General features: G+C 45.8%; 2 protein-coding genes and 1 long non-coding RNA gene across 4 annotated transcripts; 1 reads left to right on the forward strand and 2 right to left on the reverse strand.

Moving 5' to 3' along the window:
* The first annotated feature begins 40695 nt into the window (after window positions 1-40695).
* On the forward strand, window positions 40696-165061 carry LOC134915101 (cytochrome c oxidase assembly protein COX18, mitochondrial). 2 transcript variants are annotated; one of them, XM_063920097.1, is made up of 7 exons: window positions 40696-40924; window positions 99193-99676; window positions 115958-116058; window positions 120479-120645; window positions 144561-144682; window positions 163747-163854; window positions 164837-165061. In XM_063920097.1, exons 2-7 carry the CDS (start codon window positions 99203-99205, stop codon window positions 165008-165010), a joined length of 1146 nt encoding a protein of 381 aa, XP_063776167.1. In that variant the 5' UTR covers window positions 40696-40924; window positions 99193-99202; the 3' UTR covers window positions 165011-165061. The 2 variants fall into 2 exon arrangements, with proteins under 2 accessions (XP_063776167.1, XP_063776168.1); XM_063920098.1 differs by lacking the exon at window positions 40696-40924 and adding an exon at window positions 90038-90150.
* LOC134915129 (uncharacterized) lies at window positions 161877-229675 on the reverse strand. The gene is made up of 3 exons (XR_010177387.1): window positions 229628-229675; window positions 215612-215689; window positions 161877-162080 (listed from the first exon to the last, which is right to left on the reverse strand). It is a non-coding gene; the product is annotated as an uncharacterized LOC134915129 (long non-coding RNA).
* A 15655-nt stretch (window positions 229676-245330) lies between these two features.
* On the reverse strand, window positions 245331-246752 carry LOC135050052 (paraneoplastic antigen Ma1 homolog). Its single transcript, XM_063956159.1, has one exon. The coding sequence runs from the start codon at window positions 246750-246752 to the stop codon at window positions 245331-245333; it is 1422 nt and encodes a 473-aa protein (XP_063812229.1).
* Window positions 246753-288358: the final 41606 nt, after the last annotated feature.

The raw sequence follows: 288358 nt of genomic DNA on the forward strand, positions 1-288358 counted from the left end.
CCAGAAACACCCCTTTCCTGTCAATCACTCTGCAGCTGCCATTGCGACTGAAAAGCGTTGCTAGGACCTTGTGTAAAAATACATTGCCCATTGTGAAAGTACGTCATGCGTGCGCACTGCGCCACATGCGCAGAAGTGCCACTTAATCGCTGCGCTGCGAACATTTTTCACTAGCGATCAACTCGAAATGACCCCCAGAAATCCAAATAATCACTTTTAACAAGTGCTTTGTGATGGTATAGCACCAAAGTTCTTTTTTGGATAATAAAGGACGTGTGATAATCTATCCACAGGTCAGTGGTGCGGCACAGTCACCAGAAAACCAGTTGATCACAGCCACACATCAGCCCCACATGCCCGCCTGTATATTACTTATCCACTCCTGATGATAACAGAGGGGACACCCTGGTTCCAATCACCCTCTACTGGCTGGAGCGTCTGCTAGTTACTATGCGGGAGAAGCATTGAGTGTAAAATGAGCCCGTGCAAATTGAACTGTGATAACACTGCGAAACTCGGCAAGAGCGATGGATTATATTACCAATAGTGTCATATCCTAATGTGTTTCTCAGCCTTAAGGGGCCCATACATCTGCAATTGCAATTTATTGTTCACAGATCCTGAGATTTTTTTCCCCCAGATTTATTGTTTTTACAATCCATCTGACTTGACCATACATACATATTTATTTCAGTGATCTGCAGATTTCGATTGCATCTTCTAGTCATATGTACAAAATGTGAATAATGGGTGGAGCTACTACCTGCCACCCACTTCTGTTAATAGTTAAAAAACATTAAGGAAATAAAATGTGTAAGGTTCCCCACCCAAGGCATAACCAGCCCCAGACACTTTGAGCCAGTGCTGATTCACAAAATAAAGGGGAGGAAATGTGCGTAGTTCTCCTGTATTTAATGAACCAGCACCGGACTATTGGAGCCGGCCCTGGTTCTAAAAATATGGGCAACCATGCGAGTAAGGGTCCCCCATATATTTAAAAACAGCACTAGGCTCCACAAGCAGGAGGGTAATGCAATAGCCAGGGGACACACTTTATTGGGTCACCCTGGCCAAAGCGTTCACCCCTTCCCTTACTAGTCAGCCCAGGCCAGGGATTCCTGGGGAAGTGAGGACCACCCCAATAAAGGGGCCCCCTTCTCCAGGGCAGCCAAGGCCTGGGCTGAAGTACAGTACTGTAAAAATATTGTCCCTTACAGTGGGATTACAGGTCCCAGCAAGCCTGCCCCGCATGCTGGTACTTGGAGAACCACAAGTACCAGCATGCAGGGCATTAAGGGCCCGCTGGTACCTATAGTCCCCTGTAAAGGAAATATTAAAATAAACACACAGCTAGTGCCGTAACTAGACATTTTAACGCTGTGTGCAAGAACCAGCATCAGCGCTTCCCCCCCTCCCCCCAATATTTAAAATAGGGCCAGTATGTGCCGTAGCCTGGAGCTAAAATTTATAAATGGTCTATTGCAGAGGTTCTCAAACTCGGTCCTCAGGCTCAGGACCCCACACAGTGCATGTTTTGCAGTTCTCACAGAATCACAAGTGAAATAATTAGCTCCACCTACTGTATGGACCTTTTAAAATGTGTCAGAGAGTAATTAATACACCTGTGCACCTGCTGGGTTACCTGCAAAACTGTGAGGGGTCCTGAGGACTGAGTTTGAGAACCTGTGGTCTATTGTGTACTGCAGTAGTGAGTGTGACCAGTATACAGGAATGTGACTTCTATTATGGGGTGTAGCCATGGCCGGGTGCCGTATACCAACAATAACAGATGCAAACTCACATCTGTGTCCTGGGGCTACACTGTTAATAATTAAAAGAATGTGAAGTAAACACAGTGTTAAAATAGGAGCAGGAACGGCCCAACATAATAAACAGTGCAGAGAGGTGAATTAATGAAAAAATGCCATGGGGAATATAAGAGGTTAGAACAATAATGTGATCATGGCAAATATATATATATATATATATATATATATATATATATATATATATATAAAAACAACTGGTGAAAAAATTAAACTATAAAGAAAAAACAAAACTAATAACGGCCTAATGGGATAAATAAGGACAAGATACTACAATATACTAATAATCACACTGACACATAAACGGTTATTTCCATGTAAGTGTTTTGGAATTTATGTTTCTTCATTAATGAAGATGTTATTAAAATATGTATGAGGGTGCCTGCATACCTTTTACAGCACTGTCTCAGGCTCTGGCTGGAGGGAAGTGATCGCCCACAAGCAGCGGGACACCACATCCCTATAGGCAGCCAGCACTGCAGGACAGCTGATAAGTGTCTGGAACAGTCACCCTGCCGGACTGCCTTCACGGAGCTGGGGCTGCTCGATCTTGCCTGCTTTGGGCATTTTGGTGCAGTGGAGGTGGAGGCGCAGAGACACTGTGCGGCACAGGGGGAGGGCTAGTTTCACTACACTTCTATGCCTAATGTCTGTAAAGCGGCTGGGGAGAGTGTTGTTGTCTCCACTCTCCGAATAGTTTCAATGGGCGGGGCCTCAGACGGCCGCTGGAAGTGTCTGCCCGTGCCAGGAGTTGTATAGGTGACCTGACGGCAGCGGTCAAACTGCTTAAATTTGAACTTCCTTGTGTAAAAATCTTAATTGCAGCGATGGACCTCCTATGTGACCTGAAATCTCCCGTATAGCAGGTGGCTAGGAACTGGCACTGGCAGCCTGGCACTCCACTAGCTCTAATCACTGGAAACTCTACGCTGCTGTTGAAGGACTCTGAGGTGGTACAGGATTAAGAGAAGAAGCGGTATCAGAAGGGGGAGACGGACGGATTGGCATGGGTAGGAGGAGACAGAGATGGCCCAGGGAGGAGGAGTGAGGCGGCATGAGGAGAAGGAGGCGCATGGAGTGGTTGTGGAGAAGACGTGCTGGCAAGAAGCAACATCACAGCAGGACAGGGAGGAAACGGTGGAACAAAACGGGAGAAACAGTGTGCCCTCAGAGCTCTGCACCATGTGCAATGCACCCCTCGCACACACGTAGTTACGGCCCTGGTCTCGTCTTCAGGTGCCAGCTCCTCCTCCACCATCGGACTGCCTGCCCACTGCATAACGCTGCAATATATACTAGATTAAGGGGACAGGCAATGACGTGGCAAACCATGATTGGCTAGCCGTGGCCATCTTAAAGTTAAAAAAAATGGGCATTTGTGAAATGGGCAGGCTGACCAATCAGGAGACCTCTCCTTATAACACCTACTAGGCCTCAAATAATATGAAAATAGAAGAAAGGGACCACCGGAAAGGTAAACACACCTACACTCCCCTCCCCACTACAGGCTGTGCACCAAACACTGCTCCTCTTCCACACTACTGCTAACGCTACAGACAGCCCCACTTCCCCCAGCCTACTACCTGGTGCTCCAAACACAACACGCTTTCCCCTGCAGCCTACCACCTGGTGCTGCAGACACCTTCCCACCCCCTGAAGTCTATTATCTGACACCACACCCCCTCCCCCCCCCCACCCAGCCTACTGCCTGGCACTACACCCCCCCCACCACCCTCTGCGAAGTCCTGCCCAGTGTAGATCATTCTATGGGAGGGAGGATCGGTCTGTCAAGCAATCCTTACCCATACATTAGCAAAAAAACACGATAAATCAATAATTTTACATCAGCGATTTATTGTGGCAATCGTCTCCAGAACAGAGGATTGTCACAATGTATCGCAGATGTATGGGCACCTTTACACCTGCAGCTGTTTCCTCAGGACTTCTGAGCCAGTTGAAAGAGACTCCAGAACCAGCAATTGAGCACAACAACATTCCACTAGTACAGGGGTGGCCAACCAGTCAGAGACAAAGAGCCAAGAAATCTTGGGGGTCATTCCGAGTTGTTCGCTCGTTATTTTTTTTCTCACAACGGAGCGATTAGTCGCTAATGCGCATGCGCAATGTCCGCAGTGCGACTGCGCCAAGTAAATTTGCTATGCAGTTAGGAATTTTACTCACGGCATTACAAGGTTTTTTCTTCGTTCTGGTGATCGTAATGTGATTGACAGGAAGTGGGTGTTTCTGGGCGGAAACAGGCCGTTTTATGGGAGTGTGTGAAAAAACGCTACCGTTTCTGGGAAAAACGCGGGAGTGGCTGGAGAAACGGGGGAGTGTCTGGGCGAACGCTGGGTGTGTTTGTGACGTCAAACCAGGAACGACAAGCACTGAACTGATCGCAGATGCCGAGTAAGTCTGGAGCTACTCAGAAACTGCTAAGAAGTGTCTATTCGCAATTCTGCTAATCTTTCGTTCGCAATTTTAATAAGCTAAGATTCACACCCAGTAGGCGGCGGCTTAGCGTGTGCAAAGCTGCTAAAAGCAGCTTGCGAGCGAACAACTCGGAATGACCCCCCTTGTTAGGTACATCAAATAGCCGACTTCGAGCCGAAGGCGCACTTGCAAAAATGGGGTGTGACCTTGTGCCTGCTAGGCCATGACCCTGGTATAAAATACATTGAAAAAGCCAGATCCAACATAAAATACAATGAAAAAGCCACTTCTACATCAAATAATTGAAAAGGCCAGATCCGCATAAAATATATTGGAAAACCAGATTCACATAATACACTTCAGTTCCCCCATGTCTCACTCCAGCCAGCACCCGCCTGTGTCACTCCAGCCAGCACCCCCGTGCGTATTTGGCTCCCTCAGTTCTCAGTCTACGTAGTGCTGCTGCATGTCTGGCTGGAGTGCAGCGGTTTACAGATCTCTTGTGGTCACGTGACTTTGAGTGTTGGGAGCCACATTTGAATGAAGAAAGAGCCGCATGTGACTCAAGAGCCACGCGTTGGCCACCACTGCACTAGTATAATCTATTACTAAGAGGTTGTTTTCTCCATTAATTTGCACTTATAATAAGATTTTACTTACCGATAAATCTATTTCTCGTAGTCCGTAGTGGATGCTGGGACTCCGTCAGGACCATGGGGAATAGCGGCTCCGCAGGAGACAGGGCACAAAATTTAAAAGTTTGACCACTAGGTGGTGTGTACTGGCTCCTCCCCCTATGACCCTCCTCCAAGCCTCAGTTAGGATACTGTGCCCGGACGAGCGTACACAATAAGGAAGGATTTTGAATCCCGGGTAAGACTCATACCAGCCACACCAATCACACCGTACAACTTGTGATCTGAACCCAGTTAACAGTATGACAAACGTAGGAGCCTCTGAACAGACAGCTCACAACAATAACAACCCGATTTTTTTGTAACAATAACTATGTACAAGTATTGCAGACAATCCGCACTTGGGATGGGCGCCCAGCATCCACTACGGACTACGAGAAATAGATTTATCGGTAAGTAAAATCTTATTTTCTCTGACGTCCTAGTGGATGCTGGGACTCCGTCTGGACCATGGGGATTATACCAAAGCTCCCAAACGGGCGGGAGAGTGCGGATGACTCTGCAGCACCGAATGAGAGAACTCCAGGTCCTCCTTAGCCAGGGTATCAAATTTGTAGAATTTTACAAACGTGTTCTCCCCTGACCACGTAGCTGCTCGGCAGAGTTGTAATGCCGAGACCCCTCGGGCAGCCGCCCAAGATGAGCCCACCTTCCTTGTGGAATGGGCCTTGACAGATTTAGGCTGTGGCAGGCCTGCCACAGAATGTGCAAGTTGAATTGTGCTACAAATCCAACGAGCAATCGTCTGCTTAGAAGCAGGAGCACCCAGCTTGTTGGGTGCATACAGTATAAACAGCGAGTCAGATTTTCTGACTCCAGCCGTCCTTGAAATATATATTTTCAATGCTCTGACAACGTCCAGCAACTTGGAATCCTCCAAATCGCTAGTAGCCGCAGGCACCACAATAGGCTGGTTCAGGTGAAACGCTGAAACCACCTTAGGCAGAAAGTGAGGACGCGTCCGCAGTTCTGCCCTGTCCGAATGGAAAATCAGATATGGGCTTTTATACGATAAAGCCGCCAATTCTGACACTCTCCTGGCTGAAGCCAGGGCCAGTAGCATGGTTACTTTCCATGTAAGATATTTCAAATCCACCGATTTGAGTGGCTCAAACCAATGGGATTTGAGAAAATCCAAAACTACATTAAGATCCCACGGTGCCACTGGGGGCACAACCGGGGGCTGTATATGTAGTACTCCTTTTACAAAAGTCTGGACTTCAGGAACTGAAGCCAATTCTATCTGGAAGAAAATCGACAGGGCCGAAATTTGAACCTTAATGGACCCTAATTTGAGGCCCATAGACAATCCTGTTTGCAGGAAATGTAGGAATCGACCCAGTTGAAATTCCTCCGTCGGGGCCTTCCTGGCCTCACACCACGCAACATATTTTCTCCAAATGCGGTGATAATGTTGTGCAGTCACCTCCTTCCTGGCTTTTACCAGGGTAGGGATGACCTCTTCCGGAATGCCTTTTTCCCTTAGGATTCGGCGTTCAACCGCCATGCCGTCAAACGCAGCCGCGGTAAGTCTTGGAATAGACACGGTCCCTGCTGAAGCAGGTCCCGTCTTAGAGGTAGAGGCCACGGATCTTCCGTGAGCATCTCCTGAAGTTCCGGGTACCAAGTTCTTCTTGGCCAATCCGGAGCCACGAGTATCGTTCTTACTCCCCTTTGCCGTATAATTCTCAATACTTTTGGTATGAGAGGCAGAGGAGGAAACACATACACTGACTGGTACACCCATGGTGTTACCAGAGCGTCTACAGCTATTGCCTGAGGGTCTCTTGACCTGGCGCAATACCTGTCCAGTTTTTTGTTGAGGCGGGACGCCATCATGTCCACCATTGGTCTTTCCCAATGGACCACAATCATGTGGAAGACTTCTGGATGAAGTCCCCACTCTCCCGGGTGCAGATCGTGTCTGCTGAGGAAGTCTGCTTCCCAGTTGTCCACTCCCGGGATGAACACAGCTGACAGTGCTAACACATGATTTTCTGCCCAGCGGAGAATCCTTGCAGCTTCTGCCATTGCCCTCCTGCTTCTTGTGCCGCCCTGTCTGTTTACGTGGGCGACTGCCGTGATGTTGTCCGACTGAATCAACACCGGCTGACCCTGAAGCAGAGGTTTTGCCAGGCTTAGAGCATTGTAGATTGCTCTTAGCTCCAGTATATTTATGTGAAGAGACGTCTCCAGGCTTGACCACACGCCCTGGAAGTTTCTTCCCTGTGTGACCGCTCCCCAGCCTCTCAGGCTGGCATCCGTGGTCACTAGGACCCAGTTCTGTATGCCGAATCTGCGGCCCTCTAACAGATGAGCACTCTGCAACCACCATAGCAGAGACACTCTTGTCCTTGTGGACAATTTTATCCGCTGATGCATCTGCAGATGCGATCCGGACCATTTGTCCAGCAGATCCCACTGAAAAGTTCGTGCATGGAATCTGCCGAATGGAATCGCTTCGTAAGAAGCTACCATTTTTCCCAGGACTCTTGTGCATTGATGCACAGATACTTTTCCTGGTTTTAGGAGGTTCCTGATTAGATCGGATAACTCCCTGGCTTTCTCCTCCGGAAGAAATACCTTTTTCTGAACAGTGTCCAGAATCATCCCTAGGAACAACAGACGTGTCGTCGGGATCAGTTGGGATTTTGGAAAATTCAGAATCCACCCGTGTTGTTGGAGCACTACTAGGGTTAGTGCTACTCCGACCTCCAGCTGTTCTCTGGATCTTGCCCTTATCAGGAGATCGTCCAAGTAAGGGATAATTAAGACGCCTTCTCTTCGAAGAAGGATCATCATTTCGGCCATTACCTTGGTAAAGACCCGGGGTGCCGTGGACAATCCAAACGGCAGCGTCTGAAACTGATAATGACAGTTTTGGACCACGAACCTGAGGTACCCTTGGTGTGAAGGACAAATTGGAACATGAAGGTAAGCATCCTTGATGTCCAAGGACACCATAAAATCCCCTTCTTCCAGATTCGCTATCACTGCTCTGAGTGACTCCATCTTGAACTTGAATTTTTGTATGTACAGGTTCAGAGATTTTAGATTTAGAATCGGTCTTACCGAGCCGTCCGGCTTCGGTACCACAAATAGTGTGGAATAATACCCCTGTCCCTGTTGTAGGAGGGGTACCTTGACTATCACCTGCTGAGAATACAGCTTGTGAATGGCCTCCAATACCGTCGCCCTGTCGGAGGGAGACGTTGGCAAAGCAGACTTTAGGAAACGGCGAGGAGGGGACTTCTCGAATTCCAACCTGTAACCCTGAGATACTACCTGCAGGATCCAGGGGTCCACCTGCGAGTGAGCCCACTGTGCGCTGAAATGTTTGAGGTGACCCCCCACCGCCCCTGAGTCTGCTTGTAAGGTCCCAGCGTCATGCTGACGCCTTTGTAGAAGCCGGGGAGGGCTTCTGCTCCTGGGAAGGAGCTGCTTGTTGCAGTCTCTTACCCTTTCCTTTGCCTCGGGGCAAATAGGAATGTCCTTTTGCTCGTTTGTTCTTATAGGAACGAAAGGACTGCGGCTGAAAAGCCTGCGGCTTTTTCTGCTGGGAGGTGACCTGGGGTAAAAAGGTGGATTTTCCGGCCGTTGCCGTGGCCACCAGATCCGATAGACCGACCCCAAATAATTCCTCCCCCTTATACGGCAATACTTCCATATGTCGTTTGGAATCCGCATCACCTGACCACTGGCGCGTCCATAAACTTCTTCTGGCAGATATGGACATCGCACTTACTCTTGATGCCAGAGTGCAAATATCTCTCTGTGCATCTCGCATATAAAGAAATGCATCCTTTAACTGCTCTATAGTCAGTAAAATACTGTCCCTATCCAGGGTATCAATATTTTCAGACAGTGACTCCGACCAAGCCACGCCAGCACTGCACATCCAGGCTGAGGCGATTGCTGGTCTCAGTATAACACCCGTATGTGTGTATATACTTTTTAATGTATTCTCCAGCCTCCTATCAGCTGGATCCTTGAGGGCGGCCGTATCAGGAGACGGTAACGCCACTTGCTTTGATAAGCGTGTGAGCGCCTTATCCACCCTAGGAGGTGTTTCCCAGCGCGCCCTAACCTCTGGCGGGAAAGGGTATAATGCCAATAACTTCTTTGAAATTAGCAGTTTTCTATCTGGGGTAACCCACGCTTCATCACACACTTCATTCAGTTCCTCTGATTCAGGAAAAACTATCGGTAGTTTTTTCACACCCCACATAATACCCCTTTTTGTGGTACTTGCAGTATCAGAGATATGCAAAGCCTCCTTCATTGCCGTGATCATATAACGTGTGGCCCTACTGGAAAATACGATTGTTTCTTCACCGTCGACACTGGATTCAGTGTCAGTGTCTGGGTCTGTGTTGACCTACTGAGGTAAAGGGCGTTTTACAGCCCCTGACGGTGTCTGAGACGCCTGGACAGGTACTAACTGGTTTGCCGGCTGTCTCATGTCGTCAACCGACTTTTGTAGCGTGCTGACACTATCCCGTAATTCCATAAACAAAGCCATCCATTCTGGTGTCGACTCCCTAGGGGGGTGATATCACCATTACAGGCAATTGCTCCGCCTCCACGCCAACATCGTCCTCATACATGTCGACACACACGTACAGACACACAGCAGACACACAGGGAATGCTCTGATAGAAGACAGGACCCCACTAGCCCTTTGGGGAGACAGAGGGAGAGTTTGCCAGCACACACCCAAGCGCTATAAATATATATAGGGACAACCTTAATAAGTGTGTTCCTTTTATAGCAGCTCAAATATTATAAATATCGCCAATAAGTGCCCCCCCTCTCTGTTTTTACCCTGTTTCTGTAGTGCAGTGCAGGGGAGAGTCCTGGGAGCCTTCCTCGCAGCGGAGCTGGGCAGGAAAATGGCGCTGTGTGCTGAGGAGAATAGGCCCCGCCCCCTTTTCGGCGGGCTTCTTCTCCCGGTTTTTTTGGAACCTGGCAGGGGTTAAATACATCCATATAGCCCCAGGGGCTATATGTGATATATTTTAGCCAGAATAGGTATATTACATTGCTGCCCAGGGCGCCCCCCCCAGCGCCCTGCACCCTCAGTGACCGCTGGTGTGAAGTGTGCGGAGAGCAATGGCGCACAGCTGCAGTGCTGTGCGCTACCTCATGAAGACTGAGACGTCTTCTGCCGCCGGTTTCTGGACCTCTTCTCTATTCGGCATCTGCAAGGGGGTCGGCGGCGCGGCTCCGGTGACCCATCCAGGCTGTACCTGTGATCGTCCCTCTGGAGCTAGTGTCCAGTAGCCTAAGAAGCAAATCCATCCTGCACGCAGGTGAGTTCACTTCTTCTCCCCTAAGTCCCTCGTTGCAGTGAGCCTGTTGCCAGCAGGACTCACTGAAAATAAAAAACCTAACAAACTTTTTCTAAGCAGCTCTTTAGGAGAGCCACCTAGATTGCACCCTGCTCGGACGGGCACAAAAACCTAACTGAGGCTTGGAGGAGGGTCATAGGGGGAGGAGCCAGTACACACCACCTAGTGGTCAAACTTTTAAATTTTGTGCCCTGTCTCCTGCGGAGCCGCTATTCCCCATGGTCCTGACGGAGTCCCAGCATCCACTAGGACGTCAGAGAAAAATAGCTGCTTCTAAAACTGCATGGATACTATGTGATAGTGGTTTTTTAACTGTTGCAAATTGTATCAGATCATAATGTATCAACATCAGTCTGCTATATAAAAGCGAAAATGTGTCCTTCTTTCTTTCTATGCAAATCCACAGTTTACAAGCGAAGATCGTGAAATTTTTACATACGAGCGTATTAAAACACAGCGGAGGCAACTAAAACAATTTGAAATCCCTGCCACCCCTAGGGGTGAGGCAGCAGCACTGAGTATTTCAGCTCACAGCATAACTCTGGAAGGCCTGCAGCAATTTACAACAAACTTGGTACACATCTGACTTACAATCTGGGAACAAACTCTGTGGAGGTTAGACACCCCTAGCGGTGGTACAGCAGCACAGAGTATTTCAGGAGCCAGCATAACTCCCGAATGCCTGGACCAATTTACAACAAACTTTTACACATATGACTTACAAGCTGGGAAGAAACACTGTGGGGGTAAGACATCCCTAGCACCCCTAGGGGTGGGACAGCAGCACAGAGTTTTTAAGCAGACAGCATAACTCTGGAATGCCTAGAGCAATTTACACGAAACTTGCTACACATATGACTTACACTCTGGGTACAAACACTGTGGGGGTAACACACCACTAGCACCCCTATGGGTGGGCCAGCAGCACACACTATATCAGGACATGCATGATATGTCAGTGATGACAGGGCTGCATGTGACAGGGCCAGTGACATGATGTGAGGAGGGGAATGCAGATAGCACAAACCCACACACTTAGAGTTATATAGCGGAAGTAGCACGGTCCCCCAGCAGCACAGAGTATATCAGGAGATACATAATGTTCTGCGTTCTATAAGAAACTGTAAAAAAAATCGATAATTTCACTGGGGCACTGACATGATGTGAGGAGGGGAATGGAGGCAGCAGGAAGCCACAGACTGAGAGTTGCATAGTGGGAACAGCAGGGTCCCTTAGGGGACCAAAAATGGGTCCGGCCACTACACAAAGTGCGTCAGGGAAGCAAGATATGCCTATATACTAGATCTCCAACCAACGTAAATTAATGAACAGCTATCATTCTAATTTCTCTGACGTCCTAGTGGATGCTGGGAACTCCGTAAGGACCATGGGGAATAGACGGGCTCCGCAGGAGACTGGGCACTCTAAAAGAAAGATTAGGTACTATCTGGTGTGCACTGGCTTCTCCCTCTATGCCCCTCCTCCAGACCTCAGTTAGAATGTGTGCCCGGCCAGAGCTGGGTGCTCCTAGTGGGCTCTCCTGAGCTTGCTAGAAAGAAAGTATTTGTTAGGTTTTTTATTTTCAGTGAGATCTGCTGGCAACAGACTCACTGCTACGCGGGACTGAGGGGAGAGAAGCAAACCTACCTGCTTGCAGCTAGCTTGTGCTTCTTAGGCTACTGGACACCATTAGCTCCAGAGGGTTCGAACACAGGGCCTGACCTCGATCGTCCGTTCCCGGAGCCGCGCCGCCGTCCCCCTTGCAGAGCCAGAAGACAATCGATGAAATCGGCGGCAGAAGACTCCTGTCTTAATTAAGGTAGCGCACAGCACCGCAGCTGTGCGCCATTGCTCCCACAGCACACCACACACTCCGGTCACTGTAGGGTGCAGGGCGCTGGGGGGGGGTGCTGAGCAGCAATAAAAATACCTTTTGGCATAAAAATACACATAATACAGTCTGTTGGATTGCCGCATCCAAAATCGGTGAAAGCCCATTCCACAAGGAAGGTGGGCTCTTCTTGGGCGGCTGCCCGAGGGGACTCAGCTTTACAGCTTTGCCGAGCTGCTACTTGGTCGGGGTCAAACACGTTTGCTAAGTTCCACAAGTTTGATACCCTGGCTGAGGAGGACCTTGAGTTTGCTCATGCGGTGCTGCAGAGTCATCCGCACTCTCCCGCCCGTTTGGGAGCTTTTGTATAATCCCCATGGTCCTTACGGAGTTCCCAGCATCCACTAGGACGTCAGAGAAAATAAGAATTTACTCACCGGTAATTCTATTTCTCGTAGTCCGTAGTGGATGCTGGGCGCCCGTCCCAAGTGCGGACTCTCTGCAATACATGTATATAGTTATTGCTTAACTAAAGGGTTATTGTTATGAGCCATCCGTTAAATGAGGCTCAGTTGTTGTTCATACTGTTAACTGGGTATGGTTATCACAAGTTGTACAGTGTGATTGGTGTGGTTGGTATGAGTCTTACCCTGGATTCCAAATCCTTTCCTTGTTGTGTCAGCTCTTCCGGGCACAGTTTCCCTAACTGAGGTCTGGAGGAGGGGCATAGAGGGAGGAGCCAGTGCACACCAGATAGTACCTAATCTTTCTTTTAGAGTGCCCAGTCTCCTGCGGAGCCCGTCTATTCCCCATGGTCCTTACGGAGTTCCCAGCATCCACTACGGACTACGAGAAATAGAATTACCGGTGAGTAAATTCTTATTTTACCATCCTCATCCCGCAGCAAAGCACGGTTATTCAGCCATCTACAATGTTATTTATACTGTGTGTTAAATATTTACATTTATTGTTGTAAGCAGACATTCTTAAAATTCCGGGCAACGCCGTGTACTCCAGCTAGTATGATACATAAGTTTGCTATGTTTTAATACAGCATGTCTAGTATGTTTTAATAATTTTGATTATAAAGTTCTTTGTGATAGTGCTCCTGCATGCAGTGGTGCATGCAGGGGGGGTCTTAAGTTCCTGGAAACCCCCCCCCCCCTGATGAGCTGAATCTTCTAGTTTTGAGACAGAGAGACAGCTGTCTCCGTCTCAGTTAAAAGCCGAAATCGCGACCACGGAGCTGCTGCGGCAGCAGAGAGCTACAGTAGCTCTCTGCTGTAGAATGGCCGGATGGTTGGAGGGGGGAGCTGCTGGCTGTGAATGCTCAGCCACAGCAGCTCCCTCTGTCCCCAAACTGCTGCCCGTCTGCTCCCAGCCCCTGGTGGAACCCTATGTACAGTATGTATGTGAATATTTATTTGTAGTTATGTGTGTATGTGCCTGAGTGTGTATGTGTGTGTGTGTGTGTGTGTGTGTGTGTGTTTGTGTATATATGTATGAATATATATAATAGGATTTTGGTTACCTACCAGTAAATCCTTTTCCCGTAGTCCATAGAGGATGCTGGGGTCCACATTAGTACCATGGGGTATAGATGGGTCCACCAGGAGCCAATGGCACTTTAAGAGTTTGAGAGTGTGGGCTGGCTCCTCCCTCTATGCCCCTCCGACCAGACTCAGTCTAGAAACTGTGCCTGAGGAGACGGACATCTTTGAGAGAAGGATTTAACACAGATAGTGGCGAGATTCATACCAGCTCACACATACAAGGCACATCAAGCTAACTTAGCTTGAAAACTCAGCAACCGCTGAAACATTACTTACCAAGTAACAATGCAATACTCAACTAAAACAAAGTTGTACTGAACCAAATAACGATAGCAGGAAAACGAAGCGCTGGGCGTGCGCCCAGCATCCTATACGGACTACGAGAAAAGGATTTACAGGTAGGTAACCAAAATCCTATTTCTCTTACGTCCTAGAGGATGCTGGTGTCCACATTAGTACCATTGGGATGTACCAAAGCTCCCAGAACGGGAGGGAGAAGCGCGGAGGCTCCTGCAAAACTGATTGACTGAACTTCAGATCATCAGAGGCCAAAGTATGGAACTTGTAGAACTTTGTAAACGTGTTCGACCCAGACCAAGTTGCAGCTCGGCAAAGTTGTAATGCCGAGATATCCCGGGAGGCCACCCAGGAAGACCCCACCTTACGAGTAGAGTGGGCCTTGACAGTCGTAGGACACGGCAATCCTGCCGTAGCATATGCATGCTGGATAGTGAACCTGATCCAGTGAGAGATCGTCTGCTTAGAAGCAGGACACCCAAGTTTCTTGGGATCATACAGGACAAATAGAGAACTCTATTTTCTGTGACGAGCAATCCTCTTTGCATAGATTTTCAGAGCCCTTACAACATCCAAAGACTTTGATGAAATTGAGGCGTCAGTAGCCACTGGCACCACAATAGGTTGGTTGATATGAAATGCCGACACAACCTTTGGAAGAAACTGCTGACGTATCTGGAGCTCAGCTCTATCTTCATGGAAGATTAAGTATGGGCTATTACAGGACAGAGTCCCCAACTCCAACACACGTCTAGCAGATGCTAAGGCCAACAACGTGACAGCCTTCCATGTAAAAAATTTGACCTCAACCTCCTGTAGAGGCTTGAACCAGTCCGATTGGAGGAACTGCAACACCACATTAAGGTCCCAAGGCGCTGTAGGCAGTACAAAGGTTTGTTGGATGTGCAGAACTCCCTTCAAAAAGGTCTGAACATCAGGGAGGGCAGCCAATTGTTTCCGGAAGAAAATGGATAGGGTCGAAACTGGACCTTCACAGAGCCCAACCTCAGGCCCATATCCACACCGGCTTGTAGGAAGAGGAGAAATCATCCCAGTTGAAACTCCACCGTAGGAAACTTCTTGGATTCACACCAAGACACGTACTTTTTCCAAATTCGATGGTAATGTTTTGACGTTACTCCTTTTCTAGCCTGTATCTGGGTAGGAATAACTTTGTTTGGAATGCCCTTCCGAGCTAAGATCTGGCGTTCAACCTCCATGCCGTCAAACGTAGCCGTGGTAAGTCTTGATAAGCGAACGGCCCCTGTTGTAGAAGGTCCTCTCGAAGAGGAAGAGGCCTCGGGACTTCCAGCAGTAACCCCAGTAGATCCTCGTACCAAGCCCTTCTTGGCCGGTCTGGAGCAATGCGGATCGCCTGAAGTTTGCAGCCACCAGAGAAGCGATATTCTGGCTTTTGGTGACAGACATATCCTCTGGTGCATGTGAAGATGAGATCCCGACCATTTGTCCAGGAGATCCAGTTGGAAAGACCGTGCATGAAATCTTCCGTACTGTAGAGCCTCGTAGGAGGCAACCATCTTCCCCAGAAGGTGAATGGACTTATGAACCAATACCCGGGCTGGCTTCAGGACATCCCAACCATTGTCTGTATCACCAACACTTTCTCCTTCGGCAGAAACACCCTCTGTACTTCCATGTCGAGGATCATCCCCAGGAAGGACAGTCTCCTTGTCGGCTCCAGATGTGACTTTGGAAGATACAGGATCCATCCATGATCCTGGAGTAGTTGAGTTGAGAGAGCAACTCTTTTATCAGCAGATCGTCCAGATAAGAAATTATGTTTTACACCCTGCTTGCGGAGGAGTAGTATCATCTCCGCCATTACCTTGGTGAACACTTTTGGTGCCATGGAGAGGCCAAACAGCAGCACCTGGAACTGATAGTGACAGTCCAGTAGCGCAAATCTAAGATAAGCATGGTGAGGCGGCCAGATTGGGATGTGAAGGTACGCATCCTTGATATCCAGGGATACCAGGAATTCCCCCTCCTCCAGACCTGAGATCACCGCTTTCAGATACTCCATCTTCAATTTGAAATCCCTCAAGTAGGGGTTCAATGACTTTAGGTTTAATATCGGTCTTACCAAACCGTCCGGTTTCGGTACCACAAACAGGATTGAATAATAACCCTTGTGTTGTAGGTGAGGTGGAACTGAAACAATGACATTTGACCTTAGCAATTTTTGAATGGCTTCCTGTAGGATAGCACTTCTGTCAGCAAAGCTAGCAAGCCTGATTTGAAGAATCTGTGAGGTGGGAGTTGTTGAAACTCCAGTCTGTACCCCTGTGTAACAATATCTTGTACCCAGGGGTCCAGGCATGATGCTGCCTAGACGTGACTGAAATTTCTTAGTCTTGCTCCCACCTGCCCAATCTCCAGGCTGGGAGGTCCACTGTCATGCCGAGGATTTTGAGGAAGCAGAACCAGGTTTCTGTTCCTGGGAACCTGTGGGTGCAGGTTTTCGTGATTTTCCCCCGACCACCTCTGAAGAAAGTGGATGGGGATTTGGACTTTTTAACTGTAGCGGTCCGAAAGGACTGCATTGCAGGCGTAGGATATGATTTCCTAGTCGGTGGTGTAGCAGAGGGAAGAAAAGTCGACTTACCCACAGTTGCCGTGGAAATCCACGCATCTAACGCTTCCCCAAACAGAGCCTGACCTGGTCCGCATCTGCAGACCATTGGTGCAGCCAGTGTCCTCTGCGTACCGAGACAGCCAAGGAAGAAGCCCTCACGTTCAGATGTCCAAGGTGTTTCATGGCTTCCACCATGAAACCTGCAGAATCCTGTATTTGACGTAAAAACAATTCAATGTCACTTCTATCCATAGTATCTAATACCTCTAGTAAGGTGTCTGACCACTTTACTATGGCTTTAGAAATCCATGCACAAGCAATAGTGGGTCTTAAAACTACGCCATTTGCTGTGTATAAAGATTTGAGTGTAGTCTCAATCTTGCGGTCGGCCGACTCTTTAAAAGCGGTGGACCCAGGGACAGGCAAAAAACCACTTTCTTAGACAACCTAGAAACAGAAGTGTCTACTACCGGCGGGTTTTCCCACTTTTTCCTATCCTCCTCAGGGAAAGGAAAAGCAATGAGAACCCTTTTAGGGATCTGGAACTTTTTCTGTGGATTTTCCCAGGATTTTTCAAACAATGCGTTTAGTTCCTTGGACGCAGGGAAGGTAACGGAGGACTTCTTATTGTCAGTAAAGTAAGCCTCCTCAACCTGCTCAGGTACCTTATCAGTAATGTGTAAAATGTCCCTAATGGCCTCAATCATGAGTTGCACCCCTTTTGCAAGGGATGCCTCACCCCCCAGTATATCCCCCTCACCGTCTCCTGTATCAGAGTCGGTATCTGTGTCGGTTTGCATTATTTGGGCAAGAGCACGCTTTTTAGGATATATATCAGGGGTTTTGGATGAGGTAACGGGAGCACAATACGACAAAACTTCTACAGATCTTTTCAAAACCTGTGTTTCAGTCTCATTATGAGCTATCTTAGATGAAATCTGGGATATCATTCCTTTAATAAAAGCCACCCATGGGGGTTCGGATTCAGAAGGCTGAGACAGCATATTGCATTCCTGAGTACATGGAATAGACTCCTCTGGAGAAGATACATTCTCTGCATCATTCTGAATTGATCGCTAGCTGCCGTTGTTCGCAGCGCAGTGATCAGGCCAAAATTCGGCACTTCTGCGCATGCGTATGGCGCGCAGTGCGCACGCGCGACGTACTTTCACAAAAGCCGATGCAGTTTCACACAAGGTCTAGCGATGCTTTTCAGTCGCACTGCCGATCGGTGAGTGATTGACAAGAATGGGGCATTTCTGGGTGGTAACTGAGCATTTTTGGGGAGTGTGCTGAAAAACGCAGGCGTGTCGAATAAAAACGCAGGCGTGCCTGGGGAAATGGGGAAGTGGCTGGCCGAACGCAGGGCGTGTGTCACGATCCGGGTATCTGGACGCCATTACCTGCCTTTCAGATGTCTCCTGAGGCTCGCTCAGCGTTCCATGGCCGGATCTCATCTGTGTCCACATACTGCACATTCCTCCTGTCACGCTGAGATGCTGTCACAGCGGCGCCATGTTTGAATCCTGCATGGCGTCTCCCGTTCTCCGCCGCCGCTCCTGTGTTATAGGTGCAGGTTGTCAGTGTGGTGTTCCATGCTTGCCGCGGCCTCCGCTGTCATCCATGAGTCTCAACATACATCTGTCAGTCTGGCGTCTCCTGTCCTCTGTGGCCGGCGCCGCCATTACAGTTATGTTTCCACATGGTTTCCCAAGCCAGTTTTCCCTCCAAGTTCTAACATGGGCGCAGCCATGTTGGATCTAATCACATGCTTCAGTTCCTCCAATCCACTGCCTGGAAATCTGCATAATTGCCCAGCCAATACCTGCATTGCTGCAGGTATAAGTATCCTGTGCCTGGGCCAGGAAATGGTCAGTGCTTTGTTTGTCATACCTTGTTCCAGTCTCTCTCCTGTGGTTGTGTTTCCAGCTCTTGTCTCCAGCATCCACCAAAGAGACCCGCACCTGCCTACCATCCTGCGGTGCAGCCTGACTCTGCAGTCCTCCGTGGCTGATCCAGTTTCCAACTTCCAGCTATTTCATCTGCTTCCAGCAGTATCCACTACCACCGGTAATCATCCTTCAATTCCTCTGTTTCCACGCTCCCTAGCATCTTACTATATTCACTCCGTGTTTCATCACCTGGCTGGTTCCACCCAGCATTCATTCAGTGACTTTATCATCTGGCTGATTCCATTCCGCATCCACTCCGTGTTGACAATGCCTATTCTATACCTTGTATAGAATACTCTAAAAGGTTAAAGAACACAGTACGCAATTGGCGTATGGAATACCGTAAGAGTACGCACGTAGCGTAACGAACGCTTAGCCGTGGATGAGACGCACGAGCGGCACGTTCGCTCACGGCTTAGAGCGTAAAGGCAAGCACGCTATAGGCTGCCGACTAACGTAATGATACGCTACCAGCGTAGCGGACGCTCGGGACCACGAGGAGATCACAAGCGGCGCTGACGCTCACAGTGTTAAACCTTTATAACTATACCATATACAATGTACTTATACTGTAAACCCTTGTGCAGTGATAAGGTGTAAATGCAACACAGTGTAACCTTGTTAGCTTAAAAGCTGTATGAGCGTATGTGACGCTCCGAGAACCCTTTAGCAATATAATAAACACTCTAATACCGGTCTAAGGTCACAACACCTTTAAGGAAGAGAATGAACGTTCAATTGCAAAAGAATAATACAATACAAGTCATACACTACCAAGATAACATAAAATACCTAACCGAATCACTACACATAAAATACAATACAGATACAAATACATTTAAAGGGGGGGGGGGAAGGAGAGAGAGAATGGCTTATAACATTAAATAAGAGACAATATGGTTGCAGAGAACTTACGCACCAGGGGAAACAATCGCAAGCGCCTTTTCTGGATATCCAGCTCCCGATTATCAGCAATGAGAACCGTTGAAGAGAGTAGAGAGCTGGCCCAGATCGGCTTGTCCTTTTATACACTACACACAATACAGTACAATGGTCCCTACATTCTTATTGTTAATTGGACACAGGAATTCGTCTTCGCATTATAACAAAAGGTCATAGGTTGGTTCATACAGGTGGGCTGTGACTATTCCTAACTGCTCAGGTGGGTGGGAAACTGGGTTTCCCGCCGCATGGGTAATAAAGTGCAAATATTGCAAATGTCCATAAACTTCTTATGTCCATAACTATACGCACGAGCGATTAATCCGCTTCAAACCAACACCGGAATATTGCTAATTATATTCTCTTCCGATGGATACTAAACACCACTGTGTAACCCCTGTCTGACCCTTCGTATCATACAAAGAGGGATCTCTTTGTCTCTGAACATACTACATTAACTAAACTTTCAGATTCTATCAAAGGGACCATAATCTACAAAATACATTATATGACTAAAATATGTTACGATTGAGTCGCCCGCTAGACGCACACAAACTCTACCGTAAATGCGCATACCGTGCGCCTGCGGGTGCACGCAACTGAGAGTATGCGCACGCATGGGAGGGCTCATGCACACGCAGCAGGCACTCGCATGAGGTGCATATATGGCAGTGTGTAGCGTGATATTTTTCTGACTTTGACAGTCCACCCTTTGGCAGTCACCAATAACTGCCACTTCCTAAAACAGTTCAAAAAGAGAAAAATATATGTCATGTATAATACATTTCTATGATTGGGTAGGGGAGGAGAGGAGAAGGTAGGGAAAGGGTATGACCTAGTGAGATAGCAGAAGCATGTGTGTATGAATCCATGTTTGGGGGGTCATGTATCATCGTGCCGTACGTATTTTAAATCAAGCTTCGAGGTATTGCGAAGTATACATTTGAATTCCTTCTTATCCCGTGGTAGGGGTCTGTGGATGGGCTGTCAAACTTTACCGAGCTCTCTTCGGCTTTTGGTTGCAACAAAATGGGGGAGCACATTTTAGTTGATGATACATGAATGGGGGAATATGTGAGTGCTGATATCTGTGCCTATATTCCCTATCGACTATGTGTGTTATTACCTGAAGGTTGTAGAGATGAAGATAAAGAACAATTATGGTAAATGCAGTGATAAACTATGTGAGTTTAATATACATTTGCCGATTGAGGTCTTGTCTTGTGTCTTGTCTTGTCTTGTCTCGATGTACATGTTGACTGTAGTCTCCCGATGCTTTTGCTATAGACGGTGTGCAAAAAGCTTTTTCAATGTCCATAGACTTACAAAAAGTGTTGGGCTAGCGTAAATTAAAGGTACAAGGGATATGGGGGGTCTATGGCATAGTCCATCAGTTGTCTGTGTAAAAGGTTGTCAAATTCTTCTTCCAAGCGGATGTCTTTGTACCTTGGAGGAAAACAAAGGAGAAACGGGTGAAAGAAACGGACTGTGGAATCACATTTTCATCACAACATTGTCTCTATCGTTGGGTCATAAACCAAATCAGTCGTTGTTATTACAGTATCTTCATTTCTTAAACTCATCACTCGGGCGCTACGTTTACACTTTGTTAAAACCCGAACGCATCTAAATATCAGACCGACCAATATGATGACACCCAGAACACACAAAAGAAATTTCCCTACATCCATGATAATACCTTGGGTCCATTCTCCTAAACCAGAGAACCAATTTCGTGGGTTCAACCATGACACCCAACTGGTCAGCTCATTACCCACAGCGGCAAGGGTGAGATTGTGTTTCCTTCGGAACTCCCATTTTAATTGCAAAATGTCATCCATCTTTTTGTCTATGACCTCGACCGGGTCCTCGGTGCTGTTTGTAATATATGTGCAGCACTTTATTCCATACTGAGTCGCTAGGGTAACACAATACCCGCCTGTCACAGCTGTGAGATAATTGAGAATCATCCTATGCTGAACCAGTTCTGTTTTATAAGCTTGGAGCTCCCTTCCAGTATACCTAAAAGTGTCGTCATACATTTCAGTGATATTGTCTAATAAATTTGCAAGCGCAGATATATATTTATAATTTATCACTCCTCTGGCGGTACGAGTGATATCTAACGCGATTAGGAATTGAATCCCGGTGGATTCATTGATCAGGTCAGAGGCCGGATGCTCTGTTCTTTCTATTAGGTGCCGTTTAACGATGTGTTCGTAATGAGTGTGAGTATAAGGAGCTTGGGCACTGCGGTGAATATCCTTCATTTTAGTGTGGGATACGGTCATTACCTCAGGCAGTACTTTTCCAATATAACATAATCCTTCTGAATTTGGGGCAAGCCACTTATACGCCTTCCTCCCGCATATGAAATATGCATCATCGGGGAGAACATATGGGACGGAGTAGGACATTACCATATTACACATTTTCCATATGAAATCTCCTAACCCTAATTCTCCCATCTGTTTAGTACACGTATCAGTTTGTACGATATGTGCACAGTATCCTGGTGATACCTCTCCAACTCTCATGGTCCTACTTCCTAGGGTATACCTATATCGGAAATATTTTCCACTACCGGCTATGTGGCGTATAAGTTCTGTATCTGTAGGCATTCTATCGGCTCTGTATGAAAAGGTCATGGTTTGGTTATTCCATGACACTTCCCAATTTCCCGGCTTTCGGGGATTGGAAATGTTAAAACATACTAGGGATCTATCCACATGATATTGGTGGAGCTTCAAACTAGGAGGACTGGAGATATTAAACCTCCTGTCCACCGGCCTCCCACCACTTAGCTCAAGTACCTCCCCTATAGTTAAGGGGAATGGTACTAATCCTGATTTGCTATGGCCTTGAGGTACTTGAGAGCATACCCAACAATCTGTCTGATTTAACACTTTACCCACTAAGGAATGATAGTCACTCAATGGATGTCGGTCCATGTGGATATTAAAACTGGACTGACATTTCTTGATACACCCATCCTCAACTACACTGTCACAGAGTCTACAGATACAGTTCTCTTCAGCTAACAATCCTTCACAATTTCTTCTATTGTCAATGCTACCAGATCGTTTTCTGATACTCGCCTTTACTCGGTGATTATGTTGTTCTTGGAAATCTACGCCTCCATCTCTGTCATCAGAACCCATTCCAGAACCTCTCTCGACCTCCATGGTACTCTCGCCGGAACAGACTGCTCTAGTCAACATCATGGTCAACAGGAAAATCCGGATCACAGTCTCTTGGGGCAAGTCCATCTTATAGGAGGAAATGGAGAAGAATGAGAAGGGGGAAAGAAACAATTGAGGGAGATGGGATGGGAAGTGGGGAAAAACAATAAAAGGGAACAGGGAATCGACAACTGCCTCCGATCTTATTATTCTCAATGCTCAGGTGCCGTCTCAGTCCTCCTGAAACAGACACTCCAGTGATACAACTTCCTCTACCGTCTGTTCTTTATCACGGGACCTCACTGGATCAGCAACCTTCTTACAATGGGACGAATGAACCCAAGTCTCTCTCTCGGCAACCTTCAATGCTGTCGTGCTAATCAATAAGACTTGGTATGGTCCTTCCCAACTGTCAATAAGGCAACCTGAGCGTAGAAAATTCCGTATCATTACATAATCCCCAGGTTCAATGTCATGACAATTACTATCTGGCAGATCAGGAATCACTAACTTCAAATTATCATTCTGATTCTTTAGCTGTTTACTCATCTTAACCAAATACTTTACAGTCACTTCATTGTTACACTTCAAATCATCCTGAGGGTTAATCATGACATGCGGTTGTCGACAAAACAGAATTTCAAAAGGGGACAGATTAAGAGGGGACCTGGGAGTGGTCCTGATGCTGTATAATACAATGGGTAAAGCTTCGGGCCATGTTAATCCTGTTTCCGCCATAACTTTGCTCAATTTATTTTTAATAGTGCTGTTCACTCTTTCTACTTTCGCACTCGCCTGGGGGCGGTACGGAGTGTGCAGCTTACTATCAATTCCCATCAACTTACACATTCCTTGAAAGACATCACCTGTAAAATGGGTACCCCTATCACTTTCAATTATTCTAGGGATACCGTATCTACACACAAATTCCTGTACAATTTTCTTAGCAGTAAACATTGCGGTATTTGTGGCCGCAGGAAATGCTTCGACCCAATTTGAAAACACATCTATACAAACTAGTACATACTTCAAATTTCGACAAGGGGGTAATTGTATGAAATCAATCTGTATTACCTGAAAAGGACCGCCTGTAGGTGGGATATGAGATGGTTCTGTTGGTATTGCCTTTCCGATATTCTTCCTCAAGCAGGTGAGGCATGACATTGCTCTCTTTCCCGCATGGGAAGAAAATCCTGGGGCGCACCAATATGCTCTTACCAACTTGCACATCCCTTCCTTGCCTAGATGAGTCAGCCCATGTGCTGCTTCAGCCAAACTTGGAAGGTATGCTCTGGGTGCCACTGGTTTACCCTGTCCATCTGTCCAGAGTCCTGAGGACTCCTGGCTATATCCCTTTGCCCTCCAAACTGCCTTTTCCTGTGTGGAACACAAATTTTGCATTTCACACAATTTCTGTGTGTTGACGGTATTAAATACCATCAGTTGTGTGGTGTCTGTCTGTCTGGGGGTACCAGCTGCTAACTTAGCAGCTTCCTCTGCTCGGCTGTTACCAAGTGATACTGGGTCTTGACTATGTGTATGTGCTTTACACTTGATAACAGCCACTCTGTCGGGTTCCTGTATCGCTGTTAGAAGCCTTTTGATGTGAGCTGCATGCGCTACCGGTATACCAGCTGCCGTCATGAAATTTCTGAGCCGCCATAGGGCTCCGAAATCATGGACTACCCCGAAGGCGTATCTAGAATCGGTGTAGATATTGGCTAACTTGCCCTTAGCCAATTCACATGCTCTGGTTAGGGCAACCAGTTCAGCAACCTGGGCTGAGTGAGGTGGGCCTAGCGGTTCTGCTTCTATGGTGCCTTGGTCATCTACGACTGCGTATCCAGTACACAAGTCTCCCGAGTCCGTCTGTCTGTGACAACTACCGTCAGTGTAGAAAGTAAGATCTACATCTTCCAGTGGGTTGTCACTGATGTCAGGCCTTGCCGTGAAATTTTGGGTCAAATACTCCATACAATCATGCATGTCATCTCCTGTATTAAATCCTCCTTCCCCATCACTCTCATCCTCCACCCTTTGTGCCTGTCCAGGCACACCTGGGAGATACGTTGCAGGATTTAATGCACTGCATCTCTTTATGGTGATGTTTACGGGGGCCATTAATGCCAATTCCCATCTTGTAAACCGCGCTGATGAGACGTGCCTGGTTTGGGCAGAATTCAGCAAGGCTGACACTGCATGCGGTGTATGGATTGTGAGGTTGTGTCCTAGCACTACATCTTCGCTTTTTGTAACTAGCAATGCTATCGCTGCAACACTTCGCAAGCATGTGGGGAGGGATCGCGCTACCGTATCTAGCTGAGCGCTGTAGTATGCTACCGGCCTGCTGGCATTACCGTGCTTTTGGGTTAGGACGCCTGCCGCGCAACCAGCACTTTCTGTTCCGTACAGCTCAAAGGGTTTCCCATAGTCTGGCATACCTAATGCTGGTGCCTGCGTTAGGCACTGTTTAAGTCTCTCAAATGCCATCTCGGATTCGTCTGTATGCGAAATCCGATCAGGTTTGTTTGATGAGACCATCTCCTGCAAAGGTAATGCCAGAATGGAAAAACCTGGGATCCAGTTACGGCAATACCCACACATTCCTAGAAACGTTCTGATCTGTTGCTGGGTTTGTGGCAGAGTCATGTCTCGAATTGCTTGAATTCTATCAGCGGTCAGGTGTCTCAGTCCTTGTGTCAGACAGTGTCCCAGATATTTTACTTTAGTCTGGCATAATTGCAACTTGTCTTTGGAAACCTTGTGTCCTGTGTCTGAAAGATGAAACAGGAGCTGTTTCGTATCTTTCAGGGACGCTTCCAGTGAATCTGAACATAGTAGTAAATCATCCACATATTGGATCAATACTGATCCACTCTCTGGTTGGAAAGACTGTAAACAATCATGCAAAGCCTGTGAAAATATACTTGGGCTGTCTATGAAACCTTGTGGTAATCGAGTCCATGTGTATTGGACTCCTCTGTATGTGAATGCAAACAAATATTGGCTGTCAGGGTGCAGAGGTACCGAGAAGAAGGCGGAGCAGAGGTCAATAACAGTGAAAAATTTCGCAGTGGGAGGGATTTGCATTAGGATGACAGCTGGATTTGGCACTACGGGGAACTGACTCTCAACTATTTTATTAATACCCCTTAGATCCTGCACTAGCCTGTAACCCCTCCCCCCACTCTTTTTCACAGGGAAGATGGGACTATTGGCAGTGCTGGATGTTCTTACCAGAATGCCCTGTTGTAGCAAGCGCTCTATTACAGGGTATACTCCTAACTCCACCTCTGGCTTCAGAGGGTATTGTGGGATTTTTGGAGCTATCCTACCATCTTTTACTTGCACAACTACTGGAGCTACGTTTGCCATTAATCCAGTGTCTTGTCCATCTTTAGTCCAAAGTGACTCTGGTATTTGGGATGTCATTTCTTCTACCTGGGATGAACTCCTATTTATCATAACGGTCTGTGACATTAATTTTGATGGGGAGTCTAGCATGTCTCGTACTTCCTGAGCGTGATTCTCAGGTATGTCTAAGAATACACCTTCAGGAGTACAATAAATGACGCACCCCATTTTACACAATAAATCTCTTCCCAGAAGATTAGTCGGTGCCGATGCAGCCAGCAAAAAGGAATGCTTGGTATGCAAGGGCCCTATTGTAATCTCTGCTGGTTTGCTAACAGGGTAGTGCTGTACTACTCCCGTTACTCCCATGCCTGGAATTGTTTTACCAGTGGTTCTCATGCCCACTGTCGAATTTATCACTGATTTGGCCGCCCCCGTATCTACAAGGAAATTTAATGATTTACCAGCTACATCAATTGTGATCTCGGGTTCACTTCCAAGACTTGCAATCAATTTCACTGGCTGCAGATTACAGGTGTGGCCACACCCCTATTGGGTATGGTGACCTCCCTGAATCGCGCTGGCCGCAATTACTTGTGGTGGGGGTAGATGGGAACTATCAGAGATTTGCCAGTCTCTTCTTGGGGGATACCTTTTTGTTTCCCCTGCATGTGGCTCATAACTCCGCCCTTTCGGTCCTTGATCCCAGTGTCTCGTATCAGGTCGTTGTCTATAGGGTTGATATGAATTTTGTATTGGTCTTACTTTACAATCACGTGACATGTGTCCCTCTCTGTGACAACTATAACATTTTATACCTCTTGACTTACCCACAGGGGTCACAGTTCTGGGCTGAGGTGGCCGGGTAGTGAGGGCCTGTATGCTCACAGCCATTAACTTATCACTCTGTGACTCCCTGTGTCTGATGATATTCCGATCATGCCCAGCAGCAGCCTCTCCCAATGCATCCACCGACATACCTCTCCAATCAGGCCTAGTGGTTTGTATTCTATTCCTTAAAACCTCTTTTAGACCGTCCATTAATACTGAAACAGCTACTTCCATGTGGTGTACATTTGTTTTAATGTCATCTATACCAGTGTACCTAGCCATATCCTGCAGAGCCCGGTGAAAATACTCTGGTGTGGATTCACCTTCTTTTTGTTTTATTGTAAAGATTTTATTCCACTTTACTACTGCAGGAAAATATATCCCTAACTGTAAGTTGATTCTCTTTACATTATCCTGATTATACTCGTCTGTTAGTGGTACTTCCTCATCTAACTTGCAATCAGCGATAAATTTTAATGGATCAACGCTGGGGGGTAAACATGCCCTCAAAACTGTCCTCCAATCTTTGTTATTTGGCTCTGCAGAATTTCCTAGCTCTCTAATATACTTTTGACATGCAGCTAAGTCTTTTCTAGGATCAGGGAATTCAGACATCATTGACCTCAATTCCGTTCGGGAAAAGGGACAGTGCATGGCGATGTTTCTGATAGGGGTTGCCCCTGAAGTATCAGTCTTCCCATTTGGCACTGCTATTACCCTAACGGGATTGAGTTTAATAACATCTGTCTGTGTAGATTCTACAATACTTGGTGAAATGGTTTCAGCGTAGTGCATGGTGCCGTACTTACCAGTCGATACGACCTCACCTGTCCCTCCGCTAGGGGCCTTTGATGCTAATCTTACGGGTTGAGTCGTGCCTACTGCTGTTTCTGATATGGTGGCTGCTAGGGAGAGTGCTGATATTGTTGTGGGCTCATCCTCTTGGTCACAATCCTGGGGAAAGTTCAAAACAGGGTACAACTTGCACGGATTAGTGTTAGCATTAATTACTTTGGTTTCATTATCCTTAACTTCTACACATTTAACATGACCCTGAGTGCCATTCTCTGCAACCAATTTCTCTCCAGGTATGTATGGTGGTGGGGGAGCAGTGGCTATCAGTTTCCTGATAGGGTTAGATCCAGTGGCTTGCGCCAACCCCCTTTGTATTTCACCTTCCTGTTGCCACAATGTTAAATAATCATAATGTTTAATACGCCTTTTTGAAGATTTAATCAGGCACACTCTTCTCCTTAAATTCTGTAACACTTCTGGGTTAAAACTACCTACCCGGGGAAACTTTTCCCCGTCATGCACAGTCATCCTTTCCCATTCATTGCACAACATTTCTGTGTGATGACCATATTTCTCACACATGATATACCTTGCCGACCCGATTGGTCGGTTTACCAAATCAACCTGAACCTGGGTTGATCACCCCTTACCTGAACAACTGGCCCCCATCTCTGCAGGTGCTGCTTTCACTACCTCTGACTTCAAATCAGGGTCTCCGGCAACCCTTACAAAAACCAAGATGCTCGGGGTAAGGCTGCGGTGGGGGTTTTGCTCCGAAGTCCGCCCACTTTACTCCCGTCCACGCTGGCCAATACGGCGACCAAAGTTCCCAGAGGTTCCGTACCCAGCCTAGGGCACCTAAGTACATCTACTTGCTCGGGCGTGTGGGAGTGTCTTACCCTCCCCAGCAAGTGTCAGTCGCTGAAATGTCCCTGAGTGATCAGGCTACTTCCCTTAAAATAAAAAAATTATACAAATCACGTTAACAATGTGCAAGTAGCGTTCTTCTGAATTCAAGACACGCTAATGCACACAATCACATGCGGTACAATCGTATCTGCACACAAGCAACTAATCTTATGTGCGGAACGATCAGTGGAATCGAAAATTTCTGCTGCGAATTCCTTCAGCCCTGAGCTTTGTTGGCCTATATGGGTCTCGCACCAACCCTCTTCGGTTGTGCTTCTCTACTTCTAGTCTGCTGTACCTGCTGTGACCTCCTGGTCTGTGACCTCCTGGTCTGTTATGTACAGCAGACTCTACTGCTCATTAATGTGTCGAGTCTAACAAGGGACGCCTCCCAAGCCACCCCACGATATCACTCTCGCTGGTGTACCTCTTTCTACTGGCCTATGGTTCCCACTTCCGTAATAAAAGAGAAATCTTATATATACACACACTCTTACCACATGTACACTTTAATTTTTTATTTCTGCGCAGAAATCCTTTCATTCGGTATTAGCTTAACCCAGAAGAATTGCAACAGAGAAAGTCTTTTCCTTTTAACTTTTAAACTTTTGGATTTGAGATAGATTTGTGTTATTTTCGCGTTACTTTCTTATCGCTTACTAAACAATACTATCGTGCGGTTTGTATCATGTGGGCGTATCCGTACGCTCCGTTGTGTAATACACGCTCCGTGCGTCGACCCTTGCTGCGTACGCCCTGCCCTTGTAAGGACACGTGTACACAGACCAAGTACGTCCACAGTTACACACTACACGTTTATCAATGTGAATTATCTTTAACAGTAATTGTCATGATCCGGGTATCTGGACGCCATTTCTTACCCATCAGATGCCTCCTAAGGCTGGCTCAGCGCTCCAGGACCGGATCCCATCTGTTATCCTGATGTGTACATTCCTGTATCCTCTCCTGTCACTCTGGGACGCTGTCACAGTAAATGCCATATTACACCTGGCATGGCGTCTCCCGCGGCCTCCGCCGCCGTCCCTGAACTTCTGCATGCAGAGTGTCTGAGTGGCGATTACGTCAGCCGCGGCCTCTGCTGTGTCCGCGTGGTTGGATGTGCATCTGTCAGCCTGGCGCCTCCTGTCTCCGGTGGCCGGCGCCGCCATTACTGTTTTCATTACCACATGGATTACAAACCAAACTTCCCTCCAAGTGTCTGCATGGGCGCAGCCATCTTGGATTCTGTCAGCTGATCATTTCCACCAATCTGTTCTCAGTATTGATAATCTGCATAATTGCCTAGCCAATCCCTTCCTTGCTGCAGGTATAAATACACTGTGCCTGAGCAAGGAAGGCGTCAGTGCTTTGGTTGTCAAACCTAGTTCCTGTTTGTCTCTCTCCTGTGATTGTCTTCCAGGTTCCAGCTCCTGTCTCAAGACTTCCACCATAGAGACCCGCACCAGCATTCCACCTGCGGTGTAGCCTGACTCTCCAATCCATTGTGGATTCATCTGTTTCCAGCTACAACATTACCTGCTTCCAGCTCAGCTTCCAGCAGAGTACAGCTTCCCTTAAAGGGCCGGTGTCCTTTCTACACTTTACCACTCTCCACCGGTATTATTATTTCTCCGCTCTCAAGTTCTACATTTCAGTTCATATTTCATCGCTCCCAAGTTCATTTATTATTTAACTGGTTCCAGCCAGTATCCACTCCGTGCTAACAACAGTCTGGTTCCAGCCAGTATCCACAGCAGCTGTTTTATCTTCAGCAACCCAGCTTTTCCTGGAACACCAGCTGGCACAATCCTGGGTTATCTCCATTGCTACAGTCGGGCCTGGTAAGGACTTTCCATCTAGAAGATCATAAGAACTATCTCACACTACCAGTGCCCTGTGGCTCCTGCCATCCTGTAGTACCCAGGAACTGTATTTATTCTTTGCTGACTTTTACGTTTTCTTTTACTGCTGCTGTGTTGCGGAGTTGTCATAATAAACATCATTGACTTTTATCCAAGTTGTCGTGGTCACGCCTTCGGGCAGTTATTATTCATGTTACTTACATGTCCAGGGGTCTGATACAACCTCCCAGGTTCCGGTACATCTCAGCCCCTACAACTGAGGCTGCCTCCCGTCAGCTCAGGCCCTCAGTTGTGACAGTAAGCACTGACCTAATGAATCCAGCCGGAGACCAGGATCAAGCGGCCAGGCCGATGCAAGAACTGGCAGCCCGACTAGAACATCAGGAGGCTGCACAGGGCCACATCATCCGCTGTCTCCAGGATCTCTCTACTCGGCTGGATGGGATTCAGACAACTCTCCGTGGATCAGGCGCGTCTGGTGCGTCAACCACAGTGACTCCAGCTATAACCCCACCCACCTTACCCATTTCTGCTCCACGTCTTCATCTTCCAACGCCAGCAAAATTTGACGGATCTCCAAGATTCTGCAGGGGATTTCTCAACCAGTGTGAGATTCAGTTTGAGCTACAACCTGGCAATTTTCCCAGTGACCGTACAAAAATTGCCTACATTATTTCTCTTCTCAGTGGCTCAGCCCTTGATTGGGCATCACCGTTATGGGAGAGGTCCGACACCCTGCTATCTTCCTACACTGCCTTCGTGTCAACATTCAGGCGCATCTTCGACGAGCCAGGCCGGGTAACCTCAGCTTCATCCGAGATTCTCCGTTTACGCCAGGGGTCACGTACTGTAGGACAATATCTGATACAGTTCCAGATCCTGGCATCCGAACTGGCATGGAACGACGAGGCCCTGTATGCTGCATTCTGGCATGGCTTATCTGAGCGTATTAAAGATGAGTTAGCTACCAGAGACTTACCTTCTAAGTTAGATGAGCTAATCTCACTCTGCACGAAAGTTAATTTACGTTTCAGAGAGAGAGCAACTGAGCGTGGAAGATCATCTGCTCCAAAATCTTCTGCTCCTCCTCGTCAACTGTCACCATCTAAAGATGAGCCCATGCAACTTGGCCGTTCCCGTTTAACTCCTGCTGAGCGCCGAAGACGTCTCTCCGAGTTTCTCTGTCTCTATTGTGCAGCTCCGTCTCACACCATTAATGCCTGTCCCAAACGTCCGGGAAACTCCAAATCCTAGCTCGCCAAGGAGAGGGCCGGCTAGGAGTAATGATCTCCTCTCCATCTCCTCAAGATTGTAATCTCCCAGTCTCGCTTCAAGTTGCTCAACGTTATCGGAACGTCATTGCCCTCCTTGATTCCGGAGCAGCTGGGAACTTTATTACCGAAGCCTATGTTAAACGGTGGTCCCTACCCACCGAGAGACTTCCTTCGTCCATTTCTTTAACTGCCGTGGATGGCAGCAAAATTTTTGATGCAGTTATTTCTTTAAGGACTCTACCAGTTCGTCTGAGAGTGGGAGTTCTTCATTCCGAACTTATTTCTTTTTTAGTGATTCCAAGAGCCACACATCCTGTGGTCCTGGGCCTTCCATGGCTCCGTCTTCACAATCCTACAATTGATTGGACGACTACGCAAATCCTGGCATGGGGTTCCTCCTGTGCTGAGACATGTTTGTTTAAAGTATTGCCTGTCTGTTCTTCCTCCCCCAGGTCGTCTGATGTTCCACCTCCTCCATATCAAGATTTCACGGATGTGTTCAGTAAAGCTTCTGCTGATATCCTTCCTCCTCATAGAGAATGGGACTGTCCGATTGATCTCGTTCCAGGGAAGGTTCCACCTCGAGGCCGAACTTATCCATTGTCTCTGCCTGAGACGCATTCTATGGAGGAATATATTAAAGAGAACCTAGCAAAGGGGTTCATTCGACCTTCTTCTTCTCCAGCCGGCGCAGGCTTCTTTTTTGTAAAAAAGAAAGATGGTGGTCTGCGGCCGTGCATCGACTACAGAGGTTTGAACGACATTACCATCAAGAACCGTTATCCTTTACCCCTGATTACTGAGCTCTTTGACAGAGTTAGCGGAGCTACCATCTTTACAAAGCTGGACTTGCGAGGTGCATACAATCTCATCCAGATCCGTGAGGGTGACGAGTGGAAGACCGCCTTTAACACCCGTGACGGACATTATGAGTACCTCGTCATGCCCTTCGGATTGAGCAATGCTCCAGCTGTCTTCCAGCATTTTGTCAATGAGATCTTCAGAGACATTCTATACCGTCATGTCGTGGTCTATCTAGACGATATCCTCATTTTTGCCAACGATTTAGAGGAACATCGTTTTTGGGTTAAAGAGGTTCTGTCCCGTCTCCGTGTCAATCATCTCTATTGCAAATTAGAAAAATGCGTCTTTGAAGTCAAGTCCATTCCGTTTCTAGGGTACATTGTGTCCGGTTCCGGACTAGAGATGGATCCTGAGAAACTACAAGCAATCCAAAATTGGCCGGTACCCTTAACCCTCAAAGGGGTCCAGAGGTTCTTAGGGTTCGCCAACTATTACCGAAAGTTTATACGAGATTTTTCCACCATTGTGGCGCCTATTACTGCTTTCACTAAGAAGGGTGCTAACCCGTCCAAGTGGTCTGAAGAAGCCATGCAAGCATTTCATCTTTTAAAACAAAGGTTCATCTCTGCGCCTGTTCTGAAACAGCCTGACATCGACTCTCCTTTCATCTTAGAGGTGGATGCCTCCTCCGTTGGAGTAGGAGCGGTGTTATCTCAGAGGGCTAAAGATGGCCATTTACACCCTTGCAGTTTCTTCTCCCGGAAGTTCTCCCCAGCTGAGCGCAACTATGCCATTGGCGACCAGGAGTTGCTAGCCATCAAGCTCGCTCTAGAAGAGTGGAGGTATCTGTTGGAGGGAGCTTCTCATTCAATCACCATACTTACAGACCACAAGAACCTTTTATACCTGAAGGGCGCACAATGTCTCAACCCTCGTCAGGCCAGATGGGCACTTTTCTTTTCCAGGTTCGACTTTAAACTCCAGTTCTGTCCGGGCTCTCAGAATCGCAAGGCCGATGCCCTTTCCCGCTCATGGGAGCAAGAAAATGAGTCAGAGTCTTCAGACAAGCATCCTATTATAAATCCGTTGGCATTCTCCACGGTAGGGATGGACTCTACGCCCCCATCAGGGAAAAGTTTTGTGAAGCCGATGCTAAGGAAGAAGCTCATGCATTGGGCCCATGCTTCCCGTTTTGCCGGACATACAGGTATCCAAAAAACCCTGGAGTTTATCTCTAGGTCCTATTGGTGGCCAACTCTGAAAAAGGACGTCTTGGAGTTTATTGCATCTTGCCCAAAGTGTGCCCAACATAAAGTATCCCGCCAGTCGCCTGCGGGGCAACTGGTTCCACTATCCGTTCCCCGTCGACCATGGACCCACTTGTCGATGGATTTCATTACAGACTTACCCATGTGCAACAAGTTCAATACCATCTGGGTGGTAGATGACCGGTTCACCAAGATGGCACACTTCATTCCTCTCACCGGTCTTCCGTCAGCTTCCAAGTTGGCTCAAGTATTCATACAAGAGATCTTCCGACTCCACGGTCTTCCTGAAGAAATTATCTCAGATCGAGGAGTTCAATTCACAGCCAAATTCTGGCGAAGTTTATGTCAAGTCCTCCAAGTCAAGCTAAAGTTTTCCACGGCTTACCATCCTCAGACCAATGGTCAAACCGAGAGGGTGAATCAGGACTTGGAGGCCTTCCTCCGCATCTATGTGTCCTCCTCTCAAGATGACTGGGTTCAATTACTTCCATGGGCCGAGTTCTGTCATAACAACCAGTATCATTCTTCATCTGCTTCAACACCATTCTTCACTAACTTTGGATTCCACCCTAAAGTCCCTGAGTTCCAACCGCTACCAGCAACTTCTGTTCCCGCAGTGGATATCACCTTGCATCAGTTTGCCAATATCTGGAAGAGCGTACGATCAGCTCTGCTCAAGGCATCGTTCAGGTACAAGAAGTTTGCGGATAAGAAGCGTCGAGCAGTTCCTGCTCTCAAGGTGGGTGATCGGGTATGGTTATCCACGAAGAATTTGAGGTTAAGAGTTCCCAGTATGAAGTTTGCACCTCGCTATATCGGTCCTTTCAAGATTGAACAAGTCATCAATCCTGTTGCTTACAGACTCCAGTTGCCTCCCTTCTTAAAAATACCCAGGACATTCCATGTTTCCCTGTTGAAACCGCTGATCTTGAATCGGTTTCATTCCTCACTTCCTCCAACTCCGAAAGTCCAAACTCAACGAGGCGTTGAGTATGAAGTGGCCAAGATCCTGGACTCACGTCACCGTTACGGTCAACTACAATATCTTATTGACTGGAAGGGTTATGGTCCTGATGAACGTTCATGGACCAATGCTTCTGATGTCCATGCTCCTGCCTTGGTCCGGAGATTCCATTCCAAGTTTCCTCAAAAGCCAAAGAAGTGTCCTGGGGCCACTCCTAAAGGGGGGGGTGCTGTCACGATCCGGGTATCTGGACGCCATTTCTTACCCATCAGATGCCTCCTAAGGCTGGCTCAGCGCTCCAGGACCGGATCCCATCTGTTATCCTGATGTGTACATTCCTGTATCCTCTCCTGTCACTCTGGGACGCTGTCACAGTAAACGCCATATTACACCTGGCATGGCGTCTCCCGCGGCCTCCGCCGCCGTCCCTGAACTTCTGCATGCAGAGTGTCTGAGTGGCGATTACGTCAGCCGCGGCCTCCGCTGTGTCCGCGTGGTTGGATGTGCATCTGTCAGCCTGGCGCCTCCTGTCTCCGGTTGCCGGCGCCGCCATTACTGTTTTCATTACCACATGGATTACAAACCAAACTTCCCTCCAAGTGTCTGCATGGGCGCAGCCATCTTGGATTCTGTCAGCTGATCATTTCCATAAATCTGTTCTCAGTATTGATAATCTGCATAATTGCCTAGCCAATCCCTTCCTTGCTGCAGGTATAAATACACTGTGCCTGAGCAAGGAAGGCGTCAGTGCTTTGGTTGTCAAACCTAGTTCCTGTTTGTCTCTCTCCTGTGATTGTCTTCCAGGTTCCAGCTCCTGTCTCAAGACTTCCACCATAGAGACCCGCACCAGCATTCCACCTGCGGTGTAGCCTGACTCTCCAATCCATTGTGGATTCATCTGTTTCCAGCTACAACATTACCTGCTTCCAGCTCAGCTTCCAGCAGAGTACAGCTTCCCTTAAAGGGCCGGTGTCCTTTCTACACTTTACCACTCTCCACCGGTATTATTATTTCTCCGCTCTCAAGTTCTACATTTCAGTTCATATTTCATCGCTCCCAAGTTCATTTATTATTTAACTGGTTCCAGCCAGTATCCACTCCGTGCTAACAACAGTCTGGTTCCAGCCAGTATCCACAGCAGCTGTTTTATCTTCAGCAACCCAGCTTTTCCTGGAACACCAGCTGGCACAATCCTGGGTTATCTCCATTGCTACAGTCGGGCCTGGTAAGGACTTTCCATCTAGAAGATCATAAGAACTATCTCACACTACCAGTGCCCTGTGGCTCCTGCCATCCTGTAGTACCCAGGAACTGTATTTATTCTTTGCTGACTTTTACGTTTTCTTTTACTGCTGCTGTGTTGCGGAGTTGTCATAATAAACATCATTGACTTTTATCCAAGTTGTCGTGGTCACGCCTTCGGGCAGTTATTATTCATGTTACTTACATGTCCAGGGGTCTGATACAACCTCCCAGGTTCCGGTACATCTCAGCCCCTACAACTGAGGCTGCCTCCCGTCAGCTCAGGCCCTCAGTTGTGACAGTAATCCTTCACTGACCACCACTCAAATCTCCCTTGTATTCTAGGCGAGATTGTGTACGTGCCTTTTACAATTATTCCCTTAAATATTACTTTTAACTATTAATAACAACAAATGTCTCAACACGTTTATCACTAGTATGTTGCAATCAGGAGAATGAGGCACGAAAACAATACTAAACAAGAAATACAGATGTGTATGCTTATTGCTTACGTTCGCAAAACAGAAACTAAACAGGTTTTAAAAGACAATAACGTACTGTTCCTACCTTCCGGTTCTGGATTCCTTCAGCACTCCTTACTAAGCGAAGCAGACGCTTATCTGGTCAGCACTACGAGGAATATTACCTCCCGCCTTTTGCTGACCGATAATGTCTGCTGGAATTACCTAGTGCAGATATGTGAAGAGCGGGCGAGTCCCCAATTGACAATGCCTATTCTATACCTTGTATAGAATACTCTAAAAGGTTAAAGAACACAGTACGCAATTGGCGTATGGAATACCGTAAGAGTACGCACGTAGCGTAACGAACGCTTAGCCGTGGATGAGACGCACGAGCGGCACGTTCGCTCACGGCTTAGAGCGTAAAGGCAAGCACGCTATAGGCTGCCGACTAACGTAATGATACGCTACCAGCGTAGCGGACGCTCGGGACCACGAGGAGATCACAAGCGGCGCTGACGCTCACAGTGTTAAACCTTTATAACTATACCATATACAATGTACTTATACTGTAAACCCTTGTGCAGTGATAAGGTGTAAATGCAACACAGTGTAACCTTGTTAGCTTAAAAGCTGTATGAGCGTATGTGACGCTCCGAGAACCCTTTAGCAATATAATAAACACTCTAATACCGGTCTATGGTCACAACACCTTTAAGGAAGAGAATGAACGTTCAATTGTAAAAGAATAATACAATACAAGTCATACACTACCAAGATAACATAAAATACCTAACCGAATCACTACACATAAAATACAATACAGATACAAATACATTTAAAGGGGGGGGGGGAGGAGAGAGAGAATGGCTTATAACATTAAATAAGAGACAATATGGTTGCAGAGAACTTACGCACCAGGGGAAACAATCGCAAGCGCCTTTTCTGGATATCCAGCTCCCGATTATCAGCAATGAGAACCGTTGAAGAGAGTAGAGAGCTGGCCCAGATCGGCTTGTCCTTTTATACACTACACACAATACAGTACAATGGTCCCTACATTCTTATTGTTCATTGGACACAGGAATTCGTCTTCGCATTATAACAAAAGGTCATAGGTTGGTTCATACAGGTGGGCTGTGACTATTCCTAACTGCTCAGGTGGGTGGGAAACTGGGTTTCCCGCCGCATGGGTAATAAAGTGCAAATATTGTAAATGTCCATAAACTTCTTATGTCCATAACTATACGCACGAGCGATTAATCCGCTTCAAACCAACACCGGAATATTGCTAATTATATTCTCTTCCGATGGATACTAAACACCACTGTGTAACCCCTGTCTGACCCTTCGTATCATACAAAGAGGGATCTCTTTGTCTCTGAACATACTACATTAACTAAACTTTCAGATTCTATCAAAGGGACCATAATCTACAAAATACATTATATGACTAAAATATTTTACGATTGAGTCGCCCGCTAGACGCACACAAACTCTACCGTAAATGCACATACCGTGCGCCTGCGGGTGCACGCAACTGAGAGTATGCGCACGCACGGGAGGGCTCATGCACACGCAGCAGGCACTCGCATGAGGTGCATATAAGGCAGTGTGTAGCGTGATATTTTTCTGACTTTGACAGTGTCTTACCACCTGGCTGGTTCCATCCAGCAATTACAACAGCTGATTCAAGTTACCAACTTCATCTGTTCCATCTACTGGCATGTTCCTTGGATATCTTCACTACTACAGCCAGGCCTGGTAAGGTTATTCCATCTAAGGACTGTAACAGCTGTTCTTACCTACCAGTGTCCTGTGTAACCATTTCATGGTCAGAGTGCTCCAGGAATCATATTATTTATCATTGCCATTATTTACCTTGAATGCTGTTTGTTTACACGGAGTCTGTTAATAAACTTTTATTTTGACTTTTACCTGGTTGTCATGGTCACACCTTCGGGTTTCCTTTTAACACTTACATGTCCAGGTGTCTGATTAAACCTCCACGGTTTAAGTTCCTCTCAGCCCCTACAACTGAGGCTTTCTCCTGTCAGCCAAAACCCTCAGTTGTGACAGCGTGTTTGTGACGTCAAAACAAGAACTAAACAGACTGAAGTGATCGTTAGCTAGGAGTAAGTCTCGAGCTACTCTGAAACTGCACAATCTTTTTTTGTAGCAATGCTGCGATCCTTTCGTTTGCACTTCTGCTAAGCTAAGATACACTCCCAGAGGGCGGCGGCCTAGCGTTTGCACTGCTGCTAAAAGCCACTAGCGAGCGATCAACTCAGAATGAGGACGAGTCCCTAGACATGGTAATGTGAGATATATACACATACACACACAGGAAAATGTCAGACACAGTTTCCCCCAAAGTACCTTCAGAGAGACACAGAGTATAAGGAGCCAGCACACACAGCGCCATAGTAGGCAGTTATTACATACCCTCCAACTGTACCTTTTTAATAGGTACAGTACTTTTTTTATGGTCTGTACTGATTTTCAAACTTCCATTGAAAGTATAGGAAAACCCGTGACCACGCCCCCTTTTCTAATTTGTACCGATTTTTAGGTGTAAAATGTTGGAGGGTATGTTATTATGATAAATGCCTGGTGCTGACTGAGTAACCTTAATAGATTAAACAGTTAATAACCCTCCCTCCCCCCCCCCCTTTCTATAACACCTTGGTACCGCAGAGGATAACTGGAGTTAAGTGGAGGGCAGCACACCCTGTCAGCGTCTCTGTAGTGTGATCTGCAGGGAGAAAATGGCACTGGTGAGTGCTGGATCTGCTCTGAGAAGCCCCGCCCCTTGTAATGGCGCGTCATTTATTATGGCCTGAGGTGTGTTTGCTGCTAACAGCGGGATTAGCCCTTGTTAGCTTAGTTGACCAGTGTTAGGGTATTGTGCTGGCCCAGGGCGCCTCTCATAACCTGTACCTCTGTGCCCTCCGGAGCGCAGCTTCAGCGCTGCGCTCCCACCCTTGTGCCGCCATTCCCGCTGGTGCCCCGCTTACCGGGGCGCCGGCATCATACTCACCACTGCATCTTCTGGCTCTGTTATGCGGTGGCTGCAGTGCTGCAGGAGCGAGCGGTCACCTCGGGGGCTAGCGATCAACACCCTCAGGAGCTCAGTGTCCTGTCAGCGGAGATAGGAGCCGTTAACATCAAGGGTTGGGTCCTACAAAGCAGGGAGGCTGTTGCCAGCTGCCTCCCTGTACCTAGCATCTCTAAAAAACTAATAAAACTAGAAAAGCCCCTAGGAGCTCCCCTAGCTGTGACCGACTCCACCGGGCACATTTTCTAAACTGAGTCTGGTAGGAGGGGCATAGAGGGAGGAGCCAGTCCACACTATTAAACTCTTAAAGAGCCCATGGCTCCTAAGGGACCCGTCTATACCCCATGGTACTAATGTCGACCCCAGCATCCTCTAGAACGTAAGAGAAATATTTTTTATATACTGCATCCATCCCTTCCCTTACCGATATAACATATTACTACATATGTGGGGTATGGATCATTAGATCGACAGTGTCTAGGTTGATAATATTTAGGTCGACCACTATAGGTCGACAGTCACTAGGTCGACAGGGTCAGAAGGTCAACATGTTCTAGGTCAAAAGGTCAACATGAGTTTTTGATATTTTTTTTTGGTGTCCTTTTCTTCGTAGAGTGACCGGGAACCCCAATTAGTGCACCGTGTCCCCTCGCATGGCTCGCTTCGCTCGGCACAGATTACCGTTCCAGTCGTAGTCTACGCGGATCGTTAAGTATGAAAAAGTAAAAAAAGAAAAAAAATTGGAAAACTCATGTCGACATTTTGACCTGTCGACCTAGAACATGTCAACCTTCTGACCCTGTCGACCTTGTGACTGTCGACCTATAGTGGTAGACCTAAACATTGTCGATCTAGACACTGTCGATCTTCAGACCGGATCCCTATTTTATCCAATATATAAAAAAAAAAAAATACCCATCCTCACAGATCATAAGAGAGAGGGAGGAGACGCTGAGGCTTCTGAACCATCAGTGTTTTTCTTTTTAGCATTTAAAGGTGCCCTTCCACTGTTTGTCACCATCGAATGGTAATAATCTGATGGTGTTCTGATGGTGGCTTGTTTTTTCTAGTTCCTAATACAGTAGCTATGCCTTCCCTGGCTGTTTTGTTTGTAACAAGGAAACTTCCTAGGTTCGTTGGAGGCTGTCTGACTCTCGCTCTCTCTCTGTCTGCTTCAGACATGAGCCTGTTTAGTTCCGTCACTCCCTCCCCTCTCTAGGCTGGTGCTAGGCAACAGGGCCCACTGCTAGCTCTGATTGGCTCTCACTGACTCAGAGAGCCAATCAGAGCATAGTCACTCACACAGCAAATGGTTGTGTCTATGTTCCCTTCGTGATCAGGACCAGGAAGTGACAGCATGAGAGGGCAGTAAATAACTTCCGCCCTCACAGACACACCGAGCTGAGGAGGATTCAGAGTGATTTCACTGTTTATACCAGCTCAGGCAAGTAATAATAATATGAAGTACACAATACAAATATCCACATACAGTTGTGAATGTGACATACAACAACATTCATTAATAAGAGAACGGATTTCTCCCTGCGCTGTTTAAGAAGCAGCATGGCAAAAATGCAAATAGCTCCAGCAACTAAATTTAAATAATTACACACACATCTTGTCCCTCACCACACAATTGAGCCTAAGGATGATGTATAAACACAATCTACTTAATTTAATAATTCTTTCTAAATTTCTCAATAAGAAATTATTGGCCTAGGGGTGCCGTGAAAAAAAATTCTGATACTCTAGGGCACCATGATTCAAAAAAGTTTGGGAACCACTGCACTAATACAATAACACTTCATACTTAATATCTCAGGGAGGTGGATCTTATATATTTGTGTATACACCAATAAATGTTTTTATCTGTCCATGATATTTTAAAATGTCTACTGTAAACCGCGACTGTATATATTTGGATTATTCCCAATGCGGAGACTCTCATTAATAGTCTTTTAAAAGTTAACCCTGTATAGTCTATTTCATTCATAAACAACGTTCTGCAATCACAATACAAACTCTCCACTGAGGGAGCATTACATGTGGAGGACGAAACTTGCAGTGCTCGTAAGACGGGAGCTCAATTAGCTACAGGCTATTGTTGTGTGCAGAGTCCCACAGCTAGAACTAACCTCCCTTGGTTTGAGGATTCCTCTCATCCGGCTGAACTACCTCACGGGTTAAACACGTAATGCTCCCGCAGTGGAGAGTTTGTTTAGTTTATGAATGAAATAGACTATACAAGGCTAACTTTTAAAAGACTGTATTAATGAGATTCTCCGCATTGGGAATAATCCAAATTTCTCTAACGTCCTAAGTGGATGCTGGGCCTCCGTAAGGACCATGGGGAATAGCGGCTCCGCAGGAGACAGGGCACAAAATAAAAGCTTGAGATATCAGGTGGTGTGCACTGGCTCCTCCCCCTATGACCCTCCTCCAAGCCAGTTAGATTTTTGTGCCCGGCCGAGAAGGGTGCAAACTAGGTAGCTCTCCAGAGCTGCTTAGAATAAAAGTTTAGTTAGGTTTTTTTATTTTCAGTGAGTCCTGCTGGCAACAGGCTCACTGCATCGTGGGACTAAGGGGAGAAGAAGCGAACTCACCTGAGTGCAGAGTGGATTGGGCTTCTTAGGCTACTGGACGTTAGCTCCAGAGGGACGATCACAGGTTCAGCCTGGATGGGTCACCGGAGCCGCGCCGCCGTCCCCCTTACAGAGCCAGAAGAGACGAAGGTCCGGTGAAAGCGGCGGCAGAAGACATCCTGTCTTCAAGACTAAGGTAGCGCACAGCACCGCAGCTGTGCGCCATTGCTCTCAGCACACTTCACACTCCGGTCACTGAGGGTGCAGGGCGCTGGGGGGGAGCGCCCTGAGACGCAATATAACACACATATACCTTAGCTGGCAAAAGGAATACATCACATATAGCTCCAGGGCTATATGGATGTATTTTTTCCCCTGCCATTTTACACAAAAAAGCGGGAGTTAAGGACGTCGTGAAGGGGCGGGGCCTATCTCCTCAGCACACTGGCGCCATTATTCCCTCACAGCTCCGCTGGAAGGACGGCTCCCTGATTCTCCCCTGCAGTACTGCATCTGATTCAGGGTAAAAAAGAGAAGGGGGGGCATTTTGGCAGCAAATAACTAGATTAACAGCAGCTATAAAGGATTAACACTTATATAAGGTTATCCCTGTATATATATAGCGCTGGGTGTGTGCTGGCAGACTCTCCCTCTGTCTCTCCAAAGGGCTAAGTGGGGTCCTGTCCTCTATCAGAGCATTCCCGGTGTGTGTGCTGTGTGTCGGTACGCGTGTGTCGACATGTATGAGGAGGAAAATGAGGTGGAGGCGGAGCAGTTGCCTGTGTTAGTGATGTCACCCCCTAGGGAGTCGACACCTGACTGGATGATTGTGTTTAAGCAATTAAGTGATAATGTCAGCAATTTACAAAAAACTGTTGACGACATGAGAAAGCCGGCAAATCAATTAGTGCCTGTTCAGGCGTCTCAGACACCCTCAGGGGCCCTAAAACGGCCGCTACCTCAGTGGGTCGACACTGATCCAGATCCAGATACTGAATCTAGTGTCGACGGTGACGAGACAAACGTAATGTCCAGTAGGGCCACACGTTACATGATCACGGCAATGAAAGAGGCATTAAACCTTTCTGACACTACAAATACCTCAAAGGCGGGTATTATGTGGGGTGTGAAAAAACTGCCAATAGTTTTTCCTGAGTCTGAGGAAATAAATGAGGTGTGTGATAAAGCGTGGGTTTCCCCCGATAAAAAACAGCTAATTTCTAATAAGTTATTAGCACTATACCCTTTCCCGCCAGAGGTTAGGGCACGGTGGGAAACACCCCCTAGGGTAGATAAGGCGCTCACACGTTTATCTAAACAAGTAGCGTTACCGTCCCCTGATACGGCCACCCTCAAAGAACCAGCTGATAGGAGGCTGGAAAATATCCTGAAAAGTATATACACACATACTGGTGTTATACTGCGACCAGCAATCGCATCAGCCTGGATGTGCAGTGCTGGAGTCGCATGGGCGGATTCCCTGACTGAGAATATTGATACCCTGGATAGGGACAATATTCTGTTAACTATAGAACATTTAAAGGATGCATTGCTATATATGCGTGATGCGCAGAGGGATATTTGTACCCTGGCATCAAGAGTAAGCGCAATGTCCATCTCTGCCAGAAGAGCATTATGGACCAGACAGTGGTCAGGGGACGCAGATTCCAAACGGCACATGGAAGTATTGCCGTATAAGGGGGAGGAGTTATTTGGGGCTGGTCTAACAGACCTGGTGGCCACGGCAACGGCTGGAAAATCCACCTTTTTACCCCAGGTTACTTCACATCAACAGAAAAAGACACAGTCTTTTCAAACTCAGTCCTTTCGTTCCCATAAGTACAAGCGAGCAAAAGGTCACTCTTTTCTGCCCAAGGGCAGAGGAAGAGGAAAAAGGCAGCACCATGCAGCCGCTTCCCAGGAGCAGAAGCCCTCCCCTGCTTCTGCCAAGTCTTCAGCATGACGCTGGGGCTTTACAAGCAGACTCAGACACGGTGGGGGCCCGTCTCAAGTATTTCAACGCGCAGTGGGCTCACTCGCAAGTGGATCCCTGGATTCTACAGGTAGTATCACAGGGGTACAAACTGGAATTCGAGGCGTTTCCTCCTCATCGGTTCCTGAAGTCTGCTTTACCAAAGTCTCCCTCCGACAGGGAGGCAGTTCTGGAAGCCATTCACAAGCTGTACTCCCAGCAGGTGATAATCAAGGTACCCCTCTTACAACAGGGGAAGGGGTATTATTCCACACTATTTGTGGTACCGAAGCCGGACGGCTCGGTGAGACCAATATTAAATCTAAAATCTTTGAACACTTACATAAAAAGGTTCAAATTCAAGATGGAGTCACTCAGAGCGGTGATAGCGAACCTGGAAGAGGGGGACTATATGGTGTCGCTGGACATCAAGGATGCTTATCTCCACGTCCCAATATATCCTTCTCACCAAGGGTACCTCAGGTTTGTAGTACAAAACTGTCATTATCAGTTTCAGACGCTGCCGTTTGGATTGTCCACGGCGCCTCAGGTCTTTACCAAGGTAATGGCCGAAATGATGATTCTTCTACGAAGAAAAGGCATCTTAATTATCCCTTACTTGGACGATCTCCTGATAAGGGCAAGAACCAAGGAACAGTTAGAAGTCGGAGTGGCACTATCTCAGGTAGTGCTAAGTCAGCACGGATGGATTCTAAATATTCCAAAATCGCAGCTGATTCCAACGACACGTCTACTGTTCTTAGGAATGATTCTGGACACAGTCCAGAAGAAGGTGTTTCTCCCGGAGGAGAAGGCCAGGGAGTTATCCGAGCTAGTCAGGAACCTCCTAAAACCAGGACAGGTCTCAGTGCATCAGTGCACAAGGGTCCTGGGAAAAATGGTGGCTTCTTACGAAGCGATTCCATTCGGAAGATTCCATGCAAGAACTTTTCAGTGGGATCTACTGGGAAAATGGTCCGGATCGCATCTTCAGATGCATCAACGGATAACCCTGTCGCCAAGGACAAGGGTGTCTCTCCTGTGGTGGCTTCAGAGGGCTCATCTACTAGAGGGCCGCAGATTTGGCATTCAGGATTGGATCCTGGTAACCACGGATGCCAGCCTGAGAGGCTGGGGAGCTGTCACACAGGGAAGGAATTTCCAGGGCTTGTGGTCAAGCATGGAAACATCTCTTCATATAAACATTCTAGAACTAAGGGCCATTTACAATGCCTTAATTCAAGCAAAACCTCTGCTTCAGGGTCAGGCGGTGTTGATCCAGTCGGACAACATCACGTCAGTCGCCCACATAAACAGACAGGGCGGCACGAGAAGCAGGAGGGCAATGGCAGAAACTGCAAGGATTCTTCGCTGGGCGGAAAATCATGTGATAGCACTGTCAGCAGTGTTCATTCCGGGAGTGGACAACTGGGAAGCAGACTTCCTCAGCAGACACGACCTTCACCCGGGAGAGTGGGGACTTCACCCAGAAGTCTTCCACCAAATTGTAAACCGTTGGGAAAGACCAAAGGTGGACATGATGGCGTCACGTCTAAACAAAAAACTGGACAGATATTGCGCCAGGTCAAGGGACCCTCAGGCAATAGCAGTGGACGCTCTGGTAACGCCGTGGGTGTACCAGTCAGTGTATGTATTCCCTCCTCTGCCCCTCATACCGAAAGTATTGAGAATCATAAGAAGGAGAGGAGTAAGAACTATACTCGTGGTTCCGGATTGGCCAAGAAGGTCTTGGTACCCGGAACTTCAAGAGATGCTCACGGACGAACCGTGGCCTCTACCTCTAAGACAGGACCTGCTACTGCAGGGGCCTTGTCTGTTCCAAGACTTACCGCGGCTGCGTTTGACGGCATGGCGGTTGAACGCCGGATCCTGAAGGACAAGGGCATTCCAGAAGAAGTCATCCCTACTCTGGTAAAAGCCAGAAAGGAAGTAACCGCAAAACATTATCACCGCATTTGGCGTAAATATGTTGCGTGGTGTGAGGCCAAGAAGGCCCCTACACAGGAATTTCAACTGGGTCGTTTCTTGCATTTCCTGCAAACAGGACTGTCTATGGGCCTAAAATTAGGGTCCATTAAGGTTCAAATTTCGGCCCTGTCGATATTCTTCCAGAAAGAACTGGCTTCAGTACCTGAAGTTCAGACATTTGTGAAAGGGGTGCTGCACATACAGCCTCCTTTTGTGCCTCCAGTGGCACCTTGGGATCTCAATGTTGTGTTGAGATTTCTAAAATCACACTGGTTTGAACCATTGTCTACGGTAGATTTAAAATATCTCACGTGGAAGGTGTCGATGCTGTTGGCCTTGGCTTCAGCTAGGCGTGTGTCAGAATTGGCGGCTTTATCATGTAAAAGCCCTTACCTAAATTTTCATTCTGACAGGGCGGAATTGAGGACTCGTCCTCAATTTCTACCTAAGGTGGTTTCTGCATTTCACATGAACCAACCTATTGTGGTACCTGCGGCTACTAGGGACTTAGAGGACTCTAAGTTGCTGGACGTTGTCAGGGCCTTGAAAATATATGTTTCCAGGACGGCTGGAGTCAGGAAAACTGACTCGCTGTTTATCCTGTATGCACCCAACAAGCTGGGTGCTCCTGCTTCAAAGCAGACGATTGCTCGTTGGATTTGTAGTACAATTCAGCTTGCACATTCCGTGGCAGGATTGCCACAGCCAAAATCAGTAAAAGCCCATTCCACAAGGAAAGTGGGCTCATCTTGGGCGGCTGCCCGAGGGGTCTCGGCTTTACAACTTTGCCGAGCAGCTACTTGGTCAGGGGCAAACACGTTTGCTAAATTCTACAAATTTGATACCCTGGCTGAGGAGGACCTGGAGTTCTCTCATTCGGTGCTGCAGAGTCATCCGCACTCTCCCGCCCGTTTGGGAGCTTTGGTATAATCCCCATGGTCCTTACGGAGTCCCAGCATCCACTTAGGACGTTAGAGAAAATAAGATTTTACTTACCGATAAATCTATTTCTCGTAGTCCGTAGTGGATGCTGGGCGCCCATCCCTAGTGCGGATTGTCTGCAATACTTGTATATAGTTATTGTTACAAAAAATTCGGGTTATTATTGTTGAGCCATCCTTTCAGAGGCTCCTTTAAATTTATCATACTGTTAACTGGGTTCAGATCACGAGTTGTACGGTGTGATTGGTGTGGCTGGTATGAGTCTTACCCGGGATTCAATATCCTTCCTTATTATGTACGCTCGTCCGGGCACAGTATCCTAACTGGCTTGGAGGAGGGTCATAGGGGGAGGAGCCAGTGCACACCACCTGATCTCTCAAGCTTTTATTTTGTGCCCTGTCTCCTGCGGAGCCGCTATTCCCCATGGTCCTTACGGAGGCCCAGCATCCACTACGGACTACGAGAAATAGATTTATCGGTAAGTAAAATCTTATTATGTACAGTCACGGTTTACAGTAGATTTTTTTTTAATATCATGGACACACAAAAAAAATTTTTCACAGCCAGTAGTAGTACCATCAACACACTGTGCACAGCAGCCATAGCCACATCCACAAATTCAGGTGGTGATTCAAAAAACAATAATGCGCGCCTTTACAAAAGTGATGATGACAAAGTAGTATGTATATATATATATATATTTCTCTAACGTCCTAAGTGGATGCTGGGGACTCCGTAAGGACCATGGGGATTAGCTGCTCCGCAGGAGACTGGGCACAACTACAAAGAAAGCTTTTAGACTACTGGTGTGCACTGGCTCCTCCCACTAAGACCCTCCTCCAGACCTCAGTTAGATTCTTGTGCCCGGCCGAGCTGGATGCACACTAGGGGCTCTCCTGAGCACCTAGAAAGAAAGTATATTTAGGTTTTTTATTTTCAGTGAGATCTGCTGGCAACAGACTCACTGCAGCGAGGGACTAAGGGGAGAAGAAGCGAACCTACCTAACAGGTGGTAGTTTGGGCTTCTTAGGCTACTGGACACCATTAGCTCCAGAGGGATCGACCGCAGGACCCGACCTTGGTGTTCGTTCCCGGAGCCGCGCCGCGGTCCCCCTTACAGAGCCAGAAGCACGAAGAAGGTCCGGAAAATCGGCGGCAAAAGACTTCGGTCTTCACCAAGGTAGCGCACAGCACTGCAGCTGTGCGCCATTGCTCCTCATGTACACCTCATACTTCGGTCACTGATGGGTGCAGGGCGCTGGGGGGGGGGCGCCCTGAGGGCAATAGATAACACCTTGGCTGGCAAAATATACATCATATATAGTCCCAGAGGCTATATAGATGTAAAATTACCCCTGCCAGTATCACAGAAAAAGCGGGAGAAAGTCAGCCGAAAAGGGGGCGGGGCTTCTCCCTCAGCACACTGGCGCCATTTTTCCCTCACAGTTCCTCTGGAAGGAAGCTCCCTGGCTCTCCCCTGCAGTCTGAGAAAACTACAGAAGGGTAAAAAAGAGAGGGGGGGCACTAAATTTAGGCGCAGTATAGATATATATATATATATGTAATATATATAAAAAAGCAGCTATAGGGAAAACACTCATTGATAGTGGGATCCCAGTGTTATATAGCGCTCTGGTGTGTGCTGGCATACTCTCTCTCTGTCTCCCCAAAGGGCTTTGTGGGGTCCTGTCCTCTGTCAGAGCATTCCCTGTGTGTTTGCGGTGTGTCGGTACGGCTGTGTCGACATGTTTGATGAGGAGGCTTATGTGGAGGCGGAGCAGATGCCTGTAAATGTGATGTCACCCCCTGCGGGGTCGACACCTGAGTGGATGGTGCTGTGGAAGGAATTACGTGATAGTGTCGACTCCTTACATAAAAGGTTTGACGACATACCTAATGTGGGACAGCCGGCTTCTCAGCCTGTGCCTGCCCAGGCGTCTCAAAAACCATCAGGGGCTCTAAAACGCCCGCTACCTCAGATGGTTGACACAGATGTCGACACGGATACTGACTCCAGTGTCGACGATGAAGAGACTAATGTAACTTCCAGTAGGGCCACACGTTACATGATTGAGGCAATGAAAAATGTGTTGCACATTTCTGATGTTACCCCCGGTACCACAAAAAAGGGTATAATGTTTGGAGAGAAAAAACTACCAGTAGCTTTTCCTCCATCTGAAGAGTTAAATGAAGTGTGTGAAGAAGCGTGGGCTTCCCCTGATAAAAAGATGGTAATTTCTAAGAGGTTACTAATGGCGTACCCTTTCCCGCCAGAGGATAGGTCACGCTGGGAAACATCCCCTAGGGTGGATAAAGCGCTCATACGCTTGTCGAAGAAGGTGGCACTACCGTCTCCGGATACGGCCGCCCTGAAGGAATCTGCTGATAGAAAGCAGGAGGCTATCCTGAAATCTATATATACACACACAGGTGTGATACTGAGACCGGCTATAGCTTCAGCCTGGATGTGCAGCGCTGCTGCTGCGTGGTCAGATTCCCTGTCAGAAAATATAGATACCCTAGACAGGGACACTATTTTGCTGAACGTAGAGCATATAAAAGACGCACTTTTATACATGAGGGATGCACAGAGGGATATTTGCCGGCTGGCATCCAAAATTAGTGCAATGTCCATTTCTGCCAGGAGAGGGTTATGGACTCGGCAGTGGACAGGTGATGCAGATTCCAAACGACACATGGAAGTTCTGCCTTATAAGGGTGAGGAATTGTTCAGGGATGGTCTCTCGGACCTCGTTTCCACAGCAACAGCTGGGAAGTCTACATTTTTGCTCCAAGTTCCCAAGTTCGGACGGTTCGGTGAGACCCATTTTAAATTTGAAATCCTTGAACACATATATCAAAAAATTCAAGTTCAAGATGGAATCAGGGAGATTACATGGTATCGCTGGACATCAAGGATGCTTACCTACATGTCCCCATTTACCATCCTCACCAGGAGTACCTCAGGTTTGTGGTACAAGATTGTCATTACCAATTCCAGACGTTGTCGTTCGGTCTCTCCACGGCTCCGAGGGTCTTTACCAAGGTAATGGCGGAAATGATGATACTCATTCGAAGGAAGGGAGTTTTAATTATCCCGTACTTGGACGATCTCCTGATAAAGGCGAGGTCCAGAGAGCAGTTGTTGGTAGGGGTAGCACTATCTCGGGAAGTGCTACAACAGCACGGCTGGATTCTAAACATTCCAAAGTCACAGCTGGTCCCTACGACACGCCTGCTGTTCCTAGGGATGGTTCTGGACACAGAACAGAGAAAAGTGTTTCTCCCGGAGGAGAAGGCCAAGGAGCTGTCATCTCTAGTCAGAGGCCTCCTAAAACCAAAACAGGTGTCGGTGCATCACTGCACGCGGATCCTGGGAAAAATGGTAGCTTCCTACGAAGCGATTCCATTCGGCAGGTTTCATGCAAGAACCTTTCAGTGGGACCTGTTGGACAAGTGGTCTGGATCGCATCTTCAGATGCATCGTCTGATAACCCTGTCTCCAAGGACAAGGGTGTCTCTGCTGTGGTGGCTGCAGAGTGCTCATCTTCAAGAGGGCCGCAGATTCGGCATACAGGACTGGGTCCTGGTGACCACGGATGCCAGCCTTCGAGGCTGGGGAGCAGTCACACAGGGAATAAACTTCCAAGGACTATGGTCAAGTCAGTAGACTTCCCTGCACATAAATATTCTGGAACTAAGGGCCATTTACAATGCCCTAAGTCAGGCAAAACCCCTGCTTCAAAACCAGCCGGTACTGATCCAGTCAGACAACATCACGGCAGTCGCCCATGTAAATCGACAGGGCGGCACGAGAAGCAGGACGGCGATGGCAGAAGCCACAAGGATTCTCCGATGGGCGGAAAATCACATGTTAGCACTGTCAGCAGTGTTCATTCCGGGAGTGGACAACTGGGAAGCAGACTTCCTCAGCAGGCACGACCTCCACCCGGGAGAGTGGGGACTTCATCCAGAAGTCTTTCAAATGATTGTAAACCAGTGGGAAAAACCACAGGTGGACATGATGGCGTCCCGCCTATACAAAAAGCTAGAAAAATATTGCGCCAGGTCAAGAGACTCGCAGGCGATAGCTGTGGACGCTCTGGTAACACCGTGGTTGTACCGATCGGTTTATGTGTTCCCTCCTCTTCCTCTCATACCAAAGGTACTGAGGATAATAAGGAGAAGAGGAGTAAGAACTATACTCATTGTTCCGAATTGGCCAAGAAGAGCGTGGTATCCGGAACTTCAAGAAATGATGTCAGAGGACCCATGGCCTCTACCGCTCAGACAGGACCTGCTGCAGCAGGGGCCCTGTCTGTTTCAAGACTTACCGCGGCTGCGTTTGACGGCATGGCGGTTGAACACCGGATCCTGAAGGAAAAGGGCATTCCGGAGGAAGTCATTCCTACGCTGATAAAAGCTAGGAAAGAAGTAACCGCGAACCATTATCACCGCATATGGCGAAAATATGTTGCGTGGTGTGAGGCCAGGAAGGCCCCAACGGAAGAATTTCAGCTGGGCCGGTTCCTGCACTTCCTACAGTCAGGGGTGACTATGGGCCTTAAATTGGGTTCCATTAAGGTCCAGATTTCGGCTCTATCGATTTTCTTCCAGAGAGAATTGGCTTCACTACCTGAAGTTCAGACTTTTGTTAAGGGAGTGCTGCATATTCAGCCCCCTTTTGTGCCTCCAGTGGCACCTTGGGATCTCAACGTGGTGTTGGATTTCCTAAAGTCACATTGGTTTGAGCCACTGAAAACCGTGGATTTAAAATATCTCACGTGGAAAGTGGTCATGTTGTTGGCCTTGGCTTCGGCCAGGCGGGTTTCAGAATTGGCGGCTTTGTCGTGTAAAAGCCCTTATCTGATTTTCCATATGGATAGGGCAGAATTGAGGACTCGTCCCCAGTTTCTCCCCAAAGTGGTATCAGCTTTTCATCTGAACCAACCTGCGGCTACGAATGACTTGGAGGCTTCCAAGTTGTTGGATGTAGTCAGGGCCCTAAAAATTTATGTTTCCAGGACAGCTGGAGTCAGGAAGACTGACTCGCTTTTTATCCTGTATGCGCCCAACAAGTTGGGTGCACCTGCTTCTAAGCAGACTATTGCTCGCTGGATCTGTAGTACGATTCAGCTTGCACATTCTGCGGCTGGACTGCCGCATCCTAAATCGGTAAAAGCCCATTCCACAAGGAAAGTGGGCTCTTCTTGGGCGGCTGCCCGAGGGGTCTCGGCTCTTCAACTTTGCCGAGCTGCTACTTGGTCAGGGGCAAACACGTTTGCTAAATTCTACAAATTTGATACCCTGGCTGAGAAGGACCTTGAGTTCTCTCATTCGGTGCTGCAGAGTCATCCGCACTCTCCCGCCCGTTTGGGAGCTTTGGTATAATCCCCATGGTCCTTACGGAGTCCCCAGCATCCACTTAGGACGTTAGAGAAAATAAGAATTTACTCACCGGTAATTCTATTTCTCATAGTCCGTAGTGGATGCTGGGCGCCCATCCCAAGTGCGGATTGTCTGCAATACTTGTATATAGTTATTGCTTAACTAAAGGGTTATTGTTGAGCTATCTGTTGAGAGGCTCAGTTGTTATCATGCTGTTAACTGGGTATTGTATCACGAGTTATACGGTGTGATTGGTGTGGCTGGTATGAGTCTTACCCGGGATTCAAAATCCTTCCTAATTGTGTCAGCTCTTCCGGGCACAGTATCCTAACTGAGGTCTGGAGGAGGGTCTTAGTGGGAGGAGCCAGTGCACACCAGTAGTCTAAAAGCTTTCTTTGTAGTTGTGCCCAGTCTCCCGCGGAGCCGCTAATCCCCATGGTCCTTACGAAGTCCCCAGCATCCACTACTGACTATGAGAAATAGAATTACCGGTGAGTAAATTCTTATATATAAAAATTTAATAATGGCAGCACTCAGAGACTTAAATGGTAGGAAGAAACCCCGTGCAGGGTATATTTAATTGTGTGATGTTGCGAGGACCATATCCCCTTCCTCAAGACTGCCCCCGATCCCAATTCCCACCCTGCCAATGGAGCAGCAGGGTTTTTGCGCATGAGCTTGTCTTATGAATAGTTTTCACCATTGAATACTTTTGATGCGATGGTTAGTTAACATCACATTGAAAGTTTCTATGGAGGAAACACAGCCATCATTTGATGGTAGGCTTCCGATGTCCATCCCTAATGCAGACGCAGTGACGACCCGGAAGTGACGGGTGCCGGTAGCCGGGCGCCGGGAGCAGGACGTGCTTGTGCAGGTCAGACGGATGGGGCATCGGTGCTGAGAGCCGGTCGTAAGGGCTCTGGTGCTGAACCCAGGTGGTGATGTGCCAGAGGTGTTGGGAGCAGGGATCTTGGGTTTTCATGTGGATGTGTGAGTCAGGGCCCATGCGGAGCAGGCGGCATTCAGCAGGAGAGAGTGCTGCTCCGTGTGTGTGTGTGTGTGTCGGGACCGAGCAGAACAGTCTGCAGGAAAGAGTGTGATACAAGTGTGAGTGTAGCTTCTGCTGTCCTATGTGTGTGTGTGTGTGTGTGTGTGTGTGCGGGCCGGACACGCAAGTATCATATCTCTTAGACACTCTTTTTCTCTGACGTCCTAAGTGGATGCTGGGGACTCCGTAAGGACCATGGGAAATAGCGGCTCCGCAGGAGACAGGGCACAAAAGTAAAAGCTTTAGGATCAGGTGGTGTGCACTGGCTCCTCCCCCTATGACCCTCCTCCAAGCCTCAGTTAGATCTTTGTGCCCGGCCGAGAAGGGTGCAATCTAGGTGGCTCTCCTAAAGAGCTGCTTAGAGTAAAAGTTTTGTTAGGTTTTTTATTTTCAGTGAGTCCTGCTGGCAACAGGCTCACTGCAACGAGGGACTTAGGGGAGAAGAAGTGAACTCACCTGCGTGCAGGATGGATTGGCTTCTTAGGCTACTGGACACTAGCTCCAGAGGGACGATCACAGGTACAGCCTGGATGGGTCACCGGAGCCGCGCCGCCGACCCCCTTGCAGATGCTGAAGAGAGAAGAGGTCCAGAAATCGGCGGCTGAAGACTTCTCAGTCTTCATGAGGTAGCGCACAGCACTGCAGCTGTGCGCCATTGCTCTCAGCACACTTCACACCAACGGTCACTGAGGGTGCAGGGCGCTTGGGGGGGCGCCCTGGGCAGCAATGAAAGTACCTATGCTGGCTAAATATACATCACATATAGCCTCTGGGGCTATATGGATGTATTTAACCCCTGCCAGGTTGTCAGAAAAACGGGAGAAGAAGCCCGCCGAAAAGGGGGCGGGGCCTATTCTCCTCAGCACACAGCGCCATTTTCCCTCACAGAACTGCTGGTGGGAAGGCTCCCAGGCTCTCCCCTGCACTGCACTACAGAAACAGGGTTAAAACAGAGAGGGGGGGCATTTTTGTGGCGATATTATTACATATTAAGATGCTATAAGGGAAAACACTTATATAAGGTTGTCCCTGTAAAATTATAGCGTTTTGGTGTGTGCTGGCAAACTCTCCCTCTGTCTCCCCAAAGGGCTAGTGGGGTCCTGTCCTCTATCAGAGCATTCCCTGTGTGTGTGCTGTGTGTCGGTATGTATGAGGACGACGTTGGTGAGGAGGCGGAGCAATTGCCTGTAATGGTGATGTCACTCTCTAGGGAGTCGACACCGGAATGGATGGCTTATTTAGGGAATTACGTGATAATGTCAACAAGCTGCAAGGTCGGTTGACGACATGAGACGGCCGGCAAACCAATTAGTACCTGTCCAGGCGTCTCAAACACCGTCAGGGGCTTTAAAACGCCCATTACCTCAGTCGGTCGACACAGACACGGACACTGACTCCAGTGTCGACGGTGAAGAAACAAACGTATTTTCTCTGACGTCCTAGTGGATGCTGGGACTCCGTAAGGACCATGGGGAATATAGCGGCTCCGCAGGAGACAGGGCACAAAATAAAAGCTTAAGGATCAGGTGGTGTGCACTGGCTCCTCCCCCTATGACCCTCCTCCAAGCCTCAGTTAGATTTTTGTGCCCGGCGAGAAGGGTGCAATCTAGGTGGCTCTCCTGAGCTGCTTAGAATAAAAGTTTAGTTAGGTTTTTTTATTTTCAGTGAGTCCTGCTGGCAACAGGCTCACTGCATCGTGGGACTAAGGGGAGAAGAAACGGACTCACCTGAGTGCAGAGTGGATCGGGTTTCTTAGGCTACTGGACACTAGCTCCAGAGGGACGATCACAGGTTCAGCCTGGATGGGTCACCGGAGCCGCGCCGCCGTCCCCCTTACAGAGCCAGAAGAGACGAAGAGGTCCGGTGAAATCGGCGGCAGAAGACATCCTGTCTTCAGACTAAGGTAGCGCACAGCACCGCAGCTGTGCGCCATTGCTCTCAGCACACTTCACACTCCGGTTACTGAGGGTGCAGGGCGCTGGGGGGGGAGCGCCCTGAGACGCAATATAACAGAATACCTTAGGTGGCAAAACAGAATACATCACATATAGCTCCTGGGCTATATGGATGTATTTTAATCCCCTGCCATTTTACACAAAAAAGCGGGAGATAAGGACGTCGTGAAGGGGCGGAGCCTATCTCCTCAGCACACAAGCGCCATTTTCCCTCACAGCTCCGCTGGAAGGACGGCTCCCTGACTCTCCCCTGCAGTCCTGCTTCAGAATCAGGGTAAAAAAGAGAAGGGGGGGCATTGTTGGCAGCAAATAACAATAATTAACAGCAGCTATAAGGGAATAACACTTATATAAGGTTATCCCTGTATATATATATAGCGCTGGGTGTGTGCTGGCAGACTCTCCCTCTGTCTCTCCAAAGGGCTAAGTGGGGTCCTGTCCTCTATCAGAGCATTCCCGGTGTGTGTGTGCTGTGTGTCGGTACGCGTGTGTCGACATGTATGAGGAGGAAAATTATGTGGAGGCGGAGCAGTTGCCTGCGTTGGTGATGTCACCCCCTAGGGAGTCGACACCTGACTGGATGATTGTATTTAAACAATTAAGTGATAATGTCAGCAATTTGCAAAAAACTGTTGACGACATGAGACAGCCGGCAAATCAGTTAGTGCCTGTCCAGGCGTCTCAGACACCGTCAGGGGCGCTAAAACGCCCGTTACCTCAGTGGGTCGACACAGACCCTGACACAGATACTGAGTCTAGTGTCGACGGTGACGATACAAACGTAATGTCCAGTAGGGCCACACGTTACATGATCACGGCAATGAAAGAGGCATTGAACCTTTCTGACACTACAAGTACCACAAAGAAGGGTATTATGTGGGGTGAGAAAAAACTTCCAATATTTTTTCCTGAGTCAGAGGAAATAAATGAGGTGTGTGAAAAAGCGTGGGTTTCTCCCGATAAAAAACAGCTAATTTCTGAAAAATTATTAGCATTATATCCTTTCCCGCCAGAGGTTAGGGCGCGTTGGGAAACACCCCCTAGAGTAGATAAGGCGCTCACACGTTTATCTAAACAAGTAGCGTTACCGTCTCCTGATACGGCTACCCTCAAAGAACCAGCTGATAGAAGGCTGGAAAATATCCTAAAAAGTATATACACACATACTGGTGTTATACTGCGACCAGCAATCGCCTCAGCCTGGATGTGCAGTGCTGGAGTCGCATGGTCGGATTCCCTGACTGAGAATATTGATACCCTGGATAGGGACAATATTTTGTTAACTATAGAACATTTAAAGGATGCATTATTATATATGCGTGATGCACAGAGGGATATTTGCACCCTGGCATCAAGAGTAAGTGCTATGTCCATCTCTGCCAGAAGAGCGTTGTGGACGCGACAGTGGTCAGGGGATGCGGATTCCAAACGGCACATGGAAGTATTGCCGTATAAAGGGGAGGAGTTATTTGGGGCTGGTCTATCGGACCTGGTGGCCACGGCAACGGCTGGAAAATCCACCTTTTTACCCCAGGTCACTCCACATCAGCAGAAAAATACACCGTCTTTTCAATCTCAGTCCTTTCGTTCCCATAAGTACAAGCGAGCAAAAGGCCACTCCTTTCTGCCCCGGGGCAGAGGAAGAGGAAAAAGACTGCACCATGCAGCCGCTTCCCAAGAGCAGAAGCCCTCCCCTGCTTCTGCCAAGTCTTCAGCATGACGCTGGGGCTTTACAAGCAGACTCCGATATGGTGGGGGCCCGTCTCAAAAATTTCAACGCGCAGTGGGCTCACTCGCAAGTGGATCCCTGGATTCTACAGGTAGTATCGCAGGGGTACAAACTGGAATTCGAGGCGTTTCCCCCTCATCGTTTCCTGAAGTCTGCTTTACCAAAGTCTCCCTCCGACAGGGAGGCAGTTCTAGAAGCCATTCACAAGCTGTATTCCCAGCAGGTGATAATCAAGGTACCCGTCCTGCAACAAGGAAAGGGGTATTATTCCACGCTGTTTGTGGTACCGAAGCCGGACGGCTCGGTGAGACCAATTTTAAATCTGAAATCCTTGAACACTTACATAAAAAGGTTCAAATTCAAGATGGAGTCACTCAGAGCAGTGATAGCGAACCTGGAAGAAGGGGACTATATGGTGTCTCTGGACATCAAAGATGCTTATCTCCACGTCCCGATATACCCTTCTCACCAAGGGTACCTCAGGTTTGTAGTACAAAACTGTCATTATCAGTTTCAGACGCTGCCGTTTGGATTGTCCACGGCACCTCGGGTCTTTACCAAGGTAATGGCCGAAATGATGATTCTTCTACGAAGAAAAGGCATTTCAATTATCCCTTACTTGGACGATCTCCTGATAAGGGCAAGATCCAGGGAACAGTTAGAAGTCGGAGTAGCACTATCTCAGGTAGTGTTACGTCAGCACGGGTGGATTCTAAATATTCCAAAATCGCAGCTGATTCCAACGACACGTCTACTGTTCCTAGGAATGATTCTGGACACAGTCCAGAAGAAGGTGTTTCTCCCGGAGGAGGCGGCCAGGGAGTTATCCGAGCTAGTCAGGAACCTCCTAAAACCAGGACAGGTCTCAGTGCATCAGTGCACGAGGGTCCTGGGGAAAATGGTGGCTTCTTACGAAGCGATTCCATTCGGAAGATTCCATGCAAGAACATTTCAGTGGGATCTACTGGACAAATGGTCCGGATCGCATCTGCAGATGCATCAGCGGATAACCCTGTCGCCAAGGACAAGGGTGTCTCTCCTGTGGTGGCTGCAGAGTGCTCATCTACTAGAGGGCCGCAGATTTGGCATTCAGGATTGGATCCTGGTAACCACGGATGCCAGCCTGAGAGGCTGGGGAGCAGTCACACAGGGAAGGAATTTCCAGGGCCTGTGGTCAAGCTTGGAAACGTCTCTTCATATAAACATTCTGGAACTAAGGGCCATTTACAATGCCCTAAGTCAAGCAAAACCTCTGCTTCAGGGTCAGGCGGTGTTGATCCAATCGGACAACATCACGTCAGTCGCCCACGTAAACAGACAGGGCGGCACGAGAAGCAGGAGGGCAATGGCAGAAGCTGCAAGGATTCTTCGCTGGGCGGAAAATCATGTGATAGCACTGTCAGCAGTATTCATTCCGGGAGTGGACAACTGGGAAGCAGACTTCCTCAGCAGACACGACCTTCACCCGGGAGAGTGGGGACTTCACCCAGAAGTCTTCCACCTGATTGTAAACCGTTGGGAAAAACCAAAGGTGGACATGATGGCGTCACGTCTAAACAAAAAACTGGACAGATATTGCGCCAGGTCAAGGGACCCTCAGGCAATAGCTGTGGACGCTCTGGTAACGCCGTGGGTGTACCAGTCAGTGTATGTGTTCCCTCCTCTGCCTCTCATACCAAAAGTACTGAGAATCATAAGAAGGAGAGGAGTAAGAACTATACTCGTGGTTCCGGATTGGCCAAGACGGACTTGGTACCCGGAACTTCAAGAGATGCTCACGGACGAACCGTGGCCTCTACCTCTAAGAAAGGACCTGCTACTGCAGGGGCCTTGTCTGTTCCAAGACTTACCGCGGCTGCGTTTGACGGCATGGCGGTTGAACGCCGGATCCTGAGGGAAAAAGGCATTCCAGAAGAAGTCATCCCTACTCTGGTCAAAGCCAGGAAGGACGTAACCGCAAAACATTATCACCGCATTTGGCGTAAATATGTTGCGTGGTGTGAGGCCAAGAAGGCCCCTACAGAGGAATTTCAACTGGGTCGTTTCCTTCATTTCCTGCAAACAGGACTGTCTATGGGCCTAAAATTAGGGTCCATTAAGGTTCAAATTTCGGCCCTGTCGATTTTCTTCCAGAAAGAACTGGCTTCAGTACCTGAAGTTCAGACATTTGTAAAAGGGGTGCTGCACATACAGCCTCCTTTTGTGCCTCCAGTGGCACCTTGGGATCTCAATGTGGTGTTGAGTTTTCTAAAGACACATTGGTTTGAACCACTTTCCACTGTGGACTTAAAATATCTCACATGGAAGGTGTCGATGCTGTTAGCCTTGGCTTCAGCCAGGCGTGTGTCAGAATTGGCGGCTTTATCATATAAAAGCCCTTACTTGATATTTCATTCTGACAGGGCGGAATTGAGGACTCGTCCTCAATTTCTACCTAAGGTGGTTTCTGCATTTCACATGAACCAACCTATTGTGGTACCTGCGGCTACCAGGGACTTAGAGGACTCTAAGTTGCTTGACGTTGTCAGGGCCTTGAAAATATATGTTTCCAGGACGGCTGGAGTCAGAAAATCTGACTCGCTGTTTATCCTGTATGCACCCAACAAGCTGGGTGCTCCTGCTTCTAAGCAGACGATTGCTCGTTGGATTTGTAGTACAATTCAGCTTGCACATTCTGTGGCAGGATTGCCACAGCCAAAATCAGTAAAAGCCCATTCCACAAGGAAGGTGGGCTCATCTTGGGCGGCTGCCCGAGGGGTCTCGGCTTTACAACTTTGCCGAGCAGCTACTTGGTCAGGGGCAAACACGTTTGCTAAATTCTACAAATTTGATACCCTGGCTGAGGAGGACCTGGAGTTCTCTCATTCGGTGCTGCAGAGTCATCCGCACTCTCCCGCCCGTTTGGGAGCTTTGGTATAATCCCCATGGTCCTTACGGAGTTCCCAGCATCCACTAGGACGTCAGAGAAAATAAGATTTTACTTACCGATAAATCTATTTCTCGTAGTCCGTAGTGGATGCTGGGCGCCCATCCCTAGTGCGGATTGTCTGCAATACTTGTATATAGTTATTGTTACAAAAATTCGGGTTATTATTGTTGTGAGCCATCTTTTCAGAGGCTCCTTTGCGTTTATCATACTGTTAACTGGGTTCAGATCACAAGTTGTACGGTGTGATTGGTGTGGCTGGTATGAGTCTTACCCGGGATTCAATATCCTTCCTTATTATGTACGCTCGTCCGGGCACAGTATCCTAACTGAGGCTTGGAGGAGGGTCATAGGGGGAGGAGCCAGTGCACACCACCTGATCCTTAAGCTTTTATTTTGTGCCCTGTCTCCTGCGGAGCCGCTATATTCCCCATGGTCCTTACGGAGTCCCAGCATCCACTACGGACTACGAGAAATAGATTTATCGGTAAGTAAAATCTTATTTTCCATTAGGGCCACACGTTACATGTTAAGGGCAATGAAGGAGGTGTTACATATTTCTGATACTACAAGTACCACAAAAAAGGGTATTATGTGGGGTGTGAAAAAACTGCCTGTAGTTTTTCCTGAATCAGATAAATTAAATGAAGTGTGTGATGATGCGTGGGTTTCCCCCGATAGAAAATTAAAGGCGCTCACACGCTTATCAAAACAAGTGGCGTTACCGTCTCCAGATACGGCCGCCCTCAAGGAGCCAGCTAATAGGAGGCTGGAAAATATCCTAAAAAGTATATACACACATACTGGTGTTATACTGCGACCAGCGATCGCCTCAGCCTGGATGTGCAGCGCTGGGGTGGCTTGGTCGGATTCCCTGACTGAAAATATTGATACCCTTGACAGGGACAGTATTTTATTGACTATAGAGCATTTAAAGGATGCATTTCTATATATGCGAGATGCACAGAGGGATATTTGCACTCTGGCATCAAGAGTAAGTGCGATGTCCATGTCTGCCAGAAGATGTTTATGGACACGACAGTGGTCAGGTGATGCAGATTCCAAACGGCACATGGAAGTATTGCCGTATAAAGGGAAGGAGTTATTTGGGGTCGGTCCATCGGACCTGGTGGCCACGGCAACAGCTGGAAAATCCACCTTTTTACCCCAAGTCACATCTCAGCAGAAAAAGACACCGTCTTTTCAGCCTCAGTCCTTTCGTCCCCATAAGGGCAAGCGGGCAAAAGGCCAGTCATATCTGCCCAGGGGTAGAGGAACGGAAGAAGACTGCAGCAGGCAGCCCCTTCCCAGGAACAGAAGCCCTCCACCGCTTCTGCCAAGTCCTCAGCATGACGCTGGGGCCGTACAAGCGGACTCGGGTGCGGTGGGGGGGGTCGTCTCAAGAGTTTCAGCGCGCAGTGGGCTCACTCGCAAGTGGACCCCTGGATCCTACAAGTAGTATCCCAGGGGTACAGATTGGAGATTCGAGACGTCTCCCCCTCGCAGGTTCCTGAAATCTGCTTTACCAACGTCTCCCTCCGACAGGGAGGCAGTATTGGAAACAATTCACAAGCTGTATTCCCAGCAGGTGATAATCAAAGTACCCCTCCTACAACAAGGAAAGGGGTATTATTCCACACTATTTGTGGTACTGAAGCCAGACGGCTCGGTGAGATCTATTCTAAATCTGAAATCTTTGAACACTTACATACAAAGGTTCAAATCAAGATGGAGTCACTCAGAGCAGTGATAGCGAACCAGGAAGAAGGGGACTATATGGTGTCCCTGGACATCAAGGATGCTTACCTCCATGTCCCAAATTGCCCTTCTCACCAAGGGTACCTCAGGTTCGTGGTACAGAACTGTCACTATCAGTTTCAGACGTTGCCGTTTGGATTGTCCACGGCACCCCGGGTCTTTACCAAGGTAATGGCCGAAATGATGATTCTTCTTCAAAGAAAAGGCGTCTTAATTATCCCTTACTTGGACGATCTCCTGATAAGGGCAAGGTCCAGAGAACAGTTGGAGGTCGGAGTAGCACTATCTCAAGTAGTTCTACGACAGCACGGGTGGATTCTAAATATTCCAAAATCGCAGCTGATTCCGACGACACGTCTGCTGTTACTAGGGATGATTCTGGACACAGTCCAGAAAAAGGTGTTTCTCCCGGAGGAGAAAGCCTGGGAGTTATCCGAGCTAGCAGACAAACAATTTGGAAGCTGCTCAATCATACCTGGAGATAATTATATATCAGGTGCTGGAAGGGGGAGGGGTCATAGACAGACAAACAAAGAGGAGGAAGGGGGGTGCAAATCCCCACCCCCAAATTCCCTTCCGCACACTGAAAATTACCTGTAACCATCCCTGAATCTATCTGGTAATAAAATTCAGAGAATTTGTCACAAATGTTTGCAAACACATGTTTAAGCTGCTGGCCACTTCACGGCTTCTCTGATACAGCAGTCCTAACTACTTAATAGCAGTGCCCACATTGGGCCATGTAATTTGTCACAGTACGCCTCATGATAAAGGTCAATACTAAAACATTTCCAGACAGAGAGCTAACTTACCAGGGAGCCACCCCCAGGATCTCCCATTGGCACTACAAGGAACAGCATGCCTTCCAAATGCTGCTCCCATTCAATGCCTCATGCTCACAAGCAGACAAACAATTTGGAAGCTGCTCAATCATACCTGGAGATAATTATATATCAGGTGCTGGAAGGGGGAGGGGTCATAGACAGACAAACAAAGAGGAGGAAGGGGGGTGCAAATCCCCACCCCCAAATTCCCTTCCGCACACTGAAAATTACCTGTAACCATCCCTGAATCTATCTGGTAATAAAATTCAGAGAATTTGTCACAAATGTTTGCAAACACATGTTTAAGCTGCTGGCCACTTCACGGCTTCTCTGATACAGCAGTCCTAACTACTTAATAGCAGTGCCCACATTGGGCCATGTAATTTGTCACAGTACGCCTCATGATAAAGGTCAATACTAAAACATTTCCAGACAGAGAGCTAACTTACCAGGGAGCCACCCCCAGGATCTCCCATTGGCACTACAAGGAACAGCATGCCTTCCAAATGCTGCTCCCATTCAATGCCTCATGCTCACAAGCAGACAAACAATTTGGAAGCTGCTCAATCATACCTGGAGATAATTATATATCAGGTGCTGGAAGGGGGAGGGGTCATAGACAGACAAACAAAGAGGAGGAAGGGGGGTGCAAATCCCCACCCCCAAATTCCCTTCCGCACACTGAAAATTACCTGTAACCATCCCTGAATCTATCTGGTAATAAAATTCAGAGAATTTGTCACAAATGTTTGCAAACACATGTTTAAGCTGCTGGCCACTTCACGGCTTCTCTGATACAGCAGTCCTAACTACTTAATAGCAGTGCCCACATTGGGCCATGTAATTTGTCACAGTACGCCTCATGATAAAGGTCAATACTAAAACATTTCCAGACAGAGAGCTAACTTACCAGGGAGCCACCCCCAGGATCTCCCATTGGCACTACAAGGAACAGCATGCCTTCCAAATGCTGCTCCCATTCAATGCCTCATGCTCACAAGCAGACAAACAATTTGGAAGCTGCTCAATCATACCTGGAGATAATTATATATCAGGTGCTGGAAGGGGGAGGGGTCATAGACAGACAAACAAAGAGGAGGAAGGGGGGTGCAAATCCCCACCCCCAAATTCCCTTCCGCACACTGAAAATTACCTGTAACCATCCCTGAATCTATCTGGTAATAAAATTCAGAGAATTTGTCACAAATGTTTGCAAACACATGTTTAAGCTGCTGGCCACTTCACGGCTTCTCTGATACAGCAGTCCTAACTACTTAATAGCAGTGCCCACATTGGGCCATGTAATTTGTCACAGTACGCCTCATGATAAAGGTCAATACTAAAACATTTCCAGACAGAGAGCTAACTTACCAGGGAGCCACCCCCAGGATCTCCCATTGGCACTACAAGGAACAGCATGCCTTCCAAATGCTGCTCCCATTCAATGCCTCATGCTCACAAGCAGACAAACAATTTGGAAGCTGCTCAATCATACCTGGAGATAATTATATATCAGGTGCTGGAAGGGGGAGGGGTCATAGACAGACAAACAAAGAGGAGGAAGGGGGGTGCAAATCCCCACCCCCAAATTCCCTTCCGCACACTGAAAATTACCTGTAACCATCCCTGAATCTATCTGGTAATAAAATTCAGAGAATTTGTCACAAATGTTTGCAAACACATGTTTAAGCTGCTGGCCACTTCACGGCTTCTCTGATACAGCAGTCCTAACTACTTAATAGCAGTGCCCACATTGGGCCATGTAATTTGTCACAGTACGCCTCATGATAAAGGTCAATACTAAAACATTTCCAGACAGAGAGCTAACTTACCAGGGAGCCACCCCCAGGATCTCCCATTGGCACTACAAGGAACAGCATGCCTTCCAAATGCTGCTCCCATTCAATGCCTCATGCTCACAAGCAGACAAACAATTTGGAAGCTGCTCAATCATACCTGGAGATAATTATATATCAGGTGCTGGAAGGGGGAGGGGTCATAGACAGACAAACAAAGAGGAGGAAGGGGGGTGCAAATCCCCACCCCCAAATTCCCTTCCGCACACTGAAAATTACCTGTAACCATCCCTGAATCTATCTGGTAATAAAATTCAGAGAATTTGTCAGAAATGTTTGCAAACACATGTTTAAGCTGCTGGCCACTTCACGGCTTCTCTGATACAGCAGTCCTAACTACTTAATAGCAGTGCCCACATTGGGCCATGTAATTTGTCACAGTACGCCTCATGATAAAGGTCAATACTAAAACATTTCCAGACAGAGAGCTAACTTACCAGGGAGCCACCCCCAGGATCTCCCATTGGCACTACAAGGAACAGCATGCCTTCCAAATGCTGCTCCCATTCAATGCCTCATGCTCACAAGCAGACAAACAATTTGGAAGCTGCTCAATCATACCTGGAGATAATTATATATCAGGTGCTGGAAGGGGGAGGGGTCATAGACAGACAAACAAAGAGGAGGAAGGGGGGTGCAAATCCCCACCCCCAAATTCCCTTCCGCACACTGAAAATTACCTGTAACCATCCCTGAATCTATCTGGTAATAAAATTCAGAGAATTTGTCACAAATGTTTGCAAACACATGTTTAAGCTGCTGGCCACTTCACGGCTTCTCTGATACAGCAGTCCTAACTACTTAATAGCAGTGCCCACATTGGGCCATGTAATTTGTCACAGTACGCCTCATGATAAAGGTCAATACTAAAACATTTCCAGACAGAGAGCTAACTTACCAGGGAGCCACCCCCAGGATCTCCCATTGGCACTACAAGGAACAGCATGCCTTCCAAATGCTGCTCCCATTCAATGCCTCATGCTCACAAGCAGACAAACAATTTGGAAGCTGCTCAATCATACCTGGAGATAATTATATATCAGGTGCTGGAAGGGGGAGGGGTCATAGACAGACAAACAAAGAGGAGGAAGGGGGGTGCAAATCCCCACCCCCAAATTCCCTTCCGCACACTGAAAATTACCTGTAACCATCCCTGAATCTATCTGGTAATAAAATTCAGAGAATTTGTCACAAATGTTTGCAAACACATGTTTAAGCTGCTGGCCACTTCACGGCTTCTCTGATACAGCAGTCCTAACTACTTAATAGCAGTGCCCACATTGGGCCATGTAATTTGTCACAGTACGCCTCATGATAAAGGTCAATACTAAAACATTTCCAGACAGAGAGCTAACTTACCAGGGAGCCACCCCCAGGATCTCCCATTGGCACTACAAGGAACAGCATGCCTTCCAAATGCTGCTCCCATTCAATGCCTCATGCTCACAAGCAGACAAACAATTTGGAAGCTGCTCAATCATATCTGGAGATAATTATATATCAGGTGCTGGAAGGGGGAGGGGTCATAGACAGACAAACAAAGAGGAGGAAGGGGGGTGCAAATCCCCACCCCCAAATTCCCTTCCGCACACTGAAAATTACCTGTAACCATCCCTGAATCTATCTGGTAATAAAATTCAGAGAATTTGTCACAAATGTTTGCAAACACATGTTTAAGCTGCTGGCCACTTCACGGCTTCTCTGATACAGCAGTCCTAACTACTTAATAGCAGTGCCCACATTGGGCCATGTAATTTGTCACAGTACGCCTCATGATAAAGGTCAATACTAAAACATTTCCAGACAGAGAGCTAACTTACCAGGGAGCCACCCCCAGGATCTCCCATTGGCACTACAAGGAACAGCATGCCTTCCAAATGCTGCTCCCATTCAATGCCTCATGCTCACAAGCAGACAAACAATTTGGAAGCTGCTCAATCATACCTGGAGATAATTATATATCAGGTGCTGGAAGGGGGAGGGGTCATAGACAGACAAACAAAGAGGAGGAAGGGGGGTGCAAATCCCCACCCCCAAATTCCCTTCCGCACACTGAAAATTACCTGTAACCATCCCTGAATCTATCTGGTAATAAAATTCAGAGAATTTGTCACAAATGTTTGCAAACACATGTTTAAGCTGCTGGCCACTTCACGGCTTCTCTGATACAGCAGTCCTAACTACTTAATAGCAGTGCCCACATTGGGCCATGTAATTTGTCACAGTACGCCTCATGATAAAGGTCAATACTAAAACATTTCCAGACAGAGAGCTAACTTACCAGGGAGCCACCCCCAGGATCTCCCATTGGCACTACAAGGAACAGCATGCCTTCCAAATGCTGCTCCCATTCAATGCCTCATGCTCACAAGCAGACAAACAATTTGGAAGCTGCTCAATCATACCTGGAGATAATTATATATCAGGTGCTGGAAGGGGGAGGGGTCATAGACAGACAAACAAAGAGGAGGAAGGGGGGTGCAAATCCCCACCCCCAAATTCCCTTCCGCACACTGAAAATTACCTGTAACCATCCCTGAATCTATCTGGTAATAAAATTCAGAGAATTTGTCACAAATGTTTGCAAACACATGTTTAAGCTGCTGGCCACTTCACGGCTTCTCTGATACAGCAGTCCTAACTACTTAATAGCAGTGCCCACATTGGGCCATGTAATTTGTCACAGTACGCCTCATGATAAAGGTCAATACTAAAACATTTCCAGACAGAGAGCTAACTTACCAGGGAGCCACCCCCAGGATCTCCCATTGGCACTACAAGGAACAGCATGCCTTCCAAATGCTGCTCCCATTCAATGCCTCATGCTCACAAGCAGACAAACAATTTGGAAGCTGCTCAATCATACCTGGAGATAATTATATATCAGGTGCTGGAAGGGGGAGGGGTCATAGACAGACAAACAAAGAGGAGGAAGGGGGGTGCAAATCCCCACCCCCAAATTCCCTTCCGCACACTGAAAATTACCTGTAACCATCCCTGAATCTATCTGGTAATAAAATTCAGAGAATTTGTCACAAATGTTTGCAAACACATGTTTAAGCTGCTGGCCACTTCACGGCTTCTCTGATACAGCAGTCCTAACTACTTAATAGCAGTGCCCACATTGGGCCATGTAATTTGTCACAGTACGCCTCATGATAAAGGTCAATACTAAAACATTTCCAGACAGAGAGCTAACTTACCAGGGAGCCACCCCCAGGATCTCCCATTGGCACTACAAGGAACAGCATGCCTTCCAAATGCTGCTCCCATTCAATGCCTCATGCTCACAAGCAGACAAACAATTTGGAAGCTGCTCAATCATACCTGGAGATAATTATATATCAGGTGCTGGAAGGGGGAGGGGTCATAGACAGACAAACAAAGAGGAGGAAGGGGGGTGCAAATCCCCACCCCCAAATTCCCTTCCGCACACTGAAAATTACCTGTAACCATCCCTGAATCTATCTGGTAATAAAATTCAGAGAATTTGTCACAAATGTTTGCAAACACATGTTTAAGCTGCTGGCCACTTCACGGCTTCTCTGATACAGCAGTCCTAACTACTTAATAGCAGTGCCCACATTGGGCCATGTAATTTGTCACAGTACGCCTCATGATAAAGGTCATGAAGGGAATTTGGGGGTGGGGATTTGCACCCCCCTTCCTCCTCTTTGTTTGTCTGTCTATGACCCCTCCCCCTTCCAGCACCTGATATATAATTATCTCCAGGTATGATTGAGCAGCTTCCAAATTGTTTGTCTGCTTGTGAGCATGAGGCATTGAATGGGAGCAGCATTTGGAAGGCATGCTGTTCCTTGTAGTGCCAATGGGAGATCCTGGGGGTGGCTCCCTGGTAAGTTAGCTCTCTGTCTGGAAATGTTTTAGTATTGACCTTTATCATGAGGCGTACTGTGACAAATTACATGGCCCAATGTGGGCACTGCTATTAAGTAGTTAGGACTGCTGTATCAGAGAAGCCGTGAAGTGGCCAGCAGCTTAAACATGTGTTTGCAAACATTTGTGACAAATTCTCTGAATTTTATTACCAGATAGATTCAGGGATGGTTACAGGTAATTTTCAGTGTGCGGAAGGGAATTTGGGGGTGGGGATTTGCACCCCCCTTCCTCCTCTTTGTTTGTCTGTCTATGACCCCTCCCCCTTCCAGCACCTGATATATAATTATCTCCAGGTATGATTGAGCAGCTTCCAAATTGTTTGTCTGCTTGTGAGCATGAGGCATTGAATGGGAGCAGCATTTGGAAGGCATGCTGTTCCTTGTAGTGCCAATGGGAGATCCTGGGGGTGGCTCCCTGGTAAGTTAGCTCTCTGTCTGGAAATGTTTTAGTATTGACCTTTATCATGAGGCGTACTGTGACAAATTACATGGCCCAATGTGGGCACTGCTATTAAGTAGTTAGGACTGCTGTATCAGAGAAGCCGTGAAGTGGCCAGCAGCTTAAACATGTGTTTGCAGACAAATTCTCTGAATTTTATTACCAGATAGATTCAGGGATGGTTACAGGTAATTTTCAGTGTGCGGAAGGGAATTTGGGGGTGGGGATTTGCACCCCCCTTCCTCCTCTTTGTTTGTCTGTCTATGACCCCTCCCCCTTCCAGCACCTGATATATAATTATCTCCAGGTATGATTGAGCAGCTTCCAAATTGTTTGTCTGCTTGTGAGCATGAGGCATTGAATGGGAGCAGCATTTGGAAGGCATGCTGTTCCTTGTAGTGCCAATGGGAGATCCTGGGGGTGGCTCCCTGGTAAGTTAGCTCTCTGTCTGGAAATGTTTTAGTATTGACCTTTATCATGAGGCGTACTGTGACAAATTACATGGCCCAATGTGGGCACTGCTATTAAGTAGTTAGGACTGCTGTATCAGAGAAGCCGTGAAGTGGCCAGCAGCTTAAACATGTGTTTGCAAACATTTGTGACAAATTCTCTGAATTTTATTACCAGATAGATTCAGGGATGGTTACAGGTAATTTTCAGTGTGCGGAAGGGAATTTGGGGGTGGGGATTTGCACCCCCCTTCCTCCTCTTTGTTTGTCTGTCTATGACCCCTCCCCCTTCCAGCACCTGATATATAATTATCTCCAGGTATGATTGAGCAGCTTCCAAATTGTTTGTCTGCTTGTGAGCATGAGGCATTGAATGGGAGCAGCATTTGGAAGGCATGCTGTTCCTTGTAGTGCCAATGGGAGATCCTGGGGGTGGCTCCCTGGTAAGTTAGCTCTCTGTCTGGAAATGTTTTAGTATTGACCTTTATCATGAGGCGTACTGTGACAAATTACATGGCCCAATGTGGGCACTGCTATTAAGTAGTTAGGACTGCTGTATCAGAGAAGCCGTGAAGTGGCCAGCAGCTTAAACATGTGTTTGCAAACATTTGTGACAAATTCTCTGAATTTTATTACCAGATAGATTCAGGGATGGTTACAGGTAATTTTCAGTGTGCGGAAGGGAATTTGGGGGTGGGGATTTGCACCCCCCTTCCTCCTCTTTGTTTGTCTGTCTATGACCCCTCCCCCTTCCAGCACCAGATATATAATTATCTCCAGGTATGATTGAGCAGCTTCCAAATTGTTTGTCTGCTTGTGAGCATGAGGCATTGAATGGGAGCAGCATTTGGAAGGCATGCTGTTCCTTGTAGTGCCAATGGGAGATCCTGGGGGTGGCTCCCTGGTAAGTTAGCTCTCTGTCTGGAAATGTTTTAGTATTGACCTTTATCATGAGGCGTACTGTGACAAATTACATGGCCCAATGTGGGCACTGCTATTAAGTAGTTAGGACTGCTGTATCAGAGAAGCCGTGAAGTGGCCAGCAGCTTAAACATGTGTTTGCAAACATTTGTGACAAATTCTCTGAATTTTATTACCAGATAGATTCAGGGATGGTTACAGGTAATTTTCAGTGTGCGGAAGGGAATTTGGGGGTGGGGATTTGCACCCCCCTTCCTCCTCTTTGTTTGTCTGTCTATGACCCCTCCCCCTTCCAGCACCTGATATATAATTATCTCCAGGTATGATTGAGCAGCTTCCAAATTGTTTGTCTGCTTGTGAGCATGAGGCATTGAATGGGAGCAGCATTTGGAAGGCATGCTGTTCCTTGTAGTGCCAATGGGAGATCCTGGGGGTGGCTCCCTGGTAAGTTAGCTCTCTGTCTGGAAATGTTTTAGTATTGACCTTTATCATGAGGCGTACTGTGACAAATTACATGGCCCAATGTGGGCACTGCTATTAAGTAGTTAGGACTGCTGTATCAGAGAAGCCGTGAAGTGGCCAGCAGCTTAAACATGTGTTTGCAAACATTTGTGACAAATTCTCTGAATTTTATTACCAGATAGATTCAGGGATGGTTACAGGTAATTTTCAGTGTGCGGAAGGGAATTTGGGGGTGGGGATTTGCACCCCCCTTCCTCCTCTTTGTTTGTCTGTCTATGACCCCTCCCCCTTCCAGCACCTGATATATAATTATCTCCAGGTATGATTGAGCAGCTTCCAAATTGTTTGTCTGCTTGTGAGCATGAGGCATTGAATGGGAGCAGCATTTGGAAGGCATGCTGTTCCTTGTAGTGCCAATGGGAGATCCTGGGGGTGGCTCCCTGGTAAGTTAGCTCTCTGTCTGGAAATGTTTTAGTATTGACCTTTATCATGAGGCGTACTGTGACAAATTACATGGCCCAATGTGGGCACTGCTATTAAGTAGTTAGGACTGCTGTATCAGAGAAGCCGTGAAGTGGCCAGCAGCTTAAACATGTGTTTGCAAACATTTGTGACAAATTCTCTGAATTTTATTACCAGATAGATTCAGGGATGGTTACAGGTAATTTTCAGTGTGCGGAAGGGAATTTGGGGGTGGGGATTTGCACCCCCCTTCCTCCTCTTTGTTTGTCTGTCTATGACCCCTCCCCCTTCCAGCACCTGATATATAATTATCTCCAGGTATGATTGAGCAGCTTCCAAATTGTTTGTCTGCTTGTGAGCATGAGGCATTGAATGGGAGCAGCATTTGGAAGGCATGCTGTTCCTTGTAGTGCCAATGGGAGATCCTGGGGGTGGCTCCCTGGTAAGTTAGCTCTCTGTCTGGAAATGTTTTAGTATTGACCTTTATCATGAGGCGTACTGTGACAAATTACATGGCCCAATGTGGGCACTGCTATTAAGTAGTTAGGACTGCTGTATCAGAGAAGCCGTGAAGTGGCCAGCAGCTTAAACATGTGTTTGCAAACATTTGTGACAAATTCTCTGAATTTTATTACCAGATAGATTCAGGGATGGTTACAGGTAATTTTCAGTGTGCGGAAGGGAATTTGGGGGTGGGGATTTGCACCCCCCTTCCTCCTCTTTGTTTGTCTGTCTATGACCCCTCCCCCTTCCAGCACCTGATATATAATTATCTCCAGGTATGATTGAGCAGCTTCCAAATTGTTTGTCTGCTTGTGAGCATGAGGCATTGAATGGGAGCAGCATTTGGAAGGCATGCTGTTCCTTGTAGTGCCAATGGGAGATCCTGGGGGTGGCTCCCTGGTAAGTTAGCTCTCTGTCTGGAAATGTTTTAGTATTGACCTTTATCATGAGGCGTACTGTGACAAATTACATGGCCCAATGTGGGCACTGCTATTAAGTAGTTAGGACTGCTGTATCAGAGAAGCCGTGAAGTGGCCAGCAGCTTAAACATGTGTTTGCAAACATTTGTGACAAATTCTCTGAATTTTATTACCAGATAGATTCAGGGATGGTTACAGGTAATTTTCAGTGTGCGGAAGGGAATTTGGGGGTGGGGATTTGCACCCCCCTTCCTCCTCTTTGTTTGTCTGTCTATGACCCCTCCCCCTTCCAGCACCTGATATATAATTATCTCCAGGTATGATTGAGCAGCTTCCAAATTGTTTGTCTGCTTGTGAGCATGAGGCATTGAATGGGAGCAGCATTTGGAAGGCATGCTGTTCCTTGTAGTGCCAATGGGAGATCCTGGGGGTGGCTCCCTGGTAAGTTAGCTCTCTGTCTGGAAATGTTTTAGTATTGACCTTTATCATGAGGCGACAAATTACATGGCCCAATGTGGGCACTGCTATTAAGTAGTTAGGACTGCTGTATCAGAGAAGCCGTGAAGTGGCCAGCAGCTTAAACATGTGTTTGCAAACATTTGTGACAAATTCTCTGAATTTTATTACCAGATAGATTCAGGGATGGTTACAGGTAATTTTCAGTGTGCGGAAGGGAATTTGGGGGTGGGGATTTGCACCCCCCTTCCTCCTCTTTGTTTGTCTGTCTATGACCCCTCCCCCTTCCAGCACCTGATATATAATTATCTCCAGGTATGATTGAGCAGCTTCCAAATTGTTTGTCTGCTTGTGAGCATGAGGCATTGAATGGGAGCAGCATTTGGAAGGCATGCTGTTCCTTGTAGTGCCAATGGGAGATCCTGGGGGTGGCTCCCTGGTAAGTTAGCTCTCTGTCTGGAAATGTTTTAGTATTGACCTTTATCATGAGGCGTACTGTGACAAATTACATGGCCCAATGTGGGCACTGCTATTAAGTAGTTAGGACTGCTGTATCAGAGAAGCCGTGAAGTGGCCAGCAGCTTAAACATGTGTTTGCAAACATTTGTGACAAATTCTCTGAATTTTATTACCAGATAGATTCAGGGATGGTTACAGGTAATTTTCAGTGTGCGGAAGGGAATTTGGGGGTGGGGATTTGCACCCCCCTTCCTCCTCTTTGTTTGTCTGTCTATGACCCCTCCCCCTTCCAGCACCTGATATATAATTATCTCCAGGTATGATTGAGCAGCTTCCAAATTGTTTGTCTGCTTGTGAGCATGAGGCATTGAATGGGAGCAGCATTTGGAAGGCATGCTGTTCCTTGTAGTGCCAATGGGAGATCCTGGGGGTGGCTCCCTGGTAAGTTAGCTCTCTGTCTGGAAATGTTTTAGTATTGACCTTTATCATGAGGCGTACTGTGACAAATTACATGGCCCAATGTGGGCACTGCTATTAAGTAGTTAGGACTGCTGTATCAGAGAAGCCGTGAAGTGGCCAGCAGCTTAAACATGTGTTTGCAAACATTTGTGACAAATTCTCTGAATTTTATTACCAGATAGATTCAGGGATGGTTACAGGTAATTTTCAGTGTGCGGAAGGGAATTTGGGGGTGGGGATTTGCACCCCCCTTCCTCCTCTTTGTTTGTCAGTTATCCGAGCTAGTTAGGAACCTCCTAGAACCAGGCCAAGTGTCAGTGCATCAATGCACAAGAGTCCTGGGAAAAATGGTGGCTTCTTACGAAGCGATTCCATTCGGCAGATTTCACGAAAGAATTTTTCAGTGGGATCTGCTGGACGAATGGTCCGGATCGCATCTTCAGATGCATCAGCGGATAATCCTGTCTCCAAGGACAAGGGTGTCTCTTCTGTGGCTGCAGAGTGCTCATCTACTAGAGGGCAGCAGATTCGGCATTCAGGACTGGGTCCTGGTGACCACGGATGCCAGCCTGAGAGGCTGGGGAGCAGTCACACAGGGAAGAAATTTCCAAGTAGTGTGGTCAAGTCTGGAGACTTCTCTCCACATAAATATACTGGAGCTAAGGGCAATTTACAATGCTCTGAGCCTAGGAAGACCTCTGCTTCAAAGTCAACCGGTGCTGATCCAGTCGGACAACATCACGGCAGTCGCCCACGTAAACAGACAGGGCGGCACAAGAAGCAGGAGGGCAATGGCAGCAAGGATTCTTCGCTGGGCGAAAAATCATGTGATAACACTGTTAGCGGTGTTCATTCCGGGAGTGGACAACTGGGAAGCAGACTTCCTCAGCAGGCACGACCTCCACCCGGGAGAGTGGAGACTTCATCCAGAAGTCTTCCACATGATTGTGAACCGTTGGGAAAGACCAAAGGTGGACATGATGGCGTCCCGTCTGAACAAAAAACTGGACAGGTATTGCGCCAGGTCAAGAGACCCTCAGGCAATAGCTGGGACGCTCTGGTAACACCGTGGGTGTACCAGTCGGTGTATGTGTTCCCTCCTCTGCCTCTCATACCCAAGGTACTGAGAATTATAAGAAGGAGAGGAGTAAGAACTATACTCGTGGCTCCGGATTGGCCAAGAAGGACTTGGTACCCGGAACTTCAAGAGATACTAAGAAGGGACTTGCTTCAGCAAGGATCATGTCTGTTCCAAGACTTACCGCGGCTGCGTTTGACGGCATGGCGGTTGAACGCCGGATCCTAAGGGAAAAAGGCTTTCCGGAAGAGGTCATCCCTACCCTGGTCAGAGCCAGGAAGGAGGTGACCGCACAACATTATCACCGCATTTGGCGAAAATATGTTGCATGGTGTGAGGCCAGGAAGGCCCCCACGGAGGAATTTCAACTCGGTCGATTCCTACATTTCCTGCAAACAGGAGTGTCTATGTGCCTCAAATTGGGGTCCATTAAGGTTCAAATTTCGGCCCTGTCGATTTTCTTCCAGAAAGAATTGGCTTCAGTTCCTGAAGTCCAGAAGTTTGTCAAGGGAGTACTGCATATACAACCCCCTTTTGTGCCTCCAGTGGCACTGTGGGATCTCAACGTAGTTCTGGGATTCCTCAAATCACATTGGTTTAAACCGCTCAAATCTGTGGATTTGAAATATCTCACATGGAAAGTGACCATGCTGTTGGCCCTGGCCTCGGCCAGGCGAGTGTCAGAATTGGCGGCTTTGTCTCACAAAAGCCTATATCTGATTGTCCATTCGGACAGGGCAGAGCTGCGGACTCGTCCCCAGTTTCTCCCTAAGGTGGTGTCAGCGTTTCACCTGAACCAGCTTATTGTGGTACCTGCGGATACTAGGGACTTGGAGGACTCCAAGTTGCTAGATGTTGTCAGGGCCCTGAAAATATATGTTTCCAGGACGGCTGGAGTCAGGAAAACTGACTTGCTTTTATCCTGTATGCACCCAACAAACGGGGTGCTCTTGCTTCTAAGCAGACGATTGCTAGTTGGATGTGTAGTACAATTCAGCTTGCACATTCTGTGGCAGGCCTGCCACAGCCAAAATATGTAAATGCCCATTCCACAAGGAAGGTGGGCTCATCTTGGGCGGCTGCCCGAGGGGTCTCGGCTTTACAACTTTGCCGAGCTGCTACTTGGTCAGGGGCAAACACGTTTGCAAAATTCTACAAATTTGATACCCTGGCTAAAGAGGACCTGGAGTTCTCTCATTCGGTGCTGCAGAGTCATCCGCACTCTCCCGCCCGTTTGGGAGCTTTGGTATAATCCCCATGGTCCTTACGGAGTCCCCAGCATCCACTTAGGACGTCAGAGAAAATAAGAATTTACTTACCGATAATTCTATTTCTCGTAGTCCGTAGTGGATGCTGGGCGCCCATCCCAAGTGCGGATTGTCTGCAATACTCGTACATAGTTATTGTTACAAAAATCGGGTTATTATTGTTGTGAGCCATCTTTTCAGAGGCTCCGCTGTTATCATGCTGTTAACTGGGTTCAGATCACAGGTTGTACAGTGTGATTGGTGTGGCTGGTATGAGTCTTACCCGGGATTCAAAATCCTTCCTTATTGTGTACGCTCGTCCGGGCACAGTATCCTAACTGAGGCTTGGAGGAGGGTCATAGGGGGAGGAGCCAGTGCACACCACCTGATCCTAAAGCTTTTACTTTTGTGCCCTGTCTCCTGCGGAGCCGCTATTCCCCATGGTCCTTACGGAGTCCCCAGCATCCACTACGGACTACGAGAAATAGAATTATCGGTAAGTAAATTCTTATTTTTCCCCCCTCTCCTTGATTGTAATATCAATTACTGTTGTTAAATATTCTTCTCCTAACAGCTAAGCTATAGTGCATAGTTTGTATTGTTTTTCTGAATGTAATAGGTAGTTAGTGTTTATTAACAAAATGGGTGGGGCCGTGATTGAGACTCTCATGCTGTGCAAGATGTATGCACACCTGGAGCAACCGTCGCAGTGTGAATACATCTGCGCAAGGTGTGTGCGAACGGCTGCCCTGAAAGCCGAGGTAACTGATCTAGAGCAAGCCGTTACGTGACTGAGGGTATTTACAATCTCGAGCAAAGCTTAGAACGGTGGAGGAGTTGCAGGGGACGACACCGGTAGACAAGGACAACCAGGTAGCCAGCTGGGTCACAGTTAGAAGGAAGAAAATGAGGGAGAGGCACAACATCTCTGAACTACCAAGCCCCAATAAATTTGCCTGATTGGACAAAGATTCGGAGGATGGTAGTGAGGAAATGACGGAGCTGGAGTAGACTGTTCCCTCTAGCAACCGGAGGAGTGATCCCTCCGGCACAGATGGGACAGAAGAAAGCGAGGTACCTAGTCAGATTGTTGTGGCAGGGGATTCTATTATCAGGAAGACAGATAGGGCAATCTGCTACCGGGATCGTGATTGCCGTACAGTCTGTTGTCTTCCGGGTGCTTGAGTACGGCACAACGCGGACTGGCATCAACGACAAAGTTAGTGGTAGGTGGGATGTCCTTAAGAAAGATTATAGGGACTTAGGCCAAAAACTAAAGGCAAGGACAACTAAGGTAATATTCTCCAAAATATTACCCGTGCCACGCGCTGGCCCAGGGAGGCAGAGGGAGATTAGGGAGGTAAATGTGTGGCTTAGAGACTGGTGTAGGAAAGAGGGGTTTGTGTTCTTGGAACACTGGGCGGACTCCCAGGTGCCATCTTTTTTGTTGCGATGGATTGTACCTGAACGAGGAGTGGGCAGCAGTGCTGGGGGGGGAAGGATGCTTAGATAGTTGGAGGAGTTTTTAAACTAGGTGCCTGGGGGGGAAGTTTTAGCTAGAAACTACAGGTCATGCAGTGAGAATAGTGGGGATGGGGGTGGAGGGAAAGAGCAGCCGGCAAGGGTATAAACATGGGTACTAACAAAGGTATTGCCAAAGCACTAACTAACCGATTATGGGTCATCGTTACTGCATATAGAAAATTATGTCCCCTAGCACTAGGGGAAATAATTATCTTAAATGTATGTATGTAAATGCTAGAAGCCTTACGGGTAAAAAAAAAAAAAAAAAAAGGGGGAACTAGAAGTCCTTGCAGCAAGCTGTATGATATTACAGGTTGAGTATCCCATATCCAAATATTCTGAAATACGGAATATTCCGAAATACGGACTTTGAGTGAGAGTGAGATAGTGAAACCTTTGTTTTTTGATGACTCAATGTACACAAACTTTGTTTAATACACAAAGTTATTAAAAATATTGTATTAAATGACCTTCAAGCTGTGTGTATAAGGTGTATATGAAACATAAATGAATTATGTGAATGTACACACACTTTGTTTAATGTACAAAGTTATAAAAAATATTGGCTAAAATGACCTTCAGGCTGTCTGTATAAGGTGTATATGAAACATAAATGCATTCTGTGCTTAGATTTAGGTCCCATCACCATGATATCTCATTATGGCATGCAATTATTCCAAAATACGGAAAAATCCGATATCCAAAATACCTCTGGTCCCAAGCATTTTGGATAAGGGATACTCAACCTGTATAGGCATTGCTGAAACTTGGTGGGATGAATCTCATGATTGGACAGTCAGTCTAGAGGGTTATGCTGTTCAGGAGAGACAGATTAAATAAACGGGGTGGAGGGGTATGTCTTTACGTAAAGCCATTTTCTCTGACGTCCTAGTGGATGCTGGGAACTCCGTAAGGACCATGGGGATTAGCGGCTCCGCAGGAGACTGGGCACAAAAGTAAAGCTTTAGGACTACCTGGTGTGCACTGGCTCCTCCCCCCATGACCCTCCTCCAAGCCTCAGTTAGATTTTTGTGCCCGACCGAGAAGGGTGCACACTAGGGGCTCTCCTGAGCTCTTAGTGAAAGTTTAGTGTTAGGTTTTTTATTTTCAGTGAGACCTGCTGGCAACAGGCTCACTGCATCGAGGGACTAAGGGGAGAAGAAGCGAACTCACCTGCGTGCAGAGTGGATTGGGCTTCTTAGGCTACTGGACACCATTAGCTCCAGAGGGACCGAACACAGGCCCTGCCTCGGAGTCCGGTCCCAGAGCCGCGCCGCCGGCCCCCTTACAGAGCCAGAAGCAAGAAGAGGTCCGGAAAATCGGCGGCAGAAGACATCCTGTCTTCACCAAGGTAGCGCACAGCACTGCAGCTGTGCGCCATTGCTCCTCAGCACACTTCACACTCCGGTCACTGAGGGTGCAGGGCGCTAGTGGGGGGCGCCCTGAGCAGCAATAGAAACACCTTGGCTGGCGAAAATACATCACATATAGCCCCCAGGGCTATATGGATGAATTTTAACCCCTGCCAGATTTCACATAAAAGCGGGAGAAAAGGCCGCCGAGAAGGAGGCGGAGCCTATCTCCTCAGCACACAGGCGCCATTTTCCTTCACAGCTCCGCTGAAAGGACGTCTCCCTGACTCTCCCCTGCAGTCCTGCACTACAGAAACAGGGTAAAAAAGAGAAGGGGGCACTAATTGGCGTAATAATTACAAATAGCAGCTATAAGGGGGAAAAACACTTATTTAAGGTTATCCCTGTGTATATATATATAGCGCTCTGGTGTGTGCTGGCATACTCTCCCTCTGTCTCCCCAAAGGGCTAGTGGGGTCCTGTCCTCTGTCAGAGCATTCCCTGTGTGTGTGCTGTGTGTCGGTACGTTGTGTCGACATGTATGAGGAGGAAAATGATGTGGAGGGGGGCAATTGCCTATAATAGAGATGTCACCCCCTAGGGAGTCGACACCTGAGTGGATGATCTTATGGAAGGAATTACGTGACAGTGTCAGCTCTTTGCAAAAAACAGTTGACGACATAAGACAGCCGGCTACTCAGCTTGTGCCTGTCCAGGCGTCTCAAAAGCCATCAGTGGCTCTAAAACGCCCGTTACCTCAGATGGTAGATACAGACGTCGACACGGATACTGACTCCAGTGTCGACGGGGATGAGACAAACGTGACTTCCAGTAGGGCCACACGTTACATGATTGTGGCAATGAAAAATGTTTTACATATTTCTGATAATACTAATACCACTAAAAAGGGTATTATGTTCGGTGAGAAAAAACTACCTGTAGTTTTTCCTGAATCTGAGGAATTAAATGAGGTGTGTGATGAAGCGTGGGTTTCCCCCGATAAAAAACTGATAATTCCTAAAAAATTATTGGCATTATATCCTTTCCCGCCAGAGATTAGGGCGCGTTGGGAAACACCCCCTAGGGTGGATAAAGCACTCACACGCTTATCAAAACAGGTGGCTCTACCCTCTCCTGAGACGGCCGCCCTTAAGGATCCTGCTGATAGAAAGCAGGAAGGTATCCTAAAATGTATTTACACACATACTGGTGTTATACTGCGACCGGCAATCGCCTCAGCCTGGATGTGCAGTGCTGGTTTGGCTTGGTCGGATTCCCTGACTGAAAATATTGATACCCTAGACAGGGACAGTATATTACTGACTATAGAGCATTTAAAAGATGCATTTCTATATATGCGTGATGCACAGCGGGATATTTGCCGACTGGCATCAAGAGTAAGTGCGCTGTCCATTTCTGCCAGAAGAGGGTTATGGACGCGACAGTGGTCAGGTGATGCGGATTCCAAACGGCATATGGAAGTATTGCCTTAAAAAGGGGAGGAGTTATTTGGGGTAGGTCTGTCAGATCTGGTGGCCACGGCAACAGCTGGGAAATCCACATTTTTACCCCAGGTCGCCTCTCAACATAAGAAGACGCCGTATTATCAGGCGCAGTCCTTTCGTCCCCATAAGGGCAAGCGAGCGAAAGGCTCCTCATTTCTGCCCCGGGGCAGAGGAAGGGGAAAAAGGCTGCAACAGACAGCAAATCCCCAAGAACAGAAGCCCTCTCCCGCTTCTGCCAAGTCCTCAGCATGACGCTGGGGCTTTACAAGCGGACTTAGGCACGGTGGGGGCACGTCTCAAGAATTTCAGCGCGCAGTGGGCTCACTCGCAGGTAGACCCCTGGGTCCTTCAGGTGGTATCTCAGGGGTACAAATTGGAATTCGAGATACCTCCCCCTCGCCGGTTCCTAAAGTCTGCTTTACCGACGTCTCCCTCCGACAGGGAGGCGGTATTGGAGGCCATTCACAAGCTGTATTCTCAGCAGGTGATAATCAAGGTACCCCTCCTGCAACAGGGCAAGGGGTATTATTCAACGCTGTTTGTGGTACTGAAGCCGACCGGCTCGGTGAGACCTATTTTAAATCTGAAATCTTTGAACACTTACATACAAAGGTTCAAGTTCAAGATGGAGTCACTCAGAGCAGTGATCGCGAACCTGGAAGAAGGGGACTATATGGTGTCTCTGGACATCAAGGATGCTTACCTTCATGTCCCAATTTACCCTTCTCACCAAGGGTACCTCAGGTTTGTGGTACAGAACTGTCACTATCAGTTTCAGACGCTGCCGTTTGGATTGTCCACGGCACCCCGGGTCTTTACCAAGGTAATGGCCGAAATGATGATACTTCTTAGAAGAGAAGGCGTCTTAATTATCCCTTACTTGGACGATCTCCTGATAAGGGCAAGATCCAAGGAACGGTTAGTAGTCGGAGTAGCACTATCTCAAGTAGTGTTACGACAGCACGGGTGGATTGTAAATATCCCAAAATCACAGCTGATTCCGACGACACGTCTGCTGTTCCTAGGGATGATTCTGGACACAGTCCAGAAAAAGGTGTTTCTTCCGGAAGAAAAAGCCAGGGAGTTATCAGAGTTAGTCAGGAACCTCCTGAAACCAGACCGGGTCTCAGTGCATCAATGCACAAGGGTCCTGGGAAAAATGGTGGCTTCTTACGAAGCGATTCCATTCGGCAGATTCCACGCAAGAACATTTCAGTGGGATCTGCTGGACAAATGGTCCGGATCGCATCTTCACATGCATCAGCGGATAACCCTGTCCCCAAGGACAAGAGTGTCTCTCCTGTGGTGGTTGCAGAGTGCTCATCTTCTAGAGGGCCGCAGATTCGGCAGTCAGGACTGGATCCTGGTGACCACGGATGCCAGCCTGAGAGGCTGGGGAGCAGTCACACAGGGAAGAAATTTCCAGGGCTTGTGGTCAAGCCTGGAAACGTCACTTCACATAAATATCCTGGAACTAAGGGCCATTTACAATGCTCTAAGCCAAGCAAGACCTCTGCTTCAGGGTCAGCCGGTGTTGATCCAGTCGGACAACATCACGGCAGTCGCCCACGTAAAGAGACAGGACGGCACGAGAAGCAGGAGGGCAATGGCAGAAGCTGCAAGGATTCTTCGCTGGGTGGAAAATCATGTGATAGCACTGTCAGCAGTGTTCATTCTGGGAGTGGACAACTGGGAAGCAGACTTCCTCAGCAGACACGACCTCCACCCGGGAGAGTGGGGACTTCATCCAGAAGTCTTCCACATGATTGTAAACCGTTGGGAAAAACCAAAGGTGGACATGATGGCGTCCCGCCTCAACAAAAAACTAGACAGATATTGCGCCAGGTCAAGGGACCCTCAGGCAATAGCTGTGGACGCTCTGGTCAGTGTATGTGTTCCCTCCTCTGCCTCTCATACCCAAGGTACTGAGAATCATAAGAAGGAGAGGAGTAAGGACTATACTCGTGGCTCCGGATTGGCCAAGAAGGACTTGGTACCCGGAACTTCAAGAGATGCTCACACAGGAACCGTGGCCTCTACCTCTAAGAAGGGATCTGCTCCAGCAGGGACCCTGTCTGTTCCAAGACTTACCGCGGCTGCGTTTGACGGCATGGCGGTTGAACGCCGGATCCTGAAGGAAAAAGGCATTCCGGATGAAGTCATCCCTACCCTGATCAAAGCCAGGAAGGATGTAACCGCACAACATTATCACCGTATTTGGCGTAAATATGTTGCATGGTGCGAGGCCAGGAAGGCCCCTACAGAGGAATTTCAACTGGGTCGTTTCCTGCAAAACAGGACTGTCTATGGGCCTAAAATTAGGGTCCATTAAGGTTCAAATTTCGGCCCTGTCGATTTTCTTCCAGAAAGAACTGTCTTCAGTTCCTGAAGTTCAGATGTTTGTCAAGGGGGTACTGCATATACAACCTCCTTTTGTGCCTCCAGTGGCACCTTGGGATCTCAATGTAATTTTGGGGTTCCTAAATCACATTGGTTTGAACCACTCACCACTGTGGACTTAAAATATCTCACATGGAAAGTGGTAATGCTGTTGGCCCTGGCTTCAGCCAGGCGTGTCTCAGAATTGGCGGCTTTATCCTATAAAAGCCCTTACCTAATTTTTCATTCGGACAGGGCAGAATTGAGGACTCGTCCTCAATTTCTCCCTAAGGTGGTTTCAGCGTTTCACCTGAACCAGCCTATTGTGGTACCTGCGGCTACTAGGGACTTGGAGGACTCCAAGTTGCTGGACGTAGTCAGGGCCCTGAAAATATATGTTTCCAGGACGGCTGGAGTCAGGAAATCTGACTCGCTGTTTATCCTGTATGCACCCAACAAGCTGGGTGCTCCTGCTTCTAAGCAGACTATTGCTCGCTGGATTTGTAGTACAATTCAGCTTGCACATTCTGTGGCAGGCCTGCCACAGCCAAAATCTGTGAAATCCCATTCCACAAGGAAGGTGGGCTCATCTTGGGCGGCTGCCCGAGGGGTCTCGGCGTTACAACTTTGCCGAGCAGCTACTTGGTCAGGGGCAAACACGTTTGCTAAATTCTACAAATTTGATACCCTGGCTGAGGAGGACCTGGAGTTCTCTCATTCGGTGCTGCAGAGTCATCCGCACTCTCCCGCCCGTTTGGGAGTTTTGGTATAATCCCCATGGTCCTTACGGAGTTCCCAGCATCCACTAGGACGTCAGAGAAAATAAGAATTTACTTACCGATAATTCTATTTCTCGTAGTCCGTAGTGGATGCTGGGCGCCCATCCCAAGTGCGGATTGTCTGCAATACTTGTACATAGTTATTGTTACAAAAATCGGGTTATTATTGTTGTGAGCCATCTTTCCAGAGGCTCCTCTGTTATCATGCTGTTAACTGGGTTCAGATCACAGGTTATACGGTGTGATTGGTGTGGCTGGTATGAGTCTTACCCGGGATTCAGAATCCTTCCTTATTGTGTACGCTCGTCCGGGCACAGTATCCTAACTGAGGCTTGGAGGAGGGTCATGGGGGGAGGAGCCAGTGCACACCAGGTAGTCCTAAAGCTTTACTTTTGTGCCCAGTCTCCTGCGGAGCCGCTAATCCCCATGGTCCTTACGGAGTTCCCAGCATCCACTACGGACTACGAGAAATAGAATTATCGGTAAGTAAATTCTTATTTATAAAACCTGATATATGGGAAGATATTCATGAGGAGACTCTAAATACTGTTGAGATGTTATGGGAAGAAATTGCATGCGGGGGTAAGGGAACAAAAAAGATAGTATTTGGGCTATGCTACAAGCTGCCTGGCGTTAATGTGTCTGATGAAGAAATGTTACTGAAGCAAATTGAAAAAGCAGCAGGAGTAGGAGACGTAATATTGATGATAGATTTTAACTATCTGGAGATTAATTGGGCAAATGATTCATGTGATACTGCTAGGGGTAATATATTTTTCTCTGATGTCCTAGTGGATGCTGGGAACTCCGTAAGGACCATGGGGAATAGACGGGCTCCGCAGGAGACTGGGCACTCTAAAAGAAAGATTAGGTACTATCTGGTGTGCACTGGCTCCTCCCTCTATGCCCCTCCTCCAGACCTCAGTTAGATTTCTGTGCCCGGCCGAGCTGGATGCACACTAGGGGCTCTCCTGAGCTCCTAGAAAGAAAGTATATGTTAGGTTTTTTATTTTATAGTGAGACCTGCTGGCAACAGGCTCACTGCAACGAGGGACTAAGGGGAGAAGAAGCGAACCTACCTGCTTGCAGCTAGCTTGGGCTTCTTAGGCTACTGGACACCATTAGCTCCAGAGGGATCGACCGCAGGACCCGTCCTTGGTGTTCGTTCCCGGAGCCGCGCCGCCATCCCCCTTACAGAGCCAGAAGCATGAAGATGGTCCGGAAAATCGGCGGCAGAAGACTTCAGTCTTCACCAAGGTAGCGCACAGCACTGCAGCTGTGCGCCATTGCTCCTCATACACACTTCACACTCCGGTCACTGAGGGTGCAGGGCGCTGGGGGGGGGGGGGGGGGGGGGGGGGGGGGGCGCCCTGAGCAGCAATAAAAACACCTTGGCTGGCAAAATAATCACAATATATAGCCCCAGAGGCTATATATGTGATAATTACCCCTGCCAGAATCCATAAAAAAGGGGGAGAAAAGTCCGCGGAAAAGGGGCGGAGCTATCTCCCTCGGCACACTGGCGCCATTTTCTCTTCACAGTGTAGCTAGAAGACAGCTCCCCAGGCTCTCCCCTGTAGTTTTCAGGCTCAAAGGGTTAAAAAGAGAGGGGGGGCACTAAATTTAGGCGCAATATTGTTTATACAAGCAGCTATTGGGGAAAATTCACTCAGTGATCGTGTTTATCCCTACATTATATAGCGCTCTGGTGTGTGTTGGCATACTCTCTCTCTGTCTCCCCAAAGGGCTGTGTGGGGTCCTGTCCTCAGTCAGAGCATTCCCTGTGTGTGTGCGGTGTGTCGGTACGGCTGTGTCGACATGTTTGATGAGGAGGCTTATGTGGAGGCGGAGCAGATGCCGATAAATGGGATGTCGCCCCCTGTGGGGCCGACACCAGAGTGGATGGATAGGTGGAAGGTATTAACCGACAGTGTCAACTCCTTACATAAAAGGCTGGATGACGTAACAGCTATGGGACAGCCGGCTTCTCAGCCCGCGCCTGCCCAGGCGTCTCAAAGGCCATCAGGGGCTCAAAAACGCCCGCTCCATCAGATGGCAGACACAGATGTCGACACGGAGTCTGACTCCAGTGTCGACGAGGTTGAGACATATACACAATCCACTAGGAACATCCGTTACATGATCCCGGCAATAAAAAATGTGTTACACATTTCTGACATTAACCCAAGTACCACTAAAAAAGGGTTTTATGTTTGGGGAGAAAAAGCAGGCAGTGTTTTGTTCCCCCATCAAATGAGTGAATGAAGTGTGAAAAAGCGTGGGTTCCCCCGATAAGAAACTGGTAATTTCTAAAAAGTTACTGATGGCGTACCTTTTCCCGCCAGAGGATAAGTTACGCTGGGAGATATCCCCTAGGGTGGATAAGGCGCTCACACGTTTGTCAAAAAAGGTGGCACTGCCGTCTTAGGATACGGCCACTTTGAAGGTACCTGCTGATAAAAAGCAGGAGGCTATCCTGAAGTCTGTATTTACACACTCAGGTACTAGACTGAGACCTGCAGATAGTGCTGCTGCAGCGTGGTCTGTAACCCTGTCAAACAGGGATACTATTTTGCGAACATAAGACGTCGTCTTATATATGAGGGATGCACAGAGGGATATTTTGCCGGCTGGCATCCAGAATTAATGCAATGTCCATTCTGTCAGGAGGGTATTAGAGACCCGACACTGGACAGGTGATGCTGACTTTAAAAGGCACATAGAGCCTTATAAGGGTGAGGAATTGTTTGGGGATGGTCTCTGGGACCTCGTATCCACAGCAACAGCTGGGAGGAAAAAATTTTACCTCAGGTTTCCTCACAGCCTAAGAAAGCACTGTATTATCAAGTACAGTCCTTTCGGCTTCAGAAAAGCAAGCGGGTCAAAGGCGCTTCCTTTCTGCACAGAGACGAGGGAAGAGGGAAAAAGCTGCACCAGTCAGCCAGTTCCCAGAATCAAAATTCTTCCCCCGCTTCCTCTGAGTCCACCGCATGACGCGGGGGCTCCACAGGCGTAGCCAGGTACGGTGGGGGGCCGCCTCAAAAATTTCAGCGATCAGTGGGCTCGCTCACAGGTGGATCCCTGGATCCTTCAAGTAGTATCTCAGGGGTACAGGCTGGAATTCGAGGCGTCTCCCCCCCGCCGTTTCCTCAAATCTGCCTTGCCGACAACTCCCTCAGGCAGGGAGGCTGTGCTAGAGGCAATTCACAAGCTGTATTCCCAGCAGGTGATAGTCAAGGTGCCCCTACTTCAACAAGGACGGGGTTACTATTCCACACTGTTTGTGGTACCGAAACCGGACGGTTCGGTGAGACCCATTTTAAATTTGAAATCCTTGAACACATACATAAAAAAATTCAAGTTCAAGATGGAATCGCTCAGGGCGGTTATTGCAAGCCTGGAGGAGGGGGATTACATGGTATCCCTGGACATCAAGGATGCTTACCTACATGTCCCCATTTACCATCCTCACCAGGAGTACCTCAGATTTGTGGTACAGGATTGCCATTACCAATTCCAAACACTGCCGTTTGGACTGTCCACGGCACCGAGGGTCTTTACCAAGGTAATGGCAGAAATGATGATACTCCTTCGAAAAAAGGGAGTTTTTAATTATCCCGTACTTGGACGATCTCCTTATAAAGGCGAGGTCCATGGAGCAGTTGTTGGTCGGAGTAGCACTATCTCGGGAAGTGCTACAACAGCACGGATGGATTCTATACATTCCAAAGTCACAGCTGGTTCCTACCACACGCCTGCTGTTCCTGGGGATGGTTCTGGACACAGAACAGAAAAAAGTGTTTCTCCCGCAGGAGAAAGCCAAGGAGCTGTCATCTCTAGTCAGAGACCTCCTGAAACCAAAACAGGTATCGGTGCATTACTGCACACGAGTCCTGGGAAAAATGGTAACTTCTTACGAAGCAAAATTCCATTCGGCAGGTTCCATGCAAGAACCTTTCAGTGGGACCTCTTGGACAAGTGGTCGGAATCGCATCTTCAGATGCATCGGCTGATAACCCTGTCTCCAAGGACCAGGGTATCTCTACTGTGGTGGCTGCAGAGTGCTCATCTTCAAGAGGGCCGCAGATTCGGCATACAGGACTGGGTCCTGGTAACCACGGATGCCAGCCTTCGAGGCTGGGGGGCAGTCACACAGGGAAGAAATTTCCAAGGACTTTGGTCAAGTCAGGAGTCGTCCCTACACATAAATATTCTGGAACTGAGGGCCATTTACAATGCCCTAAGTCTGGCAAGGCCTCTGCTTCAAAACCAGCCGGTACTGATCCAATCAGACAACATCACGGCAGTCGCCCATGTAAACCGACAGGGCGGCACAAGAAGCAGGATGGCGATGGCAGAAGCCACAAGGATTCTCCGATGGGCGGAAAATCACATCTTAGCACTGTCAGCAGTGTTCATTCCGGGAGTGGACAACTGGGAAGCAGACTTCCTCAGCAGACACGACCGACACCCGGGAGAGTGGGGACTTCATCCAGAAGTCTTCCAACTGTTGGTAAACCGTTGGGAAAGGCCACAGGTGGACATGATGGCGTCCCGCCTAAACAAAAAACTAGATATTGCGCCAGGTCAAGAGACCCTCAGGCAATAGCTGTGGACGCTCTAGTGACATCGTGGGTGTACCAGTCGGTTTATGTATTCCCTCCTCTGCCTCTCATACCAAAGGTACTGAGAATAATAAGAAAACGAGGAGTAAGAACGATACTCGTTGTTCCGGATGGGCCAAGAAGAGCTTGGTACCCAGAACTTCAAGAAATAATATCAGAGGACCCATGGCCTCTACCGCTCAGACAGGATCTGCTACAGCAGGGGCCCTGTCTGTTCCAAGACTTACCGGGGCTGCGTTGGACGGCATGGCGGTTGAATTCCGGATCCTAAAGCAAAAGGGCATTCCGGAGGAAGTCATTCCTACGCTGATAAAAGCCAGGAAAGAAGTAACCGCAAACCATTATCACCGTATTTGGCGAAAATATGTTGCGTGGTGTGAGGCCAGGAAGGCCCCAACAGAGGAATTTCAGCTGGGTCGTTTTCTGCACTTCCTACAGTCAGGAGTGACTATGGGCCTAAATTTGGGTTCCATTAAGGTCAAGATTTCGGCTCTGTCGATTTTCTTCCAGAAAGAACTGGCTTCACTGCCTGGAGTTCAGACATTTGTAAAGGGAGTGCTACATATTCAGCCCCTTTTTTGTGCCTTCTGTGGCACCTTGGGATCTCAACGTGGTGTTGAGTTTCTTAAAATCACATTGGTTTGAGCCACTTAAAACTGTGGATTTGAAATATCTCACGTGGAAAGTGGTCATGTTATTGGCCTTGGCTTCGGCCAGGCGTGTGTCAGAATTGGCGGCTTTGTCATGTAAAAGCCCTTATCTGATTTTCCATATGGATAGGGCAGAATTGAGGACTCGTCCCCAGTTTCTCCCTAAGGTGGTATCAGCTTTTCACTTGAACCAACCTATTGTAGTGCCTGCGGCTACTAGGGACTTGGAAGATTCCAAGTTACTGGATGTAGTCAGGGCCTTAAAAATTTATATTTCCAGGACGGCTGGAGTCAGGAAAACTGACTCGTTTTTTATCCTGTAGGCACCCAACAAAATAGGTGCTCCTGCTTCTAAGCAGACTATTGCTCGCTGAATTTGTAGCACAATTCAGCTGGAGCATTCTGCGGCTGGATTGCCGCATCCTAAATCAGTAACAGCCCATTCCACGAGGAAAGTGGGCTCATCTTGGGCGGCTGCCCTAGGGGTCTCGGCTTTACAACTTTGCCGAGCTGCAACTTGGTCAGGGGCAAACACGTTTGCTAAATTCTACAAATTTGATATCCTGGCTGAGGAGGACCTTGAGTTCTCTCATTCGGTGCTGCAGAGTCATCCGCACTCTCCCGCCCGTTTGGGAGCTTTGGTATAATCCCCATGGTCCTTACGGAGTTCCCAGCATCCACTAGGACGTCAGAGAAAATAAGATTTTACTCACCGGTAAATCTTTTTCTCGTAGTCCGTAGTGGATGCTGGGCGCCCATCCCAAGTGCGGATTGTCTGCAATACTTGTATATAGTTATTGCCTAACTAAAGGGTTATTGTTGAGCCATCTGTTGAGAGGCTCAGTTATATTTCATACTGTTAACTGGGTATAGTATCACGAGTTATACGGTGTGATTGGTGTGGCTGGTATGAGTCTTACCCGGGATTCAAAATCCTTCCTTATTGTGTCAGCTCTTCCGGGCACAGTATCCTAACTGAGGTCGGGAGGAGCCAGTGCACACCAGATAGTACCTAATCTTTCTTTTAGAGTGCCCAGTCTCCTGCGGAGCCCGTCTATTCCCCATGGTCCTTACGGAGTTCCCAGCATTCACTACGGACTACGAGAAATAGATTTACCGCTGAGTAAAATCTTATTTTAAACACACTAAATGATAACTACTTACTTCAACTAATCTCGGAACCAACTAGGTACAATGCAATCTTAGACCTGGTATTAACTAACATTGGAGAATTGATATCAAATTTTATAATAGGGGAGCCCATGGGAAACAGTGACCATGATATGGTCACATTCAATATCATTTTTCATAAGCAGTCCTATATTGGCTCAACTAGGACTAAACTTTAGCAAAGCCAACTTTGACATGATGAGGGAAGCACATTGAATGGGAAATTTTGTTTCAAGGAAAAAATACTATGGAGAAATGGGAGTTATTAAAACCACTGCTTGTTAATAATACCTGCAAATTTAATCCCATGGGCTACAAACAACTAAACATTCCACACATTTTCAGGGAGGGTGTGTGACATCAGCTCCAGCCCCGATCATCCTGATTTCTTCCCACTGGAGGAGTAAGTTGAGCTATGCACAGACTGCAACACTGCACAGAATGGGAAAAACATCTGATGGTGAGTTGATGCGAATGTTTTTGCAGCTGTCCGCTGACTGAAGGGAATTTTCGCACAGCATACCCATGCAATCGCACACTTCTACGGGGTGAATTTTCACCCCCCCTGGGCGGCGACTATCGGATTGCAGGACAGTATAATTTGCAGCACAGCGATCAGGTCTGAATTAGGCCCTAAGTGTGCTGAAACACTACTGTAGCAGCAAGATGTGGCAAACTGGCACGTCACACACAGTCACCAGCTTCTCCTCCCAAGAGTTCAGATGAGAAAAGGTTGCCCGACAGACACAGTGGTTCAACTAGTGGAACTGCTCAAGGAAGGTCCCTGGCTGTGTCACTGACAATCCTAAGATCACTCATCACACACATAAGAGGAGTTGGGAGACCTATCTTGAAGAAAGTGATTCACCTCCACAAAAAAAACTCTGGCAGCTGAAGCAGTGACACACAAGGCCATTCTGTACAACATCCAGGAATGGGATACTTTCAGCATTCCGGCTGATGGGAGTTCAGGGTTAGGGTCAAGCACTAGTGGGGTTAGGCACTAGGCGGGGGTTAGCCCTAGCTCTCACCCCCCGAGGGTTAGCCATAGCCGACACCGCTGGTGGGTTAACCATAACCGCCACTCCCCAAGGGTTAGTGTAAGGGACAGGAGGGAATAGATATATTTACCCCCTCTTGATTGGATCTTTAATGGTCTCCATACATTACATAATTTTGCACATTTACTACTTGCGGGATTGTGGCTGCGAATGCATTAGCGTACATCTCTGAATCAGGCTCACTGTGACTGCACATCATCTATGGATGTTGTAGCAGTACAGTCCCAATGCCTTCCCAGCTTCAGCAGATATAATAGCTTACCAATGTGCTGGCGGTATTTAATATAAATTAACGTCTGCCAGAGAGGCAAGTTCTTTTAAATACTGGAGGCATTTTCATTAATATCATTGTAGTATTAAGGAAAATACGCAGCCGGTAATTAGGATCATTATTAAATGGAGCCCCCAGTAGTGATTAGAATGCCGATTCTCAATCTGAGGGATTTATATTTTCTCAGTTATTAGTAACTATGGGGGTATTTTTATGAACAGTTGTAAATCTAAATCCCTGAGAAAAAAAGGTTCTTCTCCAGAGATATGCTTATTTATCACTTCCCACAATTTATGAAGTTATTCTCACCAAAGCATCAGGCAATGAACCTACCAAACAGTGACCATCTTTTTATTTTCAAGTTTTGCAAATTCTGCTCCATTTGTATATTTATTGAATCACATATTCACACATAAATCCTTAAAGTAAGGTATGTAAATAAAAGCAAAGAAACAATAATATGTAATGTGTGACCACTTCACAATCAAAAAAACACTATTTTTTTTTTATAAAAATGTTAGTTGTTTCCGAATTAAAATATTTTTACTCCAAAAAAAGTGTGTTTGTTAAAACATATACCAATAATTGCTGTTGTGTAGGGTTTAGAGGCTAGAATTCACACTCTCTAGTTCAGTGGTTCTCAAACTTGTTCCTCAGGACCCCACACTGTCACTGTGTCACTCACTGTCACCCTTGTTAGCCAGCTCTGATTGTCATGGACCCTGGGGGTCCTATTCCTCGTCACAGTAAAACAGAAAAAACCCTGGCGCTTTCTACTAACTGCTGCGGTTTGCGATCCGTCCTGAATTAGCCCCATAGTCATATGATTGTTGAGCAATGATCTCAGACTCATAATGATCATGTGAAAGACTAAGAGAGTCAGTCTGTGTACAAGCCAGGGTCACCTACTGCACTGTCTGCACATCGCACAGCACACTGACTGAAGTGCACAGCCATAGCTGATAAGCAGAGAGCAGAACATGCGTGACGCCACTGACTTCACTATATAGACTCAGACTGTCAGTCAGTCAGTCACTTAGCTGCTAAGAGGGAGGAGTCGATGACTCCTTCCTGAAAGGCTGACCATACACGCAGGGCAAGATACAAGTAGCCGCCATGCCTGCCGATGAAGATACTCCTGACTGCTGACTGACAGCTAAGCATGTCTGCTCAGCTGCCGCTCTGCCTTGTTAACTGAACTTACAGGACTGTCACAGTGTGACTACTGAACAGTGACTACTGATTGGTCACTAGAAGAACAAACCATTATTGGGTAGGTCTATCTGGTCATCCACCCATGATTCCCAGCACACAATTGTCTGTCACAGCAATAGCTCTATTCTCCTGCACTACTCACTGAGGAGAGATCAGATCATTCTCTGCTGGACTGCAGTGCTAGTTAGCCTGTCTGTATGATTCTGCATTACTATATTATACTGTCATTATTTGACAGAGACAGACCCACTCTGGGCTGCTGGACTGTGCTAGTGCTGCTGCTGCACATGCTCAACACACGCTCCACCCATCCATTCCTAGTACACAGCATGCGCATCACACTGATTGGTCACTATGCAGGGGTGAGTAGACTGCCAGTTACTGAAACAGTCCACCATGATGTGACTTTAGCAGCGAAGGCGGAACAAGTCTGTACGCTGCACTGTGCAGCCAGTGGTGCCGCAGTGCAATGGTATTAAAATAAGAAGCCATCCTCATTGAGCTCAAGCCCACCATCAATGGCTAAAAACCATGTGGATTTCCACTATCTATGGTAAAACCATCAGGCACCCTGACCATCAATGGTATGAAACTATTGATGGCCATTCCTAGCCCTTTTCACCTGCCACTTCATATGTTCCTCCCTCTTCCCCCTCAGCTCCCCTTCATCCTTTCTCTCCTTCTTCCCCCAGATGGATGGAGATATCTATTTAAATATAGCTCTATCTCTATCAGGTAGGTGGTGTGGCAGATAAGTACAGCTGCCCCCGAAAGTGTGTCATTCAGCAATTTAGGGGCGCCAAAATGAAATTATATCTTGTCCCCCAACCTATAATCACTGGGGCTCCCCGGATCTCCCGTATGTTTCTGCCAACAAAACATTCCACCAGCTCATGCAGATTCACCAAATTCGCCTCACGTCTTCCCCGCATATTTAACAACCCGACCTAGAGCCGCACTGGCACGCACAGAGCCCCCACTCACTCATAACTGGAAGTAGTTGCAGTGATGATGTCATTAGATAGAACGTACATCGCGTCTGGGAATCTCCAGAGATCCTAGAGTTGGTAACAGCGAAGATAGAACATACTAGTCTCATAGTGATCTCCCTGCATGGTCAACAGTGCACTGTTTTTAAATCACTGCAGCGCCACCTGCCGGCAGTAAGTTAGAACTCATCTGATGTCTGCCTGTGGTGAATGGATATAGGGGGTCATTCCGAGTTGATCGCTAGCTGTTTTTAGCAACCGTGCGAATGCATAGTCGCCGCCCACAGGGGAGTGTATTTTAGCCTTGCAAGTGTGCGATCGCATGTGCAGCCAGAGCTGTGCAAAAACATTTTGTGCAGTTTCTGAGTAGCTCTGAACTTACTCAGCCCTTGCGATCACTTCAGCCTGTCCGGGGCCGGATTTGACGTCAGACACCTGCCCTGCAAACACCTGGACACGCCTGCATTTTTCCAAACACTCCCAGAAAACGGTCAGTTGACACCCACAAATGCCATCTTCCTGTCAATCTCTTTGCGATCATCCACGCAAATGGATTCTTAGTAAATCCCATCGCACAGCAACGATCCGCTGTGTGCCCGTGCGACGTGCCTGCGCATTGCGGTGCATATGCATGCGCAGTTCTGACCTAATCGCAGTGCAGCAAAAATACCTAGCGTGCGATCAGGTCGGAATGACCCCCATAGTTCCTGCATGTGAGCGTATGTCCTTGTGTGTTCCTGCCTTTCATTGATGTTGCCTGCTCTGTGGTATAAGCAGCAGCCATTGCACGTTGGAGGAAGGAGGAGGAGCAGCTGATATGAAGTCTGTTACCGAGACGGCGCTCAATGATGTGAGGCTGCCTATGTGCTGCAGTCATAATGCTGCATTTCCATGGCGCTGCCTGGCCGCAATGAATGTGTCGCAGGGAGGAAGATATTGGGACAGACTGCAGGATAATGGTCTACCAGATGCTGTGCTAGTAGTGGAAAGCTTATGGCAAAATCTGTAATTGCAGACTGGGTTTAGATGTATTGGTGGAGTAGCATGTAATCAATGTGCCAGTCAGGGGTTGTGACTGAGCATCTCCTATACTCCCCCCTGTAGCCAGTCACTGCATTATAACGTTCCTAATAAAAAAAATTTAAATGGTTTTAATAAAAGTATTGCAGCTAGCCCTACCTGCTACATTACAGCTGCACTACCTCCTGCTGTATGTCTCTAACATTCTGCCTCCCCTTTATCCTCCAGCTCCTAGGCTATGTTCCTCTACGCCAGGCCTAGTCAACCTGTGGCTCTCCAGCTGTTATGAAACTACAAGTCCCAGCATGCCCTGCCACAGTTTTGCTATTAGGGAATGCTAAAACTGTGGCAGGGCATGCTGGAATTTGTAGTTTTACAACAGCTGGAGAGCTACAGGTTGGCCAGGCCACTCTACATCCCATAAATAAAACATGGATTTGTATTGACCAATCACAGAATACAATAAAGCAGCAATTAGTGGGGCCGACGGCAAGAAAAGCATAACCCCACGCATTGTCCCATAGGAGCAGAGGAATGTAGGATAGGGGCATGTTTCTTGGAGAGTTTCACATCCACCGGTGGGAATGTACATCGCAACTTGCCGGCATCACAAGTTTCTCTGACGTCCTAGTGGATGCGGGGGACTCCGTAAGGACCATGGGGAATAGCGGCTCCGCAGGAGTCTGGGCACATCTAAAGAAAGCTTTAGGACCACCTGGTGTGCACTGGCTCCTCCCCCTATGACCCTCCTCCAAGCCTCAGTTAGATCTCTGTGCCCGAACGAGAAGGGTGCACACTAGGGGCTCTCCTGAGCTTCTTGGTGAAAGTTTTAGATTTGGAAGTATTGCCTTAAAAAGGGGACATTTGGGGTCGGTCTTTCAGACCTGGTGGCCACGGCAACAGCTGGGATATCCACGTTTGTACCCCAGGTCGCCTCTCAAAATAAGACGCCGTATTATCAGGCGCAGTCCTTTGTTGGCAAGCGGACAAAAGGTGCCTCTTTTCTGCTCGTGACAGAGGGAGAGGAAAAAGGCTGCTGAGATCAGCCAGTTCACAGGAACAGAAACCCTTTCCCGCCTCTGCCAAGCCCTCAGTATGACGCTAGGGCTTTACAAGCTCAGGCACGGTGGGGGCCCGTTCTCAATGAATTTCAGTGCGCAGTGGGCTCACTCGCAAGTAGACCCCTGGATCCTTCAGGTAATATCTCAGGGGTACAAATTGGAATTCGAGACGTCTCCCCCTCGCCGTTTCCAAAAGTCGGTTTTACCGACGTCTCCCTCTGACAGGGAGGCAGTTTTGGAAGCCATTCACAAGCTGTATTCCCAGCAGGTGATAATCAAGGTACCCCTCCTGCAACAGGGAACGGGGTATTATCTCACACTATTGTGGTACCGAAGCCAGACGGCTCGGTGAGACCGTTTCTAAATCTAAAATCTTTGAACACTTACATACAGAGGTTCAAATTCAAGATTGAGTCACTCAGAGCAGTGATTGCGAACCTGGAAGAAGGGGACTACATGATGTCTCGGGACATCAAGGATGCTTACCTTCAGGTCAAAATTTACCCTTCTCACCAAGGGTACCTCAGGTTATGGTACAGAACTGTCACTATCAGTTAAGACGCTGCCGTAGGGATGGTCCACGGCACCCCGGGTCTTTACCAAGGTATTGGCCGAAATGATGATATTCCTTCGAAGGAAGTGAATTTTAGTTATCCCTTACTTGGACGATTCCCTGATAAGGGTAAGATCCAGGGAACAGTTGGAGGTCGGTGTAGCACTATCTCAGGTAGTGTTGCGGCAGCACGATTGGATTCTCAATATTCCAAAATCGCAGCTGGTTCCGACGACTTGTCTTCTGTTCCTAGGGATGATCCTGGACACAGTCCAGAACAAAAAGTCAGGAACCTCCTAAAACCGAGCCAAGTCTCAGTGCATTAATGCACAAGGGTTCTGTGTAAAAATGGTGGCTTCCTACGAAGCAATCCCATTCGGCAGATTCCACGCAAGAACTTTCCAGTGGGACTTACTGGACAAAGGGTCCGGGTCGCATCTTCAGATGCATCAGCGGATAACCCTGTCACCAAGGACAAGGGTATCCCTCCTGTGGTGGTTGCAGGGTGCTCATCTTCTAGAGGGCCGCAGATTCGGCATTCGGGACTGGGTCCTGGTGACCACGGATGCCAGCCTGCGAGGCTGGGGAGCAGTCACACAGGGAAGGAATATCCAGGGCTTATGGTCAAGCCTGGAGACATCACTTCACATAAATATCCTGAAGCTAAGGGCCATTTACAATGCTCTAAGCTTAGCAAGAACCTCTGCTTCAAGGTCAGCCGGTGTTGATCCAGTCGGACAACATCACGGCAGTCACCCACGTAAACAGACAGGGTGGCACAAGAAGCAGGAGGGCAATGGCAGAAGCTGCAAGGATTCTTCGCTGGGCGGAAAATCATGTGATAGCGCTGTCAGCAATATTCATTCCGGGAGTGGAAAACTGGGAAGCAGATTTCCTCAGCACGACCTCCACCCGGGAGAGTGGGGACTTCACCCAGAAGTCTTCCACATGATTATAAACCGTTGGGAAAAACTCGACAGGTATTGCGCCAGGTCAAGGGACCCTCAGGCAATAGCTGTAGACGCTCTGGTAACACCAGAGGTGTACCAGTCAGTGTATGTGTTCCCTCCTCTGCCTCTCATACCCAAGGTACTGAGATTGATAAGATGGAGAGGAGTAAGCACTATATTCGTGGCTCCGGATTGGCCAAGAAGGACTTGGTAACCGGAACTTCAAGAGATGCTCACGGAGGATCCGTGGCCTCTACCTCTAAGAAGGGACCTGCTCCAGCAAGGACCCTGTCTGTTCCAAGACTTACCGCGGCTGCGTTTGACGGCGTGGCGGTTGAACGCCGGATCCTGAAGGAAAAAAGGCATTCCGGATGAAGTCATCCCTATCCTGATCAAAGCCAGGAAGGATGTAACCGCAAAACATTATCACCGCATTTGGCGAAAATATGTTGCGTGGTGCGAGGCCAGTAAGGCCCGACGGAGGAAATTCAACCGGGTCGATTCCTACATTTCCTGCAAACAGGAGTGTCTATGGGCCTGAAATTGGGGTCCATTAAGGTTCAAATTTCGGCTCTGTCAATTTTCTTCCAAAAAGAACTAGCTTCAGTCCCTGAAGTTCAGACGTTTGTAAAAGGGGTACTGCATATACAGCCTCCTTTTGTGCCTCCAGTGGCACTTTGGGTTCTCAATGTAGTTTTGGGTTCCAAAAGTCACATTGGTTTGACCCACTTAAATCTGTGGAGTTAAAATATCTCACAGGGAAAGTGGTCATGCTGTTGGCCCTGGCCTGGGCCAGGCGCGTGTCAGAATTGGGGGCTTTATCCTGTAAAAGCCCTTATCTGATTTTCCATTCGGACAGGGTGGAATTGAGGACTCGTCCTCAGTTTCTCCCTAAGGTGGTTTCAGCGTTCACCTGATCCAACCTATTGTGGTGCCTGCGGCTACTAGGGACTTGGAGGACTCCAAGTTGCTAGACGTTGTCAGGGCCCTGAAAATATATGTTTCCAGGACGGCTGGAGTCAGGAAATCTGACTCACTGTTTATCCTGTATGCACCCAACAGGCTGGGTGCTCCTGCTTCTAAGCAGACTATTGCTCGTTGGATTTGTAATACAATTCAGCTTGCACATTCTGTGGCAGGCCTGCCACAGCTAAAAATCTGTAAATGCCCACTCCACAAGGAAGGTGGGCTCATCTTGGGCGGCTGCCCGAGGGGTCTCGGCTTTACAACTTTGCCGAGCAGCTACTTGGTCAGGAGCAAATACGTTTGTAAATTCTACAAAATTGATACCCTGGCTGAGGAGGACCGGGAGTTCTCTCATTTGGTGCTGCAGAGTCATCCGCACTCTCCCGCCCGTTTGGGAGCTTTGGTATAATCCCCATGGTCCTTACGGAGTCCCCAGCATCCACTAGGACGTCAGAGAAAATAAGAATTTACTTACCGATAATTCTATTTCTCGTAGTCCGTAGTGGATGCTGGGCGCCCATCCCAAGTGCGGATTGTCTGCAATACTGGTACATAATTATTGTTACCAAAAAATTCGGGTTATTTCTGTAGTGAGCCATCTTTTCTAGAGGCTCCTCTATTATCATGCTGTTAACTGGGTTCAGATCACAAGTTGTACAGTGTGATTGGTGTGGCTGGTATGAGTCTTACCCGGGATTCAAAATCCTTCCTTATTGTGTACGCTCGTCCGGGCACAGTATCCTAACTGAGGCTTGGAGGAGGGTCATAGGGGGAGGAGCCAGTGCACACCAGGTGGTCCTAAAGCTTTCTTTAGATGTGCCCAGACTCCTGCGGAGCCGCTATTCCCCATGGTCCTTACGGAGTCCCCAGCATCCACTACGGACTACGAGAAATAGAATTATCGGTAAGTAAATTCTTATTTTTCCCTTGCACCGCATAGAGGTGTGAGGTGAAACTTAATGTACTGTAACTGTCCGTTAGTGTGCAGCTGGACCCGCAGTATTGCATCCCCCCCTCCCCCCAGATTTTATATGGGAGTGCGAATTAAGGCATAACTAAAAGGCTTGGATACTGTAAGTGGCACTCGGGCATACTGGCAGGCTTGTACTGTGTCTGGCACAACACCCATAGAGTGGGAATAGATCCTGTGGCGAGCCACCGAGCCCACAAGGGGACTTCTAGCGCTCACATCGCTGCCGGCATTCTGGCTGCGGGATGTAGCTGTCGGGATACTGACAGCCGGCATCCCGTCCACCGGGATTACATATTTATTCCTAGTAAACATATTAGGCCTAACTGAAGCAAAAAAACTGTAATTTCCTTCAGTATCAAGTACATTTATAAACATGAAATTGCCTGGCATTTTTATTGGACAAAGTTGAAAATTGTGGATTTACGTATTGTTTTCTTGTTCAGGTTTGTGGCAATGTTTTGTCAATCTATGAAGAACCCAACTGTGTGGACTAAAAGCAATGAATTCCTTTCCTACCAAATAATGTTCTCAAGCAGATGCCAGTATGCACGGTTTGTCGGGACTGTTAGTTTCAAAAGCCAACAACAAGGTCTAAGGAAACGAGTGCAGGTCTTACCAGATGTCCATAGATCTTGTGGTGTGTACGGCCAGAGTCTTTTCCTTGCAGCACATCTCCCACCGCCTAACAGGACTGTCACATCTGCAGCCTCGCTTGCAGCAGCATATACAGGGCAGCCATATGGTGATCATGGTGTGTATGCAAAACTGGCAGACTCTGCTCCTGTTCATTTGGCTGAGAACGTGCTGATATCTGTACAAGAAGCTACCGGGCTACCATGGTGGGCGAATATTGTCTGCAGTACAATATTGCTGAGAACAGCGGTCACGCTCCCTCTGTCTGTATATCAAATGTACATTCTAGACAAGGTGCGTATTCTTCTTGCTTAACTCCTTTTAGGTTCGTGAAAATGTTTCTAAAATGTAAAGCCGTAAGTTTATATTATAGAAAGTGCTAAGACTGTTTTACGTGGATTTTTAGCCTTGCTCAACTTCATGGAGCGTTTTCTCATATGTGTTATTTGTGTAAATTAGTTTTCTACAGTACTGTGTTGTAACTTCAACCCCTAGACACATACATTCTCAATGACACTTAACCTGTCCTAAATGTGTAGTACAAATGTGTTGGGCTTGAAATTCTGATGGGCGGGATGCCAGCGGTCAGAATACTGACCGCCGCATCCCGCTGTTTAGAATCCGCGGCTACACCTCAGCCCTCTAACCCTCCCCTACTGCAGCCTAAACTTAACACTCCTCAGTGGTGCCTAAACCTAACCCTCCATCCACCACAGCCTAACCCTACCTCCCTGGGGGTGCCTAAAGCCCCCCCCCCTCGCATCTTATTCCCCACCACCACCAGGGTGACTTACCTCTCCGGCGGCCCAGCAGTCACACGATCGGGATCACGGTTGCCGGCATTGTGATCCTATTCGGGATGTCGGCGCCAGCATTGTGATCGGTGTCAGGATCCTGACAAGATCCTGCACAAATAGATATTTGTACTACACTATTCAAACATCCCTGTATCCACCAACCTCAAGAGATAGCATGTACAGTATCTGATAATTTCTCTTACGTCCTAGAGGATGCTGGGGTCCACATTAGTACCATGGGGTATTGACGGGTTCACCCGGAGCCATTGGCACTTTAAGAGTTTGAGAGTGTGAACTGGCTCCTCCCTCTATGCCCTTCCTACCAGACTCAGTTTAGAAAATGTGCCTGGAGAAGCCGGTCACAGCTTTCCTGGAAAAGTTTATTTTTAGAGTTTATTTATTTATTTTTTTACAGGGAGGCTGCTGGCAACAGCCTCCCTGCAGCGAGGGACTAAGGTGGAAGCAGTGTCGGCCCTGCGGGGTCTGAGCCACTGCCTTCTGCTAACTGGACACTGAGCTCCAGAGGCGTCGGATCGTTCCCCGCCACAGGGGACCGCTTACCCCAGCAGCATGCCGCCAACCCCTTACAGAGCTGAAGATGTGGTGAGTGAGACACCAACCCCCCTAGCAAGCAGGGGGCCGGTGTGAAGATGGCGGCAGCGGGGAGGGAGCGCAGTATTAACTGCGCTCCTGTGAAGGCTCAGCGGCACATGGTGCGGCGCTGTGAGGGTCGCCCTGGGCCAGCGCTTACCCCCTACACTGGTCCAGAAGACTGTCGGGGTCCGCGGATCTCAGCCAGCACATTTTCCTCAGGCCAGTATAATCTATGAAGAGCAGGAAAACAGTGCCATTAAGGGGGCGGAGCTTCTCAGAGCGGACCCAGCAGCGTCCCAGCGCAATTTTCTTGCCTGCACAGCGCTGAGAGGAAGAACAGGTCCCTCCACAGCAACTCCAGCTATCTGTACACGGTACCAGGGGGTTGTAGAAGGGAGGGGAGGCTGTAATAAGACTGTGTGTCCTATTAAGGTGCACAGTCAGCGCTAACAAGGGGTCTCCCTTTGCTAAAAGCGCTGTGAGTGGGTTGGCTCCAATCTCTGTGTTTCTCTTGCCATTCTTGGTGGAAAAACTCTGTCTGCCGTCAGCTGTGTGTGTGTGGAGTGTTTGGTGGTCTCCTTTAGCTATGTCCAGGAACACTGTGTCATATGCTGCAGAGGATTTATCCTCCCAGGATGATCCCATTCCATGTAATCAGGATAGCACTGGTTTAGCACAGATACCAGCAAGGGAACCGGAGTGGTTTTCCTCTATCAAATCTTGGATTTCTCAAATTTCTGACAGGGTTGCAAGTAATGAATCTGCAACCCAGGTATTACAGAGCTCTATGGCAGTATGGTCGGTTTCTGGTATACCCCCACAAACGTGCGCTTGTGCAGGTCACACAAGACGACACGGATACCGATTCTGACACCACAGACGGTGATGGGGATGTGTTGCGGTGCAATTGTTGATAGAGGCCATCAGGGATGTGTTGAATGTTAATGATACCACACCTGAGCAGGTTGGGGAGGCTTTTTTCACTGAAAATAAAAAAGCCTCGCTAACCTTTCCTGCGTCAAAGGAATTGAATGCTATTTGAAAAAGCATGGGTAAACCCTGAAAAAAATTCCAGGTCCCTAAAAGGGTACTGGTGGCATTTTCTTTCCCGGAGGAGGATAGAAAAAAATGGGAAAACCCGCCGATTGTTGACGCATCTGTGTCCAGACTCTCAAAGAAGGTGGTTTTGCCTGTTCCAGGATCTACCGCCTTAAAGGAGCCGGCAGATAGAAAAATTGATAACACGCTTAAATCAATGTACACTGCTTCAGGGGCCATATTATGTCCCACTATTGCTACTGCATGGATTGCAAAGGCAATAGTAAAGTGGTCGGCTACCTTACTTGAGGATTTGGATACGATGGATAGAGATGACGTTGCTTTATATTTACGCAACATACATGAGCAGGTTTTATGGTAGAATCCATAAAAGACCTGGGGGGAAATTTACTAAGCTCCCGATTTTGACCGAGATGCCGTTTTTTCATCAAAGTGTCATCTCGGTAATTTACTAAACTCAAATCACGGCAGTGATGTGGTCATTCGTAATATTTTGGAAGTTCAAGGTAAAAATCACGAATGAATACACCATCGGTCAAATTACGCCTGTTTAGATATGAATCTCGGTCATTTACTAACCATTCGTAATTGTAATTGCTGCCGTGAAAATGCATTTGCGGCCGCGAAAAAATACAAATCGTAAAAATTTCCTAAAAAAAAACGCGCCAGCATTTGAAAAGCGTGTTTACATGTGTACTCAATTATCCATTACTCACACCTGAATGTTTGGCCCTATAAAAGTGTTCCAGGCACATTTTGAATTTCTCTCACTCTGAAATGGCGGATGTGGTGTGTGCCAATGCATTTATGTTTGCTGTGGGATACCTTAGACTGCTCCATGAGGCTTCCAGGAATCAGGCCCAGGTAAGTGAACATGGTCAACAGGTTGTCCAGGTGCCGCGGAGGCTGCGCCAGCCTCTTTTTTTTAGAGGGCGTTTAAACTTAAACGCATTGTCCGATGATAGGGTCATACAGATGTTCCGCCTAAATAGAACCAACATTTTCCACCTGTATGACCTTGTCAAACTGGGCCTAGACCCTGAGACAGCACGCTCTCGCTCTGTCTCAGGCCTACACAAACTCCTGGCTGTGTTACACTTTATGGCTACTGGGAGCTTCCAGGCTGTGGCAGGCGACGTCATTGGTATCTCACAGCCCACCTTTTCAAGATATTTGAATCAGGTGAGTCTAAAAATACATAGGCGGTTATGTCTAAGTGTTGCTTCTGTAAGTACAAACAACACAGTATTGTATAGAATACCTAACATGACACTCACCTTAGCTTGTTTAATGTCCTCTCAGGTTTTGGATGTCTTGGATCCACACATTAATGCCTCAATCTGCTTCCCTACCGAGGAGTCGGAGTGGCGTGCTGTCAGGGTAGCTTTCTATGAGCTTGCTGGCATGCCCAATGTGCTGGGGGCCATAGATTGCACACACGTTCAGCTGAGATCACCTAGGGGCCGCCAATACATATATACGAATAGACATCTGGCACAATCAACTAATGTCCAGGTGGTCTGTGATGCAAACTTTAAAATTATGAGTGTTGTTGCAGGTTACCCTGGTGGCTGCCATGACTCCTTCATCCTCAGTCAGTCATCGCTCTTCGATAAATTTGAGGCCGGTCAAATGCCTGATGGCTGGCTGTTGGGTATGTTAAAAATGTTTTGTGTGTATGTCTTTTAACCACAAACTCTAGTTTTGAGTAGGGGAAAGAATAATCTAACACATGTCCTAATGTTGACTATATCTGTTTTTCAGGTGATGGGGGTTACGGCTGCTACTCTTGGCTCCTTACTCCATTGTCCCAACCTGATTCTCCTGCTGAACACAGTTACAATCATGCACATAAGGCTACGCGGAATGTGATAGAAAGATGTTTTGGTGTGCTGAAGTCACGGTTTCGGTGTCTGGATAAATCTGCAGGCCTTTTGTTGTATAGTCCCTCAAAGGTGACTAGAATTGTGTTCTGCTGCTGTTTTCTCCATAATCTGTGTTTAAGTCAACATCTGGCACATGATGAGGGAGAAAGCAGTCAGCAAGCAGAGGAGTTAGAACCATCTGGTGACAGTGTGAGTACATATGTAGGGAGGCAGGTACGGCAAGAAGTGATCCTGCGGTATTTTTCTGGTAAGTTGTTGTAGGATGTAATTATCCTTGACTAAACACTTTGCAATACTTTCTATTGTGTGTTTTGTTACTTACTGTTTGTTGTTTATAGTGGTGTGTACATTGTACTTAGTTTATGTTATAAATACATTTTCAGTCATTACCCATTAAAAACATACATACATACATAGCAGCTTCTACAATGTTTGAGACGGACACAGGAAGTTGTGTGTTTGTCAAATCCAAATTTTTATTGTGAAAATTACATTTGTCAAAAGTTTTATTTTTTCCGCTTGTGTGTGCTGGGTGCTGTGCTTTGTGCTGGCTCACTGGCACGTGCTCTGGAGGAACGCCGAACAGGGGAGGTTACTGGCGTTTGGATAGGGGTCGTGGTCCCAGAGCTGGAGGTCACTTGTTGAGCTGCCATCAATGTTATGTTGTTGCTCAAATTATTAATGCTAGCATTCAGTTGTGTGTTGGTTGCAGTGTGGCTGGCTACAATCCGGGATAACGACTCATTCACAACCTGGTTGTGCTGAATGAGTTGAACGAGTGCCTGCTGATGGCGCTGTTGCTCATCAATGATGCGCGTTAAATGAGCCAGCATTTGGTTGTTGTCAGCCCGTATTTGCTCCATCGATGTTGCGATTCGGCCTACTTGTACAATCAGTCTGCCCGAGTTGCGACTAATGCGCGGTAGATGATGGGGCAGACTGGCAAGGTGTTGGGTATGTGCGGTCAGGCTGGCATTGCTTTGTGCCTGTTGGCTTGTCCAACTGGCCCAAAAGTCATCTGGTATTTGTGTCTGGGGTGGAGCTTGTGCCAGTTGTGGACTCATGGAGGCTTGGGGGATATCCTGCAGCTGTATTGGCTGGCTCGGGTCAACAGGTGTTAGTTGCAGTGTGAAGGTTGCCTGTTGGTCTTGTCCCTGCTGGTCCACGTCGGCCATCAAGCTGGGCTCTGTATGGGGTGGCCAACATGCAATGTTTATTTTTCAAATAATTTATTTGCTAGTTCTACACATTACTACATTCATAATACTCCATTTTTCAATTTTTTCGAGTTGTTTTTCTAAACTTATAATGTGTTTTTTCGCCAAAAACATATATACCATCACAGGCGTGCACATAGACAGACTTGAGTAATCCTCACCTAACTACCTCCCCTCCACAGCATTACAGTGTTATGTCACAGAGGAGCGGAGCAAGTAAGCAGTCTACATACCGGACAGGGGAGATGTGTGAACACTATAATGTTGTGGAGGGTGTTTTTTTTTAAAAAATTTTAATATTTATTTTAATGTGCACGTGTGTGGCCTAAATTTTTAAAAATGTATGTTCTTTTTTAAAAATGATGTTGGCGATATCAACCACTAAGACATTGAAAAATTAAGCATTTGCACCTTTAGCAATTGAAGACGTAACATCACATTGCTTGTTATGGCAAACATGTAATCTCAACTCCAACTCACAACATAGTAACTGTACTGTGTAGATTATTTGCTATGTGTTTAGTTTCTGTTTTGACTCACCAGATAACTGAGGTGATCGGGGCTCATCACTCTGTGGACTCGCCAATAGTGCCAGTGGTGGCTGGGGTGACACTGCAGAAATGCGCCGCCTGGGTGGGGAAGATGGAGCCGCAGATTCCGTGCCAAGACGCCGTGTCTTACTTGGCCTCCTGGGTAAGTGGCCCGAGCCCTGTGATGGGCGCCTTACAGGAGGTCGGCTTACTGAAGCAGAACCTATGAGAATATGTAAACATTAATATTTTGTACTTCTATGTGTTTGCAGAATATGTGACTACAGTGAAGTCTTACCTGCAATCCCAGCATCATCCTGAGTTGTCTGAGGCCTGTCTGGCCGGCTGGTCTGTCGGACTGTTGAAAAAGTGGAGCAAACATTATTACCATGCTTTGTGTAAAAATTATAACTGCAAAGCCTTAGTGTACTGTAACCATCTATTAGGTATTCGAAAATAAACTAATTTCTGCTTAAGATCTTCGTGCTTCCTTAATTTGTGGTGTATATCAAAATGTACATGGTGTTGCACAAAATAAATATGTTACATTTGAGAATTATGCGTCAGATATTGCATAAATTGACTACTTGCAAATGTGACCAAAATGTAATTTTGCATTTATAGAACCTTTTTTTTGAAGTAAATAAATCAAATATTTTAAAATACAATTAGATACAACACTGATGTCCAAGCAATATCGCAAAATTATTATGGCAAATACACATACCAGCAGGCATTGCACCTGTTTTTGCGCAAACTTTTTTAAAAAAAACAGCCAAGGCAAGATGGAAAATGCAATTTTTAAACACAAACACACCTTAAGGGTGCATAGGCCTGCAATATCTGACCAACAATTTTTGCTTCCTTTAACCTTAAAAAATGCTTAAAAAAACATTTAGAGGACATTTAAATATAAATATAACAAATCCAACTCACCATCCTGCGTGGGTCGGTCCGAATCCCGGACATGAGTAGCAGACACCACTTCTGCAGGAATCAATGCCCGCACAGGCTCCTCCCACTCCCGATAGGTTGCCCGGAAAGGGGGGCCACCTCCGTTTTTTCTGGCAGATTTTGCCTCTTTGGCCATCTTGGCCTTGACACGCCGCTTTATGTCATAGAACCTCTTGCGACACGTGTCCTCAGTCCGCCTCACCACACCCTCACTATTGACGGCAACTATTACTTGCCCCCACAGGACAGACTTCCTGCGGGAGGACACCATGCCAGCATCCTGACCAAACAATTGGCGATGGTGCTTCATCAGCTCACGCACCAACGCCATGTTTTCAGCATAGCTGAACTTAATATTCCTGCCAGTCTTGGTAGTGGTGCGTGGCAGCGGAGCCACAACACCATCACTATCACTGGAAAATGCAGCAACAGGCACCCCCTCCTCCTCCTCACTAACCTCCTCCTCCTCACTAACCTCCTCCCTCTCACTACCCCCCTCCACCTCACTAACAGCCTCCACCTCACTAACAGCCTCCACCTCACTACCAGCCTCCACCTCGCTACCAGCCTCCACCTCACTACCAGCCTCCACCTCACTAACCTCCGCCACCACACTGACCTCTGAGTCTGACATGATGACAAACGACAAAAAACACTGAAAAATCAAAACACACTCCTCCACTACTACTACTACTACACACCACACAGCCAACACACACGCTCACTCACTCACAAACAATGACAAAAGACTTCAAAAAAAAAACAAGGACAAAAAAGTAGACAAACTGAGAAAAAACAATACTACAAATATGACAAGACTACTTACACACACAGTACAGCACTCAACAATCACAAAACTCCTATCCAAATCCTCCAAAAAATCCACCAAACTCACCAACTCCAAATACACCTTCCTCTCTCCTCTCCACTAGCTAAACCCACGAGGTGCGGTGTGTTTGGGGCGGTTTTATAGTAATATGCACAGACACTCCTCCTTCACGAATACAACCAATCACGGACGCGTGACAAAAACGAAACTTAGGACTAAAAACGCGGCCGCAATTTCTAAATCACTGCCGTAACAGACATGTGACGCAGTCGTAAAAAAAACCAAAAACACGGCCGCGAAACAACAAACGCGGCCGCATTCTACAGCAGAAAACCACGAATGACATCGACATCGGAACAAAAGAAAAACACGAATACGACAGCTTAGTAAATTAGTCGTAATCAATTCAAAAAGTTGCAATTTTACACTGTCGATGTCATTCGTGATTGAACTTTGACCTGAATCTGGAAAATACGAATCTTAGTAAATTTACCCCCTGGTTTCCATGGCTGCGGGAATATCTTCCATGTCTGTTTCAGCTCGTCGGGGACTGTGGCTGCGCCAGTGGTCGACCGATGCGGAATCCAGGAAAAGTGTGGAGGCCCTACCCTATACAGGTCAGGCTCTCTTTGGGGAAGCTCTAGATGCGTGGATATCCACGGCTACAGCGGGTAAGTCTCCATTTCTTCCCTCAGCAGCACTTGCTCCGAAGAAATCCTTTTCTTCATCTGCAACGCAGTCCTTTTGGCCTAACAGGCCTAGATAGGCCAGAGCGTCCAATACCTTCTTTAGGGGAGGTCGAGTTAAGTCCAAGAAACCTGCAGTGGCAGGTTCCCAGGAGCAAAAACCTGCTTCAGGTACGCCAAAGTTCTCCGCGTGATGTTGGACCGTGAGGCCTGGAGATGGGGCCAGTGGGAGCCAGACTCAGACACTTCAGTCACGTCTGGGTATCGTCAGGCCTGGATCCCTGGGTGATAGATATTGTATCCCAGGGATAGAGGCTGGAATTTCAAAGTCCTCCTCCTCATCGTTTATCAAATCAGGCTTACCAACTCTGTTGGCAGACTACACTGTACTACAGGATGCTGTCCAAAAACTGGTGGAGGCACAGGTCATTGTGCCAGTACCACCACACAGGCAGAACAAAGGTTACTATTTAAACCTTTTCGTGGTACTGAAACTGGATGGTTCGGTTAGGCCCATTCTGAACCGGAAATCATTGAACCCTTTCTAAAGGAGTTCAAGTTCAAGATGGAATCTCTCAGGGCGGTGATATCAGGTCTCGAAGAGGGAGAATTCCTGGTATCACTGGTTATCAAGGCTGCGTACCTCAACATTACGATCTGGCTGCCGCATCAGGCTTATCTCCGCTTCACATTGCTGGACTGTCATTTCCAGTTCCAGGCCCTGCCATTCGGCCTCTCCACAGCACCAAGGGTGTTTACCAAGGTGATGGCAGAAATTATGGTTCTCCTCTGCAAGCAGGGTGTGAACATCATTCCATATCTGGACGATCTGCTGATAAAAGCATCGTCCAATGAGAAGCTGCTGCAATCCATTGTTCTCACAAAATGCCTTCTCAGGAGTCCTGGTTGGATTCTGAACCTTCCAAAATCACGTTTGGAACCAACCCAGAGGTTGTCCTTTCTGGGAATGATCATGGATGCGGAGGTGCAAAAGGTGTTTCTTCCGCAGGAAAAGGCGTTGGTGATACAAGCTATGGTCCGGGATGTCCTGAAGCCAGCCCGGGTGTCGGTTCATCAATGCATTCGCCTATTGGGAAAGATGGTGGCCTCTTACGAGGCTCTCCAGTACGGGAGGTTCCACACTCGGATGTTCCAAATGGATCTCCTGGACAAGTGGTCAGGATCTCATCTCCACATGCAGCAGAGAATTTGTCTGTCGCCAAAGGCCAGGATCTCACTACTCTGGTGGCTCCATTTGCCTCACCTTCTGGGGGGCCGAAGGTTCGGGATTCAGGACTGGGTCCTTCTAACCACAGATGCGAGCCTTCGGGGCTGGGGAGCAGTCACTGAAGGAGTAACCTTCCAAGGAAGGTGGTCAAGCCTGGAAGCCGGCCTGCCCAACAACATCCTTGAACTGAGAGCCGTCTACAACAGTCTTCTTCAGGCGGCCCCTCTTCTAAGAAATCGGGCCATTCAAGTGCAGTCGGACTACTTAACAACAGTGGCTTACATAAACCGACAAGGCGGACCAAAGAGCAGAGCGGCAATGTCAGAGGTCACAAGAATACTCCTCTGGACAGAAAAGCACGCGTTGGTGCTGTCAGCCATCTTCATTCCGGTAGTAGACAACTGGGAAGCAGACTTCCTCAGCAGTCATGATCTCCATCCAGGGGAGTGGGGTCTACATCCGGAGGTGTTCATGGAAATAACAGACATTTGGGGTTTACCCCAAATAGACATGATGGCCTCTCGGCTCAACAAGAAGCTTTGGCGTTATTGTTCCAGGTCGAGGGACGCACAGGCAGTGGCAGTGGACGCCCTGGTGTCTCCGTGGGTGTTCCAGTCAGTGTACGTGTTTCCACCACTCCCACTCATCCCAAGAATCCTAAAGCTCATAAGAAGAACAAGGGTTCAAGCAATCCTCATTGCCCCAGACTGGCCAAGAAGGGCTTGGCACTGTACGCGGATCTTCTGAATCTACTGCAAGAAGAGCCAAGGCCTTTTCCTCTTCGGGTGGACCTGCTGCAGCAGGGGCCGTTCGCCTATCAAGACTTACCGCGGCTACGTTTGACGTCATGGAAGCTGAGCGCCTGATACTTGCTCGAAAGGGCATTCCGAAGAAGGTCATTCCTACCCTGATAAAGGCTAGGAAAGGCGTAACGTCTAAACATTACCATCGTATTTGGAAGAAATATGTCTCTTGGTGTGAGCCCAAGAAGTTTCCTATGGTGGAGTTTCAACTCAGACGTTTTCTCCTCTTCCTGCAAGCAGGAGTGAAGGTGGGCCTGAGGTTAGGATCTGTGAAGGTCCAGATTTCGTCCCTATCTATTTTCTATTAGAAATAATTGGCTGCCCTCCCTGAGGTTCAGACGTTTTTGAAGGGAGCAAATCACAAAAAAAGAAGAAATGAAGCGCCTGTGTCTGACCAATTAATAAAAATTAGGTATCTACCAGAACTCACGTTCGCTTCACTCAAGGGGCTGTATACACCCCTAAATATTACAATAGTTAAAACAAAAAGAAAAGAGGAGCGCTCATGTGTTCATGATAGACGCCCAATAAATCTATTCAGAGCCGGTAAATAAATAAAAGTAATTTATTCAATAAAATTATACCAATTATATTTATCAAATGACAGTTTAAAATTAAACCCAATATTAAATAGTATCGTGCTGGCCAGCAGTTTCAAATTATCACAAATACTGTTAACTTCCCTCAGTAGGGAATCAGTGCACTGAGAAAAAAGTATCAACAAATAGTAACTCTGTATCAGTCAGTGATGGTAACTGTTCCCTGCATAAGGGATCAATGCACTAGGAAAGTTGTCCTGTTGGACCATCAGCGTGTATTAACTTTGTATCAGTCAAATGGTAACTGAAGCACGCTGAATGGTAAAGGTGTAGCGGCAGATAACAGTTTGTACAAAGTGTCCGATTACCTCCCTGATGGAACTCACGGTGTGGTCCTACCCCCGATAAATGAGCGTCCTCGGTTATTATGTTGTCCACGTGGGGTGCCTCTCGTGTCACCGGCTGTAAATTGCTCCACAAAAGGGGGGATGTGATGTCACGGACTTGCAGTGCTGACGCCTGTTTGGGCGGACATGCTGATATTAGCGGCGGGGTGGACAGATGGCAGTGTCACGTGATTTCGTAACGAAATGCGTCAGTCTCCGCCCACTTTGTGAAGCTGCAGCAGTGTTCTCTATCAACCTACAGGTGTATAGCGTAGCAGAGCGGGAGTCGTTACGGGACACTGCCATCTGTCCACCCCGCCGCTAATATCAGCACGTCCGCCCAAACAGGCGTCAGCACTGCAAGTCCGTGACATCACATCCCCCCTTTTGTGGAGCAATTTACAGCCGGTGACACGAGAGGCACCCCACGTGGACAACATAATAACCGAGTACGCTCGGTTATCGGGGGTAGGACCACACCGTGAGTTCCATCAGGGAGGTAATCGGACACTTTGTACAAACTGTTATCTGCCGCTACACTTTTACCATTCAGCATGCTTCAGTTACCATTTGACTGATACAAAGTTAATACACGCTGATGGTCCAACAGGACAACTTTCCTAGTGCATTGATCCCTTATGCAGGGAACAGTTACCATCACTGACTGATACAGAGTTACTATTTGTTGATACTTTTTTCTCAGTGCACTGATTCCCTACTGAGGGAAGTTTTAACAGTATTTGTGATAATTTGAAACTGCTGGCCAGCACGATACTATTTAATATTGGGTTTAATTTTAAACTGTCATTTGATAAATATAATTGGTATAATTTTATTGAATAAATTACTTTTATTTATTTACCGGCTCTGAATAGATTTATTGGGTGTCTATCATGAACACATGAGCGCTCCTCTTTTCTTTTTGTTTTTGAAGGGAGTTCTGCACATCCAACCTCACTTTGTACCGCCTACGGTGCCTTGGGGCCTGAACGTGGTGTTGCAGTTCCTCCAGTCGGATTGATTTGAGCCTCTACAGGAGGTTGAGGTCAAGTTTCTTACATGGAAGGCTGTCACGTTGTTGGCCTTAGCTTCTGCTAGCCGCATGTCCGAATTGGAGGCTTTATCTTGTAAAAGCCCTTATTTGATCTTCCACGAAGATAGAGCTGAGCTCAGGACACGTCAGCAGTTTCTTCCGAAGGTTGTGTCGGCATTTCATATCAACCAACCTATTGTGGTGCCAGTGGCTACTGACTCCTCAATTACATCAAAGTCCTTGGATGTTGTAAGGGCTCTGAAGATATATGTGAAGAGAACTTCTCGTCACAGAAAGTCAGACTCTCTGTTTGTCCTATATGATCCCAAGAAAATTGGGTGTCCTACTTCTAAGCAGACTATTTCTCGCTGGATTAGGTTCACTATCCAGCACGCTTATTCTACGGCAGGACTGCTGTGTCCAAAAATCTGTTATGGCCCACTCTACTCGTAAGGTGAGGTCTTCCTGGGCGACTGCCCGGGGTGTCTCGGCAGTACAACTTTGTCGAGCTGCAACTTGGTCTGGGTTGAACACGTTTGCAAAGTTTTTTTTTTTTTTTTCCAAATATATTTATTGGATTTTTGCCAGAGAAAACAGTGAGACAATTATCACAAAGCGTACATAGTTAAACAATGCAACACCTCGTGAAAGAGGCGAAAGAGGAATTGTGAATACATAGAAAGTAGCAAACTATAAATGGCTGCTTCTAACATATAGTATCCTAACATCTCGTTATGCTTAATGATCCCCATGTAACAGTAATAAATTGTGTAAGAAAAAACATATTTGTCTCATGTCGTTCTGGTTATTTTCTAGTAGAAACACACAATAATGATAACCATTCAAATACAAAAGTAATTAACAAAAATTTGAAAGGAAAGGGGGGGGGGGTGATTGAGTGCATACGTTAATTATCCGATCCGGTGGTGTTAAAACAATATAGTCTACCTAGCAGAACTGGAACAACATTTAGTAACATAGGCAGAACATCTCAAGTTAAATAGAAGGACTAGGACCTATGTATATCCGACTTATCCAGTTTCCAGGGACATTAAGCAACAGACCCCCTATCTATACGCCGATATGCCCACCAATTTGTCTTATCAAATATTTTAAAAATTTGTGTTTGGGTAACATCATCAACGGTGTCTATATACGAACCCCATTTTTTGTAAAATGAAATAGCTCCTCTCTCTAGGTCAGGTAAAGCTGTTTGTCTATCCATATATAAAGTTTTCAATAGCAACGTCTTAAGTTCTGATACAGAAGGAGAAGCCTTTGTGTTCCAATGGGACAGAATTATTTTCTTTGCAATAGTTCCTATGTTGATCATTACAGGCACCACTGCTTTCGTCATACCTTCAGTAAGCCACACAGTATTATTAGCAAAGAGTAAAGGCAATGGCAATAAAGATAAGTTAAACCCAAAAGTACTATTTATAAACATTAATACTTTATTCCAAAATTTCTTTATGACGCCACATCCCCAAAATTGGTGCATATAATCAGTAGTGGATCCCTTACATTTCAGACAATAAACATTGAAGTCAGGATGGAGTTTATAGCAAATAGCTTGGGAGGTATAAGCTCTGTGTATCGCCTTAAAATGTATTTCTTGTAGATTTGAGGATTTTAAGTGTTTCATGGCCGTGTCATAAAAGGATAGAACCTGTGTATGACGTTTGCAAAGTTTTACAAGTTCGATACTTTGGCCTCTGATAATCTGAAGTTCAGTCAATCAGTTCTGCAGGAGCCTCTTGAGCTTTGGTACATCCCCATGGTACTAATGTGGACCCCAGCATCCTCTAGGACGTAAGAGAAAATATTTTGCTACCTGCCGGTAAATCCTTTTCTCGTAGTCAGTAGAGGATGCTGGGCACCCGCCCGGCGCTTTTGTTTTCCTGCACACGTTATTTGGTTCAGTACTATTTAGTTTTAGTGAGTACTGCATTGTTACTTGGTAAGTAATGTTTCAGCAGTTGCTGAGTGTTCAAGCTTTGTTGGCTTGGCGTGCCTTGTATGTGTGAGCTGGTATGAATCTCACCATCTGTGTATAATCCTTCTCTCGAAGATGTCCGTCTCCTCGGCAACAGTTTCTAGACCGAGTCTGGTAGGAGGGGCATATAGGGAGGAGCCAGCCCACACTCTCAAGCTCTTAAAGTGCCAATGGCTCCTGGTGGACCCGTCTATACCCCATGGTACTAATGTGGACCCCAGCATCCTCTACGGACTACGAGAAAAGGATTTACCGGTAAGTACCAAAATCCTATTTTCTCTATTAACAAAACTTTGAGCTAATAAAAAATAGATGTAAAGCTACAGTAAACTAGCATGTCCTCTCAGTCGTCCATATTTCTGGGCAAAATCATGTACTTCATACATTAACCTCTTCATTGTGTACAGATGTGTCCTTGTACATCTTTGCTGCAGTCACGCTAAACAGCTCCTCTTAGCACGCCTGGTCGCGTAAGAATCTCTAGCGCCCGGCTTTTTTTTTTTTGGGGGGGGGGGGGTTATGATTATTTTTTGCAGAAAATGCATCTTATTCACAATGCAATGCCACTAGGATGCAGCAGGGGACTATGCTGATTAATTTGATATGACACTTGTATATTCGTATGCAAATGAGTCTCTGAATCTCTACACAAAGTGCTGTAATGTAGCAGCTGCAGCTTATTTCTGTCCTGTTCTGTATACAGACTCAGTCAAATACAATGTTCAAGTGTCATTTATCAAACTAAGGTTTGCTTGTGGCTTCGCTCGTGTGGATGTCTGTTATTTCTCAGTGGAACTAATTTTACAAAGACAGTAGTGCCATCTAATATTGTGATGGGTATTTTATATTGTACACATTGATCACAAAATGTCTTTGTTAACAAGTTTTGGAGTTTTTTTCTTCAGGCATTAACACTAAAAGATGCTTGGAGCTACTAACCCATGGACAAGCCATGTAAAGCTGCCAATGGGAGAAGCAGCTAGTCCTAATATTTGCCTGCAGCCCTGAGCGTTTGCCCTGAGTGCCAAGTGTTTGTTTTTTCATTTGTTGCTTCTCTCCCTGATGTCACATCGAGATCATACATACAGTACCTCAGGTTCTTTCTAGGTCACTAAGCTATACAATACTGAAAACGCAATACAAATTCGTCCAGTAGTTTTTGCTAGCTTGAATAGACAAATTCCCCCCCAACATTTTTTTGCTTCTATAGTTCATAAACAATCTTTAGACGTATATATTTCTCAAAATAAATTGTTATGTATAGACATAACCCTTACAGTTTATTATATGTATAGATTAATCAGCACAGTCTCCTTGTGCATCCTAGCTGCATTGCTTTGCCTATTCGTAAAGAAAAAGAAAATATGCCTGACTTTATCAGAATTGCATGGGACCTGGTTGCTCACTCACGCCAGGCAAGTCGTGCTGCATGGTGTATTGAGGCTTGATGTATGAGAACACATCTGCATGGTGTACTGCCTTCCTTGCACTGGAGCATACCTTCCCAGCTGATTTCAAGGACCCAGGAGGTTTCTCACTTGTGGTTCCTGACTTATCACCATGTGGAGCTCAATTAGGGGTGTGAATGAGTTAAAGGATGCCAGTGTGCACAATTTTGGGGGGGGGGATGTAATCACAGATTCCATGTTTCATCGGCCGGTAACGGGTGAGTTACCGCACGGAAAAAAGGGACTGTAATTTGATAGCCTGATAGCGTTATCGGGCTAAAAAGCCCATTATTACTGTGCAGTAGCTCACCGCACCTAATAGGATACCACCCAATGACTTAAAAATAGCTGTCCACTTTAGTGGCTTCTGCATGAAAGGGTTAACAGTCTATCCTGGCAAAGATATGTTGCAAGCCTAAATGGGGAAAAACAGACAACATTTAATATTCATACAGGGAAACCAAAAATGTGTGATTTTGGATAAGGGATACTCAACCTGTAATGTGTTTTATTTATGACCACATTCTGTAATGATATACAAAGCATAAGCATGTCCGTTTCTTTAAAGCCTTTGCATTGTCTTCAGCTAGGTGGAGAATTTACAGGCAGAAATACATAGCTTAGCAAAGCGTCTGCGATATGAAGTGTCTGTGTATGGGAAGCAGCATGGCTGGACAGACAAGGTTGCCAAGTAAGTCATTCCTTATGACATTGGTAAGACTTTTAGATTCTGTCTTTGCATTTTTCTTTCTTTATATTATTATTAATATGTAGCACCTAATGTAGAGTGAGTATTATGTCAGTTGGTATAGTGTACCTTGCGTGAATTTTGCAATGCATGTGACCAGAACAATAGTGTACAGGGAATGTAGTTATGTGACCGGTCACAATACCCCTCACTATCCCGACGGTCGGCATGCCGACCAACAAGGACTATTTCCACTCGTGGGTGTCCACGACACCCTTAGAGTGGGAATAGACCTGCGCTCGCCACCGAGCCTGCAGCATGGCGAGCGCAGTAAACCCGCAAGGGGCTTCATTGTGCTTGTCCCTGCAGGGCATCTAAATGCCGAGATCCCGCCGTCGGTATTGTGACATATATACTTGTATTATCGGGGTAAGGTGAGAAGTTTTTATTACAGCACTGGTCCACAACCAGTCATTAGGGGTCCTGAGGACAAAGTCTGAGAACCACCGTGTAAGAGTATAAACTATAATTCTTATGTCTGAAGGGATTGATCATTCTATGAGCAGTCTTCCTGCCAGCTTTGTAGTGTCTGTCACCTTGACAGTCACAATGACCTTTATGATGGCGCTGACTGGTAACTCTGCCTGCCCACCAGCTGATGATCAACAAATAGAGCTTAAAAATAGTACAGACAAAATTCCTCTTGATGTGATTTGTAACTGCACAAAATGTAGAATTATGGCACCATTTCTATAAGTATATCCCAAAAAAGTCTCTGCAATCCCCTGCTTACATTTGTTCCTTATCCTATATAATAAAAGGCTAACGATGCTCCTCGCCTGTGTAGAGGGAATTTAAGTGTTTTGCGCGCTGATGGCCACTAGTACATATATAGTTGCCTTCTCTCCCGGATTGTCCTGAAGATGCACAAGTTTCAGGGAACTCTCCCAAGAGAGTAGATCAGCGTACAGGAAACCTGGGGGCATGATGATGTGAATTGTATATTCATGGCCATGCCCTGCTTCTCAGTGCTGCGATTCACATCACCACACTTCCCCACAGTTAAACCTAGAAGTCCCCTCCAGTATCTCTCAAGGAGGTGACATGAAAAGTAGGCAGGTCTCTCCTTATGAGCATGTGCCTTTAAAACTATGGGCCCTATTTATCAACAGACCTTTCTACTAGTGGCATATTTTATTTAGTTTCTCAGGGATACTAACATATTTAATTAGTATTTAACATTATTTACCTCGTTGGCGAGGTTCAGAGAGGTCCTCCTCCTCTGCGGCATCCTCCGGACTGTTGCTGGCAGCCTAACACTGCCAGTGACGTGCTGCTGTGTCATGCATATGGGCGACAGCCAGTCTGCATATGTGCATGACTCTTTCACCAGGGGTGACTCACCAATGGCCGGAAGGATTCCCTGAAGCTGGAAAGGCTGTACTGAGTCCCTATTGCCTGCTTTTTATTTTCTCTGTTATCTGAAAGCTCTGGTAGAAAAAAGTGTCTTGTCAATAAATGTTTCCACCCTCATTTACACACTCCAGCCCTTCACCTGCAAAGCAATCCATTAATTGATGGTAGTGACAAAAGCTAAATGATCTAATCGAATTTGTAATGTTGAATGTCTGTATTTATTTATCTGGAATATATAGGAACGTTACAAGCGGAGATAGATACATTTGGGTCTTCTAGTTTGATTTCTATGTTTTGTACCTTTTAAGGCAGCTTAGAGTATAATACCCCTTTCACATAACCTGGTATATTTCGGGTCAATACAGATCTAGGTGCGGTGTGAAAGGGGTAAGGTCCGATTTCCCGGGCCGACTGACCCGGTATTTCAACCCGGGTTAAAGGAAGGTTTTAACTCGGGTTATTACCGGGTCAGGTGCGGTGTTAACGGGTTACCCCGGTCGATGTGACCTGAGACACGGTCACACTATAGAGGAGGCGGCGCTTGGAGATGATCTGATCTCCAGGCGCCGCCCTGCCCCTGATGTCATCGTGCCCCCTCCGCCCCCCGCCCTTGATGGCAACCCGACCCAGCATATTGCTGGGTCGGGAAGCCAGTGTGAAAGGGTCCAATGCCGGATGCAACCTGGGAAGGATCCGTTTCCAAATTCCGAGTGCTAGCCGGCATTGCGATCTGAAAGTGGTATTACTCACCTGATCCTCTGGCAGAAACTAAATCCGTGGGAGAGGGAAACCTTTCCCTGCCTGACGTCTCTGCCTGCACAATTACTGTAGGTAGAGATAGGAGAACAGTGGTGGAATGCTTGAGAGTAGATCATGGAAAATAGAATAGTACTAATTACATCTAGGTGATTATGATGTTGGAATAGATGGGAGAAAAATACGATTTTAAAACTACAATACACGCTGATAAAGATACTTAAGAAATTGTTCTAATGGAATAAAATGTAAAACTAAAACAAAAGATGGTGTTTGGGGAGAAGAGAGGTATACAGTACATCCGGAAAGTATTCACAGCGCTTCACTTTTTCCACATTTTGTTATGTTGCGGCCACAATGGAATAAATTTATTTTTTCCATCAAAATTCTACACACAATACCCCATAATGACAATGTGAAAAAAGTTTTTTTGAGATTTTTGCAGATGTATTTAAAATAAAAAACAAAGCAATCACATGTACATAAGTATTCACAGCCTTTGCCATAAAGCTCAAAATTGAGCTCGGGTGCATCCTGTTTCCACTGATCATCCTTGAGATGTTCCTACAGCTTAATTGAAGTCCACCTGTGTAAATTCAGTTGATTGGACATGAATTGGAAAGGCACACATCTGTCTATATAAGGTCCCACACTTGACAGTGCGTGTCTGAGCACAAACCAAGCATGAAGTCAAAGGAATTGTCTGTAGACCTCCGAGACAGGATTGTCTCGAGGCACAAATCTGAGGAAGAGTACAGAAAAATATCTGCTGCTTTGACGGTCTCCAATGAGCACAGTGGCCTCCATCATCCGTAAATGGAAGAAGTTCGGAACCACCAGGACTTTTCCTAGAGCTGGCCGGCCGTCTAAACAGAGTGATCGGGGGAGAAGGGCCCTAGTCAGAGAGGTGACCAAGAACCCAATGGTCACTCTGTCAGAGCTACAGCATTCCTCTGTGGAGAGAGGAGAACCTTCCAGAAAGACAACCATCTCTGCAGCAATCCATCAATCAGGCCTGTATAGTAGAGTGTCCAGATGGAAGCCACTTCTTAGTAAAAAGCACGTGGCAGCCCACCTGGAGTTTGCCAAAATGCACCTGAAGGACTCTCACACCATGAGAAACCAAATTATCTGGTCTGATGAGACAAAGTTTGAACTCTTTGGCATGAGTGCCAGGCATCATGTTTGGAGGAATCCAGGCACCGCTCATCACCAGGCCAATACCATCTCTACAGTGAAGCATAGTGGTGGCAGCATCATGCTGTGGGGATGTTTTTCAGCGGCAGTTACTGGGAGACTAGTCAGGATAGAGGGAAAGATGAATGCAGCAATGTACAGAGACATCCTGGATGAAAACCTGCTCTAGAGCGCTCTTGACCTCAGACTGGAGCGATGGTTCATCTTTCAACAGGACAACGACCCTAAGCACACAGCCAAGATATCAAAGGAGTGGATTCAGGACTCCTCTGTGAATGTTCTCGAGTGGCCCAGCCAGAGCCCAGACTTTAATCCGATTGAACATCTCTGGAGAGATCTGAAAATGGCTGTGCACCTACGCTTCCCATCCAACCTGATAGAACTTGAGAGGTGTTGCAAAGAGGAATGGGTGAAACTGCTCAAAGAAAGGTGTGCCAAGCTTGTGGCATCATATTCAAAAAGACTTGAGGCTGTAATTGCTTCCAAAGGTGCATCTATAAAGTATTGAGCAAAGGCTGTGAATACTTATGTACATGTGATTTCTTAGTTTTTTATGTTTAATAAAAATTTGCAAAAAAAAAAAAAACTTTATTCACATTGTCATTATGGGGTATTGTGTGCAGAATTTTGAATTTTTTTTTTATTCCATTGTGGAATAAGGCTGTAACATAACAAAATGTGGAAAAAGTGAAACACTGTGAATACTTTCCGGGTGCACTGTAAATATAAGCACATTTGTATGAAGGGTTATGGAATCTGAGGTGTAGAAGTACTTCTAACAATAAGTGACATTTTGTGCTAACGCTACTAAATACTCTTATGTGGATAAATAAAGTATGTAATACATCTAATAGAGGGTAATGGTGTTACTAAAGGTCCTAAAGGCTTAGCTGTAAAGGTGTAGTAACTGTATGGTATCCTGAAATTTGCCAAATGGCGACGTACTTATATAATTGTTAGGCTCGCGCATAAATAATGTGAGCCATTAAGAGTATGGGCCACCAAACACTTTGACAGACAGTTGGTTATTGTATTTTTCTTCTTTTGAAAACAGGTTTCACTTCCGTAAAAACATGAAGAGGATTGTAAATGAGCTGTACGTGAGAGACAATATTCATCCATTTAAGGCCAGCCTAATTATGTGGATCCAAATTCCAATGTGGATTTTTATTTCTCTGGCATTGAGGAATTTTAGCTTTAATACAAATGGCTCATCTGCAGGTATAGTTTTATATATCTAACAGATACTGTGAAGTATAAATTAAATTGTATTTTATTAGTAAATACGTTTCTCATACGTCCTAGAGGATGCTGGGGATGCTTCAAGAACCACGGGGTATAGACGGGATCCGCAGGAGACATGGGCACTTTAAGACTTTAAAAGGGGTGTGAACTGGCTCCTCCCTCTATGCCCCTCCCCCAGTTAGATTCTGTACCCAGTGAGACTGGATGCACACCGAGGAGCTCTCCAGAGTTTCTCAGAAAAAATACTTTATGCTAGGTTTATTATTTTCAGGAAGACCTGCTGGCAACAGGCTCCCTGCATCGTGGGACTGAGGGGAGAGAAGCAGACCTACTTCTGTGAGTTTCAAGGCTCTGCTTCTTAGGCTACTGGACACCATTAGCTCCAGAGCGTCTGATCGCTAGGTACACCTAGATGCTCGTTCCCGGAGCGGCGCCGTCACTCCCCTTGCAGAGCCAGAAGATCAGAAGATTTCAGTGACGGCTTTTAGGTACCGCGCAGCGGCAGCGCTGCGCGCCATGCTCCCACATACAAAGCGGCACTGCAGGGCGCAGGGGGGTCGCCCTGGGCAGCATAAAACCTCAATAGCAACTGGCATAAGAGTATACAGTGCCTGGGCACTAAATACAGACCCCCGCCAGTATAAATATATAAAAATAAGCGGGACTGAAGCGCGCCATTAAGGGGGCATGGCTTAGCCCTCACAGCTCTAACCAGCGCCATTTTCTCTTCACAGCTGCAGAGACGCTGAGCCTGGCCTCCCACACTGCTGTACAAGTAACAGGGTGCAAAACGGGGGGGGGGCACAGTTGATTTGGGGCTATTTTATTGATATTAAAAGCGCTAACAGGTCTGGGCAGTATATTACACGCTTCAGAACCGGGATAGGCGCTGGGTTGTGAGCTGGCAGAACTCCCTCTGTGTTTCTCTAACAGGCTTTGTTGTGGGTCTGTCTCCTATAGCCCCAGTGTGGTTGTGGGTGTCGGTACGTGTGTGTCGACATGTCTGAGGCTGAGTGCACTTCCCAGGAGGAGGCTGGAGTGGGGACAGAAAAGGCTGTGGGAGTGACCGTGTCGGCACCGCCGACGGCTGATTGGTTAAATGTTTAGAGTGTTTTGAATGCTAATGTGGCTCGATTGAATAAAAGATTGGATAAATCTAAGTCTCAGAACCAGACATGGAGAAAATCCATGGAGGATGCATTATCACAAGTTCAGACCCCCTCGGGTCACAGAAGCGTTCATTTACCCAGATAGCGGATACAGATACCGACACGGACTCTGATTCAAGTGTCGACTATAGCGATGCCAGATTTAATCCTAAACTGGCTAAGAGCATTCAGTACATGATTGTGGCGATAAAAGACGTATTACATATCACGGAGGACCCTGCTGTTCCTGATACTAGGGTCTGTATGTTTAAGGGAAAGAAACCTGAGGTGATGTTTCCTCCCTCTCATGAACTGAACGCTCTTTTTGAAAAACTTGGGAAAATCCTGACAAGAAGTTACAGGTTCCCAAGAGAATTACGGTGGCATATCCGTTCCCCTCTGGGGACAGGGAAAAGTGGGAATCAAGCCCCACGGTGGACAAAGCTCTATCGCGTCTGTCCAAAAAGGTGGCGCTTCCGTCTCCTGACACGGTAGCCCTAAAGGATCCTGCGGAACGTAAGCAGGAAAATACACTAAAATCCATTTATGTCACTACAGGTACGCTGCTCAGGCCTGCCGTGGCATCGTCATGGGTGAGTAGCGCTATTGAAAAGTGGGCAGATAACTTGTCATCTGAGATAGATACCCTGGACAGGGATAGCGTTCTTTTGACACTGGGTCATATCAGGGACGCTGCAGCCTATCTAAAGGAAGCTGTGCGGGATATTGGCCTTATGGGATCAAGGGCCAATGCCATGGCGGTCTCGGCTAGGAGGGCATTGTGGATTCATCAATGGAATGCTGATGCTGACTCTAAGAAGGCTATGGAGTCTCTGTCGTATAAAGGTGGTGTCTTGTTTGGTGACGGCCTCGCTGACCTGGTATCTACGGCTACCGCAGGTAAGTCATCGTTTCTACCTTATGTCCCTGCACAACAAAAGAAATCGCCCCACTATCAGATGCAGTCCTTTTGGCCCAATAAATACAAAAAAAAGACGAGGGTCTTCCTTCCTTGCTACGAGATGAAGAGGAAGGGGAAAAAGGTCACAGGCTGTGGCTAGTTCCCAAGAGCAGAAGTCCTCCCCGGCTTCTACAAAATCCACCGCATGACGCTGGGGCTCCTCTGCGGGAGTAAGGGCCGGTGGGGGCACGTCTCCAACTCTTCAGTCAGATCTGGGTTCGCTCGGCCCTGGATCCTTGGGTATTAGAAATAGTAGCCCAAGGGTACAAATTGGAGTTTCAAGACGTGCCCCCTCACCGATTTTTCAAATCAGCCTTGCCAGCTTCTTTTCCAGAAAGGGAGGTAGTATGCGCCGCAATACTAAAGCTGTGTCAAAATCAAGTCATTGTCACGGTACCCCCGTCACAACAGGGGGAAGGCTTTTATTCGAGCCTGTTCGTAGTCCCGAAGCCGGATGGCTCAGTCAGACCGATTCTGAACCTAAAATCCCTCAATTTCTATCTAAAAAAATTCAAATTCAAGATGGAATCTCTCCGAGCAGTGATCTCCAGTCTGGAGGAAGGGGATTTTATGGTGTCGGTGGACATAAAGGATGCTTACTTACACGTCCCCATATATCCTCCACATCAGGCTTACCTGAGGTTTGCTGTTCAGGATTGTCATTACCAATTTCAGACGTTGCCGTTTGGTCTGTCCACGGCCCTGAGGATTTTCACCAAGGTTATGGCGGAAATGATGGTTCTCCTGCGCAAGCAGGGAATCACAATTATCCCGCACTTGGACGATCTCCTGATAAAGACGAGATCCAAGGAGCAATTACTGAAAAACGTTACGCCCTCCCTGACAATTCTGCAACAACATGGTTGGCTCCTAAACTTGCCAAAATCACAGTTGGTACCGACAACACGGCTGTCATTCTTGGGTTTGATTTTGGATACAGAATTACAGAGAGTTTTTCTTCCAGTGGAAGAGGCTCTGGAAATATGGAACATCATCTTTGCGGTCTGCCCATCTTGATTCAGTCAGACAACATAACAGCAGTGGCGTACATAAACCGCCAGGGCGGAACAAAGAGCAGAGCGGCAATGGCGGAGGCCACAAAAGTTCTTCGCTGGGCGGAGAAACATGCAAGCGCTCTGTCAGCAGTCTTCATTCCAGGAGTGGACAACTGGGAAGCAGACTTCCTCAGCAGACACGATCTCCATCCAGGAGAGTGGGGTCTTCATCAAGAGGTCTTTGCAGAAGTGACAAGTCGTTGGGGAATTCCTCAAATAGACATGATGGCGTCTCGCCTCAACAAGAAACTTCAGAGACATTGTCCCAGGTCGAGGGACCCTCAAGCAATAGCCGTGGATGCCCTGGTGACACCGTGGGTGTTTCAGTCGGTCTATGTGTTCCCTCCACTTCCACTCATTCCAAAGGTGATAAAGATCATAAGAGAACAAGGGTTCAGGCGATACTCATTGTTCCAGACTGGCCAAGGAGGGCCTGGTATCCAGATCCCTGGCCTCTTCCTCTACGAGAGGACCTGTTGCAGCAAGAACCGTGCATGTATCAAGACTTACCACGGCTGCGTTTGACGGCATGGCGGTTGAACGCCAAATCCTAGCCCGAAAGGGTATTCCCAGTGAAGTCATTCCCACACTACTTCAGGCTAGAAAAGCAGTAACGGCGAAGCATTACCACCGTATTTGGAGAAAATATGTGTCTTGGTGTGAATCCAAGAAGGCTCCTACGGAGGAATTTCAGCTGGGGCGTTTACTCCATTTTTTGCAAGCAGGTGTGGATGCGGGCCTAAAGTTAGGCTCCATTATAGTACAAATTTCGGCCTTATCAATTTTCTTTCAGAAAGAATTGGCCTCCCTTCCAGAAGTTCAGACCTTCGTGAAAGGCGTGCTGCACATCCAACCTCCCTTTGTGCCCCCAGTGGCACCATGGGATCTTAATGTGGTGTTGCAGTTCCTGCAATCTCATTGGTTTGAACCTTTACGTAAGGTTGAGTTGAAATTCCTTACTTGGAAAGTAGTCATGCTGTTGGCCTTGGCATCCGCAAGGCGGGTGTTTGAATTGGCGGCTTTGTCTCACAAAAGCCCCTATTTAATCTTCCATGCAGATAGAGCGGAGTTGAGAACTCGTCAGCAATTTCTGCCAAAAGTGGTTTCATAGTTTCACATAAACCAGCCTATTGTGGTGTCAGTGGCTACTGACGCCTTGGCGGAATCGAAGTCTCTCGATGTGGTCAGAGCTTTTAAAATCTATGTCACCAGAACGACTCAGATTAGGAAAACAGAGGCTCTGTTTGTCCTGTGGGCTCCCAACAAGATTGGGGCTCCTGCTTCTAAGCAGACTATTGCACGCTGGATCTGTAATACGATTCAGCAGGCTTATTCCACGGCGGAATTGCAGTTACCGAAATCAGTAAAGGCCCACTCTACCAGAAAGGTGGGCTCATCCTGGGCGCCTGCCCGAGGGGTCTCGGCATTACAGCTACTTGGTCGGGATCAAACACCTTTGCGAAGTTTTACAAGTTTGATACCCTGGCTGATGAGGACCTCTTGTTTGGTCAATCGGTGCTGCAGAGTCATCCGCACTCTCCCGCCCGTTCTGGAGCTTTGGTATAAACCCCATGGTTCTTGAAGCATCCCCAGCATCCTCTAGGACGTATGAGAAAATAGGATTTTAATACCTACCGGTAAATCCTTTTCTCTTAGTCCGTAGAGGATGCTGAGCGCCGTCCCAGTGCGGGCTGTATCTGCAGTTATTGGTTATGGTTACACACATGTTGTGTTGAGTTCAGTCAGTCTGTGGCTGATGTTAGTCATGTCGTTGCATGCGTTGTTGTTGAATGCCATGTTGTACGGCGTGTTTGAGGTGTGAGCTGGTATGTATCTCACCTTAGTTTAAAAATTAAATAAATCCTTTTCCTCGAAATGTCCGTCTCCCTGGATACAGTTCCTATAACTGGAGTCTGGAGGAGGGGCATAGAGGGAGGAGCCAGTTCACACCCCTTTTAAAGTCTTAAAGTGCCCATGTCTCCTGCGGATCCCGTCTATACCCCATGGTTCTTGAAGCATCCCCAGCATCCTCTACGGACTAAGAGAAAAGGATTTACTGGTAGGTATTAAAATCCTATTCTTAGAACTATAAAGTGACTATACACTCTGGTTTACTCCTTCTGGCTTCTTTTCCTATCACATCCCTTTAACTTTGCCTCAGTCCTCCTAATCTCTCAGCCACATGCTTTGTCCAGTTCGTCTTTATATACGGAGTAGTATTGGGATGCCGGTAGTCAAAATACCGACACCTACCAGGTAACTATGCTGCACCTAATCCCTAGCCTCCCTAGCCCTAACACTCCTTACAAGTAGCCTGACGCTAACCCTCCCCGGGGGTGCCTAACCCTAAACCCCCCTTCCCCGCAGCCTAACCCTCCCGGGTGGTGCCTAACCCTAAACCACCCTTCCCCGCAACCTAACCCTCCCCGGTGGTGCCTAACCCTAAAACACCCCTTCTCCACAGCCTAACCCTAGTCCTCTTCCCCCCACAGCTTAATCCTAACCCTCCCCCCGTTGCCTACACTTAACCTCCACGGCTTACCTGTGGAGTGCCAGCTGTCCTTAGTTTGGGATCCCGGCGTTCAGGATTCCGGTGCCGGCATTGCGATCCATGTTGGGATCCAAGAGTCAGCATTCTGAGCAGTGTCAGGATTCCGGCATCTGTATTCTGATAGCCGGGATCCCGAACACGAGGATCCTGACCGTATCTCCTATATACACTCCTCTGTCCTGCACTCCTTTTAGACGGTCTCTGCTGTCAGCTGTTCTCTTGTTCAGTGACTTGGGCCCGTAACTTTGAGTTAGCTGTCTCATTGAATGTGTCAAGTAGCTGATCATCGAGGTGGGAACACAATACAGGCTCAGTTACACCTCTCCACTTAACACTATTCTACTGTATTTTTCATGAACAAAAGCCATCATAAAGACACACACATGCCTCTCAAGCTCACAATAAATAACATTTTAGTCTTTAAAGAGAATCGTTTTTCATATTTCTCTTACGTCCTAGAGGATACTGGGGTTCCATTTAGTACCATGGGGGTAAAGACTGGTCCATTAGGAGCCATGGGCACTTTTAAGAATTTGATAGTGTGCGCTGGCTCCTCCCTCTATGCCCCTCCTACCAGACTCAGTTTAGAAAATGTGCCTGGAGACGCCGGTTACGCTTGTGGAAGAGTTTTCTGCATTTATTTTATATGTTTGTTATTTTCAGGCAGGGCTGGTTCGCACCAGCCTGCCTGCTTCATGGGACTTAGGGGGGAAAACGGCCCAACCTCTTGAATGGTTAATGGTCCCGTTCCCCGCTGACAGGACACTGAGCTCCTGAGGGAACTATTCGCAAACCCCACCACGGCGAGCGTACATTCCCGTAGCATGCCGCCACCCCTAACAGAGCCAGTAGAGTGGCAAGTACTAAGCCGGCGTCCTGACTAGCGGGTCGCCGGCCATTATGGCGGCATGAGGGTACCAAGACGCACGGCTTCTAACCGGGGCGGAATGCGTCTCCAGACACAGTACATAGGTGCGTCTCAGTACACTGTAAACCGTACCCACACTGGCAAAAACAGCCTTAAAACGGTTTTCTCTCCATTTTAAGCAACAGATTGCCTCAGCCAGTATAAAAAAAGCGGGAAGACCGCGTGCCATTGAAGGGGCGGGGCTTCACTATGAGAGGATCCAGCAGCTCATCAGCGCGATTGCAGTGGACACAGACGCTGACTGACAGGGAAGCGTAGCTCCTCCAGTGTGACTCCAGATTACCTCAGCGGTACCAGGGGTTCATAGCAGGGGTGAGCGATTTATTAGTGTACTAAGTCCCCTATCAGGGTACTTAGTCTGCGACCCGGCTAAGCTTGGCATTAGCGATAATGGCGCGGTGGGGGCTGGCTCCAGATTACTCTGTGTCTCCCTTAAGGGCTCTTTGTGGATTAATTCTGCTTAACCTTTTCCTGTGTGTGTGCCTGTGTGCTGTCACGTACATTATGTCAGGCAGAGTGTGTTTCTTGTACAGCGGAGTGTTCCTCTTCACCAGGGGGCTCACTACTGGGTACTCAGGGCAGTGCACCTTCTCAGAATAGCAGGGCTGAACTGGAATGGGTTAATTCCATTAAAGGACTGATCTCAAATATTTCTACAAAGCTATCCCGCAATGAAAAAAGAGACGCAATACTTAAGACAGACTGTGGATGAGTTTATGAATAGAGACTCAGTCCCCAAACCAGCGTCTCAATCCCCTCCCATTTGTCCGCAAAAACGATCTCTCCCGCCGATATACTGCAGTCTGACTTTGACGCTGACGGGTCAGACATGGAGGAGGGCGAGGTGGATTTGGAGGGAGGGGCTGCTACTCTGTCACAGGGAATAGAGGCTCTTATAGAGGCTATCAGTGATGTTCTGCAAATTACTGATAAGGTGTCAGAGGAATCTTATTTTAGTGTAAAAAAGAAGTCCTCAGTCACTTTTCCTGCATCAAAGGAATTGAATACCCTGTTTGAAGAACCGTGAGTTAATCCTGATAAGAAATTTCAAATCCCTAAACGGTTGCTCTCATCTTTTCCTTTTACTCAGGCGGATAGGAAAAAATGGGAAAATCCACCGATAGTGGACGCATCAGTCTCAAGGCTATCACGTAAAATTGTATTGCCTGTCCCTGGTGCAGCCTCTCTAAAAGATACGGCTGATCGTAAAATTGAGACTACACTCAAAGCATTGTACACAGCTGCTGGGGTGGCCCAAGGACCCACTATTCATGTGCATGGATCACAAAGGCCATTGCTAAATGGTCAGGTAACCTAATTGAGGGGTTAGATTCCTTGTCTAGGGGGGATGTTGTTTTACTCCTGCAGCATATACAGGACTCTGCAAAGTTTATGGTGGAAGCCATAAAGGAGATTGGTTTGCTTAATGCACCCACCACCGCTATGGCAGTGTCAGCATGCAGGGGCTTGTGGCTATGCCAGTGGACTGCTGATGCAGACTCCAGGAGAGGTGTGGGAGGCCTACCATTCACAGGAGAGGCCTTGTTTGGAGACGAACTAGACAAATGGATCTCCAAAGCTACTGCGGGTAAGTCTACATATCTTTCTTCCGCAGCTCCCCCAGCCAGGAAAGCTTATTCAGCTTCAAATTTACAGTCCTTTCGGACAGCCAAGTTTAAGGGAAAATCCAGATGTGGTTCTACGGTCTCCAGAGGCGCAAGAGGTAAACCACGCAAACCGGCAACTGCAGTTTTCAGGAACAGAGCTCAGGATTTAGAGAATAGATTGCACAGAAATAATTTATGGGTTGTTGGGGTCCCCGAGGATGTCAAAGGTCCCGCCCGCTATGATTTTCTGAAAACTACCCTCCCAGCTCTACTCCAAACCTCGGATCAGTGTCAGAATATGGTAATTGAACGGGCACATCGCCTGGGGCCAGTTCGTAATCAACCAGGTGCACGGCCACGCGTAGTTATATTCCGGGTTCTTAACTATGCACATAAAAATCTATTGTGGGTGGCGTCCCGTAAACTCGGTTTCTTGGATTGGAATGGTAATAAATTACTTCTTTTCCAAGATTATTCAGCAGAACTGACAGCTGCCAGAAAATAATTTTCTCCTGTTTGCTCCTATCTGATTAAGAAAGGGAAAAAAATTGCCTTGTTGTATCCAGCGAGACTTCCGTATATATGATGGATCCTCGCACGTAGATTTTACTTCAGTGGCTGACGCACAACAATACTTAGAAGAATTGCAAACTGACTTGGATGCTCAAACTCCGCATGACACAGACTGATTGGATGTGCAAGCTCGCACCACTCTAACTTCTCCTGATGAGTTGTTTTTTCACAGTTGATTACCTCATTCACAGTTTGATTGTCTATTTGGCTGTATGTGGTTCATCTTTTACAGGGATTGTAACACGACCGTGCCTGCAACGGAGTAGCAATGCTCCTTCCTCCTTCTCCCTCTCTATTCCTCTGCCTCACCCTCCCTTTCCTCCTCCTCCCCCCCCCCCCCCCCCCCTGGCTGGTTTCTTAGCTCCACATATTAAGGCTCCCCTCACGCCTTGGCGGTACTTAGGAGCTACTCTCCCGCTCCTTATGTTCTTTCGCCTTTTTCCTAGCGATGGAAGTCCGGTTACCCAAGTTCATGCATCACAGGGGCGGTCACTCTTTATTCAACAGGGTACGAGCCAGGGACCTACCCACTGTCTGATGTTTTTGTTTTGTTTTATGTTTCTGTGTTTTGTCTGTCTGTGTTGTTTTCTTTACAACAGCAGGTTTGTTCCCGACCTGCTCGACCCCCTTTACTTTTTATACCCAGATTCTTGCACGTTACTTTTATTCCTTTTCTGCATGACGTGTAGTAATGCCTTCACATTAGACATTTATCTTTATGGATGATAATACTGCTTAGGATTGGTTCCCTAAATATAGGAGGTATACATTTGCCTCAAAAGAGAAGGAAAGTTTTGCTGCACCTAACACCATATTGATATGGCCTTCATTCAAGAATCACACATTCTAGTCTCTGAAGTTCTGAAATTACAAATTCTTGGTTGGAGACTATTACATAGAAACATAGAAACATAGAATTTGTCGGCAGATAAGAACCACTTGGCCCATCTAGTCTGCCCCTTTTTTTTTTTTTTTTATATTATTTTTTATCACTAACCTTATTTGATCCTTATTTCTTTGTAAGGATATCCTTATGTCTATCCCATGCATGTTTAAATTGCTCTACTGTCTTAGCCTCTACCACCTCTGATGGGAGGCTATTCCACTTGTCCACTACCCTTTCTGTGAAATAATTTTTCCGCAAATTTCCCCTGAACCTCCCCCCCTCCGGTCTCAGTGCATGTCCTCGTGTCCTATTGCTTCTCTTCATTTGGAGAATGTTTCCCTCCTGGACTTTGTTAAAACCCTTCATATATTTATAAGTTTCTATCATGTCTCCCCTTTCCCTTCTCTGCTCCAAACTATACATATTGAGATTTCTTAGTCTTTCTGGGTATGTTTTGTGATGTAGGCCATGCACCATTTTAGTTGCCCTCCTTTGTACAGTTTCTAATGTATTAATATCCTTTAGAAGATATGGCCTCCAGAACTGAATACAGTATTCTAGATGAGGCCGTACCAATGACCTATACAGTGGCATTATTACTTCTTTCTTTCTGCTGCTGATTCCTCTCCCAATGCAGCCAAGCATCTGACTAGCCTTCCTCATTGCCTTGTTACATTGCTTACCTGCTTTTAAGTCATCTGAAATAGTGTCTCCTAGATCCCTTTCCTCCTCAGTAGTTTCCAGTATAGTGCCATTAATACTGTATTTAGCTTTAGGATTTTTGAGACCCAAGTGCATGATTTTGCATTACATTTGTATAGCTCTAAAAAGAGGGGTATAGTTATCCTAGTCAAACGGACTGTGCCTATTGAACTCATATCTTCCGTGACAGACCCTGAAGGGCGTTATGTCTTAGTGGAAGCCAAACTTGACTTATGTTTTCTGTAACCTATACGCACCCAACGTTCCTTCTAGACAATTCTATACTACTATTTTTACTGCCCTTCAACAATATACACACCTTCCCATGCTGGTTTGTGGAGACTGTAATATGTATGTTTCCCCTCATTTAGATAAACAAGGTGTTTCTGGGAAACCTCACCCGGCTCAGAAATATGGTATACATATGCTACTTGATAAACTCCAGCTGCTTGATAGTTGAAGAACTCATCATCGGACTAACAGAGTATACACATGCTTATCAGCTGCCCATGGTTCATTATCAAGAATCGACTATATTTTAGTGTCGGACTCTTTATTTTTTAAAGTGGAAGATGTGGACATCTCTCCTATTTGTATATCGGACCATGCCATGGTATGGTTGAAGCTACGCACTACTGTAGATTTAGGCCCTTATATTCAGTGGCGATACCCCACTTCATTCTCCACATCTCTTAAATTTCGCAGCAAAGTCCAAGCCGCCTGGGGGGAGTATGAACTGCTCAATACTGATTCCCTATCTACTGACCCCTCATTGTTTTGGCAGGCTTCCAAATCCGTTCTTAGAGGAACGGTCATAGCGTATGTCCATTCATCTAAAAAGAAAATAACGGCTGACTACTTGGCCCAACAATCCCACCTGACTACCTCCTACCAACTCTTTGTATCTGACCCCTCCCTTGCCAATAAATCAACCTACTCTCTGGCCAAAACACACTATGATGCCTTGCTTACTAAATTGGAATCCACTTACTCATTCCGTAAAGAACATCTTTTCTTTAAATTCGGTAATAAAGTTGGTAAACTACTGACGAACCTACTGCGTAGTCATTCTCCACCAAAGGTGATTCACCCATTGAAACTAGCTGATGGATCTTTGGAATCCCGTAGTGCACACATTGTTGGTATTATGACAGATTTTTATACCTCTCTATACTCTGCCCCCTCACACGACTACACGGTCGATGATTCCTTCTGGGAAAACTTGACTGTTCCACTGCCCCCTTCAGCTACCGGTCTCCTCACGGCTCTGATAACTGAATTGGAGGTTAAAACTACTATCTCTAATCTGAAGGCGGGTAAAGCTCCAGGCCCGGATGGTCTGACGGCGTAATATTATAAACTTTTAGCTCCCTCCGTAATCCCTGTTTTAACGGTCTTATACAATCAAATTATTGCCACCAATACCCTTCCTAGATACTTTAACTCGGCCATAATCAAATTGATTCCTAAACCAGGTCGAGAGCTCAGCAACCCTTCCTCGTACAGACTGATATCTCTCCTTAACCTGGATTATAAAATTCTAACTAAAATCTTGGCTGATAGATTAAAATTGATACTCCCATCTATAATCCACAAAGATCAATCAGGATTTGTGCCTGGACGACATTTCGTCACTAATGTTCGAAGAGTGTTCTCTGCTATCTTTTCAGTATCCCAAATCGGATCACCCAGTGCCTAGTGCCATACTCTCCCTTGATGCCGAGAAGGCCTTCAACATGGTGCTCTGGAATCACCTTTTTCATACCATGTCCAAATTTGGCTTTCCAGAGGAATTTATACTGATTGTAAAAACTCTATTTCTCTTCCTTCTCCCAATTATCTTGTAACGGCTACTTGTCAAATCCTAGCCCCATACTGAGGGGTACCAGACAAGGTTGTCCCTTATCCCCCCTACTTTTCGATATTGCTCTAGAGCCATTAGCAATAGCACTGCGTAACTCCCCCCTTTGGCAAGGTATCCGAATTGGACCGGTTGATATAAGAGTTTCTTTATTTGCAGATGACATGCTTTTGTTTTTAATCCCACCCTGAACACTCCCTCTCAATAGCGATGAACATTATTACCCAGTTTGGTGCATTTTCAGGCTACAAAATAAATATCGACAAATCGGAGTTTGTCTTTATCAGGATCCCTTGACTTAATGCATACTGACCCATCTGTACATACTATGACCGTTGTTCCCTCACACTTTAAATATTTGGGAATACAAATACCACCTAAACTTTCAGATTTATATGATCTAAATTTTACCCCTTTAATAACACACATCTCTAAAAGCCTGGAAGGATGGACTTCTCTCCCTCTTTCCTTGCTGGGTAGAGTAGTGTCTATAAAACATATCATTTTTCCTAAACTACTTTACCAAATGCAGATGCTCCCACTACGACTGTCTAATACTTATCTAGCATGTTTAAATACCATTTTTCAGAGATTCATCTGGAAAGCTGGGAAACCCCGTATTGCAAGAAGAAAATTGCAAATGCCTCGCAAGCATGGTGGCTTGGGCCTACCTGACCTACTGCGTTACACCCACGCCATTTTCTTCCGTTATGCATCTGACTGGCTTTTGGAAAAAAGCGTTTACACTGACTATGAACTAGATTCAGCGTTACTATATCCAATGTCTCCTAATGCCCTCCTTCACACCCCAAGACCCAAGATTCATCCTAAATTGTTCCTCAATCCACTTTTTACGGATACTTACGTCTCTTGGCTGACTATTAACAAAAAATTACAGCATAACCATAGGTACACTAAGCATATTTCTTTATGGGGCAACCCTATTTTTGAGCCGGGGAGAGAGTCTTCCATTTTTCGTATACTTTTCTCGAAAGGTATCCGAGCTACCTCGGATGTGTTTGACCCGGGTGGCAAACTCTATACCTTTACCTCTCCCAAGAGAAATTTGGACTTACTTCACGGTATATATACCCTTACATGCAAATTCAACACTTTATTTCTTCTTTAGTTCCATCTACACCGTCCACTTATACCCCTGACGAGATGGATGCACTATTACAATTTCTAGGTCAACATACTTACAGATTGAAATATATCTATCTTCCCCTACTGGCCCTCTACAAAGATAAGATCTGCACTTCAGTGGTATCCCTATGGTCTAAAGACCTTCCTATGTTGGAAACAGCTACAACTATATTTCAACATTATGATAGGACCATGAGATTGCTACCCTCTTCTTTGCTCCAAGAGATTCACGCCAAGACGGTGCATAGAGCTTACATTACGCAGATGCAACGTAAACGTTACATGCCCTCTGAACTTAGCATTTGTGTAAAATGTTCCATTGCTTCTGCGACATTTATCCACTATGTATGGCATTGTCATAAAATCCGAAAATTTTAGAACAAAGTAGTATACTTTATTAATAACACTTTTGATCTACAATTAAAATTGGACCCAATCCCTTGTCTCTTTGTCATCTTTCAGTCTTGGATATATCAAGGCTTGCCACCAACCTTGATCCCATTCAAAACAATTTTGGTTTCAGTGGCGAAAAAAGTGATAGAGACATTGGATTTCGTCAACTTCTCCCTCATTATGTGAGGTGAAGACACTACTTCTCAAGATTCTCTACTTCGATAGGGAATGTACTATTCCAGATATAGAGAAAGGCGTTGTCTACTTCTACCGCAAATGGGGTCTATATATTGACATGCTTGATGAGCTGACACGTTCCAAAATTTTAAAACTTTATGAAAACACTGATTGGTGGCATTATAAGCGGCTGGCGGGTCTTGTCTAATACAGATATTCTTTTTGGTTATTTCGTGGATATACTGTCTCCCTGACCTCCTACACCCTTTCCCTCCTCTATTCTGTCCTACGATACTTATACGAATGCTACAACGTCTTTTCACTTTGAACAACTTCCTCATTGCTGAATCTATTTTTGCCAATCACACTCCCCTCCCACCCTATTTTATTGTTAGATTTTATGCTATGTTTCTATGAGAGAGACATTTACTTTGCTAAACAGTTCTATATGTACAATTGAAAAGAAGGCTCCGATCTTAGATTGCTGAATATTTTATTTCTCGTCATTTGTCCTATATACACACACGCCATATTTTACTGCATTATTCATGTCTCGCAACTAATTGTAATCTTCATATTTGTCACCATTTCATTATACTTTATGTTGCGTTTTGATGAGAGTTGTGATGACAACGATCATTATGTGTTAACGCCTTCTTTGATGTTTTATCTCTGTCTCTCTTCTTTTATTTCATGATTGTTGTTAACCTGACAAAAAACCCAATACAGATATGTTACAAAAAAAAAAAATCTTACGTTGAAGACCGTCACACTGTTGGCCTTGGCTTCAGCAAGACGTGTGTCGGAGCTGGGGGCGTTGTCCTCATTTTCCATGAGGACACAGCTGAACTCAGAACTCGTCAGCAATTTCTCCCGAAAGTGGTGTCTGCGTTTCACATCAACCAACCTATTGTTGTTCCGGTTATCACAGACACTTCCGCTACTTAAGTCTTTGGATGTTGTGAGGGCTTTGAAGGTATATGTGAAGAGGACAGCTCATCACAGGAAATCCGAGTCTCTGTTCGTTCTATATGATCCCAATAAAATTGGGTGTCCTGCTTCAAAGCAGACAATTGCACGCTGGATCAGGCTTACTATTCAGCATGCTTATTCCATGGCAGGTTTGCCGGTTTCAAAATCTGTACAGACCCACTCTACTAGGTCCGTGGGTTCTTCCTGGGCAGCTGCCTGGGGTGTCTCTGCTTTACAGCTCTGCCGAGTGGCTACTTGGTCTGGTCCGAACACGTTTGCTATGTTCTACAAGTTCGATACTTTGGCCTCTGAGGACCTTCAGTTTGGTCAATCAGTTCTGTAGGAACCTCAGCACTCTCTTACCCGGTTTGGTAGCTTTGGTACATCCCCATGGTACTAAATGGAACCCCAGTATCCTCTGGGACGTAAGAGAAAATAGGATTTTAATTACCTACCAGTAAATCCTTTTCTCGTAGTCCGTAGAGGATACTGGGGAGCCGCCCGGTGCTTCGTTCTTCCTGCACTGTTACTTGGTTAAGTATTGTTGTTTCAGCTGTTGCTGTTCCTGTTTAAAGTTGGGTTAGCATAGCTTTCCTCTGTTTGTGTGTGCTGGTTCGTCTCCTCGGGCACAGTTTCCTAGACTGAGTCTGGTAGGAGGGGCATAGAGGGAGGAGCCAGCCCACACTATCAAATTCTTAAAGTGCCCGTGGTTCCTAGTGGACCCGTCTATACCACATGGTACTAAATGGAATCGCAGTATCCTCTGCGGACTACGAGAAAAGGATTTACCGGTACGTAATTAAAATCTTATTTTTACTAATGCTATTTTTGGTTTATTATTTACTAACAATGAACTCTGTACTAGGCCTTAGCAAGCAATTGGCAATGAGCTTTGATCCTTTGTATGTTAGTCAATGAACACAAATCTAGGAACAGTACAGTGGTGTCAGCATAAATGTAGGTGTAAATATAATTACAGTTGAAAATTCAATTTTTTGTAGTATGTACATATTTGTTTATTTTTTAGTATGTAGTTGTGCTTTACCCATATACAGTAGGTGTATATACATGCATAGAGTGCTTCCCATATAGGAAGCACAGCACCAAGCATTTATTTGGATCTGGATTATGCAAATAATGAAGCGTAGAGCTTCAAAGCCTATGAGGGAAGTTTCGTTCTTCATTTAAAGAATTGTTTATTGCTACTTGTAGTGAATGCTAGCCACACCCAGTCTGATCTGTGGCAGAATCAGGGACCCATATGGACACAAATGAAAGTGGCCAGATTAGATGAGATCCAGCCATTTGGCTCTCCAGTGAAACAGCCGGGTGTCTTTTGGCATCACAAGGGGCTGTTAAGGGCCCTACACATTTAACGATCCACCGCCGAGCTGCCCAACGGCAGATACGGGCGACGGGTGACCTGGCGGCCGGGGGGCAGTGACGGGGGGAGTGAAGTTTTTTCACTCCCCCGTCAGCCGGCTCCATAGAAGTGCAGGCAAATATGGACGAGATCGTCCATATTGGCCTGCATGCCCACCCGACGGGGCACCAGCGATGAACGAGCGTGGGACCGCGCATCGTTCATCGCTTGTGCCTCCACACTGCACAATATGAACGTTATCTTGTTCATTAATGAACGAGATCGTTCATATCTTGCAGTCAGATCGCCCAGTGTGTAGGGCCCATTAGTGCAGTAGGAAGAAAACTGCTCGCACTGCTAATTAGTGGTCACCTCCTGAATACTTTCACCAAAGGCCTTTATAATCCCAATGGTTTTTGGATGGATTATGATTTAGGCATCTGTCTCATTTTCAGACCTTTGCTGAACTTCAGCTTTCTGACCACATTAATTACTTGTTCATTACATCTGGAGAGAAGAGATTACAATTTCTTCCCTGTTTGCCCAACATTCAAGTAGCCAACACTTGTGTGAGCCCAGGGTTATAGTAGCAGATTATTACTAATGTTTCAATGGCGGTAAACCCTAGCAATTTGGTGTGTTGACTCCCACTCTGGTAATTTGCTTAGGAACAACATGTTACGAGAGATACTGGTCAGTAGTATGCTTACCTGGGGGTTCATTTACTGAGCTCTTCTGAGCGTATTTGTGTCAGATTATTAAAAGGCCAATGCTTTTACAAGCAATACACTGATGATAAAAGCATTGCCCTTTAACATATTGGGTATAAACACACTTAGAAGCACCAGGTTTTACAACCCAATGCTTCCTAAATAAACCCCCTTGAGTTGTAAATTACTGTATATTCTGATGCTACATAGCTATGGTATACTTGTGTCTTAAACAGTTTATTTGTTCACCTGTATGTTTAGAGATTCTACTCCAATATCTATATACATGGTCGAGTCAACTTTTTATTACCAACTGCTACATTTGACGGTGGCAGCGCCTAGCCCATGAAGTACGTCACGTGTCTGTCTTGGTGGGTATATAAAATGGATGATTATCAGCTTTCGGGCCAAGGGTGGCATTGTTTCTGAAACAGCGCAATTTGTGAACGGTTTGCGTTTTGCTGTGGTAAAAGTGTGACTGGACAAATGGCACCGTTGTGAATAACCGACGTGGAAATTGCAGAGCACCACATGCCACTGATGTGAGAGGTGAACGTCTGCTACAAAGGTGCGTGAGGGATGACTGACACACTACAGTGGAGCAGCTCACCATCAAAATAAACCTGGGGGCTACCAGATGTGTGTATAAAATTACCGTTCAGTGAACCCTGCTGCGTATGGGGCTCCGGAGCAAACGGATGGTCACTGCACCTAGCTGGTGGTTATAAATGTAACTCGACCATGTATACATTTTCTCTATCGTCCTAGTGGATGCTGGGGTTCCTGAAAGGACCATGGGGAATAGCGGCTCCGCAGGAGACAGGGCACAAAAAGTAAAGCTTTAGGATCAGGTGGTGTGCACTGGCTCCTCCCCCTATGACCCTCCTCCAAGCCTCAGTTAGATTTTTGTGCCCGGCCGAGAAGGGTGCAATCTAGGTGGCTCTCCTAAAGAGCTGCTTAGAAAAGTTTAGCTTAGGTTTTTTATTTTACAGTGAGTCCTGCTGGCAACAGGATCACTGCAACGAGGGACTTAGGGGAGAAGAAGTGAACTCACCTGCATGCAGGATGGATTGGCTTCTTGGCTACTGGACATTAGCTCCAGAGGGACGATCACAGGTACAGCCTGGATGGTCACCGGAGCCTCGCCGCCGGCCCCCTTGCAGATGCTGAAACGAGAAGAGGTCCAGAATCGGCGGCAGAAGACTCCTCAGTCTTCTTAAGGTAGCGCACAGCACTGCAGCTGTGCGCCATTTTCCTCTCAGCACACTTCACACGGCAGTCACTGAGGGTGCAGGGCGCTGGGAGGGGGGCGCCCTGGGAGGCAAATGAAAACCTTTTTTTGGCTAAAAATACCTCACATATAGCCTCCGGGGGCTATATGGAGATATTTAACCCCTGCCAGAATCCGTTAAGAGCGGGAGACGAGGCCGCCGAAAAAGGGGCGGGGCCTATCTCCTCAGCACACAGCGCCATTTTCCCTCACAGAAAGGCTGGAGGGAAGGCTCCCAGGCTCTCCCCTGCACTGCACTACAGAAACAGGGTTAAAACAGAGAGGGGAGGCACTAATTTGGCGTCAGAAATATATAAAAAAGATGCTATAAGGGAAAACACTTATATAAGGTTGTCCCTATATAATTATAGCGTTTTTGGTGTGTGCTGGCAAACTCTCCCTCTGTCTCTCCAAAGGGCTAGTGGGTCCTGTCCTCTATCAGAGCATTCCCTGTGTGTGTGCTGTGTGTCGGTACGTGTGTGTCGACATGTATGAGGACGATGTTGGTGAGGAGGCGGAGCAATTGCCTGTAATGGTGATGTCACTCTCTAGGGAGTCGACACCGGAATGGATGGCTTATTTAGGGAATTACGTGATAATGTCAACACGCGCCAAGGTCGGTTGACGACATGAGACGGCCGACAAACAATTAGTACCGGTCCAGACGTCTCAAAAACACCGTCAGGGGTTTTAAAACGCCCGTTTACTTTAGTCGGTCGACACAGACACAGACAGGGACACTGAATCCAGTGTCGACGGTGAATAAACAAACGTATTCCTTATTAGGGCCACACGTTAAGGGCAATGAAGGAGGTGTTACATATTTCTGATACTACAAGTACCACAAAAGAGGGTATTATGTGGGATGTGAAAAAACTACCGTAGTTTTTCCTGAATCAGATAAATTAAATGAAGTGTGTGATGATGCGTGGGTTCCCCCCGATAGAAAATATGGGCGGTATACCCTTTCCCGCCAGAAGTTAGGGCGCGTTGGGAAACACCCCTTAGGGTGGATAAGGCGCTCACACGCTTATCAGAACAAGTGGCGGTACCGTCTATAGATAGGGCCGTCCTCAAGGAGCCAGCTGACAGGAGGCTGGAAAAATATCATAAAAAGTATATACACACATACTGGTGTTATACTGCGACCAGCGATCGCCTCAGCCTGGATGTGCAGAGCTGGGGTGGCTTGGTCGGATTCCCTGACTAAAAATATTGATACCCTTGACAGGGACAGTATTTTATTGACTATAGAGCATTTAAAGGATGTATTTCTATATATGCGAGATGCACAGAGGGATATTTGCACTCTGGCATCAAGAGTAAGTGCGATGTCCATATCTGCCAGAAGATGTTTATGGACACGACAGTGGTCAGGTGATGCAGATTCCAAACGGCACAAAGGTGTATTGCCGTATAAAGGAAGAGGAGTTATTTGGGGTCGGTCCATCGGACCTGGTGGCCACGGCAACTGCTGGAAAATCCACCGTTTTTACCCTAAGTCACATCTCTGCAGAAAAAGACACCGTCTTTTCAGCTTCAGTCCTTTCGTCCCTATAAGAGTCATATCTGCCCAGGGATAGAGGAAAGGGAAGAAGACTGCAGCAGGCAGCCCATTCCCAGGAACAGAAGCGTTCCAACCCTTCTGACAAGCTCTCTGCATGACGCTGAGACCGTACAGGACCCCTGGATCCAACAAGTAGTATCCCAGGGGTACAGTTTGGAATGTCGAGACGTTTCCCCTGCGCAGGCTCCTGAAGGCTGCTTTACCAAGGTCTCCCTCCGACAAGGAGGCAGTATGGGAATAAATTCACGAGCTGTATTCCCAGCAGGTGATAATTAAATTACCCCTCCTACAACAAGAAAAGGGGTATTATTCCACACTATATTGTGGTACTGAAGCCAGAAGGCTAGGTGAGACCTATTCTAAATCTAAAAAAATTTGAACACTTACAAAGGTTCAAATCAAGATGGAGTCACTCAGAGCAGTGATAACGAACCGGGAAGAAGGGGACTATCTGGTGTCCCGAGACATCAGGGATGCTTACCTCCATGTCCCAAATTTGCCCTTATCACTAAGGGTACCTCAGGTTCGTGGTACAGAACTGTCACTATCAGTTTCAGACGCTGCCGTTTGGATTGTCTACGGCACCCCGGGTCTTTACCAAGGTAATGGCCGAAATGATGGTTCTTCTTCGAAGAAAAGGCGTCTTAATTATCCCTTACTTGGACGATCTCCTGATAAGGGCAAAGTCCAGGGAACAGTTGGAGGTCGGAGTAGCACTATCTCGGATACTGTTACAACAGCAGGGGTGGATTCTAAAGATTCCAAAATCGCAGCTGATCCCGACAACAAGTCTCCTGTGCTTAGGGATGATTCTGGACACAGTCCAGAAAAAGGTGTTTCTCCCGGAAGAGAAAGCCAGGGAGTTATCCGAGCTAGTCAGGAACCTCCTAAAATCAGTGCATCATTGCACAAGGGCCATGATAAAAAAAATGGTGACTTCCTTCGAAGCAATTCCAGTCGGCAGATTTCATGCAAGAACTTTTCAGTGGGATCTGCTGGACAAATGGTCCGGATCGCATCTTCAGATGCATCAGCGGATAACCCTATATCCAAGGACAAGGGTGTCTCTCCTGTGGTGGTTACAGAGTGCTCATCTTCTAGAGGGCCGCAGATTCGGCATTCAATTTTGGATGTTGGTGACCACGGAGGCCAGCCCGAGAGGCTGGGGAGCAGTCACACAAGGAAAAAATTTCCAGGGAGTGTGATCAAGTCTGGAGATTTTTCTCCACATAAATATAGCTAAGGGTAAATTTATAATGCTCTAAGCTTAGCAAGACCTCTGCTTCAAGGTCAGCCGGTATTGATCCAGTGGGATAAAACATCACGGCAGTCGCCCACGTAAATAGACAGGGCGGCACAAGAAGCAGGAGGGCAGTGGCAAAAACTGCAAGGACTTTTCGCTGGGCGGAAAATCATGTGATAGCACTGTCAGCAGTGTTTCATTCCGGGAATGGAAACTGGGAAGCAGACTTCCTCAGTAGGCACGACCTCCACCCGGCAGAGTGGGAACTTCATGGGGAAGTTTTCCACATAATTGTAAACCGTTGGGAATTACCAAAGGTGGACATGATGGCGTCCCGTCTGAACAAAAAACGGGACAGGTATTGCGCCAGGTTAAGAGACCCTCAGGCAATAGCTGTGGACGTTCTGGTAACACCGTGGGTGTACCAGTCGGTGTATGTGTTCCATCCTCTGCTTTTCATACCTAAGGTACTGAGAATTATAAGACGTAGAGGAGTAAGAACTATACTCATGGCTCCGGATTGGCCAAGAAGGACTTGGTACCCGGAACTTCAAGAGATGCTCACAGAGGACTTATGGCCTCTGCCGCTAAGAAGGGACTTGTTTCAGCAAGTACCATGTCTGTTCCAAGACTTACCGCAGCTGCATTTGACGGCATGGCGGTGGAACGCCGGATCCTAAGGGAAAAGGCATTCAGGAAGAGGTCATTCCTACCCTGGTCAAAGCCAGAAAGGAGGTGACCGCACAACATTATCACCACATGTGGCGAAAATATGTTGCGTGGTGTGAGGCCAGGAAGGCCCCACGAAGAAATTTCAACTCGGTCGATTCCTGCATTTCTTGCAAACAGGAGTGTCTATGGGCCTCAAATTGGGGTCCATTAAGGTTCAAATTTCGGCCCTGTCGATTTTTCTTCCAGAAAGAAGTGGCTTCAGTTCCTGAAGTCCAGAAGTTTGTCAAGGGAGTATTGCATATACAACCCCCTTTTGTGCCTCCAGTGGCACTGTGGGATCTCAACGTAGTTCTGGGATTCCTCAAAACACATTGGTTTAAAACCAGTCAAATCTGTGGATTTGAAGCATCTCACATGAAAAGTGAACATGCTCTTGGACCTGGCCTGGACCAGGCGAGTGTCCAATTGGTGGTTTTTTTCTCAAAAAAGCCCATATCTGTTTGTCCATTCGGACAGGGCAGAGCTGCGGACTCGTCCCCAGTTCTCTCCCTAAGGTGGTGTCAGTGTTTCACCTGAACCAGCTTATTGTGGTGTCTTGCGCCTACTAGGGACTTGGAGGACTCCAAGTTGCTAGATGTGGTCAGGGCCCTGAAAATATAGGTTCCAGGACGGCTGGAGTCAGGAAAACTGACTTGCTGTTATCCTGTATGCACCCAACAAACTGGGTGCTCTTGCTTTTAAGCAGACTTTTGCTAGTTGGATGTGTAATACAATTCAGCTTGCACATTCTGTGGCAGGCCTGCCACAGCCAAAATATGTAAATGCCCATTCCACAAGGAAGGTGGGCTCATCTTGGGCGGCTGCCCGAGGGGTCTCGGCTTTACAACTTTGCCGAGCGGCTATTTAGTCAGGGGCAAACACGTTTGTAAAATCCTACAAATTTGATACCCTGGCTAAGGAGGACCTGGAGTTCTCTCATTCGGTGCTGCAGAGTCATCCGCACTCTCCCGCCCGTTTGGGAGCTTTGGTATAATCCCCATGGTCCTTTCAGGAACCCCAGCATCCACTAGGACGATAGAGAAAATAAGAATTTACTTACCAATAATTCTATTTCTCGGAGTCCGTAGTGGATGCTGGGCGCCCATCCCAAGTGCGGATTATCTGCATTACTTGTACATAGTTACAAAAATCGGGTTATTATTGTTGTGAGCCATCTTTTCAGAGGCTCCGCTGTTATCATACTGTTAACTGGGTTCAGATCACAGGTTGTACAGTGTGATTGGTGTGGCTGGTATGAGTCTTACCCGGGATTCATAAATCCTTCCTTATTGTGTACGCTCGTCCGGGCACAGTACCTAACTGAGGCTTGGAGGAGGGTCATAGGGGGAGGAGCCAGTGCACACCACCTGATCCTAAAGCTTTACTTTTTGTGCCCTGTCTCCTGCGGAGCCACTATTCCCCATGGTCCTTTCAGGAACCCCAGCATCCACTACGGACTCCGAGAAATAGAATTATCGGTAAGTAAATTCTTATTATTAACTTCTATGTATGTATACGTACAGTGGCATTTCTGTTTCAGTACTTGTTTGCACATTCCTGTGCATGTGCATATATCTTTTATGAGTTGATATATATATAATATTTAATCATTACTGATCTTCAATAAACTTAGAAGAAAGTAAAATCCATAGTTTTACTGTGGTTAGATTTTCTACATGACAGTGCAGCCACTAGATGGGGTTTTTACTCTATTTATGTTTAACAGTTTCCCAATTATTCATGCTGTGGCTGTCTTAATGAGGCTGTTTTATACAAATAATAATTAGCCATTAAAGATGTGAGTAACAGTGACAGTAATAAGTAAGAATGGTGAATTGTAATGTTGACATGTCGCTATTCAAAACTTACTGATTGGTAAATAAATAGCTATGGATGCTGATATTCAGATATTGTTTTTCACTCAACATATCCCTTTTAACCTCTGAATTTTGTTTATTTTGTGCAGGGGGGGGGGGGGGTGTTTGTTGCATTACTTCGGATTTCTTATTCTTTGGCTCATCATGACATGCATAATTATGACGCAGAATGTACACGTATGTGTTTCAGGGACAGCAATCTACAGACAGCTACAGGAGGGTGGTGCACTATGGTTTTCAGACCTTGCAATGCCAGATTATACTTGGATTCTTCCTGTGTATTTGGGTTTGATCAACTTGCTGCTGGTAGAGGTACAGAAATTACTGCTTTATTAATTACAAATATTATCTCCCATATAAATTATTTTAGAAGATCATTAATGTTTAATTTAGCAATGCAGAGATCAACGTGAAATACAGCAGAAAATGTGTTTTGGAATAAACTTGGCAAACATAACTAAGAAAGCAAATATTAATACACATGTTGGTATTGTACAAATAATACAGATAGAAGAGCTTGCTAAGGGTATATTATGCTTTCCATCACTACCGCCACTTCTTATGATGATGACTAAAAGTGTGTGTGGTTTAGCTAAGAATACAAAAGCAACACTTGCTAATAAGAACACAGCATAGAGTAGTGATGCGACATTGTGTTAAAATGCCTGTAGGAAGATTTTGACGTGTGTGTGTGTGTGTGTGTGTATATATATATATATATATATATATATATATATATATATATATATATATAAAATGAATGGGACGGCACTCAGGGCTTTTTTTTGCCGAAAGTTATATTTGAAGATTTGTCAGCAAAACATCATATCAAGTCATCCATGACTTGATGACTTGATATGATGCTTTGCTGACAAATCTTCAAATATAACTTTCTGCCAAAAAAGCCTCTGAGTGCCGTCCCATTCATCATTTCTACTTTTGCGGGACACTGTATTGGACAAGGACACCGGGGTAATTATTGATGTATATTGAGTGCGGAACTGCATAATATATATATATATATATATATATATATAAACAACAGACGGGTCCGGCTCTCCCAATAGAGGAAATAAAAGCGCTGGGTGCCTCCACAGAAATTCAAATACAACCAACAGCGGGTGCGGCACTCCGTGCGACGAGATCAACGGGACACTTACTTCAGAGGTGGTGACAACGTTTCAATTCGATTTATTAGTGCATTTTCATCAGGTCAGATAACAAGAGAAAAGAAAAGTGCTTACCTAAATAGTGTGTGTGCTGGACGCCATACCCGCACTTCCGGATCCCAGACACGAGTCTGGTCCGTTGGCGCTCACCAGTGACGTCACTACCCACTGCCGGTAGTCATGGAAACATCAACAAAGCCTGTTCGTATACACATGGTGAATGCAATCAAAGACACAAAAATGCAGATGGAAACTATACATAGGTATCCTCAATACAGGTCTAGGGCTATAATAAACAGTCTAATATAATGTACAAGCAACCTTCATATCACATATCTACAATGGATGTCAACTAAAGTGCATACTGTCATAAAGGCATACATAATGATCACCAGGGCTAGTGATATGGTCTCTAAATATATGGTCATAGACTGACCAGAGTTAAGGGCATGTATACTCTCCCACCAAAATATACATAGAAACACAGACCAATAAATAGAGGAACGCTGCATTTATAAGAGTGCATTTAAACCAAGGTGCTCGTTCAGCCCTCTGGGGTGTAATGTCCCCAGACGGTGGATCCATCTAGTTTCAAGCTGAAGGAGTTTCATGCCCCTATCACCACCCCGGGTCAGGGGGGGAACATGGTCTACCATGCGGTAACGTAGAGATACCAAAGGATGTCGGGCTACGGCAAAATGCCTGGCAACTGGTTGGTCACTAGAACCTTTAACAATGGCTGCTTTAATGGCCGAGCGGTGAGCTGCCATCCTTTCTTTGAACATTCTGACAGTTTTGCCTATGTAAGACATACCGCATGGGCACAATAGCTGGTAAATTACAAATTTGGATGAACAAGTCAAGGTATAGTTAATGGTCAACATTCTGCCAGTGAGTGGATGAGGGAAATTTTTACCACTCATCATAAATTGACATGTAACACAAGTACATCTGATACAACCCTTGGAGTTAGCCTGCATAGCCACATTGGGGTTAGGCGAAATATCAGCTTTGACAAGCATATCCCTAATGTTCCGTCGTCTAGTATAGCATGGCATGAGTCTAGTCTGTCCTAGATTCAGTTCTTTGTCGGACTGAACAATATTCCACAGTTTCTTGGAAATTTGGTTAATGCCACTACTAGCAGGGCTAAAATGCCCCACCCAGGGCAAGATGTTAGTGGATACAGTGTTTAATGGTTTTACTTGTAGTAGACTTGGCCTATCTGCTGCCAACGCCTTGGCTTTGGCCTGTTCGAGTAGCAATCTTGGGTATCCCCTGGCTAAAAATTTGTTAATCATGTTGTTCATTTGAATCTCAGCTAGTGCAGGGTCAGAGGTGATGCGTCGGACTCTGAGTAGCTGGGAAAAAGGCAAACCTTGCTTCAGGGGTGTGGGATGGAAACTAGAGTAGTGCAATAGATTGTTCCTATCTGTCGGTTTCGTGAATACTGAAGTATGGATTTCACCATCTCTAATAGAGATCTCCACATCCAAGTAATTGACGGAGTCAGTGCTTAGGTTATATGTAAATTTGACTGGATGGTTACGGCTGTTATGTGTCTCTATTACCTGTACTAGTCTGGACTGTGAGCCCTTCCACAGAATTAGTAAGTCGTCAATGTAGCGACAATACATGACAATATCAGATGTTACTCCAGGGTCCTCAAAAAATATCTCCTGTTCTACTTTGAACATGTATATATTAGAGTACGATGGGGCCACTGGGGACCCCATCGCACAGCCTGTCTGTTGTAAGTAGATCTTGCGATCAAACATAAAGAAATTCCTGGTAAGGGTCAGGTGAAGAAGGTCCAGACACAACTGTAGGTCTGGTCCTTTAAATTCAGGGTGACCCTGTAAAAATTCACGGGCTGACTCAATACCCGCCTCGTGAGGAATTATAGTATATAAGCTCTGTACGTCAATGCTACAAAGGACAATTTCGTGATCAAATTTGTTCAACGTTTGTAATTTACGGAGCAAGCTACTAGTATCAAGAAGGTATCTTGGATGTGACTGAATACAAGGTTGGAAAATGGCATCCAAAAATAAGGCTACAGGCTGAAACAAAGATTTATTAGCCGATATAATGGGCCTGCCCGGGGGTTTAACCAGACTTTCTCTGACGTCCTAGTGGATGCTGGGGACTCCGTCAGGACCATGGGGATATAGCGGCTCCGCAGGAGACAGGGCACAATAATAAAAGCTTTAGGATCAGGTGGTGTGCACTGGCTCCTCCCCCTATGACCCTCCTCCAAGCCTCAGTTAGATTTTTGTGCCCGACGAGAAGGGTGCAATCTAGGTGGCTCTCCTGAGCTGCTTAGAATAAAAGTTTAAGTTAGGTTTTTTATTTTCAGTGAGTCCTGCTGGCAACAGGCTCACTGCTACGAGGGACTTAGGGGAGAGAAGAAAACTCACCTGCGTGCAGGATGGATTTGCTTCTTAGGCTACTGGACACCATTAGCTCCACAGGGAGTCGGAACACAGGTCTCACCCTGGGGTTCGTCCCGGAGCCGTGCCGCCGACCCCCCTTGCAGATGCCGAAGTTGAAGAGGTCCAGAGGTCCAGAAACAGGCGGCAGAAGACTTTCAGTCTTCATAAGGTAGCGCACAGCACTGCAGCTGTGCGCCATTGTTGTCAGCACACTTCACCAACAGTCACCAACTGTCACTGAGGGTGCAGGGCGCTGGGGGGGGCGCCCTGGGCAGCAATGTATAATACCTTTTATGGCTAAAATACATCACATATAGCCCTTGAGGCTATATGGATGTATTTAACCCCTGCCAGATCTCACAAACTCCGGGAGAAGAGCCCGCCGAAAAGGGGGCGGGGCCTATTCTCCTCAGCACACGGCGCCATTTTCCTGCTCAGCTCTGCTGTGAGGAAGGCTCCCAGGCTCTCCCCTGCACTGCACTACAGAAACAGGGTTAAAACAGAGAGGGGGGGCACTTATTTGGCGATATGATTACATATATAAAAATGCTATAAGGGAAAACACTTGTATAAGGGGTTGTCCCTGTATAATTATAGCGTTTTTGGTGTGTGCTGGCAAACTCTCCCTCTGTCTCCCCAAAGGGCTAGTGGGGTCCTGTCCTCTGTCAGAGCATTCCCTGTGTGTGTGCTGTGTGTCGGTACGTGTGTGTCGACATGTAGGAGGACGATGTTGGTGAGGAGGCGGAGCAAATTGCCTGTATTGGTGATGTCACTCTCTAGGGAGTCGACACTGGAATGGATGGCTTATTTAGGAATTACGTGATAATGTCAACACGCTGCAAGGTCGGTTGACGACATGAGACGGCCGGCAAACAAATTAGTACCTGTCCAGGCGTCTCAGACACCGTCAGGGGCTTGTAAAAACGCCCATTTACCTCAGTCGGTCGACACAGACACGGACACTGACTCCAGTGTCGACGGTGAAGAAACAAACGTATTTTCCTTTAGGGCCACACGTTTCATGTTAAGGGCAATGAAGGAGGTGTTACATATTTCTGATACTACAAGTACCACAAATAAGGGTATTATGTAGGGTGTGAATAAACTACTTGTAGTTTTTCCTGAATCAGATAAATTAAATGAAGTGTGTGATGATACGTGGGTTTCCTCCGATAGAAAATTATTGGCGGTATACCCTTTCCCGCCAGAAGTTAGGGCGAGTTGGGAAACACACCTTAGGGTGAATAAGGCGCTCACACGCTTATAAAAACAAGTGGCGTTACCGTCTCCAGATACGGCAGCCCTCAAGGAGCCAGCTGATAGGAAGCTGAAAAATATCCTAAAAGTATATACACATATACTGGTGTTATACTACGACCAGCATTCGCCTCAGCCTGGATGTGCAGCGCTGAGGGGGCTTGGTCGGATTTCCTGACTGAAAATATTGATACCCTTGACAGGGACAAGATTTTATTGACTATAGAGCATTTTAAGGATGCATTTCTATATATGCGAGATGCGCAGAGGGATATTTGCATTCTGGCATCAAGAGTAAATGTGATGTCCATATCTGCCAGACGACAGTGGTCAGGTGATGCAGATTCCAGACGGCACATGGAAGTATTGCCGTATAAAGGGGCGGTCCATCGGACCTGGTGGCCATGGCAACAGCTGAAAAATCCACCTTTTGTTACCCCAAGTCACATCTCAGCAGAAAAGGACACAGTCTTTTCAGTCTCAGTCCTTTCGTCCCCATAAGGGCAGGCGGGCAAAAGGGCCAGTCATATCTGCCCAGGGGTAGAGGAAAGGGAAGAAGACTGCAGCAGGCAGCCCATTCCCAGGAACAGAAGCCCTCCACAGCTTCTGCCAAGTCCGCAGCATGACGCTGGGGCCGTACAAGCGGACTCAGGTGCGGTAGGGGGTCATCTCAAGAGTTTCAGCACGCAGTGGGCTCACTCACAAGTGGACTCCTGGATCCTACACGTAGTATCCCAGGTGTACATTGGAAATTCGAGACGTCTCCCCCTCACAAGTTCCTGAAGTCTGCTTTACCAACGTCTCCCTCCGACAGGGAGGCAGTATTGGGAACAATTCACAGGCTGTATTCCCAGCAGGTGATAATCAAAGTACCCCTTCTACAACAAGGGAAGGGGTATTATTCCACACTATATTGTGGTACTGAAGCCAGACGGCTAGGTGAGATCTGAAATATTTGAACACTTACATACAAGCGTTCAAATCAAGATGGAGTCACTCAGAGCAGTGATAGCGAACCAGGAAGAAGGGGACGATATGGTGTCACTGGATATCAGGGACGCTTACCTACATGTCCAAATTTGCCCTTCTCACCAAGGGTACCTCAGGTTCGTGGTACAGAACTGTCACTATCAGTTCAGACGCTGCCGTTTGGATTGTCCACGGCACCCCGGGTCTTTACCAAGGTAATGGCCGAAATGATGATTCTTCTTAAAAGAAATATGGACGCTTTCCTGATAAGGGCAAGGTCCAGAGAACAGTTGGAGGTCGGAGTAGCACTATCTTAAGTAGTTCTACGACAGCACGAGTGGATTCTAAATATTCCAAAATCGCAGTTTTTTCCGACGACACGTCTACTGTTCCTAGGGATGATTCTGGACACAGTCCAGAAAAGGATGTTTTCTCCCGGAGAAGAAAGCCAGGGAGTTATCAGAGCTAGTCAGGAACCTCCTAAAACCAGGAAAAGTATCAGTGCATCATTGCACAAGGATCCTGTGAAAAATGGTGGTTTCTTACAAAGCGATCCCATTCGGTAGATTTCACGCAAGAACCTTTACGTGGGATCTGCTGGAAAAATGGTCCGGATCGCATCTTCAGATGCATCAGCGGATAACCCTGTCTCCAAGGACAAGGGTGTTTCTTCTGCGGTGGCTGCAGAGTGCTCATCTATGAAAGGGCCGCAGATTCGGCATTCAGGACTGGGTCCTGGTGACCACGGATGCCAGCCTGAGTGGCTGGGGAGCAGTCACACAAGGAAAAAATTTCCAGAGAGTGTGATCGAGTCTGGAGACTTCTCTCCACATAAATATACTGGAGCTAAGGGCAATTTACAATGCTCTAAGCTTAGCAAGACCTCTGCTTCAAGGTCAGCCGGTATTGATCCAGTGGGACAACATCACGGCAGTCGCCCACGTAAACAGACAGGGCGGCACAAGAAGCAGGAGGGAAATGGCAGAAACTGCAAGGATTCTTCGCTGGGCGAAAAATCATGTGATAACACTCTCAGCAGTGTTCATTCCGGGAGTGGAAAACTGGGAAGCAGACTTCCTCAGCAGGCATGACCTCCACCCGGGAGAGTGGGGACTTCATCGGGAAGTCTTCCACATGATTGTAAACCGTTGTGAAAAACCAAAGGTGGACATGATGGCGTCCCGCCTGAACAAAAAACTAGATATTGCGCCAGGTCAAGGGACCCTCAGGCAATAGCGGTGGACGCTCTGGTAACACTGTGGATGTACCAGTCAGAGTATGTGTTCCCTCCTATGCCTCTCATACAAAAAGTACTGAGAATCATAAGAGGGAGATGAGTAAGAATGATACTCGTGGTTCCGGATTGGCCAAGAAGGACTTGGTACCCGAAACTTCAAGAGATGTTCACGGAAGACCCGTGGCCTCTACCTTTAAGAAAGGACCTGCTCCAGCAGGGGCCTTGTCTGTTCCAAGACTTACCGCGGCCGCGTTTGACGGCATGGCGGTTGAACGCCGGATCCTGAAAGGGCATTCCAGATGAAGTCATCCCTACCCTGGTCGAAGACAGGAAGGATGTAACCGCAAAACATTTTCACCGCATTTGGCGAAGATATGTTGCGTGTTGTGGGGCCAAGAAGGCCCCTACAGAGGAATTCCAACTGGGTCGTTTCCTACATTTCCTGAAAACAGGACTGTCTATGGGCCTAAAATTAGGGTCCATTAAGGTTCAAATTTCGGCCCTGTCGAATTTCTTCCAGAAAGAACTGGCTTTAGTGCCTGACGTTCAGATGTTTGTAAAAGGGGTACTGCATATACAGCCTTCTTTTGTGCCCCAGTGGCACCTTGGGATCTAAATGTTGTTTTGAGTTTCCTAAAGTCACATTGGTTTGAACCACTCACCACTGTGGACTTAAAATATCTCACATGGAAGGTGACGATGCTATTAGCCCTGGCTTCAACCAGGCGTGTGTCAGAATTGGCGGCTTTATCATATATAAAGCCCTTACTTAATTTTTCATTCTGACAGGGCAGAATTGAGGACTCGTCCTCAATTTCTCCTTAAGGTGTTTTCTGTTTTTCACATGAACCAACCTATTGTGGTACCTGCGGGTACTAGGGACTTGGAGGACTCCAAGTTACTTGACGTTGTCAGGGCCCTGAAAAATATGTTTCCAGGAAGGCTGGAGTCAGAAAATCTGACTCGCTGTTTAGCCTGTATGCACCCAACAAGATGGGTGCTCCTGCTTCTAAGCAGACGATTGCTCGCTGGATTTGTAATACAATTCAGTTTACACATTCTGTGGCAGGCCTGCCACAGCCAAAATCGGTAAAAGCCCATTCCAAAAGGAAGGGGGCTCATCTTGGGCGACTGCCCGAGGGGTCTCGGCTTTACAACTTTGCAGAGCAGTTACTTGGTCAGGGGAAAACACGTTTGCTAAATTCTACAAATTTGATACCCTGGCTGAGGAGGACATGGAGTTCTCTCATTCGGTGCTGCAGGGTCATCCGCACTCTCCCGCCCGTTTGGGAGCTTTGGTATAATCCCCATGGTCCTGACGGAGTCCCCAGCATCCACTAGGACGTCAGAGAAAATAAGATTTTACTTACCGATAAATCTATTTCTCGTAGTCTGTAGTGGATGCTGGGCGCCCATCCCAAGTGCGGATTGTCTGCAATACTTGTACATAGTTATTGTTACAAAAATCGGGTTATTCTTGTTGTGAGCCATCTTTTCAGAGGCTCCTTCGTTGTTATCATACTGTTAACTGGGTTCAGATCACAGGTTGTACGGTGTGATTGGTGTGGCTGGTATGAGTCTTACCCGGGATTCAATATCCTTCCTTATTATGCACGCTCGTCCGGGCACAGTATCCTAACTGAGGCTTGGAGGAGGGTCATAGGGGGAGGAGCCAGTGCACACCACCTGATCCTAAAGCTTTTATTATTGTGCCCTGTCTCCTGCGGAGCCGCTATATCCCCATGGTCCTGACGGAGTCCCCAGCATCCACTACGGACTACGAGAAATAGATTTATCGGTAAGTAAAATCTTATTTTTGTGAATCTTGGGGGTGGTGTACAAAAGTGGTATAACTAACTGGATGTTTAGGTAATAATGCATTGCTAAGGTCTAATGAAATAATGCCTGATTCGACAGCCCCCTTCAGCATATTGGCTAATTCATTAGAAAATGCAGTCGTAGGGTCTTCAGCTAGCAATCTATAGACCGATACATCATCAAGTTGCATTAGGATTTCTGCTCTATAGTCATTTAAGTCCTGCAACACTATGGCTCCACCTTTATCAGCAGGCCTGCAAATGAGATTAGGACAAGTGGATAAGCGCTCAAGAGCCAATCTCTCATTTTTGGTCAAGTTGTTCCTAGGTTGAGATAATGAGGTAATGTGTTGATCAGTCTCAAGTTCTAAAAGTCGCATGAAGGTGCGAACCGATGCATTATGGGTCTGTGGTTCAAACGTAGATTTAGGCAAAATTTTACGTAATTTATCTGGTATATCCATCTTTGTCGTTGCCAATGTTGGACTCTTGGCAAAGTGCTCCTTCAACTTCAACTGGCGATGTAATCGAAATTTATCCACCTTCCATTGTAGTGGATCTTGTTTACAGACTGGTATAAAAGATAACCCTTTGGCTAATACTGATTTCTCAGTGTCGTTAAGTTCATAGCTGGAAAGGTTAATAACTACATTTTCTGCTGTCGTGGATTCTTGGGCGGACGCCCTACTCTTCCCCTTCCTCTGCCATTGGTGCCCTCGTCTGGTGTATCGGCGTTGTCTTTTGCGCCAGGGATCTTGGCCCTGGTAGCTACCCCTAAAGGGTGATCACCGCGGGTTGATTGTGATGCAGATTCAGAGTCACTGGTAGTGGAGGTGTGTTCATTTGAAGACTCAAGGTTCCGGGTGCGATGGACTTTGCGTCGGAAGAATGGTCGCTTAGATTCACGTCTAGGGGCCCCATCAGTCCACCTATAGACGTTGTGTTGCTCATAGTCAGTGTCCACTTTTAAGCGCTTATTTGCTTTGAATTTAATTAAATCCCGTTTATATAACTGCAGTTGGTCGTTTAATTTGGTGAGCCAGTCGACAGTTGTGTCAGCTTGTAAATTAGCTTTATGCTGTTGTTCAAATTCAGCTGCCTTAGTTTTATACATGTTCATCTCTTTAGTGGACTGCTCTATTATGAGCAACATAAGATCCATAGAACAGCGATTTAAAATACCGACCCACTTACGGCAGAAATTAGGGTCATTGCGTCCAATAGTGGGGGAATTGCGTACTCTTAGACCACGGGGGATCTTCTTTGCTCTATAGTAGTCGGATAAGGACAGACAGTGGTAGAAATAGTCTATTTCTTTACGCTTGATTTTTAATAATGTGTGGTAAATATCTTCAGGTGAAAGCGCCTCCTGTTGATCACTAAGTAGTGCTGAGTACAGAATTGCATCCGCTTCAGCATCCGTGTATCCATGTACATACCCAATGGGATATTGAGCCGGTGGAATGCCTGAAACATGTAGATCAGCCAGATCTTCAGCCATGTTGATTCTCAGACAATGGCACACTCAGCATGCAACAAATCAGTGACTAGAGTGACCTTACTGATCTACTCAAATAGATGTCACGTCAAAAGCCAGCAGCGGGCAGTAAAGTGCAAGTGAGAATACAGTCTTCAATGTGAACAAAAGACAATGGTATCTACAATGTATACCAAAAAAGTGCTAGTGCCAAAGTCAATGTGAACTAGGTAAAGTGCAGCAGTGCATACAGCAGACACTGAGGATAATACATAGCAGCATTCATGAATGAGGAGCCTTGACAAGTGTTCACTACACTGTAGTGAGCACCGATATCCAAACAACAGACGGGTCCGGCTCTCCCAATAGAGGAAATAAAAGCGCTGGGTGCCTCCACAGAAATTCAAATACAACCAACAGCGGGTGCGGCACTCCGTGCGACGAGATCAACGGGACACTTACTTCAGAGGTGGTGACAACGTTTCAATGCGATTTATTAGTGCATTTTCATCAGGTCAGATAACAAGAGAAAAGAAAAGTGCTTACCTAAATAGTGTGTGTGCTGGACGCCATACCCGCACTTCCGGATCCCAGACACGAGTCTGGTCCGTCGGCGCTCACCAGTGACGTCACTACCCACTGCCGGTAGTCATGGAAACATCAACAAAGCCTGTTCGTATACACATGGTGAATGCAATCAAAGACACAAAAATGCAGATGGAAACTATACATAGGTATCCTCAATACAGGTCTAGGGCTATAATAAACAGTCTAATATAATGTACAAGCAACCTTCATATCACATATCTACAATGGATGTCAACTAAAGTGCATACTGTCATAAAGGCATACATAATGATCACCAGGGCTAGTGATATGGTCTCTAAATATATGGTCATAGACTGACCAGAGTTAAGGGCATGTATACTCTCCCACCAAAATATACATAGAAACACAGACCAATAAATAGAGGAACGCTGCATTTATAAGAGTGCATTTAAACCAAGGTGCTCGTTCAGCCCTCTGGGGTGTAATGTCCCCAGACGGTGGATCCATCTAGTTTCAAGCTGAAGGAGTTTCATGCCCCTATCACCACCCCGGGTCAGGGGGGGAACATGGTCTACCATGCGGTAACGTAGAGATACCAAAGGATGTCGGGCTACGGCAAAATGCCTGGCAACTGGTTGGTCACTAGAACCTTTAACAATGGCTGCTTTAATGGCCGAGCGGTGAGCTGCCATCCTTTCTTTGAACATTCTGACAGTTTTGCCTATGTAAGACATACCGCATGGGCACAATAGCTGGTAAATTACAAATTTGGATGAACAAGTCAAGGTATAGTTAATGGTCAACATTCTGCCAGTGAGTGGATGAGGGAAATTTTTACCACTCATCATAAATTGACATGTAACACAAGTACATCTGATAGAACCCTTGGAGTTAGCCTGCATAGCCACATTGGGGTTAGGCGAAATATCAGCTTTGACAAGCATATCCCTAATGTTCCGTCGTCTAGTATAGCATGGCATGAGTCTAGTCTGTCCTAGATTCAGTTCTTTGTCGGACTGAACAATATTCCACAGTTTCTTGGCATTAACCAAATTTCCAAGAAACTGTGGAATATTGTTCAGTCCGACAAAGAACTGAATCTAGGACAGACTAGACTCATGCCATGCTATACTAGACGACGGAACATTAGGGATATGCTTGTCAAAGCTGATATTTCGCCTAACCCCAATGTGGCTATGCAGGCTAACTCCAAGGGTTGTATCAGATGTACTTGTGTTACATGTCAATTTATGATGAGTGGTAAAAATTTCCCTCATCCACTCACTGGCAGAATGTTGACCATTAACTATACCTTGACTTGTTCATCCAAATTTGTAATTTACCAGCTATTGTGCCCATGCGGTATGTCTTACATAGGCAAAACTGTCAGAATGTTCAAAGAAAGGATGGCAGCTCACCGCTCGGCCATTAAAGCAGCCATTGTTAAAGGTTCTAGTGACCAACCAGTTGCCAGGCATTTTGCCGTAGCCCGACATCCTTTGGTATCTCTACGTTACCGCATGGTAGACCATGTTCCCCCCCTGACCCGGGGTGGTGATAGGGGCATGAAACTCCTTCAGCTTGAAACTAGATGGATCCACCGTCTGGGGACATTACACCCCAGAGGGCTGAACGAGCACCTTGGTTTAAATGCACTCTTATAAATGCAGCGTTCCTCTATTTATTGGTCTGTGTTTCTATGTATATTTTGGTGGGAGAGTATACATGCCCTTAACTCTGGTCAGTCTATGACCATTTATTTAGAGACCATATCACTAGCCCTGGTGATCATTATGTATGCCTTTATGACAGTATGCACTTTAGTTGACATCCATTGTAGATATGTGATATGAAGGTTGCTTGTACATTATATTAGACTGTTTATTATAGCCCTAGACCTGTATTGAGGATACCTATGTATAGTTTCCATCTGCATTTTTGTGTCTTTGATTGCATTCACCATGTGTATACGAACAGGCTTTGTTGATGTTTCCATGACTACCGGCAGTGGGTAGTGACGTCACTGGTGAGCGCCGACGGACCAGACTCGTGTCTGGGATCCGGAAGTGCGGGTATGGCGTCCAGCACACACACTATTTAGGTAAGCACTTTTCTTTTCTCTTGTTATCTGACCTGATGAAAATGCACTAATAAATCGCATTGAAACGTTGTCACCACCTCTGAAGTAAGTGTCCCGTTGATCTCGTCGCACGGAGTGCCGCACCCGCTGTTGGTTGTATTTGAATTTCTGTGGAGGCACCCAGCGCTTTTATTTCCTCTTTTGGGAGAGCCGGACCCGTCTGTTGTTTGGATATCGGTGCTCACTACAGTGTAGTGAACACTTGTCAAGGCTCCTCATTCATGAATGCTGCTATGTATTATCCTCAGTGTCTGCTGTATGCACTGCTGCACTTTACCTAGTTCACATTGACTTTGGCACTAGCACTTTTTTGGTATACATTGTAGATACCATTGTCTTTTGTTCACATTGAAGACTGTATTCTCACTTGCACTTTACTGCCCGCTGCTGGCTTTTGACGTGACATCTATTTGAGTAGATCAGTAAGGTCACTCTAGTCACTGATTTGTTGCATGCTGAGTGTGCCATTGTCTGAGAATCAACATGGCTGAAGATCTGGCTGATCTACATGTTTCAGGCATTCCACCGGCTCAATATCCCATTGGGTATGTACATGGATACACGGATGCTGAAGCGGATGCAATTCTGTACTCAGCACTACTTAGTGATCAACAGGAGGCGCTTTCACCTGAAGATATTTACCACACATTATTAAAAATCAAGTGTAAAGAAATAGACTATTTCTACCACTGTCTGTCCTTATCCGACTACTATAGAGCAAAGAAGATCCCCCGTGGTCTAAGAGTACGCAATTCCCCCACTATTGGACGCAATGACCCTAATTTCTGCCGTAAGTGGGTCGGTATTTTAAATCGCTGTTCTATGGATCTTATGTTGCTCATAATAGAGCAGTCCACTAAAGAGATGAACATGTATAAAACTAAGGCAGCTGAATTTGAACAACAGCATAAAGCTAATTTACAAGCTGACACAACTGTCGACTGGCTCACCAAATTAAACGACCAACTGCAGTTATATAAACGGGATTTAATTAAATTCAAAGCAAATAAGCGCTTAAAAGTGGACACTGACTATGAGCAACACAACGTCTATAGGTGGACTGATGGGGCCCCTAGACGTGAATCTAAGCGACCATTCTTCCGACGCAAAGTCCATCGCACCCGGAACCTTGAGTCTTCAAATGAACACACCTCCACTACCAGTGACTCTGAATCTGCATCACAATCAACCCGCGGTGATCACCCTTTAGGGGTAGCTACCAGGGCCAAGATCCCTGGCGCAAAAGACAACGCCGATACACCAGACGAGGGCACCAATGGCAGAGGAAGGGGAAGAGTAGGGCGTCCGCCCAAGAATCCACGACAGCAGAAAATGTAGTTATTAACCTTTCCAGCTATGAACTTAACGACACTGAGAAATCAGTATTAGCCAAAGGGTTATCTTTTATACCAGTCTGTAAACAAGATCCACTACAATGGAAGGTGGATAAATTTCGATTACATCGCCAGTTGAAGTTGAAGGAGCACTTTGCCAAGAGTCCAACATTGGCAACGACAAAGATGGATATACCAGATAAATTACGTAAAATTTTGCCTAAATCTACGTTTGAACCACAGACCCATAATGCATCGGTTCGCACCTTCATGCGACTTTTAGAACTTGAGACTGATCAACACATTACCTCATTATCTCAACCTAGGAACAACTTGACCAAAAATGAGAGATTGGCTCTTGAGCGCTTATCCACTTGTCCTAATCTCATTTGCAGGCCTGCTGATAAAGGTGGAGCCATAGTGTTGCAGGACTTAAATGATTATAGAGCAGAAATCCTAATGCAACTTGATGATGTATCGGTCTATAGATTGCTAGCTGAAGACCCTACGACTGCATTTTCTAATGAATTAGCCAATATGCTGAAGGGGACTGTCGAATCAGGCATTATTTCATTAGACCTTAGCAATGCATTATTACCTAAACATCCAGTTATACCACTTTTGTACACCACCCCCAAGATTCACAAAAGTCTGGTTAAACCCCCGGGCAGGCCCATTATATCGGCTAATAAATCTTTGTTTCAGCCTGTAGCCTTATTTTTGGATGCCATTTTCCAACCTTGTATTCAGTCACATCCAAGATACCTTCTTGATACTAGTAGCTTGCTCCGTAAATTACAAACGTTGAACAAATTTGATCACGAAATTGTCCTTTGTAGCATTGACGTACAGAGCTTATATACTATAATTCCTCACGAGGCGGGTATTGAGTCAGCCCGTGAATTTTTACAGGGTCACCCTGAATTTAAAGGACCAGACCTACAGTTGTGTCTGGACCTTCTTCACCTGACCCTTACCAGGAATTTCTTTATGTTTGATCGCAAGATCTACTTACAACAGACAGGCTGTGCGATGGGGTCCCCAGTGGCCCCATCGTACTCTAATATATACATGTTCAAAGTAGAACAGGAGATATTTTTTGAGGACCCTGGAGTAACATCTGATATTGTCATGTATTGTCGCTACATTGACGACTTACTAATTCTGTGGAAGGGCTCACAGTCCAGACTAGTACAGGTAATAGAGACACATAACAGCCGTAACCATCCAGTCAAATTTACATATAACCTAAGCACTGACTCCGTCAATTACTTGGATGTGGAGATCTCTATTAGAGATGGTGAAATCCATACTTCAGTATTCACGAAACCGACAGATAGGAACAATCTATTGCACTACTCTAGTTTCCATCCCACACCCCTGAAGCAAGGTTTGCCTTTTTCCCAGCTACTCAGAGTCCGACGCATCACCTCTGACCCTGCACTAGCTGAGATTCAAATGAACAACATGATTAACAAATTTTTAGCCAGGGGATACCCAAGATTGCTACTCGAACAGGCCAAAGCCAAGACGTTGGCAGCAGATAGGCCAAGTCTACTACAAGTAAAACCATTAAACACTGTATCCACTAACATCTTGCCCTGGGTGGGGCATTTTAGCCCTGCTAGTAGTGGCATTAACCAAATTTCCAAGAAACTGTGGAATATTGTTCAGTCCGACAAAGAACTGAATCTAGGACAGACTAGACTCATGCCATGCTATACTAGACGACGGAACATTAGGGATATGCTTGTCAAAGCTGATATTTCGCCTAACCCCAATGTGGCTATGCAGGCTAACTCCAAGGGTTGTATCAGATGTACTTGTGTTACATGTCAATTTATGATGAGTGGTAAAAATTTCCCTCATCCACTCACTGGCAGAATGTTGACCATTAACTATACCTTGACTTGTTCATCCAAATTTGTAATTTACCAGCTATTGTGCCCATGCGGTATGTCTTACATAGGCAAAACTGTCAGAATGTTCAAAGAAAGGATGGCAGCTCACCGCTCGGCCATTAAAGCAGCCATTGTTAAAGGTTCTAGTGACCAACCAGTTGCCAGGCATTTTGCCGTAGCCCGACATCCTTTGGTATCTCTACGTTACCGCATGGTAGACCATGTTCCCCCCCTGACCCGGGGTGGTGATAGGGGCATGAAACTCCTTCAGCTTGAAACTAGATGGATCCACCGTCTGGGGACATTACACCCCAGAGGGCTGAACGAGCACCTTGGTTTAAATGCACTCTTATAAATGCAGCGTTCCTCTATTTATTGGTCTGTGTTTCTATGTATATTTTGGTGGGAGAGTATACATGCCCTTAACTCTGGTCAGTCTATGACCATATATTTAGAGACCATATCACTAGCCCTGGTGATCATTATGTATGCCTTTATGACAGTATGCACTTTAGTTGACATCCATTGTAGATATGTGATATGAAGGTTGCTTGTACATTATATTAGACTGTTTATTATAGCCCTAGACCTGTATTGAGGATACCTATGTATAGTTTCCATCTGCATTTTTGTGTCTTTGATTGCATTCACCATGTGTATACGAACAGGCTTTGTTGATGTTTCCATGACTACCGGCAGTGGGTAGTGACGTCACTGGTGAGCGCCGACGGACCAGACTCGTGTCTGGGATCCGGAAGTGCGGGTATGGCGTCCAGCACACACACTATTTAGGTAAGCACTTTTCTTTTCTCTTGTTATCTGACCTGATGAAAATGCACTAATAAATCGCATTGAAACGTTGTCACCACCTCTGAAGTAAGTGTCCCGTTGATCTCGTCGCACGGAGTGCCGCACCCGCTGTTGGTTGTATATATATATATATATATATATATATATATATATATATATACACACACACACACACATATACATACAAAACAACAGTCGGCACTCAATTGATTAAATAAGTCAGCTAGCCTCCGTGCCAGAACCAGAAGTTCAATGCACCATACCACAAAAAGGACGGCACTGGAGGCAATTGATACTGAACAAAAGCTGTGTATTGTAAAGCAGCGACATCTGTTTCAGGGCAACAGCCCTTTTCTCAAGCAAATACACCAAGGTCAGGACAAACAAGCAGACATAAATCACTTACCCCCATCTAAATACCCTCACCGCCGCATCCTCTCCACGCGGCCCCGCTTCCGGAACTGAAGCCGCCGGGTCACTTCCGAAGATCGCGTCACCCGTTGCTATGGTGACCCGCTGCTTGCAGCTCACCACGCCACTGCTGTGTGTCACGGGAGGCCGGCTGAACTTCCTCCTCAGTCAGGGAACAAGTGGTGGGCGGGTCGGGATGCACCCCTAGACAAAAAAAATGAAAACACATACCTATAAAAACAATGATACAGAAGAGATCATGGGCAAACATTGTACATACATAATAATAGTGTAACCCCAGGACCGGACATCCCATGTCCCGAGATCAAACATAAGTGTAAGGGACCTGCAGAATCCCCGGCCTGTCACTCAAGCAGCCCCAGACAGTAAGGATAGAATTATACTAACAAATAGTGACAACTACAGGCCACTACACATAATCTCAATGCAAACTCAGGTACTTAACTAAAGACGATCCAGTTAATTTTATCGTTCAGGCCACGTGGCCAGAATGTGTCTAGCCTCATGATCCAGCACGTCTCTTTTTCCAATAAGACCCTATTTCCTCCCCTCAGGGATAACGGTACATGATCAATACCGAAATATTTCAAGGAGCTCAAACTATGGTCCGCTGTCTTGAAATATATATCTTGTTCCTTTGAAGTACAATTCTCAATTAACGTTTTTCTTAAATAAAATTGCTCATTAGCAAGAAGTGCACTGCTGTATTGTAGAGTAAAAGAGAATATCGGATATGTGCAGTTTGAAATTCATACATCACTAGTTCAGCCTGTAATGTTAATGCCATGTGAAGTATACATTTATCCTACGATAATACAATGCATGAACATGCATCAGACCAGCCAACAGGGACAGGAGAGTAGCTGACGGCCCGATAGTTGGTGTGCCTCCATAAATTACATGTAATCTCCATGCACAGCCTTAAGTTGGCAGTCTGCTCCCCAACATTTCCCCCACCTGTGGGCCACTGCAGCCCACGTGTGGGACAGCAGGATAATGGCTGTAAAACTGGACCATCCTGCTAGAATCGGGACGGTTAGGAGGTATGCAAATATAAAATGCGTCCGGGAAAGAGAATGCATTTTGCTGCCTATGCAGAATTGGCCACAATCTTGAGATGCAATCAACTCTTCATAAGTAACAAATGTGCCTCCCTCATATGGAAATAACAGGACCAGATGAATTGCGCATTTTACATAGGAATAAGTAGTGGGGAGAAAAAGACGCAACCGGCATTATGTCCAGTTCTGCATGAGGTACCACAGTATGTGAACAGGGAGAGTTTTCACTACTTATAAGAGTATTATAAACCCCTCCGAGTATGAAAGTATGGACCTTCACAGTCTTCCCCAAGGGTGTACACAAGTGGGCATGAATACACTCATGAATATTTGGTACCTACCCAGTCATGGCGCATCGCACTGCAGTAATTTGTTATGCAGGGATCGATATAAAAGTAACTACACCGTAACAGTCAGCCTCTGGGGGTGCTGTGCACTACCAGCGTAATCCTAAATTTCATCAACAAATGTGTATTTGTGGAAAAAGATGGCAGCATTTGTTACAGTTTGCACCCACTGCTGAGAGGCATAGGGTGACTAGTATGCCACATACACTAATGTAAGTCATTGGCTGATTGGATTATCCATCCCACCCATTAAGCATTTTGATTACTCCATCAATTTGGACATGTACACTACTCAAAATTGACCAGATTAGCTGTTGATATCTCTCTATGTATGGATACCTATAGATTAATATTATATATGAATGATTTACTAATTTCCAGTAACTTAGCAAAATTCAGCTATGTTTCTTTCTAAATATTACTTTGTCTCCTTCCGAACAGTTGTTTGCATTACGGAAAACCCAAATGTCCAGATTTCAGAAATATATGACCAACATTATACGTGGAGTTTCTGTTGTTATGATCCCAATCGCTGCCAGCGTACCCTCAGTAAGTACCTGACTGTTGTGTTCATGCTTTCAATATTTATTGAAATGCACTTTCTATATTTATTAAAATACAAATGTATCCTTATACAGCTAGCCTCAATACCCCATGTAGCAGAAGATGCCTGGCGGGAGTGAGCTGACAATTCCCGTGCAACTCCACTAGTGTTGGGTGTCTCTTTTTGCCGAAAGTCGCCCTGTGTGTATGCCCCTTAAGTGTGCCTTTAGGACTGAGGTTGGGAAACACTGCCCTATTGTAAACTCAAAATGACTTTATTAGGTCAATATACATTTTAGTTTGCTAACTTTTATTATTATTTTTAATACAATTGAATAAGCAGTATGAAGCAAATCATACACAAGAAAAATGAATTCAGTCTGTCATTTCTGCCTCCAATGAAGTATTAGGACCTTATCAGTGAGGAGGGCATATTTTAATTTTTAAGGGAAAAAAATGTATGCAGATATATCCTTATACATTGTTGCTGCGGGAGGCTGTGTTCCTGTGGCATTTCTATGATGCGTAAGCATGGCAGCCTCCCGCAGTCATAGAGTTTCCATTGTCTGCAGCCAGTAGCGGGAGGATTAGATGCCTCCACCGCCATCCCCCTGCTATAGTCACAGGTAGCAGGAGCACCGCTGCCCACTACGGTATTTGATTCCCCCCGCTAATTACTTTTTCTGCTAGCGGAGGCGCACGCCACACAGTGCTGCGGCTTTTTAGCTTGCATCACAGGCAACGATCTGAGAGTACACGTGTACGCAGTGTATCACTACAATAACTAACGTTACATCACGTCTAAAAGTTTGCGCTTCAATATATGCCCTCATTGATTAGGAGCAGGGTGCTAGAATGAACACTAAATGCCTTGATGTTTTTGAGCACGAGAAATATGCAAACATACAGGTGTTATACCACTTTCAGTTCCTTTTATGTTTCTAGGTGTTATTTTTCTATTCACTGATTCCTTTCTTGTTTCCTGCAGTGCATGGCACTCTATTGGGCGTCCTCCAGTACTGTTGGTCTGGTTCATAATCTCCTACTCCGATCTCCTACTGTTCGACGTATCTTCCGGCTTCCACGCACCAAACTTGATTCTGACACTCCTTACAAAGATCTACTGTCTGCATTTGTAGCAAAATACATTCAAAAGAAATAATCTGTGATTTTACTGTTGTCATTTTTGGACTAAAATATACCTTTTCAAAAATGTCTTTTCATCCACAACGTTTTGCTGTTTCTCATGCTGCAAACAGTATTGCTTATTTTAGTATTACTAGGATCTCAAGACAAATTCTATACAATGACATAGAACAGTAACTATAAATGGCCCCGCCTAGATGAGGTTATAATATATCAGGCCGGGGGTCAGGGGCTGCTGTTGTTTAAACTTCGTGGCTGGATGAGTACCTATCCTATTTTCATCCACTAGGGGGCACAGGAATCAATGCTGGGTATAGGATGAATGTGATGGAGTCCGGGCACCATAGGGTTTCCAAAATATTTCAGAATTTAGACAATCGCCAAGTGGACATGAGACAAATAGCTGCAGGTAGTGAAAGTTGAAGAACATTTAGGAAAGAGCAGAACATTCTGGTGGGGCAGTCCTGAATTTGGATAACTAACCTGATTAGTGAGTTAGGAGATAAGTATTGCTTGTGATGGGGAAACTACGTACCTCCAATGTTTGTAATAGTGTGGTCCTCCCCTAAAAATTTTACTTGTTAAACATCTGGGATCCAAAGTACCAAACATTGCCTTCCCATTTTGTTGGTCTGACTGGGGCAGAAGGAGGCACTCAACCTCAGGAGTTACATAGAAACATAGAATTTGATGGCAGATAAGAACCACTTGGCCCATCTAGTCTGCCCCTTTTTTATCCTTTAGGTAATCTCAACCCTTTTTGAACCTTAATTCTTTGTAAGGATATTCATATGCCTATCCCAAGCATGTTTAAATTGCTCTACAGTCTTAGCCTCTACCACCTCTGATGGGAGTCTATTCCACTTATGCACTACCCTTTCTGTGAAGTAATTTTTCCTTAAATTACCCCTGAACCCCCCCCCCCCCCCCCCCACCCCTCCAGTCTCAGTGTATGTCCTCGAGTTCTAATACTTCTCTTCCTTTGAAGAATGTTTCCCTCCTGAACTTTAAGACCCTTGGTATATTTGAATGTTTCTATCTTGTCCCCCCTTTCCCTTCTCTCCTCCAAACTATAGCCTTTCTGGGTAAGTTTTGTGATGTAGGCCATGCACCATTTTAGTTGCCCTTCTTTGTACACTCTCTAATGTGTTTATATCCTTCTGGAGATATGGTCTCCAGAACTGTACACAGATGGGAGAACGGTTATCATGGAATGGTTTACCTAATAGTATCAGGGTGCTGATAGTAATGTATGTAGGTAGAGTAGGTGATCCCCCATAACATTGACTTTAGTAACATCTCTCTTTCTAACTCATAATTACAGCTCTATAAATTAGGGGTAAGGCGCAAGACGTGGTTGTAGCTCGTATCCACCCTTCCCTCATGGCCAAGTTTTGCAGATGCAAATTTTGGTTTCCAACATTGCTTTATTTACCACCTCTGCATTGTATTTTGTTGTTATCAAGATCATCTTATGACCTAATAAACAGATCCTAAGGGTTGAGTAGTCTTCTCAGGTCAAATAAACGCACAGATCTTAGGCCGGTTACACACCTGAATGACCAATGGCTAGATTATACAGTGCTTGCCCACGGGTGATATGCGATATCTTCTAGTTGGCCTTTCTGCACGGTCAATCAGGAGATAGTGTACAATGCCATGCTGCCGAATGCAGCATGGCATCCTATATCGATCCATAGCATCACTGCATTGTGCAATGTGTTCGGGCGGCATGATATGTCGGCTTGGAACACATCGTTGTGATGTGTTCCCGGCTTTAATGTTGGTTCTGATTATCACCACAGCAATGGTCATGCAAAGAAAAAAAAATAGTTTTAGCACGTATGCAAGTAAATACTTGTGTATTTCCCATAGTCATTGCATTGCTGGCACACACATTCTTCTGTCACTTTAAACCATTCGCTGTGTAGGTCGAGTGGGGCTTGAACTCCACTTTTACCTGTAAACTGAGGAAGATGAGTCCCACTCAATAGGTAAAAGGTGCTGAAACTAAATAAATTACCCTTTCCCCACCAGTCCAGGTGATAGATGATCCTGCAGCACTGGCCAAATTATAAATGTGCCCCATCTCAGCCATACAGTACCGGCACAAACACGTATCATTTGAAAGAGCAGTATCCCATCTTTGTAATAATATACCCATCTAGTAGTTATTTTCTAGTGACGTGTGATTAAGAGGCTTCATGTGCAAAGTATTATTTATTTATTTACAGTTTCTTATATAGTGCAGCATATTCCGTTGCACTATACAATTGGAGAAACAGTAATAGAACAAAACTGGTAAGACAGACATAGAGGTAGGAGGGTCCGCTCACAAGCTTACAATCAATAGGGAAAGTAGATGTATCTCTATACATGAGTGCTTTCATTCTGCACCAAGACATCTCTTTACTTTGTGCAAATGCGCCTCTAGGTAACTGTAACTCGAGCCCTTAGTGTCGCATTCACATATCTAAGGATACCCGTAATGAAGGTGCTTGTCAAAGCTTTTCAGGGACCTCCTGCAGCTCTAATTTGATGCATTTGGTAGAGTGGTAGATCCGATTCTGATCACTTTCTGCAGTACTTTTGCCAGTGGCGGAACTGTGGGAGGCAGTGGAATCGTCTGCCGCCGGGCTCCTGACCTCAAGGGGGCACCTGTCATCCATTGCCTCCCACTGCCTGACAATCCATCGCCGCTGCGCTGAATGTGGATGGAGGAGCTTTGCCAGTGTCGTGAGTGACACGGCTGCAGCAGCTGCCTCCTTGTATCCACAGAGACGTGCTGGCAGCTGGCTGCAGCTAGGGGGAGCTCCAGCACACAACTGCTTCCAGCACTTCCAATAGAGCTGGCCGGCTGGAGCTCTCTCTTCCCCCGTCCTGCTGCTAGCCACAGGTAGGCACTGGCACCACCTGCCTCATGCTGCTGCACTGTGTATGTGTGGTGTGTGTGGTGTATGTGTGTGTATGGGGGGTGTTTACTGGGGGTATCTTTAATAAATATTGGCAGCACTGACTGTGTTTATGTTTAAGGGAGGTGTGTGTGTGTCTGTTTTTTAACGAAAGTTGTGTGTTTAAGTGAAAGAGATGTATGTGTGTGTGTGTAATTTGTGTGTGTAATTAAATGAGGCGTGGTGTGTGTAATTGTGTGTGTAGTTGAAAGAGGCATGTGTGTGTGTCTGTTTAAGTGAAAGAGGCATGTGTGTGTGTGTAATTGAAAGAGGTGTGTGTGTGTAAGTGAAAGAGGCGTGTGTAAGTGAAAGGCGTGTGTGTGTGTATGTATATATATATATATATATATATATATGTATGGAGAAAAAGGTACAGGTGCGCTGGTGATCCTATAATGAGAGTTTGTCAGTCCACAGTGAATGAATCCCTGGGCTGTAGCACTGGTGTAACCAACACCGCTGCAAATCTCCAAATGAAGCTCAGAACTCCTTGAGCAAATTGTGTCTGGAAAAAATCAGGAGAATGCGCCCATAGTGCAGATAAATTTATTTCACACATAAATTAAAAACAGGACATTCCATGGATTATAAAAGACTCGTACCATAAAAGACCCACTCTTTGGGCCAGTTAAAACACATGAAACAATCCACCAGGCTATCCACCAAACCTGCTGCAGTCAAAGACCGGACCATGCACCGCGCCGGTAGAAGCCGAACTCGTCAGGTCACTCACAGTGACGCAGCCGGGATGTGTGAGCCGGGTGGGAGAAGACACACGTCTGGCAAGCCCCGCCTCTACGCGTTTCGTAGTTACTTCGTCAGGAGGCTGACGAAGTATGTAGTGATTGAATACACCCGAATTTGTTCACAAGACCCTGAGTGCCGCTGTCTGCTTCGTGTACTTCGTAGCGTATTGTTATATATATATATATATATATATATATATATATATATATATATATATATATATGCGCATGCAGGGGGGGTTTCAGAGTACCCAGAAACCCCCCCTGCCCACCGATATATCAGTGAATCTGACCTATATTAGCTTTTTCTTTTTTAATTGAGGAGCTCCAGCAGCTGTGTCTGCTTGAATACAGCGCACATCTCCTCTCAGGCGGCAGACGGAGCAGTGTACAGCAGTGGAGAGGGAGAGCTCCAGGCGGCAATAGAGTCGTGCCTGGAAAGAAATGCGCTGCTGTGAGAACTGAGGCAACGGGTGCCGCACCAGGTCAACAGAGGACCCGGCAGCAATTGTAGTTTGGGCGAGACCCTGCCAGCTGAAGGTGCCGGGAGCAGGAACTCGAGTGGCAGTCAAACAACCTCCACACCACAGAGGGAGAAGGCGAGAGACGGAGCCGCATCCCAGCACGAGTCCAGAGCGCTGCTCAGACAGGACAGAGAAGACAGAACGCCAGTGGCTGACAGGTAGTAACCATCTTCTCCTCTCCTCGTACCCAGCTATCATTCCAGCTGGCTCCCTGCTTCTCCTGTCACTAAGCTTTCAGCCCATATTAATAGTCAGCCTCTTCCTTTGCTGCCATCATCCTGCATTCGCTATATTCCCACTCTATGGGTGGCATGGACACCCACGAGTGGAAATAGTCCCTGTTAGTCGGCATTCCGACTTTTGGGACTGCAAGGGGGCGGAATTCAGTGTACATTATATATATATATATATATATATATATATTATATTAGTGCTGGGCAAGATAACGCGTTAACGCCATAAGGCAATAACGGCGATAATATTGTTAACGCCATTAACGCTGCTGCGCCGGAAGCAGTAGCGGAAGAAGCCGCCGGAAGCAGTAATTCATTTGACCCCCTTGATGGAGAAGCCGCTGGATGCCGCCGGAGAAGAGGAAGCCACCGGATGCAGCCGGAGAAGAGAAAGCCGCCAGCCGCCATAACCTCTTGAGACTGAGACATCTTCACAATATCTCTGTGAGTACTGTTTTTTATACAGGGCCCTAGCAAAGGCATAGGATTCCCTTATAGCTGCTATTTAGTTTTTAGTTAGATAGGTAGCGATTAACTTAGAAAACAAGCGGGAGCTGCGCTGCGGTGGGACTGGGTGAGTGGGATCCCGTAGCTGGCCGGAGCTGGGTAACTTAGTTACGCACGGCTGAGGAGAAACCTCGGTCGCGTGGGATGCAGCGCGCAGGGCAGCCCTTCTCTTCTCCGGCGGGCGCCGCTGTGGGACTGGATGAGAATGGTCCCGCAGCGTGCGCGCTGGCCGGAGCGCAAGTATCAGAGACAGCGCAGGAAGCACTTCTCTTCACAGACGGCTATTCACTGGTTCTATCAACGCCGCTGTTGGACTGGTTGTGACGGGTCCCACAGCGCGTGCGCTGGCGGGGGTCAGAAGCGGCTCTGTGAGATGCGCAGATTACTGGGGAGATGGTGGTAGAGTGAACAACCCCACCCCCCCACGACAAGATTGTTCAGTGGCCATTTTTAATTCCGATTCAGGCTCCAACCTGAACCACGCCCCCCTCTCCCTCCCATATGAAGACAGGGGGAGCGGTCTCTTTATCACAGTAATAGCTCCCCCTGCTGTCCAGATTTTATATTATTATAAGCCATATCACAGGAGAAGCTATTAAAAGAGATAACAGCGCCCTCTGCTGTTATAGTCTATATTTTAGATAGGTGAGGATCTCCTGCAAAGTACTGATGTGTATATAATATACCCACAAGAGTGACCCCAATTGACTTTGACCGCAAAGTTCCCATCATTGACTAGAATGGAGGAGCGCTCCCCTCCATTCTAGGCAGTGCGCTCGTCCTGATTGACAGGGCAGGAGTGCACAGCCAATCAGGAGAGCGCCATGACGTAGCGCTCCCTGATTGGCTACAGGGACCTTCAGTGATAGAAGTCACGGGGGGGTCCCGACATTCGGGAAAAGGGGTTCCGTTTTATTATTTTAATAAAGTTCGTGGATTCCAGTTTTTTTTTTTTTATAAATTTTAGTTTATTAACTTTATTTATTTAAAAATGTTTTCACAGAAAACGGAGAAAGGAACCAAAATCTTACATGGACATTTTCATTTTAAACCTTATTAGATGGCACAGTTGATAAAACCAAAGTTATTTGTAAACACTGCAAAGCTGAATTTTCTTATCACCGGCGTACTTCGAGTCTGAAGTATCACTTAAATGCAATACACACCGTTGATGCCAGCAACTCACCCACTCAAACAAACAGTGGAGGGAAGCTTCGGCAGACTACATTGGATACAGCGTATGGGAGAAGTATAGATAAACAAAAGCAAGAAAAGCTAACAAATAACATAGCGAAGTGGATAGCTACAAACTGCAGGCCAATTAGTAATGTCGAAGATGTCGGTCTGAGGAACGTTCTTAGGATCGCAACGAATGACAGCACGTATGAGTCTCCCTCAAGACGCACCATCACAAGAAGAATACATGACTTGTATAAAAATGAGAGGACTACAAAAGCGATGGCGTTAAAATGTGCACCACATGTTGCTCTCACTGGAGATTACTGGACATCGCTGGGTAACCATAATTACCTCGGAGTTACAGTGCATTATATTGATAAACAGTGGGAGCTACATTCACATGCTCTGACTGTAATGAAAACAGAAGAGAGACAGTTTGCTGAAACGTGCACTGAACATTTTATTCATGTTGCACAGGAGTGGAACATTTCAGATAAAGTCGGCACACTTAGCACAGATAGTGCAAGAAATATGATTGCTGCTGCAAGACACCTGCCTTTTGAACATGTCCCCTGCACTGCGCACAATCTCCAGCGTTCTGTCACAGTATCTCTGCAGAACAGTGCGTTTGACAATGTCCTGGCCAAATGCAGAAAAGTTGTAGGCCACTTTAAACACAGTCCAGCAAGTGCTGCAGAATTACAAAAACAACAAATTCAACATAGACAAAAGAAGGAGTCGCTTATACAAGGTATTCCAACCAGATGGAATTCGACTCTGGACATGATAAAGTGTCTGTAGAAATAAACAGCCACTGAGGGATGTCCTCACCACACCCAACACCAAGATTGCCATGCCAACTACAGCTGAAATGGACAAACTGCAGATGTTGGAAACGCTACTGGAGCCATGCAGGTATATTTTACATACTTCATATATTTCATTTTATCTATCGTCCTAGTGGATGCTGGGGTTCCTGAAAGGACCATGGGGAATAGCGGCTCCGCAGGAGACAGGGCACAAAAAGTAAAGCTTTAGGATCAGGTGGTGTGCACTGGCTCCTCCCCCTATGACCCTCCTCCAAGCCTCAGTTAGATTTTTGTGCCCGGCCGAGAAGGGTGCAATCTAGGTGGCTCTCCTAAAGAGCTGCTTAGAAAAGTTTAGCTTAGGTTTTTTATTTTACAGTGAGTCCTGCTGGCAACAGGATCACTGCAACGAGGGACTTAGGGGAGAAGAAGTGAACTCACCTGCGTGCAGGATGGATTGGCTTCTTTGGCTACTGGACATTAGCTCCAGAGGGACGATCACAGGTACAGCCTGGATGGTCACCGGAGCCTCGCCGCCGGCCCCCTTGCAGATGCTGAAAAGAGAAGAAGGTCCAGAATCGGCGGCAGAAGACTCCTCAGTCTTCTTAAGGTAGCGCACAGCACTGCAGCTGTGCGCCATTGCTCTCAGCACACTTCACACGGCAGTCACTGAGGGTGCAGGGCGCTGGGAGGGGGGCGCCCTGGGAGGCAATGTAAACCTATTTTTTGGCAAAAAATACCTCACATATAGCCTCCGGGGGCTATATGGAGATATTTAACCCCTGCCAGAATCCGTTGAAGAGCGGGAGACGAGCCCGCCGAAAAAGGGGCGGGGCCTATCTCCTCAGCACACAGCGCCATTTTCCCTCACAGAAAGGCTGGAGGGAAGGCTCCCAGGCTCTCCCCTGCACTGCACTACAGAAACAGGGTTAAAACAGAGAGGGGGGGCACTAATTTGGCGTTAGAAATATATAAAAAGATGCTATAAGGGAAAACACTTATATAAGGTTGTCCCTATATAATTATAGCGTTTTTTGGTGTGTGCTGGCAAACTCTCCCTCTGTCTCTCCAAAGGGCTAGTGGGTCCTGTCCTCTATCAGAGCATTCCCTGTGTGTGTGCTGTGTGTCGGTACGTGTGTGTCGACATGTATGAGGACGATGTTGGTGAGGAGGCGGAGCAATTGCCTGTAATGGTGATGTCACTCTCTAGGGAGTCGACACCGGAATGGATGGCTTATTTAGGGAATTACGTGATAATGTCAACACGCTGCAAGGTCGGTTGACGACATGAGACGGCCGACAAACAATTAGTACCGGTCCAGACGTCTCAAAAACACCGTCAGGGGTTTTAAAACGCCCGTTTACCTTAGTCGGTCGACACAGACACGGACACTGAATCCAGTGTCGACGGTGAATAAACAAATGTATTCCTTATTAGGGCCACACGTTAAGGGCAATGAAGGAGGGGTTACATATTTCTGATACTACAAGTACCACAAAAGAGGGTATTATGTGGGATGTGAAAAAACTACCTGTAGTTTTTCCTGAATCAGATAAATTAAATGAAGTGTGTGATGATGCGTGGGTTCCCCCCGATAGAAAATTATTGGCGGTATACCCTTCCCCGCCAGAAGTTAGGGCGCGTTGGGAAACACCCCTTAGGGTGGATAAGGCGCTCACACGCTTATCAAAACAAGTGGCGGTACCGTCTATAGATAGGGCCGTCCTCAAGGAACCAGCTGACAGGAGGCTGGAAAATATCATATAAAAGTATATACACACATACTGGTGTTATACTGCGACCAGCGATCGCCTCAGCCTGGATGTGCAGAGCTGGGGTGGCTTGGTCGGATTCCCTGACTAAAAATATTGATACCCTTGACAGGGACAGTATTTTATTGACTATAGAGCATTTAAAGGATGCATTTCTATATATGCGAGATGCACAGAGGGATATTTGCACTCTGGCATCAAGAGTAAGTGCGATGTCCATATCTGCCAGAAGATGTTTATGGACACGACAGTGGTCAGGTGATGCAGATTCCAAACGGCACAAAGGTGTATTGCCGTATAAAGGAAGAGGAGTTATTTGGGGTCGGTCCATCGGACCTGGTGGCCACGGCAACTGCTGGAAAATCCACCGTTTTTACCCTAAGTCACATCTCTGCAGAAAAAGACACCGTCTTTTCAGCCTCAGTCCTTTCGTCCCTATAAGAGTCATATTTGCCCAGGGATAGAGGAAAGGGAAGAAGACTGCAGCAGGCAGCCCATTCCCAGGAACAGAAGCCTTCCACCGCTTCTGCCAAGCTCTCAGCATGACGCTGGGACCGTACAGGACCCTTGGATCCTACAAGTAGTATCCCAGGGGTACAGATTGGAATGTCGAAACGTTTCCCCCTCGCAGGCTCCTGAAGTCTGCTTTACCAAGGTCTCCCTCCGACAAGGAGGCAGTATGGAAAAAAATTCACAAGCTGTATTCCCAGCAGGTGATAATCAAATTACCCCTCCTACAACAAGGAAAGGGGTATTATTCCACACTATATTGTGGTACTGAAGCCAGAAGGCTAGGTGAGACCTATTCTAAATCTAAAAAATTTGAACACTTACAAAGGTTCAAAGCAAGAGGGAGTCACTCAGAGCAGTGATAACGAACCAGGAAGAAGGGACTATAAAGTGTCCCGGGACATCAGGGATGCTTACCTCCATGTCCCAAATTTGCCCTTCTCACTAAGGGTACCTCAGGTTCGTGGTATAGAACTGTCACTATCAGTTTCAGACGCTGCCGTTTGGATTGTCCACGGCACCCCGGGTCTTTACCAAGGTAATGGCCGAAATGATGATTCTTCTTCGAATAAAAGGAGTCTTAAATTACCCCTTACTTGGACGATCTCCTGATAAGGGCAAAGTCCAGGGAACAGTTGGAGGTCGGAGTAGCACTATCTCGGATACTGCTACAACAGCACGGGTGGATTCTAAATATTCCAAAATCGCAGCTGATCCTGACGACACGTCTGCTGTGCCTAGGGATGATTCTGGACACAGTCCAGAAAAAGGTGTTTCTCCCGGAAGAGAAAGCCAGGGAGTTATCCGAGCTAGTCAAGAACCTCCTAAAACCAGGAAAAGTGTCAGTGCATCATTGCACAAGGGTCCTGGTAAAAATGGTGGCTTCCTACGAAGCAATTCCATTCGGCAGATTTCACGCAAGAACTTTTCAGTGGGATCTGCTGGACAAATGGTCCGGATCGCATCTTCAGATGCATCAGCGGATAACCCTATATCCAAGGACAAGGGTGTCTCTCCTGTGGTGGTTACAGAGTGCTCATCTTCTAGAGGGCCGCAGATTCGGCATTCAGGATTGGATGCTGGTGACCACGGAGGCCAGCCCGAGAGGCTGGGGAGCAGTCACACAAGGAAAAAATTTCCAGGGAGTGTGATCAAGTCTGGAGACTTTTCTCCACATAAATATACTGGAGCTAAGGGTAAATTTATAATGCTCTAAGCTTAGCAAGACCTCTGCTTCAAGGTCAGCCGGTATTGATCCAGTGGGAAAAACATCACGGCAGTCGCCCAAGTAAACAGACAGGGCGGCGCAAGAAGCAGGAGGGCAATGGCAAAAACTGCAAGGACTTTTCGCTGGGCGGAAAATCATGTGATAGCACTGTCAGCAGTGTTTCATTCCGGGAGTGGAAACTGGGAAGCAGACTTCCTCAGCATGCACGACCTCCACCCGGGAGAGTGGAAACTTCATCGGGAAGTTTTTCCACATGATTGTGAACCGTTGGGAAATACCAAGGTGGACATGATGGCGTCCCGTCTGAACAAAAAACGGGACAGGTATTGCGCCAGGTCAAGAGACCCTCAGGCAATAGCTGTGGACGTTCTGGTAACACCGTGGGTGTACCAGTCGGTGTATGTGTTCCCTACTCTGCTTCTCATACCTAAGGTACTGAGAATTATAAGACGTAGAGGAGTAAGAACTATACTCATGGCTCCGGATTGGCCAAGAAGGACTTGGTACCCGGAACTTCAAGAGATGCTCACAGAGGACTTATGGCCTCTGCCGCTAAGAAGGGACTTGCTTCAGCAAGTACCATGTCTGTTCCAAGACTTACCGCAGCTGCGTTTGACGGCATGGCGGTGGAACGCCGGATCCTAAGGGAAAAAGGCATTCCGGAAGAGGTCATTCCTACCCTGGTCAAAGCCAGGAAGGAGGTGACCGCACAACATTATCACCACATGTGGCGAAAATATGTTGCGTGGTGTGAGGCCAGGAAGGCCCCACGAAGAAATTTCAACTCGGTCGATTCCTGCATTTCCTGCAAACAGGAGTGTCTATGGGCCTCAAATTGGGGCCCATTAAGGTTCAAATTTCGGCCCTGTCGATTTTCTTCCAGAAAGAATTGGCTTCAGTTCCTGAAGTCCAGAAGTTTGTCAAGGGAGTATTGCATATACAACCCCCTTTTGTGCCTCCAGTGGCACTGTGGGATCTCAACGTAGTTCTGGGATTCCTCAAATCACATTGGTTTAAAACCAGTCAAATCTGTGGATTTGAAGCATCTCACATGAAAAGTGACCATGCTCTTGGCCCTGGCCTGGGCCAGGCGAGTGTCAAATTGGTGGTTTTTTTCTCAAAAAAGCCCATATCTGTTTGTCCATTCGGACAGGGCAGAGCTGCGGACTCGTCCCCAGTTCTCTCCCTAAGTTGGTGTCAGTGTTTCACCTGAACCAGCTTATTGTGGTGCCTTGCGCCTACTAGGGACTTGGAGGACTCCAAGTTGCTGGATGTTGTCAGGGCCCTGAAAGTATAGGTTCCAGGACGGCTGGAGTCAGGAAAACTGACTTGCTGTTATCCTGTATGCACCCAACAAACTAGGTGCTCTTGCTTCTAAGCAGACTATTGCTAGTTGGATGTGTAATACAATTCAGCTTGCACATTCTGTGGCAGGCCTGCCACAGCCAAAATATGTAAATGCCCATTCCACAAGGAAGGTGGGCTCATCTTGGGCGGCTGCCCGAGGGGTCTCGGCATTACAACTTTGCCGAGCTGCTACTTGGTCAGGGGCAAACACGTTTGCAAAATTCTACAAATTTGATACCCTGGCTGAGGAGGACCTGGAGTTCTCTCATTCGGTGCTGCAGAGTCATCCGCACTCTCCCGCCCGTTTGGGAGCTTTGGTATAATCCCCATGGTCCTTTCAGGAACCCCAGCATCCACTAGGACGATAGAGAAAATAAGAATTTACTTACCGATAATTCTATTTCTCGGAGTCCGTAGTGGATGCTGGGCGCCCATCCCAAGTGCGGATTATCTGCATTACTTGTACATAGTTACAAAAAATCGGGTTATTATTGTTGTGAGCCATCTTTCAGAGGCTCCGCTGTTATCATACTGTTAACTGGGTTCAGATCACAGGTTGTACAGTGTGATTGGTGTGGCTGGTATGAGTCTTACCCGGGATTCAAAATCCTTCCTTATTGTGTACGCTCGTCCGGGCACAGTATCCTAACTGAGGCTTGGAGGAGGGTCATAGGGGGAGGAGCCAGTGCACACCACCTGATCCTAAAGCTTTACTTTTTGTGCCCTGTCTCCTGCGGAGCCGCTATTCCCCATGGTCCTTTCAGGAACCCCAGCATCCACTACGGACTCCGAGAAATAGAATTATCGGTAAGTAAATTCTTATTTTTCCACTGTCCTGTCTGTAAAAAATATAGCATGAATGGGATGTAGTTAGGTAGGTTTAGGCACTTACTGGTGGTGGGTAGGGAGCAGGGAGGGTTAGGGTTAGTAGGGAGCAGGGAGGGTTAGGGTTAGTAGGGAGCAGGGAGGGTTAGGGTTTGGCTGCATGGAGGGAGAGTTAGGGTTAGGCAGCACCAGCGGACTTTTAGGGTTGTTATTATTATTATCCTTTATTTATATGGCTCCACAAGGGTTCCGCAGCGCCCAATTACAGAGTACATATGCACATAATCAAAACAGGAAAACAGTGACTTACAGTTGATGACAATTTAGGGCAAGTACAGGGTAACTAAGCGTAACTACACCAGTAAATGACAGAGAAGTTCCAGGTGGCCAAAAAACTGCTTGATTTGGGCAGTTGAGGATTATTAAAGTAAGAAAAGGATAAGCACATGAGGGAAGAGGGCCCTACTCGTGAGAGCTTACAATCTAAGGGTTAGGCACTATGCAGGGAGGGTTAAGGGTAGGGAGGGTTAGTATACTTACCGGGGACTTTTGGGTATCTGGATTCCAGGATGCCGCTGTCAGTCTTCTGACCACCAGCATTCTCCCGTACCCAAAGAAATGGGTTTGATTTATTTTTTGCTGTTGCAGGTATGTGACTGAACTTCTGGGAGGAGAAAAGTATGTTTCATGCTCTGTAGTTCTGCCTGCTTTTTGCCATCTCTCTCAGGTCATGGAGAGTTCAGATGATGACCCTGCCTACGTAGTCAAATTTAAGTCTACATTCAGAACAGACCTGGAGACACGCAAAGAAAATGCCGACATTGCATATCTGAAGATTGCTACCGCATTGGACCCTAGATTCAAGGACCTCAAGTGTATACCCAGAGTTGAGAGGGGTGAGGTGTGGGCCTTAGTCACCAACTTACTAAAGGAATAGAGGTTTGTTGCAGAGAAACCTGTGGAAGCAACAACATCAGAGCCACCAAATAAAAAGTTAGCCCTATTGGCTGCTTCATCAGAGTCTGATTCCGAACAGGAGGAAGATTCAGTTGAGAACAGTGTGCGTCGATTGAGAGCGGAGCCCACCATCAGTACAGAGTCTTGTCCATTAGAGTGGTGGTCCAAACATGCAGGCTCACACAGCAGGCTGGCCTCCATTGCACAGAAGTACTTGGCCACACCTGCAACATCAGTACCCTGTGAAAGGTTGTTTTCTCTTGCTGGTCATATTGTACAGAAGAAGAGAGTTTCTTTATCATCTGAAAATGTAAATAACCTTGTGTGTCTTAGCAACTGGCTTGGTGCAGAGCAGTAAATAGGTTACATACCTAAAATATATCTGTCCAATCTGGTGGGAACTAAAATCTAGATTTAGATTCTCAGAAAACATATTTTATTTTTAATTTTTTAACGTTTTTTAAATGCTACTGTGTTAAGGGAAAACTGCAAACCAAATGTTATTGCAGTGTTTAATGTTATTGCACTGTTGTTCATATAGAAGTACTAAAGTGCGCAATACACCACTTTTGAATTCATTATTGACTTTAGTCTGATAATAATACGATTAATCGCTATTAATCGCATGAAATCCTGCGATTAATTGCGATTAAAAATTTTAATCGTTGCCTATATATATATATATATATATATATATATATATATATATATATATAGGCAACGATTAAAATTTTTAATCGCAATTAATATATATACAGGTTGAGTATCCCTTATCCAAAATGCTTGGGACCAGAGGTATTTTGGATATCGGATTATTCCGTATTTTGGAATAATTGCATACCATAATGAGATATCATGGTGATGGGACCTAAATCTAAGCACAGAATGCATTTATGTTACATATACACCTTATACACACAGCCTGAAGGTAATTTTAGCCAATATTTTTTATAACTTTGTGCATTAAACAAAGTGAGTGTACATTCACACAATTCATTTATGTTTCATATACACATTATACACACAGCCTAAAGGTCATTTAATACAATATTTTGAATAACTTTGTGTATTAAACAAAGTTTGTGTACATTGAGCCATCAAAAAACAAAGGTTTCACTATCTCACTCTCACTCAAAAAAGTCCGTATTTCGGAATATTCCGTATTTCGGAATATTTGGATATGGGATACTCAACCTGTATATATATTCTGGAACCCCCCCCCCTCCTAAAAATCCTGCGTTTGCCCCTGGTGTGTGTTTGTGTGTGTGTGTAATTGAATGAGGCGTGGTTTGTTTGTGTGTGTGTAATTGAATGAGGCGTGGTGTGTTTGTGTGTGTGTAATTGAATGTGGTGTGTGAGTGTGTGTATCTTTCATCCGAGACCGCCGTGTCCTGAGTCTTATTTTTATCAATCAAGTCCCGTGAGTGCCACTTGTGTGTATATATATATATATATATGTATGTATATATATATATATATATATAGTAGACAACAAAGCAGGCGGCACTCCAAGTCTGTTTGAAATTCAAGTGTATTTCACACAAAACATGATCCGACGTTTCGGGGTCCAAGCGCCCCTTTGTCAAGGTGAACAAAGGGGCGCTTGGACCCCGAAACGTCGGATCATGTTTTGTGTGTGAAATACACTTGAATTTCAAACAGACTTGGAGTGCCGCCTGCTTTGTTGTCTACTATCCAGTTTTATCTGAGATGGCACCCAAGCACTAAGTCCAGGAGGGGGAGTGCCGGTCCTCACAGTCTTCCTATATATATATATATATATATATATATATATATTCCTATGTGTATAGGGGGGGGGGGGGCACCAACATTTTATCATGCCTCCGGGCGACTGGGGCCAACTTACGCCACTGACTTTTGCACAGATGTGCCAACCCGTGAGTGTTAGGGCGCACAATCCTATCTGAACCTGATGATTCACTGATTGCTTCACTGGTTTGAACCAGTAGCCATTAGTATTGCTAGATTCTGGTTATTCTATAATAGGGTGGCAAAAGCGCAGAAAACTTGCTTATTCCATGTGCTAGATTGGTGAGCCATCTTTCTGATATTTTTCACTCTATAACATAGACCAGATTTCCTTTTCCTCAGATACGTCACACTAAATGCTAACATACTTTGGATGCTTAAATATTTCCCTAATAAAATATACAACATTAATAAATTTGTGCAATCCATTAAAGTAACATGACCAATATAATTCAATATTTCTACACCATGGACATACTTCAATCATTTTCAGAATTACTTCCTTCTAGGATGCTTATAAAAGGTCCAAGAAAAATGTAATACCTTCCGCTTAGTCTCTATAACATGCAACATAGCTAATTAAGAGCATCCGAGCTTGCAGTGTGTTGCAGAGAGTGAGTATCTTTCCGCTAAGTATAAGCTATACAGTTCAATCTCTTTGTTGTTCCTGCCAGCAACTGGCTAAAGTTTCACTAAAATGAAAATCCCTATTTTCTAACCAGAGACTTTCATCTACCTTAAACCCTAATCATCGCTCCTTTGTAATGAGCGTTACATTTCCACATTGTTGCTTGATGTCTTTGATGTGCCTAAAAGTATTCAAATTGCTGATCTTTAAAAGATTAGGAGCTCTGCTGCTCTGACAAGGGACATTATATGAAACTTTGACAAGTGCTAAAAGATGACCCAGTCCTATGAAGTATACTGCATTTACAGCACTTCAACCATTATCTTAATGTCATTTATTTGGCATTGATTAAAATAAAAGTAACTTTTCTGTAGTTCTTGTTTATTTTAACCAGTTAAATCGATACATATAGTTAGTAACTGCTTGATCAGTATTAGATTCCCATTTCAATGTTAATTAAATAGTTAAAGTACTGCAAACTATCTCAGGGGGAGATGGGTTTTATCTGCAAATAGAATTATGTTCAGCTTTACTTAAGGCCGGTTTACATTGATTGTAAATCAATCAAAATCTGTCTCAACTGATGTTGGATTTCAGGGGCATTTACCCATGTTTTCTCTGACGTCCTAGTGGATGCTGGGGACTCCGTAAGGACCATGGGGAATAGACGGGCTCCGCAGGAGACTGGGCACTCTATAGAAAGATTTAGGACTATCTAGTGTGAACTGGCTCCTCCCCCTATGACCCTCCTCCAAGCCCCAGTTAGATTTCTGTGCCCGGCTGAGCTGGATGCACACTAGGGGCTCTCCTGAGCTCCTAGCAGAAAGTATAGTTTAGGTTTTTTATTTTCAGTGAGACCTGCTGGCAACAGGCTCACTGCAACGAGGGACTAAGGGGAGAAGAAGCGAACCTACCTAAGTGGTGGTAACTTGGGCTTCTTAGGCTACTGGACACCATTAGCTCCAGAGGGATCGAACACAGGACCCGACCTCGTCGTCCGTTCCCGGAGCCGCGCCGCCGTCCCCCTTACAGAGCCAGAAACAAGAAGGTGGTCCGGAAAATCTGCGGCTGAAGACTTCTGTCTTCTCCAAGGTAGCGCACAGCACTGCAGCTGTGCGCCATTGCTCCTCATGCACACCACACACTGCGGTCGCTGATGGGTGCAGGGCGCTGGGGGGGTGCCCTGAGCAGCAATAATAACACCTTGGCTGGCAAAACTAACACCATATATAGCCCCAGAGGCTATATAGGTGTATATTAACCCCTGCCAGAAACGATAAAATAGCGGGAGAAAGCCCGCCGAAAAAAGGGGCGGAGCCAACTCCCTCAGCACACTGGCGCCATTATTCCCTCACAGTTCCGCTGGAAGGAAGCTCCCTGGCTCTCCCCTGCAGTCCTGCACTACAGAAAGGTTAAAAAAGAGAGGGGGGGGCACAATTTAGGCGCAGTATATATATATATATATATATATATATATATATATATATATAGGCAGCTATAGGGGAAAACACTCTGTATAGTTATATCCCTGTGTTATATAGCGCCCTGGTGTGTGCTGGCATACTCTCCCTCTGTCTCCCCAAAGGGCTTTGTGGGGTCCTGTCCTCTGTAAGAGCATTCCCTGTGTGTCTGCTGTGTGTCGGTACTGCTGTGTCGACATGTATGATGAGGATAATGATGTGGAGGCGGAGCAAATGCCTGTGAATGTGATGTCACCCCCTGCGGGGTCGACACCAGTGTGGATGGACTTATGGAAGGAATTACGTGACAGTGTCAGCTCCTTACATAAAAGGTTTGACGACATAGGACAGCCGGCTACTCAGCTTGTGCCTGTCCAAGCGTCTCAAATGTCATCAGGGGCTGTAAAACGCCCGCTACCTCAGATGACAGATACAGATGTCGACACGGATACCGACTCCAGTGTCGACGATGATGAGACGAGTGTACCCTCCAATAGATCCACCCGTTATATGATTGAGGCTATGAAAAATGTATTACACATTTCTGATGATACCCCAGGTACCACAAAAAAGGGTATTATGTTTGGTGAGAAAAAACTACCAGTAGTTTTTCCTGCATCTGACGAACTAAATGAGGTGTGTGCGGAAGCGTGGACTTCCCCAGATAAGAAATTGATCATTACTAAACGGTTAATGGCTGCGTACCCTTTCCCGCCAGAGGATAGGTCACGCTGGGAAACACCCCCTAGGGTAGATAAAGCGCTGACACGCTTATCAAAGAAGGTGGCACTACCGTCTCCGGATACGGCCGCCCTAAAAGAACCTGCTGATAGAAAGCAGGAAAGTACCCTAAAAGCTATATACACACACACTGGCATTATATTGAGACCCGCTATTGCATCAGCTTGGATGTGCAGTGCTGCTGCTGCGTGGTCAGACTCCCTGTCGGAAAACATTGAAACCATGGATAGGGACAATATTTTGCTAACGATTGACCATATAAAAGACGCGGTCTTATACATGCGTGATGCACAGAGGGATATTTGCCGGCTGGCATCAAAAATAAGCGCTATGTCCATTGCCGCCAGACGGGGGTTATGGACTAGGCAATGGTCAGGTGATGCCGACTCCAAGCGGCACATGGAAGTTTTACCCTATAAAGGGGTGGAACTTTTTTGGGAAGGTCTTTCAGACCTCGTTTCCACAGCTACTGCTGGGAAATCGACCTTTTTGCCACAGGCTACCCCACAGCAAAAGAAGGCACCGTATTATCAAGTACAGTCCTTTCGGCCCCAGAAAAATAAGCGGGCTAGAGGCTCATCCTTTCTGCCGAGGGGCAGAGGAAGGGGGAAAAAGCTGCAGCACACAGCTAGTTCCCAGGAGCAGAAGTCCTCCCCTGCGTCCGGTAAGTCCACAGCATGACGCTGGGGCTGCTCAGGCGGAATCGGGAACGGTGGGGGCACGTCTCAGGTTTTTCAGCACACAGTGGGCTCTCTCACAAGTGGATCCCTGGGTCCTTCAAGTAGTATCTCAGGGGTACAGGCTGGAATTCGAGACGTCTCCCCCCCCCCCGCCATTTCCTAAAATCTGCCTTGCCGGCAACTCCTTCTGCCAGGGAGGCAGTGTTGGTGGCTATTCAAAAACTGTATTCACAGAAAGTGATTGTCAAGGTACCCCTCTTTCAGCAAGGAAAGGGTTACTACTCCACAATGTTTGTGGTACCGAAACTGGACGGTTCGGTGAGACCCATCTTAAATTTAAAAGCCTTGAACACTTATATCAAAAGGTTCAAGTTCAAGATGGAATCGCTCAGGGCGGTTATTGCGAGCCTGGAGGAGGGGGATTACATGGTATCCCTGGACATCAGATTTGTGTTACAGGACTGTCACTTTCAGTTCCAGACGCTGCCGTTTGGGTTATCCACGGCACCGAGGGTCTTTACCAAGGTAATGGCCGAAATGATAATACTCCTTCGCAAGAAGGGAGTTTTAATTATCCCGTACTTGGACGATCTCCTGATAAAGGCGAGGTCCAAAGAACAGTTGATAGTGGGGGTGGCACTCTCTCAGGAAGTGCTACAACAGCACGGCTGGATTCTAAACATTCCAAAGTCACAGCTGGTCCCGACGACACGTCTTCTGTTCCTGGGAATGATTCTGGACACAGACCAGAAAAGAGTGTTTCTTCCACTGGAAAAAGCCGAGGAATTGTCATCTCTGGTCAGAGACATCCTAAAACCAGGAAAAGTGTCGGTACATCAATGCACACGAGTCCTGGGAAAAATGGTAGCTTCGTACGAAGCAATTCCATTCGGAAGGTTCCACGCAAGGACGTTCCAGTGGGACCTGTTGGACAAATGGTCCGGGTCCCATCTCCAGATGCAACAGCGGATAACCCTATCGGCCAGAACCAGGGTGTCGCTGCTGTGGTGGCTGCAGAGGGCTCATCTACTAGAGGGCCGCAGATTCGGAATACAGGACTGGGTCCTGGTGACCACGGATGCCAGCCTTCGGGGCTGGGGGGCAGTCACAAAGGGAAGAAATTTCCAAGGACTGTGGTCAAATCAGGAGATTTCTCTTCACATAAATATCCTGGAGCTAAGGGCCATTTACAATGCCCTAAGCCAGGCAAGACCCCTGCTTCAAAACCAGCCGGTACTGATCCAGTCAGACAACATCACGGCGGTCGCCCATGTAAACAGACAGGGCGGCACGAGAAGCAGGATGGCGATGGCAGAAGCCACAAGGATTCTCAGATGGGCAGAGAATCATGTGTTAGCACTGACGGCAGTGTTCATTCCGGGAGTGGACAACTGGGAAGCAGACTTCCTCAGCAGGCACGACCTCCACCCGGGAGAATGGGGACTTCATCCAGAAGTCTTCCAAATGCTGGTCAACCGTTGGGAAAAACCACAGGTAGACATGATGGCGTCCCGCCTCAACAAGAAGTTGAAAAGATATTGCGCCCGGTCAAGAGACCCTCAGGCGATAGCGGTGGACGCTCTAGTGACACCATGGGTGTACCAGTCGGTTTATGTGTTTCCTCCTCTACCTCTCATACCCAAGGTACTGAGAATAATAAGAAGGCGAGGAGTGAAAACCATACTCGTGGTTCCGGATTGGCCAAGAAGAGCTTGGTACCCGGAACTTCAAGAGATGCTTACAGAGGACCCTTGGCCTCTGCCGCTCAGACAAGACCTGCTGCAGCAGGGACCCTGTCTGTTCCAAGACTTACCGCGGCTGCGTTTGACGGCATGGCGGTTGAACACCGGATCCTGAAGGAAAAGGGTATTCCGGAGGAAGTCATCCCTACCCTGATCAAAGCCAGGAAGGATGTCACCGCAAGACATTATCACCGCATTTGGCGAAAATATGTTGCTTGGTGTGAGGCCATGAAGGCCCCGACGGAGGAATTTCAACTGGGTCGATTCCTGCACTTCCTGCAAGCAGGGGTGACGTTGGGCCTCAAATTGGGGTCCATAAAGGTCCAGATTTCGGCTCTGTCGATTTTCTTCCAAAAAGAACTGGCTTCACTGCCCGAAGTTCAGACTTTTGTAAAAGGAGTACTGCATATTCAGCCTCCTTTTGTGCCCCCAGTGGCACCTTGGAATCTCAATGTGGTTTTGGCATTCCTGAAATCACATTGGTTCGAACCACTTAAGACTGTGGATTTAAAATATCTCACGTGGAAAGTGGTCATGCTGTTGGCCCTGGCGTCGGCCAGGCGGGTTTCAGAATTGGCGGCTTTGTCTTGTAAAAGCCTTTATCTGATTTTCCATATGGATAGGGCAGAATTGAGGACTCGTCCTCAGTTTCTCCCAAAGGTGGTCTCAGCTTTTCACTTGAACCAACCTATTGTGGTGCCTGCGGCTACTAGGGACTTGGAGGATTCCAAGTTGCTGGACGTAGTCAGGGCCCTAAAAATTTATATTTCCAGGACGGCTGGAGTCAGAAAGACTGATTCGCTGTTTATCCTGTGTCAAAGTCAGAAAAATATCTCTATACACACTGCCATATTTGCACCTCATACAGGTCCGTGCTGCGCATGCGTACGCTCTCCCGTACGTGCGCATACTCACAGTCGCGGGCACCCGCAGGCGCACGGTATGCGTATTTACGGTAGAGTTTCTGTGTGCCCAGCGTGCGACTCAATCGTTACATAATTCAACCATATAATGTATTTTATAAGTTAATATCCCCCTGAGTCCAACAGGTATCAGTGGGTCTCAAATGGCTCTTTGACCTTAGAGATCCCCCAAACAATAGTTTGCATGTTGTGAGGGCTTCACATGGTGTTATGCATAGGTAAGCACAGGAATAGTAATTGAAGATTAATTGTATTCCAAATCAGTATCTTTCCCGCAGACGGAGTACAATAGCCTTTAATTACACTGAGCTTTGAGACTCAATGAGGAGGGCCAACACCTGTGTTTACCAATGGGTTAGGATTTGTCTCCAGAAGAATGATTGCTGAGATGTCATTGTCTCAACTGAGAGTAGACAGTGAGATAGTATTCGCCAAACAATAGCTTCCCACAAGACAGGAATGTGTTGGTCATCACCCATTGTTTTGCATAACCAAGGCCACTGATGCAGCTGGCTCACATGCTGTGAGGGACACACACACACACATCTTGTTGTTGACACACCCCCAGAGCTGGAATGAGGGTATGATATACCCACTGGAGATCACAGGGCTCACTCACTCACTCACACAGCTACCTGGCACCCAGCAGCATGGAGGCTACATCCCCAGGACTGACCTACAAACTAAAGGCTAAGTATTGAATTCACATGGCTAGATAAGGAAATCTAGATAGATTGCTTTAAGGTCAATGGTGCTGGATTAAATAGGATATTGTAACTTGGTTGTGTGATTGTTGGGTGTTTGTGTTGACACTCTGTGAAGTCTGTGATGAATTGGAACAGTAGACAATCTGTAGCATAGTATTTGTGGTATTTGTTTGCCTATGGTGATTTAAAATAGATTGTGCTGGTTAGTTATAATATATCTTGTTAATCATAAATACCACCATGCAGTTACGTTTGAACATGTGCTGGTAGCAATGGCAGGCTGAGATGTGTGGTTACATTGTGATCTGGTCTTGTGATGAATATGCTCTGGTTATTGAGATACTGAAGTTGTTTGGAATGTGAAAGTGAATAAGATGGTTCTAGGAAGTTGGATTGAAATTGTGAAAGGTGATTTAGATGGTTTGGAATTGTAAAATCAGAACATATGCATTGTTCTGAGGCTTGGACATTTTGGAATAAAATGGAGTCTTGTGTCTTCTGCTATGTGATTGTGGTGTAGTAGAGAGTGCCATGTGTTTGGACCTGCAAATCTAAAATGGCTGCTGCCGGGTATTTTCCCCTCCCCCTTTCAACCATGTGTTGCAGTCTTCATGGGAGTTTTCTCAAAATGGAGTCTAGCTTCTGTCCCATGCGGTATTGTAGGGTTGTGTTGTATATAGGGACAGCCAGTATGGGTAAGGTCAAGTATTTTCTCCACAAAGATTCTCAGCATTGAATAACTGCGCAGCGATTGTTCCTCACATGTGTAAGCTTCTCTGAAATCATATTGATCTTCTTGTTATTATGAGCCATTTCTCTCTCTCTCTCTTCCCCTCTTTCTCTCTTATTTTCCCTTAAATAGTATTGTATTGTATTTCCTGTGTAGTTATCTGGTTAGGTAGTCTATGTTATATTGTAGTGTATGATTTGTATTTGTATTAATTCTTTTGCAAGTATATCATTCATAATATATATATTAGGCGTTGGACCCTGAGCACGGTATCTGTGTATTTCTTATAGTGTTAAGTATTCTCAGAGCGTCGGTGACGCTAGAACAGCTTTAAAGGTAATAAGGTTATACTGTGTTGCATTTACACTCTACCACTACACAGAGGTTTACAGTATAAGTACATTCCTTAAGGTATAGTTAAGGGAGTACCCTTGCGGTACTTTTTGCGCCAATTGCGTACTGTGTTCTTTAACCTTTAACGTGTTTTTAATAAGATAAATATTTAGCTTTGTTAGATGGGGGCTCTGGTCCGCGATATCACGATCTTAATGATGCACTGTACATTACAAACGCGGCTGTAATTGACCGGCTAATGATGGACATCTCGCAAAATGCTGAAAGAAAAAAAAAAAAAAAACATCCACGTTAATGTATTGTGGTATCAGTAAGACGCTGATAGGAAATTTTAAGGGACAAGGCGTTTCTCATAATATTTAAGATGCTAAAATGTATTTTTATTGTCGCAAAACCAGGTTCAAATGGATCATATCGTGTTTGATTAAGATTAGATTGTTTATTTGTTTAAGTAGGTTTAAAAGTACATTTAAAAGTTACTTTGGGAGCTAGCATGGTGATTTTCTTTATGGCAGGAGAGGCCGCATGGTCTGTCCACCATTTTGTGTGACCCTCATGGAGGTGGAAGGGGGAGGAGCAGCGGCCATTTTGGGAAGGTCAATTTTTTTTATTTTTTTTTGAACGGCTGATTTTCAGTTGACTCAGGAAATAATCAGCCATCCATTGTCAAAAAGAAATCATAATTTAATGAGTTTTTTAATGCATTTATTTAATCTATATCATAGTCAATCATAAGTAATAGTGATTGGTACTTATATGTAAAATCTATATGCGTGTGCTTACATCAATGTATGTTATTAGATTAAATTTAGAATTGCATTTTCATCTGTGTACTTTCACATATCTCACCTTCCTGTTTGCCATTTGAATTGATAAACGTGCTAAGAGAGATTTGTCGCTATTTAAATAGTTAAAGTGTAAAAGTAATACATTAAGGGGTAAATTGTAAGACACACGCACAGCTTTACCTGAGATACAAGGAAAGACCTGTGTGGTGCTTGGTAGATGATTACAGTTAAAGATCATCTACATTGATAAACGTGCTAATTGTATTTTTGTGGCCAGCGTACACGTGTCTCTAACAAAAGACTGAGACTCGCGAACGCAACACAAAGGCCGACGCACGCAGCGTATATTACGCAACGGAGCGTACGGGTACGCCCACGTAACTCAAATCACAAGTGTTAATTTTTTTCAACGCGATAAATAGCGCAACGCAGTAAATAACGCAAGGCGATAAATCGCGCAAATCTATTCTAACATTCGAAATTTAAATTAACAGATCCTTCTCCTAATTGGTAACACATCTGGTCTAAAGAGAAATTTCTGCGCAGAAATAGAAACAAAAGTGTATATGTGGTGAGTGAGTGTTTGTTTTTACAATTTTTGAGGTTGAACCACAAGAAAAGTCGAGTTCTCGTGAGGTACATGCGTGTAAGTGACGTACATGGTGGCTAGGGAGGCATCCCTGGTTAAAACATACAATTTGAGCATTAGAGTGTAGCAGACCAGGAGGTCATACTGTAACAGACCAGGAGGTCATAGCAGACCAGCAGGTTTAGGTACAGCAGACAAGGAAGTCCGCTATACAGTCCACAGGCACAACACCAAGAAAGGGTTGGTGCAACACCCATATAGGCCATACAAGCTCTGGCTGAAGGAATTTGCAGCCGTAATTTTCGATTCCACTGGTCGCTCCGTACATAAGATTAGTTGCTTATGTGCTGAACGATTGGACCGCACGTAATTGTGTACATTAGTAAACCTGACCGGTACTATTTGTGTACGAAGGTCATAAACGCTATTTGTACATTCTAACGTGATTTGTGTAATTTTTTTTATTTTAAGGGAGGTTCGCTGCTCACTCAGGAACTATCCAACAACCAATAGTTACTGGAAAGAGTAAGTGTTCTTCGGATCACCCTCACAGGTTCCAGTAAATAGAGGTTCAGGTCGCAGGGGCCCTGGGTCGAGTACGCCAGCACCATATCGGTGTGATCAGGTCGTATTGGTCGGCGTGGGCGAGTGAGTGGGGTACTCGGTAAACCGCCACCGTCAGCCTATTTTGAACATTTTGGTTTGCGTAAGGGTTGGCTGAATAAAGCAACACCTTCGAACTATGGGGGCCACTTGTTCAGGTAGGGGGCGATCAACCTCGATTCGGGTTGATTCAGTGAACCGACCAGTCGGGTCGGCAAGGTATGTAATGTGTGAGAAATACGGAAGTCACACAGAAGCTTTATGTGATGAATGGGAGAGAATGACAGTACATGACGGGGAGAAATTCCCAAGAGTAGGTAGCTTCAGCACAGAAGTGTTAACGAATTTAAGGAGAAGGATATGTCTCATTAAATCAGCAAAGAGACGAATCAAGCATTATGATTGTTTGCAGTTATGGCAACAGGAAAGTGAAATGCAAAGAAATGTAACTTACATACCTAACTTTCATCTTGAGAGGAGAGACATGGCAATGGAGAGGATTATGGTTGCAGAGAAATGGCACAATGTTGTATGATAAAAATGCACTTAGTAACTGTATTAAGAACGAAAGTAACAAATGTAATAATGTTTATAAAAATAAATGTATAAAAATCACAAATGTTAACCTGTGCAAGTCGCACCCCATGTTAAACTTCCCTCAGGATTACCAACAAGAAAGTGAGCCCAGAACGATGTCGGCATCTCTTCCAGCAGCCAGCCTACAAGACATCCAGGTGGACGCGACCAAATTGGTAAAGGCAATAATCAAACCCCTTAACGGAGGGTCAGGTGAGGTCGTGTCCACAGGTACGTACAATGTTTTATATCACGCACAAACAAATGTACCCCATATTGTACGACCAAAACAAGGTGATGTAATTGAGTTTAGTCCTGTCAGGGTGATCACAGTCCCCAATGGGAAGACTGACGATCAGGGAATCATTCCCGTCAAGGACAGTGCAATGCGCCATCCCTGGTCCCGGACAGAATTGAGATCAATCATGTCTGATTTCCCAGATCCTAGGAAAGATCTAAGTGTATGATCAAAGATTCACAGAAGGTATATCAACGCCCTAGACAACGACATAATCATGATATCCAAGGAAGCAGGGAAGCACAGGGAAAGCGGTTGATGGTGATGAGCATCCGAGCGTTTGAGGAGGCATCAAATCAACCAAAACCTCAGGTCACTGACACTTGGAAGAAGCCCCGGGTTTGTTATCTTTGTAAAGGAGAAGGGCATTATGCCAGCAGCTGTAATAACCCACATAAAGTCAGACCCCCTAGACCCAGAAATGAGCAAAATTAAAACACACACAATTATAAACAGGGACCATATAGGAAGAATTTTGGGCCACACCCATGATATGTGGTCAGGAAAGGTGATCATTAGAACTGATGGTAAGCCTGAGGTAACGGTTAATAAATTGGGAGGTCATTCCCTGAAGACACAGGAATGACCGGGTGAAACGTTGTAAATGTATCTGTGAAATGTTTTCTTTTTCTCACTCCCCACCTCTGACAATTATTGGTAGGATTCAAACATTGCATATATACTTGGTCTTTGCAGAAGTCTACCAAACCCCAGCATGACCTATCCGCACCAATGTATTCTGGCCAGATACAGACAATGGAATATGGAAGTGCTGGGGGGAGGGACTGCGCAAGGAAACCATGGGACATGTAGATATGACAGCCTGATGATCTGACAATGTTTTAGAAAATGTTTATGTTTGAAAAATGTTTCTTTTTTTTTCTGTTTATTGATGTGTTATGTTATATATGCATATAAATTGTTCTCTCTCTCTTTGTTTTTTTTTTTGTTTCCTCTCTCTTCTCACTCATGCTTTCATGTTTTAAAGATGGTATGTCACCCATCAGTTAGACAAATGGTAATGCAAGATTTTTGCTCCTTACAGAAAGATCGCTGGTTTGGAGGGAATATTGCATCACCAGAATGTTCGTTTGGAAGACTGAGAGACAGCACCTTTGAGAAGACAGCAGAACAAGAAGAACAACAAGACGAGAGAACTAATTATCGTAACAAGTTTCTCTCCCCCTCAAACTGATTTTCTGTACCCCATTACAAATTTCTTCTTTTCTCCTCCTGTAAGATGGACTTGCCCCGAGAGACTGTGATATGGATTTTCCTGTTGACAATGACGTTGACCCGAGCAGTCTGTTTCGGTGAGAGTACCGGTGAGGTCGAGAAAGGATCCAGAAAGGTTCCAATGACTAAGACGGAGGTGTAAATTTCCAATAGCAACACAAGCACCGAGCAAAGGCGAGTACCGGAAACGATCTAACAGCCATGTTATTTGTAAACATTGTTAGCTGAAAAGAAAACTGTATCTGTAGGCTCTGTAACAATGTAGTTGAGGATGGGTGCATTAAGAAATGCCAATCCAGTTTTAATATCCACATGGACCGGCATCCATTGAGTGACTATCACTCCTTAGTGGGTAGTGTGTTACATAAGACAGATTGTTGGGTATGCTCTCAAGTACCTCAAGGTCATAGCAAATCAGGGCTAGTACCATTTCCTTTAACGGTAGGGGAGGTACTTGAGCTAAAGGGTGGGAGACCGGTGGACAGGAGGTTTAATATCTCTAGTACTCCTAGTTTGAAGCTCCACCAATATCATGTGGATAGGTCCCTATTATGTTTTAACATCTCCAATCCCCGAAAGCCGGGAAATTGGGAAGTGTCATGGAGTAACCAAACCATGACCTTTTCATATAGAGCAGATAGAATGCCGACAGATACAGAGCTTGTACGCCACATAGCCAGTAGAGGAAAATCTTTCCGGTATAGGTATACCTTAGGAAATAGGATTACGAGAGTTGGAGAGGTATCACCAGGATACTGTGCACATATCGTACAACCTGATACGTGTACTAAGCAGATGGAAGAATTAGGGTTAGGAGATTTCACATGGAAGGTGTGTAATATGGTTATGTCCTACTCCGTCCCATATGTTCTCCCCGATGATGCATATTTCATATGCGGGAGAAAGGCGTATGAGCGGCTTGCCCCAAACTCTGAAGGATTGTGTTATATTGGAAAAGTACTACCTGAGGTAATGAGTCTAAGGAGTGGGGAAATTGTAATTCCAATGGATTTGATTTATGACCCAACGGTAGAAACAATGATGTGATGAAAATGCGATTATACGGTCCGTTTCTTTCACCTGTTTTTCCGGTTTCTCCTAGGTAAAAAGACCCACTTTTGACGAGGAGTTTGATGATCCTGTATACAGACAACGGATGGATTAAAGAAGAAGTTTTGACAACCTGATACACAGATTTTTGATGAACTATGCCATGGATCCCCAGTTTCCCTAGAAAATTTTAAAATTACGCTAGCCCAACACTTTTGTAAATCTATGGACATTGACAGCTTTTGCTCGCACCTTATGGGCAAAAGCACAAAGAAGACTGCATTCAACAGACACCAAACAAGACCTCAATCGACGAATGTTCATTTACCTGACATAGAATACCACCGCATTTACCGTAATTATGTCTTTTCTTCATTTCTACAACCCTCAGGTAATGACACACATAGTCGATAGGGAATACAGGCACAGATATCAGCAATCACATATCACCCCCATTCATGTATCATCAACTAAAATGTGCTCCCCCATTTTGTTACAACCAAAGCCGAAAAGAGCTCGGTAAAGTTTGACAGCCCATCCACAGACCCGTACCACGGGATAAGAAGGAATTCAAATGTATACTTCGCAATACCTCGAAGCTTGATGTACCACACGTACGGCACGATGATACATGACCCCCCAAACAGGGACTCATACACACATGCTTCTGCTATCTCACTAGGTCATACCCTCTTCACACCTTCTCCTCTCTCCTCCCTTACCCAACCATGGAAATGTATTAACCCCTGACATATATTTTTCTCTTTTTGAAATGTTTTAGAAGGTGGCAGTTATTATTGACTGCCAAAGGGTGGACTGTCAAAGTCAGAAAAATATCTCTATACACACTGCCATATTTGCACCTCATACAGGTCCGTGCTGCGCATGCGTACGCTCTCCCGTACGTGCGCATACTCACAGTCGCGGGCACCCGCAGGCGCACGGTATGCGTATTTACGGTAGAGTTTCTGTGTGCCCAGCGTGCGACTCAATCGTTACATAATTCAACCATATAATGTATTTTATAAGTTAATATCCCCCTGAGTCCAACAGGTATCAGTGGGTCTCAAATGGCTCTTTGACCTTAGAGATCCCCCAAACAATAGTTTGCATGTTGTGAGGGCTTCACATGGTGTTATGCATAGGTAAGCACAGGAATAGTAATTGAAGATTAATTGTATTCCAAATCAGTATCTTTCCCGCAGACGGAGTACAATAGCCTTTAATTACACTGAGCTTTGAGACTCAATGAGGAGGGCCAACACCTGTGTTTACCAATGGGTTAGGATTTGTCTCCAGAAGAATGATTGCTGAGATGTCATTGTCTCAACTGAGAGTAGACCGTGAGATAGTATTCGCCAAACAATAGCTTCCCACAAGACAGGAATGTGTTGGTCATCACCCATTGTTTTGCATAACCAAGGCCACTGATGCAGCTGGCTCACATGCTGTGAGGGACACACACACACATCTTGTTGTTGACACACCCCCAGAGCTGGAATGAGGGTATGATATACCCACTGGAGATCACAGGGCTCACTCACTCACTCACACAGCTACCTGGCACCCAGCAGCATGGAGGCTACATCCCCAGGACTGACCTACAAACTAAAGGCTAAGTATTGAATTCACATGGCTAGATAAGGAAATCTAGATAGATTGCTTTAAGGTCAATGGTGCTGGATTAAATAGGATATTGTAACTTGGTTGTGTGATTGTTGGGTGTTTGTGTTGACACTCTGTGAAGTCTGTGATGAATTGGAACAGTAGACAATCTGTAGCATAGTATTTGTGGTATTTGTTTGCCTATGGTGATTTAAAATAGATTGTGCTGGTTAGTTATAATATATCTTGTTAATCATAAATACCACCATGCAGTTACGTTTGAACATGTGCTGGTAGCAATGGCAGGCTGAGATGTGTGGTTACATTGTGATCTGGTCTTGTGATGAATATGCTCTGGTTATTGAGATACTGAAGTTGTTTGGAATGTGAAAGTGAATAAGATGGTTCTAGGAAGTTGGATTGAAATTGTGAAAGGTGATTTAGATGGTTTGGAATTGTAAAATCAGAACATATGCATTGTTCTGAGGCTTGGACATTTTGGAATAAAATGGAGTCTTGTGTCTTCTGCTATGTGATTGTGGTGTAGTAGAGAGTGCCATGTGTTTGGACCTGCAAATCTAAAATGGCTGCTGCCGGGTATTTTCCCCTCCCCCTTTCAACCATGTGTTGCAGTCTTCATGGGAGTTTTCTCAAAATGGAGTCTAGCTTCTGTCCCATGCGGTATTGTAGGGTTGTGTTGTATATAGGGACAGCCAGTATGGGTAAGGTCAAGTATTTTCTCCACAAAGATTCTCAGCATTGAATAACTGCGCAGCGATTGTTCCTCACATGTGTAAGCTTCTCTGAAATCATATTGATCTTCTTGTTATTATGAGCCATTTCTCTCTCTCTCTCTTCCCCTCTTTCTCTCTTATTTTCCCTTAAATAGTATTGTATTGTATTTCCTGTGTAGTTATCTGGTTAGGTAGTCTATGTTATATTGTAGTGTATGATTTGTATTTGTATTAATTCTTTTGCAAGTATATCATTCATAATATATATATTAGGCGTTGGACCCTGAGCACGGTATCTGTGTATTTCTTATAGTGTTAAGTATTCTCAGAGCGTCGGTGACGCTAGAACAGCTTTAAAGGTAATAAGGTTATACTGTGTTGCATTGACACTCTACCACTACACAGAGGTTTACAGTATAAGTACATTCCTTAAGGTATAGTTAAGGGAGTACCCTTGCGGTACTTTTTGCGCCAATTGCGTACTGTGTTCTTTAACCTTTAACGTGTTTTTAATAAGATAAATATTTAGCTTTGTTACCTGTATGCACCCACCAAGCTGGGTGCTCCTGCTTCTAAGCAGTCTATTGTGCGCTGGATTTGTAGCACTGTTCAGCTGGCGCATTCTGCGGTAGGCTTACCGCAGCCTAAATCTGTAAAAGCCCATTCCACACGGAAGGTGGGCTCATCTTGGGCGGCTGCCCGAGGGGTCTCGGCTTTACAACTTTGCCGAGCAGCTACTTGGTCGGGGGCAAACACGTTTGCAAAATTCTACAAATTTGATACCCTGGCAGAGGAGGACCTGGAATTCTCTCATTCGGTGCTGCAGAGTCATCCGCACTCTCCCGCCCGTTTGGGAGCTTTGGTATAATCCCCATGGTCCTTACGGAGTCCCCAGCATCCACTAGGACGTCAGAGAAAATAAGAATTTACTCACCGGTAATTTTATTTCTCGTAGTCCGTAGTGGATGCTGGGCGCCCATCCCAAGTGCGGATTGTCTGCAATACCTGTACATAGTTATTGTTACAAATATCGGGTTTTGTTGTGAGCCATCTCTTCAGAGGCTCCATTTGTTATCATACTGTTAACCGGGGTTCCTATCACGTGTTACATGGTGTGGCTGGTATGAGTCTTACCCGGGATTCAAAAATCCTTCCTTATTGTGTCAGCTCTTCCGGGCACTGTTCCTAACTGAGGCTTGGAGGAGGGTCATAGGGGGAGGAGCCAGTGCACACCAGATAGTCCTAAATCTTTCTATAGAGTGCCCAGTCTCCTGCGGAGCCCGTCTATTCCCCATGGTCCTTACGGAGTCCCCAGCATCCACTACGGACTACGAGAAGTAGAATTACCGGTGAGTAAATTCTTATTTTTTGCTAGTGGAAAAGGATCCCTCTGCAAAAACCCGGATCAAGTGATCCGGGAATCCTACCCGGGTAGCTTACCGGGTTGAACACGAGTTCAACCCGGTAAGCTGTGTAGTGTAAACAGAAGCCGTGTCGATGCGACACGGCTCTCGTTCACAGTGTAGGGAAGGGCGGAGCTGGGAGATCATGTGATCTCCCAGCGCCGCCCCTGCCGCGTCACCAGCAGTGTCATCAACCCGGCAATATGCTGGGTTGGTGAGTGTAGTGGGAAAGGGGGCTGAGCACAGGCTGCAGCCGGGTAGCTCCCGTGTCAGGCTCCCGGCTGCGGCCCGTGCTTCTAGGTGGAAAAGGGGTATTACTAACATGATATTTTTCAAATATTATTGCTACAGTTTAGTGAATGTGTGTTTTAGCCCTGGAAACACAACATCGATTTAAATTGATGTGAAATCCATAACATCTATGAAAATTGGCTTTTAGTAAATTTACCCCTTGGAGTGCCTTCAGTAACTTATTGTTATTAAGTACTCAGCTTGATCTCAAGCACACTTGCCTATGCTCTCAGATTATCTGGAAGACTCGTATCTTTTGTGGAGTCCAGAAGGGTGAGCAGTTTGTGGCATTGGGGAGTAGGTCCAGCGTGACACCGTTTGCCTTGCTCCAAGTGGCCACCTGCATCAGGTCCCCCAGGCACTCTTCCATAGGGAAGTAATAAAACAGTAGACAAATATAACCTCATGTAGAGACATAAATAAAACAACAACTAATATTTCAATAGGTGACAGATTGCTGCAATAGAAGAGATAGACATTGGGTCATGTGTATTCTATTTTTATTTTATTTTTTGTAGCGCTGATAAGAGCTTTTATATTGTTTCCTTAAGTTGTCCATTACTTTTTAAAGTAACAACGTTATACAGGGTAGCACAGACCAACACTTTTGAAAAAACATTTATGAATTTGTATACAACAGGAAATTGGTAACAAAGTGGCTTGCAGAATAATACAGTTCTTGAATACAAACTGGCTAATACCTGGTTTTAGCAGCACATGCAAAATCATATGGAAGAGGACAATTAGCGGAAAATTTTGGACACATGAAATCATTACACCGTACGGCCTACAAGTTGCAGCCTTGCCACCCCAAGAGCCAAGCAACAGGATCCAACTTAACCACTCACTGTGGAGCATGTGCTGGACAGGCACAAACATAGGGCCTAATACAGACACAATCGTTGGGCTATCCTGCGTTGAGAAAGTCGCTGGCCAAGGGGAGTGTAAATTCACCCGTGCAAGTGTGCGATCGCATGTGTATAAATATCCCTCAGTCAGCGGACAGCTGCAAACCCATTCGCACCACACTCACCATTGAATGTTTTTACCACTGTGTGCAGTCTGTGCGCAGCCCAGGACTTACTCCTACAGTGAGATGAGAACAGGCTGATCGGGTCACACACCCACCATGAAAACGCTTGGGCACGCCTGCGTTTTTCCAGACACTCCCAGAAAAGGTCAGTTACCACCCACCAATCAGCTTGTGAATGGCTGTGCGATTGAAAATGTTCCACCAGATTGTTGCTGTTCAGCGATGCCTGTTTGGCGACACACGTGCCCATTGTGGGGCATAAGCATGCGCAGTCTATCAATAATCGCCTGTTGTGTGAAAATGCACAGCAGCGATCAGGTCTGAATCGGGCCCAGAGGTTCTACAAGGCTTAGCTGTCCAGTTAACCTTAGCACAGATCAAGGCAGGTCAGTCAGTGCAAATCAGGCAATATTAATCAGATTTGTGAAGACAGCAGCAGATAACACATTGCTTTTCAGGTAACACCATAGAATGGTAAAGTTCTTTATGGGACCAAAGTTGGGAACTCTGTTTTGTTGTTTGCTACTTAGGGTTCTAGTATTTGCTGCTGTTTTCTAGCCTTCCTAATTAACACCTACTTTATTCAGGATCTTCAAGATATTGATCAGGATGGCCAGTAAATGTGATGCCTACATCTGATCACATATGCAGCCAAATGCGGTCATCGATGGCGAGTCACAGAGGTGTTGGTGAGCTGTGTATGAGCACCTATAACTTCTAGGGCAGAGGTTCTCAAACGCGGTCCTCAAGGCACCCCAACGGTCTAGGTTTAAGTTTATACATGCCTGGCCACAGGTGATTTAATTAGTACCTCAGTCAATATGAGTAACCATCTGTGCTGAGCCATGAATATACTTAAAACCTGAACCATTGGGGTGCCTTGAGGACCATGGGGATCATTCAGATCTGATTGCTGCTGTGCGTTCTCATAGCGGGTGATCAGATCCGAACTGTGCATGCGTATGCACCGGCGCGTTGCACGGCTGCAACTGGTATCTGTGCCCTGCGACGGGATTGTGCGAAGGATCTATTTGTACAGGAGTTTGACAGGAAGAGGCCGTTTGTGGGTGGCAACTGACCATTTACAGGGAGTGTCCGGAAAGACGCAGACGGGATCAAGTGTTTTCAGGGAGGATGTCTGACGTCAAATGCGGTCCCGATCGGCCTGATGTAATCGCATTGGAAGAGTAAGTCCTGGGCTGCCCAGAGTCTGCACAAAGTCAGTTTGTGCAGCTCTGCTACACATGCGATCGTACACCTGCACAGCGAAAACCTACTCCCCCTGAAGGTGGCAACTTTCTGATCGCAGGACTGCAAAAATTGCTGCCTAGTGATCAGATCTGAATGACCCCCCCACGTTTGAGCACCTCTGCTCTAGGGTATATGAGCTGAAAGTTTTCTCCATCTCTTATTTTCACTTGTTCAGGTATGGCTAATTCGAAGCATGGTTTAGCCTTGTACATGACTGCCCCTTTAAAAAAAATGTCCAAGTTCAGCCAGCATCTGGTTCTTGTCTTGTATTTATAGGCTAAACCTAGCTGCTTTTATCTGTGTGTGAAACTGGTCATCACTTTTGTGTGAACACCTGTTTCATCTGTACTTAGGCTGGCCATCGGATCCATACACCCAGGTCCAGGAAGACTGCTTCCGACATCCAAGACCCATCAGGTTTCAAAACGGTGGTGATATTTCCCTGTTTTGTAGAATAGTTCAGAGTACAGCTCCCGCTCTGCTGCCCAAACACCGCAGCATGTCAATCATGCTGCCACTGATAGGGGGCCCTGAGCGGCATTGAAAGTCCCATTCTAAAATGGGCAGTCACAAATGGGCAGGGATAAAATGGCAGTCACATTTCCTGATTCCAAGGAATTAGATGACTTATTTAAAATGGCCTGGAAGAATCCAGATAAAAAGTTTCAGGTGTCCAAACGGTTTTTGCATACATTCCCCTGATGGCAGAAAATTTGGGGAAGAATCTCCTGCAGTAGACGTCTCAGTCTCTCGCCTTTCTAAAAAAGGCGGTACTCCCTGCTCTGGGCTCCTTTACAGTAAAGGACCCGGCGGATAGGAAAATTGAGACCACTCTAAAATCTATTTACATTGCTGCAGGTGTTGCTCAAAGGCCGGTCATTGCAGGTTGCTGGATGACACATGCAATTCATTCCTGGGCTAATCAAATTAAGGAAGGTCTCTCGGGTGATATGACTTTAGTTCATACTGTTACTCTCCTGACACAGCAAGAGTCCTCTGTGACTCCCTTAAAGAGATTGGCAATATTAATACTAGAACCACGGCTATAGCTGTGTCTGCGCACAGAGCCATATGGTTACGTCAGTGGATTGCTGATGCTGACTCCAAACATAATGTGGAATCTCTTCCCTTCACAGGTGAATGGCTCTTTGGAGGTGAATTGGACGCATGGATTTCCAAAGCTACTGCTGGAAAATCCACGTTTCTCCCTTCGGGGGCTCCACCTGCTAGACGTACCTATCCAAGACCGTCTACTCAGTTTTTTCGGTCCTCCAGATTTTGATCTAGGGCCAGAGGGGCCTCCAACGCAGCTAGAGGCTCCAGAGGAAAACCTAAGAAATCAGCCATTGCTAGATCTCGGGACCAGAACACCAGTTCTGCTCCCGCAAAGACTTCAGCATGACGGTGCCCATCCACCCCGAGGAGATCTCGTGGTGGGAGCTCGGTTATGTCACTTCAGCCACATCTGGGACGGTTCCTGCCAAGATGCTTGGTTAAGGGACCTTATCTCTCAGGGTTACTAGCTGGAGTTCGACGATACTCCTCCCCAACAGTTTTTCAAATCAGGCTTACCAGCTTTGGAAAGTATGCGTGGTACGCTACTACTGGCCATAAAAAAGTTGGTCCAGTTACAGGTCATTGTTTCAGTACCCCTACTACAACAAGGACAGGGTTACTACTCCAGACTCTGTCATACCAAAACCAGATGGGTCTGTGAGACTCATTCTGAATCCGAAATCCTTGAATCCTTACCTGAAGGTTTTAAAATTCAAGATGGAATCTTTGAGAGCGGTGATCGCAGGCCTGGAACAACAGGAATTCCTAGTGTCCCTGGATATCACCACGGGTGGATCCTCAATCTGTAGAAGTCCCACCTGGAACCATCTCAGAGACTCCTGTTTCTGGGAATGCTACTGGATACTGTAACACAGAGAGTTTTCCTCCCAGTGGAAAAAGCGAGAACACTCCAGGAAATGGTTCACATGGTACTCAGACCTTCGAGTCTCCATTCATCTTTGCATAAAATTATTGGGAAAGATGGTGGCCTCCTACGAGTCGATACAGTATGGAAGGTTTCATGCCAGTCCCTTCCAATTGGACATCCTGAACAAGTGGTCCGGTTCCCATCTTCAGATGCACCGGGTGATTCAGCTGTCACCCCAGGCCAGGGTTTCACTCCTGTGGTGGCTACAGTCTTCCAACCTCCTGGAAGGCTGAAGCTTCGGGATTCAGGATTGGATCCTCCTCACAATGGATGCGAGTCTAAGAGGATGGAGAGCTGTCACCAAAGGGGCGCAGTTCCAGGGCAGGTGGTCTGCCCAAGAGGCCCTAATTCCAATCAACATTCTGGAACTTTGGACTATCCACAATGCTCTGTTTCAGGCATCTCATCTACTACGAGATCGGTCTATCCGGGTGCAGTCGGACAACGCCACAGCGGTGGTGTACATCAGTCGACAAGGAGGGACAAAAAGCAAAGCCTGCAAGCGAGAAGTATCAAGAATACTCCTCTGGGCAAAAAGACATGCAAGAGCGCTGTCCGCAATCTTCATTCCGGGAGTGGACACTGGGAGGTGGCCTTCCTAAGTCACAGGTGTTCCAACTGATCATCGACAGATGGGGTTGCCCACAGATCGATTTGATGGCCTCTCGTCTCAACAAGAAGCTTCGCTGCTATTGCTTACGAACCAGGGACCCTCAGGCGAGCGCAGTGGATGCGCTGACTTCGCCTTGGCCTTACCAGCTGGTCTATCTGTTTCCTCTGATCCCAAGGGTGCTCAAGCGGATCAGACAAAGAGTGGAAGCAATCTTGATTGCCCCGTAATGGGACACGGCTCTCCTGGACTTGTCCGTAGAGGACCCTTGGCCTCTACCACTAAGAAGGGATCTTCTTCAACAAGGACCATTCATCTACCAGGACTTACAGTATGGCAGCTTCGTTTGACGGAATGGAAGTTGAGCGGAACATGCTAGCTCACAAAGGGCTTTCTAAAAAGGTCATTGCTACTATGGTGCTAGCCAGAAAACCTGTGACATCAAAACACTATCGTCATATCTGGCGGAGATATGTCTCGTGGTGCGAGGAACGCAAATATCCCTCTGCAGATTTCCACTTGGGAAGGTGCCTCCGTTTTATGCAGGCTGGAGTGGATAAAGGCTTGCGTCTGGGATCCATTAAGGTCCAGATTTCAGCTCTTTCCATCTTCTTTCAGAAGAAGTTGGCTCTCTTGCCGGAAGTTCAGACATTCTTGCAAGGGGTGCTTCACATACAACCTCCTTTCGTGCCGCCTACGGCACCTTGGGATCTGGATGTAGTGTTACGCTTTCTACAGTCCTCCTGGTTTGAATCTCTGACGACGGTAGAAGATAAGCACCTCACGTGGAAAACGGTGATGTTACTGGCCTTGACTTCTGCTAGGCGTGTCTCAGAATTGGGGGCCTTGTCGTGCAAAACTCCGTACTTGGTCTTTTACGAGAACTGAGTGGAGCTCAGGACTAGACGGCAGTTCACTTGAATCAACCTATTGTGATTCCGTCCGGATCTGACACTTCTGCTCTTCCGGAAGCTTTGGATGCAGTGCGAGCCTTGAAAATCTATGTCAATAGGATGGCTCTGATCAGAAAGACGGATTCCTTGTTCGTGCTGTATGATGCGCAGAAAAAGGATTGCCCTGCTTCAATGGACTAGGCTTACTATCCAACAAACCTATGCGCCGGCAGCCTTACCGGTTCCACAGTCTCTGAAGGCCCACTCTACTAGATCGGTGGGTTTTTCCTGGGCAGCTGCCTGTGGTGTCTCGGCCCTGCAACTATGCAGAGCTGCTACCTGGTCGGGGACGAACACCTTTGTGAAGTTCTACAAGTTTGGTACCCTGGCTAAAGAGGATACCCAATTAGGGCATGCGTGCTGCAGTTGTCTCCACACATTCCTGCCCGTTCTGGAAGCTTTGGGACATCCCCATCGTACTAATTCTGTCCCCAATATACCTTATGGATGCTAGAGAAAATAGGATTTTGAATACCTACCGGTAAATCCTTTTCTCGTAGTCCATAAGGGATATTGGGCGCCCACCTCTGTGTGGTGAGTTTCTGCAGGTTCTCTGTTACGTGTTCCTGTTCAGCTATTGCTGACTTTGCCGGCTAAGTTATGTATTGGTGTGCTGGTGATCAAATCTCACCACACCTGTTGTTGTTATGTTCCATCTCTCAGGTATGTCATTCTCCTTCGGGCACTGTTTTACCTATATCTGAGCTGTAGGAGGAGGCATAGAGGGGAGGAGCCAGCACACCCAGTGGAAGAAATTTAAAGTGCACTGGCTCCTTTGGACCCATTTATACCCCATCGTACTAATTCTGTCCCCAATATCCCTTATGGACTACGATAAAAGGATTTACCGGTAGGTATTCAAAATCTTATTTACTAGACTCGGAACGAATTAACCCATGGATGGGCCCCTAAGATTTCAGGTATTTCGGGCTACCTCTGGCGCTTCAGTCTTTCACCTCACTACAGCTGAAGTTTGGGAAGCAGGGCTTATGCCATCATGTACATTTCTCTATCGTCCTAAGTGGATGCTGGGGTTCCTGAAAGGACCATGGGGAATAGCGGCTCCGCAGGAGACAGGGCACAAAAGTAAAGCTTTTACAGGTCAGGTGGTGTGTACTGGCTCCTCCCCCTATGACCCTCCTCCAGACTCCAGTTAGATTTTTGTGCCCGGCCGAGAAGGGTGCAATTCTAGGTGGCTCTCATAAAGAGCTGCTTAGAGAGTTTAGCTTAGGTTTTTTATTTTACAGTGTTTCCTGCTGGCAACAGGATCACTGCAACGAGGGACAGAGGGGAGAAGAAGTGAACTCACCTGCGTGCAGGATGGATTGGCTTCTTGGCTACTGGACATGAAGCTCCAGAGGGACGATCACAGGTACAGCCTGGATGGTCACCGGAGCCACGCCGCCGGCCCCCTCACAGATGCTGAAGCAAGAAAAAGTCCAGAATCGGCGGCGGAAGACTCCTGCAGTCTTCTTAAGGTAGCGCACAGCACTGCAGCTGTGCGCCATTTTCCTCTCAGCACACTTCACACGGCAGTCACTGAGGGTGCAGGGCGCTGGGGGGGGGGCGCCCTGGGAGGCAAATGAAAACCTTTAAAAAGGCTAAAAATACCTCACATATAGCCCCAGAGGCTATATGGAGATATTTACCCCTGCCTAAATGTACTAAATAGCGGGAGACGAGCCCGCCGGAAAAGGGGCGGGGCCTATCTCCTCAGCACACGGCGCCATTTTCTGTCACAGCTCCGCTGGTCAGGAAGGCTCCCAGGTCTCTCCCCTGCACTGCACTACAGAAACAGGGTATAACAGAGAGGGGGGGCAAAATAAATGGCTATATATATTAATATAAAAGCAGCTATAAGGGAGCACTTAATCATAAGGCTATCCCTGTCATATATAGCGCTTTTTGGTGTGTGCTGGCAGACTCTCCCTCTGTCTCCCCAAAGGGCTAGTGGGTCCTGTCTTCGTATAGAGCATTCCCTGTGTGTCTGCTGTGTGTCGGTACGTGTGTGTCGACAGGTATGAGGACGTTATTGGTGTGGAGGCGGAGCAATTGCCAAATATGAGGATGTCACCTCCTAGGGGGTCGACACCAGAATGGATGCCTTATTTGTGGAATTACGGGATAGCGTCAACTCGCTTAAGCAGTCGTTTGCCGACATGAGGCGGCCGGACACTCAATTAGTGCCTGTCCAGGCGCCTCAAACACCGTCAGGGGCTGTAAAACGCCCCTTGCCTCAGTCGGTCGACACAGACCCAGACACAGGCACTGATTCCGGTGGTGAAGGTGACGAATCAACCGTATTTTCCAGTAGGGCCACACGTTATATGATTTTGGCAATAAAGGAGATGTTACATTTAGCTGATACTACAGGTACCACTAAACAGGGTATTATGTGGGGTGTGAAAAAACTACCAGTAGTTTTTACCGAATCAGAAGAATTAAATGACGTGTGTGATGAAGCGTGGGGTGCCCCGATAAAAAACTGCTAATTTCAAAGAAGTTATTGGCTTTATACCCTTTCCCGCCAGAGGTTAGGGAGCGCTGGGAAACACCTCCTAGGGTGGACAAAGCGCTAACACGCTTATCAAAACAAGTGGCGTTACCCTCTCCTGAGACGGCCGCACTTAAAGATCCATCAGATAGGAGGATGGAAAATATCCAAAAAGGTATATACACACATGCAGGTGTTATACTACGACCAACTATTGCGACTGCCTGGATGTGCAGTGCTGGGGTAGTTTGGTCAGAGTCCCTGATCGAAAATATTGATACCCTGGACAGGGACAATATTTTACTGTCGTTAGAACAAATAAAGGATGCATTTCTTTATATGCGTGATGCACAGAGATATATCTGCACACTGGCATCACGGGTAAGTGCTATGTCCATTTCGGCCAGAAGAGCTTTATGGACACGACAGTGGACAGGCGATGCGTAGAGGAGTTATTTGGGGTCGGTCTATCGGATTTGGTGGCCACGGCTACGGCCGGGAAATCCACCTTTCTACCTCAAGTCACTCCCCAACAGAAAAAGGCACCGACTTTTCAACCGCAGCCCTTTCGTTCCTTTAAAAATAAGAGAGCAAAGGGCTATTCATATCTGCCACGAGGCAGAGGACGAGGGAAGAGACAGCAACAGGCAGCTCCTTCCCAGGAACAGAAGCCCTCCCCGGCTTCTACAAAAGCCTCAGCATGACGCTGGGGCTTCGCAAGCGGACTCGGGGGCGGTAGGCGGTCGTCTCAAGAATTACAGCGCGCAGTGGGCTCACTCGCAGGTAAATCCCTGGATCCTGCAGATAATATCTCAGGGGTACAGGTTGAAATTAGAGACAGAGCCACCTCGCCGTTTCCTGAAGTCTGCTTTACCAACGTCCCCCTCAGGAAGGGAGACGGTTTTGGAAGCCATTCACAAGCTGTATTCTCAGCAGGTGATAGTCAAGGTACCTCTTCTACAACAAGGGAAGGGGTATTATTCCACTCTTTTTGTGGTACCGAAGCCGGATGGCTCGGTAAGGCCTATTCTAAATCTGAAGTCCTTGAACCTGTACATAAAGAAGTTCAAGTTCAAGATGGAGTCACTCAGAGCAGTGATAGCGAACCTGGAAGAAGGGGACTTTATGGTATCCTTGGACATCAAGGATGCGTATCTCCACGTTCCAATTACCCCTCACACAGGGGTACCTCAGGTTCGTTGTACAAAACTGTCACTATCAGTTTCAGACGCTGCCGTTTGGTTTGTCCACGGCACCTCGGGTCTTTACAAAGGTAATGGCCGAGATAATATTTCTTCTTCGAAGAAAAGGCGTATTAATTATCCCATACTTGGACGATCTCCTAATAAGGGCAAGGTCCAGAGAACAGCTAGAGATGGGTTTAGCACTATCTCAAGAGGTGCTAAAGCAGCACGGATGGATTCTGAATATTCCAAAATCCCAATTAATGCCGACAACTCGTCTGCTGTTCCTGGGGATGATTCTGGACACAGTTCAGAAAAAGGTTTTTCTTCCCGAAGAAAAAGCCAAGGAGTTATCTGACCTGGTCAGGAACCTCCTAAAACCAGGAAAGGTGTCTGTACATCAATGCACAAGAGTCCTGGGAAAAAATGGTAGCTTCTTACGAAGCAATCCCTTTCGGCAGATTCCATGCAAAGGGATCTGTTGGACAAATGGTCAGGGTCGCATCTTCAGATGCACCTGCGGATAACCCTGTCGCCGAGGACAAGGGTATCCCTTCTGTGGTGGTTGCAGGAGGCTCATCTATTGGAGGGCCGCAGATTCGGCATGCAGGATTAGATCCTGGTGACCACGGATGCCAGCCTGAGAGGCTGGGGAGCAGTCACACAGGGAAGAAATTTCCAGGGAGTGTGGTCGAGCCTGAAAAAGTCTCTTCACATAAGCATTCTGGAACTAAGAGCAATCTACAATGCTCTAAGCCAGGCGGAACCTCTGCTTCAAGGAAGACCGGTGTTGATCCAGTCGGACAACATCACGGCAGTCGCCCATGTAAACAGACAGGGCGGCACAAGAAGCAGGAGGGCAATGGCAGAAGCTGCCAGGATCCTTCGCTGGGCGGAGAATCACGTGATAGCACTGTCAGCAGTATTCATCCCGGGCGTGGACAACTGGGAAGCAGACTTCCTCAGCAGACACGACTTTCACCCGGGAGAGTGGGGACTTCATCCAGAAGTTTTCCACATGCTATTAAACCGTTGGGTAAAACCAATGGTGGACATGATGGCGTCTCGCCTCAACAAAACACTGGACAGGTATTGCGCCAGGTCAAGAGATCCGCAGGCAATAGCTGTGGACGCGCTGGTAACACCTTGGGTGTACCAGTCGGTATATGTGTTTCCTCCTCTGCCTCTCATACCAAAGGTATTGAGAATTATACGGCAAAGAGGAGTAAGACTAGTGGCTCCGGATTGGCCAAGAAGGACTTGGTACCCGGAACTTCAAGAGATGGTCACGGACGATCCGTGGCCTCTACTTCTGAGAAGGGACCTGCTTCAGCAGGGTCCTTGTCTTTTTTAAGACTTACCGCGGCTGCGTTTGACGGCATGGCGTTTGAATGCCAGATCCTAAAAGGAAAAGGCATTCCAGAAGAAGTCATTCCTACCTTGATAAAGGCAAGGAAGGAAGTCACAGCGAAGCATTATCGCCGTATTTGGCGAAAATATGTTGCGTGGTGCGAGCAGCGGAGTGCTCCGATGGAGGAATTTCAACTGGGTCGTTGTTCCTACATTTCCTGCAATCAGGATTGTCTATGGGTCTCAAATTGGGATCTATTAAGGTTCAAATTTCGGCCCTATCAATATTCTTCCAAAAAGAATTGGCCTCAGTCCCTGAGGTCCAGATTTTATCAAAGGAGTACTGCATATACAGCCTCCTGTGGTGCCTAAGGTGGCACCGTGGGATCTAAATGTAGTTTTAGATTTCCTCAAATCCAATTGGTTTGAACCACTAAAGAATGTGGATTTGAAATATCTCACATGGAAAGTGACTATGTTACTGGCCCTGGCTTCGGCCGGGAGAGTATCTGAACTGGCGGCTTTGTTTTATAAAAGCCCTTATTTAATTTTCCATTCGACATAGGGCAGAGCTGCGGACGCGTCCGCATTTTCTCCCTAAGGTGGTATCAGCGTTTCACCTGAACCAGCCTATTGTAGTGCCTGCGGCTACAGACGACTTGAAGGACTCCAAGTTGTTGGACGTTGTCAGAGCCTTAAAAATATACATTTAAAGGACGGCTGGAGTCAGAAAATCTGACTCGCTGTTTATACTGTATGCACCCAACAAGTTGGGTGCACCTGCTTCTAAGCAGTCGATTGCTCGTTGGATTTGTAACAAAATTCAACTTGCACATTCTGTGGCAGGCCTGCCACAGCCTAAATCTGTTAAGGCCCATTCCGCAAGGAAGGTGGGCTCATCTTGGGCGGCTGCCCGAGGGGTCTCGGCATTACAACTCTGCCGAGCAGCTACGTGGTCAGGGGAGAACACGTTTGTAAATTTTTACAAAATTGATACCCTGGCAAAGGAGGACCTGGAGTTCTCTCATTCGGTGCTGCAGAGGCATCCGCACTCTCCCGCCCGTTTGGGAGCTTTGGTATAATCCCCATGGTCCTTTCAGGAACCCCAGCATCCACTTAGGACGATAGAGAAAATAAGAATTTACTTACCGATAATTCTATTTCTCGGAGTCCGTAGTGGATGCTGGGCGCCCATCCCAAGTGCGGATTATCTGCAATACTTGTACATAGTTATTGTTAACTAATTCGGGTTATTGTTTAGGAAGCCATCTTTCAGAGGCTCCTCTGTTATCATACTGTTAACTGGGTTTAGATCATAAGTTGTACGGTGTGATTGGTGTGGCTGGTATGAGTCTTACCCGGGATTCAAAATCCTCCCTTATTGTGTACGCTCGTCCGGGCACAGTACCTAACTGGAGTCTGGAGGAGGGTCATAGGGGGAGGAGCCAGTACACACCACCTGACCTGTAAAAGCTTTACTTTTGTGCCCTGTCTCCTGCGGAGCCGCTATTCCCCATGGTCCTTTCAGGAACCCCAGCATCCACTACGGACTCCGAGAAATAGAATTATCGGTAAGTAAATTCTTATTTTTCAGTATTCACTAGTGCGAATGCAAAGTGCATTTAAACATTGGAGCCCTAGGTTGCAAGTAAGAGTGCCTCAACAACAGAAAAACTGGTGTGCCCCTAGTCCCTGCAGGGCCTCTAAGCTTTAGTCTAGTCATCCTTATGGATAATATAGCCCTGACTAGATGAAGAAGAAAAATAAACAAAGAATTCATTCTAGTAGTGTTTAACAGAAAAATGAAAGTTGCATTTGTGAATAAGCCCAATATAGAGGCACTTAGACCCTAATTCATGTTTGTACACAATGGCTGATGTTCAGGCAATTGAGCGATTATCAGCAGACTGTGCATATGCTGTGATTGCAGTGCGCATATGTCAGGGTGATGTATTCATGTGACCGGCGGTCACATAACCTCGCCCTACATCCCGAAGCCTCACAATCCTGATGGTCGGCATGCTGACCAACAGGGACTATTCCCACTCGTGCGTGTCCACGACACCCATACAGTGGGAATAGAACCCATGGCGTGGTGAGCACAGTGAGCACGCAAGGGGCTCGCTGCACTCGCTCTCCCCCCGCCAGGATTCTGCTGCCGGGATCCCAGCGTCTGTATGCTGACCACCAGTCAAGCATACCACACCCATGTCAGGTGCCTCTGCGATATTTTTGGCAATAAGAATGTCATGGAGAAGTGATTAGCGGTAAGTGAACATTTGGAGGAGTGTACAGGGAGTTGTTGGAAAAATGCAGGAGTGTCGTGGTCATTTTCAGGGCATATATCTGCCGTCAACTGCACATGCAAATACATAGAGCCTGTTTTGCTACTGTCATATGCAGTCTGCGTACCCATAGGGCTACACTTAGATCTGATGTTCCTTGATTTTGAGTATAGGCTGTGAATATGTACACAGTTGTGAATGAGGTTACGATAGCTCCACTGGGCATCGCTTTCCATTTCTGGAAGGCAGCATCACTTGCTAACATTAGTGCTTTCTAGCCTAGAAAATCACAATTACATTCACATACAAACATGAATTAGGCCCTTACTTATCAAATAGGACTTGACATGAGCAGAATACCACTACTAAACCATTGGTCGGGTCAGAGGTTCATGTGTGCTAGGCTCCTCTAATCAGGGCTCAGCACATTTTTCTGTGACCCCTGGGTGTTTGTCACCATAGAGGAGCCTGTTATCACAAGTATTTGTTGTATTAGTTGTTAGAATATCTTCAATAATTCCAAAAAAAGTGTCAAAATCATCCAGACAATTTCTACTATGCGTGTGGTGAAGTAACCTTCAAATCCCAAAGGTGACATTTCACACCACTTGTAAAAAAGTGTTATGAACTGTACTTTGGGTGTAAAGTTGGCGATCTGGCTAAGAACTGGACACTGCATACTAGTGATGTGCACCGGACATTTTTCGGGTTTTGTGTTTTGGATTTGGTTCCGCGGCCGTGTTTTGGATTCGGACGCGTTTTGGCAAAACCTCCCTGAAAATTTTTTGTTGGATTCGGGTGTGTTTTGGATTTGGGTGTTTTTTTACAAAAAACCCTCAAAAACAGCTTAAATCATAGAATTTGGGAGTCATTTTTATCCCATAGTATTATTAACCTCAATAACCATAATTTCCATTAATTTCCAGTCTATTCTGAACACCTCACAATATTCCTAAAATTTGCACCGAGGTCATTGGATGACTAAGCTAAGCGACCCAAGTGGCCGACACAAACACCTGGCCCATCTAGGAGTGGCACTGCAGTGTCAGACAGGATGGCAGATTTAAAAAATAGTCCCCAAACAGCACATGATGCAAAGAAAAAAAAAAGAGGTGCAATGAGGTAGCTGTGTGACTAAGCTAAGCGACCCAAGTGGCCGACACAAACACATGGCCCTACTGGGAGTGGCACTGCAGTTTTCTAGTGAGAGGATGAGTGCTTCCATCCTCATGTGAATCTGAACCACTAGCCATGAACATAGGCCAGGGCCTCAGCCGTTCCTTGCCATTCCGTGTCGTAAATGGCATATTGGCAAGTTTACGCTTCTCATCAGACGCTTTTAATTTTGATTTTTGGGTCATTTTACTGAACTTTTGTTTTTTGGATTTTACATGCTCTCTACTATGACATTGGACATCAGCCTTGGCATACGACGTTGATGGCATTTCATCGTCTCGGCCATGACTAGTGGCAGCAGCTTCAGCACGAGGTGGAAGTGGATCTTGATCTTTCCCTATTTTACCCTCCACATTTTTGTTCTCCATTTTTTAATGTGTGGAATTATATGCCAGTAATATATCAATAGCAATGGCCTACTGTACCGTACTGCTATATATTATATACTGGTGGTCAGCAAAATTATGCACTGTCCTCATACTATATATACTGCGCACAACTAAAATGCACCACAGGTATGGATGGAAAGTATACTTGACGACACAGAGGTAGGTAGAGCAGTGGACTACTGTACCATACTGATATAATACTGGTGGTCACTGGTCAGCAAAATTCTGCACTACTATATACTACAATGCAGCACAGATATGGAACGTTTTTCAGGCAGAGAACGTATAATACTGGTGGTCACTGGTCAGCAAAACTCTGCACTGTCCTCCTACTATATAATACTGGTGGTCCCCAGTCCCCACAATAAAGCACACTGAGCACAGATATTTGCAACACACTGAGCACAGATATGGAGCGTTTTTCAGGCAGAGAACGTAGATATTTTCAGAACACTGAGCACAGATATTTGCAGCACACTGAGCACAACTGAGAGAACGCTGCGCACATCCTCTCCCTATCATCTCCAATGCATGAGTGAAAATGGCGGCGACGCACGGCTCCTTATATAGAATACAAATCTCGCGAGAATCCGACAGCGGGATGATGACGTTCGGGTGCGCTCGGGTTAACCGAGCAAGGCGTGAGGATCCGAGTCTGCCTCGGAACCGTGTAAAATGGGTGAAGTTCGGGGGGGGGAGGTTCGGATCCCGAAGAACCGAACCCGCTCATCTCTACTGCATACATGCTGTGTACCGTGTTGGGCTTCTCACTGGCTGGGAAAATGGTTCACATTATATGCCATATGCAGTTCCTATAATTGGAGGGAACCAAAGGACCTTTCAACTGATTGGTAGTTCTGCTTAAATAACATTACAGGAATTACATCTAAAACAAAATATACAGTTAACTATCCTAACTTGCCATCTGCAATGAGGCCTGTACAATAAACCAGCACACCAGACATGAATTAGGTTGTACAGCAACCAGGCAGCAGCAGGCAGAGGATTTAGCCAAATTTACTAATGTGTGCATGCAGGAAACAGATTTGATAGCAGCTATAACATACTGGGACAGCGTGTAGACTGCACAGGTAACTATCCAATGGCAGAGTTAGCCACAGGCAATTATCCAGAATACGTACTGGCCACAGACAGGCAATTTGAAATGCACTATATTTTTTTAGGGCAAGTAGTGATAAGGTTTAAAACAATCCAAAATCAGGGCTGGCGGCAGACAAGATACATAGGCCCTCATTCCGAGTTGATCGCTAGCTGCCATTGTTCGCAGCGCAGTGATCAGGCTAAAAATCGGCACTTCTGCGCATGCATATGGGGCGCAGTGCGCACGCGCGATGTACTTTCACAAAAGACGATGCGGTTTCACACATGGTCGAGCGACGCTTTTCAGTCGCACTGCTGATCGCTGAGTGATTGACAGGAATGGGGTGTTTCTGGGAGGTAACTGACCGTTTTCAGGGAGTGTGCTGAAAAACGCAGGCGTGCCAGGGGCAACGGGGGAGTGGCTGGCCGAACGCAGGGCGTGTTTGTGACGTCAAAACAGGAACTAAACAGACTGAAATGATCGCAAGGTAGGAGTAAGTCTGCAGCTACTCAGAAACTGCTTGAAAAAATGTTGCCGCCGTTCTGCGATCCTTTCGTTCGCACTTCTGCTAAGCTAAGATACACTCCCAGAGGGCGGCGGCTTAGCGTTTGCACTGCTGCTAAAAGCAGCTAGCGAGCGATCAACTCGGAATGAGGGCCATAGTGAAAAATAGGCCATGGTCAGGACAGGAGAGAGTAATAAAATCAAATAAAAATGAAAACAGAGTCAGTATCAAAAAACAGGAGACAGCAACATAATTTCACAACTAGCAATGCCGGAACGATCACAGTTCGAACAAGCTAGCAGCTATTTAAACTAGGGATGTGCACCGGCCCCCGTTATGGGTTTGGGATCTGGATTTGGATCTCCTTCATGTTTTGGAGACGTTTTTAATTTTTCCAAAACTGCCCGTCCAGGTTTTGGCTTTGGTTCTGTATTTGTTTTACAAAAATCATAAAAACAGCTAAAATCACAGAATGTTGTCCTATTTGTGTTCCTACAGTATTATTAACTTCAAAAAAGCAGCCCTTTATGTACAACACAGCACCTCTGAGGACAAACCACCTACAGTTGGTGTACTACCTACAGCATAGGTCTGCATACTTGGTCCTCATTACCCCACACAGTGCATGTTTTGCAGGTCTCCTTACAGAATCACAAGTGAAATAATTAACTCCACCTGCGGACCTTTTAAAATGTGTCTGAGTAATTAATACACATGTGCACCTGCTGGGTTACCTGCGAAACATGCACTGTGTGGGGTAATAAGGACTGAGTTTGCAGACCTATGACCTACAGTGTCACAATACGTGTATGACACACTGTGGTCTGACTGGCAGTCTCACAGAAAAATATAATATAGTACACTGAGGTATACCACAAATTTTTTTATACATTTTAAATAAAATATTTAGGTTTTTTTTTTTAAATGGGGCAGAGCACACCTAGATTGACAGAGCATCCCTGGAGCACAATGCAGCCCCTGTATTGATGGACACAGCATGGACATAGAACCCCTGGAGAACAAAGCAGCCCCAGCCCCTTGATGGACAACACAGCACCCCTTTATGGACCTTTATAGAATCCAACACTCGAGAGAATCCAACATCGAGAGGATGACATTTTGCCTTGTTTTGGGATCCGATTTTGGCAGGAAATCCTGGCCGGACTCGGATCTCCGCCCGGATAAGGAAGTTTTGGGTCAATCCAGTTCTCAGAAAACCGGCCCCGCTCATCTCTAATTTAAACTTACAACAGGCAATCAGCTAATAATATGGTCCAGCACACTCCCAACTAATGACCATTACACCGGTGGAGATAGACACAGCCCGGGGGAAGAAATTTACACTATGGGGTTCTCCATGACAACCATCCAGAAAGGCAACGATGGCGGCATGTAAAATGCTGGTGTTTATTGATAATAGCCGGTCATGAGTGCAGTGTCAAGAAATGCTATTTCTGTCACTTCTGTTGCACGTATTTCTCTGAAGTTGAACAATACTGCATTGCAGCATAGGGATTAGTAAATGTGTTGCAAGTGGTATTTATTATACTTGATTTTTGTTTAGATTGAAACTCTAGTGTTTCACTATTTAGAGAAACCCATAAACATATAATACTTTTAATTCCACTGTATTGTAATCATATTGGTGAGAAATGTATGGTGTATTTGTTTATTTTCTCATGTGTACTTACTGGGTATATAAATGTGGTATTAGAACAATGACAAACCTAATTATCTGTTAATTCCCATAAAAAAACATACTAAAGATCAAACATAAATATCTTGTATTTGTGTGGCCCATCCTCACCTGCAGTTTCTAAATTCATGGCGTTTGTCCAATCCGTGTTACCGAGAAAGCAGATAACAGGAAACAGAGCTTGAACACCTGCAAAATTTGGAAAACACTCTCTCTCGTATCTGGCAAAGACTGAGTCTACACAAATAGCAATAACATTTATGGGAGCAGTTTCAGTTTCTTAGAGATAAGCTATTATTATGCATCCAAAAGAAAAAAGAAAAGTAATTTTGCTATCATATGATATATGTTAAGTTTAATAGTGTTTTTTTCTTTTACACATGCAATATTTTGCAGTACAGTGTACTTACAACATGCAAGGCACACACACAGGAACACAACGCAGTGGCATCACATGCCAGTGTTGGCAAAGTTTGAATTTAAGTGAAACGATTTGGCTAAAACTGAGCAGATGTGGTTTGTTCTTTGCCGACATAGGCTCGGTGTACTGAAATATCAGTTACTGTGCCCATATTTCTCATACAGGTCTGACCTGTGGCATGTTGCAGATACAAATCAGGGGTTTAAACGGAAGATGAGCAACTTTTTTTTTTTTTTAGACACAGTAACCAACATAACCAATATTGAAATTGCTATTTGCTCCAAGAAGGGAACAAATCTGTGGTGACACAATGGTAGTATGGTCGTGGTAAGGTAAAGTGCAAACAGATGTCACAGTAAATTTGGGCTCCAAACCAGTGAAGTACAGCATCTATAATGGGGGATCAGTATGATATCCCGACAGCAGGGATACCCGCAGCGAGCTCAGCATGTTCCCTCACAAGCTAGCTGCGCTCACCACGCTTTGGGCACGGTGGTGACCTTTGGTTGCCACAGGTTTATATACCCCCTCGGGTGGTGCCGTGGACCCCCACCAAGTGGGATTCAGACCGCCAGTATTTCACCAGGTGTCAGGATTCCGGCATCTGTATCCTGACAGCCAGGATCCCGACAGCCGGTAAATTGACTGCCTCCCATAATGGGTATAGGCAGTGCCAGATTAAGGTCCATATTGGCCTGGAGCTGAAATTTATGAAGGGTCCATTGTGCACCATGACAGGGGTTGTGACCAGCACTGTGGCATTGTGACTAATGTGGAAAGCGTGACCAGTACTGTGGGAGTGTAGACAGAGAGGGAGTGTTATTGGGTTTGAACTTTGAACAGCACCTACCTTTTCTCTAGACCTCTATTTTTGTACATTGTGGTGTGTGTTGCAGCTACTGGCTGCCTCCAGAAGTAACCAAAAATAAAACAAAGAACAGTGGATGTGGAGGCACACAGGTGACACACTTCGTGCAGAATGTATTTAGAAAAATAAATAATCCATTTATGTGACTAAAAATGATGCTCCTCCGTGTATAAGTGAGTGGCAGCTCCTAAATCAATGGGGTATGTGTTGGGGCTCACATAGCACCAGGGGCAGTGACAGAAAAAAAAAAAAAAAAAAGTATCTACAATAACAGATCCAACGAAGAAGGGAATCTTTAACCTATCAAAACATCCTTTAAACACTGCAGAAATATCACTGCTCAGTAATGGGCTGAAATTTGCTCCAACAAATCAACTAAGCAAATTTGAAACTTATTGATTTAAATAAATTTATCAGATCACTAACACTGAGGAGACATTTCACAAGAAAAAATTCTGAGAAACACACAGCCCATCAGTCAAAATCAGGACTAAAAAGAAAATCTAAGTTTTACTCCCTGGAATCAAAGGGAAATCAAATAAATGTATTTTATGAACTAGTGAGAAAGGATCTCTGTGAAGGAGAGACCGAAATTCAGAAACACTCCGACCTCAAGAATGTTGAAAAAGAAGCTCTGAAACATCTACAAGAAAACAGGGATATCGTTATCAAGCAAACGGACAAAGAGAGAGGTTTGGTGATATTGGGCCAGGAAGCATATGAAAAAAAAAAAAGACCTTCTCACTGACGAATCATCCTATAAGAAGCTCCCTACACGATCCCACGAACATCTTCTTTGAAGAATTAATGGTGAGGCTGGTACACTATGACCACCATAACGTATTTGAAAAGGATGAATTTCAGTATTTGAGGACACCTACCCCAGAGATACCAATTTACTATTTCTTAATGAAGATCCATAAATCACTCAACCCACAAGGCAGACCGATCAGTGCAGGTATCGAATCACATGTCCAAATACATTGATATTTTTCTTCACAAATATGTTGTACAATTACCTTCATATCTCAAAAATACAGGCAGTGTGAAAGATATCTTGTCAAACATGGAATGGAAAGGATCCTATATTTGGGTCACCATAGATGTTCAAAGCCTATATACTGTACCTGCATCATACACGAAAAAGTGATAGAGGCGTGCAGAAGATTCCTGGATAGAGATCCTGATTTGTCAACATCCCACAAGAATGGTATTTGCTATTCCAACAATCTCCACATGAAACAGTTGATACTCTACAAACGGTATATTGACGATATCCTGATATGTGAAGGGAGCGAGGAGAGTTTTATGGACTTTTCGATGGCAAGTCCACCAATGACTATAACCTGAAGTTCACACATCACATGTAAAAAGGCAAAATTTACTTTCTGGACCTAACTCTTTCAGACTATGACCAACAAATGAATACTTGCAACTACATAAAAGAGGTAGATACCAACAGCTACCTGCTCTTTAAAAGCTGTCAAGCAAAAAACTGGGAAACCAACATCCCATACTCGCAATTTTACTGTATCAAATGTAACTGCAGCACCCAAGAAGACTGTGACAAACAACTGGATGTATACACTAGAAGATTTCAGAGCAGATCTCCTTAGGGTAAAAAAAACAAAGTGACACCAAGCGGTTCACCCTTTTCATCACCACATACAACTGACAGGAGAATATCATCAAAAAGTCTTTCAATAAACACTGGGACCTTTTACTGCTGGACCCTGTTCTTAAAGAGCTCTTTTTCCCTTAACCAAAGGTAGTCTTCAGAAAAACTAGGAACCTGAAGGACATCTTATCACCCAGTCTTCTCAAAAAAGATGGACCCACAGTTAATAATGACATGCCAAAATGCAAAGGCAGCTTCAAGTGTGGCACTGACAATATATGTAGATATGTACACCCCAACAGGAAATAATTTTTCAATCACAATAGCTCAAAGGAATATCTAATAAAAGACTTCGTAAACTGTAACTCATCTTTGGTGATCTATCTATTGGAATGTACGTGTGGCCTAAAATACGCGGGGAAAACTAAACACACCTTAAAAATCTGAATACAAGAACATGTCCGCAATGTAAAGAACAAGGTTGAGAACCATGCAGTATTAAAGCACTTTTTACGGAAAAACAACTCCAACCATGAAGGTCTGACATTAAACAATCGAATAAGTAAAACCAGGAGAAGAGGGGGTGAAGTACTTAACAAACTCTCTAAAAGGGAAATAATGTGGATCTACGAACTTCAAACCATGTCACCCCTTGGTTTTAATGAAAGTTTTGAGATTGCACCTTTTTTATGATCCTAAGTTCCCCTTACACTTAGGTATTTCTGAGTTTACACCTTATTTTATGATATATCTAATATTAAAGAATCTACAGTATATGACAATTCGTGTTCTATTGATAAAGCACCGAACATCGATACCTTTTTATATATCACCCCTTAGTAATATGGACCTTTTTATGTATATAGACATTTTTATATTTATGACCACATAAGTACTTCCATTAGATTCTACGAACTGTCTCGAATGTACTAAATTTCTATTCACAGCCTATCCGTTCTTATGCATATCACTTGGACTGAATAAAAATGGCTGTCTGCATTTAGAAAAAAAGGAGGCCTCCAGAAAAATGGCTACTGGACAGTGAATGGACTTTCAAAGATGGCCACCATTAACTTCACAAAGCTGGGAACAAAGCATCAGTCAAAATTGCATTGGACTTAGTTTGTTTATGTGAAAATCCTCATACCATACCCATATACTGTATAGTGGGCCTAATTCAGACCTGATCGTAGCAGCAAATTTGTTAGCAGATGGGCAAAACCATGTGCACTGCAGGGGGTGGGGGGTTGGGGTGGCAGATATAACATGTGCAGAGAGTTAGTTTTCGGTGGGGTGTGTGCAAACTGAAATCTAAATTGCAGTGTAAACATAAAGCACCCAGTATTTACCCTGCACAGAAACAAAACAACCTACCTAAATCTACCTCTCTCTGCACATTATATCTGCCCCCCCCCTGCAGTGCACATGGTTTTGCCCATCTGCTAACAAATTTGCTGCTACTATCAACTCTGAATTACCCCCATTGTACACATCTTCACCACTAGAAAATGTTGTACTATTCCATACAACCACGGCAGGAAAAAAAAAAAGTTTTCTCCGGCAGGGTCCACAAGTTATCCACAGGATAACATTGGGATATGATGAAGCGACAGCGGATTAGCACCAGTCAAAGCTTTTCGACCTCCCAGCATGCAACGGGCCCGTCCATATATCCCCGCCTCCTGGCTCAGGCAGACAAGTTTTTTGTTTGGTTCGGCAGAAGCCGGACCATGGTCAGAGGGCTGCTGGTTTTAACAGCCCTAAGCTTTCTTATTTTATTTTTATAGTCTTACTATTTTTTCTTGAGTGATCTTTCTAAAAAGCGTCTTATATATACCTTAGAAAGAGTCGCTCCAACAACTCTCCGCCGGGTCGCGACAACGCTTACCCATGAGTACAGTGCTGTTTCGGCAGGCGTCTGTGTCGGATATACTAGCAGGTCCAGCAGACGTGACCAGGCTGTGGATGGAGCACGGGGAGAAGGTAAGGCATCGGTTCTGCTTAGAAGGGGAAAACGAACACAGCTTTTGGGAGGAGACTACCAAACAGTCGCTGACGCGGCTGCCACCTTGGGTGCACCAGCGCTAGGCCTTAGGGATCAGAGGCTCTAGGAATTGTATGAGGTCGCAATCACTAGGGTTGATGTCAGCAGTGGGGAGTCAGACACTCTTGGTCGCCCCTCCCCCAGTTCATGACCAGTTTCCTTCGAGTCTCTCGCCATGAACTGTTTCCCGCTTCCATCTCAGACGCTGTACATGAAGGGGACCCAGTCGCAGCATAGGTGGCTGTGTGACATGTGTCTGTGTTCACTATAGGTTCATGGAGCGGCAATGTACACTAGTAGCGTCTGGATTCACTCAGCGTTCGCTAACTGGAAGCGAGGTGAGTCTCCCTGTATCCTACTCTACTGAGTATGGGTAATACAGCACTAAGTCTATCTACCTTTTTGAGTACGAATAGTTAGATAAGTGCCTATTGCATATGAGTATGTATACTATTACTGTTGTTCTTTTGCTATGCGTCTGAATACGGTAGATCTGTTTAAATATGATTCAGTAATATGTTCTCCTACATACTTGAAATGTAGTTGTAGTTGACTATGTGCTCATATTGCTTATTATACTAATGTATAACATGTGACTGACTGTTAGTGTGATTGCTGACTTTACTATATATCCTATCAGGTTTTTTCTATTCCGATCCTCAATGCTGGTGCATGGGTAGGGTCGTATTGTAGGTCACTTTAAAAATCTTAAAGTGATTACAGTCACAAATTGTGTAGTGCACTGTGGAAGTGTTGATTATTTATCATGTCTAAGAGCGGCAAAGGTGAGGAAGATACACTCACAGCAACACCAACACTCATATCATGTTTGTCTTGCAAAGCTGTGTTAACCTCTCAGGATGGTTTGTGTGCAAATTGCTTTAGCTTTCACCAGGGTCTCTTGAAAAATACAAGGCAGATTCAGGTGCAGGTTGATCCACCTTTGGCTATGTTTGCACAGACATTATCCAGTATAGTTGAACGGATAATTCCTCCAACTCCTGTACCAGGGATAGGTTACACGATTAACCCTTACATGCAGCTTCCCACCTGCAGTTTATCACTTCAAGCAGCAGCCTCTCAAAAGAAACAGGCTGATAAGCCAGTGGTAAGTAAATCTTCATCCTCACAGGCTACACGTTTCAGATGAGGATTCATCAGCAGATGAAAGCTCAATAAACTCTGCTTCGGCATACGAAGAGGAGGAGGAGGAAGGTCTCAGCTCAGTGGATACAGCGGAGTTAATTAAAGCAATGAAAGCCATTCTATCCTTAGAGGATTCAGCAAAGCCTGTGTTAAAAACCAAGGCACCTGTGTTTAAACATCCCAGTTAAAACTGAGTTTCCAGGGTCAGATCAGCTGATGGAAATCATGGAAGAGGCTTGGGCTACACCCAATAAGAAGTTTAGAATTCCTAAGAAATGGAATTCCAATTTTAGCTCTTCCAGCTGGGGATTGTTAAAAAAGGGAGGTGGCTCTTAAAGTAGATACGCATGTGAGTCAGTTAGTGCGAAAATCTACATTACATTTGCTTTCAACATCATTAAATGATGTCACGGATAGGAGAGTGGATGGTTTTTTAAAAACAATTTTTTCCCTGTCTGGGGCAGTCATAAGGCCAACCATGGCTTCAGCTTGGATGGCAAAGGCAGTGGCTGCCTGGGCTGATGCATTGAAAGGGGATTTTTCAATAGCATCTAGAGAGCAAAAATCCCATATAGCACATATAAAACAGGCTGCAATGTTCTTGGAAGAAGCAGCATTGGATATGGGTACTATTGCCTCCAGGGCATCAGCTTCAACAATCGCTGCTCGCAGAGCAGTTTAGCTACATACGTGGAAAGCTGATTCAGAATCTAAGAAGGTTTTGGAATCTTTGCCTTTTTCTGGAGATATTCTTTTTGGTAAAGAGTTGACAGATATTTTGGAGTCAGAAGCAGGCTCTAAGAAGGTAAAGTTTCCTTCCACATACAATTTCAAACCTAAAGTTCCGGCTTTTTGGCCCTTACGGTCTCAAGGAAAAGCTAAAGGAAAAAGTGATGGCAGGTAGTCCCAGTACAACTAGTCTGGTAAGACTAAAAAGCATTGCGCTACTAGAGGACCAGGTGGTAAAACAGATAATAAGCCATCAGCCTGATGGTTCGGGCCTCCACCTTCAGTTTGCACAGATCTGGCAGCAGTCTACAACAGATGCCTGGGTGCAGGAAGCGGCATCTCTAGGTTATGCTTTTACCTTCAAGAAGCACCCTCTTCGAAGGTTTTTTGTTCCAGCCATCTTGGGTAGAGACGAAGGTCAGAACTTTGCAAGAGGCAGTTCAGAAATTGCTTCAGTCAGGAGTAGTCATTTCAGTTCCTCCTGCGCAATGAGGACAGTGTTTTTACTCCAACCTGTTTCTAGTTCAGAAACCAAATTGGTAATTTCGGCCCATTCTCAATCTCAAAGTGAACAAGTACATTTGGGTACCGCGGTTTCATATGGAGACTTTACGTTTCATAATTTTGGCCATGGATTATATGGTATCCCTGGATAACCAGGATGCTTACCTACATGTTCCTTTAGCACTGTCCCATCAGTGCTTTCTCAGGTTCGCTATCCTCCAACAGCATTTTCAGTTCCAGGCCCTACCTTTTGTGTTAGCCACAGCCCCCAGAGTATTTACCAAGATTATGGTGGTAATGGCAGCTTATCTCCACCAGCAGGAGATAAGAATTTTTCCATACCTCTACGATCTTTTAATCCTGGCACAGTCGCAGGAATTGCTACTATGTCATCTGCAACGGACAATAACGTGTCTGCAAAGGCACGGGTGGCTCATAAATTGGGCAAAATCGTCTCTGGTTCCATGTACAGCAGATAACTCACTTGGGGGCTGTACTGGATTCAAGTCTTCAGAGATTAATTTTACCTCTGAACAAGATATCCAAGGATTCAGGACTTGCTACACAGTCAAAAGGTATCCTTTAACGCAGCAATGCGTGTGATAGGATTGATGGTGTAAACATTTGACATGGTGACATATGCACAGTTCCACTTGAGGCCTCTGTAGCATCTGATTCTTGGAATGGGTTGCATCAGATGATAAAAACGCAGACTATGGTTCTTACGATAGAAGTAAGAAGGTCATTAGCCTGGTGGCTACAGACATCCCATCTGGACAAGGGGAGACCCTTTTGGATATCAGATTGGGAAATTTTGACAACAGATGCCAGTCTCCAGGCTCAGGAGCAGTATCAGGAAGGTTGTGTTTACAGGGGAAATGGACCAAGGAAGAAGGTTGCCTGCCAATAAATATATTGGAACTTCGGGCCATATACATGGCACTGATTCAGGCAAAGGACATTCTTCGGGGAAAACCAGTTCAGATCCGCTCGGAGAATGCGACGGCAATTGCGTACCTCAACTTTCAGGGAGGAACTCGCAGCCGAAAAGAGATGAAGGAGGTAAGTCACATACTAAAGTGGGCAGAACTTCATCATCCAGCCTTGTCCGCAGTGTTCGTTCCGGGAGTACTAAACTGGGAAGCGTATTTTCTCAGTTGACACGCCATTCAGGCAAGTGAATGGGCTCTACACCCGGAGGACTTCCAGACCCTAGTAGGGTAGTAGTTGGGGTTGCCAGAGATAGATCTCATGGTGTCCCGTCAGAACAACAAAGTTCTCGCATACGGGTCAAGAACAAAGGATCCCAGAGCGATCTTTGTGGATGCCCTGTCAGTGAGATGGGACTTTCATCTGGTTTATGTGTTTCCTCCAATCATCCTATTACCCAGGGTGGGGAGAAAGATATAGCAAGGAAAGGGTGCCGTGATACTAATAGCTCCGGCTTGGCCCAAAAGGCATTGGTACACAGACCTGCAGAAAATGTCTATGGATGCCCCACTCCTGCTCTCTACAGAGTATCCACAGGGATCCCACCTTGACACACCTGATTTGAGGATCCTTTTACTCACTAACCTCTTCCTTCTTGTACGGAAGGGTGTGTATGTGTGTTTTTCTTGCCTGATTAGGGTTATCTATGATGCTCCTGCCTTGAGCTTTGGAATACAACTGATTTGCCTGAGCCAGGAGGCGGAGATATATGGACGGGCCCGTTGGATGCTGGGAGGTCGAAAAGCTTTGATGGATTGGTGCAAATCCGCTGTCGCTTCATCATATCCCAATGTTATCCTGTGGATACTGTGGACTTAGGAGAAATACCGTTATCAATAGTAAGTTCTTACCATAACGTATATTTTCCAGAACGGTGGTGCATTCCACGGTGTATTCCACCATCGGACTGGATGGCAGAACGCACTGTATGTCACAAGAATGTGTGTCCCCTTTGATCACTATAGATGCCACACTAATCCTCCCTGCAGCTTGGTACACACCTTGCATCTTTTTTCACTGCTCTTAAATGGTAGGAACCCTCGGACCGCTGAGCAGAAGTTTCAATATCCAACATGGTGGATGGTGGAGCGCACCAAGTGATTTCTAAGATGGCGATGCGTTCCAATATGCGTTCCACCACCATCTCCAATGTTTCTAGATAGTTAAGATTGCGTTTTTTAACTTTATTAATTTCTGGATCCTCTAAACATTTTATTAACAATGTATATGTCACCTTTCGGAAAAAGTGCATTACTAAATATAGGTGCACTTTAGGCTAATTACTCAATGCACATAGGATGTGGTGTCACAATGAGAAAGCCATGTGTAGCATCCATCTTTAATTGAACATGTAGGTATAAATTTGGCTCCCCCAACATACTTGCCTTACCCCATGATGAAGTCTGAATACTGATGAAATGCGTTGGGCTGATGCACCTGCACCCCCTTATTGGACAGATAAGCTCAAAATGTTTTTAATCTTGTACGTTTGTTTTTCTACCATCTGTATGTCATTGTTGTATTACATTTTTTAAACCTTTTATTATCCCTGGCTTTCGAATATTAGATAGGGACATGCACGTTCCCAAAAAAGGTTTTATACAACTCAGCCTGATTCCTTAATTCACAGTGGTATAATATGGTACACGCTATGTTACATTTATGCCTTCTATTTCATATTATGCTTGTGCTTATCATTTGACCGAATACTACCATGTCAGATAAGCAGTGCCTTTTCATCATTAGTTTTCTCATTTGGGTGAGATATAGATATATATATATATATATATATATATACTAGGTGCTTCATCGCGCCCTACGGGCGCTCTTCACACCGTCGCAAGGGTCTACGCCCCTTTAACCCTTGCATGCCTATATGGGGTTTAATATTTGTATTATATGGAGTATTATCTGCATTCCTTTGTTAGTGGTTAAATATTGCAGCCCCTTGCGACGGCGTGAACAGCACCTGCAGGGCACGATGTACAGAATGAGCGGGTGCGGGGGGGACTGCGGATGGGGGAGGGTGTCTGTAGATGCTGCAGGTGGAGGGGGGGCAGATGTGGGGGGAACCCGGATGGGGAAGGGTTGGGAGGTGCTGCGGGTGGGTGAGAGACAGAAGAGTGGGGGCTGTAGATGGGAGAGGGGTCCGGAGGCACTGCAGGTGGGGGAGGGGCAGGGGTGCCACGGGGGAGGGGCAGGTGCAGGGATGTTGCGGATGGGTGAAGGGTTCCGGAGGTGCTGTGGGATGGGAAGGGGCGGGGGTGTCGGGGGTGGGGTAGGGGGTCCGGAGGCACCGCGGTGGGGGAGAGGCAGGTGCGGGTGGTGCGGCGGACGGGGAAGGGGGTCCGGAGGCGCTGCAGGTGGTGGAGGGGGAGGTGCCGTGGGTGGGTGAGGGGGGACCGCAAATGGAGGAGGGTGTATGCAGATGCTGTGGGTGGAGGGGGGCAGGTGTGGGGGGAGACATATATGGGGGGTGGATGGTGGAGGGGGTCTAGAGGTGCTGTGGGTGGTGGAGGGGTGGGGGAGTGGGAGCCGCTGGTGGTGTAGGGGGTCTGGAGGCACAGCGTGTGGGGAAGGGGTGGAGTGTCGCATGTGGTGGAGGGGAAGGTGCGGAGGTGTGGTGCATTGGGGAGGGGTCTGGAGGCGCTGCGGGTACTGTACCTGCCAAAAAGGTAGTTGGAGGGTATGCAGTAACAGGGCCAGGACAGGGGTGACAGGGTCAGAACAGGGGTGACGGGGCCAGGACAGGGGTGACGGGGCCAGGACAGGGGTGACAGAGCAAGGACAGGGGTAACGGGGCCAGGACAGAAATGACAGGGACAGGATAGGGGTGACAGGGCCAGGGTAGGGGGGCCAGGACCAGGATTTGGTTGACAGGGCCAGGATAGGGGTGACAGGGCCAGGATAAGGGTGACAGGGCCAGGATAAGGGTGACAGGGCCAGGATAAGGGTGACAGGGCCAGGATAAGGGTGACAGGGACATGACAGAACACAGAGTACGGGAGAGATTGGTATTAGGGACAAAACAGTGGTGACAGACAGATGTGTCTTACCGGAGTCACTGCTGCTGGCTGCTGCTGTTCCACTCCAACCTGTTTGGATCTGCTGCTGGTGGAGACTTGGCATGGTTGACTCTCTCAGGCTGGAGTCCTGCTTCCTCTGCCCGTCCACATCCCCCCCCACTCCTCAGTCACACACCGCGGACCTCGCGCGGCTGCCGGGCACTGTGGTAAGGGGTGACTGGGAGTGACTGGTTAGCCCCCAGGAGACGCTGCGGCTGGAGGGAGGAGGGGGTCATAGCATGCACGCGGCGCGGACCTCGCGCGGCTGCCAGGCACTGTGGTAAGGGGAGACTGGGAGTGACTGGTTAGCCCCCAGGAGATGCTGCGGCTGGAGGGAGGAGGGGGTCATGGCATGCACGCTGCGCGGACCTCGCAGCTGCCGGGCATTGTGGTAAGGGGAGACTGGGAGTGACTGGTTAGACCCCAGGAGACGCTGCGGCTGGAGGGAGGAGGGGGTCGAAGCCTGCAAGCAGCGCGGACTTCTGCAGCGCTGCCCGCCGGCTAAAGTGTGTGAAGGAGCTGGGTGCACCTCACTGCAGGCGGCAGCACTGCAGGTAGCGGTGGGGTTGCTGGGGCTGGAGATAACAGAGGCAGTACGGAACCTGCACAGCGGCAGGTGCCCCACAAAACTGCAGCTAAGAAGCGCGGAGTGTGTCAGAAAGTGACGCTCCTCCACGTCAGAAAGCCCCTGCTGAGTATGCTGATGTTGGGGGTCAAGCACACAGTGAGACGGTGCCCATCCGTCTGTACGGCATACCCCCTCACACCCCCCCATACCTCCCAACTGTCCCGATTTTCGCGGGACAGTCCCATTTTTTGGGGTCTGTCCCACTGTCCCACCCGCGGGCCGCAGTGTCCCGCGGTGGGGGGGCAGTTGGGAAGCTCCTGTACTCGCTGTTCTGCTTAGCATGCACACAGCGTCTATTTAGTGGAGACAGAGGGAGAGGGGGCATCAGGGGGTACGGATTAAGGGGGGCCCAGGGGGTACGTACCTCAGGCCCCACAGTTTTAGGGGCCCCCCCCTGGCTGGAGCAGCTCTGTCCCAGCTCTGAATCTCCCCCGTCCTGCCAGTAACAGCAGCAGCATTGTGTTACAGTCAGCACACGCTGCTGCGTGTTGGCAGGTCTGTGGTGTTGCAGGGAGGCAGCAGCCTCCCAGCTTTCTTCTGCCTGTGCGGGTGTGTAGGGGGAGCGACCACCACCTCTGGATTTACCCCTAGCTGAGGGGCCAAAATCCCATAAAAAAGAAAGAAAGGAATTTGCATAAGAGGGCGTGGCCACGAGGGCGCAATTAGGTCACGCCCCCAAACCCACAGCAGGCACAGCAATGAGATAGGGTTCCTGTCTCAAGTGCCCTGGGCCCCCCAGACTCATAATCCGCCGCTGGGGGCATGCCAGCAGCTCACAGAGCACTGGGCATGCCCCCTCACTGACGAAAACAGGGGCATGGCTCGCGATCGCGGGTCCACCCGCGAAACCACGCCCCCTTTCCCGTTGTCCATGCCCCCTTTTTGCTGTGCGTGTGTATCTCCTGCCTGAAGAAAGTTGGGAGGTATGCACCCCTGCCTGTGCCATGCCCATACCATCTGCTTCTGCTCCCAGTCTCCTATAGATTTGCACAGATCTGTGACTCATTTGACTAACTCCGCCCAGTGTTTTGACTCCGCCCAGCGTTAGCAAATGAAGCACAAAGTCACAGATCTGGGCTATTATATAGGAGATATATAAATATATAGGGAGTGGTGGGAGTATGGCGCCACAAGTATAAGTGTGTAGGCCGACTATATGGTTTAAAAATAACCAGGGGTGTAGACACTCCTTTAAGGGTAAAAGGCGTCAGCTGACCCCAAATAAAAGGCAGTGATAAGCTGCCTGTTAGTTAAAAGTATATAAAGGGAGGGTAGGTGTACTAGCGACTAACAGTATCTACACCAAAAGAATATATATATATGAAGAATGATGCAATACGTATTTCTAAAAAAAGGGGGGGTATTTATTATAAAACAGACAATTTAATAACAATATTTGATAAAAAATGGGATGGAATAAAAAAGGTGGGTTTAATCAATTAAAACATAAATTCAGGCTGACTAGCACATAAAAACATATCTGGAACAATAAAAATATCTAAAAGTATATTTGAGATAAGAGAAAGGTGCTTATCTTAAAAGTGGAAGGTCAACTGAGGTACACCCAACGCGTTTCGTCCGTCTGACCCCTTGATATTGTTCCAGATATGTTTTTATGTGCTAGTCAGCCTGAATTTATGTTTTAATTGATTAAACCCACCTTTTTTATTCCATCCCATTTTTTATCAAATATTGTTATTAAATTGTCTGTTTTATAATAAATACCCCCCCTTTTTTTAGAAATACGTATTGCATCATTCTTCATATATATATATCCTTTTGGTGTAGATACTGTTAGTCGCTAGTACCCCTACCCTCCCTTTATATATATATATATATATATATATATATATATATATATTTAGGAGATCAGGGTAGTGGTGCCCTCTCCTGGGGTAGATGGGCACATCCAAACACACAGCAGCTAGGAATACAGCACACCAGTCCAGGGTTCTTGTGCAATCTAGCCGTGGCTAGTTTTATTGTGCAGTATAAAACAAAACATAAAAATAAATCCTAGACCGTCTTGCACTAACTGAACATAAAGATCCTCTCTCTAAGAGTGGTAGGACGATCGCCCTTACCACAAACATAGATATATGTACAGTACTTACAGTCAGTAATCAGAGTTTCTCACAACAAGCTTGCTGCCTCTTTTTCCAGGTAGTTAGCTCTGAGCCAAGCCCTGACATAGCTTATATCAGCCTCCTACAGGTGCAGGCCCTAATTAGCCTCCTCTCAGGCTGAAAGCCTAAAGACCCAAAATGGGCTTTGTGGATGGAGCCCTCCTTCCATCTTATAGCCACACCCCCAGGATCCATATTCGGCTTTTACTAAAAGCCCAAACTCATCAACTCATCAAGTCTGTTTAGGAAAACAGTGATTTCCTGGGGGTTTAACATACATAGTCCAGAAACCTGGGACAAACATCTCCCAGTTATCACTTTACCAGTGTTTATATATATATATATATATATATATATATATATAAATATAAATATATATATAGAATTTAGTTGGTGCGCTACTTTCCTTCTCAATTAATGAATTCAAAAAAGAGTCCAAGGTAGATTAACTTGCACTTCGGTTCCACAGGGTATTCCTGTAGTTGGCAGCTCAGTCCTTCAAGGTGTCACTAGGTTTAGTGACAAATTAATCTGGAAAAAGACAAGGGGGGAGGGACAAGCGCCTAATAGTGCAGTAACTTCACAACAAATTAGGTTGTGTATGATGTCGTATCTATAGGTAATATGCGTACCAGAAGTATGATTTATAATGGGCACATCAAACGCTATAATAGCTGGTGTTTTTGCACCGCAATTGGTCCCCTGGTTAGATGTCAATATGGATGTTCTCCAAATCGTCAATTTGCAAATTCGTCGGTCTGTAAATAATCAGAGCGAGAGGCGCCTCTCATAGTGCAGAAATCACTTTATAAATATTGAAATTCATAGAAAACGATAGGTATTAAGCGTACCAGAATATAAATACCAAACAGCTTTTAAATATGGTCTTTTTTGTCAAGAGCGACTTTCCTTCATGTAGTTGGAGAGTATCAGACTTCGTGTATTGCCGTGTATAAATAAATATATCACAGGCTAAAAGATATATGGGTTTTATATAGACACTCCTGAGGAAGCCTTTTACTGGTGAAACGCGTTGAGGAACTGTTCTGAACACCCCTGACACAGACTTATACGGTGGATATACCCCGGACCACTGAGAAAATCTCGGACTATTCCAGATAAGCTTTATGAACTCTCTTTCTCCTTGAGAATATTTTTTATGTTTCTTTTTACCATATGAATTAAAACCCATATATCTTTTAGCCTGTGATATATTTATTTATACACGGCAATACACGAAGTCTGATACTCTCCAACTACATGAAGGAAAGTCGCTCTTGACAAAAAAGACCATATTTAAAAGCTGTTTGGTATTTATATTCTGGTACGCTTAATACCTATCGTTTTCTATGAATTTCAATATTTATAAAGTGATTTCTGCACTATGAGAGGCGCCTCTCGCTCTGATTATTTACAGACCGACGAATTTGCAAATTGACGATTTGGAGAACATCCATATTGACATCTAACCAGGGGACCAATTGCGGTGCAAAAACACCAGCTATTATAGCGTTTGATGTGCCCATTATAAATCATACTTCTGGTACGCATATTACCTATAGATACGACATCATACACAACCTAATTTGTTGTGAAGTTACTGCACTATTAGGCGCTTGTCCCTCCCCCCTTGTCTTTTTCATAAATATATATATATATAGAAACATCAGGCTGTCCCAGGTTTAGCAGAGTAGCAGCAGCAGCAGGACTGAAGGGTCGAGTCCAGGTTTTGCCTCAATCAGTTGTCAGCCAGAAGCTATCTTAATTAACAGCACCTATAATTTGCCTTTTTGTATGTGTTCAGTGCACAGAGACTTTGTTCCTGATGGCAGTTAGTGCATACTTGCCTACCTGACCCTGGTAATGTATGATTGCCATCACCTGTGGTGAAACACCTTTCTTATCCATTAACTAGCTCACCACAGGTGATGGCAATCATACATTACCAGGAAAGTTCAGGAACAGAGCATTTTCTCCCTAATGGAGAGGGTCAGGTAGGCAAGTATGAGTTAGTGCCCAGGTGGGAGTGTGGGGTTATGTTAGGAGCCATTTGGAACATGCATTGTTTGTGACTACGAACATTAGAGATGAGCAGTTCGGATTTCTTGGAATCCGACCCTCTCCGAACTTCCAGAATCTGAGACTTTCTGAGCTACAGCTTGGGTTTTCCCACAAGGCTCAGATTCAACTTCAAAGCAAAAAGTCATCCTGCCGGCATTGGATTCTCGTGGGTTTTGAATTCTATATACGGAGCCACGGGTGGGACTCTGTGCCATTTCTCTCTCAGGCACGCTGCTGTATGCTGCGCTGTACTCTGCTGTATTGGACGTGGTGTGTCCACTCTCCAGAATCCAGACTTACAAATGGCTGTGCTCTGTATATAGTAAGTGTATAGGGCACACGCTGCTTAAGTGCATATATAAGCCCCAAGACTACACACAGTTTGAACTGAGCTGCAAGTTTAAAACAAAAAATAAAATATTAGATCTATTGTTTGTACTGTTTGGTGTGCTTTACCCTAGTGTACTTTGTTCATATGCATATATAAGCCATGTGACTCCATGCAGTTTGAACTGAGCTGCAAGTTGAAAAACGAAAAACATGTATAGATCTATTGTTTGTAATGTTTGGTCCACTTTACTGTAGTATGCTTTGTTCATGTGCATATATAAACCTTGTGACTCCACGTAGTTTGAAGCGAGCTGCAAGTTCAAAAACGAAAATGAAAAAAATATAGATCTATTGCTTGCACTGTTTGGTGTGCTTTATCCTTGTGTATTTTGTTCATGGTCATATATATGCCCTGTGACTCCAAGCAGTGATCTGCAAATTGAAAAATGGATAATGGTCAGTTTAGAGAAGAGCAACCAAATACTAGTGCAGCAGCTGTTGCCACCAGCAACGTCATCTACTAAAGCCGCTGCTCAAAGGCATAGCGGGTCTAAATTAGGGTATCTAAAATAAATAAAAAATATACAGTGGTAAAGACAAAACACCTCTAATAAAGGGAAAGCTTGGTGCAGAACATAAAATTGACAATATGCCAATTACCATACAGTGGCAAAGAAAGGCTCGGGCATTGGCCTTTATTTACAGTGCATCCTGAAAGTATTTACAGCACTTCACTTTTTCCACATTTTGTTACGTTACAGCTTTATTCCAAAATGGAATAAATTCATTTTTCCCTCTAAATTCTACACACAGTACCCCATAATGATAACGTGAAAAAAGTTTTTTTTTAGATTTTTGCAAATTTATTGTAACCCCTCCCTTAATACTCTAATTATTGTGGATATCACTAAGGGATGATTACTTAGTATTTGTGCCTCCACCCAAGCCAATTCTCTAGGCTTGCCTGGGTAAGCCCCCACCTTTTATCTGTATCCTTCTATATGTACTTTAAATGCAAATTTATCTATATCATAAATGTATATTTGTGTACATTCCTCTCAGTATACTATTATACCTTTGTTTCTGTTTCCACTTCCAGGTTCTCCAGATGGACTTTCAAAATTCACATTAGCACATGGTAAGTATAAACACATGTATTTATTTATACCAAAACAATGAAAGCGTGACTGTATACATTAATTATAAACCTGGTAATATAATAATAGGTTTATCCAATACAACTACTCCCTGTCAGGAACCTATACAAGCCGTCTGCATGCATACACAAAAATTACCTTAAAGCTAGTATGAGAGTGACCCGGGTACTCTTAAAAATAGTAGTGCACTACAACTGGCCCATAACACTCATAAAATGAAACATTAAGTTACATTAAATATTTAACACCAAGTCCTTAGCTAAAATAACATTCCCCTCTCCTTTCTTAGTGAAGTGATGATCTCAATGTTGAATGTTACTGTAGCAAATGTTGTTAAATATGTTGCAATATATTGCCCTGGATAACGGTGTCCTTTCTGAAGTTGTAACAGACATCAGCTCTCCATTACTATCCAAGCAAATACCGAGGGACTATAGATGACTCATTCTATACTGAAAATCCTTAGAAAGTTTAGAATGTCAGAGCCCTGGATGCTGTGTTTCTTGAACAAAGGCATGCTGTAGTATTTCCAGTCAGTATTGTCCTTTCTGTGTATGCAGCCTGATTAAATGCACTAACACTTTAAATCCGTGATGATGCATTAACTCATCTCTAACTCTCTTCCTCATACCCGCTGACAGTCCTGTGAGAGTACTTCAATAATATATATATCTATTTCACAGTTCGACTCTAAAATGCTATAAGTTAATGCTTGAACCGAAATACCAGGCTATAATAGTGTTGGCTATTCACTTACTATCTACTACAATATAGTTTATGTGAATATGCACCTGTGTCCTCCTGACATCCTTTCGCTTAGAGTTCTCTATGTAAAATGGTGCTAATGTGTTAGGGTCTCCTGCCCTGTGCTGCCACGTCGTCATGGCAACCGGGAGACAAGTGCTAGCGGAGTAACCTGAGCGCAGCTGATACTCCGGTTCGGGTCTTTTGCTGTGCAGTGGTTACAGGCTCTGTGCACGGCAGGGGATCCGGTGCTGGTTTTTGTGCCCACAGTCTGTGAGGTCTGAGTGGGGCGTGGACAGCACCTGCTTTATAAGGCCTCTTCTCAGGTTAAGCAGATGCTGCTGAATCTTTGTTGGTTAGTCAGTTCCTGAAAGTTAGCCAGTACTGTGTAGCTTTGTATTTGTTGTTGCTTACTGCAAATAGGCCTGGGGATTTGGTACTACACTCTGCCAATCCAGACCTAGCAGTAAGACTGGAGTCAGTCGTTTAGCTTGCTGGGGTTCTTTTACTACTCTGTGAACTTAGCAAGTTTGCGGCTGTATTCTAAAACTTGCCTGCCTAAATCCTGTCTCACTGTACAAGGTGTCAGGTGTCAGTTTAGTGGCAGTAAGCTGAACCTGTGCACTGCAAGTGAGAATTAGGATTGTGGAGACTCTCCTTGTGTCTATCATTCCATCTCTGACCAAGGAGTTTACTGCCACACCCGTTGGTAACCCTTTAGGGTTTTGCTGTTGCCCTTAGCAACAGCATTTTGGGTTCTCTACGTATTAAAACACAACATCTTGCTTTTCCCATCTGAGCATTACTAATACTAGGGAGACACCCAGTTCCTTAGCCTCTGGGCTTCTCTGTTCACTTTGTGTGTATTTTGTTACCCTATCACCTTCTGTGTCTGTCTGTGAGTTCATTTGCTTTGCATACCTATCCGTTCAGACACCAGTACATTCCTGCAGGCACTGGTGTGCATAACAGTTCAAACACCAGTACATTCCTGCAGGCACTGGAGTGCATAACAGTTCTGACACCAGTACATTCCTGCAGGCACTGGTGTGCATAACATATTCAGCAGCCTAATACTCCTGTTGAAATTTTGTGGGAATATGGAGCATACCCCTCAAAATACGTTGCAACAGGTGGTCGATCAGGTGCAGGTCCTGACTCGACAATTTAATGATTTGTCCATTAAAATGCACACCTCCCAGGCCGCTGGCGGAGCTCCCGCAGCAGCAGCACCTTCAGGGGTTAAGGAGCCGAAAGTAAATCTCCCGGATCGTTTTTCTGGAGATCGCTCGCAGTTCTTTTGTTTCAAGGAGAGCTGCAAGCTATACTTCCGGCTTAGGCCTCAGTCTTCTGGGTCGGAGATTCAGCGGGTGGGCATAGTGATTTCCTTGCTACAAGGAGACCCACAGGTCTGGGCATATGGGTTGCAGCCTGACTGTCCGTCGCTTAAAAGTGTTGATGTTTTTTTTACGGCACTGGGCATGTTGTATGATGACCCTGACAAGACGGCCTCAGCCGAGGCTCAGATTTCGATCCTTAAGCAAGGGCAAAGGCCAGTTGAGGTTTACTTTACGGAGTTTCGGAGGTTGGCCCATGATACCCAGTGGAATGACCCAGCCCTGAGACACCAGTACCGAAGAGGTCTTTCTAACCAGATAAAGGACCAACTGGTACAATATCCCTTGCCTGATAGCTTGGATCAGCTCATGCAGTTATCCATCCGGGTGGATAGACGGCTGAGAGAGCGTAGGCTTGAAAGGGAGACTGAGGTTTCCTTCTTTCCCAAGGGAACCTCAGACTCTGAGGAATTTTCCGAGGAGCCTATGCAGATTGGGGCTACCCGCCTCTCCTCGCGTGAGAAGACGCGGAGGAGACAGCAGGGGTTGTGTTTGTACTGTGGGAATAAAGGTCATGTGGTAGTATCATGCCCAGAAAAGCCGGAAAACTTCAGGGCCTGAGGGTGATGGGAAATATCCTGTCAGGCCAGAAGTCAGAATTTCCCAAGAAGACTTTTATCATTCCGGTGACCTTGAAGATCCTCGGTCAAACTGTCAAGACTGAGGCCTTTGTGGACAGTGGGGCCGACGGAGTTTTTATGGACCGCCAATTCGCCCTGAAACACTCTGTTCCCTTAGTACCCTTGGCATCGGAAATTGAGATTTGTGGGTTAAACGGGGAACCATTATCCCAAGGTAAAATTACCTCTTGCACTAGCCAGATTTCTTTGTTTATTGGAGCCACACACTCTGAAAAATTGTCCTTTTATGTGACTGTCTGTACTTTTGCCCCATTGGTGTTGGGGTTACCCTGGTTAAGGGCCCACAATCCTCAATTTGACTGGGTCTCTGGGGAGATTCTTAGTTGGGGTACTGATTGTTTCAGGAGTTGCTTGAGCCTTCCAGTCAGGCTCTCGCAGCTAAGTTTGCCAGGATTGCCAGGGTGTTATGCAGATTTTGCGGACGTGTTCTCCAAAAAAGTTGCAGAGGTACTACCTCCCCATCGCCCCTATGACTGTGCCATTGATTTGTTGCCAAATGCTAAGCTTCCCAAGAGCAGGTTGTACTCCCTGTCACGTCCTGAGACTCAGGCTATGGCAGAGTACATTCAGGAGAACTTGGCTAAGGGATTTATCAGACCTTCACAGTCTCCAGTTGGGTCGGGGTTCTTCTTCGTGGGTAAAAAGGACGGTTCGTTGCGACCCTGCATCGACTTCAGGGAATTGAACCGTATCACGATTAAAAACTCATACCCACTGCCTCTCATTTCGGTCTTGTTTGACCAGCTTCGTACTGCCACCATTTTTTCTAAGATTGACCTACGCGGTGCGTACAATCTAATCCGAATAAGAGAGGGGGATGAATGGAAGACTGCCTTTAATACCCACTCAGGGCATTATGAATATTTGGTGATGCCTTTTGGGCTCTGTAATGCCCCGGCAGTCTTCCAGGATTTCATGAATGATGTGCTCAGGGAATATTTGGATAGATTCTTAGTTGTATACTTAGATGACATCCTAATCTTCTCCCATTCCCTGGAGGAACATCGGAAGCATGTACGCTTAGTCCTCCAGAAACTCAGAGACCACCGGCTTGGGGCGAAGCTGGAGAAGTGCGAATTTTAAGTTCAGCAAATCGCATTTCTAGGATATATTATCTCCCCAGAAGGTTTCCAAATGGAGGGTTCCAAGGTACAGGCAGTCCTGGATTGGGTGCAGCCCACTAGTTTGAAGGCGCTTCAGCGTTTCCTGGGCTTTGCGAATTTTTATAGACGATTTATCGCTTGATTTTCGTCTATAGTGGCGCCTTTGGTGGCACTCACTAAGAAAGGGGCGGATGTTGCTCACTGGTCTTGTGAAGCTAAAGCGGCTTTTGCCCGTCTCAAAAGGGCATTTGTATCGGCCAAGGTGCTGCGACACTTAGATCCAGAGCGTCCTTTTGTGGTGGAGGTGGATGCCTCTAAGATGGGTATTGGGGCAGTGCTTTCTCAGATGGGAGTGTCTGATAATCGCCTTCATCCCTGTGCTTACTTTTCCCGTAAATTTTCGCCTGCCGAGATGAATTATGACGTGGGTAACCGGGAATTGTTGGCTATTAAGGATGCACTCGAGGAGTGGAGACACTGGCTTGAGGGGGCTAAGTTTGTGGTCTCAATTCTCACCGACCATAAGAATCTGGCATATTTAGAGTCAGCGAAGCGTCTCAATGCCAAGCAGGCACGATGGGCTTTGTTTTTTGCTCGCTTTAATTTTTTGATAACATATCGCCCTGGGTCAAAAAACATCAAGGCTGATGCGCTCTCGCAGAGTTTTGCTCCAATCCAGGAGACCACCGAGGAGCCGTTGCCCATTGTGTCCCCATCATGTATTAAAGTGGGCATTACCCAGGACCTCTTATCATTAGTCCTTAGAGCACAGGAGCAGGCTCCTCCAGACCTTCCGGTAGGTCTTTTGTTTGTGTCTCCTAGGTTAAGACAGCGAGTGTTCCTGGAATTCCATGCCAAGAAGTCGGCAGGTCACCCGGGTATTGCCAGAACTCGGGAGTTGCTATCTAGGGCGGTGTGGTGGCCCTCGGTGGCTAAGGATGTGGATCAGTGGGTTCGGGCATGTGACATCTGTGCCCAAAATAAGACTCCTAGAGGGGTTCCTGTTGGCCCATTACATCCACTCTCTATCCCATCTAAGCCATGGACCCACATTTCAATGGATTTTGTGGTGGATTTGCCCAAATCCTCGGGGATGACAGCCATCTGGGTTGTCGTTGACAGGTTTTCGAAGATGGCGCACTTCGTTCCACTGGTTGGGCTGCCATCGGCCAGACGCCTGTCTGAATTATTTATGCTGCATGTTGTGCATCTCCACGGGTTGCCACTTGATGTGGTCTCTGACCGCGGATCCCAGTTTGTGGCCAAATTCTGGAGGGCATTTTGTTCTGATCTCCAGATTTCTGTCAGCTTGTCGTCAGGCTACCATCCGCAGTCTAATGGGCAGACTGAAAGGGTGAACCAGTCCTTGGAGCAGTTCCTCAGGTGTTATGTCTCCAAGTGTCAGTCTGACTGGGTTGCTCATCTGTCCATGGCGGAGTTTGCCTATAACAACGCGGCTCACTCTGCTACAGGGATCTCTCCCTTCCTTTGTGTGTATGGGCATCATCCTAAGGCCAATTCTTTTGACCCCCTGGACTCCACGCCTGGTGGTTCCTCTGTGGTTTCGGTCCTTAGAGGTATTTGGCGGAAAGTGAAGAAAGCCCTTGTGTCTGTGTCATTAGTGACCAAAAGGGTTTTTGATAAGCGGAAAAGACCCTGCAGCTTCAAATTAGGAGACTTCGTCTGGTTGTCTACCAAGAATTTGAAGTTGAGACAGCCATCTCATAAGTTAGGCCCCCGGTTCATCGGCCCTTATAAGATCACCAGGGTTATCAATCCGGTGGCATTTCAGTTAGATCTGCCCCGTTCTTTGGGTATCAATAAAACATTTCATTGTTCCCTTTTAAAACGGGCGATTAGTAATCCTTCTTCCAGTGGAAGACCTTCCCCTCTTCTGATACGTGGCCAGAGGGAGTTTGTTGTTGAAAGGATTCTTGACTCCAAGATGGTTCGGGGTCGGCTGTCATTTTTGGTGCACTGGAAGGGGTATGGCCCGGAGGAGCGGTCGTGGGTGCGCAGTTGTGATCTTCATGCCCCCAGACTGATACGCTCTTTCTTCTCGCAGTTCCCCGATAAACCCGGTGGTAGGGGTTCTTTGACCCCTCGTCAGAGGGGGGGTACTGTTAGGGTCTCCTGCCCTGTGCTGCCACGTCGTCATGGCAACCGGGAGACAAGTGCTAGCGGAGTAACCTGAGCGCAGCTGATACTCCGGTTCGGGTCTTTTGCTGTGCAGTGGTTACAGGCTCTGTGCACGGCAGGGGATCCGGTGCTGGTTTTTGTGCCCACAGTCTGTGAGGTCTGAGTGGGGCGTGGACAGCACCTGCTTTATAAGGCCTCTTCTCAGGTTAAGCAGATGCTGCTGAATCTTTGTTGGTTAGTCAGTTCCTGAAAGTTAGCCAGTACTGTGTAGCTTTGTATTTGTTGTTGCTTACTGCAAATAGGCCTGGGGATTTGGTACTACACTCTGCCAATCCAGACCTAGCAGTAAGACTGGAGTCAGTCGTTTAGCTTGCTGGGGTTCTTTTACTACTCTGTGAACTTAGCAAGTTTGCGGCTGTATTCTAAGACTTGCCTGCCTAAATCCTGTCTCACTGTGCAAGGTGTCAGTTTAGTGGCAGTAAGCTGAACCTGTGCACTGCAAGTGAGAATTAGGATTGTGGAGACTCTCCTTGTGTCTATCATTCCATCTCTGACCAAGGAGTTTACTGCCACACCCGTTGGTAACCCTTTAGGGTTTTGCTGTTGCCCTTAGCAACAGCATTTTGGGTTCTCTACGTATTAAAACACAACATCTTGCTTTTCCCATCTGAGCATTACTAATACTAGGGAGACACCCAGTTCCTTAGCCTCTGGGCTTCTCTGTTCACTTTGTGTGTATTTTGTTACCCTATCACCTTCTGTGTCTGTCTGTGAGTTCATTTGCTTTGCATACCTATCCGTTCAGACACCAGTACATTCGTGCAGGCACTGGTGCGCATAACAGTTCAAACACCAGTACATTCCTGCAGGCACTGGAGTGCATAACAGTTCTGACACCAGTACATTCCTGCAGGCACTGGTGTGCATAACATAATGTTGCCTAGCGCTGGTATTCGTGTGCTTACGTTAGGTGTGCAAAAGGGTGTAATATGCGGGGGTTTGTTCACTCACGCTTTAGTTGTTTTGATGAGTTGCTGAGCGCTCCCCCGACTCCTCCTTTACTTCTATGACAGAGAGTAACGTGGGCGGAGATCCCCCCTTTTCAGTACACCGACCTTTCACTACGCTGTCTTAGCAACCAGAGTGGCTTCTCTGGTTGCCATGGGCCGTCACTTCCCCTAGAGGCAGTCCTCCTCTTCCTTGCTCAGCCTCGGGGATACCGCTACACTTGCCGCCGGGGTCCGGCTGTCGCCACTGTAGCCCGCCTCATCCCTCCTCCGCTGGGACTAGCGCCGGGCCTCTTCCGCTCGTCGGCGACGGACCTCACGGCTCCAGGATCAGCGGGTGTTTACGGCCACTCCGGCGCAACGGTGAGTACCTTGGTAGCACTCACTCTGCCGCCCGTCAGCGCCTCTCCGTCTGCCCTGCTCCGGTCACATCACCTGGACTCCGCTGTCAGCAGTGACCATATACCGCTCTGTCAACTGCACAGGAGATCCAGGTGTGTACTCTCACAGGGGGAACCGCAGTCTGCCTAGCGCTGTAGGGGAGCTTTATTTATACTCCTCTAAACTCCGTCTCGTGCCCCCCTCATTCCCGCCTAAGCCTCGAGCTATACCCCCCGGTCAGTAGCACTGTAGGGCTCGTGGGGCGTGTGTGGCATTTCTAGAATTTTCTGTCAGAGCTGCTAGTGCCTGACAGAACGATCCTCTTCCACAACCAATAAATCCCTATAGCCTCTCCATCTCTGTCTCTTTGAGGCTACATTACCACAGGCTGAAATGTCAAACACATGCACCCATACACATAAACTATACATATATATTTAATCAATAAAGTACAGATATTTATCCCCTAAAAATTCATCTATATACATATATATATTTATATTACATTACACACATATATTTTTACACCTAATATATTTATTATGAACTTTCCCTTACACGATAATTTATATTAACCAAACATTTATTATACTATAAATAAATATATTAACGTAATGCTAAACTATTGGTAAAATATAATATTCAGGTTACACTCTCCCCCTGGTGATCTGTATATTTCTCCCTCCCAATTAATCAGATCACCAAATATCCTCTCTTTTTTTTTTATACCCGAAATAAGGCCAGGTAAGTACTATATTCAGATTAATGATTTGAGGTAAGTATGCAGGTTTACCTAATTCTGGATATGTTAATATTAAGGGAGGTTTCCGTTCCCTGAATGGCCTATAACTAGGCACTATAGCCTCACCAGTCTCGGAGATCCCAGTTTCAATGCAAGAATCCCCAATTAGGTTAACATCAGTATCACCTATACTACCTTCTGCTGTAATTTCTTTCTCAGATTCCATCCCACCGTCCTCATTATTAATATTGACTGCTATATTACAATCATTTTCGGGGATACTCTTATTAAACCTATTAGGCGTGGTACAATCGGACATCCAGGGACCAGAGCTATCAGGATTGTTATTATAATAGAAATACCCTGGGCCACATTCCCTGTTCTCAGTATCCTCATTAGGACCTTCTGAGATTTCTGGGGATTGGCATTGTCCTTGAGCAGATCGTAACCTACTACCATTTCTCCAATTAGATCTTAAATGTGGCTCATCTTCAGCTACTTCAGGGAAACAAAGATTTTGTGCTATAGGCAAAAGATGCTGTCGGTGGTATGTAAGAATGGGTCCCTCCCCCGACTCTGACTGTAGTTTATAAACTGGTATGTTGGGTAGTTGGTCTATTACCACATATGGATTAGACCTCCATCGATAAGCTAATTTTTGTCGTCTGGGACGTCCTAGTTGCTGTATTAGCACTCGATCCCCTATTCTCAATACATTTTTTATTTTACTTGCAGATCATATCTAATCTTATTCTTAGCCCCGGCTTTTCTGGAAGCTTCCTGCGCTAATTTATGTGCATCTCTAAGTTCTTTTCGTAATTTAATTATATATTGGGAATGAGTTTGTCCATTTGCATCCCGGGAGGGAAGTCCTAATGAAACATCTATGGGCAGTCGGGCTTCCCGCCCAAACATCAATTCATATGGGGAGTACCCCGTGGATTCATTCTTGGTGCAGTTATAGGCATGAACCAAATGACATATTTTCCTATTCCATTGTGTTCTGCCCCTTGGATCCAGCGTACCCATCATATTGAGCAATGTACGATTAAAACGTTCCGGCTGTGGGTTACCCTGCGGATGATAAGGAGTAGTTCTGGATTTCTTAATCCCACAGCACATACAAAGTTCATGAATGATTTTTCCTTCAAAATCACGCCCCTGGTCGGAGTGCAATCTAGCTGGTAAGCCATAGTGGACGAAGAACCTTTCCCATAGAGTTTTAGCTACAGTAATGGCCTTCTGGTCAGGGGTAACATAAGCCTGAGCGTAACGGGTGAAGTGATCCGTTACTACGAGAATGTTACATTCTTTCCCCGGTGATGTTTCTAATGATAAATAATCAATACATACTAGATCCATAGGGCCATGGCTATTGAGAGTGACAAGGGGAGAAGACTTGGTGGGAAGAGACTTCCTCAAAACACAACTGCCACAGGTTTTACAATAATTCTCAATATCCTTTTCCATAAATGGCCAGTAAAAACGGTCAGTGATCAATCCTGCTGTTTTATCCACCCCGAGATGACCATGCTGATCATGTAATGACTTTAAAATAGTTGCCCTATAGCATTGTGGAACAACCAATTGAAACTTCACCTTTCCATTTGACTTGACCAATTTACGGTATAGTATACCATTCTTCACAACCAATTGCTTTATATGCCTCAATAACAACTTAGATGCAGGCGTCATAGAGCTTACATCACCGTCAGCACAACCAGCCTCAAGACAAAGTATAACAACAGAGATATCGGAATCACTCCGTTGATCCATGCGAATCTTTTCATGACCTATGCGAGGTAAATCTCCTAACTCTAATTGGCTTAACCAACAGTAAGCCAGGGGTAATGCCTTGTCAGATGCTCCAAGGGCACTGATGCATTCCCCAAGTTCTGTCCACAAGCACTGTATGTTAAAGCACAATCCCTTAAGGGTGGTTGCCAGAACTTCAATCCAATCTGACCTATCTGATTCCTTCTCAATTCTTGTTAATCTAGATAAAGCATCAGCATCTATATTATTGATGCCTGGGCGATATTTAATTTTAAAATCATAGATAGACAGTGCAGATAACCACCTGTGCCCTGTAGCATCTAATTTAGCAGTGGTCAGCACATATGTCAGGGGGTTATTGTCAGTGAACACCTCAAAGCTTGCCCCATATAAGTACTCATGAAATCTATCAGCTACAGCCCATTTAAGAGCAAGGAATTCCAGTTTGTGTACGGGATATCTCCTTTCACTATTGGACAATCCTCGACTGATGTAAGATATAGGTTGTAATTTTCCTTCATGAGGTTGGTACAACACTGCTCCTAGACCATCAAATGACGCATCCACATGGACCACATAGGGTATTGTGGGATCAGCATATGCCAAAACAGGGGCATTAGTAAGACTCCATTTTAACTTGAGGAAGGCCTCTTCACACTTGCTGGTCCATCTATCCCCAAATTCCTCAGACGGTTTAAAATAGCCCTCCTTTTTACATGATTTGGCCAATGAGGTTTTGCCAATAGGGGGATACCCTCTAGTCAATTCAGTAAGTGGGCGACATATTACAGAATAATAGGGTACAAAACGGCGGTAATACCCACAAAACCCCAGGAAAGATCTTAACTCCTTCAGCCTTGTGGGTCTGGGCCACCTGTTCACAGCCTCCACTTTAGTGGGGTCAGTGGAAATTCCATGTCGGCTCACCACATGTCCCAAATAAGTAACAGAGGACTGACAGAGCTTACATTTATCTATAGAAAGCTTTAGTCCTTTTTTAAGTAACCTGTCAAGTACTTTAAGCAGACGATGGTTATGTTCCTGCAAAGAGGACCCAAATACAATGATATCATCAAGATAGACTAATACCTCACGGTAGTTCATATCACCCACCGTTTGTTCCATTGTACGCTGGAAGGTAGCCGGTGCACCCTTAATACCCTGAGGCATCTTCAAGAATTCAAAGAAGCCTAAAGGGCAGATAAATGCAGTTTTCTCTCTGTCATGTGGGCTCATAGGTATTTGGTAATACCCACTCCGTAGATCCAGCACGGTGAACCACTGACTCCCCTGCAGACAGTCCAATGCCTCCTCTATCCTAGGAACAGTGTATTGATCGGGCACTGTGCGTTGGTTAAGAGTCCGGTAATCAATACACATTCTGATATTGCCATTCTTTTTACGAGCCACTACTATAGGAGAGGCATATGGACTCTCTGAATGTTGAATAACTTCAATTTCCAGCAAAGTTCTAAGATGCTGCCTAACATCCTCAAAATCTGCAGGAGCAAGACGGCGTGACCTCTCCCTGAATGGAGTCTCATCATTTAGCTTAATACAATGTTCCACACCTGCAGCTTTTCCCAAATCCCATTCCCCAAGAGAAAAAACGTGCTGCCGTTTTACCAACTCTTTACATATGGTATCTCTTTCTACCAACCCAATGTCACTCCCCTGGAAACAGGGAATAAAATCATCCAAAGACATACCCTGAGCCAAAGAGGACACTCTGTACCCAGAATCTCCTTCATTGGAGTTCATATGGTGAGTCAACATATTAACAGCAGTGACTTCCCTATTCATTTTTAAACACCAATCACTGAGGACTTTAAATAAGTGAGCATTAGTTCCCACAATCACTGGCATCACAGTCTTATCTCCTGGGGACTCTGGGCATACCAGAGCAATGAGAGGTAAGGGTTCTGACACACCCATGAATTACTCTGGAAACTCTATGTTAACTAGTACATAACCCAAATAGGGGTATTTCTGGTCACTTAGCCCCCAGATTACCAATCCTTCCAAGGGCATAATAGGAACGTTAGAGAGATAGTGTCTATACCAGTGCTCAAATATAATGGACACCTGAGAACCACTGTCTAATAAAACAGGGCAGGGATGTCCATTTAATTTAACGACCACGCGTGGAGCAGGTCCTATCATACCATCAGGGATTGAACTACTCCACTGGGCACTCCCCATTGAATTCGCATCTAGCTTCTGGGAGACGGCGAGGGGCCCGCCAGCCTCCCACTGTCGATTCCCTGAATGGAAACATTATTTGACTGACCATTAGTTCCCACTTCCGAATTACCCCAGCCTAAGGGACAGTTCATAACCCTATGCCCTAGCTGTCCACATCGGAAACACCCTCTGGATGTAAAATCTCCACCTCTCCTAAAATTTCCCCTACCGTTGTTAATTCCCCTAATAGAATTACGGGAAGCTACATTGGAAGGTGCCATCCTTTGATTTAGAGCCAAAATAAGCTGGTCCATTTTTTTATTTTGTTCCTCTACCAAAGTAAGTAATTTGTCCTCCCTTGATCCGTGAGTCTCAGAGGAGGGTACTACTACTTTTACGGCTTTGGCATGGGTCTTTTCCCTATTGGCGATTAAAGCTTCCTCCTGGGTAATTTCCTTAATTAAATCATTAAGAGTGGGGCTTCCTAATAACAGAGCGGTACACCGTAAACGCTGTGCCACAGGGTCAGTTGTTAAAGCTCCTCTAATTACTTGTTTCAACCTACTACTATTAACCTCAGCAGGAGATAATCCTCCTTTATCTATAATTTTATGGATTATTTTATCCAATCTATACACATACTGTGACAACTTCTCCCCTGTCTCTTGATAAGTATGGTTGAATCTAGCAACCAAGTCACCTACATCTTCCAATGTCCCATAGGTGTATTCCAGGGCCTGGAAGTAATCAGCCACAGTGGCCTCAGGATTACTTTTCCTAGTGGCCTGAATGATTCCCATAGCGGGTCCCCTTAAACTTTCTACAATCCTTTGCTTTTTTATATGATCAGGACAATGCCACTCCTCAGACTGCTGTATAGCTGCCTCCCTCCAGGCTTCATACGGTTCCTCGCCAGTAGGTACAGGAAGCATTCCTGAGAAAATCCTCAATCGCCTATAACTCCCCTCATAATGCCATCTTTCTAATTGATGTACTACTTTATCAGCTATAACTTCTAACTGATTCCCTAACTTTTCCTCCGTACCCTGTGATGGACCACCTTCTCCCACAGCTGCAGAGGGATCTCGTCTAGCCGGAAAAGACATGTCACCCATAACTAATGGTTCAGCAGGTCTTTCACTGTCTTCCTTTTCAGGCCATATAATTTTCCACCTGCGTTCAGGGTTAGATCTCACAGCCACCACTTTAGGTAACAACTCAGACTCTAAGTCTTGACTAGTAGTTATTAATACAGCACACAACTCTCCGTTTTCCCTGAATTGCTTATCAGAAATCTTTGGTTGTTTTATCACAAAAAGGAATAACATCTCTGTCATAATTGTTCCATCGGTGATGTCTATGAGATCCCCACACAATACAAAGCTCCTTTCGGGAGTCACTCCCTTCCTGGTGCACCAATCAAATGCTTCACTACTTGTATATTGATTCATTTTGGCTACTGTGCTTCCCTTACTCCTGAGTATTTTACAAAATGATCTCACGCGGTGCCTCCAAATGTAACCCCTCCCCTAATACTCTAATTATTGTGGATATCACTAAGGGATGATTACTTAGTATTTGTGCCTCCACCCAAGCCAATTCTCTAGGCTTGCCTGGGTAAGCCCCCACCTTTTATCTGTATCCTTCTATATGTACTTTAAATGCAAATTTATCTATATCATAAATGTATATTTGTGTACATTCCTCTCAGTATACTATTATACCTTTGTTTCTGTTTCCACTTCCAGGTTCTCCAGATGGACTTTCAAAATTCACATTAGCACATGGTAAGTATAAACACATGTATTTATTTATACCAAAACAATGAAAGCGTGACTGTATACATTAATTATAAACCTGGTAATATAATAATAGGTTTATCCAATACAACTACTCCCTGTCAGGAACCTATACAAGCCGTCTGCATGCATACACAAAAATTACCTTAAAGCTAGTATGAGAGTGACCCGGGTACTCTTAAAAATAGTAGTGCACTACAACTGGCCCATAACACTCATAAAATGAAACATTAAGTTACATTAAATATTTAACACCAAGTCCTTAGCTAAAATAACATTCCCCTCTCCTTTCTTAGTGAAGTGATGATCTCAATGTTGAATGTTACTGTAGCAAATGTTGTTAAATATGTTGCAATATATTGCCATGGATAACGGTGTCCTTTCTGAAGTTGTAACAGACATCAGCTCTCCATTACTATCCAAGCAAATACCGAGGGACTATAGATGACTCATTCTATACTGAAAATCCTTAGAAAGTTTAGAATGTCAGAGCCCTGGATGCTGTGTTTCTTGAACAAAGGCATGCTGTAGTATTTCCAGTCAGTATTGTCCTTTCTGTGTATGCAGCCTGATTAAATGCACTAACACTTTAAATCCGTGATGATGCATTAACTCATCTCTAACTCTCTTCCTCATACCCGCTGACAGTCCTGTGAGAGTACTTCAATAATATATATATTTCACAGTTCGACTCTAAAATGCTATAAGTTAATGCTTGAACCGAAATACCAGCTATAATAGTGTTGGCTATTCATTTACTATCTACTACAATATAGTTTATGTGAATATGCACCTGTGTCCTCCTGACATCCTTTCGCTTAGAGTTCTCTATGTAAACTGGTGCTAATGTTGCCTAGCGCTGGTATTCGTGTGCTTACGTTAGGTGTGCAAAAGGGTGTAATATGCGGGGGTTTGTTCACTCACGCTTTAGTTGTACTGATGAGTTGCTGAGCGCTCCCCCGACTCCTCCTTTACTTCTATGACAGAGAGTAACGTGGGCGGAGATCCCCCCTTTTCAGTACACCGACCTTTCACTTCGCTGTCTTAGCAACCAGAGTGGCTTCTCTGGTTGCCATGGGCCGTCACTTCCCCTAGAGGCAGTCCTCCTCTTCCTTGCTCAGCCTCGGGGATACCGCTACACTTGCCGCCGGGGTCCGGCTGTCGCCACTGTAGCCTGCCTCATCCCTCCTCCGCTGGGACTAGCGCCGGGCCTCTTCCGCTCGTCGGCGACGGACCTCACGGCTCCAGGATCAGCGGGTGTTTACGGCCACTCCGGCGCAACGGTGAGTACCTTGGTAGCACTCACTCTGCCGCCCGTCAACGCCTCTCCGTCTGCCCTGCTCCGGTCACATCACCTGGACTCCGCTGTCAGCAGTGACCATATACCGCTCTGTCAACTGCACAGGAGATCCAGGTGTGTACTCTCACAGGGGGAACCGCAGTCTGCCTAGCGCTGTAGGGGAGCTTTATTTATACTCCTCTAAACTCCGTCTCGTGCCCCCCTCATTCCCGCCTAAGCCTCGAGCTATACCCCCCGGTCAGTAGCACTGTAGGGCTCGTGGGGCGCGTGTGGCATTTCTAGAATTTTCTGTCAGAGCTGCTAGTGCCTGACAGAACGATCCTCTACCACAACCAATAAATCCCTATAGCCTCTCCATCTCTGTCTCTTTGAGGCTACATTACCACAGGCTGAAATGTCAAACACATGCACCCATACACATAAACTATACATATATATTTAATCAATAAAGTACAGATATTTATCCCCTAAAAATCCATCTATATACATAAATATATTTATATTACATTACACACATATATTTTTACACCTAATATATTTATTATGAACTTTCCCTTACACGATAATTTATATTAACCAAACATTTATTATACTATAAATAAATATATTAACGTAATGCTAAACTATTGGTAAAATATAATATTCAGGTTACACTATTAAAAATAAAAAACTAAGAAATCACATGTACATAAGTATTCACAGCCTTTGGCATGAAGCTCAAAATTGTGCTCCAGTGCATCCTGCTTCAACTGATCATCCTTGAGATGTTCCTACAGCTTAATTGGAGTCCACCTGTGGTAAATTCAGTTGATTGAACATGATTTGTAAAGGCAAACTCCTGTCTATATAGTGCATGTCTGAGCACAAACCAAGCATGAAGTCAAAGGAATTGTCTGTAGACCTCCGAAACAAGATTGTCTCAAGGCACAAATCTTGGGAAGAGTATAGAAAAATATCTGCTGCTTTGAAGGTCCCAATGAGCACAGTGGCCTCCATCATCCGTAAATGGAAAAAGTTCAGAACCACTAGGACTCTTCCTAGAGCTGGTCGGCCATCTAAAGAGAGCGATCGGGGGAGAAGGGTTCGAGTCAGGGAAGTGAACAAGAACCCGATGGTTACTCTGTCAGAGCTACAGCATTCCTCTGTGGAGAGAGGAGAACCTTCCAGAAAGACAGCCATCTCTGCAGCAATCCACCAATCAGGCCTCTATGGTAGAGTGGCCAGATGGAAACCACTCCTTAGTAAAAAGCACATGGCAGCCTGCCTGGAGTTTGCCAAAATGCACCTGAAGGACTCTCAGACCATGACAAACAAAATTCTCTGGTCTGATGAGACAAAGATTGATCTCTTTGGCGTGAATGCTAGGCATCATGTTTGGAGTAAACCAGCCACCGCTCATCACCAGGCCAATACCATCCTTACAGTGAAGCATGGTGGTGGCAGCATCATGCTGCGGGGATGTTTTTCAGCAGCAGGAACTGGGAGACTAGTCAGGATAGAGGGAAAGATGAATGCAGCAATATACAGAGACATCCTGGATGAATACTTGCTCCAGAGCGCTCTTGACCTCAGACTGGGGCGACAGTTCATCTTTCAGCAAGACAACGACCCTAAGCCAGAGCCATAACTAGGTGTGTGCTGATGGTGCCTTGCCCACAGTGCAAATGCACTGAGGGTGCACCATTGGTCAGCACACCCGCACGGCCGCTATCTCCGAGTCCAAACTCACTGCTGAAGGCGGCGCCGCCTGGGTCCCGCTGAAGCCGCTGCTGCTGTAAGGTCCCGGCAGCGCTGCGGCTGAGGTGTGTGTCAGGCTGCTCTTCTAATTAGCCCAGCAGCAGCCTGAACGCCGACTCGGCCCCCCTCCCCTGCAATTCGGGAGAGAAGTCATGTGATGACGTCAGACGTCTCTCCCACGCTGCCCTGCGCCCTGCCCCTACTGCTGCACAGCGAGGAGCTGCAGAGCTGGTGGTTGAGGGAGGAGAAGAGATCCAGAGCTTCTGGAAGAGCCTGTGCTGTGAACCTCCTGGTTAGTAAATGACCGTGCCGTATCTACGTGTGTGCCAGGGGGACGCTGTCTGCCGTAATGTGTAAAAAGGGGGACACTGTCTGCCGTAATGTGTAAAAAGGGGACGCTGTCTGCCGTAATGTGTAAAAAGGGGGACACAGTCTGCTGTAATGTGTAAAAAGGGGGACTGGCTGCCGTAATGTGTAAAAAGGGGACGCTGTCTGCCGTAATGTGTAAAAAGGGGACGCTGTCTGCCGTAATGTGTAAAAAGGGGGACACAGTCTGCTGTAATGTGTAAAAAGGGGACGCTGTCTTCCGTAATGTGTAAAAAGGGGACGCTGTCTGCCGTAATGTGTAAAAAGGGGACGCTGTCTGCCGTAATGTGTAAAAGGGGACACTGTCTGCCGTAATGTTTAAAAAGGGGACTATCTGCCGTAATGTGTAAAAAAGGGGACGCTGACTGCTGTAATGTGTAAAAAAAGGGGACGCTGTCTGCCCTAATATGTAAAAGGGGATGCTGTATGCCGTAATGTGTAAAAAGGGGATGCTGTCTGCCGTAATGTGTAAATAGGGGAATCTGTCCGCCGTAATGTGTAAAAGGGGCTGTACCTGGTGTAGTGGTGCTACTGTACGGCATAATTTGAATAATAGAGACTACTATAATATGTAATATGAATTGGTATTATTTTGTGGCCACACCCTTTCCCCATGAAGCCACGTCCCTGTATTTTTAGAGCACGCCTGCGGTGCGCACTGCCCCCATCTTACATAGAGGGGGGGGCGCCGATGCCCTATCTTGCACACAGCGCTAAAATGTCTAGTTACGGCACTGCCCTAAGCACACAGCCAAGATAGCAAAGGAGTGGCTTCAGGACAACTCTGTGAATGTCCTTGAATGGCCCAGCCAGAACCCAGACTTGAATCCGATTGAACATCTCTGGAGAGATCTGAAAATGACTGTGCACCGACGCTTCCCATCCAACCTAATGGAGCTTGAGAGGTGCTGCAAAAAGGAATGCGCGAAACTGTCCAAAGATAGGTGTGCTAAGCTTGTGGCATTATATTCAAAAAGACTTGAGGCTGTAATTGCTGCCAAAGGTGCATCAACAGAGTATTGAGCAAAGGCTGTGAATACTTATGTACATGTGATTTCTTAGTTTTTTATTTTTAATAAATTTGCAAAAATCTCAAAAAAACTTTTTTCACATTGTCATTATGGGGTATTGTGTGTACAATTTTGAGGGAAAAAAATCATTTATTCCATTTTGGCTGTAACATAACAACATGTGGAAAAAGTGAAACACTGTGAATACTTTCCGGATGCACTGTGGTGGTTCTAAAACAGTGAGCTATCTTCTTCTGCCTCTAATGACAAGGCGAGAACTTTTCACTCAGTTTCTGGAAGAGGTGTCAAAAAAAATGAAAATCACTAAGGCAGTAGAACAAACTGTGTGTTCAGAATCATCACACATCCCTGAGGAAAATCTAGGTGTGTCATCTTTAGCTTTGTGTGAGTCTGATATTTCTCACACTGTACTCATATAGAAGCCTCTTTCACCTCCTTCCACCATTGCACCGTCTGCACATGTGGGGAGCAGTACAAGTAAAGATGGCGATGAGGACATAATAGAAATTGAGGATAATTATGTGGAAGTGGAAAAGGATGAGAGGAATATGTGTGTACTACTACTATCTGACAATAAGGATGAAGATGTTGATGATATTGTTTGTGTAAGTCAGCCACCAGTGGCTGCGGATATTGCCCGTGATAAAAAGAAATCCATTGTGATTCCTGAGTTTAAGACTAAAAAAGCGACCTCTTGGATGTGAAATTATTTTTTACCCAAATCCTGACAATGTTTGTGAAGGCATCTGCTTCATTTGTGAAGCCAAAGTTAGTAGAGGTAGGGACGTTAGCCATCTAGAATCCTTGTCCATGTTATGTCATTTTCAGCGAGTTTATGAAATTTATTTTACAAGATTATAATGTAATTATCTCCCTCATCATCAACCTTCTTATTAGTGATCGGAGGTACACTACTGTTCAAAAGTTTGGGGTCACCCAGACAATTTTGTGTTTTCCATGAAAAATCACTTTTATCAGATGAGTTGCAAAATGAATAGAACATATAGTCAAGACATTGCCAAGGTTAGAAATAATGATTTTTATTTGAAATAATAATTTTGTCCTTTCGTCAAAGAATGCTTCCTTTGAAGCAATTACAACATTGCAGACCTTTGGCATTCTAGCTGTTAATTTGTTGAGGTAATCTGAAGAAATTTCACCCCACGCTTCCTGAAGCACCTCCCACAAGTTGGATTGGCATAATGGGCACTTCTTGCATACCATACGGTCAAACTGCTCCCACAACAGCTCAATGGCGTTGAGATCTGTTGACTGCGCTGGCCACTCCATTACAGACAGAATACCAGCTGCCTGCTTCTTCCCTAAATAGTTCTTGCATAATTTGGAGGTGTGCTTTGGGTCATTGTCATGTTGTAGGAGGAAATTGGCTCCAATCAAGCTCTGTCCACAGGGTATAGCATGGCATTGCAAAATGGAGTGATAGCCTTCCTTATTAAAAATCCCTTTTACCTTGTACAAATCTCCCACTTTATCAGCACCGAAGCAGCTCCAGACCATCACATTACCTACACCATGCTTGACAGATGGCATCAGGCACTCTTCCAGCATCTTTTCACTTGTTCTGCATCTCACAAATGTTCTTCTGTGTGATCCAAACACCTCAAACTTCGATTCATCTGTCCATAACACTTTTTTCCAATCTTCCTCTGTCCAATGTGTTCTTTTGCCCATATTAATCTTTTCCTTTTATTGGCCAGTTTCAGATATGGCTTTTTCTTTGCCACTCTGCCTAGAAGGCCAGCATCCCGGAGTCGCCTCTTCACTGTAGACATTGACACTGGCGCTTTGCGGATACCATTTAATGAAGCTGCCAGTTGAGGACCTGTGAGGCATCTATTTCTCAAACTAGAGACTCTAATGTACTTGTCTTCTTGCTCAGTTGTGCACCGGGGCCTCCCACTACTCTTTCTACTCTAGTTAGAGCCTGTTTGTGCTGTTCTCTGAAGGGAGTAGTACACACCGTTGTAGGAAATGTTCAGTTTCTTGGCAATTTCTCGCATGGAATAGCCTTAATTTCTAAGAACAAGAATAGACTTGTCGAGTTTCACATGAAAGTTCTCTTTTTCTCCTTCATCCACTAGGGGACACTGGAGAGCAGTTACATTGGGGATATAGTAGGCAGTAACTGGGAGCTGGCACTTTAAAACACTGTGGCTAGCTCCTCCCCTACTAAGTCCCCCCTCCAAGCCAATCTTTATTTAGTGCCCAAGGGAGCTGGTCACTCTTGGGTTTTCTCTTTTTTTTTCTTTCTTTCTTCTTTCTTCACAGACTGGCAGTTCTGCCACTGCCAGTCTGCACTGCAGGAGCTGCCGGTGGGGTCCCATCACAGCTGCGTGTGGCTTTGGATGGTCCCCGGCTGAAGGAGACACTGAGCTCTCCGGAGCTGGCAGGACACCGCTGCGTGCGGCGCCTGTCGGGGCCGCTCCGTCAGCAGAAGATTCTGGCAGCATGGCAGTGGTAAGTATAGTGGGCGGACACCGCTGCATGCGGCGCGTGTTGGGGCCACTCCATCAGTCTGGCAACAGCAGCAGCTGTGAGTATGAAGCCGCGGCTCACATTCCCCTGCTCCCTGCTCTGCTCCAGCACGGCGCGGAGAGGGAAAACTCAGAGGCTTCTTCCCTGGAACACAGTGAGCAGTTTCAGTGGGGACTGGGGGCACTAGGGATCGGTGAGGCACCTGTAATTTATTAATAGTGCCTGACAATGCACATCTCCCTGCTCTCCCCCCCCCCCATCCCTCCCCTTCTGCCTATTGCTGTGTTTGTGTGGGAGTGTGACAGGTGCTGCTATGGCTGGAAAGGGCTCCAAGGCAGCACAGAAGGTTTTCCAATGTCAGAAGTGTTCTGCAAAATTCACCCAGGGACAGTCTGAAAATTCCCTTTTATGTGAGGATTGTGGGTCAGAGCCATCTGCTCAGCCTTCATCACAGCCCGAGCGCACCCCTGTTTGGACAACACAGTTCACAGAGGTTATGTACGTGTTGACCTGGGAACTGAAGGCTTCTTGGGAAGATAGAGAGGAGGCCCGGTTCCGACAGCTTGTCCCGATACCGGAGCCTGAACCAGCATGGGCTCATTCCCTGGTGAAGGGCTCTCTAGGGCTGTAATCCCTTCCCAAGCCCCGTCCTTTAGTTCCCCTCCACAGGCTTCAAAAAAGAGATTGCTAGCCTCTGTGTTACACGAATCTGACGATGATATGCCTCTATTAGATGAGGCGGTGGTAGATATACAGGATACTGATGACGATCAGGTGTACGAGGACTCTGAACCAGTAGCTCAGGGTATAGAGGCTCTTATTACTGCTATTCGCTCAGTATTACAGGTGGAGGAGATGGAGCAGGACACCTTACGCCCTTCAAGGTTTGGCACCAACCAATGCCTGCCGGTGACCTTTCCAGTTTCGAAGGAGCTAGATGTGCTCATAACTGTGGCTTCGAAACATCCGGATGCAAAATTTCAGGTATCAAAGAAAATTTTGTCTTCCTATCCTTTTCCCGCAGATAGCAGGAAGCGTTATGAGACCTCTCCGGTTGTGGATCCTTCGGTGTCTCAGCTGTCCAAGAAGACGGTTCTGCCGGTTCCTGGAGCGACTTCGCTGACGGAAGCGTCGGATAGGAAGTTGGAAACCACCTTGAAGACTATTTACTTGGTGGCGGGGGTGTTACATCGCCCGGCGCAGGTAGGTTGTTGGGTCAACAAGGTGACGGAAGCTTGGGCGGAACAATTGTCCTCTGGACTTCGTGATGATTTTCCTGCGGATCAACTGATAAAGTTGGCGGAACACATTCGCGAATCATCCCTTTATCTTTGCAAGGCTTCCAAAGACATCTGTATCCTCGGAGCTAGGATTTCCGCTTTAGCAATTTTGGCCCGCAGAGCTCTCGGCAGGCAGCAGAAGCATTGCCCTTTACGGGAGAGGTCCTTTTCGGTAAGGATCTGGATGCCTGGATTTCTCAGTCCACTGGAGGTAAGTCAACTTATCTTCCTTCTGCTGCTCCAGCCTCTCGCAGGCCCTATAGGGGTCCCTCCTTTCGATCCTTTTGTGCCCCTTCCAGGTTTCGAGGCCAGGCCAGGTGAGGAGCTTCTGTCTCCTGTGGCCATAGAGGTAGAGGCAGGGGCAGAGGTTCCACAGCCTCAACCCAGTCAGAGGTTAAGTCCTCCACCGCTACCACCGCATGATGGGCTTCCCTCCCACCTGGGAGACCACAGGGTGGGAGCTCGTCTGTGGAATTTCAGGGAGGCCTGGGTACAATCCTGTCCAGATGCTTGGGTCAGGGATCTCATCATTTGCTGTTACAAGCTCGATTTTCAAACCCGACCGCCTCAGCGTTTCTTCACCATGGGTTTACCAGTTTCCGACGACAGAAGAGTTGCCTTTACAGGCAGCAGTCCAGAAGCTTCTATCCGCAAAGGTATTGATCCCTTTTCCCTGTCATCATTGGAAACATGGCTATTACTCAAGCCTGTTTCTCGTACCGAAGCTGGACGGCTCGGTAAGGCCAATCCTGAACTTGAAGGATCTCAATCCCTTTTTGAGGGTATTCAAGTTCAAGATGGAGTACCTTCAGTCTGTTATTGAGGGGTTGGAGCAAAATGAGTTTCTGGCGTCCTTAGACTTCAAGGATGCATACATACATGTTCCCATTTGGCCTCCTCATCAGGCTTTTCTCTGGTTCGCGATACAGGACGCTCATTTCCAGTTTCAGGCCCTTCCGTTCGGTCTCTCTTCTGCTCCCAGAGTGTTCACAAAGGTCATGGCGGTCATGATGGCCCTACTTCGGAAGCAGGGTGTGACGATTGTACCCTATCTGGACGATCTGCTAATAAAGGCGCACTCTGCAGACCTGTTACTTCAGAATATCCGGATAATACAGGACCTTCTGATTCAGCATGGGTGGATCCTGAACTTCCTGAAGTCTCACTTATGCCCCTCACAATGGTTGCTGTTTTTGGGGATGATTCTCGACATGGTCCATCAGAAGGTTTTCCTTCCTCAGGACAACATCCTCTCTCTTCAGAAGCTGGTGAGGTCGGTACTTCGACACCATCGAGTATCAGTGTATCTGTGCATTCGCCTTCTGGGGAAGATGGTGGCAGCGGTCAAAGCTCTTCCATACGGTCGCTTCCACTCTCGACCGTTCCAGCTGTGTCTTCTACGTTAGTGGTCAGGATCTCATCTATTCCTTCATCAGCGGGTGATGCTGTCTCCAAAAGCACGGTCGTTGCTTCTCTGGTGGGTCCAGTCGACGCATCTGTTGGAAGGAAGGTGGTTCGGCGTTTGGGATTGGACTCTCCTCACCATGGACGCAAGTCTGTGAGGCTGGGGGGCAGTGACCCTCGAACATCGGTTTCAGGGGTGCTGTTCGATTTACGAATCCGCTCTCCCCATAAACATTCTCGAACTACGGGCAGTATACAACGCCCTACTTCAGGCACATCACCTGCTGCGCGGTCGAGCAGTCAGAGTTCAGTCCAACAACGCCACGACGGTAGCGTACATCAACCGTCAGGGCGGCACTCGCAGCCATGCAGCGATGAGGGAGGTCACCAACATCCTCCCCTGGGCGGAGGAGTATGTTCTGTTCTTGTCGGCAATATACATTCCAGGAGTGGACAATTGGGAAGCCGATTAACTCAGCCGACAGGGCATGCACCCGGGAGAGTGGTCACTCCACCCCCAGGTGTTTTGTCAGCTGGTCCGCCGGTGGGGAAAACCACAGATCGACCTAATGGTGTCCCGCCTGAACCATCAACTGCCTCTGTATTAGTCTCGGACGAGGGACCCGGCTGCGGCGGGTGTGGATGCCCTCACGGTTCCTTGGAATTTCTGGTTCGTTTACCTCTTTCCTCCTTTCCCGTTGTTGCCTCGGGTTCCGCAACGCATCAGGAGAGAAGACGCGTTGGTCCTCCTGGTGGCTCCAGATTGGCCGCGCAGGGCTTGGTACTCTGCCCTACACCTGTTGTCAGTAGCGGAGCCTTGGCCCCTGCCACTATGGGATGATCTGCTACAACAGGGTCCTTTTCGTTATCCAGACTTATGCAGGCTACGTTTGACGGCGTGGCTATTGAGAAGGCCATCTTGAAAAGGAAGGGGATTCCTCGTACGGTTAGACCTACTATGCCCCAGGCTAGAAAGTCAGTCACATCATCTCACTACTACCGCATTTGGAAGGCTTATGTAGCCTGGTGTGAACATCGAGAGTTTTCTCCTTCAGTTTTTCGCTTGGCCCGCCTTCTCAGTTTTTTGCAGGCGGGTTTCTCGGCAGGACTATGACTGCGTTCACTAAAGGTGCAGGTCTCTGCTCTTTCGGTTTTCTTCCAGAAGAAATTAGCTTTGCTGCCGGAAGTTCAGACTTTCTTTCAGGGGGTTCTATGAATACAGCCTCCCTTTCGCCCTCCAACAGCACCATGGGACCTCAATCTGGTCCTCTCTTTTCTGCAGTCTTCGTTGTTTGAGCCTCTGGAGTCGGTGGAGATGAAATATCTCACCTGGAAGGTGGTCCTTCTCCTGGCTCTGGCTTCGGCCAGACGGGTGTCGGAAGTTGGGGCTCTCTCTTGTCGACCTCCTTATCTGGTGTTTCATGCTGATAGGGCCGAGCTCCGTACTCGCATGTATTTTCTACCGAAGTTGGTGTCCGATTTTCACATTAATCAGCCACTTGTGGTGCCGGCCCTCTCGTGGACTCTCCGGATTCGAGATCGTTGGATGTTATCAGGGCACTCAAGATCTATTTTGATAAGACTTTGGCTATTCGGAAGTCGGACTCTTTATTTGTTCTATACGATGCTGCCCGCCGTGGTTGGCTTCTAAGCAGACTTTGTCCCGATGGATTTGGCTGACCATCAGACAAGCTTATTTGGCGGCTTCGCGAGAGCCTCTGTCTTCAATTTCGGCGCACTCTACGTACTCTGTGGGACCCTCGTGGGCGGCTGCCCGCGGGATCTCCATGACTACTTTATGTCGTGCAGCAACTTGGTCGGGCCAAAATACGTTTGTCAAGTTTTATAGGTTTGACACTTTTGAGACCTCTGCGTCAGTTTGGCCAAGCAGTTTTACAGGACTCTCAGCGCTCTCCCTCCCATCTTGGGAGCTCTGGGACATCCCCATTGTAACTGCTCTCCAGTGTCCCCTAGTGGATGAACGAGAAATCAGGATTTTGGTACTTACTGATAAATACCTTTCTCCGATTCCACAGGGGACACTGGACGCCCACCCAGCGCTGTTTCCTCATTTTTACTTCAGGGTTTACAAGTCATTGTGTGACTGCTTGTTTTGTTCAAGTTAACCTTTTTTTCTAATAGGTTTTCAGGTTCGTTTTTTGTGTTGTCCTGGTATACAGGGCTTCGTTTACCTCCTCTACTTTAACGTTGGTCTCTTTCAGCTCTCCTTGGGCACAGTTTTACGTAGACTGGCATGGAGGGGGGACATAGTACGGGAGGAGCTAGCGCCATGTGTTAGAGTTTTAAAGTGCCAGCTCCCAGTTACTGCCTACTATATCCCCATTGTAACTGCTCTCCAGTGTCCCCTGTGGAATCGGAGAAAGGGATTTATCGGTAAGTACCAAAATCCTGATTTCTGGACATTTTGAGAGTATAATCGAACCCACAAATGTGATGCTCAAGATACTCAACAAGCTCAAAGGAAGGCCAGTTTTATAGATTCTCTAATGAGCAAACCCATTTTCAGCTGTGCTAACATAATTGCACAAGGGTTTTCAAGGGTTTTCTAATCATCCATTAGTCTTCTACCGCGATTAGCAAACACAATGTACCATTAGAACACTGGAGTGATGGGTGCTGGATATGGGCCTCTGTACACCTACTGTATGTAGACATTCCATTAAAAACCAGATGTTTGCAGCTAGTATAGTCATTTACCACATTAACAATGTATGGAGTGTATTTCTGATTAATTTAATGTTATCTTTATTGAAAAAAACAGTGCTTTTCTTTCAAAAAAAAGGACATCTCTAAGTGACCCCAAACTTTTGAACGGTAGTGTAGCTCTTCCAAAAATTGTTTTGTGGAAGCCCAAACACCAAGGACTTCAGCCACAAGAGCGAATGTCCCTGTGGCTGAACTACTTGACCTGTTAAACTGTGCATGTCCCTTTTAATATCCAACATTAGGGTGGATGAGGGAGCCCATGGACAAATCCATCTTGCACCACTTTTCATTTTTGCCACTGCAGTGTGGCATGGTTTCATAGCTTTGCTATAAACTCCCGTGTGTTTGTGCCACTGCTCTGTCGCTTAGTAACTAGCCAGCTTGCTGCAGCCTTTGGCCAGTGCCAGATTAAGGTTCACATGGACCTGGAGCTGACATTTATGAAGGGCCTATTATGCACTACACTAGGGGATGTGACCAGCACCCAAGGGGTGTGACTAGTGATGTGAGGGTGTGGTCTTCATATGTAGAGTGGCCTGCACCCTGGAGTGTGACTAGCGCCTACCTTGAAAAATCTCAATCTCCCTCCCCTCTTCACTCTTAACAATAGTGTGAGAATCTACAAATGAACAAAGGAAAACACCCCTTGTTAACGTGACAGTAATATGAAAAAAAAAAAGAAAAATGGCAGTTAATGATGATGTTAAGACTATACGTGTTACTTGGGGATGTGATGAATGTGAGCAATAGAAATATATATATATTTATATATATCTGTATTGATATATCTATCTATGACCCATATTTATCAAGCCTTGGAGAGTGATAAATTGCACGGTGATAAAGTACCGACCAATCAGCTCCTAAGTGTCACGTTACAGGCTGTGTTTGAAAAATGACAGACAGGAGCTGATTGCTTGGCACTTTAGCTCCATGCAATCTACTGCAAATCGCAAGACTGACCCAGACGCTTGCTCTCAGAAATGTACTGGGCATTCCCAGATGGTGACTGTGAGGTAACCCACCGATGATTCAGACACACAGAGAAACACTGTGTTAAGGACATGGTATGGGAGTGCCACTGAAGCGGGTGTGAACTGAGATGCTTAATCACCATTATTGGAGGCTGCAGGGTGGGTGGAGGTATTGACTGGGGTTCACTGTGACCCTATTGGAGGGGAGGGACAGGGGCAGTGGTAATTTTTTTGGATGGTGCCCCACAATTTAATCCTAAATACAGCCTTGCTGGGACCCACTTGTGTAAAAGTGAGTCTTCTAAAGTAATTTAATGGGAAAAAATATGCACTTACAGTACATACATGCAATCCCTACACAGACACACACAGTGTTTATATATATATATATATATATATATATAAAAGCACAGATATACATATATCACAGATTAAACATTATACACATTAAAGGTGCACGTGCACTCATTCATACCGTTTTCAAAGGCATTGCACTAATACACTGAAGTTGCAGGACACAGACCCCATCCCCGATTAGCAGCAGCAGCGGCCAGGTGGTCATCTTTGTTAAGCAGCAGCAGACAGCAAGATCACAGTCCTGTCACAAATCCCGCTGACCACCTTCATGTCTGTCGGAAATGGTGTGATGCCTTGTGTAAAGTCGCACAGCAGGAGGCGCAGACCATGTATAACAGCAATTTTCACAGCATTTGAAGCCCATGCAGGGGGCCGCCTCTGGTCACTCCACCCCCCGAGACCCACCAGACGCCCAGAGCAGGCGGCCCCGGCGGGAGATGCGGCGTGAGTGGTGGCTGGTGGGAAGGGGAGGGGGGCAGGAGATGCGGTGTGAGTGTTGGCTGGTGAAGGGGGCAGGAGATGCGGTGTGAGTGGTGGCTGGAGGGGGGGGGGCAGGAGATGCGGTGTGAGTGGTGGCTGGCGATGGGGCATGCAGTGTGAGTGGGCGGACTGTAGGTGGCTGTTGGCTATTGCTGGAAATACATTTATCCTGTCTTCCAGCAGTACACAACAGATCCCGTGGGCAGTGGGCCTATTTTGATGGGGGGCCTGGAGCTGCAGCTCCATCCATCCCATTGTTAATCCAGCCCTGCCTTTGGCCTAAAGCGGATGAAAACAATATTGTAAGCTGTGAGGTGGTCAAAATTGACTGGAAATGAGTGGAAATTAATGTTATTGAGGTTAATAATAGTCTATGAACCAAAAAGAGCCAACATATGTAAAAATAAAATAAATGTCAATTTTTGGAAAACATCCAACACCGAATCCAAAACCAAAACTGGGCGACGAATTAGAACCAAAACCAACAAAAATAGTATTTCTCATAGATAGCCTATTTTTTAATTTCCTACACACACATATCAGTGCAGCTTACAATCTATATTCCCCACCACATGTACATGCACACAAATTCACACTAGGGTTACAGTTTTTGTGGAGGCAATTAACCAACCAGTATATTTTTGTGTTGTGGCAGGAAACACAACATAAGCACGTGGAGAATATACAAACTCCACAAAGTTAGGGCCATGGTGGGAATTGAGCTTATGACCTTAGTGCTGTGAGGAAGTAATGCTAACCATTACACTGTCCATGTATACTTTAATAGATCCAGTTTAATTTCCTATGTATACTTACCAAAATAACACCTATCCGTGATAAAACTCTAATTCCCAAATGGTCAGAATCCAACAACCAGTAAAATAAAAAAAATAAAAAAATAATGAAAAAATATATATTGAAAAATGAATAATACTGCAATTTAGCTGCTTGTCAAGACAAGCCAGTTGCTGATATGACTAAATACAGCTAGAAGAAGAGTTTACCAAGAAGAATTGACTGTGCTCAATTGGTAATGAAATAAGTGAAATATTGGCCCTCATTCCAAGTTGATCGCTCGCTGACGATTTTTGCTGCTCAGCGATCAGGTAAAAAAATGGCAAAACTGCACATGCGTATGCACCGCAATGCACACGCGCATCGTACAGGTACAAGCAGCATTGTTGCTTTGCAATGCTTCTAGCGACGAATCCGTACGCACAGCCGATCGCAAGGAGATTGACAGAAAGAGGGCGTTTATGGGTGTCAACTGACCGTTTTCTGGGAGTGGTAGGGAAAACGCAGGCGTTACCAGGCGTTTGCAGGGCGGGTATCTGACATCAATTCCTGGACCTCCATCGCTGGAATCTTCGCACAGGATAAGTAACTACAGGGCTGGTCTTGTTTTGCACAAAATGTTTTTGTACTGCTCAGCTGTACATGCGATCGCACACTTGCAAAGTGAAAATACACTCCCCCGTGGGTGGCAACAATGTGATTACACGGCTGCTAAAAGTAGCTAGCGAGCAATCAACTCGGAATGAGGGCCATTGTTCCTTCCCTTCTGTTTCTAGACAGTAACTTCAAAAGGCTTCTCTTTAACCACTTAACTGATGATATTTCCCCGAAAAATCGCTCAGAATTTTTTTTTTTAATCAGTGAATTATCTGAAGAACATGAATTTAACCGTATGCAAAATTATTTTAGTTAAAAAAAGAAAAACAATTTTTAAAAATGTTTAAACATCGAAACATTGACCGGTAACATCGCAACCATCTGTAATATCGCAACCTTCGCAATTTTATTTTTTTAGAGCCCAGACAGCCTGCCAGGTACACAGGGGGTGGCTTTGGGGGGTTGTTTTACACTTTTCCAGTGGCTGCTATTGTCTGCAGCCGCTGGGGTGGGGGGTCCTGGCATGCTGACTGATCAGCAATGACATTACAGGCATCCTTGCGCACCACCCTTTAAAAAAAAAAAAGAGTTAAACTAATATGGCTCCTATGTCAATTATCTCTACCCCCCACTTCCTTTCCCTCCCTGGGAAGGAACAGAAAGTTCCACAAAGCCTGCATTTATCCAATGCCATTTCTTGCTCCCCCTCCTCCCTCCTCTTCCTGAGTAGTCCGTTCAGGGGGGCAGAGTTTTGCAGGATGAAGAGGTTGCGTCGTGACGTCATGACGCAACCGCGTAATTCCGCAAAACTCTGCACCCCTGAACAGAGTACTAGGCAGGAGGGGGAACCGAGCACAGCCCACGTGCTGGTCCCTGCAGAGCCGGATTAAGGAAGAATTAACAATGGATTTTAAAATAGGGGGTCTAGTCACAGATATTTTATACTGCTATCATTATGCGGAATGGTATAGTCTTTGTTAACAGTACCCAAATATGTATACGCCCTTTCCTTAAGTACAAACCATATCAGGAATAGATGAAAAAACGTGTCTGATATGCAGAAATTATGATGAAAGCTTGACTATTTCCCAGTCTCTCAACCTTATCACAGCTACCCTGAGTTTAAGATTTCATTTAGTGTTAATCTAGTTTTGATAAGGTTGAGGGACTCGGAAAGAGTCAAGCTTTATCACAATTTCTGCATATCAGACACATTTTTCATCTATTCCTGATACAGTTTGTGCTGGGAAAGGAATTACAGTTGCAAGAAAAAGTATGTGAACCCTTTGGAATTGTCTGGATTTGTGCATAACTTGGTCATAAAATGTGTTCTGATCTTCATCTAAGTCACAACAACAGACAAACACAGTCTGCTGAAACTAATACCACACAAACAATTATACAGTATGTTCTCATGTTTTTATTGAACACACCATGTAAACATTCACAGTGCAGGGTGGACAAAGTATGTGAACCCTTGGATTTAATAACTGGTTGACCCTCCTTTGGCAGCAATAACCTCAACCAAACGTTTCCGATAGTTGCATATCAGACCTGCACAAAGGTCAGGGGGATTTTTGGACCATTTTTCTTTACAAAACTGTTTCAGTTCAGCAATATTCTTGGGTTGTCTGGTGTGAATCGCTCTCTTGAGGTCATGCCACAGCATCTCAATCGGGTTGAGGTCAGGACTCTGACTGGGCCACTCCAGAAGGCGTCTTTTCTTCTGTTGAAACCATTCTGTTGTTGATCTACTTCTGTGCTTTGGGTCGTTGTCCTGTTGCATCACCCATCTTCTGTTGAGCTTCAATTGGTGGACAGATGGCCTTAAGTTCTCTTGCAAAATTTCTTGATAAACTTGGGAATTAATTTTTCCGTTGATGATAGCAATCTGTCCAGGCCCTGAGGCAGCAAAGCAGCCTCAAACCATGATGCCTCCTCCACCATACTTCACAGTTGGGATGAGGTTTTGATGTTGGTGTGCTGTGCCTTTTTTTCTCCACACATAATGTTGTGTGTTCCTTACAAACAACTCAATTTTGGTTTCATCTGTCCACAGAATAGTTTTCCAGTAGTGCTATGGAACATTCAGGTGCACTTTTGCAAACTTCAAACGTGCAGCAATTTTTTTTTGGACAGCAGTGGATTCCTCCGTGGTATCTTCCGATGAACTCTATTCTTGTTCAGTGTTTTACGTATGGTATATTCGTCAACAGAGATGTTAGCATGTGCCAGAGATTTCTGTAAGTCTTTAGCTGACACTCCAGGATTCTTCTTCACCTCACTGAGCATTCTGCGCTGTGCCCTTTCAGTCATCTTTACAGGACACCCACTCCTAGGGAGAGTAGCAACAGTGCTGAACTTTCTCCATATATAGACAATTTGTCTTACCGTGGACTGATGAACATCAAGGCTTTTAGAGATACTTTTATAACCCTTTCCAGCTTTATGCAAGTCAACAATTCTTAATCGTAGGTCTTCTGAGAGCTCTTTTCTGCGAGGCATGGTTCACATCAGGCAATGCTTCTTGAGAATTGCAAACTCAAAACTGGTGTGTGTTTTTTTATAGGGCAGGGCAGCTTTAACCAACACCTCCAATCTCGTCTCATTGATTGGACTCCAGGTTGGCTGACTCCTGACTTATATTAGCTCTTGAAAATGTCACTAGCCTAGGGGTTCACATATTTTGTCCACTCTGCACTGTGAATGTTTACATGCTGTGTTCAATAAAAACATGAGAAAATATAATTGTTTGTGTGGTATTCGTTTCAGCAGACTGTGTTTGTCTATTGTTGTGACTTAGATGAAGATCAGAACACATTTTATGACCAATTTACGCACAAATCTAGGAATTTCCAAAGGATTCACATACTTTTTCTTGCAACTGTATATGTATTTGGGTACTGTTAACAAATACTTTACCATTCCACATAATGATAGCAGTATAAAATATCTGTGGCTACATCCCCATTTTAAAATCTCCATTGTCGGGAATATGGCTCCAGTTTGTAAACTATGTTATAGAAGCAGACATTGGTTATAAACATGACACCCCTGGCAACCAGCATGGATCCCAGAGCATGAAACCCCTGGCAACCAGCATGACACACAGCATGTGAAACCCTTGGCAACAAGCAGGTAATTCAAAAGTAATTAGAAGCTTTACTGTAGGGCATAATGAATCAAGAGCATTGCATTGTGTGGCATAATATGGTGCAGGGGGCATTACTGTGTGGGGCTTAATATGGTGGAATTTTTTTTCCCCACTGTGGTGGCCGTGATCTGTTGGTGCAGGGTTAAAAACTAGGGTGTAAGATAGTCTTTTCAGGCAAGACCACACCCACTTTAGCAAGACCACACCCATTTTAGAGAGGACACGTTCCCTTGCCAGGAGCGTGTGTTTGGCGCACTCAAATTTGTAATTTTTATGTATATGAGGGTCGCATTTTTTAAATATCAATGGTGGGGGAATGCACATTTTTAAATCTTGCACTGGGATCCAAATTGGATAGAAACAGCCCTGATCCCTTTCATATCACCCAGCAGCATACTGTAGATCATGGCAACAGCCAGCAACACCCTTCACCACTCACCCATAGCAATCCTCATCCGCACAGCCATAATTAGACATTTTGAACCCTGTGCCAGCTAGAACAATAGCAGCCCCACCTCCCATATTTTAAATAGGAACAGCGTGCACTGAAGAAGTGGTGGGTCTTGCTGGGATGGGATGTGGCCACACAATAGTAACTGCAATTCAAATGACACCACATGGTGGTGCAACTTCACACGATAGTGTCCCTTATTCACGTTCCGTTGCACAGTAGTGTCCTTTATTCACATTACACCACACAGTAGTATCTGTTTACCTTATGCAGTGGTTCTCAAACTGTGAGCCTATGTACTCTGGGGTGCCTTGAGGCACTTTCAGGGGTGCCCTGGGTTGGTGGTCCAGTACCAATTGTGGTCAATGCAATAGACAAAACTAGTGCTTGTGGCTTCCAGTCATAAAATATGTGAACAAACAGAAGCGAATCCTGTCCCACACCACACAACTGAACCTAAGGATGACATATAAACACAATTTACTTAATTTAAAAAAAAAAAATCTGAATTTCCTAATAAGAAACGTTTGGCCTAGGAGTGCCATAAAACAATTCTAATACTTTAGGGTGCCGTGATTGAAAAAAGTTTGAGAACCACTGGACTAGACAATTGCACTTGCTGATGCATTAGCGTACAAACATGAATTAGTCCCATTGTGCAATATGCGCAATCAGATACATCTTATTTTACCTACGGAGTGTGCTTATTACTGTAATTCAATATAATTCAATTACTTTATATCAAACTAGTATTCAACCATTGTGTGTGCCTCTTTCAGGAAAGATTTTCACTTTCTCTTGTCTTGTACTGTAAGTTAGCTAAACATGTGCTAGAGCAGAAAGCCAAGCAAAGGAAGCACTGTTGTGTGTCTGTTTCAGATGCAGCTGTAGAAACAGAACTTTGTGTACCTCTAATTGTGCCGTAAGGTCACTCTGCACTCTCACTAGCCAGATAAAATATTTGGCAGGAGTAAAGTGTCAGGAGAGAAAACATCCATTCTCTTCAGCCTAAGATGATCTCTTCAGAGAGAAGAAATTCAGCTGATTTCAGGGTAGATCCTGGACTTGGTTGGCATGTACATGCCACCTGAGAATATACTGGTTGTTATCAAGTATGTTTGATCCTGACTGACATGTTTGGCGCTATGAAAAAGTTGAAAAAACAGTTTATTTTGTCTAAATGTCACAAATTCAACATGATCTCAAATTGCCATGAATTTCCATGAACTTATTTCAAAGCTCAGTTCATAGCTTTCTGTCTCAAAGGCCATATCACTTGTTATAAAAGCACCTCTATTTACATTATATTAGAATTTGGAAGGTGATAAGGTATATTGTAACTTGGTTCAATTTGTTAACTGCAGTAGTTTCCATTTGAGACCATTGGGCTTTTCATTGTCATCCAGCATAGTTGCCAACCTCTATTTATTGTAAAATGTATTGCAAAATGTATTACAATTCTAATTAGTAATTTTTGAATAGGGCACTTGTATCTTTTTGTGTAGTTGCCAACTGTCCCTAGACATTTACAGGATTTTGTCTCTCTGTACAATTACACTATGTTTTTATTACTGTATGCACAATAAAATTCCTTTGTTTTCTACCCTAGATGCATTTCTAACAATGGGGGTCATTCTGACCAATTCGCACGCAGCGTTTCTTCGCTGCGGTACGAACGGGTCGGAAATGCGCATGTGCGGCGGATGCATTGCGCGTGCATCGTTGCCTGGCGACGATCGTTGCTGGGCCGCAACGCCCGCCAGCGAGAAAAGTGATTGCAGCGGCGATCGCAAAAAGACGGACAGGCGGGAGGCGTTCCGGGGTGGATACTCACCGTTTTCCAGGCGTGGAGAGTCCAACGCAGGCGGATCCAGGCATTTGGAGGCCGGATGTCTGACATCAGAGCCGGGACCTTCATCGCTGGATCCATCGCACAGGGTAAGTAGCTTCAGGGCTGGTCTTGTTTTGCAGGAAACTTTTTTTTAGCATAGCACGGCAGCCCTGCTATGCTAAAATACTCTCCCCCATAGGCGGCGTCAGGTTGATCGCACGAGCAGCAAAAAGTTGCTACGTGCGATCAACTCGGAATGACCCTCAATATGCAGTATGCTTAGCTTCTTGACTATATAATTCAAATAGTACTTTATAATCATATTCATTGACTTGAATTGATGGGGAGTCTGCCAGTATAGATTGCCACGGAAATGTGCTTGATATACTGATTCAGCTGCAATTTGTGCGTGGAAGCAGTTTTAAAATGTCTGAAAGCGTTGATTAGAAAGGACAACAGGCACTTTTTCACTTAAAACACTATACCTAAAGTGCAAGTTGCCATAATTAGAACTTCTACTTTTAATATGAATCAGTCAGGAATTTATCTTAAATGAATATCAAAGCTAGTCCCAACCCAATCCTTCCTTAACACTGTTACAATAGTTGAACCTTCGACAATGGAGATAAGACATCCCCTTGCACTTTCAATGGGATGCTTTCTGCAGTTTCAGCGTTTACTAAAGTACACATAAAAAGTGTTTTATTCCATCCACTGAAACCAGATGGATATGTCTGTTGATTCCTACCACTAAAGCCTGGTGGTTGTTGTTTTTTTTTAATTTGCAGGTAAAAACTAAAAATATATATATTGTGTAAGTAATCATTCCTTTTACTAAAATACACAAATAACTCTGTATACTGTAAATAACTTCTGTATACAAATACTGTACATTTGTCACTGTGGCTTTGTGCATTTCCAAAGAAGATCTTTATCATGAAGATAAAAAAAAATCAAAGTATAGCAGAAAAGATAATTAAAAACAGTCAATAGGAGAAAGGATATAAGATTTGAATACATTTTTAATTTAGCTTGACATTATCCATGATTGTGACACAAGTTTGAATTTGTTTAGAACAAGTCCTCCTACAGAGACAAGGTCCATCTCCAAAACTGACCATCCATGGTAGATGGATATCGTTTAGGGAGGCCTTAGAGAAGTGTATGGCAATAATGGGTGGCTTGTCCATAAGCTCCACTCAGAATCTTCTGGTGGGCTGCTGTCTCATGGGGCCACTTTGTTAATTTTTTGTAAGTTCACATTTGTTTTAACATCTATGAGCTCATCCAGGCCAGCTCTAAGTTAAGTGGCTGGGCTGGCACTGACATATGTATGCTAATTGATGAGATGTGCAGATGATGCCTGGGCTTGGGGCTCCTCACGTGCTACATGAATCACTGGGTCCTTTAAGGATGGCCATTGGAGGATTAACCCTCTATGTATAGAATCAATGAAACCATTGATGGCAGACTATCGATGGTTTCACAAATAGATAGACATCCCTGTATGTCCTACAGAGCAGCAGCAAGCCAATCAGGGGATGGGGCAGATCTTAGTGTCATGTCAGGGGCTGGGCAAAACTATCTTCCCCCTGCACCAGTTAAGTAAAAGAATAACATCTCCGAGTCTCTGTCATTGATGGCAATCCCTAGGTTCCATTTCTCCTCTGCTACTCCCCTTCACTCCCCAATGCCTGGACTAGCCTTAGTTGTTTCTCTTCCCATGGAAGTTCCAGAGCCAGACAAAGGTAGGAAAGGGGGAGTGCCTTCCATGTCTCTTACTTACCATTGGCCTTTGGCTTGCTGGATACTGCCAAAATGCCCAAAGATCTTTACTATTGCTCCAGTCCCAGTGTACAGATATGTGAAGAAGCCTCCTGATCACAGGTAACAGGAGTGCATAAATCCAAGGTCATGTTATCCACAGGAGTGGGAAAGCTTCTTAGTTAAAAATAGGCTAATAGTCTTGTTTTTATCATTTAAAATATTATGTGTATCGATATATCTATATCTATCTATCTATAAACAAATATATATATATATATATATTGCTATAGAAAAATAGGTTCAAGAACTCATGGATGGGCAGAGCTATTAGTAATGTGGAAGGAGCTGCAGTGTGAGTGGGGCATCAATTGGTGCATCAATCAATTTTTTCCCAGCAGGGGCAGGGACATAGATGCAGAGAGAGTTAGCAGGGACAGAGAGAGGCAGCAGGGACAGAGAGAGACAGCAGGGATGGAGAGAGGCAGAAGGGACATAGAGACACAGCAGGGACATAGCGAGAGAAGCATCAGGGACAGAGAGAGAGAGACAGAAGGGACATAGAGAGATTGGCAGCAGCGACAGAGAGAGACAGCAGGGACATAGAGAGATTGGCAGCAGGGACAGAGAGAGATAGCAGGGATATAGAGGGAGTGGCAGCAGGGCCAGAGAGAGGCAGCAGGAACATAGAGAGATTGGCAGCAGGGACAAAGAGAGACAGCAGTGATATAGAGAGATTGGCAGCAGGGACAGAGAGAGATAGCAGGGAAACCACCAGTGGGCCCTACTGCCTGTGGGCCCTCCTCCTCCTCTAGGGATCAAGTTCCAGACTATCCTAGTGCACTGGATTTCTGCACTATGCATATGTTACATTATACTTCACAATAATTTGGTTTATTATACATTTACTAAAGGGCACATAACATGTAATGGTTAGCCAAACCTCTGTGGTGGCTGGCCACGCCCCCACTGGAAACTAGCTACACCTTTTAGCCTGGACCCCTACAGCAGCATCCCCCCGGTGCAGGGCCGGATTAAGCCTTGGGGGGGCCTGGGGCACTTAACACAGGGGGGCCCTGGTGGAGGGTGTGTATTAGATTGTGCATACTTCCTGACATGACCCATTCGGGGAGGGAGAACTTTTTCTCCCCCTGGACGTCCCTTTTAATATATGATTGGTATCACATATGATTACAATCATAAATTAACAGGGAAGTCCAGCTAGAGAGCATTTTGTCCCTCCTGGAATGGGTTATGTAGAGAGGTATGGATTATATATATTAAATATAAACCAATGGTGTATAACAGATTTAAACTAATAGTTTAGGTACTGTTTATATCTCCACCTAATAGAGAAACAACTATTTTATAATGTTTTCCTGTAGTGGAACAAAGACAAGTTAAACAACCTTAAAATACACATAGAAAAATAAAATCTATAATTTATCTTGCAAAAATGCAATAGCAGCAGCCTCTGTACTACTAACACATTGGGACAGGACTCAGGAGGATTCTTTGTGTGTGTCTTTCGAGACATGAACGCTCTCATTAGATAACAGGTTACACAGGACCCTGACACCTAGCAGTAGGAGGAGAAGCTGGAATCCCTGGGTCATTTACAGCTTTCTCCCCTCGGCTATCTCTCCTCTGGTCAGGAAGCTCTGTTGGCATCTCATGAAACCTGATACTCCTATATCTCTGCCTGCAATGCATACTGTCCTTCTCACATCCTGGTAGCCTGGTTCTGCTGCTGCACAAGAGGGAGAGCTATTGATGTCAGTGTGCTCTGGCTGGGGGGGGCCCTTAAAAGAGGGGGGCCCGGGGTACAGTATGCCCTCCATCCCCCCCTTAATCTGGCTATGCCCCGGTGGGCCCTTCATGCCCCAGTCAGACACTGGGTATACCAAATTATATTAGGTATAGTGAAGCTATTGAAATCTTTGAGTCCCTTCAGATGGAAGGTAATGATATGAGTAGCACTATTAAATTATATGATACCAAGAAAATTTTTTCACTTAAGAACAAATCAGACTTTTATCCTCTGCAATATAGAGGCCCTTTCATAGAGAGTTTTTATAACAGCACACTTGATCAATTTAAGAAAATGTGTGAACAAATGGAAAAGAAAAGATTTAGGACAATCTTTGTAGGGAGGAGAGAAAAGCTATTAAAACCCTCTATTCTGACAAATCCATTATCATTAAACCTGCTGATAAGGGGGGCGGGATCGTGATTCAGAATACTACGTATTATATATGTGACGCAAACCAACATCTTAATAACAGAGAGTTCTATAAACCACTGGACTGCGATCCCAACCCCCTATTTCAGCGTAAGCTTCATGATCTACTGAATACATGCTTGGAAAACAGTGCAATATCCAGGGATACTTATCAATTCACACCCGGTAGTTCCCATTTTTAATTTTTTACCAAAAATACATGTCTCTCACAGCACCTCCTGGTCGCCATATAATTTTCGGTGTTGGGTCCCTCACTAGTAACCTATCACGTTTTGTTGATCATCACTTACAAGATCACATAAAGAACCTTCATTCTTATATTAAAGATACAAAACACTTTTAAAATCTATTAAGCACAATACCTTGGAAAAATAACTATTTGTTAATGACGTGCGACGTGGAGGCACTATACTCCAATATCCCACATGTTTTGGGTATAGAGGCGGTAGAATATTATCTTCTTAACTAAAGATCCAGATATTTCCACTTCTTTATGAGACTTTATCTTACAATCTATCAAATTTATTTTGGGACACAACTGCTTCACATTTAATGCTCTGTTTTTTTTTTACAGACACAAGGTGCTGAGATGGGGGTTGGGTTCGCTCCGAGCTTCGCTAACCTCTATATGTGGAGATTTGAGGAACAACACATATGGGCCCTCATTCCGAGTTGATCGCATCAAGCAACTTTTTGCTGCTGGTGCGATCAACTAATCTCCGCCTATGGGGGAGTGCATTTTAGCATAGCAGGGCTGCGATCACTTGTGCAGCCCTGCTATGCTAAAAAAGTTTCACTCAAAACAAGACCAGGGCTGGACATACTTAACCTGTGCGACGTGTCCAGCGATGAGAGTCACGGCTTTGACGTCAGACTTCTGTCCTCCGTTCACCTGGACACGCCTGCATTTTTCTTACCACTCCCCGAAAACGGCTCCAAGCGGTGAGTTGCCGCCCCAGAACGCCTTCCTGCAGTCAATCTTCTTGCGGTCGCTGCGGTGACCACTTTCTTCATAGTCAGCGCCGTTGCCCGGCGTTGGCTTCATCTGAAAGAAAGACAGGGAGATCCAGTGTGGAAGACCAGATGGACGGTGAGGAAGCTGCTGCGGTTGCCATGGAAATACAACCCCTATGCTTTTAAGGACTGCCGCAAGACAGTTCTCACCTACCTCTGGTATTCCTCTGTTTTATTGTGTGTGATATGTGATTTTACATAAAATTTTTAATTATACTTCACTATATGCACTTTATCTTTTTCCTTGCTGGATATTATTCCATTAGAAATCATTTGTGGAAGGACCATAGATCGCAGTTGTTCCATGACTCAACCATCTATTTGATGCGCTTGTTTGTATGTATTGTCTCCATATTTTCTGCAACCACCAAGAAAGGACTTGTAACAAAACATGGATCCCCAAGAGACTAAGGGGTTTCCATTTATGTGGTAAACATACATGCACTACTAAAAAAACTACTGAATTTACATCTAATACCAATGGAGAAGTGTTTCAAATTAAAGACTTCATTAATTGTAAATCAACATTCATTATTTACATGATCCAATGTGGATGTGGAAAACAGTACGTTGGCTGGACAACTCGTGCGCTCCACATCCATTTTATGGAACACTGGCGGAATATAAGGAAAGGAATCAAGACACATCCTCTTTCAAGTCCCGTGTTCCAGTGCATAACATCTGATCCATCATGGAAAGTTAAAGTAAAAGCTATTGAATTAATTAAATCTACAAAGGGGATAGGTTCATCAAATTATGTAGGAGAGAGGCATATTGAATATATAGGTTGGAATCCTTGGTTCCTAATGGGCTCAACGATACCATCGAGCTCAATAATATATAAATAATGCATATATGATATTACTGTTAACAACCTCTATGAGCGTTACAGTATATATGTATTTATTGTTTAACCTTCTACTGTAGTCTATGTGTCTAGGTATCGATATTAGTGAGTGAACTATTTACGTGCCCAGTGGTATTTGAGCTTAATTTATGTGTGTTAAGATTTCTTTGATTATAGGGAATTATTCTTTCTCTTATGCTGATAATATCTTGAGGAGTTCTAATCTATAAGCTCTAGATGGGTATGCTGACCGGTGAGGAGACCACCGGTCAGCATACTGATGCCGGGATCCCGGCAGGGAGGGGCGAGTGCAGCAAGCCCCTTGTGGGCTCGCCTAGCTCACCACACTGCAGGCTCAGTGGCGACCTGCGGTTGCCACGGGTTCTATTCCCACTCTATGGGTGTCGTGGACACCCATGAGTGGAAATAGTCCCTGTTGCTTGGCATGCCGACCATCAGGATAGTGAGGGGGCGGGATGTTGGAGGAAGTCATGTGACCATTGGTCTCCCGACCACCGGTCACATGAATACCACCCCCTTTTTGGTAATAGGAGAGCTCTGAATTCTCTGGATTGATATTTGTAGTAGTTTCTGAATCCCATGAAAATTGAATATTGATCTCTTTAAAAAATACAGAAGTGGCTAAAGGCTTATAATCTGCCTCTGTGAAGTTTGAATTTGTGCTATAAAGGTCTTTTTTTATTAATAATTACATTTATGCCGTATAATAAATAATATTAGTATATCCAGTTTATTGGGTTATTTAAAAAAAGAAAAAAATTTGGTTGATGTTGTTTTTTGGTGTACTAATTACACATGTATGTGTTATGCTATATATTTTTTTCACATTTTTAAACAACTCATGATGTGGTTATGTAACCATCTCTTCTCTGCCAAGAATGAATGGATACTAATTAAATATATAATATTGATACAATCAGGCAACCTAGTTGCATATTATGCCACACTGACTTAATGATATTTTAAGCTGTTACAATGTATTTTTTTACTACTGATTCCCTATAGTGAAACTGAGGCTTGGCTTCGTTGTTAAATGCGCATGTGTAAAAGAGCGCACTGAGTTTAAAAGGCTCCACCTGTATCACTTTATCTCATTCTGAGGAAGCTGCCGATACTAGCCTGAGGCAGGGAAACGCATCAATCTGACTGAGAGCACACTAGCCGGCAGCAGATTTGGTGCCCCTCACTGCGAGTCAGACAGCAGAACCTCTGCACCAAATATGTATACAACGGTGTGCTGATGGAGCGATACACCAACGGGATCAGTGCATCAATGGAGAGATAAGCGGTTATTACTACCCTGATACGAGCTGCAGATAAATACTGGATGAGTGTGGGTGATCTAGTCCATTATTATTACTGCTTCCAGCTTCATTCCTAACAATTTTTTGGACCTATTACTGCCTCTTAATTGGGAAGGTACCTGATCGTGATGTTTACCCGGGTGCTGGCCACATTATGTTTTACCTAGGCACAATGTCTGGCAACCGACTGGTTGCTAAACTACATAGGTGCTGCATGAAACTGTATAATTGATCATATACCTGCAGGTTATACACCCCAAACACCAATATCAGCCTGTTTTTTTTACTTAAAAAGTGTTGAGGTTTCTTGCTACCCAAACCTATGTCCAGTTTAACTAAGCAATATTTAAGGTTTTTGTTCTACAGTGTGTCTAACAAGATCCCAGGAGGGCACGCCAACAAGTAATCCAGCAACCACACACAGTGCCAGGCATTTGGAGCAAAAAAAAAAAAAAAAATATATATATATATATATATACATATATATATATATAAAATGCTCCAAATGCCTGGCACCGTGTGGTTGCTGGATTACTTATATATATATATATATATATATATATATATATGTATATATAAAAAAATATGCAATAGAAGTATAGCACCACATGTGAGAGTGAGAAACCAAGGTAATAATCCAATAGACAGCTATAAAACACTCCCTTAAATACTATAGGGCATCAGCCACCCCCTAAAAATTCAGCATTGGTAAGATGCTTTTCAATTTAAGATAGGAACTGGGGGGATAGGGGTCCAGGCGACCAATGGTCTTAATATACGTTTTCAAAAGAAAAACTATGATATAATAAAAATGGAGAGGGGTAAAAAGTTTTTTGTTAAAAAATTATTTTATAATACATTTATTTTTAGGAGACATAAAAAATCTTTAACATACGAATACATACATCTTTTTTTTTTAAGATAGTAATAAGTATAAGAAATGGAGGAGGAATAAAAAACAAAGTGTATATATGAGGAATTGACTATTAAAAGCTATAATAAATATATATATTAGCTTATCTTAGTCTGGAGAGTCATAAGAGGAGTAACCAACGTGTTTCGTCAGTCTAACTTCATCAAGGGGTCAACTTGATGAAGTCAGACTGACAAAACGTGTTGGAAACTCCTCTATGATTCTCCAGACTAAGATAAGCTAATATATATATTTATTATAGCTAGAGGTTTACTGACAATGCCTCCCAGGCTTCCATAAATACCTCACACTAAATAAGATAATGAATCAATTAATCACCAGATTGAATGTATGACTTAACAAATGCTGGTAACAGGGCTAGTCATCAAGGTATCAAAACCAGGGCCGGATTAACAATGGGGTGGTTGGAGCTGCAGCTCCAGTCCCCCCATCAAAATAGGCCCACACAGCATGTGCTGTACTGCTGCAGCCAGTTATTTTTATTTCTGCAACAAGTACAGAAGCCTGCCACTAACAGTCTGAAGCCCCACACCCTGCCGTGTGCAGCGACACCCCCCTCTCTACTTCTGTGACTACAAGGAGATGAAACATCGATATCTGTGGATTCTGTGCAGCCACACATGGCGGCCACATACTCACAATGTCTCAGCGCTGCCTGACGTCACATCGGTACCGCACTATAACAGGTCCGCACCCAGTAGCAGCCTGTTTGCGAGTGGGTCACTAGTCCCTGGGCCCTCAGTGAGCAGAGTGAGGCGAGTGGAGCTACGTGAAGACTGGATCCTGGGTGAGTGACTGATTCTCCAGAGAGGTGTCAGCTCAGTCGGCCTGGCTGCTCATGATCGGCGCAGTTTTGTTTCCTGTTAGCTGATCACTCACGCTGCAGGCCAGTGAAAAGATTTTAATTAATAAATATGTATAGTTATATTTACAGAATATATATATATATATATATATATATATATAGACGAGAACTCCACGTGGTGGAGGGTGCACTCTCACTGTGTATAAAGTCCACAAATTTCTTCAATAGAACATTTTTATTGTAGCCTCAAAGGTTTTGACGTTTCGATCCAAAAACCAGGATCTTTTTCAAGAAGGGCCATACATGAATCATCAAATCCAATCATAATATAATGAAGCCGAATAATTAAAAGTATATCTAGAAAAAATAGAACATAAACATGACTGAGCCTCCCAGGTCCCAATATATAACAATATTAGCGACAATGCTTGTATCAACATAAACTACTACATAATATCAGATTTAGAAAAAAGGAACTCATATACCAAAAATAGGTTGCAGAGTAGTGAGACTACAAGGAGGAATACAATAACACCCTGTGTTCACCACTGGTCTTAAAATGCATGCAAGACCCACACCTCCTCACCTCTATCAGCACATTCCAATGGGGCTGCATTTCTGAACTGCTGTGTACCAGGTGTAGAGAATGGGTGTGGTTCATCAAATCGACAGTATCTAGGTCGACAATGTTTAGGTCGACCACTATAGGTCGACATTCACTAGGTCGACATGGATGGAAGCTCGACAGGGTTTCTAGGTCGACATGTGCTAGGTCGACAGGTCTAAAGGTCGACATGAGGATTTTTTTTTTTTTGTGTCGTTTTCTTCGTAGAGTGACCGGGATCCAAAATTAGTGCACCGCGTCCCCTCGCATGGCTCGCTTCGCTCGCCATGTTTCGGGCATGGTGCCTTCGCTCCGCTACCGCTTCGCTCGACACAGATTACCGTTACAATCGTAGTCCACGTGGATCGTTAAGTATGAAAAAATTAAAAAAAATATTTTTTTTTTGAAAAACTTATGTCGACCTTTAGACCTGTCGACCTAGCACATGTCGACCTAGAAACCCTGTCGACCTTCCATCCATGTCGACCTAGTGACTGTCGAGCTATAGTGGTCGACCTAAACATTGTCGACCTAGATACTGTCGATCTTCAGACCGGATCCCGTAGAGAATGTCCATATAATCACAGCTCTGCAACCAAACCACTGCTGTAATCAAAGGATATCTCTATTATAGACGTGTATCAGAATCAAATGTATATATCAAACCTTGTTACCACATAAATACCTATGGGTCTGGAGAGGTGTGCACAAGACTACACCTGGATAAGGCATTCTCCCACACAGGGTTAACAGCTGCAGGATCTCAAAAAGGATATTCAGCCACTGTGATTACACATATACTCTGTTTAAACAATATGCATCTGAGGCATAGAAATATATATCAAAAACGCCATAATCAACGATCAATAAATACCTATAGGTCCAAGAGGATACACATAGGGCAGCCCCTGGGTTAAGCGTTCTCCCACATCAAATCCATAGCTACAAACAATAAATAAACCCAAATCAAAAGATTATAGGATTATACAAACATCAAGCTTAATCAGTGGGACCAACCCAACATAGTTACTCACAGAATCATGTGGAACACTGCACAAACCAGGGCTGCATGCACCAACTGGATCTAAGCAGGGGATTTAAATACCCATTGACCCGGAAGTCTCAAGGGTGTGAGAATAATTATCCAAACCTTTATTCCACTTCATTAACCATTTACCACCAGCACAAAAGGCCAAATAAGCAATCAGTATGCCTGTGTATGCATTAATAGTCACAGTACAACAGAGGGAATACACAAAATAGCGCTGCATGCGCCGGGGGACCGGAAACAGGAAGTGTCATGCGTTCCAACCGCCAAGTCTGGTGGAACGCATGCTGCAAACACCTTAGCGGACACACAACGCATGACACTTGCAAGGGGACAAAGTCCCCGCATCACGAGCACAGTCCCCTTGCCACCAAATAGACACATCTGCATTAACCCCACGGGCCGGAGGGACCGAATCGGTCCATACACGCCAGGGGCCAGAAACAGGAAGTCCCGTGCGTTCCAGCGGCCGAAGCCGGTGGAACGCACGCTGCTAACATAAATAGGGGATGAAAAAACGATCTAATATATTTAGAGACAAAGTGATGCTTTATATCAAAAGATGAGATCATCCCTCAGAAATATGTATATATATATATGGTTCCTCAAAAAATCAACTGTTGAACAACATATAAAAAAGGGTCAAAAATTGTTATAGGGGACCCAGGAGGAGGCAGCAGCAATAACAATACAAAAACATAAACCAAAAACATACATAAAACGGTTACAATTAAAAAGACAAGCTGGCTATATAGTGAACAAACCTATACAGCAAGTATATCGGTATCTATACATTATATACTGACACCAATCGAGGGGTGCATTAGACTTGTGTTGAAGATATACCATTGATGAACTGGTCAGAGACTTATAGACAAACACTTAATGGATTATATTCATTGAGCCCCCTGGGGGCTACTGTGTCCAATTCATTGATCCAATAACATTCCCTCCGTTTAAGCTGCCCCACTCGATCGCCTCCAGTCGACAGAGGTGGAACACAATCGATCAACATACACTTTAGACTTGCTACTTGGTGCTTAGCCTCTAGAAAGTGTCGTGCGACAGGTTTATCAGAGGTTCCACTGTTTGAAGCGGTATGTATAGAGGACCGGTGGTTGGCCATCCGGTCTCTAAAATTCTGCATAGTCAACCCAACATAAAGGAACCCACATGGACATTTCAGTATGTAGATGACATGATCCATTCTGCAATTTAGATGAAATCTGATCTTGATGGCGGTCCCAGTGTGGGGATGATTGAAAGTCGGTCCAACCATCAATGACCTGCACGTCGTGCAGTTGCCGCACGAGAAACATCTGTGTATACAATTGTGTACGGGAAGGCTTAGCTTCAGGATACATGGTGGGTCTCATCAACATTTGTTTCAGGTTCGGACCTCGCCTATACGCCAACATTGGTGGTTTCATACGGGTGAATGGTAACGTGGGATCAGAACTGACAATGGCCCAATGTTTCTTCAAAACTTTATTGACATGTCCGGAGTGGTTATCAAAGTGGGTGGTAAACACCATCCTATCTTTAGATTTATTACGCTCACTATTACATGTCCCTGAGAAGATCGCTTTTGCTTTTTCAAGACATCTAGATAATACTCTAGTATGGTAACCTCGTTCCCTAAAACGTGTAGTAACATCAGTGAGTTGTGTCTCTACCTTCTCACTGGCTGAGTTAATCCTAAGAACCCGAAGGTATTGGGACACAGGTAAGTTGTCTTTTAGGGCCGGTGGATGATGACTAGAGGCATGCAGGGTGAGGTTACGATCTGTTGGTTTCCGATATAATGTCGTTGCCAACAGATTGTTAGTTTCATTGATAGACACATCAAGGAAACTAATACTGGTGTCCGAGCAGGTCGATGTAAATTTAATGGGACTAGCTAGAGAGTTTAGTTCACTGACCATAGATAAAAACAGCTCCTCTGTGTTGGTCCAAAGCAAGAAAATGTCGTCGATAAAACGACGATAGAAGAAAATTGAATGGCCATATTTAGGAAAGATGTTGACAGACTCATACTGTGTCATATATAGGTTAGCGTATGAGGGGGCCAGGTTTGACCCCATCGCTGTACTCGCTAGTTGTAAGTAATATGAATCTTTATACATAAAATGGTTGGTCTTCAAGACCAATTCGGCCAATTCGATAATAAATTCAATGGGCATGTTTATTTTAGGACCTTTAATCAATGCAGTTCTTAAAGAACTTAACCCGTCATCATGTGGTATCACTGTGTATAAGGAGTTGACATCCATTGTGGCCATCAGACAAGGGACGTCATATAAGTCTACCCCTTTAAGCTGAGAGAGAAAGTCTCCAGTATCCTTGATGTAGCTATCACTCCTAGTTACTAGGGGTTGAAGAATATGGTCTACAAACTGGGCCAGTGGCTGTAACAAAGACCCCTCGGCGGCTATGATAGGCCTGCCAGGAGGTGCATTCAAACTTTTATGTACTTTGGGCAAAGTGTACAAGATAGGGCATTTGGGATGTTCGACAGTGAGAAAGGAATGCAGCTCACTATCCAACCACCCATTGTCAAGACCCCTTTTGAGACATGCGTCAATGGTCCGCTTAGTGCTAGACACAGGATTAGATCCTAATTGTTGATATGTAATTTCATCCGCCAATTGACGCATAATTTCTTTATCATAGTCTTGCCAGTTTTGAATCACCACCGCCCCACCTTTATCGGCTGGGCGAATAACTAACTCCTTATTTTCACGCAATCGTTTTAGGGCAACTCTTTCTGCGCTAGAGAGGTTGTCAAAGCTTTTAGGGGGTGAGTAATTGCTGATATCTCTGTTAACGATCCTTAGAAACGTTTTAACGCTGGCATTCTGAGAGGGAGGATCAAACGTAGAAGGTTTCTTAAATGATGTATGGGGTCGATCTGTAGTTTTATCAGAAAAATATTCCTTAAGTCTAAGGGACTGACCAAATCTAAACTGATCAACTGTGTTTTGAAATTTATTGTGTTAATAAGTTGGTTTTATGTTCTATTTTTTCTAGATATACTTTTAATTATTCGGCTTCATTATATTATAATTGGATTTGATGATTCATGTATGGCCCTTCTTGAAAAAGATCCTGTTTTTTGGATCGAAACGTCGAAACCTTTGAGGCTACAATAAAAATTTTCTATTGAAGAAATGTGTGGACTTCATACACAGTGAGAGTGCACCCTCCACCACGTGGAATTCTTGTCTACATTTGCGGACATTTCGTCTGTCGGGAGCACCCACCACTAGGAACTTTGATGAGAGTGCAGAACCCTCTTGTTTATATATATATATATATATATATATATATATGAAGTGGGATTTCCAAGGGAGCTGTGTGAGAAATTTACTTCTTATATATTTCCAATATTTCTCTCCAAATTATGACCACAAATTGTTAAAACCCAATTTATTCATGTATTATCACTAAACAATGACTCACAGTTAATACAATTGCTGCGTCATTATCATATGAATGATACATCCACATTAAAAACAAATGACTTTAAAACCATAAGTGGTATGATATTTTGTACATATAGAGTTTCTTAATCCAATGGTGTCTCCAAATCAAATCAATGGTTGTCTGATGATCTCACATCCATAATTAATCCAGCGCGTTTCATCAAATGGACTTCATCAGGGGTTTATATCTAGATAGCAAATGTATGGATGGTATGAATAATTAAACAAATCCAAAATATAGTGGTCAAATCACAGTTTGGTAGTTGTATACATACCAAAGGAGTCAGGAACACTCTGTGGGGTGTATAACCAACCATATGGTCGTGATGCTCCCACAATTAAAAGATCTGGAAGAACCATATCACTAAATGAAATTACTTATAGAAAGGAGGATTTAAAAGAATATCTATTGTACTTGGTACATACACTAGTGGGGGCTATATAAACCTGCCTCTATATATAACGGAATTATATCAGTTATACTATATATCACTAAAACTGAAGTATATCCATAATGACAGCAATTATTATTATCATCCATATTTTCCATACTAATCAGTCTACATTAAATTCATTTATTTAAATATGCCTATATTTATACAGAAAAAAATATACATTCTAAACACCAATATACAAACAGAAAATATATATGTAAAATTGTTTAAAGTATGAGCAGGAGGGGATATGGCGATCGCAAAATGGTCGGGTAGATAGATAGATCTATTTATCCATATCTATATATATATATGCCAATATCCCAGTGCGCTAATACATATATGACTGTGTACTCAGTGTCAAACGGAGTTATGGAAGAATTCTTCCATAACTCCATTTGACACTGAATACACAGTCATATATGTATTAGAGCACTGGCATATTAGTGTGTTGTTGTATGATATCTAAAGGACTAACAGGGGTCCTATCCTTAGTGCTGCTCCCTATATAGCACAAATTAAGAGTATTTTTTTTGTATTTTATATATATATATATATATATACACACACACACACACACACACACACACACACACACACACACACACACACACTACTATATGCTGGGTCTTCCCCCCATTCTGCCCACTTCGGATGACCCCCTCTGTCCAACCCAACCCCCTATAGCCACCATTCCTGAACTAATACCTTCTCAGTATAGCTATTATTAATAAGGTCATTCTTTATTATTATTTTAATATAGAAAGATTTTAAATTCATGAATAAGTGACCCGTAGCATCTTTAGTAGAGAGGTTTCACACATCCATCATCAATAAGTCCAGTTTTATCTTTTTTGTTTTTATATTATGGTCACATTAATAGGGTGTGTTTCCCTTAATTAATTTGTGGAGTCTCACATTGCGCAAAGAGATATCGGAGATTGAGGTTTTTCAAGGTAGTTGCTAGCCACACACCACTGTGCAGACCACACTCTCACATCACACCCCCCCCCATCACTAGTCTCTCCCCCCAAACCACTTTTCACCACCCCTGTGGCGGCATAAAATAGGCCCTTCATAAAATTCATCTCCAGGCCCATGTGGACCTTAATCTGGCACTGATAAAAACAGCATATAAAGCATAATATAAATAACAATGCACTATATCAGAGCAACCATATTCTCAAACAACTAAATGTGGACATGACATTCAAATATAAAACTATACCAACAGTATTAGATCTCAAAATTAATGTCAGCATAGGCTCTGTTTGCTTACTATAGTGTATAAGACACGTGATTTCCAAAGACGCAGATGTCAGCGCCAGACTACCCAAACTGGAAGTTCTGGTGATGGAAAACATCGTCATCGCGGTGTGCGTTCCAGTCCGTCATCAACGCTCACTAGGCACAGCAATACCATTGCAACAGGAAGTTGCGGCGTCTGGCTATACATCACAGGTGCTTGTGTTCCATGCAAGCCCTGTGCATTCCACCAGGCACCGCAATACTCGGAAATACAGAGATATACAAATAGCATATATATTATATAGTAGACACTGGTTTTGGGCAGTAAGGGTGAATACTATGTCAATAACCAATAAAGAACATCACTATAGGCAAATAATCTAACAATACACACAAACTCAATAAGTTCCCTAATTTATATCAGAGCGTACCATATAACAGAGAGAGGGTACTCTCAGAAACAATTGTGAGATGTCTATGGAAAGCTCATTATCGACTCCAGAATCCCACAAAGAACTCTGCCAGAAAGGGCACTAGTGATCGACTGGTAAGAGTGAGTACATTTGACCATACATCACACATTGCGCAAAATGTGTGTAACCCCCTCTTGGCCCCCTCTTGCACAAAATGTGTGTAACCCCCTCTTATGTGTAAAATAAATTGATTTTAACATATAAATAATAATTATATGTGTATAGATGCATTTATGGTTAATGTAGTATGAATGGACAGTGAAGGGTTAATGTGGGAGTGTCTGTTATCTAGTTGGCTGTGGGGTGACAGTGGCAGTTTGGTCTGAGGTAACCAAATGGACAGGTAGATTCCTGTCAGCTACCCTACATATGGTGAGGGGCTAGAGGAGGGAAAGACTCTAATGGTGAGTGGTGCTGTGGTTGAGTTGTTTCCTCAGATCCACGTGGTGTTTAGTTCCCTAATCCAGCCCACAAAGAGGTCAGTGCTGACAGGGAGGAATGGAGGTAGTGCTGCTGGCTCAGCAATGGAGAGAGGCACAGCAGTCAAAGAAATAACACCCTACAGAGGAGTGTCAGAGGAGCAAGTGTGCAGCTATACAGCCACAGTGATTGGGCAGAGCCTGTTGTAGTGTGGAATCCTAGAGGTAACTCTACAAAATACCTCATACATGGCAGAGCAGAGAGCATCATATACACAGGCTGACAGGCAACAAATATAGATCACTAGCTATTCAGTATCACATGCCAATGTGCTTGGACTCCATACATAGAAAGTTACCGCATTAGCAACTAATACAAAATCATTGCAACTGTCTCCACTATTTCCTTCTGTTAAAGACTACTGCAGCCTGCACATTAAGACAGACTGAAAAGGACCTGTCATTACCAGAGACATGTACACATTCAGCTGCAAATAGTAAAGCTGCAGTCAGTGTGACAGGATGAACTAGCTCAGCACTTACACTATTATCTCAGACAACTCTTAAGTAAAGGGAAGAATAACAGCTAAAGTGTATAGTCACTGTTCTAAAGCAGAGGAATAGGCTCACTAGTAGGAAGTTAAGTGAATAAATACCTATATATTTGGTTAAAGCTGCAGTCTGTGAGGAGCTGGATCTTAGAGACGATATGAATATCCTTGGATTGTGTGCTAAAGCATAATATCTTTTCTGTAACACACTAACTAGACAATAACAACAGACAAATCTATACAGCTACAATTCTCTAGCAATGCATTAAAAGCCTACAATTACAGCAAAGAAAGTTAAAGCAAACTTAAAGAGGATTTCAACAACTTATGTGTACAGCCATTACTGAAACAAGTCTAAGACATTAAAAACTTATACAATTTTGGGCCTTATACTGCAGTATAAGAGGTTGTTTAGAGGGTAGCAATAAATATGTTACAGTATATCTACAGTATATTGTACTAAAGTGCTATGTCATCTACGTGAATGTGAATGTTTGAATAAGGGGAAATTAATTGACTTATGGTGTATAGACATATAGTTTTAGTTTAAACTGCAAAGAACTTGAGGTAGCTGGTTATTGTATGTAAAGGGAAGTGTTGTTTATATTCAAAGTAGATTGTTAACTGAATGCATACATTTTTTACCTGTGTAACATCTATGCATTCTGTGACGAACAAAGCATCAGCAGAACAGCTTTGACAAGTATTTCCAGAAAAATAAAGAAATGTTATTTTGTAACAAAAGAGTCATAAATGGGTAAACTGTAATTTGATGTATAATATTTGCATATTCTCATTAGAGTGACATATTTAGCCTGGGATTGACACAAATAGTCAGGGCTTACCCAAGCAAGCCCAGTAGACACGTTTATCAACATAGCTTGGGTGGAGGCACTCACTAATTTAACGTATCCTACCTAAACGGGGGAGCAAGGAATGTTACAAAGTGGAGGCACTGCTGAGATCTTAGAAGGTGAAAGCTCCAGTTTTATAAAAATGACACACTTGCAGGGGGAGGATATTTTTGAGTGGTGTGAGAGAAAAGATGTTCTCCCAGAAAACTCTTTTGTTTTGTCAGGGAATATAGATGATGTTAGAAGTGCAGAAATAGAGCTCATCATTCAGCGACTCTATGGGGTAAAGGAGCCTAGAGTGGTGGATTTTCAGAAAGGGGAATTGGGAATGAATAGTGCTGTTTTAATAACCGCCAGAGAGCCATTAGAAAAAGAGATGTTCCCTCCATTGGTCGCTGCTCCTGAGAATCCTGGGTGTAGATGGAAAATAATCTGGCCAGTACATAAACAAAAGGAAAAAGATGTGGCTTAAGGGGATCCCTGTGGTCACTTTCATTCACAGGAAGTACATGACAATTAGGGGGAGACCACTCAGGGACACAACCTTAATTTGGGTAAGGACAAAAATACTGTCATATTACCAGCTGTTGACAAAATTGTGGAAGAATTTGGGAGGATTCATTATAAAGGTGGGTACAGAAGCTTAAGAAGTTTTTCAGGAATTTTTCCAGTGCCTGTGGGAGGGGATAGTTTGGAAGTTTGGAGGGAGACAACAATACAGCAATCATAGGAGTGGCATTGTCCTGATACTGTGTGAAAAAACAGAGTTTGGCAGAGTGTCTCACGGGTCCAGCAATGGAAGTGATTCAGGTGACTTGTAAGTGTAACTCTAATTCTACTTTCAAAGATTATTTAGCTGCTTTGGACTTAGAATTTGTCACATTGGAAAATGTAAGTGACCTTTTGTATAGGCTACGCCATACAAATCAGGAGCAAGGTGAAAAGCTAACTGCTTATATTTTCTGACTTGACAAATTGGTACATCAGATTGTGGAAAAGGGGGGTATGACTCCAGAGGATATAATCAAAAATTGGATGCAACAGCTGTTAGAAGGAGCTTTAACAACAGACCCCATTGCCCAAAAATTAAGATATACTACAGTGAGTCAGTAACCCCCCACTTTCATGCAGTTAATGAAGGAAGTCAAGCATGAAGAGGATTTAGTAGAGGCCCGGGAGAAAAATGTAAAAAAGGTCAAGGTGCTAGTTCCCAAAGTAAATGAGAATGCGACCCCAATAGTAGATTTGACTAAGATGGTAGAATCCTTGAGGGAGGAAGTAGGACAATTGGCAACACAATTAAGTGAAGTAAAGAAGCAGACTGAATCATTTAGACCCTTATTGGGAGATCAAAGTGAGAACCAAAGAAGGAGAAACTTGAGACAATAAAAATGTTTCCAATGTGGAAGACCGGGGAATAGAGCATTTGAGTGTAATTTGCGCTGAACTAATGAAGGAGACTATGTCTCTCCAAGATCATGTAGAGGTTCTGGGTCATCGGGAAATGCTCAAGGGAGGCCGATGAACCCCACATCAGCCCCCTAGAAAACGTACAAACTGTAATGGGGAGTTCCCGTGATGGAAATTCTTTACCAAAAAGCTTGATGGGACCGGCTCCACTGATACCAGCATTTACTAATGGACATCCTTGCACTGTCTTATTGGACAGTGGATCCCAGGTGTCCATCATATTCGAGGGCTGGTATAGACAACATCTTGCTGATGTTCCTATTTCTCCCTTGTCAGGTCTTGTAATATGGGGATTGAGTGACCACAGCTATCCCTACTTAGGATACCTAACAGTAACCCTTCAATTAACATCAGAAGTAACAGGAGTAAATGGAGAGATCACAACCATGGTCCTAATTTGTCCAGAATCAGAAGGGGAAGATCCAAATGTCCCGGGCATCATTGGTACCAATGCTAATCTATTTAGGACAATAGCACAGTGGTGTCGAGAGGTAAGGGGAGCGGCCTACTTACAGACTTTAAATATACACCCATATTGTTTGAAAGCATATAAAAAAATGAAGAGGAGGATCATCCCAAAATTAATACCTGGACTCAAGATGTTTTTAATCCCTGTTTTAAAGGGAGTGATATACCCTTCGAAGGAGGAAGTTGTACAAGACTGGCCAAGGCCTACCAATCTTAAAGAACTGCGATCCTTTCTAGGGTTTTGTGGTTATTACCGATGATTTATTCCCCAGTTTTCCAAAATCGCCAAGCCT

This window comes from Pseudophryne corroboree, chromosome 1 (assembly GCF_028390025.1).
Source record: "Pseudophryne corroboree isolate aPseCor3 chromosome 1, aPseCor3.hap2, whole genome shotgun sequence".
NCBI lineage: Eukaryota > Metazoa > Chordata > Amphibia > Anura > Myobatrachidae > Pseudophryne > Pseudophryne corroboree.

Coding starts and splice junctions, on each gene's coding strand:
- LOC134915101 (XM_063920097.1), top strand. CDS start 99,203: ATGTTTTGTCAATCTATGAAGAACCCAACTGTGTGGACTAAAAGCAAT. Junction 99,677..115,957: donor AAATGTACATTCTAGACAAG/GTGCGTATTCTT, acceptor GTCTTCAGCTAG/GTGGAGAATTTACAGGCAGA. Junction 116,059..120,478: donor TGGACAGACAAGGTTGCCAA/GTAAGTCATTCC, acceptor TTTTGAAAACAG/GTTTCACTTCCGTAAAAACA.
- LOC135050052 (XM_063956159.1), bottom strand. CDS start 246,752: ATGAATCAATATACAAGTAGTGAAGCATTTGATTGGTGCACCAGGAAG.